General features: G+C 38.1%; 3 protein-coding genes, 1 long non-coding RNA gene and 1 other non-coding gene across 9 annotated transcripts in view; 2 read left to right on the forward strand and 3 right to left on the reverse strand.

Moving 5' to 3' along the window:
• Window positions 1-22,499: 22,499 nt before the first annotated feature.
• On the reverse strand, window positions 22,500-25,402 carry LOC137849230 (uncharacterized). The gene is made up of 2 exons (XR_011091784.1): window positions 25,265-25,402; window positions 22,500-24,777 (listed from the first exon to the last, which is right to left on the reverse strand). It is a non-coding gene; the product is annotated as an uncharacterized lncRNA (long non-coding RNA).
• On the forward strand, window positions 25,391-59,867 carry ELK3 (ETS transcription factor ELK3). 2 transcript variants are annotated; one of them, XM_068668728.1, is made up of 5 exons: window positions 25,395-25,786; window positions 41,668-41,876; window positions 51,098-51,892; window positions 55,098-55,220; window positions 58,242-59,867. In XM_068668728.1, the coding sequence occupies exons 2-5, from the start codon at window positions 41,670-41,672 to the stop codon at window positions 58,338-58,340; spliced, it is 1,224 nt and encodes a 407-aa protein (XP_068524829.1). In that variant the 5' UTR covers window positions 25,395-25,786; window positions 41,668-41,669; the 3' UTR covers window positions 58,341-59,867. The 2 variants fall into 2 exon arrangements, with proteins under 2 accessions (XP_068524840.1, XP_068524829.1); XM_068668739.1 differs by lacking the exon at window positions 41,668-41,876 and having other exon boundaries at window positions 25,391-25,786.
• Window positions 59,868-63,792: 3,925 nt separating this feature from the next.
• CDK17 (cyclin dependent kinase 17) lies at window positions 63,793-157,930 on the reverse strand. Of its 4 annotated transcripts, none has more exons than XM_068668703.1 (18): window positions 157,447-157,930; window positions 122,927-123,075; window positions 118,433-118,471; window positions 108,337-108,501; window positions 100,090-100,223; window positions 83,691-83,816; window positions 79,618-79,674; window positions 77,643-77,757; window positions 77,018-77,112; window positions 76,089-76,151; window positions 73,180-73,303; window positions 71,517-71,637; window positions 70,881-70,978; window positions 70,426-70,531; window positions 69,686-69,728; window positions 68,337-68,427; window positions 67,479-67,556; window positions 63,793-66,292 (listed from the first exon to the last, which is right to left on the reverse strand). In XM_068668703.1, the coding sequence occupies exons 2-18, from the start codon at window positions 123,042-123,044 to the stop codon at window positions 66,276-66,278; spliced, it is 1,590 nt and encodes a 529-aa protein (XP_068524804.1). In that variant the 5' UTR covers window positions 123,045-123,075; window positions 157,447-157,930; the 3' UTR covers window positions 63,793-66,275. The 4 variants fall into 4 exon arrangements, with proteins under 4 accessions (XP_068524804.1, XP_068524803.1, XP_068524811.1 ...); XM_068668702.1 differs by having other exon boundaries at window positions 63,793-67,259; window positions 157,447-157,929; XM_068668710.1 differs by lacking the exon at window positions 118,433-118,471 and having other exon boundaries at window positions 63,793-67,259; window positions 157,447-157,925.
• A 23,185-nt stretch (window positions 157,931-181,115) lies between these two features.
• CFAP54 (cilia and flagella associated protein 54) overlaps window positions 181,116-288,358 on the forward strand; it is a 109,853-nt gene continuing 2,610 nt past the window's right edge. Inside the window, exons 1-68 of the mRNA XM_068658827.1 lie at window positions 181,116-181,276; window positions 186,029-186,134; window positions 191,034-191,180; window positions 193,393-193,564; window positions 195,441-195,499; window positions 196,815-196,958; window positions 197,397-197,510; window positions 197,602-197,703; window positions 199,446-199,644; window positions 200,467-200,562; window positions 201,423-201,535; window positions 201,652-201,820; window positions 202,482-202,567; window positions 204,175-204,309; window positions 205,395-205,545; window positions 207,317-207,384; window positions 208,204-208,332; window positions 208,959-209,106; window positions 209,927-210,004; window positions 210,085-210,206; window positions 215,018-215,191; window positions 218,300-218,392; window positions 219,288-219,473; window positions 219,996-220,138; window positions 222,721-222,868; window positions 223,709-223,864; window positions 224,842-224,964; window positions 227,050-227,187; window positions 228,675-228,771; window positions 231,667-231,756; window positions 233,153-233,279; window positions 233,747-233,858; window positions 234,768-234,916; window positions 237,082-237,312; window positions 237,901-238,043; window positions 239,745-239,926; window positions 240,853-241,080; window positions 241,282-241,505; window positions 241,620-241,755; window positions 244,731-244,845; window positions 245,820-245,972; window positions 246,656-246,850; window positions 247,603-247,690; window positions 248,126-248,332; window positions 249,902-249,968; window positions 252,435-252,617; window positions 254,588-254,674; window positions 255,699-255,821; window positions 257,208-257,261; window positions 258,640-258,844; window positions 259,183-259,277; window positions 260,833-261,002; window positions 265,378-265,465; window positions 266,220-266,358; window positions 267,288-267,442; window positions 267,653-267,838; window positions 269,195-269,321; window positions 269,801-269,956; window positions 272,245-272,353; window positions 274,331-274,436; window positions 275,217-275,276; window positions 275,816-275,948; window positions 278,868-279,068; window positions 280,299-280,492; window positions 284,034-284,228; window positions 285,586-285,692; window positions 286,370-286,559; window positions 287,910-287,984. Coding sequence (XP_068514928.1) covers window positions 181,116-181,276; window positions 186,029-186,134; window positions 191,034-191,180; window positions 193,393-193,564; window positions 195,441-195,499; window positions 196,815-196,958; window positions 197,397-197,510; window positions 197,602-197,703; window positions 199,446-199,644; window positions 200,467-200,562; window positions 201,423-201,535; window positions 201,652-201,820; window positions 202,482-202,567; window positions 204,175-204,309; window positions 205,395-205,545; window positions 207,317-207,384; window positions 208,204-208,332; window positions 208,959-209,106; window positions 209,927-210,004; window positions 210,085-210,206; window positions 215,018-215,191; window positions 218,300-218,392; window positions 219,288-219,473; window positions 219,996-220,138; window positions 222,721-222,868; window positions 223,709-223,864; window positions 224,842-224,964; window positions 227,050-227,187; window positions 228,675-228,771; window positions 231,667-231,756; window positions 233,153-233,279; window positions 233,747-233,858; window positions 234,768-234,916; window positions 237,082-237,312; window positions 237,901-238,043; window positions 239,745-239,926; window positions 240,853-241,080; window positions 241,282-241,505; window positions 241,620-241,755; window positions 244,731-244,845; window positions 245,820-245,972; window positions 246,656-246,850; window positions 247,603-247,690; window positions 248,126-248,332; window positions 249,902-249,968; window positions 252,435-252,617; window positions 254,588-254,674; window positions 255,699-255,821; window positions 257,208-257,261; window positions 258,640-258,844; window positions 259,183-259,277; window positions 260,833-261,002; window positions 265,378-265,465; window positions 266,220-266,358; window positions 267,288-267,442; window positions 267,653-267,838; window positions 269,195-269,321; window positions 269,801-269,956; window positions 272,245-272,353; window positions 274,331-274,436; window positions 275,217-275,276; window positions 275,816-275,948; window positions 278,868-279,068; window positions 280,299-280,492; window positions 284,034-284,228; window positions 285,586-285,692; window positions 286,370-286,559; window positions 287,910-287,984 — 9,342 coding nt within the window. The remainder of the gene's footprint in view (window positions 181,277-186,028; window positions 186,135-191,033; window positions 191,181-193,392; window positions 193,565-195,440; window positions 195,500-196,814; window positions 196,959-197,396; window positions 197,511-197,601; window positions 197,704-199,445; window positions 199,645-200,466; window positions 200,563-201,422; window positions 201,536-201,651; window positions 201,821-202,481; window positions 202,568-204,174; window positions 204,310-205,394; window positions 205,546-207,316; window positions 207,385-208,203; window positions 208,333-208,958; window positions 209,107-209,926; window positions 210,005-210,084; window positions 210,207-215,017; window positions 215,192-218,299; window positions 218,393-219,287; window positions 219,474-219,995; window positions 220,139-222,720; window positions 222,869-223,708; window positions 223,865-224,841; window positions 224,965-227,049; window positions 227,188-228,674; window positions 228,772-231,666; window positions 231,757-233,152; window positions 233,280-233,746; window positions 233,859-234,767; window positions 234,917-237,081; window positions 237,313-237,900; window positions 238,044-239,744; window positions 239,927-240,852; window positions 241,081-241,281; window positions 241,506-241,619; window positions 241,756-244,730; window positions 244,846-245,819; window positions 245,973-246,655; window positions 246,851-247,602; window positions 247,691-248,125; window positions 248,333-249,901; window positions 249,969-252,434; window positions 252,618-254,587; window positions 254,675-255,698; window positions 255,822-257,207; window positions 257,262-258,639; window positions 258,845-259,182; window positions 259,278-260,832; window positions 261,003-265,377; window positions 265,466-266,219; window positions 266,359-267,287; window positions 267,443-267,652; window positions 267,839-269,194; window positions 269,322-269,800; window positions 269,957-272,244; window positions 272,354-274,330; window positions 274,437-275,216; window positions 275,277-275,815; window positions 275,949-278,867; window positions 279,069-280,298; window positions 280,493-284,033; window positions 284,229-285,585; window positions 285,693-286,369; window positions 286,560-287,909; window positions 287,985-288,358) is intronic.
• TRNAN-GUU (transfer RNA asparagine (anticodon GUU)) lies at window positions 283,525-283,598 on the reverse strand. The gene has a single exon. It is a non-coding gene; the product is annotated as a tRNA-Asn (tRNA).

The following is a 288,358-nucleotide window of genomic DNA, read 5'->3' on the forward strand; positions in this document are numbered from 1 at the left end:
AGGAGGAGGCACAAAGTATGGGAGGAATGCCACAGACAGGGAACCCCTGTATGTGCTCTCTGCCCAGCAGCTCCTTTCGGCCAGCAGAACCCACCAGGCAGCTAACACCTCCACAAGCACCTCACCACCCGTGTCGGGGTATTCACCCTGTGCCTCACTGAGGAATGTGCTACGTCCCTGATGATCAGGGGCTGTTGGTTGGTGAAAGCAGAGGGTACACACATGATTTTTGTGGGAGGCAGGGGCAAACCCACCTGGCTGTGGACATGCACACCAAGTGTGTGCTCTCCTGGTGTCCTCGCCTGCATTGCACCTTGCCACAGCTGGCTGGTGAGAAATTAAGACCATTTCCCCCCTCTGTCTCCTCTCGCCTTGGGTTCTGGCACAGTGTATAACATCACTCATTTGACCCCCCCTGTGCTTCCACCCATCAAGGACAGGAGAACACTGGTCCCGGTGACCAGGGTGAACGTCCCTGGCAGCACCACCCCTTGGAAGTGGGAGAGGAGATGCACCGAGTCCTTCACCAGCCAGCAAGAGCCATAAGGGTGGCCCTGAACTGTGCTGGATGCCAGTGTGGGGATCAAGGGTAGCAAGTCTCTTTCCATGGAACAGCCAGAGACTCCTTAAAAATGATGTTACAGGAAATGAATGCCTGGAAGTCAAGCAGAATGGATGTATTCACTGCCTGTATCACAGCGGAAGGCTCTGCTGCATGAATCCTTGGGAAGAGAAGCCATGAATGCCAATAGCCTGATCCTTAACCTGTGCTTGACCTGGTGTAAAGGAGGAGCAATTCCATAGAGAGCTCAGGGAGTTAAACCCGCTCTAAAACTGACTTGCATGAGCCCTGGGTTACCCGCTCCTGTCCCCAGCCCAGAGCACTGAGCCGAGCCTGGTAAAACTGTTGCTACATTTCTTGTTAAAAATGTTATCTTGGACAAAATGGAGACAGTACTGAAAATTACACAAAAAATGTATCAGGACCTGAATTACGGGGAATATACACCAGCTATCGCTTCACAGACTGAAATCGTAAACCTGTATGAAGGCTAACAGAAAATGAATTTGCAGCATTAAAAATGTATAAAGCTTTTTAAGTCCCTAGAAAGACCATTACTAGGCAACATATTGCTGTAGTTCCCGTCACAAGGCGCTGAGATGGTGCAGACCCAGCTCGTATCAGCCGCGGTCCCTCCGACCTGGCAGCGCAGAAGCCATCAAGTGCCTCTGTGCGAGAAGCTCCTCGCCGCCTAGAGGAGCATCAAGTCGGTGGGGGTCTGCTGGGGCACACAGGGTGGGAGGTCTGAAGTCTCCAGTTACCAGCATCCCTCGGGTTGAACCGTAGATGGCCTGGTTATTTGCCACATTTCCTAATCGTAGGGTAGCGTTGACCTTTCCCTTAATGCGAGTTAGCACTCTTCCCCTCTCTGTAGCAGGTTGAATCTGACTGAAAACACCCCCTAGGAACTCCTCAAATGAACAGGTTTCATAAAAATCCTTTGAATCTGAAATGGCTTAGTATTTCATAGGTAATGCTACTGCCTTCATGCAGTGTGACTACCTTTTTTATGGTGCGTGCAGTTTTCTCATTTACTGCTGGGTGTTTTTGTGACAAAAGCTCTCCAGGGGCTGGCAGACTCCTCAAGGCTCTGCCTTTCTCTTTCAGCCATAGCATCGAATGTGACACTTTCTGTGCTATAGCGTCTGTAGTTCTGAATAGGTAGAATGATACACCACCTCCCAGAAGTATTAAAAGGCTCAGTTCCTCGTATTTATGAAGTGCTTTGAGTTTTTGAGGGAAGGTACAATGTGCTGTAAATGCAATTTATTAGTAGCTATTACTTGTGTAAATAAAAGAGGATTTCTATTTGGCAGGTCTCGGATGAAGCGGAACAGTCATGTCAGACGTGTGCTGTGTCAGTAACAGATGGGTGAAAGGAAAACCAAGCCTCCGAACTGTCGGGATTGCTACCAAATCCACACACAAATGCATTGGCAGAGGTCAGCATTAAGTCTAAGACTCTGCTAAAAGTCAGATAGGATTTATTAAGCTGTTGCTCTTTCAACAAGATTCATTGCCAAAGGGCTGTTTTATTTCTGATGTCCTTATATCCTTAGCTTTATATTGTGTCTGTTGTTTAAATATTTGTGTGCATTCAGGAGCAGTAATTTCATCTTTCCAGCATAAAAATGTTGCAGCTGGCAGTGGCTCTGGGCCAATAACAGGATGTTAGCAGCCCTGTGTTCAGTGTTTCTCTGCCCCAGCAATCTGGATTGTGTTTTTGTAAATTTATTTGATCATGGTGCTCATGAAAATTACAAATTAACATCAGCAAGTAGGAGCTGACGTGGTCTCAGCGTATCTCAGGTAATCTTTGCCATTGTTCTGTTCAGCTCAGTCCTGACCTGCCATGCTCCTTCCTTTCCCCAGGCTGTGCTTCTTCAAAGACTGATGCTGACAGCACACCATAGAAACTACAGAAACCAAGAGGGCTGAAGTAGGATGACAAACTTTGTGGAGTTTGAGACTAGCATGAAACCCAGTCAAGTTCCCTATAATGACAGGAACATGACATGAGAATACTTTGGTGCTATAGTAACTGGCCAACAGTTAAGATTTTCATAAATCCCTGGGCATTTAAGAATACACTTGGCTACAGCCCTTGTTTGCAATTCATGTTAGTTTCACCTCCCTCATTTGCACATACCCATTGATTGCCTTCATTTATTGTATAAGGCAGCAGCTCCTCCTGAATGTGGCTGTAAGATCTGGTCCTTAGATAAATTAGCATTAGTGACAGAAGACTGATATGCAGCAGCAAAACGATGCTGTTTCAGCCTGCAGTACTGATTTCACACATGCACACACCACATCAGTCTTTGTTTTTTAACCACTTTAAAAAGTGACTCACTTCTGCACTGGGAAAAATATTAGTCATCATCAAGGATTTTAGCAACACCGAAAGAAAAGAACAAAAAAATAAATTTAGCACCACACTGCGAGCTATCCACACTCTACCTTTTCTAAAATGACATCCCAAATATGCCCCAGGAGGGTGGTAGGCAAACGTGAAGTTGCCTCAGCGATGCCATTTACAGGAGCAAATCATTACCTCACAGAGTGCAAGTCCAGATGAAGCTCACGTAACTAACCTGAGGAAAGCAGTCACTTGCCTGCTGAAGAACTGTTCAGTAAGTTAGAGCAAAAGAGATCAATAGGATCAGCTTTCGCCTGCATGTTCATCACGAGAGCTTACAGGAAATTAAATGGAATTTAATGTAACACCATAATATCATACTGCCATTTAATTGCACGGCAATATATCATATAAAGCATTCCCCAAAGTTTAGCCTGCTAGTTCATTTAGTTAATTGGACATTTAGCACTTCTTCCCCCATCTCCCTACCCCTTGTTCCCTCCTCTCTGAAGGAAACATTGATTGATTCATTCATTATTGGCTCCTGCTACAGAATAATTCACTCTCATTTTCAGTGTCAGTATCAGAGTGTTCTTATCTGTTTGAAAAAAAAAAAAATAGACAAACAACCCCCAAACAAAGACACAGAAAGTCTTTCTAAAGGAAATCACAAGCTAAAACCCTAACAGTTGCAGAGACCAGTACACTTCATTACTGTGACAGGATAAATAAATCCATCCCACCCGAGCATCCCTGCACTTGGAGCTCAGGCTCCCTTTTGCCCCACAATTATTGCTCCAGATGTTTTAATGGTCAGGACAGTTGGTTCTACTGCATGTGCCTCTCCAGCTGCTGGGGAACAAGGCAGCCTCCCAGCTTGCTCCCAGTGCAGAGCTGTTGCTGCAGTCTCCTGCCTGCGTGCAAGCCCACCCTGCCGTGTGCCCATGCAGCTGGGCTGGGCTATGTTTAAATGCCTTTAGCTCCGTCCTGAGAAGTCAGGAGCTCCCGAGGTGCTTTGCTTTGGGACCAAAACTATGGAAATGAAAACTGTAGCACTCTGGCCCACAATATTTATTTATTAGAAGAGCAGAAAAGTTAGGAGGAATGAGGATTCACACAACTGGATTTCCCCAGTGAATTCTTTTTTTCTGCTCAAAAATTTTGTCCAAACAATTTTTGAGGCTTTTTTCTGCTTATCTCTTATTTCCAGGTCTTTGATAGCTGTAACAGATTACGCACCACCATCCCAGTGCTGGCAGTTGGCTCCCACTACTGGAAGATCTGACCATCCTCTGGCAAGGCGCAGTCCCACCGTCAGCCGGTGGGAATTAGACCTGTTGCTTTGCACCATGTGGTCCTCTTTGACTCTGTCCCATCAATCTCACTACCAGCAAAAAGCCACGTTAGGGGATCCAGAGAGCAGGATAAGTCGCTGTATTGTTCTTTACTGCACACACTTACATGAGCTCAGTGCTTCACAAACATTGTCTCTTAACTCTTGTAAGGGTGGTCACATGGGAATCAGGTGGAAAACAGAAAACATTGCAAAAATCAATTAATTCAACACCATAATCACATTTGCAAGTTGTTACAGAACGTAAGCCCTGCAAGCAATGCTCACAATGGTTTGCGATGCAAACAGCTCAGCTAACAGTAGGCAGCAGACTCTGGAGCTGCAAACAAAGCTTGATCTGGGATTTTGCGTCAAATTTCTGCTTGCATAGCATTAAAAGACTCATAAAATGGCAGAAAGTAGTGGACCCCACACACAGAAACCATAACTAAAGCTGGTGAAGGAGTGCTTGTTGCAGGCAGCAAAATTGGGCAGTTGTGTGAGCTTCACAGAGCATGATGTGCAAACCGCCTGATCTTGTGCCGGTCCTGTTATCAAGCAAAGGCAGGCTGCTCCATGAAACAGACATTGCTATGTTGCTCCAGTGGCTGCTCAAGCTGTGAACAGCAATACTGTTTTTTTTTTCTTTTCCTTAAAAGACCACAATATATCGTTGCTGAAATGTAAAAATCTGTTGTAGCTTAGTTGTGGCCTCTCTTGGGAGCCTTGGAACAAGACAAATATGACTACTCTGTCCACACAAGGCTGAGCAAAAACACACGACTGAAAATTTGGAAGCTGTTCTTCCTGACCTCAGGGAGGAAACTCCATGCTTCTTTCAGCTTAGCACTGGTTTTCAGTTTTCTCGGTAGGTTGTCCACAGCACAAGCTGCTCTGGCAGGGACCCCGTCCAGCCCTGACCCACTCCAGGGGGCTCCAGAGCTAGGAGAAGAAGCAGCCACCAGCAGCACTGCTGGAGCTGCTGCTGGAGAGCCCGCGGCACTGTGTCCATGGCTCCTTTCCCAGCATCAGGCAGGAGGAATAGCAGCCTCGAAAAGAAAGTCTGTCCGTCTCCCTCCTCCCTTCACTCCTGTGATTAAACTTTGGAATAGGCAATGGGATATTATTGCTTGGGACTCCCTGTATGTTCCCAAAGAGCTGTTTAAAGAATGCTGAGTTGAAGAAATAGAATTTGCCTTCAGTTTCTACCCATGAAGCCTGCAGTTGTTCATGTCTCTTATGTGAGTAAGGGGTATGGTTTAAGTCCCATTCCTGTGGATTTCCTCCTGTTGGTAATAACATCGTTGCTCCAAGAAGATGCAAATGTTAAAGGAAGGTACTGTCACAGGGAGAAAGGAGTGACGTGTCCAGGAAGGACTTTCCTGTCTGGAGACCTGGGCTCGGACTTTGCATTTATTGGAGACTGGTGCTGAGATGAGCATGTGAGTGATGTGGCTGTGCTGCCTTGGTCAGCAAGCAGAGAACTGAGCAAGCAAAATTTGCATTGAAGGGAGCTGTTTGGCAGTGTAGGGGTACGAGTGCACCTACAACAAGTTGCAGCTACTGGATGAATTGCTGGTGCTAAAGACGCTCTGACATGGAAGTCTGGAAGCCCAGCCTGCAGGTTATTGCGGGTTAGCAATTTTCTCAGCAGTTACAAAGTGAAGACAGAGTTTTAGCAATCACGAATATTTGGGTTATTCAGAAGCATTTGGGAGTCTAAATAGAGCAAAACTTAATGAATATTTAGTGCATATATACAGTACTTATCAAGATGGCATTGGTGTGGGCAGACGTTATCAAGCACAGAGAGATAAGGCTGAATTTTTGTGCTGCATATTCCAGAAAGAGCAAGCGATTGCCATGCTCGCTTGAGTTCAGTCTAAGGGAAAGGCCATTTCCTGCCCTTTCTCGTCACCTCAGAGCCTCTCAAGGAAGACCTACACCCAGCACCCTGCAGGCCTTCTGTAGGGCAGAGCTGGAGATGACCTGGAAGAGGTCACTCACCAGCGTTACAAGTGCTGCCTCTGCACCGTGACCAGGCTCATGGCAGTCCAGCTGCTAACAGGATGTGCTGGAGGCTTGGTTTTGCTACTGACAGACCTCTTGATGGCAAAGAGCTTTCACGAGCAATTGTAAAACAGAAAGGCAACAGATTTTAGTTGTCCCTGAAGGAGAGGGCTTTATGGAAACAGCAGCAGCGTTTAATGCTCTCATTATGTCTAGGTCATTTTATCTGTGCCATTTTATTTTTTTTTCCAATGGGTAGAGATAAAATCTAATCAGAAGTGGCCTACTGCTGTCCTTGTTACCTTGTTAGAATAAAATTTAGGCCTCCAGAAGGTAATAGGCAATAAATATTATCACTATCTCTTTCATGGGAGTAAAGTACCCAGAAGTAAGAGGAAGAAATACGTAGACTGAACCAACGCTGATGACTGGGAGCAAAGAAGCATTAAAAAGACAGAGCATGGTAATGTTCAGCTGCATTGGCTCAGTGGTGCCCTGCTATAAAAAATGCAGATTGAAGGGTTTGCACATCATTGTTTAAAGGGTCTGTTTCTTCTGCACTGTGATAAACAGAACACTGTGTAAACACTACCTCGTGTCAAAAGATTAAAATATGCCGTCGCTTGAAGAGCTGTATCGTTACTGTATGTCAACAGAAAAAAATGTGCAAAAGAGCACTTAACTGAATTTGACAGTTTGGGAGGGGCAGTTCTTGTACCACAAGGAGATGAAATCCTTGCATGTTAGGTGATTATTTTCAGTGTTTTGCAGGAGCTGAATTATTCAGGAGTAGGAAACAAACTACTGAGCAGTTTTGCAGGTCTGAGTGCCTCTTCACTGTTATAATGTCCTAATTGTTCTTCGAAATCTGTTGTTAGGGAGGGTCTCACCGACTGAATGCTCTGTCTAATCTAAAATGGCCCATAGTAACATTTCCTGTAGCTTGAAAACAAAATGAGGGGAAAAAAAAAAAGGTCCAAGAGGGGAAACAAGGGAGAAGGGGAGAAGGAGAAAAACATGGGAGACTGTTGTATTGTTAATGAACCTTTGAATTGCTACTATTGATGATCACTTTTTGAGAAAAAAAAAAAAAAAAGTAAAATGATGAGATGAGATATATTCTGTTATACCTATTTGTAATGTGTCTTACTGTCTCAAAAAACAATGCTGAGGATTCAGGCATCTGTTTCTGCAGGAGAGAGGTACTATAAAACACAAATGATGATGTCTTTGTGGCAGAAGCGGTTAAGCCAAAGTCAATAAAAAACCTGGTGTTTTCAATGGGATTTGGATCAGGTGTAAGTAAGTGATGGGTAACTACAGGGTCTTTGGTCTCTGCCCAGCTCTACCACAGGGTTCCCAAGTGGCCCCCACAAACTAATCCACCTTTTATGCCTCAGTTTCTCTACTTTTCTGAGTCTTCTAAAGTAGCTACCCAAAGGCATAATCAAGCTTAATGGCTCATAAGGTGATTGGAAAACCTTAGAAAGTGCTGCAGAACTGCAAGGTATTCCTGGTACCCAGCAAATGTTTTCTTTTATGGATGGTTAAACACTTAATGTTTAAGATATGAGGGGTTGGTGAACACAAGTGTTAATAAAAGGTTCCCACAGATTAGGTTTTCTCCTGGGGGTCTACTTTGAACTTCGTTCCTATGTTTATTTAGCTGTGCCTATGTGTGTGTATTGCCCTGCATGTAGCAAAGAGCCAGAAGGACCGAGCCCCTCCCTGAGGAAGCTCTGACAGAGGATCTGTGCAAATGTGCTTCCTCTTCCTTTCACTCCCCAACCTTAAGGTCAGAGGATCTGGAAAATCCTCCTCCACCCTGTGACTTGATCTGACGATTGTAATAGTACCGCGGTTCCCCCTCGCCTTCCGCTCCCCACCCTTCCCTCTCACAGCCTGGTAACCCTTTAAAGCCTTTTCCAGATTGATGCCCATCAATCCTGGACCCCAAGCAGGGAAGCTCGGGCATTCAGTCTTCGCATTGATGACGGCTAGTAACCCCAGTGTCCCAGGAGGTGTGCTGTTTCTGTGACCCTCGTGGGCCAAGACAACACATGAAAACAGTGTCTCAAAGGGTATTCTGGGGCATTGCTTCCTGCAACCAGCCAGACAGAGACGAGCCTGGAAAAAGCATTAATTATTAACTCAGTTGAAAAGAGTTAACTGCTTTTTTATTTATTTTTTTTCATGCTTAATCTCCGATATTTGGATTCAGGTCAGTCGAGTCAGGAATTCCTGCCTTTGACTTCCAGCTCTGCTGCAGCGCGAGGGGCCCCGTGGTGGCTGACGGCACCAGTGCCGACAGGAGCATCAGGGCTGCAAGGATACCATTTGAAGGGTCCTGTTTTGAGTGGAGCTCTGCCATCTGGAGGATTTTCCACTGCTGCTGGCACTACCCTTAAACAATTGCTTTGAGGACTCTTAGGAAGGTCTTTGGGGAGCCCATTATGGCTCACAGGAAAAAGGGACAGTCGGCTAAAGGAGTGTCTCCATTTCCACAACACTTTTCCAAGCTGGATGCCAGGCAAAGCCATGAGCATTACCTTTTCTCAGAGCATCCATCAGTCCTGTGAGAGCAGCAAGTCTTGCACCATGTGTAGCTCCTTCTGTCACCTCACTGCCTCAGCACAGGGAGCTGGCAGCTGCCTTGCACCTCAGGGCAGGTGAAGGCCACTGCACCCCATGCATGGCCGACAGCAGGGCCCTCTGCACCATTGTAGAAACCATGAATCAGGCTTCCCTGGAATGGAGAGTTCTTACAAATAAAGAAAAAGCAATGGCATTTGGAGTTGTTTTTATTTGCCTTCTGGCTCTTGAGTTTTCTTTTTTGTCGCACCTGAGTCATATTTTCAAGCTTTTTGCAGCGCTCATCAGAGCAAGGAAGTGCCTTTATTTTCAGAGGAAGGAATGATTTCCATAACAAAGAGCCAATGTGTTGTGACAACACATGAGCTATGGGCAGGCAATAAAACCACCGAGTGAGCCATGCTGCCTATGGCCTGTAGGCCCACACTGTGGCTCAAGATGGAGACCATACCCCTCAAATGGCAGCCTTGGGCTTGCTGAACAGAGCAAGACTGACACACAGTGTGGTGTGCCCCTTCCCACCACCCAAAGCTGAGGGTTTTCAGGCAGCATGGGGCTTTCTGATGGCAAACACCGCAACAACAAAGGGTCTCGCTAACCTGGTGGCGGGGACATGGCTGGTGCCAGGGTGGGGGCAAGGAGCATCCATCAGAGGGAAGGCAGCAGCCACGGCAGCCCTGCTGGCCCCAGGCCCGGGTGCCTCACCTCCTCCGGAGGAGCAGGCTGACGTCTCTCTCTGCCTCCCTCCCCACAGCTGCCTGTCTGCAGGAAGGGACCTTGTGGCAGTGACGTGATCCTCAACGATGGGTTCACATCGCAGATTCACCCCCGCCAGCCGGCTGGTCAGGCGGCCCTTCCTGCACACCTGCCCTGGCACAGGAAGGGACGCCAGGGCCAGCACGCCATCGGGCACCACTTGACACGTCTCTGATGGCAGCGTCTGCAGCTCTGCAGACCACTTCAGTGAGCGCAGGACTATGTGCCCTCTAGGAATTGACTGGGGAGGTTGCAGTGCCGTCTCACCTGCTGCTCCAACCCTGTGGGCTGGCAGTCAACCCAGCACTTCTCAGAGATGCTGTATGCACTTCCAGCCCTCCCGTGGGCCTAAACACACACACGCAGACCTGACTACTTTGTATTAACCTAAATGATTTTTAAAGAAGTATTTGGGACTATTAGTGTTTGTTGCTTTTCTACACAGTCTGGTATTTCTGGTGTCATGCATAGACTTTGCCTCCCTGGAAGGAGCAGAAGGTACTCCCCGAAGAGCACACGCAGTGTGAGCCTCCATTTCCCCACGCAGTCTAGACTGAGCAAACATTTTATGTTCTATCAGTGTTTGTGGTCTGCAATTAAAAAAGCTAGGACAGATACAGGTTAGTTGAGTTCTTCTGCAGAGTGATTTATTACGTACACACAGGCCAGCAGCTGAACGCTGCAGCAATATGTCTGACCCGCAGAATAAGTACTTTCCAACATTAGCATTGACCCAGGCGAATTACACAAAGATGCCTGCATAATTATGCCTCTTTGAAAGGCCTTTCAGAAAACATACATGTGCATAAAGTGCCTTTCATTTGAAGAACACGAAGTGTTTTGGGTCTTATTCCACTCCATTTACTCTAAGGCCCTATTACCCTTCTGTGGCAGGGAAAGTACACTGGGCTTGAGCCCTGGGGGAAACCACAGATGTTTGTATCCTGCAACAAATGTTTCTGGGTGCCTACACTAGCATTTGTGGAGGTAATCGCTAAATGAGTTACCATGGGGCCACAAACTTGGCTATAAATATGTGCACAAATTTCACGTTTCCTGGAGCAGGAACTGCTATTTTTTGTGTACAACACCTGACACAATGAAGTCTTGACCTGGTTAAGGTTCCTGGGCTGTCCTGCAGTGAAATGGTAAATAAAATTGCAATAATGATGTTTTCTCCTTTCCTTCTGCATAGTGTTATTGCTGGGGTGTTTTTGTTTAGTGGGTCTAATTAGCAAACTTGTGGAGCTGCTGCTGAATGAAAAGGATTTGGAAGAAGGCATATTTTTGCCATTTGTGAATACTGTCCACTTTAAAGCAGGGCATGGGCTCCTTGCAATTTTGTAAGAAAGAAAAAACATGTTTTTTTTACAATAGTAATGAATTCTGTGCAGTGCAAAAGGTCATATAAAAAGCAGCAGGAGGACAGGATGTTGGGATAAAACACTGAGCAGATTTACTTCCTAAATTAACATTTCTCTCTCTCTCTCTCTCTCTCACTCTCCCTGGAAATTTGTGGAATAACAGCATCTTGTGCTAGACAAAGGAAATGAAAAAGCATTAAGTACAGGTATACTGCAAACACAGTAGGCAAAATACTGGGACATTTCTAAAGAAGACCAACAAAAGAACCCAACAAGGAATGCAGATTTAAGTGGAAACATGCAATTCAGCTTATCAGCAGCTTTACATTTTATTCATTGCCAAGAGTCAAATGTATTGGGAAGATGTTAAGTGGACAAGTATACGTAAAAGTTGTCAAACATGATCAACATGAATGAACTCACTGAATTTATGAGAAACATATGCATTTGCCCATGTAAGTACAAAGTTGTGTTGTTATACCTATATATTTCATGAATCTGAAGAGACTGTACCAACTGCGTCCCTACCGCAATTTCATCGCAGTCTTGGGTCGCTTACTAAGCTTAAATTTTCCTGGTGTAAGTGCCTGAAAATGCAAGCTCTGATAACATTGCAATCCAATTGATTGAAGTGTCACTTCGAACACCTTGCTAAGTTTATGAGAAAAGCACATACGTATCTGTTGCTTCACGTTTCTGGCTGGGCCCTTCTGTCTACTTTAAGGTCTCAGGAGGACTGCTCTTAGCTGTCCCAGACCAGGAGGAGCATGGGGGCACCCTGGCAGCAAGACTTCCTCCCCAGATCCTTATCCGCTTGGGGAAATGACCGTGGTGGGAGTGATTTATCTTACTGCCCCATCTGCACCTTCTGAGCAATGCAAGAAGGGACCAGCACCATTCTTTTCCATTCCCCGTCCTTCTTCTTGCCAAGTAGATGTATAAAGTACAGTCCCAACATCTCTGCCCATTTTTCCCTTTTAGCCTCCTGGTGAAGCTTGTTGTGTGGGAACTCCACAGGACTCTGCTTCTAATTTCTTGCCTCACTGTCACACTTGCTGGGCACACCGATTCATCCTCAAGTTCCTGTGGGATAAAAGGAGGATTATGTTACCTGTTTTCTATTGCAGGCAGGAGTTTCGGAGCCCCTTCCTGTCACTAGTCCACAGGATCCTGCAGGGCTCTGCAAGGATAATCTCTTGCAGAAGGGGAAAAGCAGAGAAGGCTCCCATGGCAGCAGCATGCCTTCCTTCCATCTCTCTCCATCTCTGCATCTCTCTGCCTGCATCCTCTTGATTTTCCTCTGCAGAGAGGAAAAAGATAAGGTTTGCCCCGTTTTCCTTTCCAACAAGCACTGAAAGATTACAAAGAGGGCTGGGAAGACGTAAAAATGATAAATATTAAGGAAAAACAAACAAACAAACAACCAAAAAAAAACCCAAACAAACAAACTGCAAGATAGAGAAGTGTATAACTACCAAGAAGAAATGACAAAATTTTAAAGAATGAAGAAGAGGAACGTGCAGAAAAGAAATCATGATCCCAAGTATTTGAGTAGCTGTAGCCTCCTCTACTGCCATAGTAATATGCACTTCCTAGGCTGGCTCAACTGTGCAAGAGCATTTTGTGGTCAGAAACAGTCATTTCACACAGGACCTCTTGAAAGGATCATAAAAGCCAGTCATGAGAAAGCCTTTTTATGAAACATGCTGGAATATGTTCAAATTATCCTACATCCAAATTATGATTCCAAGGGGCAAGGACAAAAAGTCAACATGGTGTGGTGGACTACAACATACATTCACATTCTGCCTGGGGTTGCTCTACCTCTTAATATGATAACTTAAAAATTTAAGATCTATGACCAATGCATACAAGTCACCTCCTCCTTTGCCTTTTCTTTATCATCTTCCTCCCAACCTTCCTCTTAGTCCTTTGGGTCAAAAGGGCACAACTTCCTGTCTGCCTCCTAAATCCTTAGTCTCTTTTATTCTGAAACAGGAATGAGCTGAATATGAATTTTATTTTGCAGATAGCTGAACATGACAACATTTAAAATAAATAGGCACAGAATTTGAGTGCTTTTATAAAGAAAAAAATATATAAACAAATTGATTCCCTCACAATACTTGAAAAACAAAACAAAACAAAACAAAACAAACAAAACAAAACAAAACAAAACAAAAAAACAGACATGGAAAAAATCTAAAGGTGAATATAAAATAAAATCCAGACCTGTAAATTTTTTTTATTTTTACTTTTGGCAAAGAAAGCCAAAGTTATTGATATATCTTCCAAATATGGAAAACACATATTTGAAAAAGTAAAAAAAATAAATGGAAAATGCAGCACCATAGGCCTGAAAGGATCAATAAAAAGAACAAATTGAATGAGGATCTCAGAGGCCAAATAAATGCTGACATGGTTTGAAAAGAACAAATAAAATAATCCTAGCTAGCAGAAGAAAATCTCTGCATCATAACTAAAAAAAAAAAGACAGTTTGAAAGATGCCCTATTATCTTTCCTAAGAGTATATATGCTAAATTCTGATGCTAATGAGTCCATAGTATAACATTTCTTCAGCTGATCATCATGTTACTTAGAAGGATATTTGTTTTTTTTATAAATGAGAGAATAAGGCTGCTTTGAAATTTCCAGATATTAACACCACATACACTCCACCACAGTGTGTAGGTTGTTTCCAGGCTGAAAGCTTTAGAAAAATGTGCAACTGATCTGCTGAGTGTAATATTTCTTCTAATGAGATCTATAAGTTAATCAATTTAACATGCATAACAGAAACTGTTCTGTTCTCGCAATTTTGAGGAAGAACATAATAAAAACCACACCTGAAAAACCACGCAGAAAAAATGTGTGGTCAGAGGCCTGATCCTTACCTGTTGAATGCTTAGTATAAGCAGCTACAACCTTTTTTCCACTAGCAAATTAATCCTTATTCTCAGTAAACTTTGATGTTCAAAATGCAGTCTTGTTCAAAAAACAAAATGAAACAAACAAACAAAAAAAAGAATATGTATCTGACTAAAAATAGGGGTTTGGTTGTTATCTGTTTTGTTTTTCTTCTTTTTTCTTTTTCATGATTTTAAGACATGTAAGAAGTTAAACAGGGAGAGATTCTAATTATTCAATGCTTTTGGCTTACTACATGCAAAGTGACAACTGCCCAAATGTTGGAATGAAAATGTGACAACAGTTTTATTTATTTATTTATTTATTTCAGGGATTTTACTGGTTTTCTTGACAAAAAAGTCCGAGACCTTTGGTTAGGACATCACTGCAAAGTCTTCCTGAAACTACTTATACAGCAATGACTGTCCAAAGCAACCATACCTGAACTTTTTTAAGTTCACATCTTTCAGATCAATAAATTTCTTCCACCCCAAATGTTGGCACCAGTAGTGTACTGTAATCTCATATCATTGTGGAGCAATGCTGTACATAAGCACTAATGTTAGTGAACAAACAGAATTTCTGTTGTCTGCATAAGCTCACAAAGAGCTACATTTGAAGGTATAGCCCTCAGATTGGGATATCAATATATATGGTATTAGGTATCAGACATAACTGAACACATTTTAAGTGCTTTGATAATTTTTATCTTCTTCTCTTCTCTTCTCTTCTCTTCTCTTCTCTTCTCTTCTCTTCTCTTCTCTTCTCTTCTCTTCTCTTCTCTTCTCTTCTCTTCTCTTCTCTTCTCTTCTCTTCTCTTCTCTTCTCTTCTCTTCTCTTCTCTTCTCTTCTCTTCTCTTCTCTTCTCTTCTCTTCTCTTCTCTTCTCTTCTCTTCTCTTCTCTTCTCTTCTCTTCTCTTCTCTTCTCTTCTCTTCTCTTCTCTCTTCTCTCTCTTCTTGCTATTTGCTTGATAGCTCTTCTGAGCATACCTTATTCATGCTACATACACGGAAATCAGAGATATTAGATTAAAATATTAGGTTTCCATGCCCTTTCCATCTTTGATATTTTCTCTTCTATTCTCTGGAAGAGTTCTGTCCTCATCTCACAGACAGATAACTTCTTAAGTGTAAATCTTGCGTGAAGTCAACTAGCATGTAACTTATGGAGTGACAGCGTGATATCTTACCGGCAGAGACTGCCTCCCCCATCCCCCCATTTTTTTAAGCAATGTAATCAAAAAGGCTAGCATATAATGCCAGAAGCCCTAACTTTGATTCCTGAGACTTCCCCTCCTCATGTAAGTACAAATATGTATCTTTCAGACAGATGACCTCTTTTTTTTTTTTTTAAGACCAACAAAGGGTGACAATATGATGATTTCCAAATCACTGCAAGATAACAAATCCTCTTAAAGATATGAAATATTCTCACTGTTCAGAAAAGACTTGAAGCAGCTAAGTAAGTTCTCCATTCCTGAAGCAGAGGACCATTGCCAATAAGTCCTTGGCACTTCCCGGCACCATTCCCATGAGACTCACATCTCAGTTCCTTTTTTCACCTTACCCAGTACTTACACAGAACATCAAAGAGAGGTGATGAAACAACACCCAGTTGGGAAAAGAGGCACAGACTCTGTTTTGGTAGAGCTCCATGGAAATTAAGCAGTTTTGTAAACAGAAAAAAAAATCATTAAAAGGACTGAAATGCTACAATTACAGATTTTCTTTGTGCCTAGAGGTCTCTGAACTGGCAAAACCTGTGCCTACCTTAAGACAAGCTGGCAAAGCCACACGGAAGCAAGACAGAGGTGATTTTTGCTGGGAGAAAGACAGGCATCATAGAAGTTGCTGTTTCCTCTACTAGACCACACATCCTCAAGGGCATCTGTTTCTAGATTATTAAATTAATCTTTAGCCTGTGACTCATTTTTGTTTCTTCACAAACAAACTCCCTTGACGGCTGTTCTGCTTGACTGAGGGAACTGTCAGACACTAAAGGAAGGTTTTTGCATGCAGAAGAGAAATGGAAGTGGAATCAGTGGGACCTGCAAGGGTATATGCAGTCCTGCTCTAAGTATGACATATGGCCATGATTTAGTGATTTGACCCTTGAGTGCATGGACTCTGCCAGACCATGGTAATTGGGGAAGTGTGAGGACGGGGAAGGAAACCCTTTCAGCATCACGGTAAGAGCCCAGCTTCGTTACCTCCCCCACAGGAGACACAAGAAATGATTCTATCTTTGCTAATTTCAGAATTATACAGAGCACTCATCTCTTTTTATGGCTTTACCTCAGGAAAATCCTCATAGAAATACATATATATATATATATTTATTATTACTGAAATTATAAAACAGTTTTTTGTTTTGGGAATGAAGAAATAGTTGTTTGGAGGTGTTTGTAACAAGGTTCGAACAAAGAAACAAACCTGAGAATGCAGACACTGAAATCATCATTACACTTTCAAGAGGCTGTTTTTTTCCATCATTAAAGAGTCTTTCACTGGAGCATCCCCTGTCCACTTCCACAGAGCCCAGGTTCCCACTGTGACCCACCCTGCCAAGCGGTGACTCAGTGATAACATGTTAGCACAAGCATCAAATGAAACCAACTGCCTATACATCTCATAACTCCGCTGTTACTAATGCTGGTCTGGGAGTGTGAAGGTTTCTACTTGTCCTAGAGGAAGCGATGAGTTTACAAACTTATGTGCATAAGTGGCTGGGGAAACTAGTTCAGAGAGCCAGTGGCCTCAACACTGTCAGTCTGGCTGTGCAACAGGAGAACCCTCTGGAGACTGAAGCAAGCTGTTCGCTAATCTACTTATTTCTATTTTTCTTTTTTTTTTCTTCTGTGAAACTCAGTTGAGAGTGGCTTATCTAATATAGTTGATCAGAAGTATAACTGATAAATTAGGGTAAAATACACATTTCTTTTGTTTTCAATGAATTTTCACCTTGTTTTTAACAAATGTTGTTCCTGTTGAGATCACTAGCACATGTGTAATTTTACACAGATGTCTTCAAGAAAGGAAGACTCTTGCAACCTTCTGGGGGAAGGTATTGAACAATTTGCACTGCTTTTGAGGTTAATCCAGAGAGCAGAATGGAGTTATCTGTACCTTCTGAAATGTGGTGTCACGAGGCTCTGATAAACAAACCAAGATTATCTAGAGAACCAGGAACACCAAAGGAGAAAGATACAGAGAAGGAGGAGCAGGTCCAAGGCCGTTAAATAATCTGTGTTTTACTGGCATGGCACAGGCTCCCAAGACAGTCCAGTCTTTCCTTGTAGCCTCTTGTGCATGTTGAACAAGAGATTAATTTACGTCTCTTGCAGAAAAGAAGAGCCAATGAAGCCTGTCTTCACATGGCCTTAAATATTTTGACTGTTTCTTTTTTTTCCAGTGCCTACTAAGTGCAAACTACAATTCTCTCTGATGCCATGGTTAAGGCATTTATAGTATCTCACCACATGGACTCATATTTGCCCATGGCCTGCTGAGTTCACTTACGCTTCCTCCTGATATAGCACTAAAATTGTCTTCTTTCCAAGAGCTAATATTCGTGGAGTATTCATGGAACTTAATGTTGGGCCTTTGAGATCATTTCTGTTAATGAGAAATTTGCATTGTTAGGGAGAAATGGGAGGTGTGTCCATGCAAACACACTGACATTTGGAATCAACAAGCATACGTGCACTCACCGGCACTCACACACTCATGGTGTGTAACCACAAAAGCCTAATTTATTTACGAAAGTGGACTAAAGATGTTTCTCTCTTTTGGGGATTGGGAAGCCGATATTTCTTTCTGTAACACCCATAGGGGTTCAAAATTGTTCATAATTAGCCCAGTGAAATTCTGAGTGACACCAATGACTTCAGTACGTCTGTTAGTTTAGACATGAGGGAGCCTGAGCAGAACATGAACTGGAGTCAAGTTCATTTACCACAAAAGCAGAATGCTCTAACACAATCATAAATGACTGACACATTTCTTGATGGTCTTGATCACCATCATGCCTTACTGCTATTGCAGGGGAAAGACTGCTCAATGATCTAAATGAGAAATGTATGTGTATACATCTGCATTTAGATATGCGTAGGGTTATAAAACATGCTTGTGACATACAGAAGAACAGCCCAGCAGTAAAAGCCTACCCTCCTGACTGCTCAGGAACATGTTCCATTAACATTAACTAAGCTTATCAAGTCCTGGGCTTTTTTATTTATTTATTTTTAACCGTATTGACTTTTTAGAGTGAATTAGGACACTGCAGCCCAGACCAAAGGCCCTTACTAATTTCCTTATTTATTACTAGGAGTCAAGAAATCAGTCCTGTACAATTCCCACAAGGATGCAGACAGAGTCTGGACAGACAGGCAAGTGAGAAGTGGGAGCTAATGAATATTGCTCTAGTGTCAGACAGGTAAAGCACTCCCCCCTTCCTGTTAATTCAATCGAAACAATGAAGAGAAAAACCCAACCCGCCCTTGTCTTGTTTGGCTTAGACATGAACCCTTGATAAGACTCTGGAAAACAAGAAAGTTTGTAATAGATTTGAGCTACCTTTGGCTGAGTAACTTATATGTCATAAAAATGTGAATATAGTGGTGTACTTCTGCAACCAATGTAGACTCAGCTTGATATGCTGTAGATAACAGAAAATGACTGAGATAAAGAATAATATAACATTTTACTTGAATATGACATACTTTACATTTCTTTACAGAAAGGATATCCCAGCAGGAAGGAGAAAGGTGGAGCACAATCCCTGTAGCATTTCTTGTTCTGCATTGTGCGAAACTTTGTAGGGACACAGGAAGAGGATACGGAAGTTTCTACAGGAAAACGGAGAAAAGTTCAAACATAAACAGCATCCAAAAAAATTTACCAACAGTTTAGAACATTTCCTTTTTCTCTTTAAATACTTGAAGACACTTATATTATAGTTTACTATACATTTCTATGTATATCCACTTTTGCAATTTCTCTCCCAATAGCAGTTTAAAGCAATTTTTAATGTGAATTACGCAAACTATATTCTGTGTGCTAATGTAAGCAATAATCTATTTGGTACAGCATTCTCCTTTTAGCAGAATAAGTGAATGTTGGATTAACAAGTTTATCTTGCATCCTCTGCAGGATTTTGAAGGAACTTGGTGTTAAAGAAGATGCTCCTGAAGAACACTTCAATAACTGAAGGCCACTGAAGTCAAAGGAAAGTTACTAAAACTCCAACACCTTTTGAACAAGGATGGGCAGTCTTGCTTCAGCCAAGCTTTAAGAATGTGCTTAAATCTCTTATTGTATGCAGCTGACATGTGGATAAAAGGGTTATAGCTGATGCCTTCCCTCTCTTCTTACCTGGGAGAGTTGTGCTTTACCAGATGGTGCTAGTGGTGAGCAACAGCCAACTTAGCCATTCTCCTAAATTTGTGGTTGCTTGAATTTTATTTTATTTTATTTTATTTTATTTTATTTTATTTTATTTTATTTTATTTTATTTTATTTTATTTTATTTTATTTTATTTTATTTTATTTTATTTTATTTTATTTTATTTTATTCTCTTAAGTACAACATGAAAGCACGTGGTTAACTCTTCAGGGCTTCTTTAAAGAGGGTGGATTTTGGCTTGTGTTTATAGTCTTTGGCTAAGTCTGGATATAAGGAGCATACAGTTTTTATCAAAAAAGCTTTCATTTAAATGTGTCATCTCTTGATAACAACTGGTCAACAGCACACAACAAAATATGAGACAATATTCATATAACCATAGCTCTGGTTAGTTATGGTTATAGCTAACCATATATGTTATATATGTTAGCAATTCTCATAGAACTGCAGCTATCACTAGTACTTGGTAAAATGTTATCAGATAGGCAAATGGATATCAGATTTTCAATGTGTACATTTAAGGTACAGGCAGAAGAGCGGTCCTGAAATAATACATAGCAAACCAGCATGAGAAAGATGCACAAACTGGGAATTTCTGGAGGAACAAAATCAAGTTTGCATTGCCTGCAATTAAGCCTGCATTACTTGAGTTTTTAGAAGGATCAAAATGCTGACACATTTAAATTATTCAAATCTGGGTATGGCTACGCTGACAGGTTTCTGTACTTGTATTTTAAATGCATGGGAAAAAAACACCAACAAAACACATCCCAACATCCCATCATAGACAGCAGAAGAGGAAATTCACATTTTAGCTGTGCTGAAGGCAGAATATTCATGTATGTCTCTTATCTATGTATCCATGTCTCCTACCTTGAAGCACCTATTTGGACAGCTACATTAGCTGGGAAAATCCCCCAGGATCTCTGCTAGAGAGCAGAGAGATGTGATTTTCTAGCAAGCAAAAGGTAGCTACAGTTATGCTAACGGCAGTCATTTCCCATAAGAAACTCACAGTGCATGTGCTTTATGGTCTGTACCAATGGCTGGTTAGGGGTTAGTTTGGGTTTTAAAAGCCCGAAGACATTTTGAAGATTTATTTGCTTTTCCGAAGTGTCTTTTATATGAGTTTTATAACTGCGGCTATTGAATATGAGAACAGGTAAGGCTTTAAGAAAACATTGATTATTAGAAAATGCACATCACCAAGATAATTAACTTTGTAACAGCAACATGATAACACAAACATCGGAACATTATAATCAAATACACTATAATTAAAAGAAATAAAAGAAAGAAAGAAAAACATTGTCATTTGCACCTAACTCAAAATTAAGAAGTGTCTCCCCAAGTGTGTATCATACAGGGAAACATAAAAGCTTCCAAGGTCACATGTTGAAGACAAAATCTGCACAACTTCATTTGTCAGCTAGAAATCTTAAAATTAGTGCGGGTTGAACAGAAGTGGCAGTGAGTCGCGCTCCATTTGACCAAAAGCATTTGAGAACAGTAAAAGCAGTTTAATTATATTCAGATGCTATGGTGATACTTGGCAGCAGAAATACCTTGGTTAAGTTATATTTAGAGATTAGGTTAGAATAAAATAGACAGATGGGAGGCAGGAAAAAGAAAGAAAAGATAGATGAAATGCAACTAAACTTTTACCTCAGACCTTTAATTAATTAGTCTGGGGAAAAAATGCAGTAGAACAGATTGAAAGATTTAAGAGAAGCTCAGTGACCTCTCAAATAGTTAATCTTTGTGGCTAGATTAGACCATGGGTTTATTCAAAGATTCCCGGAATCCTCTTTCCCTGTTTTCACGAATTGTTCATTTAGGTGCTACAGGCTCCTTCAGCACACAGCAGCACGGCATTCCTGAAATGACAAAAAATTGTAGGCAATTGCACTGCACGCAGGAGGTAATTCCTTATAAATCTTTCACTAAGAAGGCAAACCTAATGAAATAGCAGATGTTAAGTGATGCTTTTAATCTAAACATGTTGGGTCATGTGCTTTCTTCCACAACAACACACAGGGAAAGCAAAACATTCAGGAAAGCAAAAACGTGCCAGAGGAAGAGGAGCGTAAAAGCGGTCATTTCCCCAAACACTCCTTCCTGATCCAGCACCGCAGCCTTCCCGGGCTGGGTAGAGGACAAGGACGGACACCAAAACATCATTCCCATAAGACTGCATGTAGATTTCTAATCACAAGGCAGCAGTAATGCTCATTCACAGTCTCTGCCAGGAGGGACTGGAATGCGCTCCCCAAGGAAACAAAAGTCCGTGGGAGGAGGGAAGAGGCTCCTGCTTCTTTGCTGAGGTCCTGCCATCTGCACAGGATACTTGCTTCGTGGTGTGAAGAAGCACTTAGCCCTCCTCCTGCCTCTGATGGCAAACTTTTTAGGTTGAAACTTGCAGGATTTCTTTGTTCCAGAAAATGTGGCATGAGGTTTTCAACCTTTTGATGCTGACATGCAGTGGTTTTTCCCACTATTTAGATCCTGCTTTGAACAGCACACACAGTTTTGTCATTGTCTGCCACCTAAACCCTTTTGCAAAGTGCACAATTTTACTCAAGACAGGTGAGCAAAATGCCCAGGAAGGAATAATGCTTGAAGTGGAGCAATGTGCAGTGCCTTCTTCTGAGTTTCTGTGGGTTTAGAGTCAGTGCTACACCCTGGAGGTAGCTCTGTACAGTACTGCAGACTGGCTCTGCTTGCCAGTGAAGCTGCCTGCGAGATGAGATAAAACTGAAGACCAGGCCACTTTGTGAGCAGAACGGATCCCCCAGGACTTTTTGCAGTAATGAAGTTGTTGGCTCTGAAACTCACGTTTGTCCAGCTACAGGGAAGTGTGAAAGAGAAAAGCCAAACCTGCTAGAGGAACATTCATCAATATTGATGCGACATTTGAAAGGCATTGAAATAGCAATGTTGTGGAGGGCAACCCAAAATCCTGCATGAATTAGGCTGTTGTTCCAACTCAGGTGATCAGGTTCTATATAACCACCTTCCAAAATCCCTCGGAAATCCTCCTGCAACCTGGCAGGTGGTTATTCAAGCCAGAACTACTAGAAAATAAAAGCAAAGAATGGTTACTTCTGATTTTGCCAAACAACTTCTGGTGGCAGATGTCAAAAAGACCAATACAAATGTGAAACCTCTTCACTACAGAGCTTGTAATCTGGAAAGAAATACAAAATGTTCAGAGAGGGCAATATAACACATACTTTTATTAAATATACTTGCAATTAAATTAGTAAATGAAATGACAATTATTTCCAACAGCTTTCAACTTTGTTCTCAATAATTGTACATGATTATAAACATCTATGTACATTTAAGGAAAAATGTGTACTGCAAAGTGGCGTTACAATTATTTAATTTAATACTATAATTACAGTCGGACTAAAGACTCTGAGTGAAATTACAGTAAAACATAGACCAACAGACATGACCCTCAGCCTGATGAGTGTAGACAGAGCTCTGGAGAGCAGCAAATCTGCTTTTTTTTTTTTTTTTTTTTTTTTGATGTTGTTGTTGTTTCTTTGCTTTAGATAGGTTAATTATAGAAGCACATGAGATTTATGAACATTTTAAAAATACAATAGAAACAATCTGAAAGGACAGACAAAGCCTGGTTTCTTAATTGACGTAATCTAATGAAAATGAGGCAGAATTATAGTCACTATACTTAGGAATGCTTTGGGGCGATTTTTTTCAACAGAAAGCCAGGTTTATAAATACGGGCTCTTTTACAAACTCTACAATCCCTAGATAAACAGGCCACAGAGACATCTTGGGTGCATATGTTTGTGCAGAGTTTGCCTGAACCCATCAGATTAGGGCTTTCAGTGGCGGTAATGTGCTTTTCTGGTGGAAGGGGAGCTGTCTCCTGTTACTCCCGGTTCTCTCCAAGTGCGACAGCTGTTGTCTGGACCAACTCTGAGCAATGAACAACAGCTTCCAAAGCTAAACCCCCAAATCTCAACAGCTTAAGGACAGGACTCGGGCTTTATAATTAGCAGTTGTGATGGCAGTATGCGCTGATGAATAGGCATGAACAGAGACATGGAAGTTGACTAGTGACCCTGCTAAAAACATAACCAGCATTTTTATGACTACATTAACAAACAGGTTTTCTGAGTGGAATTGCTTTTGCAGAGGAAAAGGGCTTCTACACAAAACAAACCTGTAATTTGCCTCGTCCACCACCTTGTATTTTCGTATCAGCTAGTCCTTAAAGACTAAACTTAAGTCTAAACTAATACTAGACTTAGTTAAGTCTAAACTAATTTAGCTAGGTAGATATCATGGATGAGAGAATTTTAATGACAACTCTGTAAAGCACAGTGTTTTTATCAAGCACAAAAAAGTCTCAAAAAATATTTTCTAGATGATATCCATGTTACTAGAATCACTAGCCCTGGCCAAAAGCTCACATTTTCTTCCACTTCCAACAGAATTTTCTGAATTTGTGTTTCCAACATATCTTGATGGCTTTTTTCAATTGAACAGATTTCTCACTTTCTTCTCCACCATCCACAGGGTGATATGAAGAGCCCTCCCCCAGTGCCTGCCCAGTCTCCAGCATGGCAGCTTTGTTTAGTTTTCTACTTCACTACCTTGACAAAGAAGAACTAATGCTGTAAAAAGTATTCTAGTACTCATGATAAATAAACATGTTCATCTTTTAACCTTTTTTTAAAGACATAGCATTATTTATGTTGTGTGAAAGAAAAGAAGCTTGGTTTGGAAAAGTAATATTGGCTTTGAGAGTTTGTTTTCTCAGATCTCCACACCACTGGTACTGGCCAAGGCAACTTTGGAATGTTGCCTTGATGCTTCTTCTCATCTTCACACAATTAATGAAAGACAAATGCAGAAGATGAAGGTAGGTACCCCCAGCTGTTGGTCCAACATTGCGTTATTGGGACTGTAAAAGCCCCTCTGGCTGCCCTGCTTTTGAAAATCAGGTCTTCAGTTGGACTTCCTAAGTGAAGCTTGATTCCTGCACCCTAGTGACTTACACACTTAATGCTAGGACTTTGTCCTCTCCACGTTTTAATCTAGGAAATGTGCTGTCTGGAGTTAAAACGTTTTCATGCTTCTTGATTTGGGAAACACCAAGCGAGCAGACCTCATGTCTGTATTCTGATTCAGAATGACTTCTTGAAAGGGAATTGAAGAAAATGACAAAGTTATGCAATTTGGTGTGCCAGTACCGCGTTACGAGGAAGAGAAGGGGGAAACCCAGCCAGCCTCCAGACTCCCACCAGGCTGCTCCCCGCCAGCTACTCAGGTGCTGTTGACTCATGCTTGGTGGCCAACTGCGATGAGCTTTTTATTCTCACGGGAGCATGGTTGTGTTCCCCGTGACACTGCAAGGAACAAGGCGTCAGGGAGGTAAAGCACGATCACGGCTTCTGCGTCACTTCAGGTTGAGAACATTTGGAGCTGCGTTGTTTGAACGGTAACTCTTGGGACTGTTAAAATAAATGGTAAAATGAGTAAATCTGTGAAAAGAAATAGCAGCGCAGTATTGATGGTAAAGTATTATGTATTTAGCATTGCTGATGCACTTTATGCTGGGCAGAGAGATGTGTCCCACGCTCTGGGAGATAAAATCGGGAGTAGCGAGGATGTAGTGAAGATACAAGGACGTAACACCAAGCCTGGGAAGTGCTTTTAACAAATCCTTTCCCAAACCCCCTTTCAGCAAGCCCAGCTCGCAGCTGAGGAGCGCGGCTTGGAGCCCAGCACGCCTCCTCCCAGCACACTGCCTCAGAGCCGCGCTCCGCTCCCTCTGGGGCTCGGCACCTCGAGCACCCCTCGGCTGGGCTCGGCTCTCCCCTTCCCTCTCCTCACGGCCCCAGCGCTCCCCTCAGCGCCCCGGGGTCCCCGTGAGGAGCCGCCGGGTCCCCCCCCGGGGGCCGCCCCGCTCTGAGGGCCGAGGCGGCCCCGGCGCCTCACCTGCGGGGCCGTGTGGCCGAGCCGCGGTGTCGGCGGCGGGGGCGGGAGGCTCCTCCCCGGGGGTGTAGCGCAGGAAGAGGGGGAGGCCGGGGAGCCGGCGGGGCTGCCGCGGAGGGCTGGGAGCCGCCGTGAGGGCAGCGCCATGCGAGCGGCCGGCGCTCCGGCCATGCTGCGCGGCGGCGGGCGGAGAGAGGGGCGAGGGGAGGAAAGGGCTGTTTACACAGACTGCAAACCGCCTGGGGAATAATGCAGGAAAGGAAGTGAGCCGGCTCGCTGTCTGACTGCCCTGACTTCCTGCTCGCTCTCTCTCGCACAGACACACACACACACACCGACAAAAAAAAAAAAAAAAAAAAAAAGAGAGAAAAAAGAGAGAGAGAGAGAGAGAGGAGGGGGGGATCGGGATCTCGTTACAAGAGCAACAGAGCGCTCGCGGAGGACTGTCAGCATGGGCAGCCGGGGGGTTTTACCCAGCTCCCTCTAAAGCACCGGGAGGCACCGGGAAAGCCCCGCAGGCTCTGGGTAGGTACGGGTGCTGCCGCGCCGGGACAACCCCACAAAAGTTTCGGGGGGCTGCGGGGAGGGCGCAAACCCCCTTCTGCCTTCCTCCCCCCCCCCTACGGAAAGGGGACCCCCGCGGGTCGGGGTGCGGGGGGGGCACGGACAGCGCCGCCCCGGGGGGCTGCGGGGGGACCGGGGGTGGAGGAGAGGGGATGGGGTCCCCACAGACCCCCTGCAAAGCCCCCCAGCCGCGTCCTGCCCCGGTGTCCCCCCCCCCTCGGGCAGCATCACCATAAGGGAGCCGGGGGGGTGGCACCGCCGAGGGGGCGCCGGAGGGGACCCCGGAGCCGGCGGTGGGGGTGAAGGGGGGAGGCTGCCGCAGAAACTGCAAAAGGGGCTTTAAAAAAAAAAAAAAAAAAGTGTCGGGAGAGTTTCTGGCTTGTCTGGAAACAGCAAGACTAATTGCCATGCGCTTCCGGTTTGAAACTGGCAGCAGACAACATCTTGAAAATGAGTCACTGCAGCTCACAAAGAAACTCTGTGGTTTTCTCCCTCTCAGGTTTATATATTTGCTCTTTTTACAGTTTCCTTTGTAGTCCTCTGCGTTCTGCCCGGCCCTCCCCCTCCCCACTTTGCTGAGCCACCCCCTGCCCCAAGACCCCTTGGCCGCCGCTGATAGTTTCCACGACCAGCTGAAAAAAAAAAAAAAAACAACCCTGAAAATGTTTGTAAGGAAAAAGAGAGAGAGAGAGAGAGAGAAAGGGAGAGAAAGTGGAGAGTTGTTTTTGGATCTGGCTTTGCTGAAGGTTAGAGGGACTCTGATGCTGCAGGGGGAAAAAGTTCCCTGAATTTTCCACTGGCTGCAGGAAGAGAGCCCATTTAGTCATGGCTAAGTAATGTCTGCACACACACCAACTAATCTCATTAGGAGTTTCCGTTCCCTAACACAGGAGGGTTTTGTGAAGCCCTGTCAGCCTTCCTAGCATTGCAGTTGAAAGGGAGACAAGTTACATCTTTATTTACTTAGGGGTGTAGTGCTGGGACAAGTTTGTACAATGCAGCATCTTTTTGGTCGGGAGGACGACAGGAGTTGGTGGCTGCATTTGATTTCAAGCAGAAAGCTGTGGTTCGTCTCGTATTTTGCTCGCGCAGGCTCCTTGATTATTTCAGATTGAATGCAGTTTATTAAATATTTGCATAAGGTGAAGTGCAGAAGTGGGGAATGCGGAAGGCTGTGTTAAGATAAACATAAGCTCTGCATCCATGACGATTGAATGTGATTGAATGATAAAAAGACACTTGTGACACGGTGCTGGGGCGATGAGCGTGTTTCAACTGTATATTCTCTCGTGTAGCCTTGCTGTATTGGCACTTTCTTACGTGTTTAGTTTTCAGTTGATATTTATTTTGTATACCTCACTTTTAATTTAGTGGTTTTTGTAATTATTTTGATTATTTTGTGGTGATTGGCTTTCATAGCAGTCATGAAAAAAGTCCATGGTCAGAATTAGAAAGATTTTTGCCGTGACCCAGTGATCTATAATTTCAATTAGAAGTTAACTTTTTTTTTTTTTTTTGGGGGGGGGGTGTCTGGAGAAAACAAAGAAAATGGAGTCTTGCTTGCAAGTGTTCTTTTCCTTAAAGAACCTTAAAGAAACGTCCAAAATGTGAATAAAATTGCAAGTTAGAGGAAATAACACTTAGCTACTTAACTTGAATTATTGTGTGATACCATTAAACTAGTAAATAGTGTGCAACAAAAGAGTAACTGGATGGAGGACTAATTGCAATACACCATGTGTTTACCTTTGAGGATCTTCAGTGTTTCCTGTACTTTCTATGTCCAGGCTGCACAGAAAAATTCCTCATTAACGTCACTTTATGGAGGAGTTTTATTAGGGGATTACTGACACGGTCTCCAGACACAGATGCCCCTTGATTTCATGGTTGGGCAGAGAAAAAAAAATCAAAAATAATATATAAACCAGAAAACGCCTGACCTCTGTTCCAATTGAATGCAGTCATCAGGTAGCGAGAGTTATTTTCTGGCTTTGGAGTTTTATTTCTTTTGTAAAATCCTAGATCTTTAGGGAGAGGTACATCACTATGCATAACATTAAAAAATCTGTTGAATATGTTAGGGAACAGTTGGCTTGATGTACAACACCCAAACTCTTATCGAGGCTTTTTGAGGCTTTCCCTTGCTCTTATTATCTCTGCTTGAGATATGCACCTTTAATTGCCCACTTACTGCGTTAAACATTGCTGGAATTTCAGTGTGCCATCTGCTGAATCAGCGTAGGTGAAGCACGCACGTTGGTACGTACAGATATGCAGTGCAGATATCCCATACACATCTAACTTTCATATAGTGCATTTGCTCAGCGTAATTAAAAACATCTTGATGTCCGCACGGAAAAATAGATGTAGTAGTAATGTACCAGTTGTGTGTTCTGTATATTTGAAACAGTGAATGAGAAGCAGTCCATAGATTGCATTAAAGGTACAGCAGTTCGGTTTGGAAGAGAGAAAAATCCAAATACCCAACAGTGCACAATGGTTTTCCACTTATGTAATAAAAAGGTCTTAGAGGTGTTTCACTATGAGTTTATTCTTTCCCTCTTTCAATTTGTGAAATACAGAGTGTGTGAGAAGCAAATATGCTGTTGGCTAAGGGATGAGATGTTATCATAACTGCTTGTATCTCAGTTTGCTGATCACCTCCATGAGTTGTTCCTAAAAAGAAAAAATACAGGCTTTTATCCTTCTCGGTATTGCCAACTCCTCCTCTATGCAACAGCTGAAACCAGCAGCACAAGCTCAGGGGAGAAGCTCGGCTACAGCCTTCCTTGTAACTGTGTTTACAAAACACAACACGCATGGATGCTTTCATGTGTAGAAACAAAAATCTATTTTGTTTTACCCATTAGCAAACAAAAATCTATTTTGTTTTACCCATTAGCACTTCTCACTGCTTACTGATGCACGGTGCTTCTTTGCTCCTATTACTTAATATTTCATTAAACTTAAATCACGAAAATAATTCAAGCGTCTTGCTCCAAAGACTGCAGTATTCCCCTTTGCTCCGTGCGAGGTCTGATGATGTACACGTTGCTGTCTTGTTGTATTGCTGTTCTTGGGCTGGAGGCCAACTTCAGGGCGTGCTGTGATCACAGTATTCGTATCGGGACGGTGTTGCTGGTCAAGTGATAGTACAGCTGGAACCTGCCTTCTCCTAACGTCCTGTTCTGGAAGACTTGGATGAAAGTCTTTTGGCAGGTTCACCGCGGTGCATGGAGCTTGCTTTACATGTGGGAAGACAGGTATAGGCACTACTTAGGGACTCTTGGGTCCGTCAGCTGTACAGAAAATGCAAATCTTAGCTGTGGGAATGCAATTACATGGCACTGTGTGGCTTCAGAAAACCGAAGAAAAGGAGTAAAGCTGGAATCAAAAGATTTAGTCAGTGAAGGTAGGGAAGAGTGGAAGACCCAGTGTGCAGTTACATTTGATGCACGTGTATATAAACCCTTATTTGAGCTGGTGTACCTCGGTGGCATCGTATACATCTTGTATGGTCAGGTATTTACAGTTATCTCTGTTCGGTGAGCGGCTGTGTGTCAAGGTGCTGAATAACCCCAGACAGAAGAGGACTGGCGAGTGGAGCAGTGCCACAGAGGTGCGGCAGGTTGCACCCCTGCATGCAGCACACGATTTATCATCCTTCTGGTGGTGTCAGTGGCCCCAGTCTGCAGCATGTCTGAAGGCTGGTTTTCTTTTTTTTCTTTGACACCTATAACAGGGCATGGCTAGCCCAAGCTGGTTTCAGAGTGCCGCTGGTTGTGAGCTGCGGTGCATGGTTGGTAACTACACCCAGTGGCTCCTGCGGCAGGCTGTGGCTTTGGGGCCTTTGGAAACCACCTTGTGCTGCCCACGCGGGGAGCCAGTCGCCGTGGCCTTCCCCTCCCTGTTCCCCACAGGAGGCAATCTTGCAGCCCTGAATCCGTAGGCAGGTGTTTCCTTGGTGTGTGGCTTGCTGAAAGGGTCATCTAATGTTCTGGAGGCAGTCGGGAGCTCTTGAAAGACCGAACGTATCTGTTCTCATGTTGGAGCGTGATCGAGTCATTGAAGAGTGGAGTGATGAAAGAATTAGTCATGGTTTTTTGGGAGAATGTCAAGGTGTAGGAGCAGGAAGTCCAGCTCACTGCTCTGCAAAACACAAGGCCACGTGTCTGGAAACAAAGCAGCTGAAGCACCAAGCACCCATGCACTTCATGAGCAGAAAGCTCACCTTTGTCCATAAGACTGTCTTAAAACCCCAGCCCGTTTGTGCACCAGGAATCGTGTCAGAATTCAGATTCTTAAGGGTTTGCTTTTAAGAGTGGATTTTAACTCAGAAGCTCTTTGAAGGAGACTTGCTGCTTTTCTGAAAGCAAAAACTAAACAAAACACCTGCCGTTAGCATTGATACAAACGTAGCACACACCAGGTAGTTCAACTCCGACTAATAACTGCGCAGACATTCTGCGTGTTTAATTTTACACGGGTGCTGTGGTGCCTTGGGGGGTACCAAAAAGTACTCTGGAATTCTCGATCTGTCTATCCAGTGTCACTCATGGTCAGGGTCTCACAGTGTGATGAATAACGGACTATTTAGGAAAATATTTTAAGTCATGTTATAGTTGAGAACACCAGAGGCCAAATTTCGCCATGCCGTTAGCAGACAGAGCTCAGCCGAAAGTTACCCTTTCTATCACTCCTGCGGCATCACAGTTACCAATACGGTGTCTGCCCTTTCCCTTCTTGCCCTGGTAGTGCTGCTGTGGCTATCTCCAGCAGTGGTTTTGGGATCTGTAATTACTTGGAGCAGTTGCACGAAGCTGGCGTGTCAGCGTGGCAGTCGCAGTGCGGCGCTGCCCGGCCCGTGGGAGGGATCCCCTGGGCCCTGCCCGCGTGGGCCACAAGGTGAAAACTGCTCACCTGGGTGGCAACACCCGGGAGCTGCTCAGATAAATAGCTGTTAGCTACATAAAGCTTCCTGAAGACTATACCACATGCTGTTAGCACAGCGGAGGAGTTAGGTACAGCTCAGGCCCTTCGGGAGAAGGGTTTCTGTAGGATGTCACAAACTGGGTCTCTGCTGGCCAGTTGGCTATTTTATGTATTTGAAGATTCAGGGTACAGCTTGGATGGTCTTTGCAGATACCCATTACTACATGCTGATGGGTTTGGGCCGCTGTGCAAACAACACGCTCTTAGTTTCTCCAACTTTATGCGATTTTTTCTAGATCTTGTGGATCCTCAGTGGAAGATCACGCGAGGTAGTAGGAGAGGAAAAGCCACATCTTACACATTGTCTCATTGCTTTAGCTGACATTAAATTATGTAATGAATCAATTGGTTGTAATTTCTCTGATGCTTACCAATCACACAAAATTGGTAAAAGCTCTCTGAGCACTAACCTAAGTATAAAATTCTGGTAGTGTAATTTTACTAGGTAGGTCTGTTTTTTTTTTCTTCTGAAAATGCTAGTGAACCAGCAAAGAAGACGTTTATGTAAAATAACATTTCATACAGTTGTACAAATCAGAATAGACTTGGCTTATATAATTCATCTAAAGAAACTAAATGCCTTTAATTGATTGACCTCCTATAAGTTTCCCGTCCTTGTTTTGCAAAACAGCTGGCAGTTTGTCTGGAAAGCAGGCTTCTATTACACATCCATTTGTCTCTGTTGTGGTGACAGCACCTCTTCACTGCAGCTCTGCATCTCACTACTTCTTTTTCTTTTTTTGATATGTAGAAAATTGATCAGATATATTTGAGTGTAAGCTTTTGGGGAAGGATGCTAATGAGTGTTATTGTTTTAAATGTTTATCTTGTGGTAACGTTGAGTGGCCTCTGTTGTATCAAGTCACAGTACAACACAAACAAAAAGTTTATAGACTCAAGTGCCACTATTATCTCTTCCCAGCAATTTACAGTAATTCACGAGAAGAAACAATCTTTAAAAAGCACTTAGAAAGTAAGAGCAAATTCCTGTTGGTGCTATGTTAGCAAAATCTGGAGAAAGTTGCCTACCTTCAGAGAATTTCTTCCGTGTTATACTAACATGGCTGAGATGGGAATTGGGTTTGGAGTCCAGATAGGGGCCCCTGTGGAGCCTGGTGACTCAGAGCAGACTCAGAGCAGCCGGCATGTGTGGTTAGGCCAGCAAGCTGCTGGCGTGGAATTGGGCTGGTACAGCAAGCACGGCTGCAGCTCTCCTCCTGCTGCCGCTGCTGCAGTGCTGAAGGTCTCCGATAGAAATGCTTCCAAAACAGAGTGGTATCAAGGCTGGGCTGATTCCTGGCCTTTCCTGGGAATGGGGTGCAATAAAACTGGCTGCACAGTCTAGTGCAAGTTGGGGAGAGGGGATGTGGTCTTTAAACTTCATTTGAATGTGGAATCTCAATGAGGAGTCAGTGTGGAGGTCCAAATGATGGCATTCTGAGCAGCAGAGACACTAACAGCCCGCCTGGTATATTAATGTCATGTCTAAGCACAGGCAATCTAGGCAGTTCTTATGGGCTGAAGTTTGCTATAATCATTGAAATACTCTCCCATTTCTCTCTCCTTCATAGCTTGCAGCAGCCATGGCAATTAGTTCAAATAGACAGGACATGGACAGTACAGGAGGCTAACAACCAGCTCTTCTGTTGGCTGCAATCTCACGCATTTTAAGGTACATTCTGTCGGGTATTCCACTGGCTAATTGCTGATGTTAGGGGAAGAGTGTAGGTGTGACCTTCAAGTTCTTGTTGGTGTACTAGACAAGTGAGTAATGTTAGAAGCTAAAATAGACTTTCAATTGGGTTTCAGTTTAGCTTAGCTCATGGTAAACATGCAAAACAGAACTTCGATTAGCACCAAGAAGGGAGGGTAATACCATTTTTTTGAGATTTGGACATATAAGAGGAGATTCTTAATTTATGTTTTTGCTATGAGATAATTGCACACAGAATTAATACCATTTAAAGTGAAAAACAGACTTTAACTAGTGTTGTGATTGGTTGCTCATTATTTATGATTAAGCAACCTGCACCATGGCTCGTGCTCTTTGAAGTGTTACAGCGGTGCTAATTGTTTGGGAAGGAATAGTCCAGATAAAATCTTCCTATATGCACCTACGTTGCCATCTGCTGAGTTGTGTTACACCGTTTTCAGTATAATGCTGTGACTGAATCCTCTCGCAACGTGAGAATATACAGGTAAGCTGTTGATGTCACCGAATAGTTCGGTGACTCATCGTGCTAATCCAGCACACTCTGACAACTCTGTGTGCATAGGAAGGCGAGCTCCAGCTGCCAGTGTGAGCCACCATCACCTTGCCGTGCTTCAGGTCTCACAGAAATTGCCAGCTGCCTCAGTTTGCCTGAGCAGAAGTGCCAGAATTGCATTTCCTTTTGTTTTGACCAGCTTCCTCCCTGCACACAGCGTTAAAAAGACCTGCTTGTCTATCTGAGTTTATACTCTAGGGAAAATGAACAGGGAAAGATTAGTTTAGAAATTTGAATACAAAACCTTTGAAAAGCAGCATTTGATACAGCTGATAGTATTAATACACTTTAATAACTTATAGCCGCTAGCATAAGTTACAGAGCATTCAGTCTGCTGTCGCAGCACTGGAAGTGTTGGTACTTCAGCTTAAGAAAGGTGTACTGTGAAAGAAAAAGCATTTAAAGTTGGGAGCAATCATCAGCATGCCAAAGAAACTTTGAGGATAGCCACTGTTGCTGAAGACTGTCATCTGGCCTCTTGTGTCTTTAGCTATTTTTTTTGTTTCCATGCATATTTTCTCTGACTTTATCAGAGGCTGTCAGAGGGTTTACATAGGACAGTCAAATAATTGTGAACTGTGTCCTACTGATGCTGGCAAAAATGTAAGAGAAAGTCATATGGGGAAAATAAACATATAGAGCTGGCTTTGAAACCAGAAGTCCCTCAGATTGCAGCGTAGCGGACTGCCAGCATGCCACAGATGTGCACCACATGAGGAGACAGAAAGCAGCGTGAGGAGCCTGCATTCATTTTATGTCTGTCCCAAGGTGAATGGTTGGAGCCATTACGGGTTTGTGTAGTTCTGTTTACAGCTAGCATTAGAAACAGTTGAGCAGGTTGTTTTTTAAAGCCCTTCACAGGCAGGCAGCTAGCCTAGCCATGTTTCCTCCTGCTGAGGGCTTCTACACAGTCTGATTAAAATAGTTTCTTGCATCCTTGTGCAAGGAATTTAAGAACTACATCCTTATGGAGAATCTGCAAACACCTGTGTTGTAAAGGTGGTGTCACCACACTTGTTGGCAGGCAACCAGACCTTCGTTGTAGAACTTTCTTCCTTTGGACATCTGCCTCAGCCTTTCTTTGACTTCCTAAAAATTAAAAAAAGATAATTAAAAGCTGAAAACATTGTATTTCCAAACATACCTGCTGGAACTGTTGCTGGACATGTGTACGAATGCTTTCTTTTCTGCAATGTAAGAGTGCTAGCATGTAATATTTTGCTAGTTCTTGTTGCTGTCTTTCATGTTGCTGCTATCTGCAGGAGTCTGTTTATTTTTTTTAAACGTGCTGAGGCCAGAACAGTGGGTATTCTTGCTTGAGAAGGAAACCCTGCGAATTATTACACTTGACTGTAAATAATCTTTTAAATTATAATATAAAGAGAAGACTATTATGCAGGAGGCGCAGAGTAGGCATACCTCATGTGATTCTGCTAAGGACACCAGCCAGGAAAACCCTCTGTGCTTTTTTGGCACATCCCTACACCGATTTGGATTTGTGTGGCAACATTACTGTACTGCTGAATTGGATCGGAACTTCTGTGCCGGGGCACTCTGCAACTTTTTCTAATGTTTCCACTGGGTGGTGCTGCAGGAATTCCTATTTTTTTTTCACTTGAATCTGCATTTCCCAGAAAGACGCCTCTGAAATATAATAGGAGGAAGTCCTGATTTAGAAAGTTTTGCAGTTTCAACACAATAGAAGAACTTGGAGGATGCTCTGGCAGGAAACGTCCTTGTTGCTGGATGTGGAAAAATTACCAGCAGTCCGTATCATATACGCCGCCAGTCCCCCAAAGTGCTGTGGATGTGGATAGCACCATCAGTTTGATTTATTAACCTTTAACAGAGAAAGTTCTGCATCAGGTTAAACCAGGTATATTTACACACTCAGTTGTGAGCTTATTTTTTCCAGGCCAATTAAATTAGCAGCAAGATCTCCTTTGATGATGAGTAGTTGAAAACTTGCTACATAAACACATTGATATTTGTTTTTCCTCCTTTCTGGCAGAATCACTGACTTTTCACCAACCACATCCTATTTATCACCCTTGAAGCATCTCTGTTGAGAAACAAAGTGTGAGGCCTGACTCAGACTTTTGACTTGGTCTTTCAAATGTTTTTTAGCAAGCACTTGGACAGATTTGGCAGTTCTCTTTAATCTCTTGTGATATACTCGTTATGCAGGCTAAGTTTCAGTGGAAAATGTTAGGTGGGACTGATTTTTGTGGTTATTCTACAAAAATACCTTTTCTCGATAAGCTCTCTTTTGCTTCTGTTATGAAACACAAAACAAATAAATTTCTTTTTTTTTTTTTTTAGAAACTAAAATGCAAAAGAGTAAAATCAGCATAGAGCACTTGTAAGCTGTTAACTTTCCATGCAAACATTCGTCTCCAAACTATGTCAAAAATAAATATGGCTGAAACAGCTAGAGTCTGCCTTATTCTATATTTTTCTCAAAAAATATTATTTTGTCTTTGATCCTTGGCCTTGTGGAATTGAATTATTTTGGTCATTTCCAACAGAAGTGTTTTTTTTTTTTTTAAACTCACATAACTGCATGTAAGTATTATTATATTTTAAATGTGAGTGTCATTTACCAACCTCTCCATTTCTAATATTGAGAAATGGTGTTTAAAAACAAAAGACAAAGCAGACACGCTCTTTCACATGTTGTTGCAGTAGTCCTCTCAAGGGTTAAAATGAACCTGAGACACTTAGAAAAATAAAACCAGAGCTGCTATTACAAACTGGGACAGATGTAGGAGGCCAGGTTTCCTGTGGCCCATTTTCCAGTTTCCTGGCTGCAACCTGCAGAAATAAAGGAAGCCGAATGTGAACGTGAATGAGAACCTAACAATGCCCCACGTCACGCTGCTCCAAAAAACGTGCAGCTCGCCAGAATTAGGATTCAAAAGCAGTAAATGGATGCACAAAAAAATAGACACGCATTTCCCAGACAAGTCGAAAAGGAAAAATAAGGCATCTGTTGCAGAGAAATGCTGCGTGCTTGCAAAAGCACACGCTTCCCTGTAGGAGCAGTGTAAATGGAGGTGTGTGCCTGCTGTGGTGGGGTGTAAGAAAAGGAGCTGGATCCTTTACAGCTGCTTTGGCTGCAGAAGGAGTCAGCCGTTTTTTCATACACTGAGTGAAATTAATTTCCCTGCCCTGACTCTGCGTCTTAATCCTTTTCACATACCTGTCTGATCACCAGCTCTGTGTGACTACTTACAGTGCATAATGCTGGCTGACACTTTTATGTCTTCCTGATTTTATTGGTCCCAATTTTTTTCCCCCCAGTCCCTGGGCTCCCCAGGCAGTCTGTTCCACTCATCTCTTCCTCCTCATCCCCACGTCCCCTGACCTGCTGTGTGGCTCAGAGCCCCAGATGTCCCTCTGCAGACCCTCTGAAGTGACAGGGGACTGGTTTTGACCCTAATGCCCGGCGGGATCTCTGGTTGTAGACTTCAGCAATATGCCTCTATTTCAGAAAGGCTGATGGAGGAGCTAACATAGAGTGTGGAGAAAGGATTCAGGAAATCTCCCTGGCATATCTGGGAGAATGAAGGATGAACATGCAGCTTTAACATAGTCATCTGGAAGCTAAAGACCTGTGAAGGCGTTCTGAATGCTACGGAGCTGCTTTCCAGCTTCCTTACTTTTTTTTTTCCTATCTTTTCCTTTGCAAGCATCCTACAAAACTTAATGCTTCAAAGAGTATCCTATGTATCTCACAGTTCATGTCATAAATCTTTCTGATACTGAGCTTTTTATTTAGCTAGCTTTGTTTCTGAGCCTTGTGGTTCGCTGCTGCCTGGATTTAAGGTGGCTTGGTTGTTTCTTTTACTTTTCCTGGTAGGTTGATGACTTATTTTTGGTAGCCTTAATGCCACTTTACTGACATTTTGTCCTATAGAATTTTATATGCATTGTCTCGGTCAAAAAAGTGCTCATCAGCACACATACTCATGTCTTAACCATTTCTAGTGTAACTTTCACAATGTTTTCATAACATTTGCTCGTGCTGGTAGAAGTCAGTCTCTAGACACCAAGTGGAGAGCCAGTCTTTGGTATTTTCCCCCCTGTTTACAGGAAAATCAGACCTTGGGTGGGATGCTCACCCACGTGGATGGATGTGGCCTTCAGGGAGAGCTTTCAGTGCTGACTTTGCTGCTGTTCCAAGTCCAGGCATTTCAGTTAGGCCTTTAGTTAGGTTGAAACGAACAGGGGTGATATTACCAGCACAAGCATTCACGGTTGCCTCCTTCCCACATCAGTCCTGAATGTAAAATTTGATGTGTGGAGATCACATTAGATCACACTGCCACGCAGTTGGTGGGCTTTTTACAGAGGGATGCATTTGAAGAATGCACATTGCACACAGATGGGTATTAGTGTGGTTGGCTGTCACTCTTGCCCAAGAAATAGACTTTCAGGAAACTCGGTTCTGAAACATCCTTTTGCCATGTGATGCTGCACTTCCAAGTATAATTTTTATGGTGTAATCAGCTCTGCCACTGATTTTTTTTTTTTTTTTTTTGCATCAGTTCTAGTGGAACTGATCACAAAGTAAAAATACCAGACTATTCAGGTGAGGTCAACCTAGCAAACTTTATTTTGTGGCTTAGAAAATATCTGAGTGTCAAATGCATTGTATAAATATTCAAAAAATGGTAACCACATGTTCAAGTTGGAGCATGAAAAAATAAATTCTGATTCTTCCATCTATATGAATTCCGATTAGACTTTCCATAGCACAGAATATTTTTCTTCCACAGGTTGCTTGTCTCATTCTGTACCATAGATGAATGTCACTGTCTGAATAAGGGATTTTTTTAAGCTATTTTTCTTTTAATCCCCGTAATTCGGTATGTGGTTACATGTGTTATTTGCTGCACAGAATTCAAATCCTGTAGAGAGCACAGAAGTAACAGAAATATTTATTATTACAATTTAATATTAATAAATAGTTGAATGAAATGTGAAATATATTCCCAGTAGGAAGTGATCACATCCTAGCACCCATTTCTGTCAAATTAAGGAGAAACATTGGATTCTTTTTGAGTCAGTAAAAGTTCAAAAGAATTAGAAAATACATAAATGAAATACAGAGTATTCTGAAGATTTCCACCTCCTCTCAGTCATAATTTTAAATTATTTTTTAGTGTAGTAATGTATTTTTGGTTAAATTACGTGGCCTGGGATACATCTGTTGGGTGATTCTTTTGCTCCACCAGTCAAGTCAGGTGCAAGTACAGTGTGAGGCCACGCTGTCCACCCAAGAGGATAGTTAATAATTTGTGGAATGCCAAAATGGTGTCCATAAACAAAGGCAGGTTAATACTTCAGTTGACCTGATTGGAAATAAAGTATTTTGGACCATTTAAAAAACAATGCTATCACTGCAGGCTTGGATTTTTAGTATTCCCCTGAAAATCACATTTTAGAGAATGAAAATGAGGCACAAACATTAACACCAATTTACCAAATATATAATACTCCATTTGAAATGCCTGAAGCCTCCTTTTTCATCATACTTAAAGAACTTACATTGCCATATATGCTCTGCAAAGCGTTTCCATTAAAGGTGCTTCCAGCTGTGAATATTCAGCGCTCAGCACATCAGACCCGATGGCCTCAAGTTGGGTGCTTGAGGAGACAAGGACAGGGGACATACAATTATTGATCAGCTGAAAATGGAGTTTGCTTGATCTGCCTTGTGTAGGAGCCACATGTGTATGGTTGCTCCAAGCTTGTATGGCTGTAAGTGGTGGCAATGACCTTTTTTAATGTAACCCGAGGGTAGCGCTGGGTGGGTGCCCACCCCTGTAGGGTGTTCTCCTCACACAGGCCTGCGCTGTTCCACAGCGTTACGCTACGGCTGGGCTGCCGTGAGGCCCACAGTTAGTAAAGGAAGTGGAATCCCAAACTGTTTACGTTTGGTAAGATGATAACCATGGGAAAACAGGTTCATGATGGGAAGTGTAGTGCAGCGTTAGCCGTAGGTTAAGTGGGGAGTGTTCTTAGACAGAGGTGGATGGGGATGGAGGAGGCTGCAACACACTACACTGTGCTGTGAGCTCAGTTCCACCTAAACTCTCTGAGGGGACGTGGTTGCTCATCATCTGAAGGAAGATGTAATTTAAGGTCTGGAAGGAGAGAATTGCATCTCTAAGGTATTACACTGTTTTGGGTAATGTCATAGGGGTAGAGTTTGTATTAGTGATCATATAACTCTCTTCCATCGGTTAATTTCAGCTGTTAATTTCCTCAGCTGACATTACATAGACAGGTTTTGTATGCATTTTTACAAAATTTTGAAGAAAGATATTTACAAGTTACTTCTAATTTTCCAGAGGGGGGAAGAAAAAAACAAAAAAAGTTGTGTGCTTTCTTGTTCAAGAGAGCTGTGTGATGTGAGCTGAAATTATGCAGGTACCTCTGTATAATACATAGTGTATAGAAACTGTGATTACTTCAGAGCAATATGGCTGCATATACCTACTATGTATAGTAGTGTAAGTTGCAAAACTTTAAATATTAATGAAAAGGTATGTATATGTGATGCCAATGAATAGGGAAACTGTAATAGCAATGACATTGCAGATGATTAATCCACTAAGGATGTTAACACTTGCACTGATGGTGTAATTTAAAGGAATTTCTAAGACAGTAAAGCAAGTATATAGCATTCAGCTATTTTGAATTGTAGCTGTATATTTTTTTCTTGCTCTATGCTGGATATAGAGTGATAAAAAATGCAGTGGAGCAAATGCAAGACCTTTGAAAGTGCCAAAGCATCCCTATAGGCAGTTCTGTTTCAATGCATTCTGGTCCTGTGAGGATTTGCCATCTCTTGAAGGTGTTGCGTAGTTGTGTTACACAGCTGGGTGTCAAGGGTGTAGGTTTCTGTCCTCAGTTAACCGATTCTCAGTTAATTAGAGAAGCAAAGCTTTTGCAGGGATAGTAAAACCATAGTTAATTCTGCAAAACCTTGTTTGGCCTGTGTGCTTGGAAATTATGTTGACTAAAGCAATGCTCCAAACTCTGTATTTTTGTGTAAAACTGCAATATTCTCTTGTATCTTTACCTGGTTTTTACATGAGTGAAGCTTACGCAATTTTTCTTCTTCAACTACTGTGTGGTGAAGGCAAGCACAGAGCAGCATCTGGTGAATTAGTGAGACAAGTGATTTCTGCTCCCTGGGGACGTGCTGAAGAGGCAACGAGTACCTCGGCCTCCTGCTGTGCTGCTGCCTACAGGGCATAGTTAGAAGTCGTCTGCCCTCTGGTGGTCAACACACCAAAGGAAAGGTGAAGCAGGAAGCCTGACGTGTAAGAGTAATAGTATATTAGGAAACAAAATGAGCAGGGAAGTTAAAAATTAAGAGTTTGTGTAAATAAAGACAAAAATATATATTGTTACATATTCAAAGGTAAGTCAAGTAATAATTAACCTCATTCACACCACAGTGAATTAACCCAGTAGTGCAAGCATCTTTAAATCTGCATTTGTTAGATATAACATGAAATCTCAGAGTGGTTTGGGTTGGAAAGGACCTTAAAGACCACCCAGTTCCAACCCCCTGCCATGTGCAGGGACACCTCCCACCAGACCAGGTTGCCCAAGGCCCCATCTAGCCTTGAGCACCTCCAGGGATGGGGCAGCCACAGCTTCTCTGGGCAGCCTGTGCCAGGGCCTCACCACCCTCACAGTGAAGAATTTCTTCCTTATATCTAATCTAAACCTACCCTCTTTTAGTTTGAAGCCTTGTCCTATCACAACACTACCTGACACCTCCCCAGCTCTCCTGTAGGCCCCCTTTAGGCACTGGCAGGCCGCTGTCAGGTCTCCCCGGAGCCTTCTCCACAACCCCAACTCCCTCAGCCTGTCCCCACAGGAGAGGTGCTCCAGCCCTCTGATCAGCCTCATGGCCCTCCTCTGGACTTGCTCTAACAGCTCCACGTCCTTGTGCTGGGAGCCCAGAGCTGAACACAGGGCTCCAGGTGGGGTCTCATGAGAGTGGAGGTAGAGGGGGAGAATCCCCTCCCTTGCTATGCCAGAATAAAATATCAAAAAAGGCCAAGAAAAAATGATCTGATACAGTGTTAAACATGCTAAGGCTGGCAGTGTTGTTGAAAGTGTGTGTGTGAGGGAGTATCATTTTTTAGTTCTGTGGTTCAAAAGGCCAATTACAGCTCTATTTTTATTACAATAATAAATTGTCTTCAGTGGTAGCACACTCAAGTTAAGTTGTGTACGTGCCTGTGCTGAACTAGAATATAGCCGTTCTTACATTTATTCTTCTGTTGCACCATGTGAACTAAGTGGGCAGTGCTTTCCTAAACACTTGCTGTATTTTATGTGTTGCATCAGAAAATAGCAGTGGAAAAAAAACTACTGAAACGGGAGCGAAGGACTTGCAGGTCTCATGGATGGGCACGGTTGTGAATGATGTGGTTTTGTTTGCCAAGCTATGTAGGATGACTCTGACACAGAGCTTATTACCGAAATGAGTGTTGTTCCCACTCCCACCTCCCAGATGTTTTTCACACCATTGCTCTCCTTTGTCCCTTGTAGGTATGGAGAGTGCAATCACGCTGTGGCAGTTCCTTTTGCAGTTGCTGCTAGACCAGAAACATGAGCACCTGATTTGCTGGACGTCTAATGATGGCGAATTCAAGCTACTCAAGGCAGAAGAAGTGGCTAAGCTGTGGGGACTCAGAAAAAACAAAACTAATATGAATTATGACAAGCTGAGCCGAGCGCTCAGATACTATTATGACAAGGTAAATTTTGTTATTCTCATGCAGACTAAGAAAATAGAAACACTACCATTTAATATTTCACCTCTATGTGGACACTTTTAAAAGTTCCCCTAAGTAGTTTTTACAACAGACGATACTGCTGAAGGCAATCACGGTGAAGGTAAGAGGGCAGCCGAAAGATGCACAGGAAAACACTGCACATCTATTTCCTGGGGTGGGGGGAAGGTTTTCACCTAGGTTGACACTTACGCTTTCATTTGTTTCTGTGTTTGGCTACCCAACATTTTCTGTAGCTTTTGACAACAATAAAATAACTGTTAATAACGGAGAACTGTTTGATTATTACAGCCTGCACAGGATCTTCAGGAATGCAGGGAGGTGGCAGAAAGCAGTAATGCTGTGGCAGAAATGCAGGGAGGTGGCAGAAAGCAGGCAGTGGCAGCTTTAGCAGGGGGTACCACCTATGTTAGAGCAGGGAGAGGACACAAACAACCCAGCAGTATAGAGGGTGGGATGAGTTTTCAAAGTTTTCATGAGACACATCTTTTGGAACATAGATCCTGTTGCCCCATGTTTTAGGTAATCTTTCCTGAGCTTTCCAGTAGACCTTTTTTATAGTTGTATTGGATCTTAATATTTTTTAGCTGGAAATACAACATTGAAACACTTCTAGAATTATTCCGACAGTGCAGCATTACCTCACAAGAATCTCATTGTAACTCTTCATTTGTTATGCTCAGTGTTTCTAGGGTTGGGAAGTTTTCCACCGTATCATTTTAGGACAAAACACGTGTTAGCTTCAACAGTAGCCTAGTTTATATGCTGCTGTCACTTAATTAGCAGCAGCATATGCGAGTGAGCACTGATCTGATGTTGAACTGGATGAAAGTGCAGAATGAGAGTAGCAAGCAGAAAGACAAGCAACTGGTCAGATGATGGGGGTCAGCAGGGTATTTTTGGGTGTATTTGTCAAGGTAGCAGTTTCATGCTGAGCTCACTTTGGATGAAGACTTTATTTTCAGTAGAATGTTAAATTTACTCCCACTTGTGAATTTATCTTCAGGATATCTCAAGACAAAATAATGGAGTGTGTGCTTTAGGCTGGGTTTCTTTGTCTGGTTTATCTCCCCTTGCAAAACCTATTGAATTTTGCCCCTCCTTCATGTTGACAAAAGTGGCCATGGATACATCTGTTGAGGTTTGATAGAAGTAATTTGACCCAAGGAGCAAGCACAATTTAGGCAGCAACCTTGTAACTGGCGAGCTGTGGTCATTTTCTCCTCTCAGAAGTTGGTTACAGACAGGTAGCACAGGCATACACTTAGCGCAGTGTTGCCTGTTAGAGCTCTGTTTTCAACCTCTTTTTAAAACCGAAATCTGAAATATCTTGAACATAATAATCTGAAAGTATTTAGATCAATCAATTTGCTTCAGATTTCCAGAGAACATGCCCATGCCCATAATCTAGGAGGAGTCAGTAGGGGGTACTGGTGGCTGGCACCTCTGAAAATCGAATTTGTGCAGTACTGTGGGAGTTCACAGGATCACTCTCATGAAACCATCTTTCACTTTGACGTTTAGTCCTTAGCATGAACTAAAGTGGCAACAGTATAATAAAGAATACAAATACGAGAGTAGGAAGTAAGCAGAATTTACGTTAGATTGCAACAACAGAAAGATGACTGAAAGAAATCTCTCAGACATGACAAGAAACTAGAAGGAAAAAATTGCAGAACAACATCTGAGCTGCTAAAATATCTGCATATTCACCTTTTTCAGTTTCAGGCTCAGAACTGAGCTCAAAGTATTGTTGTCATGTATTATTTTAGTGCACTAATTCTCAAAGTGCGCAGGGGGACTAAGCGCTGTGCAGCAAGTCCAATACAAAACCAAAAACCATGTCGATTGCAAATTAACTTTGCACAATTTTCTGAGCAACATTTTTGTTCCTTGCAGTGGAATTTGGAAAAAACCCTGTATGAAACTGTAAGAATTTTCATTGCAGATTTAGAGCTCTAAGTTTTGCAATAAAATGTTTTTAGTATTTTGTCTGCTGTAAGTCAGCTTTTTTCACTTAACATCTTTCAAAGGTGGCCTAACTGAGAAGGCACAAAGGGATTCAGAGAGGACACTGCAGCGGCTGTTCCAGGCAGTTGGGATGATGAATTCCTCTTCACAAAGTGCTAAAAAGCTTCTGCTCAGCATGGGGAAATCCACTTCTTTATATGACTCCAACCCCTCTGATTATAAACTTGATTGGGATCAGTGGGGACAGAGAGCCTGCTGGTGAATGAACAACACACCCAGACAAAGCCCAAATACACAGTTAGTGACTGATCAGACATTGCTTGAAAATAAGGGACAATAGAGTGTAGCGCTTGTCCTCTGAGATCTCTCTGATCTCTTCAAATCAAAGGAATGCGATGGCTCTTTACTTGAGCCTCGCTTTCTTCTTTTGTCCCTTAACCTATTTATTTTTTTTAGCCTTGTACTGATTTCAGTTGCTTGCCCACCACCACCTGCATCACAGACGCACACCTTTGTCACCTCCTTTGTCTCCACGCGTGCAGCACCTGCCGGAGGAGTGGCTGTACAGTCTCTTCACCTGGGTGCAGTGACTGCTCACTGTTCTTACATCTGCGCTCTCCTCCATCTGCTGATTTTACCTAGGTGTGGCACAAGAATTTTGGCCATTTTTCCAGGAGTTTTGCAGCCCAGTGGATACCGGGGCTCCTGGGTGGAAAGGAGGATAAGCTCTTTCTTTCCCATGTATTGTGATCTGGGCTCAAACCCCAACCCAAAAATGTGCCTGGTGCTATTTAAGAGGAAGGAGCAACTCCTTTCTGTGTGGGTTTGGCATGCTTTGTCCCACTGGTTCACAGGCAGTGCAGAAAGCTGGATTATTACGAGGGTGCAGAAGGACAGGGAGCCTGCTGCAGGTTTCAAAGTGTGCGAGACAGTGGCATAAACCAGCAAGTTATGAATCCTGTTAGGCTGGCAGGGAGTGCTCAGCAGTGGATTCAGTCTTGTTGAATCAAATCCTCTGCATTTGATTCAGTTTATGCTGCAGAGCACAGAAGGGGAGGAAGTTGAGGAGGGGAAGAAAGCCTCTGACATTTTCCTTTCCTTTCTGCAAAACAAAAGGGGAAGCGATGGTGAAGTGAAAGAGCCTGTCTTGGACTTCCGCACTCCTCTCCGCTGGGCTGTTCACTGATCTGTGGGACAACCCACGAGGAGTCTGTACTCTGAGGTAGCCTTAAGGAGCTGTCTGAGATCCTTGTCACCTCCCACGCTGCTGGCAGTGATGGATGTGTTGGCAGCCCGATGTGCTGGGGCAAATGGGATGAGCATTGTGCTGCCATCAGGAGCGGCTGCAGGAAAGGAAAGTGGCAGAACTGTTGGACAGCACCACGTTTGGGTTGTGGCCTTGTATCTACTGGGACATCCCTACCTATAACCCAGATGATCTGGCAGCATGTGAGTTTGAGGGAAAAGCAGTGATTTTTTAGTGGTGCTGGTGGCCCACGGGATGGGCCTGTCTTTCTTGGGCTGCCCTCTGCTGCTGCATGCAGCTGACACTAAGCTCCATGGTTTTTCTTTGAAATAATTCACTGTGGAGAAATAAAAACTGATCGGTGGATAAATGGAGGTTTATAAGCTCTGCCATTTTGCTCGGGGGGAACGCTGCCTTGTTAAAATTCATCATCTGATTCATCTTGAGTTAAAAGCAAATTAATTCCAGTGCTGGAGAAAAATAACACAATTAGGACAAGTTCCTCAGCTTGGCTTTGAAAGCAAGCATGATGTGCTGGTGAGGCTGATGGCTGGTTTTATGTTAAATTCACACATAAAGCACCTCAGGAAAGGTATAGTGTGGCATGTCTCACTTGTAATTTGCTGCTGCGTTTTTGGTCACTCTAGGTATCCGTTTCCCTCTTCATTTGTTACCCAAGTTCCCCTCCCCCCTTTTTATTTAATGTATTTCCTCAATTGCCTTAACAAAGCGATGGCACAGATGGCAAATAACACTAAGGAAAGGAAGGCTTCCTGCACCATCTCTACCTACAGCTTGAGCAGCATGTCCGTCATAACACACACTGGGGACAGGCAGAATGCTCTTGTAATGCTTCCAGGCAAGGAAACCCTTCACATATATGCTCATGCAGAGCTCTTTTTCTTGGTGTGTGAAACCAAAATACCTTTTTAAGTTGTATTAGTGCCTTTCTTATGGGTAAAGTTGCCCAGGTACTCTGTTATTTTGATAACCAAATGATAGATACCTTTTGAAGTCTCTGGAGTTTTTGTTTTTTGTTCCTTTTTTTTTTTTTTTTTTTTTTTTTTTTTGAGGGAAGAGGGACAAAGCCAGGGAATTGCCTGCAGGTAGCCCCATTATTAGGATGTTACAGTTGTGGAAGTCACGTTTTCAAAAATTAGGAAAGTTAAGAAATACCAAAGTCATAGTTCTCTGCATAACTTCAATGTTTGCATGAGTTATGCTGCGTCTTTAATTACACAGTCATATATCGCTGTGACAAGCACAACAATTCAATATTTTTGCATCCTCTCTGAACAGGCTGTGGCCCTAGGCTTTATTCAATGACTGCTATTCAATCTGTCTTCTAAAGACAGAATAAATCATTTTAACTTTGGTTAATGGCTACCCTCTTATTTAGATGGGCTGGCAGCGTGATGTATAGTACATAAATAGTAAGGCTTCTTGTTTATGCTAGGTGCAGCAGAAGGCACGGAGCTTCTCAGGTGCTCAGGCTTCTGAGGTACCCGTGGCCATCCCTCCCTCCCTAACAGGTCAGAGCCCATAGCCGGGTCACTAACTCCAATTATTAATGCCCAAGTGTGGGTGGCAGCGTGGAAGATTTATCTCGGGAAGAGGGTCTCTTGCTTGGTCTGCTTGCAAAACTTCAGGATATAAAGAGGTAGCAGAAATTATTATTTTACTTTTGCAAAGGTCTTCCCTTGAGTTAGCTCAGGGAAAAACAAGGTTGCAGTGATACAAGCAGGATGACGGCGCTAGCGTGCCAGCTACGCATTTTGCAGTGGTACAGGTAAGAGGTATTCTGAGGAAATACTTGAAGGAACTTTAGAAAATAGCTTTATGGAGAACTGAAACGAGCTTCTTTTGAGAGCAATAGGTGGAAGTCAAAAAAGTGCTTGTGTAAAGTGACGTAAAAGTGGTTCATGGGTGCTGTCCTCAGGGAAAGAAGGGAGTAAGGAGTTTGATACAGAGTAGGAGGTGATGGGTAGAGGAGGAAACCAAAGAAACCCCCCGGAAGGAATGACAACTAGTTCTTGTTTGCTGTGAGAGGAAAGGGAAGCCTAGTGAACTGCGGAGAGAGCAGAGAGCCTGCCCAAAGCTGCCAGGCAGGAGCGTGCTCTTTGCCTTGCAGGTGGGGTGAGGACAGACTGACACCCAGCTTGTGAGAGCCGTGCACTCCCAAAGGTCAGTGCAGGTGCACGGTCAGCTTTCACCTGTGCCTCCATCAAAAATCACAAAAAAAACATCTGGCTTATGCACGCACAGTACAATAAGTGTAAGGGCATGAGGTATGATAAGAGCCTGCCTGCCTGCACACGCTGACGTGGACACGTGCCCCATTTTTTGGAGTGTTGCAGCCACAGCTACCTCCTGCCAGCTTACGTACTTCAGGCATGGGAGTGTGAATATTTCCTAGCTTCCTGCCTTGTTTTTGTGCTGTTCATGGTAATTTTGCCATTCAGAAAGAGGAGGCAATTATTCCACCCACAAGTTCTGGTAGAATCTTAATCATGTGGAAGACAGAGGGAAGACTTCATAGCCTAAATATCCCCACGATGTTGCATCCCTGCAACTCTACTCTCAGAGCCAGGGAACTTGCGACACATCCAAATGGGAGTTAGGTGCAGCAGCTCTGGCCCTTCTTCTTTCCCAAGCAGAGTCCTTTTAGCACCTAGGGACATGTTCATCCCATTCTGAAACAGATTTTGAGATCGCAGGCACCCTGACTCAGTTCCTGGGAGGAGGAGAAAGTGCCCCAATCTGTCTTCCTGCCCTGGGACCCCTTGTCAGTCTGAAGTTCAACTGGGAACTGAGTCCCAGTTACAGCTCATGCTCGTAGAAGTTCCTGCAGCCAGCACACTTGTGAGCTAACAGGTTTGAGTGAAGCCACTAAAATTCTTGCATTGCACTGGTAGTATAGTTATGCCTTAACTCTAAGTGACTTGGACAGGGAGTAGGAGAGCTGATGAAAATAAAAACACAATAATATGATAGAGGAACTGGAGCCTGGATTGCACTGATACACAGAAAAACGGGGGAAAAGAAAAACAGAAAAAGGAAATCCAGAGGTCATGCTCTGTTGAGATGGACAAACAGCTCACGTGTATATTGGCAAAAAGGATATTCCAAAAGTGGTGCATGCACATAGTCATCACAACCCCCCCCTTGGCCACACCATAGCCTGGGCCCCAGCTCCCTGTCATGCTGGCGGGCTGGAGCCAGGCAGCAACGTGCCCAGCTGGCAGCAGCAGCCTTCAGAACGTGGCACGATGGAGGACGGCCACCTTTGCTGTGGTCACCATTTCACAGGCTGGGACAGAGGAGGGGAAGCATAAAGGGAGCAAGGGATTAAACCCGTCAAGATGCACACAGGAGAGGGGCATTCCCAGCCCCTGCCCTCTTCCAGAGTCAGAGGGTGATCTTAAGAGGTTTTTAAGCCACCAGTTCTCCTCCCCAGCAGCTGTACTGGCCCAGCGGTCGCCGTCCCCAGCAGCAGTCCTGGAGCATCCCACAGCCCTGGCCAGCAGCCCTGGCACTTGCTGCCAGCCTGCTTGTGGGTGATGTCCCTAGAAAATCCAGACAACAGCAAAAAATGGCTAAAGGAGCACATACGCCTATTGTCCTGCTACGAAGTGGTCTAGTCTCCCTTCAAAAGCAGTCCTTAATGTAAGGAAACCTTCATTGCCTTTTTAACCCAAAGGTGGAAAAATCCCATTCATCATGATGCCCATCACCATCCTCCCTGGTGTGAACCATCTTCTGCAGCTCAGAGTGATTCTGACAGATCACGGAGGTGATGGTAAAAATAAGCTGCTTTTTACCTTCACTTCAATTATTTGTCAAAAAAATTTCAAAATGACAGCAGCATTTCAGAGGCAGTTAATTAATTTGCATCTTTATTTTCTCTTACATGTTGTTGGAGATTTCCTCGGGCTCCACATTTAAGAGAAGCCTGCAAAATGCTCGAGGGGTTTGCACTTGAATCCTTTTCATCTGCAGCCATCATTAAATGGGCTCGCCGCAGGTGTATGGAGACAGAGAAGCCGTACCAAGAGACCTTCTGAAAATATAACAATATTTAATAACAATAGAGAAAGTATAAACTCACCAGCCCATTCCATTGCTTTTTATAGCAATGTGCCCCTGTTTGAAGCCTGCACCAGTTGCACCCTTCGATATATTTAATCCTGTCCTTTTAGGAGTCAGCATTTTCCAAGTAGAATCTCAGTTGCCTGTGCTTGATGGAACAATGACTCCAAGGGATGGGATTATTTTAAGTTAAAGTGTATATATTAAAAGAAAAAAAAAATCCAGCTAGGATGTTTCTTCTCATATGTGAATAGTTTGCAGGTTTTGTGTTTATAACGAAAAATATAAAATTGAGTTCATAAATGAAACTGCACAGAAAAAGTGTGTCCATCTAATATTTCACCTAATTAGCACCCCAAAAAATCTAGGTCAAGACCAAAGCTATGGGAATTAAAGCTCATGCAAAATTAGATTCTGTGGGCTAAATATCTGTCCTGAAATTTTGGAGTGCACGGGAGGATAACCTGGGTGGGCAGATGTGAGTACAGCTCAGCTTGGAGGAGGGCAGTTTTGTGCCTTTACCCTGAGCTCACCAAATTCACTTCTCCCTGCTGCGGATTCCACTTGTAAGCTTGGGGAGCAGCTTTCGCTCTGCTGCAGCTCCTGGCCTAGGGAGAAAAGCTACATCCCAGGGCTCGCTGTGGGATTCATTTTGTATTCAGGAAGGTGCCTGAATGAAGTGCCAGCATGCTCAGACAGAACAATTATGGGGTGGAGTAGTTCAGTTGAAAGACAGAAGACAATCTGATACAGAACTGCAGACTTTTCCCCGTAATCAGCCTTCATTTTGTGACAAAAAAAAAAAAAAAAAGATGTACCTCAGGCACTGTGAACACCCAGAACTAGAACTTGTCCATATATAAATAGGGAGGATGTATTCCTTCCTTCCCCTTCCCCTTCCCCTTCCCCTTCCCCTTCCCCTTCCCCTTCCCCTTCCCCTTCCCCTTCCCCTTCCCCTTCCCCTTCCCCTTCCCCTTCCCCTTCCCCTTCCCCTTCCCCTTCCCCTTCCCCTTCCCCTTTCATTTTCTCTTTTTTTCTTTTTCAATCAATACATATTTTCTCTACTGGTCTCAGAATCTGTTGCTGAATGTAAAAAAATAGATTGTTAGCACGTGTCTGTTTGCAGAGTACTAGGGGGAGGTACAGCAGGTGTGTGCCCCACAAGGGGGTCAAGTCTTGGAATGGGTTTTTAAGAGGACACTCCCGGAGAAGCTCTGCAGCAGGGGCTTCAAGAAGAGAGAATCACAGTCGCTCCTGAAACCTCAGGAAATAGCGCTCCTTCTTCTTCTGCAGTTTCAGTAGCCAGTCTAGACTGATGGAGGCCTGGAGCTAGCAGAGGGGATACGTCAGGACACAAGCGATTGCGTTTGTCATGGACGTAGCTCAGGACTGCTGAAAGAAATGCAGTCACCGTTGGTGCACGTCAGTCCTGCATGTGGGCAGGAAGGGAGGGCTGGTGATCAGAGCAGGCAGGCTGTGCTTGCTTTGTCCTTTGCAGACGTTTCAGGAGAGGGTTTCATACTCCCAAGCAATGAGTCTGGGTTTTGGGAAGCACAAATGAAGGCGTTTGCCACCGTGGTGAAATCAAATGGCTGAGTGGCTTGAGCCTGCAAGGTGGCAAAACTGTACTGTAAAGAAATCATTCCCAGGGTGCCCCAGATGAAGCGGGAGGAAGCCAGGCCCCAGCAGCTCTTTGTCACCTGGCGGTGGTGCCTTGTCTGGAGGAGATGGCCTCCGTGGCTGAGCAGGGGCGTGGGGATGGGCCGAGGGGCCCTGCTCAGCCTGAGGCGGTCACAGTGCTCCCCTGCCCTTGTGAGACCCTTCGTGTTTGCTGCCCCCGAGATACTGATCTTCCTAGCGTCTGCTTTTGTACTTGCAGAACATCATCAAGAAGGTGATCGGACAAAAGTTCGTGTACAAGTTTGTCTCGTTCCCTGAGATTTTAAAGATGGATCCACACGCCGTGGAAATCAGCAGGGAGAGCCTTTTGCTGCAGGACAGCGACTGTAAGATGGCCGCCGAGGGCAGGGAGGCGCACAAGCACAGCTTGTCGGCACTGAAGAGCACAAGCCGCAACGAGTACATCCACTCTGGCCTCTACTCCTCGTTCACCATCAACTCTCTGCAGAACCAGCCAGACACTTACAAGCCAATCAAAACAGAAAAGCTGGAGGAGAAGTCAGAAGGGAACACACCGGTCGAAGAAGTGCGGACTGTCATAAGATTTGTGACAAACAAAACAGACAAACAAGTTATGAGGCCCATGGTGTCGTTGCCTTCCACCTCTGAAACAGCAGCTGCCTCTGCTTTTCTCAACTCACCCGTATCAGCCAAAATCTCTTCCTTAATGCTACCAAACAGTGCCAGCATTTCATCTCCGTCGTCATCTTCCTCCAGGTCGCCGTCCCTGTCTCCCACCTCGCCCCTCCCTGCGGAGCACAGGAGCCTCTTCCTTGAGTCCAGTTGCCACGACTCAGATTCCCTTGAGCCGCTGAACCTCTCCTCAGGCTCCAAGGCAAAATCGCCATCTCTTCCCCCAAAGGCTAAGAAACCCAAAGGCTTGGAAATCTCAGCCCCACCTATGGTCCTATCCAGCACTGATATCGGTTCCATTGCCCTCAACAGCCCCGCGCTTCCTTCGGGATCCCTGACTCCAGCTTTCTTCACTGCACAGGTAAGCCCTGCCAGCCTTGGGTGCTCTTGCCTGAGCCAGCTCTCCCTCAGTTTGGCCAAGGCCAGTAGCGCTAGGAGCTTGTTGTCATCTGGCAGCACACGGGGAAGAGGAAGACACAGCCCAGGTCTCAGTGGTGTGTGGAGAGCGGGTTCCTCACAGCACCGCGCTCCCAGGGTGAGCATGAGCATGGAGAGCAGCACCACAGGGTGCCTGGGGGATGCCGAGATGGGCAGCCGCTAACACGAGCAGATCTCTTACCAAGGGAAATCAACCTCTAGGTCTGCAAAACAAGCAGAAAAAAAGCCAGGAAGAAAAACACAACACAGGGGTTTTGTAGCTCAGAAACTGAGCGTGCGTGCTGTGGGGTGCCTGGTTATATTTCTCTACTGTATGTGGTATCCATTCAAAAAGTGTGGCATTTTCATTAGGTTTCAAATAGGGAGCAAATTAATTGGTTTCTAAGACAGGCTTTTAAGCCAGTTTTGATTTCCAAAGTTTTACAGGTCCACAGAATACTTGCCAGAGCTGCCGTTCAGTACAGACCTACTGAATACCTGGTAGGTTATCCTGTTCTTATGAAATAGCTGTCCATTAATCATTTATTTGTGGTAATGTCAATGAGTTCTCATTTGCAAGCAAGCCTGTGGAAGAAATCTAGTAATTTAGAGGGCAAGAGGAAAATCACGTAACAGAGAGTGAGTGATCTGGTGTGTTCACCTCTTCGCTATTCTGAGTGGTGTTGTGTGGCCTCATGGCTGTGTCCTGGGGCACCCAGTGTGCCCACACAGCGTGACACCCTCCCCGCAGGAGGCAGAGCAGCGACCAGCACGCTCGGCCAGCACAGCTCCTCCAGCCCGAGCTGGTTGTGGGGCAGCTCACACACCCGCAGGCCACCGAGATAGGGGCTGTGCCACAAAGGAAGAGAGATCTGTGGGCTGCTGCCTGCCATTTGTGTGCACCGCCAAGCCTCCCAGTGCTACTGTGCACAGCAGGAAGAACAGGAGTGTGGCAAACCAAAACAGAGGTGCATTGACAGGCTCGTATGGCCTCGATCTGTGGCATAACCACAGTAAGTAGTTTGCTTGCGGGGAGCAAATTTCACAAATCCTATCAGATGCCAACTAGACACAATGACAGCGTGTTATTACAAGCTTGCTTTAATTTGTTGCTACCCCAGAACTCAGTACGATGAGTGATTTCTGTCCTCATTTTGTGATTGTTCCTTTGAACACTTCGTTTTCTCATTCATCTCTAAACCAGAGTACTTACTACTCCTCAGAGTCACAGAAGGGAATTATGCTGCTGTTGCCCTCCTTCAGAGGGCTTCAGAAAGCTTCTCATTTATCTCATTTTGCTGGTCAGGAGCAAAGCCCTCAGGTGGAGGTAGCCCCGTGGAAGAGCACCTGATTTGCACAACCAATTCAGAATAGAGAAGTGAGATCTCAGGACACTCCGCACAATGCTTGAGTGAGAAATGTCAGCTTTTCTTTTGGTTAGCTTTCAATGAGAGCTATTTAGATTTTGTTTCCTATTTGTTCCACCACTAAACCATGCTACTAAGTTCTACATCTACACCTTTCTTGAAGACCTCCAGGGGTGATGACTCAACCACTTCCCTGGGCAGCCTGTTCCAATGCCGCACAACTCTTTCAGTAAAGAAATTTCTCCTATATTTCTAATTTCAACTAACTTCTCCTAGTTGCCTTTATCTGGCAGCTGGGAGGGACAAGGAGGGCTGTGCTCACATGCAGGCTCTTGCAGAGATGTCTGGAGCTGGGAGCATCGCTGCTGAGCTTGGTCCTCTCTCTGCGCTGAGTTACCTCCATTTAAGCTAGTTTATAAAGAGGGTTTAAGCAGGCACTTCCTGCTGGTTTTCACATCCAGCACCAGAGGTATAGCTACGTGAGGGCAGAAGAGGAGGGATACACCAATTTCCACATGTAACTCGAGGCCAGCTGGTGCTGTGGTGTGGTTTACACTTGTTTTCCTCGGGTGGCTTTGATGCTTGCCTGATGGTGACACTGAGAACACCCCCGGAAGGCACTGTGCTCTTTTCGCATGAAATATTAACAGACTCAGAGGCTCGCTTTGGCTGGCTCTTGGCTCTGGCACAACTTGCAGATAGAAGCACAAGCAGACTTTTCCTTTCCCCACAGTACCACGTTTTTGTTGCTGCCTGGGACACAGCTGTGGTTTCTGCCGTGTGGTGCTGTATTCACGCTCCACCTGCTTCAGCACGAGGGAGATGGTAGCCCCCTTCCCCTTCGCATCTCTCCCTCTGCTTTTTTTGAGATGCCTCAGAGAAATCAGCCACTTAGATAGCAGCCAGGCTCCCAGATACCTCGGGCAGAAGCACTGGGAGGCCCTCGAGGCTTGCTGCTCTTCTTCTCTCCCTTTCTTCTCCCCTGACGCTGTTACCCGAATTGTCTGACCCTGCTCTGAACTTGGCTGTGAGCACGTCAGAGCAGGACTGTGTATTGCTGGGCCTCTGCACAGAGCCTCGAGCGGCACAGCGGATCCCTGGGGTGCTGCTTTGCAAGTAAAACACCCGTCGTGGTCTGGAGCAGAGGTAACCTGTGCTACCTGCCGCTCTGATGCTGCTTTTCACAGCGACCCAGCAGCAGCAGCTGGTGGGCTGGGTGGTGAAGCGAGACCCCAGCTGCATTGGCCACGTGTGGGAGGCAGAGCTGGCATTTCTGGCCGGGCAGGTGGCTGGCAGACACCAGAGTGCACGACCTGCTTGCCACTCCTTGTCTACTGTCTTTTCTCTACCTGTTTTAAAGGCTGCCCCAGCACACGCACCTGCTTGCTAAGTGTGTGCCCGAATGCCATTAAACGCCTTGCTGAATGGGACCGAGCTTGGTAATTGGCATCGAGATTACTGTGGAGATTAATTCATTATGCCAAATACTTTGTTCAGAACTGTCACATCACTTTCATGTTCTTCTTTGTGAAGATAAAAGTTACTCTGGGTACGGAATAATTTATGTGACTTTGAACAGGGATTTGCATGTCCTTTAATTCCACCAATTGTGCTTTGGAAGTGCTGAGAGTATCCGCAGCTCTCAGTGTGCACTGTGACATGGGAAGGCACCACCCCAGAGTTGGGAAAACCCTTGGGTTCGTAGTTGTTGGGTTCTTAGTTGTCGTCAGCTGTTGTGAATGCTGCAGGGATGCATCACGGGGTGTTTTTTTTGTCTTGCAGACCCCAAATGGATTATTGCTGACCCCAAGCCCGCTGCTGTCTAGCATTCATTTCTGGAGCAGCCTCAGTCCCGTTGCTCCTCTGAGTCCTGCCAGGCTGCAGGGACCAAACACTCTGTTCCAGGTAGGTCTTCCTAATGCACGGGGTTCGTGTGTGAAAATGCATGTGGAAGAGACGTCAGGGGAACATCTCACATCTCACATTGTTTGGAGCTTTTCAAATGGTTTGAGAAAATGCAGGAGTTGGTGGGCATATTTAAGAGAGGCCTGTTTGCTTACACCCCCTTGGCAGCACAGCCAGACCCTCCTGGGCAGTGTTGGTAGTGCAGCAGGAACGTACTTTTTGAATGAAGGAAACAAATAAATGCAGGACCTTAGGATGAGTGTGTAACTGAGCCCCCAGGGCTTCGGGGAGAGAGCACCATTCAGGCAGGGACTGGCCAGGAGAGCAGTGGAGCAAGGACTCTGGAAAAACCAAGATCAGTTTGGGTCTCTTACAGCAGGTGGACATAGGTTCAGTCTTCTGTCTTAATGAGATAGTTCTCTCCCAGGAAGACAGGACGTTGTATTTAAAGGAAGGGCACTCTGAACCTGAAGGCTCCGTTTCCAGTTCTGCTAAGTTTCCAGGTGTCCACAGACTGGCTACTTCAGCTCTCTGAGCACTACCTTTCCATGTGTAACAGGAGAAAAGCGGCGTTGTCCTCTCTTGTGGATACTGGGAGCAAAAAAAATAATCTCAGTTTTCTAGCAAGGCAATAAATCAGAAAGGTATTAAATAAACAGTGATGGCTGCAGAGCTCAGGGGCAGCATTTGTTCGAGGCTGAGGAAAGGAATCATGGGGATGGTGCTAGCAGCTCCAGCTGCCACGAAACAGCTGATTCATTTGCTCACAGAAGTTATGCTGATCAGCTAATTGGCAGGAAGCACAAGAAGCTGGTGGCAGGCCATGTGGCTGCAGAAGGCAAGGAAACCCTTGGAAGTAAATCCCCAAATGCTGTGACTGACCAGCACCAACACCGGAGGGGGCTGCTGCGGAGCTGAGACCTGCTTTTAGTCTCTGAACCTTGCCGGAGCCTCTGGGGCTGGGCTTGAGCTCAAGAGCTCTGCTCAGGTGGGGTGAAACATCCTTCTGCCTCCAGCGGGAGCCCTGCAGCTGCTTTTGTTTTCACCTGAGCTGAAAGAGCATTTGTTCAGCATTAGAGGAGCCAAAATCCTGCAAGCAGCTGGAGGCTGGCGCAGCGCTGCAGCTGGGCCTGCTGACTGACACGGGGGTGAGAGCAGGCTCGGGTACGTCGTCTTCTTCCAGGTGCCTGCTGCTTTTTGTGACAGTGCCGTGCCTGGCACTGGCTGCAGCTCTTCAGCGTTGGTATTTTTGTAGTCTGAGGACCAGGATGGGATCCATCCACGCCCGCAGTCTATGACCACACCTATGGGAGTGTGCTCCCTGCCTTAACGGGCCAGGAAGAGTTGTTCTGGCACTGCTGGGCACAGCTACGCGGATGCTCCCTCACCGAGCCCATGGATGCTTATTAACTGCTAAAAATCCTCCTTCAGTGCTTATGAGGTGAAAGCAACCCCCAGACACCACCGCCCGTGCCCCCTTCCAGCACTTGTGGAACGTCCCTGAACGCTGCAGCCTCCTTCACACAACTCACCTTGGAGCCCTGACCTGCCTGGAAAGCCTCCCCTTTGAAGCCATACTGTTGTGTAATGAAACTTAATTGGATGTTTCATCATGAGCTGGAAATTACCACATAACTGGAACAGCGAGAGACCTGCGCGGAGTTGATTAATTCAAGAAAATGCAGCTGAACTTTAGCAAGTTAGCCTGAATTAAGCACTGCCACAAGAAGCTGTTGTATTTGTTTCTGCCGTAGTGAGGGGTCAGCCACGTCCCAGGCCCCAAGGGCCACGGAAGCAGCAGAAAGAAGATGAGGGCAGCTGGGTTGGGGTGGAGAGCAGGGGAAGGGTGCGACTGAAACATCACCGTGGCCGGCATCTCAGCGGTGCCAGCCAGCCCCCGGCCTCGACAGACACCTGAGATCACAAAACCCTCTTTTTGATAACTTTACGAGGCACATCAGGCATGGTGTAATTTATGTGCCTCGCTCAAGAGGGATAGACTAGAAAAGCAAGAGCTCATAATCAGGTTCTGTGCTGTGATAAAACGTTGGTGGAAGCGACAGCAAGGTGTCCCCAGGCCTTGTCGGGCCAAAGCCAGTCCCAGCTGCTGCTCCACCGGCTGCTGCCCAGCGCTGGGCCATGGCTGTCCCTGAAGTCAGGAGCGCTGCTCCTTGGCCCTTCTGCTCTCAGGGCTGTAGTGACCGGGAGCGAGGCCTCAAGGAGTCGGCCCCGAGGCAGACGAGCACCTATGGATGGCACAATCCCCGCCTGACGCTGCAGCAAGCCCGCTGCACCTCCCTGCCTGCTGCACCTCCCTGCCTGGCCCTTCCCCAGCCCAGACGCTGAGAGCTGTCAGCACATGCCAGGACTGCATGGGTTAGTTAGTGAGCAAATCCTCTCTGCAGAGCATGTCAGAAGTCAAGTAGTAGTACTAAAGTGCAGTATATTCTGCCTCATCTGGTCTGGCGTGGCTAGCGGACAGCCCCTTAGTGAATACAGACATAAACTGTAACTGCTTGAGAGAAATTCTCCTCATGGTTCGTGTTCACAATTGTGCTTCTTCTGTCCTAAAGCTACATCTTGACTTTCACTTTTACAAAGAGCTTTTCTGCTTAACTTCTCTGAAGGGCAGATGAAAAACATGGATTTTAATTACTGTTCTGTAGACTAAGAAACATTTTTGGAAGCAGAATGGATGGCAAACATTTCTCTCTGTGATTAACTTTCCCATCGTGATTACAGCTGTATTGTTATGTCAACTTTGATATGAAATATAGCCAATAATAGGCTCATACATCCCTGCACACTGAGAAGTTATCCAGGTTCCATCCTCTGCTTCACATTCCTGATGTCTGATGCAGGCGTTTGGTATCCATCGTACTGTACAGCAATCACAGGCCTTGAAAACATCTGGAGTCGGTTGCTAATGCTAAATGCATGTGCTTTGGGGCTGAACGCTTTGAGATAAAGACTAATTTTATTTTTTTTTTATTTTTTTTTTTACCTTTTGGCCTCTTACAGTTTCCAACTCTGCTAAATGGTCACATACCAGTGCCACTCCCCAGTCTGGACGGAGCCTCCTCTCCAGTACTGCTTTCTCCAAATGCTCAGAAATCCTGATGATGCCTCATTGCGTTAAGGACTTTTTGGTGGATTTAACACTTCATTCCTATGGGCTAGTTTTTCCTGTGTCATGAGAAGGACATTGTGAAACCCTCTATTACTTTGGTTTGCACTTTTCATTACATGGATAATCTACTTTTATTATGTTAGCATTTTTTAAACAGTGTTTATATATAAAAATATATATAAATCTGTTTTGCATTAAATGAATTATAATTTTTTTTATATCATAGCTCTCAAGTGTTGAACACTTCTGTTGTTGATGAAGTACTTTTTGTAATGGATTGCAACAATGTATCTAATAAGGATGTGAAGCTTCTTTTTAATACCTTTTTCTGCATATTATGCATTGTGCTTGTGTAAACTATAACCGGCTGTGCCTTCTTTTGCATAATGTCATGTAAATGATTTATATATTTTCTAGTATTAAGATAAAAAGTTGAAAGACAAAACTAGTATTGAACAGCCCTATGGTAGTATTTCAGTATTTTCTCCACGGATAGGCTGTATGATGCAGTGTATTCATGTAACTTTGTATTAAGTGCTTTCAAATTGTATAAAAATAGCCTTATAATTTTTCTTTGCTGAAGTGAAAAATGTAATAAATGTTACAGTCAGGAGATGTATTTAGGAGTAACAAAGCCACATTTACGCCCAAATTCTTCTGTGGAGTTGCAACAGGGAGGAACTGGGCTTTGTGTATTCACAAAACATTTCCAGCATTTGAAAACACTTCTGTAGAAAAGAAGAACGTTGCTCAGAATTTATTTGGCATATACTTCTTACGAACTGTCGACATTACAGCTGGAAAGACTGCAGGTGATCTCTGTCCTCCCAGGGAATGAGGATCGTTCCCAATAGAGAATTTCCAGGTGCTTTGTTCAGTCGTGCCAAGTGCCTTCTACCATTTCCCTGGAAAGATTCTTCCAGCTACTAAAGCTGAGAAGGTCACATTTCCCCTTCCCCGAAAGCTGGAAAAGTTACAGGACTGTAAATTAATGTCTGGTGCTTGTAAGGAGGCATACTGTACATGTGGGATGTTTATGTATAAACATCTGAATTCTGGATTAAAAAACAGCACTGTGTTACCATATACTTGCAACTTGAACCTACGAAGTATGTCCTCTACCTTGAGGTGATGCTTTAGTCATCTAAATGTCAGGTTAGGATGAGGCTAGACTCCCTGGCACCACAGATTCTAATCTTGGCAGGGCTGATGCAAATCGTCCGTTTTCTGAGGTGGCTAAATTGGATTGAACGCCGTTTTACCATGTAGGTCTTTCAGATGAGACCTTCAAAAACCAAACCAAAATCAGGATCCTGTTTGCTACAGGTCATTAGAGCCTCTACTTTGTTTTCTGGCCAAGCAGCTGGTCAAAAGTCCATTCGTTTTGAAACCTATGCAGTGAGTTGTCTGCTGATTTTCTGCTTGGATGCATTTCAGTGATGATGTGTGTAGTTAATTGTAAAGTGCTTTTGGATCCTTCTACCTGAAAGGTGCTAAATAAACATTTTATTACTGCAGTTCTGATGTTGAGAAGCCGTTTTTTGGGCAGAGGTAGTCTGACAAAAGGGAGCAGGAATTTTTCTCAGGCACCTGGGTTGCACAACCAAAAACGACTCCTTGGTTTCACTCAGAGTAATTAACTGACTAAAAAACTGCCATATCTGCATGAAACACCAGCGCTGATAAACAGCACCAAGGTGCAGGACATGAGGAAAAAGAATGAAACAAATGGGAAGTCATTCACTTGATTCAGCATTTTAAGAGCTCCAAGAAGTACCATCCCATGGAGTCGAAACCAGAAGATGAGCTTATTGAAAATTTATGAGTGAAGGGATATTTTACACTAAGAAAAGTCAGAATAGGTTGGAAGAAAAGGCAGCACATAACTAATGAGATTGACTAGTCTGGTGGAGGTTAAATCACGAGGGCTCGCAGGTCAAACATTTCCCTTTCAACAAATGAATCCTCCCAGCTACGTGGAATATTTTTCAGTAACTAAGTTACACAGAAGCAATTATTCACACTCAAGAGCCAACAATCTTCTCGTTTTTTAAAAAGCACAAACGCCTACTCCAGTAGTCTCGCCTTGCATATAACCAGTACAGCTAATGGGAGAACAAGACATGAAGATGAAGTGCTTCTCACTGTGAATTAAAAAGTAATGACAAATACCCATGAAAATTTAATCTTTGAATTAATAAAAGGTATTGGATACCACACTGAAAAAAAAAAACAACAAACCAACAAACAGATTAAGATGAGAGGAAGAAGTGCATAACAGAGAAGAGATTCTTAAAAGAAAAAACACCCAGATTCTCGTAATTATGTTTCTTCCAAGGTTTTATTGTTAGCAAGGCAGAATCTTTCTTTTTGGAAAGCTCAACACCCCTCTACCGCCCTCCCCCCTCTCCCCCCACCTTCCAATATGCACACCCTTGAATGACTTTTCTTTTAAAAATAAATAAAATAACAATTCTGGGACAAAAATCTGTTTCAACAAATTACTGTAAAGGATCCAGAAGAATCCAATAAAAACTTAAGTGAAGGCAGTCAGAAACAAGAACATTAGTGCTGTCTTCTCATCTTTGAGAGAATAAAAAATAGCAGTAGAACACGTTTTCTTCTGCTGGTTGACTTTTCAATTAAAAAAAAAAAAAAGGTTGTCAAAATGAAATCTGCCTTGCAAATTGGTCAATTATGTGGAACAAAAATTCTTCCTACTAGGGACAAAATGAAATGATATTTAAACAAATAAAGTCCAGCCGCTCAAGTCTAACACTTACCTAAAACACTAGCTCATTATGCTTTATGCTTCAAAGAAAATATTCCATTAGTAATTTTCCATTGAATTTTATTAATAAGTACCTTTAACTGTAGAGAAAAAGAATCAAATAAATGTTTGTAAAATAAACACTGTGAAAGTGTCAGTATTTCTGTGCCAGTGGAGAGCTCCAAGACAACAGTCTTGAACAACACTGGAGTTATTCTCTCTTGAACGTTCTTGGTGATTGCTGCAGTTTGATCATACTCGAAGGATTTTTTTGGATAGGTTCACACTTTATTCATACTTCAGCAATATGCAAAGTTAAGTTTTCAGTGGTTTATAGGCTGGGCCCATGATCAGGCTATTTTTGGCTTACCTTTATATTGCGTTTTTTTTTTTTTTTTGGAGAAGCAAGTATCCACCAGCAGGGCCACAGCTATGGGGTGGTTTTGCCAAGAGATGACACACAGCTTCTGCCCTGACTCAGCCTGCACTTCGGTGGCACAGGTAGGTGCCTTCTGCTCTAAAGAACACTTCCAAGGCAGGGAAAACAGTGATGGGTGATAACAAACTACAGAAAAAGAAAGATTTGAGATTTGTCCATTACGTCAACACAGAACAACTTGTTTTGTCTGAATAAAACCAGTCTCATCAGACAGATACTTGCCAATCTGGAAATAATGAACTGTCAACAAGACGAGTGATTAAAGGGGAGACACTCCTTTAAAACAGACTATGGGATTTAACAGAACGAGTTTCTACATTAAGAGGCTGTGTCATCGTGTGCCTATAGGAAGCATCTTTAGAAGCCATCATGACCACCAGCTCCCTTTTAGTTTAGCTGTAGCAGCTCTTACCAATTAATACAAGTGCTCTGCCTGCACAGATGGAGCACAAACCTATTTCTTGAGGGCAAAGAGATTGACAGCATTAGTGAGGAAGAACATAAATTTACTTAAATGACCAAAAAAAGGAGAATGTACCTCAGGCAAGGACTCTGGAGCAACTGGTATCACGGCCTGCCTTGTGGGGTATTTGTAAAACAGCTTCTTACAGGAAAGGACTCTTGCTTTCTCTCCATCCCCCCCAAAAAAAAGATTTCCATCAGTTCATTTCATGTTTGCTCTGCTGGAAGCACATATGGATAAATGCAACCTTAATTATTCCTAATCTAGCTCCAGGCCAGCTTCCTCCCTCTGCAAATTAAGGAAAAGGACATGGAAAAGTGAAAACAAAAAGTCTTTGAAAAAATGAGCTCATGGTGTGAAGGAGGAGGAGCCAGCAGTGCTGGCACTGCTCTGCAGGGCCTGGAGGGAGGTGTTCTGCAAGAGCATGTTGGAAAGGGGATGGGGAAGAGCATTCTCCCAGCTCTGCAATCCGCAGTGATGGCATTTCTGTCAGCAAGAAGATCCCACTGCAACTAACAAAGAAGCTTCATAGCTCTCCGAGGGATATATTTTTTTCAAGGTATGGCATGTGAGCTGAAAAGACTCGTATTTCATTAGGAGGACCATAAAAGCAATCTGCTTAGGCAGGTCTGTTCCTTAAGTGATTTTGGAGGATGCAACCAGGGCAATAAATCGAGCAGTTATTTACATCGGTAAGTATGTGCAGATGTGTGTTCACAGCTTAAGTTGGCTCAGAAATCACAAGACTTAAATGAGTTGAGGGATTTCAGAGAACGCGAAAATAATGGAACATTTTAATGTACACATTTTTCCACTGACATCAATCTTTTTCTCTCAGATAATGAAAGGCAGTACAGTCTCGTGAAAAACACACAAGATTTTTAAAAAATCTAGAATAGCTGAATTCTAATCCCAGTTCTGCCAACAAGTTCACCGTGGCCTTGTTCAACTCAATTCCATGGACAAAAAGCTCTAGGGTATGAGCTACAAAGCCCACATATCTACCTGGCTTTTGTACTTTGCAAAATCACCATACCCACACAGTCAGCTTACTTTACAGTGTGCCAATTAGCTAAACATTTGTGCAGTGTTTCCACTGTGTTTCATACCCTGTGCTTGTTTTCTTGTCGATCTTTTAAATTGGGCTGACACGGATGCTGGTGAGATACGAGTACTGATCCATGTGCGGGCCAACCAGTAGTAGTACGTCTCTTAACAGGCCCGCCTCTGAAATGGGGAGGATTGACTGTAAAAATGAAGCATAAACGTTCCTGCCAAAAGTTGGAAAATTTCATAAATATGCTGCATTTTTTTCAAAGCCAAACATTACTAAGGGAGGAGAGGAAGTATTGAAATGTGCTATCAAGGCACAAGAACGATTAAACTCTGCTCTTTAGTGACCAGACAAACCGATCACGGCTGTGGCAACGCGGTGTTCATTTAAGGTACGTTCCAGTTTTTCTCTGTGTCACTACAGGCTACAGCCATGCATTTCCACACCCTAACTTGTTTGGATTTCTTTCAAGTCTGACCTTAATTCTGGGTATTTCCTGGGTTTATAATGCTTAGCTTGTGGATGTTTACAACATACCTTTCATATATTTTGTCCTCAATAAATGAATGTACTCTTAACCTTAATTCCATCTTAACATTGCAAAACAGAAACAATGTGCTTTTATTAAATTGAAAAACCCACGTGCAAACACCAAGCAAGACTCCCAAAGAATGCTACCTTGCAGTTTTCCAAATGATTTGCAGATACAAAGTATGTTGATTCTTTAATAATTGTTTATTTTAACTTTTATTGCCCAATTCAGGGATACACTCTGGCTACTTAATGCTGTGGTAAAGCAGCACAAAAATAACACAGCTGTGTTGAGATGCAGGTTTCACTAGAGCATTGCTGAGCAGCTGGTTTGCCCCTTTCAATCTCCCACTCTTTCCTGGCCTGTAAATTCCCCACCCTCCACCCACCCTTTCTCCTCTTCAGCCTTCACCTGCATGTGCACACCGCCTCGTGACCACCTGCTTCTTTCCTGTCTTCAAATCCACCTTTTTTCCTACACACACCTATACACACACCTTGGCCCTTCTGCCTCTGGGTAGATGGGGTACAATGGGTATATCCTCTACAAATACTTATTTAAAATCAGCAGCTACTTGCAGGCCATTTCTCCTTAACTGATCACCCATCGTCAAGCAGAGGCTGTTGTAACCAAATCTTGTCAATCATCCAATTTTAGCGAGCATCTGCTTGATGTTCACCGTGGCTGAGGCCTCCTCCCAGAAGGGTCAGCACTCGCTGCATTCTCGGTGACAGTGAAACCAGGCCTGTGCTGCCTGTTGCTGTCAGACAGGGGACGGGAACACTGAATTGCACAAAAACGATGTCAGAGAAATGCCCAGTGACTTCAGACTCACTGACTACTGCCCCAAACAGGCATCTGCCACAGAATTGCCTCTGCTGATGCAGGAATTTTGATTATGGACCAAAAAAAAAAGAAAAAAAAAAAAAAGAGAGAGACCCCAACAAAACTGGCTTGACCACAGATGCCAAATTTCTTAAAAAATACATTCTTTAAAGCTACCTCCTAGTGAAGCAAACCAATTCATTTGTAGATCCTTAGAAAAATCTCTTTATATTCAGAGTGCTTCAATTTTATGGAAGATCTTTTCATCTGTAACAGCAACACCAAATTCCTATCCAAAATGGAAATCTCCTTTTGTTAGCTGCAGCTGATCCCCTTCTAAATTTGTTAATGCACTTCATTTTACCAGTTAAACCTTTAAGTCCTTTACTCATTAGTGTCACATTATTTCTTGTTCTTTTATGACCTAGAAAATATTACTGTTCTAGAAATGCTAAATCCCACATTTATCCACAGTGAACATTTACTCTATATCTTTACTACTTCTGTAGAAAAAAAAATGTTTTTTTTGATACTCCTTTCTTCAACACCATTACATCTACAACATATTTCCTACAAAGTTAATCAGTATAAAATCTAGATCAGATCCATAGCAACTATAAAAATATATATAACAACTATTTCAGGACAAAGGTTTTTCAATCAGTGCCAAATCTGCCTCTGACACACACGAGACACTCCCACTGCTATCAGTGGGAGTTCAAATCCATGCATCCGAGCCACGTCTCACCTTCCTAGAGCTACGCAAAACTCCTGATACCACGTGACATGCAGGACTTCCTCGCTAACAATCAGACTATGGACCATGTTTATGATAAGATCCTGAACGGCCTCCGTTGAAGATGAGTGATACCACCCTCGCTGCCACTACTTCTGGGCTGCATGAATTCATAAGCAGCTAGAGTTCAAACTGATGACTCCCACAACACACAGACCTAGCTAAGTTTCCAACAATGCCCCAAGAACTGCAAGTTCACTTAGTCTGTATTTTTAACAGCACAGGGCCTTTGTCGTTATAAATTTCAAAACAAAACCAAAGAATTCCACATAATATTTATACTTTCAAAAGTACAATATTAATACAGGTCGGTCAGTTAGAAATAACAGCAGTTTGTTAGGTCTACAAGATTTAACGTAAAACCGGTTTACAAATGCTGAAAAGCAGTAGTGGTCCAAGAGTCACCATTACACATTAACTTCTCTCTTCCAGAAAATAAAAAAAAAAATCCCAATTCAAATTTACCAGTATCAATGAAATATTAATAAAACACCCCCAAACATGCCACAATCACTATTCACAAATAAAGTTAAAATGAAATATACAAAAATTCACTTAATACTGTTAAATAACAATAAACTACAAGATTTCCTGAACAGAAATGGTAGGACCCCTGAATGTTTTACAGTGAATGTCAGGAAAAATTAAGTTACCTATGACTATTTTCATGATATACCAGCCAAAGATTTACATGACCATTTCAAAATATACCAATAAAGATTTACAGTCTCTTTAAGATGCACTAAACAAATAGGTTCATAAAGGTGAACACAAATGCTTAAAAATACTGTAACCATCACCAAGGGTGTACTTATGATACTCACTGAGATGCATAAGCATAGTAGTAACATGTTTACTATCTCTGGTAAACAGATAACATCTAAGATCTGAGAAACTCTCTAAGTTCCCATTTTAAAAGTTCTGTAGTATAGTGAGTTCTTATCAAGTACAAACTTGCATCTTTCCAGTTGATTTCAAGTGAATAATGCACAAATGGGAGAGCAACAGGGTGGGAAAAGTGTGACATTATTCCCATGTTCTTGTAATTAGTCGTCCTGTTTCTCTGTAATGAAAAGATCCAAAATTCCAAAATTAAGCCAGGGTCCAACATATATGAATCATTTTTTTTTTCTTTTTTTCTTTTTTCTTTTCTTTTTTTTTTTTTTTTTAAACTATTTGTATTTCTAAGTTAAAAACAAGGTAAAAAAAGTCATCGCTTCTGTCAGGTCCCATATGCACAACAATGTGCAAATATCTTATGCTGGAGTGAGCCTGACAAAATTTATTATCCAGTCTCCATGCTCTAATTTATCAATAACTAATATAGGATCTGAGAGCAAATAATAATTACTTTTCACTTGTTTGAATCAACTTTCACACCATGTGCTTTTCAAAAACATAATATGCATTATAATTTTTCAACTATTTCAACACATACTTCCAATGTTAAATAAGGAATTAAGTGCCATGAACTTAGAGCATTAAAGATGGTTCACCTATAGCCAAGCAAAGCTATGTTTACATTCCAGGAAACACTGCAGTTTAAGAAATACAAAAAAACCCGCAGCAGTAGAACGTTTTATGAAGAGAAACAGATGCATTCACATATTATAAAGCCATTGCAACTTCTTCAGGCATGGAACTGTTGTGTTAACTATACAGACAGTAGTTATTTAGCAGCAATGATTCCGCAATAAATAATGCACTGTGTTTCTCAGTCCTGCACAAAAATTGCAGCTACAGTTACATCAACAGCTGTAACCTACTGGCTCTAGTGGCAGAGGAGACCTTAAAACCAACTGTACAAAAAATTGTCACACTGTGACAACAAATATAAAAACATAATCTGCAGGTTGGAAATAAAAAGACTCCACTGTGAAGAGGACAGTGTAGACAAACTGCGATTCCAAGTCCACCAAAAGAGAGCACTGCCTTCAGATCCGAGTCCTTGATTGATAGGATAGGCTTGGGCTTGACTCTGCACCGCCCACTTTAAAAAAGCATGCTCTGCCTTCTGTTCTTCCCATGTCCTACAACAGAACATGGACCATGGTAAGAAACTTAAGCATTCATGCAACAGATTCAACCATTATCTATATCTCTCCTTCTATGCCAAGAGAATATCCTTTCTTTGGGCTTCAACCAGTATCACAACGTCTTTTTTTTTTTTTTTTTTTTTTTTTTTTAACCTGCAGTTATTGTGTTAGCATGCAATTTGTAAGTATGAGAAAATATCAATATTTCCATACCTGTCTCTGGGTAAGTGGAATTTCGAAAGCCAGGGTCTTTTTGCAGCTGTATCTCTTTTAGACTGAATATAGAAACACCTGTAATGTAACAGAGAAATTAATTCATATCAATCTGAGCACAACTGTGCTTTATTGAGCAAAATTCTATTCTTAATTGTGCAGATTTGGTAAGAAAAAAACCTTTACTTATTCCCAAATGTTTAAGTCAATATGTATTGGACTTCTTTAATAGAGTAAAGAATTTTTCATTAAGCAATTGTTGTCATTTAACCCTGATATATAGCTAAGCATCATGAAGCTGCTTGCTAACTTCCCCAAAGCCCTGGTGTATGGGGAAGAGGAAAGGAAAAGTAAAATCAAGAAAACCTGAGATGAAAACTCTTTAGTAAGTGAAGGAGGTGAAGAAGAGATAAAAAACAAAAATGATGCAAAGGCAGTAACTCACCACCTCCCATGTGTAGATTGATGCCCTGCCAGTTCCATAGCAAAATACGGCTAACTTCCCCAACAGACCCCCTTCCTCCTTTTTGATTCCCGAGCATGACATTATATGGCATAGGTTATCTCTTTGGACAGTTCAGGTTATCTGCCTGCTGTGTCCCCTCCCAACCTGTTGCACATCCCCCGGTCTATTCACTGTGGGGGAAAGTGAGAAAAGAGAAGGCCTTGACACTGTGCAAACACTGCTGAGCCATAGCTGGAACACTGGTGTGTTATCAGCACTGTTTTGGTGACAAATATAAGACATGGCACCATGCAAGGTGCTCTGATGAAAATTAAATCCATCCCAGCCAGACGCAGGACAGTGATGTACTATCTTAACTATACTCCTCCGTTGCTTTCCTACTATACTCTTACTTTCAGGCAAAGTATGTATTCTTGTTCCAAGACTTCTGAAGTACGCATGTTTCATAGCCTCTTCCGCCGAAATTCTCTTCTTTGATTCATACTATTAACATAAAAGGATGTAAGTGCATCAGTTTTAATTAAAAAATCCTTTGTATTAAGTGATTTCATCAAAGGAAGAAAGAGTTCAACTTGCTCAAATCTTTCCTACCAACTCACTAGGACATCTTTTTTTTCATTACTTTTATTTCACAGATGAAACACCTAACATATGTTATCTAAATTAGAATTATCAACATATGAGATTGCTAAAATACTCAACTGCTGTAAATGGATGCAAATAAAAGTATACTTAATCTTTATTTGTAGTTGTAACAATGATTAGATGTCAGACTTCTGGCTACTTTATGTTCTAATATTAAATTGCAATTACATGAGATCACAAAAGCTTTCTAATTAGAATGGACTATGCTGCAGTATTTTGCATAAAAGGGAACTTCAGACAACATGGTCTTCAATCTGTGCTTAACAATCTCATGTTTGGCATATTCAGAAATTTGGACAAAGATGCAGACATTTAAAAATGGTGTACACAAAGAAGAACAAAGTCTAAACAAGGACTGCAAGAACTACTCTCAAAGAGTGTGTAAATAGATGAAGACTTGGTATAGAATTTAAACCACTGGCTGCAAAGCAGAGTTACTGCACTCCACCTAATATACTAAGGCGTCTTAACACAGTGAAGTTACAGGGCTTCTACATTCTTTCAAAGACTTAAGAGTTGGCCTTCCATCTTGCCTCCCCTCTTCTTGTTTCTTGGCTCATTTTTAATACAGATTAAAAGATTAAAGCCACATAACACTTTACCTTTTGAATATAAACAGTTTGAAAGATCAAAGAGTAATCTTTACATTAGTAGATGCTTCTCTAGTGGGAAGCAAAATCCATCTTTACAGAACCGTAGTATTTGTATTTAAAAGTTCTGTTTTTAATACTGTATTTAAAAATGTTTTAGTTTTTCACGGAATTGCTAACAGAATCAATTACTTTTTTTACAAACAGTAATCAGAGAGAAGAAATTGCTTCTTGCAAAAGAAAAAACAAAAACATCAACAGAAAAACCCTACCCAAAACCACAATTCAAACAACAACAAAAAAAAACACAGCCAAAATACCAGCTTTTAAGTTCCTGCAGCATTTAGCCTGACAATCATTCTTCCTAAACCTGTCATCCACTACAGACTCAGCTGTACTTTGAGTTAGATCTAACAGGTACTATGCTTGTAATTACAATTTTACATAATACATCAAAACTCTAAACTTGCACTTTTAATAAAGTAAAGCCACAAAACATATCTTACTTGAAGGAACTTTGCTATCAATTCAATTCCTTCCGTGTCTAGCCTAAAAAAAAAAAAAAAAAAAGTTATTGAATTATATTTACAGAAGCCGATCTGCAAAGTAACCGATGAAAGTTGAATTTTAAGAAGTGAATGTTTTCACCCAAACAACTTTACTACTTGTGAATGTGTATATATACAAGTAGCACTATCTCAGAAAAAGATGAAAATACCGGGAACATACAAATCTTGAGCTTTGTATTGTGATTTAGTAGGTTGACCCAGGTCATTCACTAGGAGAACACAATGTTAGATCTTTTTCTCAGAGTCAATAAAAATGTGTTAGGTTTTGTTATAAAGTTTATTTACAACCTCTGTGCTGTTAACAATACTGATGCAGACCCTTGAAGTTCCTCATAATGATTTTAGAATGATTTCAAGAGACTGCTCAAGGAAACTTTGCCATTTTAACAATAAGCCTATTATATAACAAGAGAATTTGGAAGTGCTGTGTGAATACTCCCACTATGCAGGCATTATTAACAAGGCGTTTACAGTTCTATAGGTCATTATGGAGCCTTGAATGATATTAGACAAAGTAATTGCATAGTAATGGCATTATGCTTTGCATTAATATCTGCCCACAATGATGTACAATTTTCCAGCATTCACTAGCACACCATACTTGGAACCTTGTTCACATTTACAAATATTCAAAGCTATAGGAATGCATATGTTCTTTTAAATAAAACACAAAATACCTTGGTGCATGGTTGATTAGGGGTTGTGGTTTATATTTAGGAAAGTTGTAGTTTCTAAATTCATCACTGGAAGAAATACCTGGCCATGTTTCTTGACATGGGGTTCCTGTATTTAAAAAAAGCAATACATTCAACTTAAAAAAAATCACCACCAACAAAACAACAACAAAAATAACCCCTTTCCCTCACAGACCTGTAAAGAAACAGCCCTGACATAAGTAAGTACTTAATCCTGTAATCTGAACAGGAAAAAAAAGGAGGCAATGCTGTACAAACTCATCTGTGCACTCAGGTTGATTATTTTTAATCAAGAACACACTCATTCACCTTGAAGACAATGGAACATGAAATGTAATTTTTAATAGATAAAGATCTACAGTTCTCCCAGAAAAAAAAAAAAGTGTTTAGAAGAATAAACATATACCAGTAACGGTGCTGCTAAAAGTAACACCTACCTAGAAGCCTGAAAATCAAGTGCAGCTCATCTTCAACAGTTGAACCAGGGAAGAGAGGCCTTCCTGACGCCATTTCAAAAAATATGCATCCAACTCCCCTTTTATAGAAAAAGGTAAATCAGAAAAAAAAACACACAGCAATTTAAGCTTTCTGCTCCTAAAGACATCTATAATTTCTCTTAAATAAAAACAAATTATATTAGTTAATGACATATTGCTACTAAAAGAAATTTTGAAAGAAGATATGCAGCAACAAAAGAACCATCAAAGACCAAATAAAATCTTTGTCATAGCTATATTATATCCTCTCCCTTCAGATGTCAAGTTAATCAATTGTATTGTAAGTTCATAGTAAAATACCATGTTACATGTATGTCATCAGGAGAACATGGATTTCTTTTCCCCTAGAAATGTGGGCCTGATGCATGTTTAAGCAATAAAAAAGTACTCTGCATTTTCAAAGACAAACAATAGCATCTTCCCCATCTGTCAATCCTTTCTCTAAAATTTAATGCAGTGATAGCCTTCAAAAAGTCGAAAGATTAGTATTTGAATGCTACTATGTAGCAATGAAGAACTGGCATTTTTTCAACTTGACTGAGAATAAAAATTAAAACTAGAGAAAGCTATACAAACCACATGTCTATTTGAGTTGAATACTCTGAAGATCCAAGGAGAACATCAGGTGGTCTGTACCATAACGTGACAACTTCATTGGAATAAGTCTTCGTAGGCACAGACTTCGCTCTAGCCAATCCTTAATAAAAAGGGAAATAAAGGGTCACGTGCTGCTTCTATGCAATGCTGCTTTTCTTAAATCTTATTTTCCATGGAACTGACAAAGAATTTTCATGAGAGAAGTCAGCTTTAATATACTGACTTGCTAAATACCTTCCAAATTATATTGATTCAAGAGTCCTAATAAACATATTTCTACAATGTGATTTGACTTAGTATTTACAGAAATCTCATGGTAAGTGTTTTGAAGCATATAAGGCAGGTAAGCAGATCAAAACTTGCAGTAAGCCTATACATGTCATCAAAACAACAAAGTGTTATATCAATATAGCATCTTCCCCACAATCTGTGGAATCCCACATTCACCACTTAACAATTACACTGCAAGAGAAAGAAAGCAACAAATGAACCATGAAGCAGTGGAAATGGACCAACAGTGTTGGACTGATCAATAGAGGTTTTCCACAATAATACTGTCAGTTTGTCAGTAACATCCTCAATAAAATTTAGGTCTGTCGTGTTAAATACAATCTTCTGAGCAACTTTTGTTCACAAGCAAGTGAAAAAAACCAGTGTTAGCGTGATTCTCAAAGGACCTTCCCGACATAGAAAATAAAAGGAAATTGTGAATGCTGCACTCGTCTGAAAATGCTCACTGGAAATCTCAAAGGAGCTTGGTGCATCAGTAACACCTGACAATTCTGTATAGGGACAGACCCTTCCTCTTGCTCTCCTTGGTAACTCTGCTTTGGAGTGATTGTGGAGCGTGAGTAAAAAACAGCCTGAGCTCCAGCTTAAGGATTTGATTAAGTGTCAATTTCAAAGGAAGCTGTAAGACTACTTTCAAACCTCAAGTTCAGTGACAGTATGACCTACACATGTATTTTCTAATATCCTGTAAAAGGACAACTTCCATTTTCCATCTGAGAATGCACAAATTTACTACAGACCTGGTGTTCTCATCTTTCCTTTATAAATGCAACTGCACATACCCATTTCTCTTTTGGCTCCTTCAGATTAATTCCAGCAACCATTATGATTGCTTTCACTAATTTGTTCAAAGGCAAGACAGAAACCAAAACAATGGTTTGTGGAATATTTCTTAGTGTTCACAACTGAAGCCATAGACTGACTAAGAAGTACCAGCTTCTACAGAAAACTGTAAAACTGACACAGACTTGGGCTGGGACCATAGCCAACAGACTGAATGCTGATCCTGCAGTTACAGTTCAGAAGCCACTGCAAAGAAGACAGGATAGCTACATCACAGGCAGCAAGTTGCTTGCCTACTGATAGTGACTAGAGGATGTTACTTTTCCAGTTATTGACAAACAGCAACAGCAACAAGGACAAGGTTCTAAATCCTAGCCTTTTGAATTAGTAAGGATGTACAAAGATGAATTAAATACACATCTTTGGTTCATTTTCCTGATGTTCACAGTGGTTTTCAAATGCACATTCCCAGTTCCAAAGGATTTCAAAGTTCGGTATAATTTGTTTTCAGTATTTTCTTGATAGTGAGTAAAGAAAATATTTGTTACAGAAGAATTTCAGTCCGTACCAAAGTCTGCTAGCTTCAGTTCTCCTTTCTCATTAATTAGTAGATTTTGTGGCTTCAGATCTCGATGCAACACCTTTCTTCTATGACAGTAAGCCAAACCACGAAGAATCTGGTATAAAAACAGCTACAAAAGAGAACATTTAAATAAATTAGGCCAAAAATGTTAATTTTCAGATTACACTAATTTATAACAGCCTGTTTGGGCACTGCAGAGTTAAAGCTCTGTACTGTAAACAAGACAAAAATACCTCTCAAAAAGTAAATTAATTTTCCCTATGAGCACACTTAGAGTATCTTCATTATTGTTTACAGATTTAAAATCCTTTTATGCTAATGCATTGCTTTTACACAGTACTTTACAATAAAGATTTTAAGGGAGATTTGTTCTGCATAATTGAAGAGAACCACAGGGCTGTTTAAGTATTTACCAGTGTTCTTCCCCACACTAACATCTTTAAAGGTAACTGTCTCTGTCTACACTCAAGTTCCTTTCTGCCACAGCTCAGCACCTTTTCCATCCAACTGTGCAAAAACTGTTTAAAGATGTTTTGGCAGCCTCTTGAAAAAATACAACTGGATTCACAAGCTCGTGAAATGTGGAGAAGTGGGGAAATGAATATTACTAACATAACCCAACATCCTCTGGCATTTTATATTCATCCACTGACCTCAATACACGCAGGTTTATTTTAGTCCTTTGGAACAGTAAGCCAACCAAGCAACTCCACTCACACATATTAATGCTGCATATTCATAGACATAAAGGTAGTAAGGGATGAAGAAAGTTTTATCAGTGGGCAGCCAAATCAGTTTACTCGATCACTGCATTAATAAATACTACATTGCAATTTCTTATACATATAAGGCATCTACCTTGAATATGGGTCTTCTGGGTAGCCCTTGATGGTATCAATAACTACACAGAAGCCCTCAGGCAGTATCAATGATGAAATGTACAATTAAAAAAAATACAGAGCATTACAAACAATGATGTTTACCAATATGAAAAATTCACCACGTAAGAGTGCTTTTGAGAAGAAACACTGGAACGTTTTTATATGACCATTTCCTAATACAGCAGCTTATTTTTGTACCAGGTGACACCACCAAATTCTTTTTCCTAAACTGGACAAGCAACACAGCAGGTGTACTTTACATCCACTTGTTCTCAGTCTGATCATATGGGATCTACCTACTCAAGACAAAGAGAATTTGGAGCATTTTTTCTTTCTTCCTTTCCTTTTTGGAAGAGCAGGATGAGAAACAACTTTTTTTTTTTTTTCTGTCGACTCGACCTATACTGTTGCAGGGGTAGTCACTCCCAAGCGACGTTAACAGCACAGTGGTGGAAATCGATAGCCATCTCTAGTGTGCACTGTGACAGCAAGGATTTGTCAAGAAAGCAATGTAGATAATTTTACAGAAATTGTGGATATTCATGACAGTTGGCATGGATCCTTCCACAAATTCACAGGACACATACTAACTCAAAATTTTTTTTGAAATGGTAATGCCTGCAGATATCACACACATCTTCATATGATACATTCTTATTTTGTTACAACTGAAAACATAAAATCAGGTGAAGAATGTGACAGAAGGGGTGACAGGGAGGTCTCTCAAATGTTAATAACGATTCAAACCCCCACAGTTATTGCACTATAAGCATATACAGCTACCACAGTTAAGCAGCTGTTCTGTTTTCTCAGTGCCAAAAGGTACTAACCATATCAATCTGCTCTTATGGCATTGTTTAAACCACAGGCAAACATAGAAAAAGCAGGTTTTCTCTGCTTAGCTCTGATTATCACGAGCAGATTCCCCCTGTTCTCTTAACCACACTTATTACAGGAATCAGCTTCCCACTTACAGCTTATTAACTTGTATTTAATTAAAAACACAAGCTTAATTATGTTTTTAGTTGTCTTTCTGACTCTCTGTTTCTGTTCTTAGGGTCACAGCTTACAATTAATATTTTTCAAGAGGCATGGAAAAGTTTCTCAAATACGCTTACTGTAAAAGTAGCAACCCTTACATGAATTATACACAGCTTAATGAAGCTGTTTTGAAGGTACAGCACATGTTGCAATACAGCAGGGTGATACTGTTACAGTCCAGCCTCATTTGACAACTTACTGCAAGTTTGTATTCTCTTCTCTCGGGAATCATGTTTATAGAGCTGTAAGTATTAACAAAATACAAACAGGTATTCTAGTTTTTCAAATGAAAAACTGCTTGTTAGGAGGGAGACTTGAAACTGAGTCAGTCTCACCAGGCCTGATTTGCTACTGAGCCACTAGACTGGGCCACAACTATAGTTAAAAGCAAAAGAAAACTAAATCTTAACAAAAAAAAAAAAAAAAAAAAGTAATTTCTATTTTATCACTAATGGAGAGATGGCCATCATTTATTCTTAAATATGCATTAAAAATATCTTACTTGGCAGTGGAATCCAATCCCACAATCATGACTCTGCTCACATTTTCCTTGGTGCACACACAAACTTTATTTGAGGATATATTAATCTAAGGACTTACCTCAATAGATGAGTACACAACAGTGGAAGGACAAAAAAAGGTCAATATAGTTATAAATTTATTACATTTTTGGAAACGTTTGTTTTAAATGTGTAACTTCAAAGAGAAGGAGATCTTAAATAAAGTTACGTAAACTCTTGATTTTTTTTTGCTTTAAACGTTTAAATGCTCCCAAAACCTAAAAGGAAGACTCCATCTGATGTCAAATGTAGTTGAGACACATCCAAAAGTCAAAAAGAATGTTTTTTTAAAGAAAAGTTTTGTTTTGTTTTAAGCTCTAAATCATACAGCTCCTGATCAGTTAGTTCTCTGAAATTCTTCAGTCAGAACAGAGAAAGTTGGAGAACAGTAAATGTCACTAAAAACACTCACCTTTACATTGTGCATACTCATGATGTTACCACAGTCATCCATGTACTGCTTCAGATCCTTGTCCTGTCAAAAGATCACCACTATTCAGTAAAATTATGGACAACAGATTATGTGACTATTATTTTTTATTAGAACTAGTGAAGAAATTACTCATCAGAAAACTGATTTTTCTGCAAAATATGCATTATTATTTTTATTTATTTTTTTTTTTTAAAAAAACCAAACAACCTCTCCCTTCCCCAAAACTAACAAACAAACCCCTTTAAGTTTGAACATGGAGAAAATTGGCTTTCCAGAGGGCGAAAATACCCATGCTGGATGCATTATCTTAGACACCGTTATTTGTTATTGCCTTCATCTTCTACCTTGTGTGTGCCACTTTTTTTTTTTTTTTTTAAATGGAATTACTACATTCTCCAATTACACTCGAAGTGAAGATTTTGTTCTTCAACCCTCTTATTACGCTCATATATTCCAGCAAAAATATAATTAAAGCGTCAGTGAGAAAATGAAAAGTCTGTAATATAAGAGGCAAGCAACTAAGAGATGTAATTGTGGGCACTTGCTTGAAAAGAATTACAAAAATATGGAATATACTTCTTTTTTTCTAAGATCACTTGCAAAATTATTGAAAAATATCATTGGGATAATAGCATAATTATCCCTTTTTACAGTTACTGAATTTAGGATGAGTTTTCTCAGGTAGATCACCTCTAACTGCTATTAATGAAACATTACAATGATGAGAACTTACTGCATTTTGAGAACTGCATACAGATGTATACTTTTCAGCCAAATAATTCTACATGCAGGACATATAACAGAGTATTTTAAAAAAGATAATACAGAATTTTGTTATGTCTGTGTTACTCAGTATTCTGTAAGGAGATAAACAGAATATAAAGCTCAACAGTGGTTTAAATGCTTACCAGATATTCAAAAACAAGAGTCAAAGACTTGTCTGTGTGAACAATATCATGTAACGTAACAATATTCGCATGCTTCAGATCTTTTAATAATGACACTGTAAAGGAGAATGGTAAATATAAAATAAATAAATGCAACATAAGCAATAAACACATTTCTAGCACGTTCATATATATGCTATTTATTTATTTATAATTAAAAAGCTATTTTAAAGAACATAGATTAACTTAATGCCATATGAACACTAAATATGAGAAATGTATTTAATTAAAAGACCAAACTCATTTGGGTAGCAAACTGTAAATATTTGCTAGACAGTGCAGTTCAGGCAGCAGCAGTCATTTCATGTAATGTATTCTGAATCCCTGAAAGTTATTCCCTAGTATTAGTCTAATTCAGTACAAAATCATCAATTTATAACACCATTTGAAAACACAACCTTCCCCCAATAAAATAAATACATTTGAAACACTAACTCTTAATATGTCTAAGATTAAAATTTTCCTTATCAAAACTAATTTTTTTTTTTTTACATGTCTCATATAGCTGATTTATTTTCCAAGCACTTTGGTCAAAAAGAAAGCCAGAAATATCTGAAATTCTAAAAAGCAATAAAAATGTGATCACCTTCTCTTATAGCTGTACACGGTGCTCCCTCTTCATGTTCCAGGCGAATTTCTTTCAGAGCTACTAGGTTCTCTGTCAACTTACTTCTCCCCTTATAAACTGTTGCATAAGTACCCTACAAAATGGAAAAAGAAGAATACTTTTAAAAATTGCTCCTTCATTGGAAGATAAGTTCAAAAAGAAAATATGAACTGAAATCCGAGGTTTTAACAGCTTTCATTTTTGAGTACAACTAGTTTTAAATTTTTTTACTTCTTATGTAGGTTAAACTAGAAAAACACACAGAAGACACAAGGGATGCATATACTTACTACCTCTGAAAATTAGACAAGTTGTACACCAAAGAAGTTAGATCAGGTAGTATTAAGTTCCCTAAGTTCACTGCTGGGATCATCTAGAAAGGCCATACTTAAATAAAACTAGCGCAGGTATCTCTATATTTTGCTGCAGTTATTTTACCAATGGCTGCAGACAAATTCTACCACTATTTTTAGGAAAACATACAATTCCTTTTGTCTGTTTCTTGTCTTTGTTACAAATTCTACATGAGCATGTGCTGGGAGGGGAGGAAATGGAAGTTTCATTTTTGTTGACATCGTAAACATGAATATAGTGAAGTTTATCTTTTAGTTTTCTTAGACAATGGAAAATTCAAAACTCTTAATATATGTTATATAACGACAAGAAACCCTGACAAAACAGTCATTAGGTGTATCTAATTCCAGGAACTGCAAAGAGGAAGCAAAAAAGTTACAGAAAATGCCCTGCGTTACTGTAGATACACCTTATATTGTCCATTACATTTTATAATGCAAGCGGGATAAAATACACCCACAATTATGACTAGATAGCTGCTTGATTAATATTTTTCCAAAGTTGTGTGACATCATGCCATGTCTAGTGAGCCACTTAGCTAGTACTTTAGAGAAAAAAAATGCATTTGGAAATGAAAACACTGCAAATAGAGGACTAACTGCAATATTCACAGAAGATAAACCAATCAGCCCCGCTAACTTCTGCAACGTTCAGTGCGGCCCATCCTGGTGCTCCTCATCCTTCTTCTGACCCCCTGGTCACCCTCAGCCAAACTGAACAGGTCAGAAACCTGACCTCTCCCCTGAACGCTACAGTTTCTCTGAAAATCAGTGGCTGGATGTAGTAGAGGAAGGCTGTATTACTGTTCCCCCAGCAGGGAAGGGGAACAGAATTCAGTGTTACGTATTTCAACTGGTTGCACGTAGTTGGCCACTGAGCTTACGTGTGTTGGCTTGTCTATATTAAGAACACAGATAGCTATTGTCTGCTTACTGCAAATGATGGCTTCTTGTCCAATACAAGTGCTCCCTAATACCTAAATCACAACAGTAGGAGACTTAACCAGACTTAAGTAGTTTCATTACTGACAGAATAATTTTTGTCTATCTGCATACGTTAGCCTTCGTAATAAGGTCAGAAACCATTCACTAATAAAGTCTTGCTCTTCCCCAGCTCGCTCACGTTCTTCCTGCTTTTTTTGTTTTATTATGCAATCATAGAACATTTTTGTGGCTGTGATGTTGGTATGCATGTTAAATGCTTGGTTTACTGAAAAGAGAAATCCAATGGATATTTTGAAGGACAATGTTGGTATGCATGTTAAATGCTTGGTTTACTGAAAAGAGAAATCCAATGGATATTTTGAAGGACAGAGAGATTTTCAGTCAACTTTTATGAAAAATTTTACATAAAACATTGCCATCAAATCACAGAACAGTTGAGGTTGGAAGGGACCCCTGGAGGTCATCAACCCCCCTTATCAAGCAGGGACACCTCGAGGAGGTTGCCCAGGACTATGTCCAGGATGCTTCTGACAGTCTCCAAGGAAGGAGACCCCATAACCTCTTCAGGCAACCTCTGCCAGTGCTCTGTCAGCTGCACATTAAAGAAGTGTAATCAAAGCAACAGGCATTTAATTTCAAAAGGAAGCTATACGTACCTCTCCAAGCTTTTCTAACTTGATATAGGTTTCCATTTTTCCAAATCCAATTTCTGACTGCAATGAAAAAATACAGAAAGTTGATAACACTGACCCTTGATTTATCATTTAATCAGCAAACTGAACGTTCTTTCAGAAAAATACCTGATAGTATTACAGCAAACACCATGAAATTCTGTTATTTTAAAAACAATTTAGCATATTATGTGTGTGTGTCCCAGCATACAAGCCAAATGCTCAGCCTATTAGTCAGTCCACTGCGCATCCTGGAAGAACTATGTACTTAGTTACATTTCATACAAAACCCCATTTTATCTTAACTCCTGCATAAATTTTCTCCATTCTTCTGATCTGATTACTAATGAGGTTATTATAGTCTAAAGCACAGAAGCCATCTCAAACTATTCCATCCTTTCTCTTGCTTAGCATATCCATATGCAGCTGCTTCTTCCAAAATAACTTTCATTACTTATTTGCTCTCTGTAAATACAGAGAACACATTCAAGACCTCAGCTCCAGGTCTCTTCTTCCACTCTGACTTCTCAAAGGCTTTTCAGTACAACACTCCACAACTAAAATCCTTAAACTTCATTCCTCCACAAGCTTCATCTTTTTCCTCAACACTTTACATTTCATGGCCTATAATTTCAAGTCTTTACATATTTTACTTGGCCCTATTCACCTTTTCTTTTGGTGACCAACTTACCTTTGCAATGCAAACCAGATTTTATCTGCCTGTATAACACCTTTTTTGCAAGACAGATTTTAAGATCATTATTTTTCCCTATTCAAATCCACTGCTACTCTCATATTTAGTAGTTCTTTCTTGTAGTTATTTCTGTTTAAGACAATTCTCAATTACACTACACCTTTATATTGCTCTTACAGTGTAAAGAATGTTGAAAGTTGACATGTTAAACAAGCCAATTTTTAAAAGGATTTACAAAGTGCATATAACCTGTACCCTGTCAAAATCCAAAATCCACTGGCTTCACAAGGATTCGAGTTACTGACAACTCGACACACTCAGATGAAAAAGCCAGGTTTTCACCCTAGCACCACCTCCTCCTTCCACTTAACAGTTCTTTCCAAGGAAAGATACTTTGACCTCTGACTGGCTTCAGCACCTATTTCCTCAGGTCAAAAAATGTTGATTTGCTCCTAAAACCCAATGGATGTTAGAACTTTACAGTATTTTGTTTAGTAAATACTGTTGATTGCATTAAGATTGGACAGCAATATAACATGAAGGCATTCTAAGAAATCTTGGATTCATGCTTCTGTTAATTTTCAGAACATATGCATGAAAACAACTGAAGTGTAAGATCTTGTCTATAAGCATATTTGACATATGTAAGAGAAAAAAATGGGCACATTATTTTGTTAACACGGTACTAAGAGAACTTCTGGTTTATTAAATTAGTGTTAGGACTGAAATGTTTTAGAACCACATGCTTTAGAATCAAGCATATTTCAGAGTTTGGTGAAGCCAAGCTGCTTATCCTAAAATACAGGAAAAGTTGATATTTGACAACCCTTAAAACTCCAGTGAGATTTTAAACATACCACTGACTTATAAGTATATACTTATAAGTGTGTGTGAGTGTATATATATATATATATATATATATATATATATATACACACATGTATATATAAGTAGACACTGTATACTTATAAGTATGTTAGTAAAGTAAGTATTGTTTCCAAAGTGCATTTTCATCTACTTAAAAAGATACAACTTGAAGTGAATAATGGATGGTATCAGAAATAAATATATATGCTTCTGAATTGAAAGGAGAAATTATATGCAACCGTGCACCTATTAGCCTTGTTACTGCCAGAAAGCCTGGAATACAACATAGAAGTCTGATTTCTTTGAATCCTCAGTACCGTTCAAGACTAATAAACATAAAATCTTTAGACAATACAATGAAGTATTTCCTACATATAAAGGACAGATGTTCTTCAAGACCTGCCTTGCAGTGTGTCTCATTTATAACCACATTTCAGTTGACCACCACCTCAGAAGACAACCTGTGTTTTAGATTACTCAAACCAAGATCAATTTCATTTTAATTTTTCCCTCAAAATCATTTCTAAACAATTTTTTCAGGCAAGATCCATCTACCCATCTTCACCTACACAGGAACATGGATATTTATGGTCTCTTATTTCTAATGGTTGGTGCTTAAGAGATGCACCTATGCTGCTGTGTGTGCAATACTGTACCAGTACACGCACAATGCATTTACCGTAAAATCTAATTTTTTGTTGTATTTCAAAGAAATGCACCACACCTGAAGTATAACAAGCTCTCACCTAATACTTTTTACAGCTGTTTAGATTCGTACCCCTTGAAGAGAGACATACCTTTACAGCAGCACACAGTATTCATATACTACTATAACTAATCTGCTGGCAAGCTTTCAATGACAACCTCAGAATAATGATTCTCTCTCTCTTTTTTTTTTTTTAAAAAAAAAAAGTAGTTTGAAATAATGAAAGCACAATGCAGCAAATGCATGCCTGCACACCACAGTGCTACTGGCAGGTTTCATTTTGGACTTTTCAGCCCTGAAAAGCATTTTTGAAAGGCAAAAGCAAACAACCCTGTGACAGGAAGTTGATTCCCTACACACATCATATTCATTAGAGGGCACTGTTTTTCTTTCTGTCTAGAATGTGACGAGGAGAGAACTCCAACTGCACTCAAGGCTCAACATGAAACGAGCAACGGAAATCACATACACAGGAAACTCCCCCCAGCCCTCAAATATTATATTCCAACACTGAAAAGACTCTTCTGAAAAGGTACTTCAGTACACCCGCATCTGAAAGAGAAGGTTCTGGGAAATACAGTCCTCAACTCAATGCTATGTCAGTAAGTAAGTGGTTAATGAGCTACAGAAATCTGGCACAAATATTTAAGCTTGCTACATTACTATTACTTCCAGTGCTTTGATCCAATCTTCCCTTCTTTGAATACTGTGCTTGTAAAAGGAAACATGCAGAACAGAGCTTTGGTCTGGCACACTACATTGTATTTTTTCAGGGGCAAAATACATCAAAAATCTCAAACATTGTGAATTAATAACGCATGTAACAAAGCAAAGAATAAAGATATTTCACAGTTAAGAATTATTTAATATTTTATGTGAATGATAAATATATATATTTCATATTTATTTTCCAGCAAATAAACTGTTAAGTCAATAAAAAGAACAACATAGGTTTCAAAAACCTATCCAGTTTTTCTCTACACCAATGAATTTGCTTAGAAATTCAGTAGTGGTCTAGCAATTCCTTTAAGACATCAATTAATATTAAGAAATGTAATATATCAAATTATGGTTGAAATTGAATGATTTGTGTAAAAATAAGAAAAAGCTGTGTTTTGGACTATTTCAGGGATGTGCATATTTAGTATGGGTGTCTGGGATTTCTGGTATTTATATTATAATTAGAACATAAGAATCCTCCCATTCATAAGGAAAGACTTATTTTTTAAAATAACCCAATGAAAATATATACCTAAAAAGGTATATATAAATTTAGTTATTAATACTCTTAGGAATTCATAGATTTTTTTGGGGGGTATAATTTCAACAGGAAATTTGAGAAAGAAAATTTGTTAACAAATACAAAAAGAAAAGTGAAGACTAGCTGTCTTCATACTGTGCTACTCTAGGGCCCCTATACTATATCACAGGAGACACACAGCCTGGATCTAAGACTGGAGGTGCTCTTTGCTCACATAGATCATCACTGCTCTAACAAGTAAGAGGATTTATGTACGCACTTTGGGATTAGTGAGGGTCTTGACCCACTGATTTCAGTGGGTCACTGAGAAATGAGGGGCAAAGTTTGCAGAAGAGAAAGGAAGGAAAGGGTGATTTTTTTCAGTGGATTTTGACAGGTGCTCAGTACACATTGAAGTGCCCCATCTTTCACGGCATAAAAGCCAAGGTACAAATTATGTTGAATGATGCTTAAAATACAGAGACATCTGCATGAAATGGAACCTTAAGACCCAAGAGGTTGACCCAGCAAGGCAGATGCATTACACTTACTAGTGAAGCTCTACGAGAACGTCGGCTCATTGGCTGATCGAATGGCGGGCTGTTAATCTGCAACTTTTCAAGATAGCCATCAGGTATCCTGATATCAGCAGGCAGGGACAAACGCTTGTTCAAATCCTGGAGCAAGTAAAGTTAAAAAGAGAATTGTCACGTTTTAGTAACTTCTGAATTATACTTGATTTAACACTGGTTAGTGTTATTGTTACTACAGTGTTACTATTTAAAACTGAAATATTCATATAAATGAAAACAGAAACTGTTTTTAGAAACATATTCTCTTCTAGCAATACTTCAAATTGCTTAATTAGCAGGTTCAAAAATGTAGTGCTTTACACACATTAACAAAACAAGAGGAATTAAATACTAAAACATAATTGCATTGTGGATAAATGTGCTGAGCTTACTGGAATAAATAGTCATAAATACCTAGAATGATGGAAATTGAGAATTCAGAGGCTTAATATATTTATTTTCACTTAATTATTAATAACAAGAGATCTCCACAATTCAAACTATATTACACTGACTACTAAAGGTTATAAACTTTCAGTTTTATAATTACAGCGACATCCCCTTGGCCATGTGTTTCTACTCGTGTCTTTGCAGCAGCTTTGAACTATTTCAGCATGCTAAATCATTGAGAAACTATCTCACACGAAGTGCATAGCTTCCTGCCAGCTTTGTGCTCTGAACAGGTTCAGTGTAAGGTCAGAGAAGCTTACAGCCCGAACACAGGGCAAGAGAGGCAGCAGGGCAATCCCAGGAAGCCAGCAGCTAAATTGGCTTAGGCTGCCAAAGAACTGGATCGTCAGACTTTTCAGGACAAGATCTTGGTGGACAACTTGCTGAGCTTTCAGTGCTGATAAAGTATTTGGACCATGTATATGTATGACCTGTATATGTACCTGGAACAAGAGGTCAACAAAAATATAATTTAAAATATATTAAAAAACACAAACGTAATAAACTGAATTTCAGGTAGGCCAGAATTGCTAACACACACCCTCAAAATAGTTGAACTGTGTCTGCTATTCACTACAGCCAATGGATACAGAAAAATTTTTGGAGAGCTGCTAAGAAAGGCTTAACTTCTGGCATTAACCCTCCTGTTTTTCTTCCACTCCTCATACCTGCGTCAGTGAAGAGCACGAAGTCTCTGTTAGCTCCTGCTTTGTTGCCCCATATCAGCTTCTCTGCATAACTTCAAAATTCAGTGCCTGCATTTCATACTTTGTAAAGAATTTTCAAGTTGGAATCACAGTCTTTAAACAAAAGGAGTACTGTTCACAGAATCACAGCTTTGACCAGCATTTTGAAGATGAATTAAAAATAAACAAAAGGATCCCTCACTACTGGCAGCTTCCCCTTTCTTTACTAATTTTCAACTTTGGTATTTCAAAATTTTTAGAACATTGCCAATATTAAAACTGTCTATGTGGTTTGGGGATAGTGGAGGAACTAATTAATTATAATAAGAGCTAGCTGCAATCCTCCAGTAAAGAATTTTCCTTCTTTTTTACAAGCTCTGCTAATTTCATTTTTGTAGTTTTTGTGTTTGTCTCAAAACAGATGAGCACAAAGGGAAGAACTACATGTTGCCTTACAGAAAGCAGCTGGATCATCTCACTTCAGTGGGAAACCCTGGAACTGCTGCAACAAGACAGGGGGGCAGGAAGAGGACCAGTATCAGCCTCTACTCCATCTTCCTATCGTGATCCCAGATCAAACAGTGGGGGCAATATCCTAATTTTTATTCCCCCTCTCCCCCATTGGTCAGGAACATAAACTAAAACAGAAAATCCAAGCCAGCAAGAGAAAAGAGCACTGGACCGAGTTTTTCAATGTAACTTCCTGAAAACAGCAGATATCTCATTATCCTACATTCCCTGAGGCAGAATAGCTCTCTCCTACTCCTAGCTATTATCACTATGGCAAAGAAATCTGCTGTAGTGCTCTCTTATTACTGTTCTGTAGAGCTTATTTGACAATAAGTATTTTAATAGCATCCATTTACAGGTACACTCAAATCATAGCCCACAACTCATGGAATACTGATCTGATTGTACCCCGGAGCTCTCAATCTGTATCTTCTCTTCTCCCACAACACTAATCCTTGGGGCAACAGACGTGGTGCTTCACAGTTAAATCCACAGCCTTGAAGAAACATTTCCAAGCATACAACCTTGATGGGTATGTGGGAAGAAGAAAGTAAAGGCAACCTCAAGCTCTGATAGCAACTCTAAAACTATACTTGAAAACTACTGTGGTTGAGGCCCGCTGTCAATAAACGTGTCATACCTCTCCAAGTGGAGAGGATGGGAAACGAAACAAATCTAAGGTTCCAACTCCAGCCACTGTAAAAACTGGAGGGAACATTTTAGGTACCAGAAGATCTCATAATGGCAGCTAGTAATTCTCTTACAGCATTCCCCTTTCATCATCTGCAAAATGCCAATGCCACTTTTGCAATAGGCAATTGCAAAACTCCCTGTGACTTACTCCAGAGATCCATGTGACATCCTCAGTTCTAAACAGAGCTTACGCTGCAACCTTTCATGTTGTCCTCTGCAGTGCATAATGCAAACACTGTTTGAATAGATGTACTTACTGATGTAAAGGCCAAAATCCAATTCAGTTAGGAAAAACACCCTAATCAACAACAGTCTACTTTAAGCATACAGCAGCCCCCCCACCATGTGTTTCTTTAAAAAAACAAAAACCATTAACAGAACCTGATGAAAACTGCTGGGAGAAGGCTTCTTTAGGATTGTAATATCTGTTTTTAAATATAAATTCAGTATTTACATCTGTAACAATGCACAATATGTAACAGTAACTCTCTCTTCCCCCCCCCCCCCCATTAATGTTTAGTGCTAGAAGCCTAACATTTTGCCATATTGTAAATAAAAACAAAAAAACTATCAATTTTCCTTAACTTCCTAGAGCTGAAGAAAGTCTCCTTGCTACATGAAAACAAAAAGACTTCATGGAAACTACAGCAGGTACTTCACAGATACTTTTCCCCTTAAGATCTCCACTGCTATTCTACTTGTAACACTCGCACATTTGGCAGTGTTGAAACGTCTACCAAGCCACAATTTTTTTTTAAACCATGTATTAAAATCATTACCTGCCACAGTCAGAAGCCTTTTATGACACCAATATTTGAAAGATCATATAGAGAGCTACTTATAGAAAGTCTTCTTTGCATTATAATTATCATTTACCTAGCTACCTAATATAGGCAAAATTAAAGAAAGCCATTTAGACTGCAAACCCAAATAGCCGAAAGACAGAAGTTACGGCATTTTGTCTGCCTGTGTCACCTTAATTCCTTCCAGCTTTTGTAAGAATTGAAGCAATCACCTCATGGGAAAGAAATGCAACCAACATTAATGCTACACAGCAACATGAAAGGGGATTCATCAGATGTGTATGAGAGAAATAAGCACAATGTTTCCTAGTGGTTAAGCTGCAAAACCGGAAACTGAAATTGCATCACTTGGCTGCAGCTGAAAAACCCTCTTAATTTACAGATATGCTACGAAGAAATCCAGGTGGATGCTGCCACAGGAGCCACCTGGAGCCTCAAGTGCTCCCGGAGGGGGCCGCCTGTGCTGCCCGACAGCGGCGAGAGGCGCTCTGCTGCTCGTGGCCGGACACCCGCCTGCCACACGCTCACTGCCCTCTGCCAGGGGATGGAGAGAAAACAAAGGAAGGTGAGGAGACTTGTGGGCGAGGCAAGGACGGTTTAATAGGGGAAGCAAAAGCTGTGCGTGCTCGCAAAGTGAAAGAAGGAATTCATTCACTACTTGCCACCGGCGGGCAGACGTCCAGCCCCTTCCTGGAGAGCTGGGCCTCAGCGCGCCCAACGGCTGCCTGAATGTGGAGGACAAACACCACAACCACAAACACCCCTGTCCTCCTCTCCCAGCTTTCTTCACTAAGAACACTGCGTACAGGATAGAAAAGCAAGCTTGCTGTGAGGGGCTGAGTGAGGAAAAGAAACCCCAAGAGGGGTAAAAGAGGTAAAAGAGGTCCTGGCGTGGGCTGACTGCTGGAGGTCTGTGTGGGGATGGGGCAGCCAGGCCAAGCACGAGCCTTGGCATGTGAAGCCTGTGCATTACATGGGATGGTCATCTTCACTCCCTCACACCCCTGCCGCAGCTGTGCCCCGACGTGCCCATTACAGCCCTGCTGCTAATTTAGCAGCAGCTAAACCCGCCCTCTCCGGCCGGGCTGCTTGCTGTCGTTTTGGTACACCGCCAGGCTGCCCTTGTGGAAGGCAAGCAACAGTACAAAATGGTCATTTTTAAGAATTCCTAATTCTCTTAAACCTCTGTGGAATGCTGCGAAATAATGGAAATTATTATTAACACTTTCTGGACAGAGGACCTTGTCCAGACTAATTTCAATGGCCAACCAAATCTAATGACGTGTTAGCAGTTCTCGAAAAGGAAGAAAAAACAAACAAACCCTAAACCACAAAAAAGACTAAAACCAAGAAACCTCTTAAAATTGAAGTTATTAGCAGGCTGTAAAAATGTAGGCTGTTACAAGATCCTGCTACAATGCTATTTAAAGAAGTAATAAGGAATGTAAAAGGCACATAAAATTAATTGCAGGATTATTTTCCCAACATTCGTTAATTTCTGATACTTCAGATTTTTAAATTTCTCAACACTACAGAGACGAATGTCTTTTTGGCACACTAATTAATCCTGTAGCCCTCTATAAATTTTTTAAATGTTTAATTTTTAAGGTAGGAAACTAAAATAACTCCCTGCCTTATCTTATGTACACTTTTTTTGAATGCAAGATGTGTACAAGTGATGTACATACATCCTCAACTATGCAAGGGGAATCTGCATGCACTCCTTTGTAACTACAGCAAGTAACATTTTTACCAGAATGCAAAACTCTTGTTTTCAGGGACAGCAAAGTGCTTCATGTAAAATAAATTATCTCCTAGAAAATTAAAATACTTTTCCTTTATGTCACTTCCGACATATCTCCTAAATAAAGTCTAATTCATAAAAAAAGCTCCCATCAATTTATAGCATCTTCTAGTTTGACTTTTTTATGGTTATCTTTAAGGTCGACTTGCAACAAAACAAATCAGTATTCATTAAATAAACTACTGTTAAATGTTCAATTGCCTACAGTTAGTTGTATGTTCCTTAATGAGTTATTTTTTGATCCATCTCCAGAAAACATTCTGGAGAACATATTCAAGCATAAGTTGCTTTGCTAGGGTAACCAGAATGCTGGTGGCATTTCCCCCTCCTTCTACATTTTAAAAACACATTTTCTATCCTCATGTGCAATGCTTATTTCTCAGTCTTGCTTTATTACTGGCAGAGAAATGCATACTATTTTTATAACTTGCTTGAAATGAGAACCACATTTGTTCTACTGTGCCTGATGGGAGATAAACATGTAAGCACTTGTGACATTAATATCACTGTGCTGTCTACGGAGATAAACTACCCCAACTTGTGCTTATCTTCACTATTTCCAACGCTAGCTACAGCAAACGCCCTGAGAAGAGCTGCACTTTGTTGAGCCTTTTCTTTTGTCTGGCTACTACCCAAATGTGTTGCCGTAACTTGATGCGTATGTTCTCTCTACCACAGACTACTTACTCTTGGGCACAGGAAGATGAGGTAGGTGTTTCAACTTAAATCCTGCAGGTTTTCTGAGCTGAGGAATTTAACATTTTAAGTAGATAAACATCTTCCAAAGCAAAAAACAAAACAGCTTCTGTTTTTTGCACATACTTGTAAGTAAGAAAAAAATCACACACACACAAAAACACAAAAAACAACCAACCAACCACCACCACTGAAAAATACACATGACTTTTCTGATTTCTTTACTTCTGGTCACCTTTTGGATGTCTCAAAATACTGTTACAAATATGAGCTTCTTCACTTGCCACCTACAGTAAACCATTCACAAGAGTTTAGTACTAGCATTCTGCTACCACTTCCCCCCCCCCCGCCCCTTCATCTGGTTCTCTGAAACAACCCTATTACTTTTCTGCCTATCCTATTCGATTCTGTTCTCCTTTTCTCCCTAAACAAACTTACCAACTATTCTTTTTTCTTGTAGCTTGCCTTGGACCATGTAACAGTCTTCAGTGTCACAATGTAAGACTTTTCAGAAAGTCTCATACCTGGTCAGTAGTTAAATTTTCACTCCTCTCTCAAAAACTGTCAATAAAGTACATTTTTTTCTCCCATACAATGAACCTATTCTTATTTGCGAAAACAACACTTAACTTTTTGAACTTCGAATCAGACATGAAAATCAACTTCTGTTTTTCCTTAATTCACCATTTACTTTTTGCCAAGACGTACTATACATTTCGGTAATTTTCAGTGAAGTGAAATAAAGAGAATAATACAGATACAGAATATTTGAACTGTACATGTTAAAATGCTATAAAAAGAAGCAACTTGAAACATTCACACTGTCTTCCTTCAGATGACTTGAGTCATGATGTCTTTGACTTAGCACATTTAGACAACAAACACATGTATTTTGCACAAAATAGAATACCAATAATCTAAACCAAACACGAAAACAAAAGAGTTGCTCTAGGGAAAGACCTGTTGAGGTGTTCTTGAAACAAATTCTCATGACATTACAATGCAGTGTAGCGAGAATTGTAATGTAGTATATATAACTCAACTGGAAAAGATGAAAAACTGTGACTACTTTTATTTTTATTCACGATGTGCCAGTTTGCCAACTGCTTCTTTCTTGCTGGAACAGCAATAATAAACCTTTCCCAAATCTGCTGGGCTACAAAAGCTACTAATCTTTCAACTCCCTGGATTTCTTTCAGGGTGATCCTGCACTCACAACTGCAGTAAGAGGAAAGAGATTTGGGCTTCTGCCAGTGAAGTAGAAGGAGGTGAAAAAATAGGTAGTCCTGTATTACCAAGCAATTGGTCAGAAAAGCCAGAAGGAAAAAACATGATATATTGTCTGATCATCCTCATTATGTCATTTCTTAAATGCTTCATTTAGCCAATCTAACAGCTGAGTACCTCCAGAACCAACACTCCGTTGCCTATGGCCACATGTTCCCATCACTTCCTTGGAGGAGAAGAGGTTCTAAGCTAATGACTCAGCAATGTGGCTTAAGAAACAAAACTGGCAGAAAACCACCCCTTTGAAATAATGTGAGTAATTACCTGCTGATGCAAGTTTAGGAGCCAAGACAAGAAGGAAGCTGGCTCCATCAGGAGCAGCTAGTCACTGGACTAGCCTAACAATGCGGCCAAGCTGTATCATTCTATGCCGATCCTTACTGCTTTGGTTCTTCAGTTCACCCTTGTTATATTCACAGACCACCATTATTTACTATATGCCAGCAGACAAAAAGCTCCCCACCTCTCCCTAAGATTTTAGCTTATCTTTTTGGAATTGATACTGCTAAATAACATCACTGAAGTTTTGTTAACAGACTCACAAAGAAAAATAATTGTTCTTCTAAATCTACAGACAGCAATCTGACAGCCCAAACAATCCACTATAAATCAAATGAGAACGATTTGCTCTCTTGTGTAAGCATCAGTCTGAATCAGCCTTCTCACTAGTTTTAGCAAGCACCAGCAAGACATGTCAGCTGCAAGCACAAGCTGTTCACTAATAAGTTATAGTGCTTTTGTTCACTGGAGAATGCTTAATGAGATCTGAAATGCTACATCATCTAGCCCTCTACGCAATACAGTTCAGTTTCATGCTTACTCAAAAAAAAAAAATCCCACTTTTAATCTTTAATCTTTTTATAGTATACTTTTCTTGCAGATTTCACGTAAAAATGTGTATGATGCACTACTTCACGACACACAAAATGACTTGAAAAACATTTGCTTATGCCTGTAAGAATTTAAACACACTAATATACACCCTTTCATGCATGTACTTACTGCACCATTTCAGTATCAGATACCATGTAGACGTTTTTTCTGAAGGCTGCTTTATCAAATTTCAGCGCATTTTTGTCAAATGACAGTTAACACAGTTCAAGCCAACTTTATCCTCTACAGAATTATGACATACTACAAGATTGCCAGAGGCAAAAACAAATAGAGAAAAACAACCCAGATTCAGAGAATATATGTGTACAGATTTTTCTTGTTTGGTTACAGCACTGTAGATTTAGACACTGCCAAGATCCTGAATCAAAACACTAGCATACACATCCACCAAAAGAAACCTATACCATCCATACAGCACGCTATTTTCACGTATTTATAAACAAGCCTCAATTACTGTAACCAAAACCACTATTTTAACAGCTGGGATGAGTTATCCATACCCATTTTCCTATTTGGTACATAAAACCATCATTACCTCGGTATTTATTTATTTATGTTTAAATTTTATGTACCATGAGTTGACAAACAGCTTTCTAAGATCTCTTTGTGTAGTTATTCATACCCTCACATAAAAAATGGCTTTGCACACTGTTAGTGCTTTTGAGAATTAGAGTGCAATCTCCTAAATATGCCTGTAATACAAATAATAGACTCAAGATACCACCATTTATCATGGAGCTAGGAGAGAGTGAGCATGTGTACAGAAGATAAAACCAGTCTGTCCTTTGTGAAAGTATTCGGAAATGGGCTATCATTTTTATTGCAGTTCCACAGCACACTGTGGACAAAAATTATTCCAACAGATTATAAAAAGTCTTTAAAAGGACCACTTAAAAATATACAAGTAGCTAGACAACATTTACCTGACTCTCAATCTCAGGAAATCCTCGGTGCTAAAACATGGATTATATTGCTGTGATCACCATAGAACAGAAACACACTCTACAAACAGGTGTAACCGATTCCATTGTGATGCAGAATGTGCATTTTTATGCCTCCCACAGCATGGTTTACATGCAACTACTACGTTGTCCTTTGTACTTGAATGTTATTGCTGATACTATTTTTTCCCCCGAAAACATTAAACCACGATGAATTGATTTCTATTACATTAAATCTGCAGAAAGTGTCAAAGTACCTTTTCTTCTGTGAGAAGCAGAAGTGAAAATACAATCTTAAGATACATCTGCAAAAGATCACTGCTATTTCTCACTCCATAAATCCATGCTGTTCCTTAGCCACTCTATTGAAATGCAGCACGATTCAAGGAAGCATCAATTTCAAGCGTTTTTATATTTGAGACAGAAATAATCCAAGATATGGAATTCATGAATCAATTAAATCACGAGGGTTTTTTTGTTGTTGTTTTTTTTCAGATCAAGTATGCAAAATATTCTCAGGAATTTTATCATAAGACAGAGCCCAGAGGCTGCTTCATGCTCGGAATACCAATGACCATAGATATTGCTTATTCCCTGCCCCCTCTCCAGCATAACAAAGTTTGTCAGTTTTGATGCTGGGATGCAGAGACAAATGTAATCAACGAGATATTACTAAGAATTCAAAGGTTCAACCTCTATTTTGGGACTAGGAGTCACGGTTTTCTCGCTCATCTATTTACATCAATAAACAAAGCAAGGACTTTACTGCCAGCTCAAGAAAATTATCACCAACCTCTACAGTAGTTATGGCCACTCAAATAAAAATATGTAATAATTTGTAAAAAGTCAGAAAAAAGAAACGCAAACAGCTAGCTTTGCTTTTATTTACTTTAGTGTAATGACAAACTTATAAAGAGAAATATTTAAAATATTTTCCATTAGTATTTGTAACAATCTGTATGCTTGAAATGAAGAAATTAGAATTATAGTTCAATAGGCAGGATTTTTTTTCACATAAAGAGTCACAAGTATGCATTCTGAACCATTTCTTCATCAAAATACTTTTGACAAGAATCTTAATTCCATGGATATGTTGTTTAGACCACCAATTAGCTGAATAAAAACTATTATTTTTTATTATTTTTAAAAAGAGGCAGTTTTTCATTTATTTCACATCTCCACCAGCAGTTTTAAGGTGTAAAGCTGAAACTGTATAGCACAAATACAGTATTCAGAGAAACTGCATTCCAAGAGCTTCTATTCACAACTAATGAAAACAAAACAAATGCGTGTGATACATAAAACCAGTTTTGAAAAAATCCGAGAAAGGATAAATAAAATTTAAATGTGAGATATTACTTTCTTTTTGTCACGTGTATCAATACACCAAAAATTTGGTACAATTAAGTTGTACCAAAAGTGGCCTTAGCCTCTTAACATAAGCCCTGCTGATACTGACGGTCTGGTGGCTGTTTGACTCAGTGGTAGAAGCTGAGGTGTAACAAATTCTAATAAAAGCTCTGCCTCCTTTATTACTACAACTTTCTGATTTTTCAGCGTAGAGTTCTGTATGTTTTGATCAATTTCTCTAACAGAGCAGTAGGAGAAACTGGGCAGAAGAAAAAGATAACATAAAGTGGTTAGCTTGCAAGACAAGGGAAATGGATTTTTTTTTTTTTTTTTTTGGAAAAAATCCAAAGAGAAACAGATCACAGCAAAAAATACGAGCTCGGAGCCCTGATGGCACAAGTCAGGATCCTGAGTGGTAAGATAATCTTTTCTTTCCAATACACTCTTCCTGAAAAATTCTCATTGCTAGATAGCAAGAGACCCAAGAGATAACGAAAGAAGAACTAGCAAACCAAATGAAGTTGTAGCAGAAGCAGTAAGGTTTTGATCCAAGACAATGCCAACAACACAAGCAGTCTAACAGAGACTCTCTAACGTTAACTCCTAATAATGAAACATTCACATCAACATAAAGCAGCAACTAGCAGGGGAAAGTCCCATGAGGAAATTGGCTAATTCAGAACAAATCAAATTCTTGAATTTAGGAACTGGACATCTGACCTACTGGACAGTTCAGCGAGGCTGGAATGCAGGGTATGAAGCTGCATCCACATGCTAATAACTTCCCATCTGCTGCATTCCAGTCATCCAAATGAGATCTGGTTTGTAGATGGCTGGACACTATAGATGCAGATGGTTATCCAATACAATAGTACATTACTTGTACATAGGACTTAGAGCATGGATCTTAAAAGGGGAACTGAGTTATGAAAGAACAAAAGCAAAAAAGCAGATACTCCATCCTCGGGCACCACCAAATGCAGTAACTAAGGAAAATAGCATTTGCAAGAACTTTTAGGATTGTAGAAGTCCCTAACAGAAGGGCAAAAAGGCATCCATCACTAATATCAGGCAGTTATCCCTATTCCCAGAAGATCTAATAAAAGGTGGGTTCCAGAAGTCTGTCCGTTATCCAAGCTGAGATTATTTTTCTTGTGGCAGTGACAATCTTCTTCTGCAGAAGAAGAAATCAAAGTCTGCCTATCAAATAGAATAAAAGGAGTTCCACCACTTTCGTCAAGATCATGCTAGTAATTTAGAATGTGGACTTATGTTTTTAGAGGAGGGATTTCCAAAGTGTCAAGCTTCACGTGAATCTGAAAGTAGGAGTTCACAAAAAGAACAGCATATTTTCTTGTGTAACCTTGCAAAAGGTTGACCCAGCTTCCAAGCATGACTGAAAACGGGTAATACAGCGAACATGTAGAAGATATAAAATTAAAAATGGTCTTGATTGTATTCAGCTTCACTTTCCTTCTCTATTTTGTATCTAGTGGTAGTTTACCATAGATTCACAGCAGGGGTAAGCAGATTTACACATTCTCTGGAATTGCAGATGGAAATTAGACAAAATCCAGTAAATAAGGCAGAAAGAGCTGACAGCCACAGAAGTAAGGAGGGAGGAAGAATTTTTGCTTAGCGAAGCCTGACCCAACAGGCACTGTGTAGTTATGCCTGCTAGTGATCCAAGGCACCCTGGCAAGTAGGCAAGAGATGTAGGGCTGAATGCTCAGGCTTGTCTTTGATGCAGTGCTTCCTGCAATGTGTTTTCCTGCTGCTAAAACTAATGACAGGAGAAAACACTGTATGGCCTCTGACTGAAAGCCTGAATCAGTAGTGCTATCCAGGCTACAGTGCCCTATTTACACATGGGAATGACAATCTATGAGCAGTGTTCTCATTTAAAGCCTAAAACTGGAAAATATAAGCAGTAGATTCATTTAAATCTCAATTAATTTTGTGGGTTTTCCTCTGGATCAGGTATATTTGCCTAGCTGGACTGACAGCCCATTTAGTTATTCAGGCTGTATCAGCCAAGACTCCTGTATCAGACATAACCCTGGTAAAAGGGTGGGCTCACCAAATCCTTGTTTTTCATCTACATTTCATTTTTTCTTTCTGAAGGTAACCAGTACAACTCACACCTAATTATAGCCTCACTTCATGGCCTTTGTATTTTTTTCTCTTTTGAGCTAAAAGCACTAAACCTGCAGCTAATCCTCCCAGGGGAAAATTATACCCTACAGCAATGTGGTAGGAGCAGTCTGATCTGGAACAAGCTCCTGCCACTAATGTGACAGTCAGATGGATAAGAACTGTTTCTCAGGATAAAATATCTGGGAAACAGGCTGGTGAACAGTGGGTTATGGCCCTCCGCCAGTTCACATACGAAGACAGCTTACAGACCTTGGACTTCTGGGAAAGGGAAACAGATGTTTCAATTTGCACAGACTGTGTCTCCCTATTTTTTATCCACTACCGTCCTTAATGAAGCATTCACTACCCAGCACACAGGGCACAAGGCCTCCAATGAACATTTACAGCTTGAAACGTGTATTTATATTAATGCATTACCACCTATGCCTTCTTTTTCAGCAAATCAAAATGAAAATGCTCTAAGCTGCAACTCTATGATCTGGAGAGGTGTTTCTCATATGATGAAAACACCTACACTTAAAATACATGCAGGCATTCACTCTCAAGCTGCGTAGCTCCTGAAACTTAGGGAAAAGAAAAAAGTGATTCTATGTATCTGCTCTGATAAACAGTTTTACTGATTTACTAAGTAATCATTACTATTAACACTGTATTAGTAAATTTTTAAATTAAAAACTAACAGCTGATGTGAATCAAATTCTCCACACAATACACGTTTACAACTAGTGTCAATATGGTTCCTGAATGGAGTGGAGGGGGAAGCAACTGCTTTACGGACCGTTAGTAGTCTGTGGGTTACACGCAAAATAAATTTCGTCTAGACAATGCAATGAGATTCTAGTATGTTCTCTTACTTTTCTAAGAATATGCTAACAAGGATTTTTTTTTTAAATAAATCTACCTAGTCCCACCACTGCAATGTTGTCAAATTCCAAAGCTCCCTGTATATAGAAATCACACTGGCCTAAATTTTGTGTCAGCTAGGGGGATGATGGACTGAAAGCTGCTATCTCCATGGCTGCTACTTTGGATAGGAAGTTTTCAACCCAGCTGCTGATCATGATCCTCTCTTACTTGCTGTATTACCGCTTCGTATCTAAAATTCATCAAATTTAGCTTACATTGCAGCATGATGATTTCCTACCTAATACGGTCATTTTATGGCTATGAAATTTCAGGTTTCTATTGCTATGAAGATTTCACTAGAACAAACATTTTTCTACTTACATCTGTATTGGGTATTTTGCACTTATCTATCTTCCAGGATATCTGTATATATATTTTTTTTTTCCAGAAAAATCAAACTTTTCCCCAGCAGAATCTTTCAAATACTACCGACAAGAGTCAGTCGCACCATTCTATGACTTTATGACAGGAGAATCTGTTTGCTTTCCCACAAGGTTTTAATTTTGTTTCTAGTTCTGAATTATTTTACAATTACAGAGGAAGTAGTAGTGTGGTGAACACTAACGATCAAAATGTGTATTCTGATATACAAAACATCCCAAGAATACTAATACACAGTATCAGCAATTTGCACTTTGACTGCAGCATGTTTTTATCAAGCATTTTTTTTTTTTTGATGGGCTGCTAATCTGCGTAATTTAGAGGATTTTGAGCATTAAAAAAACTCATTATATACAAAAAGTTGTTACAAATAAAGAGAACTATTCCAAGGTTTCAGATTTACCTGATTTGTTTCCTTAAAGAAAATAAAAATCAGGACTTCTTTCAATTCAGTAGAGAGAAACAAACATATATTAAGAAATGATACACAGAAGTTTTACTAAAGCAATGAATATTAGCCAAACTAAACACAAGGATGTAGTCCTTGTGACACATTTAGTATAATGCAGAGGAACAAGGAATATTGTTTTGCTGAGTTTATCCAACTTTGGATATTTTAATCCCATATATTTTGAAATGGATTTCAAATGTGATTAATGACTTCAACAGACTACAGCAAATAAAGGCTATGACACACTCTAATTTATTCCAACCTGTATGGGCAACATACAGCTGTAACTCATCCTAAATGGATTAAATGGAATGTCTAGAGATGACATCCCTACACACCAACAAAACAAAACTGAAATAACAGAAACTTCTCAACAAAGACCGTTTCCTTCTCCTTTTATAATCACATTACTACTATTGAACCAGCTAGCTACATAACACAAATCACCCAAGGCAGGCAAACAAGGAAGGAAGTGATCCCATTTGGTGAACAGCAAAACCAGGAAAACCTGGTTTTCTATGGATGTTCTTACCGAGACTCAACTTCTATGCGGATCCTGTGGTATTTTAAAAAAGGCTACATCTTTCCCAGTAGTAGATGCATCAGATGCATTAGTAGTCTCTCCTGATTCAGAGCTTTTTTTTCCACAGAAATTAGTAGAAAATTAGCATCTGAGATTTCTATCCATCTGTCAAAACTGACTGAGAACGACCCACGGGAAAAATAGGATGAAGCCAAGACAGACAGACAATGTAATCACTTAAGGTGTTTTTGATTAAGAAACTAGATAAAGTAGACTGAAAAGATTATGATTAGAAAGGTATTTTAATAAAGGCTAAAAAGACTGTTACAGTTCTTTTTCTCTGGCATGAACAAACAGGTAAAAAACCCACCTATGCTACAAACCACTTCAAAAGAGTAAACTTCTGTCAACTAAAAAATACTATCAATGACAGTACAATTCACACTCAGAAGTAAGAGTGTTTTCAGACATATGCTTGAAACCTTATTTTAAAAGTCATCAAATCAACACTGAAGTGATTTGGGGGAAATGTTAAAGTTCTCACAGAATATACACAAATAGCTGCCAAAAATTACTGCTCTCATTGACTGTGCCTGTCAATGAAAAAAATAATGTTAATTTCAAGAATCAGAAACAAGCAGTTGGAATTTAGAGAAAAACGAGAAGATCAGCACTGAATAAACAAAACTGAAATTAAAAAAAAATCTGAAAGCCACTGAAAGAGTAATGCGCAAGATTCAAGATGACTTTTAAATTTTTTTAATGTAAGCATCCTGCAAAAATTAATTGAATTAAATTAGGTCTCCCATGTAAAAGGTCCAATTTTAACAGTCTTTAGATTAAACTTGAGATTAATAGATGAACTCAGGAATTCCCAGACAAAGAAAAAACAGGTGTTGGAAAAGATATAAATAATTAATACAAATAATTCATAAGTTCTTGGAATTGGACCAGGATTACATGCTTGGAGTCTTGGAATTCCAAGCATAATGGAGCGCCTCACAAATCAAAAATTTTTGGCATGCGCACCCTACTATAAGTTATTCAGAATTGCTTCTCCAATCCTGTATTTTGTATCGTGCTTTGAAAGAAGATTTAAAATCTTGCAAACTATGCATAATGGTATACATGCTATAATGGAGCAACTGCAAAATTTTACATGCTTATGTAACAAAGGCATCATTATAATGTTAACTTTTACATACTCAAGAAACAGGGAAGTGTTCTGTTTTTCTTTGCCAAGGGAAATGACAACAAAGCAAGCACAAGGGTGGCTAGTATTCATAATGAGACTCATAAATAAAGGAAATTATGTGCACAGTTATTCATAAGGTACTTTTCCTCCTTTTGTTTACCATCCTGTAAAGTTCCGTTCATTAAAAAACAGGAAGAGAGAGAAAGGCTGAAGCAGTCAGGACCATCACTTCTCTGCAGTATTAGTTTTAGAAAGATCAGAAACCAGTTTTATGTAAAAAAAAAAAAAAAAAAAAAAAAAATTATATATATATATATATATATATACACCGCATTTTCTTCAACGTACTTGATGAGTTGCACATGTGAAGGAAAGGTATTCTAAACCTACCCTTATTAAACTCTTCATGAAAAAAGTTTCAAAACATATTTTAGCTTTTCAAAACAAGCAGATCATCAACAACGCAAGATAATGGTCTGATTTGTGACAACTGGAGACAGACATTTAAGCACTACTATAATAATGCTCTCTACACTAAGGATGTCAGAACATTTAAAATTGATTGAGAAGACAAGCAATTATGAAGAACAACTAAAACAAATTCCATCTTTCTTGTCAATTTAAACAATCCTTGTGTGAGAAGTAAATTACCTCCATTGAGATTCGTCTGTGTATCCGATTTCTGAGACAAACACCAGTGGGAGACTGAACTTCATCAGATGATGTTCCAGAAGCTTGGTCACTTTCACCATCTGACCCCATTTTCAGATTTTCATGAACAATATCTTAAAAATAATCAAAAAGAAATAATGAAAACAATCAATCAATATTCCACTAAACAACTCTCTTGTACAGACAGAAAACTGTATCTATACTGCGCAGTAGTTTTTATATCAAAAGCTCATCGCAGCCATGGTAGTCCTGATACACTTATGCCTCACAAATTGCAAAATGAAAAGCATTACTTCATAAAATTCATACGCAAACTTCATTATCATTTTTCTTACTTGGTTTGCAGCAGAACTGAATTTTCCAAAACAGAAGATAGACAGTCAAATCCTAATTTTAATTCCTACAAGCCACCTTCCCCACAGGATTTCAGTTCCTGAACTCCCTCATTAACTCTTCTTGTTTTGCTGCTCTTGTATTAAGAAACTTGTGTTTGCAAAGGAAACCTGAGATTCACTGGAAAATATATAAAACATTAATGAGAATATTTAAAACTTTCAGACTACCTGATGCTAGACACGTAAATATATTTTCAGAAAATTAAAAAAACAAACAAACAAACAAAAAAAACACTGAAAAGTATAGGCGTTATTTTCAGAAATGTCAAATACAGAAATTGTAGGGGTAAAAACCACTGGCGTGTATGTGTGGAGGAACAGGACATATTCTGGCTGCTTGAACAGAGGCCTACAACGCACAAGTCAGTTCAGCAGAGGACCTGGGATTCAGTAAGAATTTAGTGATATTTATTATTTTATGGGGAAATATTGATAACACACAGCTTGAGTTACATGATACGGCAGGATCTTTACAAAAATTTAAACTAGTACTTTTAACACAATCCTGTAGATTCATCCACATAAAACAGTTTACACGTTATATATGTACATATAAGTTACTTTTTAGCAGTACAGAATATTCCAGGATTTGGAAGACAAGTACTATAAAGAATGAAGAGAAGATCATGGTGGTATCTTTAATAGCATAAAGATGCAAGGGAATTGCAAAAGCATTCACAATAGGAAATTGGTCGTATAAGCAATTCACTCTAAAAAATGTTCCATCCTCGCCTGTGAAATATCTGAGCTCCAAATTACTATACAGATTAAATACCGCTAGTATCTAACTCCACAGTCACTAGTGGGGTTCTGTGGGGCTCCATTTTAGGGGCACTTCTCTTTTAAAGTTTGCATAAATGACTTGGATGCAGAACTTGAAGGTATACTAAGTAAATTGGCAGATTACATTAAATCGGGAGGAACTGTTGACTCCCTGAAGGGTAAAGAGGCCTTGCTGAGAGATCCTGACAAATTAAGAGAGCTGGATAATCACCAAAAATATGAAGTTTAACAAGAGTAAGTGCCAGATTCTGCATCTGGAAAGGGGCAACCCTGGATATTATGTACAGACTGAGGGACAAGATGCTGGATAGTAACTACACAGAAAGGGATTTGGGGTTTTGGTTGGTGGCAAGTTGAACATGAGCCAGCAGTGTGCCCTGGCAGCCAGAAAGACCAGCTGAACCCTGGCACACATCAGGCATGGCACTGCCAGCTGGTCAAGGGAAGTGACTGTCCTGCTCTGCTCTGCGCTGGTGTACCCTCCTCACCTTGACTACTGTGTGCAGTTTTGGGCACCACAGTATAAAAAAAGAGACATAAAACTATTTAAAAGCATTCAAAGGAGGGCTACAAAGATGGTGAAGGGTCTAGAGAACAAGATATATGTGGAGCAGCTGAAGTCACTTGTTTTGTTCAGCCCAGAGCAGAGCAGGCTGAGGGGAGGCCTCATGGCGGCCTGCAGCTCCCTCACGAGGGGAGCAGAGGGGCAGGCGCTGAGCTCTGCTCCCTGGGGACAGCGACAGGATACAAAGGAACAGCATGAAGCTGTGTCTGGAGAGGTTCAGGCTGGGTGTTAGGAAAATGTTCTTCACCAAGAAGGTGGTTGGGCACTTGAACTGGCTTCCCAGGCAAGTAGTCACAGCACCAAGTCTCATGGAGTTCGAGAGGTGTCTGGACAAAGCTCTTAGACATACAGTTGAATACTTCGGTGGTCCTGTGTGAAGCCAGGAGTTGGACTCGATGATCCTTGTGGGTCCCTTCCAACTCAGCATATTCTATGATTCTGTGATAATTACACCTACAAAAGAGATGCTTCAAAAGACAAATTGCCTGACCTCTACTGTTTCTAGGTATTAAGCATGATCTTGTACAAGGTAAAAGAGAACATGAGAAACAACTAAAAAATTCCAGAACTCTACTCTGAAAAAACACTAATGTGAACAAAACATGCAGAGCTCAATTCAATCTTACCACCAGAATACCTGAGAATATTTAACATTTGCACAGAATTACAGCAATAAAAAGCAAAAAGAGAATGTGTAGGTTTCATCACTATCAGCAAGAAAGCAAGCTGGATTTTCAAGAAAAAAACCCTTCAGGCCAAAATTTAGTTATCAACACATCTTTTAAAATGTTTGTCTAGTTTAGCTCACATAGAACCATGTAGACTTCAAAGGACCAAATTCTTCCTTAGTACAAAGAATTTCCTTTTAGAGAAAACAGAATGGATATAAAAAGATTAACTCATAAGGTACTGACAGCATTTTAACTCAAAAGTACTGTAATTAAATACACAAATTAAGTGAATATCCCATACACAAAGCAAAATTTTCTGCAGCAATGTGGATCTAAACTGAATTTTGATTAAAAGACCACAACATAACAGAATTTTGCCAGCAAGTCATGCTCAGATTTGGAATGAAAGGGAAAAAATAAACTGCATTTCTTGTGTAATAAGGAGCGATCTTCAGGTTTCAAACAATGCAAATATTCATCAGTGCTTCTAGAGAAACGTTAGTGAACAAGAGGAAAAAGATTGTCAGAAAGTGATTTCCAAAGATCAGCTTTAACCTTAAACTAAGTAGACAAAATGTTACTTTTTGCCAAATCTCTGCAAGATCTCTCTCATTCTCTACAGAAACTCGATAGCTGTGTTTTTAAAGATCTGTAGCAAGCTGTACAAAATTGTTTTTAGTAATATAAAACCATTATTGAAAACATTATTTGCAGCAAGACTATTATCTCAGCATTATTGTATCTGGTCCACAGCACATTCACCATATCAGTGATGCACATACACCCATAGGGCCTGATGGGATTCATCCCAGGGTACTCAAAGAGCTGCTTGATGTCATTGTGAGACCTCTCAATTATTTTTAAGCATTCTTGGGAATGAATCTGGAGAGGCCCCAGTCGACTGGAAGCTAGCAAATGCTGTCCTAATTTTCAAGAAGGGCAAAAAAGATGACCCTGGTACTGCCAGGCAACTGGCCTGCCAGTCTCACTTCAGTGCCTGGTATTATTTTGGGAGTTATTGAAAAACACTCGGAAGACATTGTAGTTATTGGTCACAGCCAACATGGGTTCATGAGGGGGAAATCCTGATTACTGAACATAATTTCCTTTTATGACAAGGTTACCCATCTAGTTAACCAAAGGAAGCCAGTTGCTGTGATCTTTTTGGATTTCAGCAAAACTTGAATGGCCCCAAAGCCTGCTCGAGTTTAAGAAGCATTTGGATAAAACTCTCACACAAATGGTTTAATATTTAGGCAGTCCTGTGTGAAGCCAGGAATTGGATTCAGTGATCCTTGTGGGTCCCATCCCACTCAGGATATTCTATGATTCTATAAATTCTTTAAAAACAATTCTTTTTAAAAGACTTTTCTGAGAGATGTTATCTGTTTTAGCAACTACAATTCTCAAGACTTTCCTTGTAAAATTAAGTGTAAGAGCTGCTAGCTGTTGCTACCCAATCTATCTATCCTTGTGTTAGTCTAAGTCCACTGGTGAGGCCCCAAAGCCAGCTTTCTTTAGAGAAGCTAGACAAGAGACAGTTATCTAGGCAACCTCACAAAGTAGGATTCATGAAACTAAAGAGGTATTGTATTCTAAGCCATGAAGCAATTGCATCATTAAAAGAGAGAGAGAGAGAGAGAGAGGGTGAGAGAGAGAGAGACTGACACTTTCATGAAAGTAATCGTGACTGATACTGTCATACTTGTTATCTTGGAACACATGCTGTTCAATTCACAAAAGCCTATTTATTATGAAATTGCTGTAAAAAATACACTTCAAAATGCAACATCCACAACTACAAAGAGTACCCTAGTTGACAAAGATAATTCTTCTACTAAAAAGAACAACTATGCCATAATACAAAACTAGGGAATATTTCAAGAACCAGTAACACATAATCATACAGTTGGAACAGATATTTTAGCTGTAAGGCCACTCTGCTCTTTACAAATCAGCAATGAGAAGACAAAGTGGGTCTGTCCCATTCAAGTCGAAAATGTAGTATTTCAAACTTAAACAAGATACGGTCAGTCTATCTTGAAAACTACAGTGATATGATTAGTTTTGGTATGTCTTGATAAGCTACATACTCACAACGGACCTAAAGATTTTAAGCAAGATATTGTTGGTACCATCCAAATAAATCTATCATTAAACACATGCCTGAATTTCTGATAGGCTGATTACGCAACAGCTCCTATCTGTAAGAGTTTGCAAATGTTTTAATTATATTCTAAATAGGGATACTTTAAGCTTTTTAAAAATGTGTCCCCTTATTTTATTAAATTAAAAAGGTACTAGTAGAGCCTTATGTTCATTATTTTAATAGCGTAGGAACTGGAATGAGGCATTTTGATCATTTTATACTGCTGCATGATGATAATATTTAATTAAGCAATGATGAAAATCATGCAAATAATTCTTTAATTTCACCAAGCTTTTCTAAAGGCAAGTTCACCTGCACCAAAGCCAACCTGCATAGTCTTCAGAGGTTTTAATGGTTCAATAATTTATTGAATTGCTTTCACTGAATACCACAACCATTCTCTTATGAAGATGTTTATTTTAATGTAGTCTACATACCAAATTAAATACCCGGTATGGCTGTATAATAAAAAGGTCTAGATGACGGCAATATAGCAACAAAATTATGGAAGTACATTTAAAAGAAAAGGTTGTCCTCATTTCAGTTGAGAGGAGTGCACCACAAAAGAAGTTAGTGAAGGGAACCTTCAGTGTAACAGATGAAAACTCCTCCAAGTGAGCTAAAATAATACCCACTAATTAGTCAGTAGTGAGTCAGACTGCATGATCTTTCTATCTTATTTCCAATGATTATAAAATAAATAAATAAAAATCACAAGAATTGCACATTGGATTCCTTCAAGGAATTCTGTCCTAAAGCTTACTTTTCCATTAAGTGGCTAAATTTTATTACCAGTTTTACTAACAATTCAAATTGAGGAAAGCAATACTGAGAAACTGCCTTTGCTATTAACATGATCAAAATATAAAGCAGTATGGAAACATCGAATTGAAACAAAACATCTCCATAACTGTATCGACACAGCTAGCAAAAACACAGATAAGCTGCTGCTGCTAGTGAAGATCACCAGGATGGTTAGCCTGAGATCCATGCCAGCCAGAGCTGGCTTTGGGTATTCCAAACACCTCCTCAATGTTCCCAGTAACATAAATATGGAACAAGGACAGTTAAGTCAGCCCTGCATTCAGCCAGATCAACTCCAAAATCAGTTTATTAATTCTGGCTTCATAATAGATAGCAGCAGCTAAATGCTTCTGGAAGTGCAGCAATTTAGAAGCTATCCAGATATATGTGAGCTAAACAATTCAACATCTGTATCGGTGGCGTGGCTGTCACAGTTTGGCCTGAGAGTCTTCTACATTATTGAAAACCATCAAAATAACTGGAAACTAGATTTAAAAAAAAAGAATTACAACATGTTCAAGACAGACTTCTTAGAGATAAGCCAAAATTTTCTATCTTTACAAAACATTTTACAATACTTAAACTAACAGAAATGTTTTTTCAGGCAGAAAATTCTAAAAATAATGTTTTATGATTTTACACATTACCACAACATCAGGAACTCATAGTCAGTGCTCAGAAAACAAATACCCCTTCCAGGTATCACGACCAATTGTTATAATTTCATTGAAAAGCAAATCAGCCTGAGGATGCACTTGTGGGCAGGTCTTGTTTGTTTGCTTTAACCAATTAACCATCCTCTTCCTGCCACCATTTCATGCTATTTCAAGGGTCTCTAATAGCAAGTTTCCACCACTGGACTAGAAGAAAAAATTGAAAGAAAATAGGATGAAGGTACCAAAGGAAAAAAAAAAGCTTCATGTAGTGTGGGATATTTGACTATTTCATTTCTGATGTCATTATCCCAATGGAAAAAAAAATTCAGCATCCTGCTGAGTAATAACCATTCCCATATGGTAGAAAGAGAGGGAGGAAAGATGCAAAGAAACAGTGGAGAGAACATAAGTAATTTTGCTTGTGCAGACAAATGCTACTATATAACATAGCTTAAATTTTCATCAGATGAGGAGGGGATAATAAAATAAGGAGCTTCCAAAGACTATTCCTTACAGAGAAAAAGGGAAAACAGATGATGAACAAGATGTAAAAAACTCAGACTCAGAGAACCCTAATAAAGAATGCACCATAGCATTGCAGAACAGGTATCGCTGCATTCAAAAGAAGCAGAGGTGTTTTAGCGCACACTATTGAACACTACTTAATGAAATTATAAATTCTACAGGAATCTGTAGCTATTTAACATATGGTATTGTAACACTTCCTACAGACTAAGACTTTCAAATTGTGTCAGGTAAACACACAAAATTTGATCACCTGAAAAACAAATTACATTATTTTGTATGGCTTATGCGTTAGTATTTTTCAGGTTTAAAATACCACTGAGAAAATCAGAAAATCATTAAGAAGCAAAAAAAAAAAAAAAATATATATATATATATTTAAGCAAAGCTCATTTGAAGTTATAGTGGAAGCTTGATGAGTTATTGGCAAACACGCATTTAAAAATGCTTAGCATGTTTTAAAATGCAACATACAGGAATACAAAAGTATACATTTCTGCTGTTCCAGTACGTATTTTATATACAGATGATTTGGAAAATAACCCATAAAACACTAAGTAGTCCTAAGCAGAGGTATCTTTACATACATACATTTAAAAACAAACGAACAAAAAAAACATTTGTCTTCCTGTTAGATTGTTGGCAATTGTTACTCAAGCAAAGCTTGTCTAGGAAAAAAATGGGGGAGGGTAGGAGGAGAGTAATATATAAAACCTGAGTACCTGAGCGAAATCAGGAATTATCCTGTAGTCAAATCTATACGCACATAAAAAACTGTTTGGTTGCATGTGTGATAACAGCTGCAAAACTCTATTCAAGAGGACAGAATGTTGTTTTTTTTTCCTTTTTCCTGGACTGAATGGTAACATAAACAGTAAAGCGGCAATGTTTTTAATGTGATAAGTGATATTACAGCAGAGGAGGATATAATTGGTTTGATGAGTATCTTCACTTGTAGCTTAATCTTGAGCAAGATCAGTTTAAATATCACACTTCGAAAGGAGGGCAAAAGACTGAAAAATTCATAAAATTCTAATTAAACTGGCTTGCTCTCATTTTCTAGTATCAATTAATTAAACATAATTTAAAATAACATAAAAGCAGGGTAAAACATTACCGGTGACTGGAGGCAGCAACATGACAAATTACTTGAAGCAGAAGACAAAACATATTTCTAACTCATTTGCCCAACAGAACTGCAAATATAACTCAACACCACAACAAAAAGATAATTATAGTTGAGTGGTCTTATTTTATCACCGAAAAAAAGCAATTTTTCCCCCTGTATTACTGAGAAGTCTAAATAATACATCATGTATTTTTCAATTCCACAAATAGGATGATTAACCTTTATTTTTCTCATACTCAGTTGTTGTAGTTCTCACCAATGCTTAACTGAGCCGGACATACAGGTTCCTTATAAGGCATTATGAGAGCATTTTGTAACTTGTCAAAAATTAATGGATGACTTCTGTGAGTTCTTATAATTGCTGTTCCTGAAAATCTTTAAGAGACATTCAGTACCTTAAAAAGAAGTTTCTCCAACAACCCCAGAAAAAAAACAATGTATTCCCAGAGATTTATTAAAGCATTACAGTAACTATATCTCTTGCTAAGAAACCATACAGATATTATTCTCATAGGAAAATGAGTTTAAACAAACAATATAGTATATTACCTAATCTGCTCCCATTTCTGGGCATTGCCATGAAAGAGCCGAGGCTGCCCCCTATGACGCTATGTGGTCTCCGTAAAGGGGGCTTCTTGAAAGATCCTGTGTATTGGTGGAGAAATGAGTGCATGCTGTGAGACGTTGGAGGCCTGCCATTCTTCACAATTGGTTCTACAATTCACAAGGATCAACATATTCATTCCCATAAGCAAGTAGGAGTGTCAGGAACATGCCAGAAGAAAAAAAAAAAAAAAAAAAGGAAAAAGAAAAAAGAAAAAAAACAGTTACTATACAGGAAATCACCATTCTGGTAAGATTCTCTTTTATAGTAACAGTAGACCACAATACTACAGCCATTTCTCTATTAGCAAGTTAATGCAAAGCACAGCTTTAAATATTCCCCAAATTTCATTTTATTAAATTCTGTCACTCTACTACTGATCAGAAAAACAGTTTGAATATACAGTCTAAAAATGCAAATTAGCACAGAAAATAGCTTTTAATATTATTATTTTTTTCTTCTGAATTAATACTTTCTCTGATTGTTCAATGTTTTATCTTTGCCATAATTTAAATAAACCAGCTGTTAGATCAACTCACGCAATGAGCAAATTCAACAGCACGCCTTTAGAAATATTCATGCTCTCACAATTCTTGAGGGTCACTAGCAGTGAGGTCCTGCTACTGGAAGTCCTTAGAAGGAAACGTACCTGTCGGTACACACCGCAGCGGTCATGCCGTAATTAAGGTGATTTATTATTCTGATAACTAAGTATTTAAAAAAGTTATTTTGGCTTTCCATCGGATTATGTCTCAAACGGGACTTAGACACATCAGCAGGATTGTAAGATTTGTTTCTATTATTATATAATTATTGATAAACGCTTTCTAAAAGAGGAGCAACATTAGGAATGTTAAAACCCGCTACACAGCTGCATACATCAATGAAGCGTTCGTGTCCCCCCAGCCAGGCTGACTGCACGCGTGCACTAGCTGCGCTTCTGGAAGCAGGCTCTCCAAAAGCAGGGAGGCTCTTTAACCACAACAAGAAGCAGAACAGAAGACAGCTTGCATTGCTTGTCACAAAGCGGGACCGATCAGAGCCACTGATGAAGTCACTCATACAGGAGCTTAAAAAAGAAATACTGCCACTACAGAAAATGTGCATGGGGGAAAGAAAGCTACATACAAGCACTACCCCCATACGCTAGGGAAATGCCCAGAACCCAAGCATTGCAGATTAAATGTGCCAAAAGAACAGTTCAGTTTGTTTTTCCATCATCTGATTCTTGTTACCCTTACAGATACAGCTTGTTTGGTGTTGCCTGGAGGACAGAAAAGCCAGCACCCCTGCACTGAGCAACTGCAGGGTGAGTGCAGCTGAGCGGAGCCTTGCCAGGCGCTTTTGGAGCTGCTGCTCTGAGGGCATGGCACAGCTGGGATCTGCTCACAGCTTCCCTCTGTGCTGTGACAGGGAGCAATCTGGGATGCTGTTTCATCACCCTGACTCATACTCGCACATGCAGGGATCCCAAAACCTTGCTTTTCCTTCCAAAATAAGAATACAGCTAGGAATCCTCATTTCACAGAAAGCAGAATTTCAGCGAGAAAAGAAACCAACAAACAACTTGTAACCTAAGCAAAACAGGGACTTGAAGGGAGCTCCTTTTCTCCCGCAGAACTCCCACACATGTACAAAAACCCTGGATATATTAGGGACTGATAGTCTAAAACAAGAGGCAGAAGTACACAGACAGAAACACTCAAGGATAGGCCAGTGACTTTAAAAAGTAATTATGCAAGGATTTTTTGCATCTAACATGAATAATAGATTAAGACAAAAATCACTTTAACCCAGCAGCTGTAGGAAACAAAATAAAAAGCCAAAAAAAGGCTTCAGGCAGAAGGTAGAATTTGAAAGGACATGTCAGCACTGCTGTGATCCTACCCGCAGCTTTCCATTAGCATCCTTCATAAACACAGCTTCAGAGGGGGGTGAATAAGAGGAAGACTACACCAGGCATCCGTGTATACGTATGTGAAGAGAGATTGGTGCCTTCACCTCTAAAACTCTGTGCATCTCTGGCCTAAGTATTTATTTCTAATCATCTCTTTTTATTTGAGCCTCAGCTTCCTTGTTCTGTGCATTCAATACTACACCGATGCTAGGGCAGTAGGCAGTACATTTCTTCCTTGCCAATTTTTGAACAAAACCTAGCTACTAACACCATGACAGAAAACACATTGGTTCGGATATAGCACAACCTCTACATTCATTTTCTACATATTAAAAGTTGCCTTCTGCTTTCCAACTTTCTTACTAATCTTTAGTTGAATTTCACCCAGCTTTTAGACCAAAAATCTAACCATGAATCTGTACACAATGCTGAACAAATGAATGCTAACTCTGAAAATGTAAACCACCGTTCAGTGCACGGTTTGTTTTGTGAAGACAGTCATCACTGGGTGTGACTACAGCGCTTGGTGGGTTCCAGTTTCTTGCTTGCCTAATTTTGAAATTATTACTTCATTTTATTACCTGTATATGTAATAAGTAATATATGTATAATATGTAAAATTAAAAAATATATAAATATATAATTCTACATAATTTCTAAAATACGTAATCCTACTTAATTTCAGTTGTTTCTAAAACAGATTTTCAAGAAAACCAACTCAAAGATATTTTTTCTGGGAAAATATGGGAAGCAAAACTCTCCTCCCTTTGACCAAGCCCTGATACACCAAAAACAGCAAGAGCCCCTCAAATTCCCCCAAGCTCTAACAGTAAACCTTATAACCAAGTTCTCAGAAAATTTCTTTAGTATGGAAGTCTACTGCTAAAAAACATTCAAATGTTTTTCAGCTCAGACTCTAGTGTCACTATCATTGGAGGCTAACTTAAACCTTGAGCAAAGTGCTGAGACAGAGTGATGTGTAACTGAAAATACCTCTTATGTGGCAAGATTTAGTGCTTCTCACAAAAATGAAAATTCTGCATGAACAATATTCAGTTTCTCATTACAATGAGAAAAGTAAGATGCCAGCATACACCTCAAGAAGGGTCAGAAAGTACCAGAGTCATGACAAGGAAAAGGCAGGGCCATATGGCTTGAGGCAAAGCTGTTTACAAGTGAGACAGTATAACATCTTGGTCCTGTCAAATCGTACCCTACATCTAGATATTTGCATTTTCTGATGAGTCTAGTATAATTAACCGCATTGGAGCGTACCCACACATGTGGACTACATTTGCATTCACATATGTATGAAGTTGACAGTTTCTGTTGTATGTTACATTTTTTGTCTTCCTGATCAAAAGTTCATCTCTAAAAACTGTGTAGCACATTAAAAAGGTCAGAACTTTTGAATACACCAAATGATTTAAGCAAAGATTAGGTTTTATGCTAGTAATGAACATAAAAGTGTGATGAACAGACATGATTATTTCAAAAATGTATTTTCCTTGTGGCACTGGTAGATTTGGATATATTTTACAGTTTAAAACAGAACAACTAAAATATCTTAACATATAAAAAAAGTCTGGTCAATAAGGATAAACACAGATAGAATTAATGGCAAATGGCTAATTTATATAAAATTAAATATTAATGTTTAATATAAGATCTAATTATACAAAAATAACTTTTGTAATCAGAGGCAACTATTACCTTTCTGCACAGTCATACGTACTGTTCTAAATTATGGAACCCATTACAAAAGTTAGCAAAAATAATTTAGGTCATGTAGTAGGCCAGGCATAACTACCTGCAAACAATGAAATGAAGTTGCAAGCGCTCTCAAATTATTAGTATGCTTTTTACTAAGAGAACTATTAATGGTACTTGATTACAAGGTGTTTTTTTTTTTTAATCCTTGTACGTATTTTTTTTTTTTTAAAGGAAGGATCACATAGCATTCTCTTTTTATGATGGTATAACAAAGACTTATGATCTGAAAAAGTCTTTTTGTTATACCCTATGCAGCTAAATTTGCATTGTGGTATGCTATAAACATTTAAAGTAATGGTCACATGAATTTTCATTTGTGTGCTGCCTCCTCCCTGAAAGCGACAGTAACATGTAAGAGTTGGAACAAATATTGAAAATGATCAAGCAAACTCTGCTGAAAGTGAATTTACAAGGCTGTTTATTATTATTATTTGTGCATTTTAAACATATAAACACTTAAAAGCCACACTTTCAAAAACAGTATTTAACACTGTTCAACAGTCTCCAAGACCCCTAAGTCACAATTTCAATTCAGCCACTTTAAGAATTCATTTTTTGCAATATTAGTAGTACTTTGAATCACTACATTTGAAGGATAGTGCAGCAGTTTTTATCGTGACATTATAGTGCAACTGATTTTTCTTGAATAAGATGAGTCAAAGCTATCTATAAAAGTTATATGCCTTTATTATATACATCTATGAATTGCCTCTTATAATTTTATCTCTGTGATTATAGGTTTGGTTTGTCTTCAAAAAAAATGTTTCACTATATAAAACTCACTAACATTCCTTAAGTTAGCATCATTGTACTTGGTAAATATAACTCAGAACCACCCAAAGGCTTAGCTGACATGATTTTTTTTAGAGAGGAGGAGGTGTTTCTGGTACTACAGTAGATATATCTTCATGGTGCTATTGGTTTAATGTTCCGCTACAGCTAAAAAAAACAATGATCAGAAATTACAGGGGAGTAATCACCATGCAAACGGATGGGTCTATTGCATTTTGAGCATCATACACAGATCTTGTCTTCCTCTCTCAAACAGATGAAAACCATAAAGGGCTCTCAAAAGTACTACAAGGGTGACCGAAGACAAAAACGCTGCTGCAGAAAGAATGCCTACACAGCCTCGGCCTGTTCCACTTCAAAAAGCAGCAACTGCAGAAGACGTGACACAATCCACAGGCTCGTAAGGGGACACACAGCTTGATCACCTCCTCCAGCCCAAGAGGCAGGGTCACTGTGAAAGCTCTCAGAGGCAGGGTAAGTACAACAGACGGAAGTGGTTCTTCACAACGCGCAGTCTGTGGAAACTCCTCACCACAGGATGTGACGAGCACCCAGAGCTTACAAGATGCAAGGGCAGACTGAACAAGCGACCTGCTTGGGGTTACTAAATGCACAGGAACACGTTCAGGAAGTCTCTGAACCAGAAACTATTAGAGTACCCATGGGAAATGCTGTTACATTTTGGGCTCTAATCTTAGACTTTCCCTGAATTGTCACCAGCAGAGACAGGAGGAAAGCTATCCAGGACTGTATCTGTCCTTACACTGCAAAACTCCTGCTGCAGGGGTGCAGCTGCAAGTGCTTTGTTCCCACTGTCACAAACACTCATTCCTGCAAGGGCCTCAGTAATTGTTTTTCTCTAGCTCTTTTTCCTCAGTCCACTCTACAAGCTTTAATTCCAAACTGATAAAGCTTATAATATGAAAAGCAAGCTGAAAGAGAGGAGGTGGTTCTTTTTGAATCGTATTGGGTCAGTTAATATAGTATTTGCTTCATATTCTGGCTACAAAATCACTTCATCTTTGTCTCATCTTTCAAGGATTAACTACTAAATTCAGTTCAACTCCTAAATTTCTTAAGATGTACTAATTACTATAGTACATTAAGACTAATCATGCAAATCTTTCCTTTAAATGTAAAAAAAAGGTTAATATTTTCCAAATGAAAATATTTAGACACATTATGCTAGTGTACAGAAAACTCATTTTTCTTCTCAGTGCCCTGAACCCTTTTTGAAATATGAACGTACCCTTTTGTTGTAATTATTTACACATACACACATGCGCACCTTTTTTATAACGCCAGATGCATGCTACCTTGCTAGGTGTACATCTTGGCAAATCTCTCAGTTTACAGTTGGGCAACACATAGTGACTGTACACTACTGCACTACTTGATTTTCAAGTTTGGTGTATGCTGAGCTGTTTTATGTTATTTGGATCATTTTCTTGTATTTCTTGCATCCTATCACTCAAACTTCTGTTATTATTGGCACAATACAAAATTACTACAACAGCACCATTGAAAGAAAATACTCTTCAAAATACAGGCAGCCTGGCTTACTGATGTTTTAAGAGTTGCTAAACCACATTGCTGATCTGTTTTATAAAACACACTTGTATTTTAAGAAAATACAGTGCCCAGTAAGGTACTGTCTTGCTGTGTTTGAAATAATGCCAACACCACTGCTAACAAACATGTAAGAAACAGAAAACTCAAATAAAATGCTGAAATCTTTCAATTATAAAGTGACAGAAATTTATGCTTAAGCATAAATGAAACCAATTTTTTATGTCATAAATAGGAGCACTGCCAGTATGGAGCAGAACAATAGTCAATATAACAAAGAAGCTTGTCCGCTGAATTAATTAAGAACAACTATTTTACGAGGTTATAAAGATGCCTCATCTTCTTCCTTTAACTGTAATTTAAAGTAACCACAAACGCTGGCCTGAAATTATTCCCAAATTCAGCATTTTTCAATATATCCCCAATGTTTCTTCTTCTTATCCATCTGTCTTAAAGGGCCACACCACTTCTTTTGTTCCTGTGCTGAATTTACTTAACTGGATTTACTTAATCTGAGATCCAGAGAGACTGCAAATTGCTTGGCATTTCTATGCAAGGTCTCAGCTACTGACATACTGTCACATGTCAGTCAGTCGGTGGATTAAGGAAAGAAAGTGTTTTCATTAGGAATGTAAATGCGTTTTAAAACACATTTTATGAATATCTAATACCAGATATTCAACTAACTCTTTTTATTTTTTTCAGGCCCCATGAGTATCTCTATTATGTGACAGAAAGACCAAGCTGGCTTTTAGATTTCACTGTCTGAATTGTGGAATGATATTTGCTTCAGCTAGCTTTAATAAAGAATCAAAATCACCTGTCATACGTGATGACATTTTCCCCTTAAATCAGGCATTGCTGATAGAGCTGAGTAAGTCTGCAAGAAAATGCATTATTCAGTAACCTCCATTCTGGAGATGGGAAACATACTAATGCATAAATATATTTTTGAATTTCATATAAATAATGTACACAACAGGAGTTTTGTCTAATCAAAATAAGACAGATGTTGGAGACCTAGACTCGGGCACCTATGACCTCAGAAACAGGAGTGAACCCAGGCATGCTCTATATTTTCAGTAAACGTGTAACAGTAAGCCTGACAATTCACAGCTGCTACCAGAAAGACTGTCCTAGGTCCTCCCCTAGCAAAAAGAAGGGTAATTTTGATTGAGGTTTCTGAACTAGGCCATCACAGGACACGCAGAGTGCTAAGTGCAGACACGAGGGAGGAGGCACAACTTCACTCATCACTTTTAGCTGCAGCTTGACTTTGGATTGGCTCAACTATGGTGAAATCTCATTAAATGCCCTGAGAATAAGCCACTGCTTTTTTGTAGGACAGAACTCTATGCAGTTTCTTTTCCATCTACCTTGACCTCACCCTTACTTCAGAAAACTTTCAGTGTGCTTTTTTTTTTTCTTCTTTCTCCATTTTGATAGAGAACGGGGAAATGTTAAAACTCTATGCAAATGAAACTAAATTTTCATTCTCTAGACAGCTTTGCATGAACCTTGCAATCATGATAACCTTTCAAAAATATTTATATCAACTGCTTCAAAGTTGTAAGTGCTACTGTTGTATAGCTCAATCATGTTTTAACATTATCTGGTACGTATTCATTTAACTAACCTGAGTGAATGCTGTATTAATGACCACTCAGTTATTACATGTCTGTTGGCAATAGACTGATGTTTTTTGGACTTGCAATACAAAATATTTTGAATAAACTGCTTTCCCGAAAAAGCTCTTGTCAAGAAGCCCCTTCTTCCTTCAGAAGTCCTACAATGTAAGTATGTGAATTTCTGACATTGTAGAGCTGATATCCTGCACTATACAATATTTAATTACACTGCTGGAAGCCTGTCAGACCCAATCAGTAAAATTAGTTGATTGCAGATGATGGCTCCCATGGAAGAAATATTTGAATAACCCAAAGCAGCTAGATATGCTGTTACCTGTTCTCTCATGGAGCTGCATAAAGAGCACTGCATAAATTACTGTATATTTATACATTATTTTATGAGATTGTTTCCGTGGACTCTGTTATGTGATACCCAGGAAAACATTAAACAGGAATATGCCCAGGAAAACATAAAACATTATTATGTGATGCACAGGAAAACATTAAACAGCTCTAAACATAGAGCAGCTATTCAAAACCAATGTATTTATTCATTAAATAATATGATGAAAGCTTCAAACTTGACTATTACAACATTACAAACTAAGCAGAACCTTTGAAGGATTCCTCCTGTTGCTTAAAATTAATCTATTTGAGTAGAGCAGTGATATCTAGAGCATGTCTTCTTCACTTGGAAGATGTGGCAGAAAATATTGGTTAGATAGTAGGAAAAAAATTCTGACAGAAAACTAAAGAAACACAACCTTCAGGTTTCTCCCAGAAATAAAAGTGAAGTATCTCAGCGACTACAATGGCACTGTAATGATCCTGTAATTTTATTTATTTATTTTTTTAAGGGTGGGTTGAATGACAAGCTTTTCCATGGATTCTGTATAAGCTATAAAATAAGAGATGATAACAAGGCAAAAATGAGATCAAGACATCTAAAATACACTACAAAAAGCCTTTCAAAGTTTAATTCATATACATGTATGATGAGCTTTTGGCTTCTGTCTAGGTATCGAGATGAAGAAGATCACAAACAAATGAAAAATATTCAAAGCTGAAAGTCTGCCTTCGAGATTTATATAATTCATACTGCTGACAATTCTCAAAACTGTAGTTCTAGCCATCAGAACGCTTACTTGAACACAAGTTCGATAGTTCTACATCTTCTATCATGCATGACATACCACCAGTACTTATTTTCCCTCTAAAACGCCCACTTCCAGAAGACATTACACTACACAAAATCCTTCACAGCGCCGTTACATGTACAATTTAAATCAACACATGTCAGCATTACAGCCAAGTATCCCTTGCCTCCCTCCTTGCCTTCCCACACACAACTACCCTGTAGCTCCCAACACAAATATCTGTGAGGCTACATTGCCAATCAAATCAGGAAAGAGAGGACCTATTTCCTTTCTGCCCTACTTTCAGAAAAAACAAACAACAACAAAAACAGCCAACGTTTATTTGGCTTTTCTGTACTTCACAAGTATATCTGAATGCCACTTGAGAACAAATTTCTACATCTTCATCAGTGAGCCTACGCTAGCAGAAATCTGTTGTACATGTATACACAGAGTCCACCTCTGCAGCTACGCACCACGTTCTCCTGCCAAACCTGTGCTCTGCTTCTGAAGGAACAGATTAAGGAGTGGACAAAAACTCCTCAAGACTACAGGTCTCTGAAGCATGCTTTCAGGCCCTGAATTTTCATGCTCATTTCACTTCATAAGCACTTCCACACACGAACAGAGCCTCCAGGTTTTGTGGGAAGGAGCAAATTAAAACAGAAGGGAAGAGAGAACACTATGTTGTGCAGGATACGTGGGATGGAAACAACGTACTGAACAGTAATAACAGAAATTGATGTATGCCACAGCACAGAAGGTACATACAGACTATAATAAAACCATTGTCAGGATGGTGTAAGGAAGAGTACGAGGTTCAGTATTTAGCTGTGACAACTGCCAGTTATTTGTGGTAATCTGTAGTTCTGGAATGAGCTCTATCACTTCTGGGGACTTTTTTTTTTTTTCCTCCCCAGCATTTGTATATTGATACTTTCCACCAGTATCAAGAAAGACATTGTACTGATTTATTACTTGTAAGTATTTCTGTGCTCATATTTTCAGTCCAAGAACATTGTCTTGAAAATATGTTGCAATTCACTGTTTTCCTTACATACTCAAGGAATCACACACAGCAGATGGGACTTTCTCAGCTGTACTGAAGATGATATGAAATGACTACAACTACATAAAAATTTGGCTGTTCTAAGACAGCACTGCAATGTGTCAATTTTACAAACGTTTATTCTTCTTACCAGAGTAGTAACTAGTCATTAAGGCCTTAAACCTAAAAAACACTTACGCACTTTACTGTAGCTGATCCTTCCATTATTACTCACACCTGTAAAATTACAAAAAAATTATGCAAGTGTTTGTGAGAGTAGATCCCATGATCATACGACTGAGCTACAACAGACTAAATGGAGATAAATATTATTCTATGATTCTGTGAAGTTCATGAAGTCAATTCCATCAGAACCTCACTTGTTTTGTTTTAGCAAGTATGTATACATACATAAATATATATAAAGAAAAAAAAAGGCATTATATAATGGCTTTCCAACCAAATTGTTACTTATATATTAACGCAAGAGCTGTGGATGTATTTATGAACATATCTTGTAATTAATCTTAAAAGCATGCTTGGAGCTTATGGTAATGTATTTAATAATATTAGACAATACAGCCCGATTTTTCACTTTCATTAGAGAGCATATGAATATGTGTTTAAAGCATTTGCATAAATTTTACAGTTAATTGGGTTTTAAATATGCATGATTTGGATGTTACTTCTAGCCAAATTTCATTACTATGTCATTGGCAAGGAAAAATTTCAGGAGCAAATTTAGTTGTCAAGTGCTACAAATTACCATTTAGTATTTTTAATATTAATCTGAATACATATATTAACGTAGAACCTAAAATTAAAGAAACAAGCCAGCAAAATGTTATTGTGCTTGAATCAAGACAATTAAAAAACAAACAGCAAATCCAACTAGTTAGTTTTGTATGTTAAAACATCAGAGACCATGACAAAGCTGCTGTTTTCAGATGACAAAATACCCCAAAGTATCCTTTGTACAGCCCACAGTTCATAAGGCTTCAGATGTGTATTAGGCATTTCATCAGTCCCTCTACTTTTACGGTTTATGCATCTGATTATGTGATGCTTTCACACCCAAAAGCCAATTATGATGAATGTAATTTGTAAGGCAGATTTAATCATACATAGGTTTCTGGTCACAAAGTAATTTGATGGTGTTCCAGAAAGAATACTGTTGATTATTCCACATTCAGTGCAATAGCTCTGTGCTACGGCATTGCTATTGCACCGAACAATATGGGTTGATCCCGGCTAATCCCATTTTGCTGCTGATGGGTAAGTGCTGCATGCTGAGACTGTACTGACATAACATGATGAAGGAGGCTGTGTGTGAAATGAGACTGCATACAAAAGGTCAGCTGATTCAGTGGTATCAATGCATTGCGAAAAAATCAGAAGTTACGCATCTATTTTTACATCTGTGAACTACAAATGGGACAATTTGTTCTACATTAGGAGTAATGTTCTCTAAAACCAATCTTCAAACAACCCACTCAAATGTTAGAGCTAATGACAAGGTAGGTCTATGGATGAGAGCGGCAGCTACTTGGAATCAGAGGCAATTGTTCTGGGAGAGGAAAAGTTTGAGAGGGTGCTGAGCAAGACTGGCTACTTCAGAAGGGCAACTGTGACAAAGGGTCCCTGGTATTATGTGCATGTCATCTACATCTGGAATCACAGTGCTGAACTGTAACTTTCAAATATAGATTTTACAGGACACACATGAAAAATCAGAGATGAGTATGGATCCTAGGTCAGCACAGAAGTGGATTTCTATGAATGTAGTCTCTAAGGTGCAGCTGAACACACTTTTCAGGAAGAAAAAAAGCTGGCTTGTATAAAAAATGTCTTTCAGTGAACACAGCCATCAGAATGGAATGACAGAAGACAAGACAGGTTAATCTCTAGGAAGAAAAAAATAAAAACAAAACAAAACTCACGACAGCAGAAGAAAATTCTGTTGTAAATGCCTCTGGTATTTAGGTTCTACCCTTGCCTTTGGCATGGGAAAGAGAGTTGGCTAAACTGCATATGAAGAACCACTTTTTGAAGACTGTCTGTACCCTGGACTTCGATTCTCCATAGATGAAGATATTGGCTTGCTTTTGCTTACTACAGTGTGCTTTCTAAGTTCAAGACCAGACCCAAAGTCTGCAAAATGGTCACATTTGTGTTTCTCTATTCCACAGGGTAGAAGTGCAGTTTCTTCCTCTTAAAAGCAAAACTAGGGGAGAAGGTTGCTCCTGTCTTCTCAGATCAGCATTACCGCAGTAAAGAAACGCACTTCTGAGATCTTAACGTAGCCATCTTTTCCAACCCTAATGACTCTATCAACTCATAAGCCGCTCTTTAAGAGACTACTTCTTCTCATGTATCCCCATTTGATATTTACAGCTAGTACAGGCTTCTTCGCACTCCAATTGCACATATAAAGACACTGAAGCAAGCCCTTCTCATTTAAGCATTCCTCTGTCAGTAATTTTTATGTCCATTGAAGGACCATTTTCCAAGGCGTGTTCACTACCTAACCCTAACTTATCTTTCACCAGAAGAGGGAACTCATTTCCTGTCTTTTTTTCAGCAATTGTTGCCGAAATCTTGTCTCCTGTGATCCATCTGAAAACTACTCCTTCCAACATATCTTAAGTAGTGGGAAAGTTAAGAGTTTCCTTTAGAAAAGCAGGACTAGCTGGTGCAGCAAGCATTTTTCCAACCTTACATTCTAAGAGTTCTTGAAGGAAAAAAAACACAAGGTACTATCTTGTTCACCTCTGTAAGATCAAAGTTAAAACTGATACTAATACAAGCACTGTGAAAGTATCAGAAAAGGGAAACAAATGGCAGTAAAACTATTTTAAATGACAGAAATGAATTAAAGATTACATGTAGCAACAGTACAATCTGTGTTTACTATCCTTCCTCTTTGAAAAAGATCTACAACACTTTAATGTATCCAAAGGTATTCTATTATGGCATTGAAAACATCTTGCAGTTCTAAACATAGTATGTATCATACCACAAAATATTGGCATATAAGCTTCCTTTTGGCCAGTGAGATAATGTGGAAAGCAAAGTAAAATGAGTATTGGAAGATAAATAATTAATTTGTAACTAGAAACATTTTAAATATCTTCAGAGAAGTTAGGTCTGTCAAAGTTGGTTGAGAAACACGCAGAAGACATCTAAATATTGCTGCTTGAGATAATTCTCATATATTATAAACCACAAACAGAGTTATACATGGTTTAGGATAGCATGAGCTCACATTTCAGAAACTCATTATTGTGTTCTTTCTACCTTGAGCTAGAACACAGAATGTGATCAAGTTTAAATCAAAGCCTTTTTATTTTTCCTGGGTGCAGTTTTCAACTGAATCATTTCAGTAACCCAGTTCACTACATTCACTGATGCTGGTGACAATTTTTGATGCTTATTTCCCAGCACAGAAGTAATATTCTTAGCACTTATTCATATAATGGAATCAATCTATCAGAATTAGATAGAGGTCTGAAGAAAATATGAGTCAGTAACAAAGGCTAATGCAAGCAAAACCAAGTTGGACAACTGCTCAGAACGTCTCAAAGTATTTTATTCATACTAGTGCAAAAATACTACAATTATTGTTTTGGAGTAGATCTGTTGTATAAATTCATAAAGCTCTAACAGACATCATTTTCCAAGCCATCGGGCACAGCCCATGATGAAGACAATAGCGATGAACAAGCCAGGGATTAAAGATAAAAATGAAAAACACTAATAGTTTTGTTTTGTCAAAGGTAAAGTCAGTTTGGTATGCAACAGATTTTGGATGGGGTTTAAAAGTCTGCAGGGCAAATTCCATTGCCTCTACTTCTGTTTAAATTTCCCAGTCCTGCCTGAATATTCCCATTGAATATTCAGAAACACTTACTGGTGTGAGGAGAAAAAAATTCAGATCACTTGATACCTGAGAAAATCTTAGATGTCAGCAGAACAAGAAGTAATACTAATCAGCACAGAAGATGAAATATGACTTCAATGCTGCAGCCAAGGAAACAGAACAAAGAAACACAGTCTCTTCTAGTTGCTATTACTGCAACTTGGATTCAGATGCAGTATTATCATTCCCGTGGATATTACAGCAGCCAGTACGCTTATGGAATCAGCGAAAGAACTGAATAAGAATACACAAACAAGATAGGTGTCCTGGATGTTTCTAAATGCATTCATATTGTTGAAGAGAAGTTCTATTCAAAGACACGAAGAGGCGACAGTTTTCAGACTAGTGCACTACATCACCAATGATAATGTAAACAGTTTTATTCAAAATACTTAAACAATTATTATCAATATATTACTGAATAACGATTTTGGGAAATAAACTGAATTTGAAGCCATATGAAGTTGATGTAAAACCCTTTAAAGTCATACAATAAGGTGTTTATTGAAAGAGCATTACAATCCTTGCTGCTCACTACATTAAAATAGCAAATTAGGAAGCTTTGGATAAAGAGCTGTATAACAGTTTCATATTAAAGTAAACCAATAAATGACAACATATCAGACTGTTAAAAGAACCAGACTAGACAAATGTGAGTTAAATTAAAAGCTTGATGAGGAATTCCATGCAGCTATGAAAAATGAAAAAACCCAGCACCATTCACTCAAGCAGGACCTGATCAAATTGGTATTTGAATGAAAAGATATGCTTACCATTATCTTTGCTGCTGTTCTCTTCAATTGTCATTTGTTCTGCTAGCTCAGACAACGATTCATCAATGGTCTGGCTTCCACGCAAGGTTAAGGAAAGTCTCCTCTTAAACTTTTTCATTCTATCAATATTAAGTCTGGCTTAAGGAAGCCTGAAAAGAGAGATTAAAAAACAAGAAGTGAAAAAAAATATTAGTTAATCATTAAACCAATTAACTAACATAAAAACGGAGGAAGACTTCAAGAAATTAAAGTCAATATGCAAGTTATCCATAAAACATGAATATCCTTAGACAAAGTTAGCTCTACTGGACTGGAGAAGAATGTCTAGAGACGTGCCCATACACTTTTGCAATTTTGGTTAACTGTTAGAGAAAGCAAAAATCTTTGCTTAAGAAAAAAACCTATCAGCTAATTTGATCGCTATTTAATTTCACAATCCAATAATAAAAATTAGCAGTCATTGGAAGACTTGACAAGCGCACACTACAGCCTTCTTTACTGCACTTCCCCTGCAGTCCCTGTCACCAAACCTTCTGAGGACGATGATGGTGAATCTTCACCCCCTTTCAGCCCATCTGCTTAAGGATAACAGGTTACTGACCTGTTCTGTGTCTCGCCCTTTTCACAAGAGGAGGAAGTGGACAACACTAAAAGCCTTAAACACAAATGCAATTCTCTAACCCAATCCTACCTAGGCAGATGACAGCCAGGGCCTGACAATAACAGCTAGAATGGATGCTCCTCTCCAGTCTGGCAATAAGACTAAACTGGGAACAAAACAGAGGCACCTTCTCTGTGCAAAACTGTAGGCAAACAAAGAAGCAATAATAACAAAGGTATAGGTAGATAAGCATGTTGCCACAGGTCTAAGCTGGTAAGTGAACTTTGTCATGTAAGGGCAAACACATGGTGCACTGTAATAAGCACACTTCTGTCTTTCATTTCCCCCTATGGATAATTCACCCTAAGTGTTATTTCACAGGAACTTGTTTGTCTGCTCATAGCCTCAAATACACACATACAGGCAGTGTCAAACACAAGCACAGCATACTTTCATTTCTGAGCTGCTCTTATCTTTTCTCCTGCTTCCATCAGCCTCTTCACACTCCAAAATGCATAATTCGCATACAAAATTAGAAAATCAAGTTTTCCCTGATGTCCTCCTCCAGAGAAATGCAAAAAGTAGTACTTTAAATATCTACACTGAACAACAAATTCTGAATATGATTACTTTCATATTGACAACATCCCTCTAAGCAAACACTTCGCAACTGCGTAGCTTACTCTTTGTTTAGATATTAGATAATAAAAAGGAGAACAAACTGGTGGAAGAAACTGGAAGTGGTTGTTGAAGGTAGGAGAATGCCTATGCACCCTAAAACATCACAAGTCTACACTGCACGCTACAGTAAGTAACACAGGGATGGATGAGAGATGACCTTTGGGATTTGAGCCCAACAGCCTGATACGAACAACACAAACACTGACAAAGAAGGAATGGTGTCCAAGGGGAGAGGTGGATTACACAACAAGGTTAACACCTTAGACAGCCACAGCTACTACAGTAGTAGGCAGAAAGAGGCATTGTGTACAGACACGTAGAAGAAAAATAACCTTCTGGAGATGCTGTTAGGCCAGCAGTTTCCAAACTGCACTCTTCTTTTAATGCATTTCTGTACATGCAATAAAGCCACACCTTAGCATGAATAATTTCTATCTCCTCTCACTCAAAAGCAGGATATTCTTATTGTTAAGAAACTGAACTCAGAGCATGTTCCAAGGGAACTTTTCCTGTTCAGGACCTGCTCTAAAGAAGTTATTTGAGACTGTTGTGTTTCTGTGTTTAACTTTTTCAAAATGCTAGCCTATGTTTCTTCTTAAAAATTGAGTCTTTAAAAATATATATCAGGGCACATTCTTCATTTGTGGTTTTACTTGGTTCTCCTACAGTGTTTTTGAAGCCTGCATCTCCCTACATGTATTACTCTCAAAAAGGATACATGGAATTTTTAGCTATGTAATGCCCTAAAGCTAACTGAAAGCACAACAATTTCTTTCCAATTTTCCACTTGGGCAGTAACTGAAAAAACAGATGCCTTTATATGGAAACAGGCTGTTCCTGGCTTTTAATCTTGCAAATATTTAAGCCTACACAATTTTCTAATCAAAAAGAAGATCTACTGCTGAACAACATTACATACAAATGAACAGACACAAATTAGAAAATCCAAGAGATTCTAAATCTCAAGATAATATAAAAGTACATATTTTGTTAACTATACTTACAAAATTCCTCCTGTTACAGAAGGGCTCGTGGAGTGCTGAAGCACCAATTTTACCAAGATTCTTAGCAAGTTCAGGACTTGACTTTGAAAGATGCAGTAAGACTGACAATTTTCCCCTAATTTTTTAGTAATTGTGAGATGAATGTGCACAGTTATTTTTGTTTTGGAGCTTTAGAACAGAGCCCAGAACAGAGCCACCAGCAGAAAAGAGATGAAGATAAGGTGGTAAATGTAGGCCTCTCCTTTACTAAGAGTCCAGAGGAGGACCACAAGGATGATCAGAGGGCTGGAGCACCTCTCCTATGGGGACAGGCTGAGGGAGTTGGGGTTGTTCAGCCTGGAGAAGAGGAGGCTTTGGGGAGACCTGACAGTGGCCTGCTAGTACCTAAAGGTGGCCTACAGGAGAGCTGGGGAGGGGCTCTGTGTCAGGGAGCGTAGTGATGGGACAAGGAATAATGACTTTAGATTAAGAGTGGGTAGGTTTAGATTAGACATTGGGAGGAAATTCATTACTATGAGGGTGGTGATGCCCTGGCACAGGCTGCCCAGAGAAGCTGTGGATGCCCCATCCCTGGAGATGCTCAAGACCAAGCTGGATGGGGCCTTGGGCAACCGGGTCTGGTGGGAGGTGTCCCTGCCCATGGCAGGGGGTTGGAACTGGGTGATCCTTAAGGTCCCTTCTAACCCAAACCACTGATTGTATGACTTGACTGTTCTGTTTTGTAGATTTATCTACTCTGAATTTCCAAATTGCATCCAAAACAAATATTTGAGAGGTCATAGCAGATAGATGCATAAACTTGAATGCAGCTAATGGAAATTCTAGTCTTCTGCAGACAGAATGAGGACAGGCAATCTGATACAGTACTATCTGTTACAACCCAGAAAAGCTAGCAGAGACATTTGTTCAATCCTTAAATTGATATGAAATCAAGGAAGAAGCAATGTATTAAAGCAACTACTCCTTCTTACAAATGACTTCCAGTCTAACCCTGAACTCCCAGCTTTCATCGTTAGAAGCACCACTATTAAATCCTTCCAAACTGTACTAAAATTTACCTTTCATACACATTTTTCCTCCTCAGAACCAGCAACAAAGTTTTCAATGCTCACTGTCATTAGCTCAGTTTGCTTCAACAGCCTCAAACTCCCACTTCCCTCTCAATGTCATTTAAATGTATTCTCTACAGTGCATTTCTAAAAACAAACTCCCCAGTTTTTAAATCATCTAGGTAAAATCAGATTTAAACACGTGGGTTCTGGCTCCCTTTGTCTGTATCAGGCCCATCCTTCCCACAACGCCTGTACTACAGCACTTTTCGTTTGGCCAAACCAGATGTCCACAGCACCCTAGATATACAGCACAAACATACTGAAATATTTACATTCTGTATTAATATCTAGATTCCACACTCATCAAAAATCAGAGGCCTTATGATGCTGATAGCTAAAATCCTGTCCCCCCAACTCCCAGCCCCCGACACACTCAAGTGAAAAAAAGGAATGCAGGTCTTTATATGCAGTTAGCATATGCTATGTGCTTAATCCTTGTAAGCTTAAACAAATTCAGCTGAAATTTTCAGAAGCAATGAAAATATTTAACAGCTTACATTTTAGCTGGTTTATTTCAGGAGGGTCAAAGACACTGATGGCTCACCAAGATCTGGCTGATTCAAAGCCCTTTGAAGTCAGTGGGAACCCGTCCTTGAACTTCAATAAGCTTTGGATCAGACTAAGTGCTGACTCTTCTGTTTCCAGATGTTAAATTGCATTAAGATGCATCTACATAGAGATTAAGCATTTTAAAATTTACTTTTCCACTTAGGCACACAATGAAGTTGCTACTTGGCTGTTTTTACAAGCTGCTTTACAAGAGGGTGAGGTGCTTCCCAAACATCTAAAGGCAGTTAGAAAAACACATTATCTGAAGACAACAGCTGAAGTGGGAGGAGAGGACAAGTCCAGAAACCTTCAGTACCAGCAGCCTATAGCAACAGCATGGACATGGGACAAGCCTCAAAGAATTGCTACGGGACTAAAGCCACCAGCAGGGGCTTTAAAAGAAAGCAGACAGCAGCATGGCCAGTCCGAAGTAGCTCACCCAGTAGCTCAACATCAGCTCGTGGGATCGAAGGAGGCAAACACATAAAAGGGGCACCAGTCCGATTTTGTGAAATGTACAACCTAGTACATTTCCACTGCAGTGGGCCAAACTGGGTGAAGATGGTTTTTAAAAAGTGAAAAACGGTACAAGTATGGCAATTTGGTAGAGATCTGAAGATTCCACTGAGACTTACATTTTTTAGAAACTAAGATGGAAAAATCAAGTATGCTGTTACTGACTGAAAAATAAAAACTGTCTGCACTACTAGGAACAAGAACAGCAAGAACCGTGGCACTCTCTCATGCAGTCCTTGGTATTGCGGTTCTTCGTGATTCTCAAAATCCCTGGCATCATCCACCCGTGTCTTTCAAAGCTGAGCAGTTGATCATTCAACTCTCCACCAGCGTTTTAATTACACCAGTTGCGTGTCTGTTATTTTCAAGCACATAATAAACTATGTGTCACTCATTTTTTTGGCTGCATTAATAACTTCAGATGCATATCAGTCAAGAATAAGTATTTCTGAAGGTGATAATCCAAGCTTGTGTCAGAAAGAGAAGTCTGAAAAACTCTGAGCAATGAAAACAACATTAATTAAAAACAGAAACAGGAAACACCTGTCAAGGATATTGTCCCCTTAATTTAAAGAAGAAAAACAGCTTTCTGTAGTTTGCTTTTATTAAACTGTTCTCGATCTACCTGAGTTTGGAAAAGGAAAAGAAAAAAGCTACTGATGACACCAACATCTTGCACATCAAATACAGAACAAAATTAATCACACTGTGAAATACACGGCTAATTCATCTAGGATCATAAACCAACAGTTTGAGTACTTGTAAAATTCACATCTAATAAAGATGCACTTCCTTACAATCACAATTCCACTCTAAAAGAATAGATTATACAAGTGGCATCTTACTCATTGCATCTGTTCCAACTTGCATTTGTTCACATCAGGCCAAAAAAAATAATTCTACTGTGTTTTTCCATGCTCAGCCTTTAGAAACAACGTGACTAGCCAACTAGACTCTCTTCTGCTTAGGAGCAGAACCACTTCAAAAGTTATCTTTTACGCTGCATTTGGTCAAAGAACTGACATCACACAGATAGAAGCAACATCTAACAAATAAGACCCTTGTTACTGATTAAAAAAAAAAAAGCATGAAGTCAAATATCAGTGCCTAGTTTGACCTCCCAGCAACAGAAAAAAAAAAGGCAAAAGGACCCTCACAGCCTCCTTTTTATGAATAAGACAATATTCAATATGGAATTAATCTTCTATGGTAAGGTTCCTTTTTATGTATTTATAGATCGCAACCAATTAATTACTGAGAACTGGAAGCACAAACGTGTTCATAAAGCTTAACTTCTTATCACATGCTGGTTTTCCTACCTAATGTAGGCAAAGAGACTCCTCCCAATGTGAATTAGAGCATCTATATTCAGCTCCTGATCTAGACCATCAACTGGAAGAACTTTTGCATACAGAGGAAATATATGGAAATTGGCCTGTCCTAATTTAATTTAGATTAGGAATGCATTTCCTTTTCTCCCTCCCCCTAATAATCCTTTTGCCTTTAAATAGTAATGAAGTACAGATATCAAAACAAATCAAAACAAAACCACAGAACCTTTATGTTTAAAAACAAACAAATGAAAACAAACATGAGAATCATTACTCTGCGTATTTAACTATACCACTGAAAGGAACAACCTCCCCCTGGCCTGCCAAAGGGTTAAATCTGGTAGTCCTCTTTCCTGTCACATACTTGCCTTTTTTCTCCTGGACTCAGAAAATTTTACTGAAGCAATCACAGCAAGATTACATGTTTTAAACTGTACACACATATTCTCTCCTGTATACAGTAGCAATATCAAATAACAAAAAATATCAATAAAGGCATTGTATTTTATATCTCCCTAGATTAGATAGGTTGTACTAATGCTTCATGTTAATTATCAAAGGTTCTGTTCTCTCACCAGCCAAGTGAAAAAACACAGTACAAGTCTGGTTAAACTGGCTGACATTTAAGCCAACAAAATCAATGAGCTGACTGGCAAAGCTTCTTGCATTTGCTGTTAGACCCATAAACTGAAAGTCTTTTTTCCTTCTTGGAGGGGAAGGTAAAAACCAAAAGGCTGCGTGAATATAATGTATATATTACCAATGAGCCATGGAACTTTCCATCTCTAAATATATAACGAGCACTGGAAACCAAAATGTCTGTAATGTGACTGGGTTGGATTAATACACGTAAAGTGCCTTAACACAGCTTCTGTAAAATATATCTAAAAACTGTGCACAGAAAGCTTGCTGCCCCCTAATTGCTTTAGTAACCAATTTACAGTGTTGGAGTCATCACTTCTGGGACCATCTTTCTTTAGCCTTGCAAACGAGCCAGTCTTTGGAAGAAAACCAAGCAGAAAACCTCTTCAAGGCTCAAGAATACTAACTGTAAAACTGAAAACGAACTGCGCTCTTCTGAGGGCCTGAACAATTTTATCAATAAAAGGTCTGGACTTTCAAAAGATAAAGGGTTTCTTTTATTGTCAGGATTCGGGCACAAAATGGAAGAATCTCACACAGGAGCACCTTTGCTTAACTTCCAGTAGTTCTCAGTCCAGCATCACCCGTCCTGGAAGCAACTTCCATGACTTGTCTTCAATACTTTCTTTTTGTTGTGCACCCACACAAAAAAATTGCATTTACAACCGAAGACTTAGGCCAATGAAAAGCTTCAACGCATCTCATTATTTGTGAATCAAGCACCACAAAACACAACAAAAATATTGTAACACAGTAAACTAAGATTAAAAACTGAAGACATCACTGATTTGGCTAAACAAATAATAGCCACAAAAATTTCCAAGCAAGTTTTTAAAAAGTTTTGGTCTTTTATTCTTAAAACAGAAGTTAATTACACTTAGCCCAAAAGGCCTTACATTAACACTCCTCCCCCCAAAAAAACAAAACACCTCTTAAAAAACTCTTCCACAATTATTGTATGCATACACATTTCTGTGCATGTGAGTAATATCAAAGAAGTCAGGAATGGTTTAAAAAGACATCTTTGGATGCATTCCTCTTATACTTCTATGTGTGCAAAAGGCAACTCGTCAAAAAAAAGCTGCAAAGGAAATAAAGCAATTTTTTTCGGGGGAGAGGGGAATAAAGTACAGTGTAACAACACAGAGAATTTTCAGTTAGATAAAAAGAGACAGCATAAACAGTATGTTCTACAGTACTGACAGCATACATGATATTTTACCTATTAAAAATGACAGGCCACATTTAATAGCCGATGCACTGAAGGCATTACATTAGGACATAAAACAAGACATTAAGATAAAATTAGTGTGATAGAACAGACTCTTTGGAGACTTATTTAATGCATTAGATGTATGCTCAATATAGTCTGTTTTCCTAGAGATTTCTGATAACAATAAAGAGTGGTACAATTACTGTTTCTGAAACAGAGATGCAATACCTTGGCTAAAACTAAGAAAGTCACTGCTGACAGAAACAATAGCCTAAACAAGTTTTCACGGTCAGGCTCAGTATGTGTAAGACCTCCACAGAGAGATTTTAAAGTTCCAAATGGGGAGTAAATAAATTAATTCTAGCAATGAATAATTTATGAACCGTGGTTCAAAAATGCATTAGAATAAATGTATTTTACCTAAATAAACGCATAAATTGCTGTGATTCGGTAATTTTAAAAACTCACAAATTCCTATCTTTTCTTCCCTTCTCCAATCCTGTAATTGACACAACTCCAGAAATACCTCGCTAACAGACAAGCTCTGAACAACAAGTCAATTGCAAATTTTTCTGCTGTATTAATTTTTACATAGCAGTCAAGATGTCCCAGCATGGGACCAATTTGTTCTGTTACAACATTCAGACAAATGCTGCTACATCTGTCTGAAATGTTCCTGCTGCCATTTAATGGTCAACTGGATACGCAACGTGGACTCAGAGTGCTCCTGCTCTCATTTCAGTACCCACTGCCAAAGATACTAAACAAATAAGTCACTATGCCCAATGCAAATCATAATCTAGCTGAGAACCTGCAAAGGAAAGAAGAGTTTTGATCTATGTTTGGACCCATAAATAGTTGTGTTGACAACAGAAAGGTGGTGGCAATATATTGTACAAGGCAGAGGAGAAAAAGCATGGGACTGCTTATATCAACTTAATACCTTCCTCGAAGTAGAGCACTGATCACTAGTGTACATCATACGCAACATCAGACTGTCCAGCAATGCGGTATTGCTGCTGTGTACTAGAAAAGCAGCTTGAAAGTCTGCAGAGCTTTGCCTTTACCCTATTTAGCCTTGCTTATCAAAAACTGGGAGACAGCGTAAATGCAACCTGTGAGTAAGATAAAGGACAACCTCAAACATGGTTAAGGAAAGCCGGCATGGGAAAATAAGAACAAGCATTCAGCGCCAGCGCCTTCATCCTCGAAGAGCTCAGGCTGTTCCCACCATGTAATGACCATGTGCAGATTCTTCTTCATGCTTCTTCTGCTGCAGTGACGTCCCACTCCCAAATAAAGTCATCCTACCAAACCTCACAACAGGTACTTTCAAGAAGCAGATAAAACAAAATTGTACCTCTTCACTTAAACATACAAAATAAGGCAACTGCCATAGATCGAGCTGTCACAACTTCACTGTTGGCGTACAGACAAGAACCCTACACTGAGACTAACAGATTTGGAGAATGAGGATTTTTCTGTTATCACTGGGTGTTATTCTTCTCTCTCTGTGCCCATAATTTCTCTTTGTGTGGCTTCTACACCCAGTCTTAAATATTGCTCAGCCTCCAAGTGACTGAGACTGTCCAGACAAGAATGCCCAAATTCCGGAACTAAGCAAAACAACTCAATTACAAATAAGCAATCTGGGCAACTCTAGCTAACCAGCTGAGAGGCCCCTCCCATCCCAGGCTGAGCAAATAGCACAGCACATCAAAGGACACTATTCAGACTTTACATTACTTTCTCTCAGTATAAGCAATTCTCTACCTGAAGGCAGCAAGTCTTCTGGGCCTTCAGCAAAGGCCAGGATTAATGAACACATCCCCCTTGGCAGTGACAAGAGTTCAGCTAGACTCAGGAACCAGGAGACAAATGGCAAGCAGTAAAATGGCAGTGGGCTAATCTATAAGTAAATGACAGGTCAGTGAGACAGCATTAATATACGGGGAAACAGAGGGTAGCAACTATTAATGTCAATCAATAATATTAAACCATACATGAATAATTAGCAAATAAAAACATAAAGACAATAACACTCCAGATTATTATTATTATTATTTATTTATTTATTTTTACACAGAACTGATACAGGTAAAATAATTGTGACTAATTCTAGGCAAGCAACACTGATCTGTCAACAGAAGCAGATGTACACACAGGAAATCAGAATTTCTCTAGGATCCTTTAAGCCAGAGTAAAGATAACTGGGTACCTTATTATGAAAAGAAAGCAGTAAAAGGGTCACACAGCCCGTACATAGCACTGTTAATGAGCACATTATTGTGCTGGGCGGGCTGATTTGCTCTATTTTGTTTTCCTGCCAGGAGGAGGAAGTGTAATTTTATGTTTGTCTTCAAAATTATTTCTTCTGAATTACTGTCATGATCACTCTTCTGCTGTTAGGATCTATCGCCTAGGCAGTCTCCTCCTGCCACGGATGATACCTTCCGCAGCAAACTAATTCGCATCCTCAATCTCAATCGCATTGCAGAGGCTGATGTTGCTACTGCTGTCAGTGACCTGGATAATGCTGCGAAACGGCAGGATTTGTCTCACAAAGAAAATGTTTTATGAATAGGTAAACCTGAATTACTGCCTATACAGAGAGATACTCAACACTCCCTAGAGAATATAACTTCAGTAACATTTTATGTCACAATCTAATATAGATCTATCCTGAAAGCAATTTTTTCAGAGAAGTGCTGAAGCAGTATTGCTATAGAACTCCAAGGGAGACAAAAAAATGTGCACTAACCATTATAATAATGTCACCAGATGATATAAAACTCAAAACAGTCCTGCAAAGTTGCTCAAGGACACGTAGGACCAATATTTCTCTACACCAAGAGAGCAGTCCAAGTCCTTCCTCCTTCCCCCACGACATTCTTGCAGTAACTTGGTTTCCATAACGCTATTTGCTGTCTGGAGTCTCTGGGCTGCAAGATGCACGTACCAGAAATTCTGTTTTATCACCCAAGTATGCAACTGTTGAAGAGTAACAAGAAGAATCCCTACCACTGCAGTTCATTTTGTTTTCATACCTAGGATCCCTAAGCCTGAAATTAAATACTCTGAGAAGTTTCTATGGAGCAATATAGTTTTCACGTGCAGTGCCTGTACTCCTGCAGTTTCACTTTCACTAAAATCAGTCTACATTTCTGTTTAATAAAAGGGAACCCAAGCGGAGGTCTTCAAAAGGAACAGTCATCTCTTCCCCATTAGTAATTTATAAAAGCACAAAACAATCAAGTTATGACACCATCCCTCCAGTGTCTATCTCTGATCAAGGTTTGTCAGAGATCACAGGAAACGCTTTTTGGAGAGATTTTTACCAGGGTATCACAAAGATGGCATTTACATAATTTCTGACATAATCTGGGGATTTCCTAGCTCCTCTATATGATCTTCGCTGCCTCAGCAGCTCTTTCACTATGAAGCTGTGGTGACCACAGACTACGATTCCTTGTGAGAGAAGGGCTGTGGGAGGACACTCTCCTCCTTCCTTTACTTGGTCAGGCATGCATAAACTTGCCTTCTGTGAGATAAATGAACTCACCAGTTGACTTTTAAATTTCTTCTTACTACATTCAAGAACTCCTTATTTTGGAACTTCAGAATCCCCTTACATTATTTTCTGTGCTGCCCTCAAAACACAAAGTGAAACAATTCCAACAGCTCTAAGGATACTTCCACAGTCAGTTCTGCTAACTCTTGAGGCTGTCCCAACAACTATACTTTCCACCTCTATGAACGCATTCCTATTTGAGAGGAGAGGTTCCAACATAATGCAGATGAAGAGCTCAGGATGCTAAATTATGAGAATCTAAAATGGGGCAATAAAATCCACCAGAGAACTATAAAGATGTCATAATATAGCAAGACGATCGATGTTTAGAGAATTATTCCATAAATTAGGAGAGCTGTGTTCTTCACAACTTAGCTAGCTCTACTATTGGACGCAGGGTCAAAAATGTAGCTATTGAACATGCAGGAAGAAAACAGAGACAAATTTTTATCTGATTATGAAAGACTTCCCTTCTGAATTCATTAACGTTATTGAGAAAAAGAGTTGTATGAGAACGTTGTTGATGGCAGCCAACGTGGTACATATGAAGTGCCTTCTGTCTGACTAAGATTTCAGAAGCACATACACTATTGCTTTACACACACAAAAAAAGACATAAAACATACTCAATTTAATGAAAGCATACGTAGTTTCCAAGAATTCAAGACTAAATTTGCTGCAATAAAGAGATGCTGTTAAATGATTATTTCATAATTTATAAATATAAGTATATATTCTTGTTTAACTATTTATTAAAATTTTAATAATTTAGTTCAATTTCCAGAGAATGAACAAGTCAAAATATATATTATCTTGGTTACTGTTACTGAAACCAAACAAAGATAAAAGAAAACTGATAACGGAGAAATCTGATACAGACATCTATGGAAAGGGCAAGCAGCCAAGTGAACATACGAAAACTGTACAGGTTATAAAGACCACAACTCTAACTCCTTTTCAAAGACTAGTGTTTAACACTTCTAACTTGTACTTCACTGTCCACATTATAATTTATGTAAAAGCTACTTCAACTGTCTGTTCAGCTTATCAGTATTCAATTACACTAAAGCATACGAGCCACTGAAGAGAAATGCACTTCTATCATTGTGCAGCCCTAGGGGGGAAAAAAAAAAAAGTGTAAAAGTATCAGCTATTTTCATTTCTAATATCCTACCAATACTGCCTCTACTTAAAAAAAGACTTTGCAAATTACATGTCAGGAGCAGTACACAAAAGCTCCCTTTTGTTAGTGAAGTCACTTTGGAGTATAGAGTTGAAAAAGGTTACAACAAAAGAATTTTTAAGGCTAAAAGTAAATCAATGTTTCCATGATAAAGCAACTACAGCCTCTGAAGAGGGATGCTTCAGCTCTGAACTGCAACTGCAAACTATGAAATGACAGGGTAGAAAGAAAAGAAGAGAGTCACAAGGTATTTAAAAGAAAAATAAAGGGAGAAAGTACTAGAGTAAGTTACATGCAACAAGTTCTCTCATCAATAAAAAGGGAAAGCGGTAACAGGGACTTGGTCTCCTTCATAAGACTGCATTGGGCTGCCTAATTACTAGATCAAAATCCCACACATTCATACAGTGCAAAGCAGCAGAGCTCTCTGGCTTCCCTGTACAAATTGTTTAAAACACCTTGCTTCTGTAATTCTGTTCCAATTCATCCAAATCCAAATAGAAATCTTGTTTTATTCAGAAAATAAGGTAATATTCAAAGGTTATTTTTCCTTTTTTTTTTTTTTAACTGAATTCATTTTCACTCATCCCACGTAGGCAAATCAATAACAATTTCTTTACTGAAAGAGCAAAAGACGTGCCATGATTTATGTGAGAATGCTAGCATAAAAACAAATGACAACTCTTACGCAGGAGAGACAAAGCAGTACACAAATGTCCTCCTTGCAAATACATGCAAGCTATGTATAGCTAAATGTTAGCCTAGATAACATTTACGTGTTGCAAAAAATTTTACTATATTGTTTTGTTTATTAAATCAGGTATATTCTAAAGCCACTATATTCTAAAGCAAACCACTTTAAGCTATGAATTCAGTTCCACTGACCAAAACTTTTTTTAAAAATACAAATCTTCTACTGTTTTTAAACAGCCCGCAGTAAAAAATTTATGAATTACTCTGGTCTGTGTTTTTAAAATTCTATTACCTTGCACGTGAAATTAAGGTAGTCCTTTCAAATATGAAGCAGATCGCCAGCCACCCATTACTCTGCCACCTGTGTTCAGCCCCTTAAACTAGACAGCCAATTTAAAATTCATGCAGATCAAACTATTCAAGTAAAAATACCGAAGTGTGCTATTATTTCTAATTATCTTGTACTCTGCATAGGAGTTTCTTCAATTTCAAATAGCTTCAACAAAATAAGAAAAAGTTGAGAAAAATACATGACTCAGCCAATTTGACAGGAAGGTTTGATATTTTACATAATTCCGAGTTGGCACAATGCATATTCATATATGGCTGTGGTAATTACAATTTCAAATAATACAAATTACTAACCTGCAACAAAATGTTTTAAATCCTTAAAATAAGGGAAATACACTAACAGCTGTACAATAACACAATCCTTATGCCTAAACATCAATGACAACTGATTCCTTGGGAGCAAAAGAGATTCTTTACCCTGAAAACGCTATAAGATACAGCTAAAGGCTGTATGGTGATCAGTGCTGATTTTTCTGTTCTTTTTCTCAAGACTGTTTTCTTTTTAAACTATTTTAACTTGAGTGAACAGCAAGAGAGAAAAGACTGCTTAGATACTACTTAGGAATGAATGTAATATTACTGAATGTACATATTACTTAAAATATTTGCACAGTTTGACTGTACGTAAGAGCAGGTATGGCTAAACAACAGATACCTAATCCAATAGAAAAAAAAAAAAAAGCAATACAGACACTGATATTAGCCTGCTACCTGATGCTTTCATCCTTGAAAGTGGCTAGTCTCACCACTGTGCCCCAAATAGGCACGTTTAAACATAATAAATATTAACATGACTATGGAAAAAGCATGTAATTATCTTCATTGTATTTCCACGACTACTGTTAAGAAGTACATAATCCCGAAACAGCACTTCTGGAAAAAAAATAATGCGAACAATATACCTATACACTCATCTTTGAGGAAGACTGCTCTGTACAAAGGTACGTAGCTATCTTCAATGCTCTCTTGGAATCATTTTAAGTAGACAAATTTGGATTAAATGCTCAGATAAGAAGTTTACAGTGAGTTGAAACATGAAATATATTCAGGAATGTTAAACATCAAAACTAAACAAGGAGTTGTATAACATAGTAAGTCGGTAATACAGAAACATACTATTTTTTTCCTGATTATGTTCAGGAAAGTTTTTAAGTTCAACTAAAAGCCTGACATCAAACCAGAACACATGAACTTGGGTTTACAATCTGTTTTTTCCCTCTTCTTCCCCACTATCTCATCCATAATTATTTTATCTCGTATAACCGTATAATTAAATATGAAAACCCCATTTAGAAGTTAACATCTTGCTATTCTAACACTGGAAGAATGTAGACACACTTTGCAGTTTCTTCTGCTCAGACCCAGATTCCATTATGAAGGACACTGCTCAGAAAAGCTTTCAGAATCCTGATTATGCCTTAAAGGTAGGGGACTCGGTGTGTGTGCTCATCTTTTTTTTTTTTTTTTAACCCTAATGCAGCACTTGAAAAATTAAGCTCTTGTGAACCACACGCAGGTTGAACCTGACTCTCTGCAGTTAAACAAACAACAAAAAAAGAAACCCTAAACCTTTCAAGCAAAATAAGAAAGAGCGCTGAAAATGGATTTAATCTCTCAGCTGTTCATGATCTCTACAGTATCAGAAGTCTTGTGTTCAAGATAAGACCACAATGTTTTCTTAACTGCATGTGTTTATAAGACATGAGTGCCTTTAAAATTTACAGCACTACGCCAGCATAGCTTTACAACATTCTCCTTACATAAGTGTACTTCCATATGCATTTTTGCTCTTCAGTTTATTTTTCCTCGTGTGTCATGGTTGACTCGTAATTGTACTAGATATGTGAAATATCAGTTCCCCAGCTCTGCCCAAGGTCATCTCTCTGCATGTAAAGAAAGATGCGCATACAGCCAAATAAGCAACGCTAAGAAGAATTTTGATATCTAAAGAACTAAACGGCACTTAGTGACTGAGGCTTCTACTGAAAGCATCAGAAATAACCTAGAGAATAAATGGCAGGCATCTTGACAAACACTTTTAGAACTAATTTCTTTCCTCATCTAGCAATCATTTTTAAAACGTCCAATTTTAAGATAGGCTAAAGTTAGTTCAAACATCAGCTACATTTTTTTCTCGGAAATGAAAATACCCAGCTTTGCATGTTTACAATGAGAAATTGTCAAAACAAAACCCTATTCTGTTTTTAAAGTTGAGAGAAGCTGAGCAAATTACGTAGGAAACCCTACTCTTTTCATGAAACACAGAAAATACACAAAAACCTGTATCATTCTTCTGAAGTTCCCAAACATGAATTAAGTAAGTTATCTTGATGAAAAGCTGAAGAAATGAATGGGGATCAAATCAAAGATGTACACAACCAAGTCCTTTGAAAAATAAAGATCACCTACACTTTGGCTTTTCCAACTAAACTTTGTAGATTGCATATCAATGGCAAGTCTGAAATAGTGAATCAATTTCTTTATCAACCACTGAAATAGTTACTCTATCCCCATGAATCAATACATACCCATTGTATAGACTAGTGAATCAACACAAACGTATTAGTTAAATCTAACCTTAAAAATATTAGGAATCTAAACAAATCATCTTCCTACTCTGCATACATCACAATGTGTTATTTTTTTCTTCTCTTTTTCATAAGTATTTATTTTTTCCATAAAAACTTTTATCTCTTTTATCTCAATATTGCCATCAGGCTGACAATATAGAAGTGAATTAATGCTAACTCAATATAGAAGTGAATTAATGCTAACTGTCCACATGCTTGTGAACACCTGGTATCTACGGAATAGGCAAAAAAAACCAACAAGTTATTAAAGAAAAGAAAACAAGGCAAAAGAGAATCATTGAAAATTAACTACTTGACTTTCCAGGAGCTGAAAAAAAGAAGGCTTGGTCTAAAGTCAAGAGGTTGCAAGCAATTTTCTAGTTCAGTGGAATAAAGTATAAGTAATGCCACGTAACCTGTTTTATAACATAAGTCTCACTGATGATTCAAACACATCGTGATCACTTAAGCTCATATACTTACCTGAATACACACGGAAGTTAAAAGCTGTCTACCCCCACAAGAAAAAAAAACACTACACACAACAATGGAAGAGAAGGAACATTATGAGAATTGAGTATCATTTCTCATAAAACATTTTCTTATTCTTTATTTCAATATGACAGTAGAATACGTTCATATTAGTCCTGAAACCTGTAACAGGTGACTACAATCCAACAAAACACATGGTTTCAAAATAAGCCATTGCCTCACAAAGCCTCAACAAGCATCATGCCAGTCAAACACCCCATCTTCAGCATGTACTATTTTTTCCCCTGTATATGTAGATTATATTTTATAGTTAAAGCAATAAATTGGTGGTGGTGGGAACAAACATTTGCTGTCCACTTGCAATCACAGACTGAGATATGAGATACGTTGTTGAAAAAATATTTACCATAGCCACTGAACACTGAAGTTAAATGGAACGTGAAAAAGTGAAAAGGAAATGCCTGCAAGCTGAAGGGAATAAAAAAAAACTTCAAGTAATGGAAGGAGGAGACTGGAAGACTTCACAGAAAGTTTTATAACATTTTTCACAACTAATTCCAAGGAACTGCTGCTGTGGGTAGCAGTATGCAAACCTCTACTTTATAGCTTGCTGAAGTATCTTTACTGCTGTGACTGCAACACAGACACAATCTGAGATGATGAAAAAGTCATCACAGAGTTTTGAAAAATTTTCCAGCAATGTCCCAACTGAAAAATGTCCCAGCAATATGCCAAAGCACAAACAGATCCACAAGCTTTTGCAGCTTATGTTCTTACTAAGTTTTAGAAGTGCCTTCCCCTCTTGCTGGGAGGCAACCAGGGTATCAGGTGCAACTGCTTCTGAACTGCAGTTACCTTTCCACTTAGAAAAGTCGTCATCAAATATGCAGTGTCAGCGCATGTTAGCAAGCCCAACCTCTGTGGAAATATGCTCTGCCTAATAACATTGGTGCTGTCTGGACCCCCAAAGGTACCACCACCATTATTTCCACTCAAAATCTACAGAAAGAATTGCTGTCCTGCAGAATTAAAGATTAACCTGGTCTATTTCTTCTCAAATTTCTTTTAAATTTAGCTTTTATCACTATCTTTCTTTTTTTTTTCCTAGGTGTAGGAGGCAATCCTATCCCCCTGCTGACAAGAGATAGTAGGAGGTAGCAATTACTAATGAACTAGCAAGACAAGCTTTTCATTATAAAGCAACAATTTAAGAGAATCTGTAACAAGGAGAGAAGTACCAGCACTTTCCTTTGGTAGCAACAAGGAAGACAACACATTTTGGCCCTTCAAGAGCTCTAACTACATTCCCAGAATGATGCTCCTATCGTCACATATCTCACACCCTGGAAATCTGGATAGGAATGCACAAATGCTTGTACATGTATTCAGAGCATGTTTTCCAGACTCATACCAATTAGTCCCTTCCCTTCTGTTTCCTATCAGTCGAATAAAAACATTGGGAAAGATCCAAATAATGACATTTTGACAGCAAAAAAAGCAAATGCATTCAAACATTACCAAGGCAAATCTGAAATAAATCAAGCATGGAGACACCTCTTATCCCAGTACCCGACCTCCCCATGAGATGTGTCCATGAACCCTAATCAACTCTTCAACAAGAATCTCTCATATATTTCCCACAATCAACATAAATTCTGTACAAATGGATCTAGTGCCTTCCCAAGAATCAGTCTGTATGTGGAAAAAGCTTAAGAGAGCTCTACGTGTTAGACACTAGACAAAAAACAAAACAAACAAAAAAAAAACTGAACATGTGAACAGAACTACAGGTAGATTGCTTGCCTCCCTACCTACTAGATCTTAAGCTGGTTTCATGTAGAGAACATGTATTGCTGTGCATCGACACATTTATACCACACCTGGTATATAAAGTGATGCCTGAAGAGCACCTCCCTTCAATGGGGCTCTGAACAAAAGTCTGTATTTGCAAACTTGACTTCTCAGCTGAAGTAATTAAGCATGCAGCTTCCTGACAACCTGCTAGAAAAGCTCTAATTTTTCAATTTGAAAGATTTGAAGATTAGCATGAAATTTACTACTTGTCGCAAATTAGACATCAGAAGAAGAAAAATGCAGAGATCACATGCTGAATGTCCGACACGCCTACAGTTTCAGCCCCAAGTCCTCCAGACGGACTGACGGGAGCTGTCCTTCCCACGTGCACCTTCCAAAACTCTTCAACGCTCCACATGCATCCACAGTAAAAATATTATCATCCCATTAAGGAATTTACTATTTATAACATTAATAAAATTAATGTTGACTTGTTGTTCAAATATATGCCATTACTAAATTTTTAAACATTAAAATGATTTACAAAAGGAAAAAATGCTGGGACCAACACTTTTAAAGCCTATTCTTGCTACACATACTTTCTGCATGTTCCACAAATCTATTATAACAGAGTTACATAAACGACATATCCTGTTTCTTTCCAGAAGAGGTTTGCTCTTGCGTACCATTCAAGCATGAGAACATGAGATGAGTAAAAAAGCCAAGCAGAAGAGACTTTTAGTTGATTAAAGGTTTCAATATAAAGAAAATTAACCTTTTAAAAGGTACACGTAAAACACAGTAATATGATATAAAGTATTAAAATTTAGCCGATTTTTTTTGTTGCTCTTGTTAAAAAGAACAAAGCTTTTTTGGAGAAAAATCAGACTGGATTGTTTATAAAAAATAAAGTTACATAAACACGGGATCCCAATGCTGGTGATACACGCAGAAGCCAAGTGCACTTTTAAAGCCAAATCTGATGATTTCACAACACTTTAAATATACTCTATATTTTGTATCATCTTTTCACAATATACATTGTTATATTCTACTCACCCTAACACAGAGCAAAGTGAACTTTTTTAAAAAACAAAATAAAACAAAAGAGGAAGGAAATAACCTACAGTGGCTTTCATGCTAGCACAAAGTCTTAACTTCCCATTCTCAGGCATAGGAAAATCCCATCCAGTTATAACCACCGTGCTGAACTCCTCGTATGTTCAGTCTTCACAGCAACGTGAAAACAAGAGTAAGTCTCAAAGTCTCTTCAGTACTATCAAAACAAACAGAAGGCAATAATTATTCTATCCTCTACTCAACAAACTATTTCTGGAAATTCATTTCCACTGCAGTTCACCAGACAAACCTCTTACTGAAAGTGTTTGCTGAAGACCGCCCAACAAGTTCACAAAGCACCTGGCTTTGTTGTAACGCAGAGGAATGACATCATGTGTTTCACAACTGGCTATGATACTTGAGAAATCGTTCAAAACGTTTTAATCACGTATTGTCCTAACTGACGTTTAGTAAAACACAAGGAGGAAATGATGGGTAAGCGTGTAATAAAGGCTTCCTATTAATTAGGCTTTTAATGAGTCAGTTCCAATGACTTATCACCAACGTTGTTACTTTCAGTTGAGTATCCTCTGTGAATTACCTAATTCAGTCACCAAGCCAACTGAAAGACTTAACCACCTCCTTGTCATTATGTAAACACTACGCACACTGTGCAGGTTATCTGGGAGGCCAAATTGCCAACACGCAATTTTTTGGAACATATGTTTTTGGTGAACAACACATTAACATTTAGGTCCATGAGCACATACAGCAGATTTCTTCACAGCAAACAACTGAAGTAAGAGAAGGAGATAACCGATCACAAACTTCTCTAAAAAACTTTAAGTTATCACAGAGAGAAAAGCCCCATTCATTCACCATCCTGTCCGCAGCCCTCCCACAGGACAGTGAAGCTGAGCCGTCGAAGAGGCCGTCTTTCTACTCCAGCTTCATGACCACGTGGAAAACAGCATGAGGACAAGGCTGAAGGAAGTGGTGTCACTGCTATGCACAGCTATTTCCAGTTTACTTTTTAAAAAAAATGTACCTTTCTATTCAAACTCATGTACAGTGCAATAGGAAAAAAATTACTCGTTTGTTCAGCTTCAGAAGAGCCTGGTCCTGATCACACACAAATCTACCCTGACTTTATATGAAGACACTGACGTGTGCCACCAGAGTTGGCTTACAATCGAGTTTTTCCATGGATCTGCAGAAAGGCAGGGGATAATGCCATGCACACATCTGCAGTTCAAGAACCCTTTCTACAATGTAGCAAAGGAAAGCTTTGTTTGTGTTTCACGTCACATCTTTATGAATACAAAACAAATATCTCAAGAACACGTAACAGTACTAGCTTTTATATGGACATTCAGATTCAGTTAAGGAACAGTCCTACACAAAAGGATATCATTCTTATTGCTGTACAAGCTATGTTGGAAATTTCTCTTTTTTTTTTTTCATGGAGAATAAAATCAGCCTGCAGAAAGACTAGGATTAGTGTGACTTTCTAGCAGTTTACAAACAATATTAGACAGCATCTTAAACAAACAACAGTTACAAGGTTTGTTGTGGCTTAGTGTTCTTTACATATGTAGCTTTAATAATGAAATTCTTACTTTTTTGTATACCATGTATTCTGTAATGCTTTTCTTGGGCATAGCCACCAAACTGGTAATGCTAAATATTCCTGTAATTTTTGTTGTCTCTCCATTATTTTATCATCTCGCCAAACACTTTTCAGACGTTTCACGTCAGTCTTTTAACAGTCGACAACGGTATTGTCAAGCTCACTCATCAGCTAATTCAAAAGAATAAAATAACAATAGATCTCTTGTAGAACATTTTGCACTATACTCTGAAGACTTTATGATAAAAAAATAATTCTTCCTCTCTTGAAATAACTGTAGATTATTCTTTTAAGTAGGTAAAAATTAAAGGCCCGCTACCAGTTATGTACATGTAAGCATGGCTTTTGGAGGAGACCATAAATAGGTATTCATCTCAAAGCTTTTTTACTCTTGAACTGCAACTTATTTTTTTATCCTTAAAAGAGATATGGCACAATTAGGTAAAATATTCACCCCACAAATGAATAGTATTCGTTTCCCTGTAGCTCACAATACACTCGGCCTAACCTCTTCTGTAGAGATGGGTATCTTGGCACCAACATTAAGGTTTTATACACAAGTCCACCAACCAAATGATCACAGTAGTAAGAGTACAGACAGGAATGGGAACACAGGCATTTACCAAATACTGCTCTTACAAAGAGGATTAATGCAGCAATTTAAGATGCTTTTCTGAGCTTTGCGGTTGCAAGCTAGTTTTGTTGTTGCTGCAGAAAGCATCAACAAAGAAAAGAGACCCCAGAGCAGGAGCAATGGTGGCAGCAGCTCGCCTTGGCACACCCACGATGGAAGGGCCTGACCCCCACAGGCACCCGCCAGACATGCGGCCACCTCCTGTAACGCAGCCTCTACCTTTGCTTTTAACTCAAACCTCTGCTGTTCATCTAACTGTATACATAAAATACCTTGAAGGCACAGCTATCTCATTAAACTGCCCTAAACTGTCCCAGGCTTGTCACTCTATTGCAGCGCAGTGTTCCGACAAAGAGCACATCACCAGCTACATGGCTGGTCAGGTTCATTTTAGCACGCCATTTAGCATACCAAGAAAATGTTCACTTCCCCCTTTAAACTGAATTAAACAATTAACTTTGAATAATTACAAACTGTTTAGAAGGAGCACTCTCTTTTATCCCTACTAAATTATTAATGCTACTGGTCTGAGACACGACATTTAAATTTCAGAGGCTGTTCCACTATCAAAATAATGAACAGTATTTTTACTTGATTTAGTAATTACATTACACTTTAGCTTGACAAAGGCATAAATATTCTTTATGCACACAGAGGACTATTATTTCAAAAAGTGGTCTGTGTACAGCCCATACAGTCGAGAATATAAGCAAGTAGGTATTGCTGATGACAGCACTGAGGTCTTCAGAGAATTCATTTACCCTCTCAAGTGCTGCACGAAAATTCTGTGTAATGAGCAGTGAAAATACTGAATAAAGTATTTATGATTTACACAGTATCATATTCTGATATGCCAGACATGCATTTAAAACATGCCCAATGTACATTAACTAATCATGTAGGGCACAACAAAAGGAACTGCAGATATTGCTTACAGAACATGGTCTTGCATGTAGGAGGCAAATGGGGTCACGTTTCTTTGCATCTCATTTGCTACATACAAATTTCACCCAGCCACAAAATTGCAATTATAATCTCCTTCTCTCAATATACGTGAATGTGCAGATCACCTTTAAAATAACATTCAGAAAAACAAACAAAACATACAATAGATTATATTTTCACTTTCATTCTATAGGACAACTTTCTATTGTTTTCAAATATTGCTTTGCCATTTCAGGAATTTATGTAAGGTGGGAGAAATACGTATATTCAATTTTAAACTGAGTTTAAAATACAAAATTTTCAGATGAAGACTCCAGACTTCATCAATACTTATAAAAGTATATACAACAGCAGTTGCAAATATTATCTATGAAAAATAAAAACCCGTATTAAACATGTTATACTATAGAAAAATGAATAACCCTAAATATTGTATTATTGCATACTGAAATGTCAGTATCCATTTAAAATTAATATAAACAAATGAGGTAGTAAAAGCAAAGAATTAGTAAGAGGCATTCATGGCACGATTCTGAAGGCAGCAATCCATTCATGAGCAGGAAGGTGCAGAAGTGAACAGAGCTGTGCTGGGTGCTGGCCGAAGAGGAGCTGTTTCAGAGCCAGGCACAGAACAAACCAGCATGGCTCCAACACGATGAAACACTTCTGAGCTTCAGTTCAACCTCCTTTATCCTAATACCAGTGACCCTATAGCACCGTCCAGTAATCACCTCTAGCTTTTCTATGATATTGTCAATCAATCTACAGCGTTTCATGACAGGAATTTAATGAAAATGAATACACCCCTATGGCCTACTGAAGTTCGGAAGATTTAATTATCCCTAGCTCACATAACCAGCTTGTATCATGAGCAAGACTGCAGGCAGCATCTCTCAGAGCCGCCCTGCAGTGCGGAGGTCCAAGGGCAGATTCACGAGCACCGCGTTTCAGTGGACAAACACGAGCGTCCGACTCTTTCCATCCAAACACCGTTGACGGCACAGAAAGCAAAGCCCTGACACAACCCCTAGACCTTCCCCTGGCTCAAACCGAAACAAAAACAGACCCACCAGACCTCCAGCATTTCACAAGAGCACACTTGGCTAAGCCCCGGTGCGCAGCGGCACGCCCAGGCGCTAAGCCCTGGCTCGGCCTCAGCGACACACTCGCGTCCTCGGCCTCCGCTGCCCCTGGGGCCGGGCTCAGGAGCCGGGCGGTGCGGCCCAGCCTCGCAGGGAACACAAGTTCACCTCTGTGCTCCACAACAGGGTGCAGCTCCCCTTCACTTCTGCTTAACGAGAGGGCTCGCTAAGCTTTAAGAGCTGCGATAGCTACAGCCAACAGGAATACACTTGCTGCCTAGCAGAAAAAGCAAGACTCGTGCATGCTGTGGGAGGAGCTGTGCCAGGACTTAGAAAAGAAGAAAGGACCATCAGAAACATCTCCTGCTTTTGAACAAAACAGGACACATTCTTCTCAAGTCCTTTACGGTCATAAAAAGACATATTTATACATTTGAACGTAACACAAATAATATAGCAAGTATCAAATCATTTTGGAGGAATATTAAGCCATGTCATTTTCTATATCCCTTTTAAACATCTGAATCCAAGGCAAACAATTCTGTCACTGGGATCCACTAACAGTTAAATATATCACCTTTGAGGCGTGGCTCTTCTCATAAGAGTGACTGTACCGAAAAGGAATTTTCTCCGTCAACAATTTTGCTTCCTGTGCTTTATCAGAGCTTTCTTTTTTTTTTTTTTAAAAAACACAAAAACTCCCTAAGTGACGAGGACGTGTTTTCGCAGTCTGCAGTTACCCAACGCAGTGCAGAGAGGGTATTTCCTACAGCAGGCAGCCAGCACGAAGCAGTGTGTTAATGCTGTATTAGCCCTGCCTGGTGTTCACCCGTGCGGTCACTTCAGCTGCGACGTAAAGCACCAATGTGGGTTAAGCAGTCTAGGACAGATCCACTTACCTAGGTATAAGAAAGCTGGCAGCAAGACACCAACTAACCCCAGACAAGGAGAAATGTCCCACCGTGTCACCATAACGTTGGCTTGCCAGTATTTTATAGAAGCACCACCTCTACTTCTCCTCCACTTGTTTCTTAGAGAAGTCTATGTCTTTATCAACATCTACCACACATAAGATTTTCCAAGCCTGTAGGGAAATTACTTCTGTTAACAGCTGTCTGCACCAGACACTGTTAAGGCTGATTTTCCAAATGTCCTCACACTCATACCTTGAGGATTATTATCTTAATGGAGCCTCAAGCACACACAATTCGACACAATCTGTCCCTACATACTTCTTTAGCTACTGATGACACTAATTCCCATGAAAACTGACCAATATTACTACGCAAAACCCGCTGCAGTTGTATACTAAAATAACATCTTCAACAGTTTATCTAAGACACACACACACAAAAAGAGATTAACAGAAAAAAAACCTTTACAAATAATGAAACTCAAGGAAATCATTCTCAAATACAAGTAAGACAGAGCTATGATGCTGCAAAACCAACAAAAGAACCTCTGAAATAAGCTACACTTTCAGTTACCAGGAGCAACTGTGTCAATCTCATCATGGAAAGAGACACATCTACAACTGACTTTATGCATTGTAATGTCATTAACAGTCAGTACTGAGCATCAGATACAAGCTTAATAATATGCTGAAATCTTCAGTAAGCTTACTTTACCTTGAAGTGCATGTATTTTAAGAAACAGGCTCTCGTAATACAGAAAAAGATCATTTTTACTTGTCCCTGCAACCTTGGTTTCTGGAACTGCCATGAGACATAAAATGAAAACAGATCATTCAGGTACCTATTTCGATATTAAAATACACTATCACTACTAATTACACTGCTGAAATATTAATTTGTGCTAGGCACATGCAAGTAGATGTGAAGAATAAAAAAAAAGAAACTGAGTTTTCTTGCTTATGTATTAAAGATCCAAGTTCATAAACAGCAAGGGTGGCAGGGGGTGTACATTATTTATCTTTAGGCACCTGAGGCACTTAGTAGACAGTTCTGTATCAATTCCAGGGTCAACTAACAGTTTCCCACTGTCAGTAAGAAAATTCTTGGTTCCCCAGCTACCTTCTCCTCTTCTTTGCCATCAGTCATGTAATTATTTCTCTTCCCCCCCGTACTTTACAGATAGAAGTTTACAAACAACAACAACAAAACACCCAAATCAGCCAATCTGGCACTGTTCATATTTTAGATGAGAAGAAACTATTTGTTAAAAGAAAACTATTTGCTAAAATAGTTTCCAAGATTTATCTTCTCACTCCTAGAAATAGATAATTAGAAGTAATATAGGTGTTTTGCTGAGATACAGCCACAGATGCAAATCATCACTGGCTACCTATCTACCCCCAAAATAACATAACAATGACAAACAACTTACGACTTGAATCTATCAACTAACCTCCACCTCTTCCACTAACAGAAATATTCACAAATAGCAGGAAACCAAAACGCCTATTAGTTAAGAATACCAAAACAAAATCCCATTTTAAAGGAAGCAGGTTGCGAATACTTTGTTAACATCACTTTGCATTTTATACACAAACTAAAACCAAACACATTTTAAAGTGCATAAACTAAGCTTGCTAAGTAAAGCGTATCAAGTCCGTAACTTCAGAACTCACAATCTACTTGGTATTGTTCCTAATGTTTTAAAATTGCAAAACTCAAAAAGCAAAGCATGTATCTACTGAACAAATTAATCACTATATGATATTACGTTGTTTTTCCTGTACTATCCAGAAAAAAAGGAGTATACATAATATTAAATGGCCTTCCTCTCCCTTAATACATTTTAGAAGCTATTTCTTGGCTTACAGACCAAACATTTTGCTTTTGAGAATTATATCCAGATGAAGCAGAAACAAGGCACAATAAAACATTTAGGTTAACTGCATTTACTGATAAACAACCCAGTATTACAGGCAGCAGGTTTAAAAATACTGTGACTTGTGCAAACGGGAACACTGTAAGCTGTTTATCTTGTTTAATCCTGAAGGTAAATAGCATAAGCTTTAAAATATTTTGCTTCTTTGCCATAACCTACAGAATCATCTTGACAAAGGTAATGAAATACCATGGAGTATCTTAAACTTTTCCAATTGCCTCTAAAAATGCTTTATCAGAGTACTGTACAGATTAGAAATACAGGAAATTATTTCCACAAACGCTCTGTAAAATTCAGTGGTTTAAATCCAAACCGCAGCTTCAGTGAATCCAGGACCTCTTCCTGTGTCCCCTGAGGTGATCAGTTCTTCAGAAAGGACATAGGCCCTGTGCAAACACCCTGCTGGGCCCCTTTAAAAGATGACCACTGCAGTTATTAATTTTGTTGTTGTTGTTGTCTATGCAGACATTTGGAAAAAAGGTTCACGTTTCAATTTCAGCTCATGTAGTTCAGTTTTTAAATATTTCTTTCAAGAAAAAATATTACCTTCATTTTCCTTAGATTTCTCTCCTGCAACACGAACTTCAAACAAAAAAATCCTACTTCCCTTCCTAACTCCCATCTCAAAGATGTACCCATACTTCAAATTAATAATATATACGTATTAGCAGTAACTATTTACCACTGTCCCTTCTTATTCAGTACCAAAATAAGTATCCGAGCTGCTGTTTTACACATCATTTTAAAAAGACTTTTATACAGAATATATGCTCGATATATTTAGCAGTTGAGGACCTCCTTTCCTCCCTGTACAATAGGAAGTTTCCTCTCCCATCTGCTCAGGATATTTATAAAATTAAATAATCACAGACTGTTGTTCTCCCATTGATTCTGCAGAAAGTGACTATTACCTAGGTAAAAACAAAACTGAAGTTGAACCCCAATGCCTATTTTAACCTCCACTGGGTCCCCAGCACAGCCCTCAGATGGTCACAAAAATACCTGTTGGTAAAAGGATGCTGGGGACGAGAGCTGCCAGCCAGCCAAGGGGAGAACAACCACGGGTGGAAGTAAGTGTGCCAAATTGACGCTGGTTTAAATCCTCAGTGGAGAACAGAAGGTACTTGCAGGCAGCACAAGGCCAAGCATGGTCTCCCATGATCATACTGGAAGACCTAAGCTTTATACCTAGATTTTGGAGCAAATATAAATAAGGTGAATTATGAGATACTTTTGCAAGGAGACACTTAAACAATTTAGTAAGATATTTATGGCAAAGACTGAGTAGTACTTAAGAAAGCAACAGCCCTCCTGCATATTTAAACACTCTACTTATGTTTATAACAACTAGATCTTCGTGAACAGAGAAAGAACAGAGAACGTGGTTCTTGCAATAAGCTAAGGGCAGCCTAGAAAAAGGCTTTTAGTTTCCTGCAGTTAAACATATATGGCCACAACTTCTTTGGCCTATGCAGAATATTTATGAATTTTACATTCAGAAATTCAGCTTTGGGATGTACAGAAAATCAGTGGAATTCTAATGAAACGTATTTTATTATTTTAAAATTGACTTTTTTCCTCTCGTACATTATTTATGAACGCTGTATCTTAACAAAATAAATAAAAGCTTTTCCTAAAGCCCACATACTGAATGCAGATCAGAACTTATTATCTGTTCTGTATTATGCATGAGAAACTACTCTGAAGCTTTACAAAATTAATCCCAAAACCAAAGGCTAATATTAATAACTGCTTACATTTGAATTGTTATAATTATAAAATATCATTCATTTATTTTAATCGTTAGCATACTGTAGTCAATCTTTTAGAGCCTGAAACGAATGTCACATCAAGTAAACAGCCAGGAAATGGCCATTTTTGCGAGCATCCCCCCTGCGCTAATGACCCATTCTGCAGTACCCATTGTTTCCCCCCTTCTCTGAGATCTCCAAAAACCATCAGCAATTTTCACTTTCTTTTACTTCATTACTGCAAACGCCTGACGGCGCGCACCGAGCTCCCTCCGAAGCCTGCTTGGACACTGCTGAGCCCTCATCACACGCGGTTACGCAACGGCCCCTATTTATAGCGAACCACTTGATTCCCATTATCAGCCAGGTTTTACACCGTTTCATATGCAGACGTTTCATCTGTCGTTGTAGTCCCCCAGTCAAAATGTCACGAAACAACCAGCTAAAAGGTTTTACAGAAGCCTGTCTGCGGTACCAACAACATTACAGCACATGCAGTTTGTAATCTTATCAGGAGACTCGAAAGTTATTCTCACAAGAGCAGCCTTCCATAAATCTGTGCTCAACAACAATATTCTTTTCCTCTACTTAACCTCCCTCTCTGTCACTACCCAGTATTATGCTTATTGCTAACTGTTAAAAAACACTGAAAGAAATCTTCATTTGGGCTAATTACAGAATTTCCCAGCATTCTGAGACACGCTGAAAGACATCAAGGGCAGCAATTCTGCCGAAAGCGCCCCATCGACGTTTTACAATTCTTACTACACAACTTCAGGGGCTGTTGTTTAACACCCCCAAGCTATTTTAAGGAAGTGTTGCAAAGCATTATACATGACTATCATCTGGTTTTACTTCCGAATATAGCAGTACTTAATGATCATCATCGACGACTTCTGAGTATCATCAAACACTACCATTTTCTTTAGCACTTTAATGAGCTAACAGCCTTGCTAAAATTTATTTTCTTCTTAAAACACATCCTGCCTTTTTCTCACAGCCCGAGACAGCGTGGTTTTTCCTCATCACAGTCTTTGGCTTTCCTTATCGTTACATCCACGTAATTCAACTTCTTTATGTTTTAGTCAGCTGGCTTCTTTACTTCTGCAGACAACTAACTTTTTTACCCAAATAGGACAATGGGTTTTCTTGGCAATTCATATTTCTCAAAGATCTTAATTTTAGGGAATAACGATTAGTACAGATACTACAGACCTCACTAACTATGATATTTAATGATTGCTATATAAAGACACGTTGCAGATACCTGAACAAAATGCAAACAAATCAGGTTATACCAATATCAGTACTGTGAGAGTAGAAAGCCAAAAACACCTGGAAAGAGACGTTTCTGGAAGTAGGCTATGTGTGCTACAAAAGTTCACTACAATATCAGAAGAGACACATGCCTGCAAAATGCCCTGATCCACAGAGCAAAGAAAAAGCCATGATCTTGCCAGCTTTAACACAAACTGAAAGCATGCAACTGTTCTTAGTGAAGCTGACAAAGTACAGCTGTTAAGAATCAGAGACCATCATGCAACTCTAGTATGCCTTGAAAACAGCAGCAGAGAAAGGAGTGCAATTATAAGGAATAGACTATAATTAAATGAAATATGATTAGAGAGCACATAGTAACATTTGCTTATACGAGATACTTAGCAAGTCCAACCTAAAATACAAAGACAGGCAAGAACCGTGGCCAGGAGTATAAATGAAAAGACGTTTTTCTTTGTTGTGGTAGAATAACACAGCCTTGTTCATCATAATATATGCACAAATAATCGTTCCAGAGAAGATAAAACAGAAAGGGGTGGTGGTGGTGTCACAGTCAAAACCTTGGAGTAAACTGTGTTTTTCAACTCACTGTATTTTCAAGACATTAGAGAAATGAGCAACCCGAAATTTGTCCTTAAATTCAGAGGCCTTGTAGCATGTATTTATTTAAATGTTCATAAAGTTGGCTTATTTCTTTTTCTTAAATTCATTAGGTCTAACTCTGCCCCATCACATGAAAAATTAAAATGTGATTTGACAGTTTCTTTTTTCTGATTTTTTTTGACCATGCTACTCACATTATTTTTCTTTCTTTTTATCACTTGTGCTTGTACATCGCACCCTCTGAGAACCTGATGTTCCCTAATGAAAGAAATTTCTAATCTTTTAAAAACAGGCACTAGACCTCAAAAGCCCAAATATGCCAGTGAAACAGAGAGTTATGATGATTTCAGATATTGGTGTGTCTAAAGGATTTCATAATACAGTCATTCCTGGCGTGTAATAATCTCCACGAAAGTGGTAAATGCTTTATTGTCTGAGAACTTCACAATGGATCAGAAAATACAACAGCAAATATAAAATCAGAATTCTTCATTGCCATGGAAACTATTAAATGACCCAATTAACCTCTCTTTCTACCTCTCTTTCTAATTTCATGTAGCAGCACAAATTGCACGACTCCACAAAGCGGCCAAGATCTAAACATAAATCTGTATTCCTGTGTTAACTTCAGCCTTTCTTCAATAACAGCTAATGCTTTCCAAAAACATATAAATGCAAAAATACTGTAAAACTTGTACAAGAAATCACTTATTCAAGACTACATTCTTTCTTCACTCTGTTCATAGTCACAGCCTAAGCCTACACTTCAGTGTTATTCTAAACTGTCGTTTTTAATTACAAAAATAACATTCACTGGTTCTTCCACTGAAACACAGCATTTTTTTTTAATATAGAGAGGATATTATATGATGAATCAAAAGCTAGCCAGGTGCAACCTATCGGAGGCACTCTTTAAAGTCACCAGTTTCCATATAACTGGATCACAGAACTGAAGTAGAAGTTTTTCTTTTCATGTTCCTATGCTCTAAGTTGGCAAAAACAGAGCAGGTTTCAGTTTTGTTTCTTCCTTGTGATTATCAGCATCAGTGGTTAAAGGCTTGAGGTTTAAACCGCTGTTGGTCGATATTCAAGTTCGCGAGCTCAGCTGAGCTCTGGAGTTGCTATGTCCATGAAAATGAGGCCAGGAAACCAACAACCCAGTGAGAATTACCAATCCACCACGTCAGTTAAGAGCGCACATGGGTGGATTCGTATTTGATACAGAATTATAGCTAGTCATTTGATTAAACAAGCATTCCACGGTATTTCTGGAAAAAGCAGTATCTGTTCTTCCTTGCTTAATGGAGAAAAATGTGTCTAGGCCCCAAAAGTTACATACAGCAGGATATAGAGCTCTTCGTACATAGATTAAAAATAAAATAAAAACACAGTCTTAAATTTCAAGGGTTTTTTTTTGTAATAAAACATAAAGATATTGCTTCGTGATCAAAATATTTAAATATAAAATGTTTTTAACCCTAACATCCCAGTAAAATACTCTCTGTATCAGCATGTGAACTGGCACCAAAAAAATTCCAGTTCTTACACTCAAAATGAAGATGCCATTGCTACAATTAGGTACACTGCAAAAAAAAAAGGCAATGATCACTAGCAATAGTGTTTCAGCTGGTTCTTTAGATGTGAAGTACAGCATTTGACAGCACAAACGGAATGAAGATCATAGAATTGTTGAGTAAACATTTGGTATTTTAAAAGAATTTTTACATGCTAAAGTTGTGGGGTAGTGATTTATATTAAATTCTGAAGTGTCACTGATTACAGTGGTGTCCAGCTGAGTCATTAGATACAGACAAAGAGCTTGCTGTAAAAAAACAAAGCAAGCATTAAAAAGCATACAGCTAAGAACTTAAGATACCTGTAACTGAAGGATTACAAGCAACATTGAGTAAGTTTACAAACACTGAATATACACTAGAAAAGCTTTATTATTACTGAGCCTGACTTTTAGTCATGATGTCCATTTTCACATCACACCAGATTATACCAGGCTACCAGACTCAGTAATGACAGAACTAGTATATGCCTTTTAAAGATACAGCTGATTAGTTTTCTTGGCTAATAAATAAAGGCTGATCAGTGAGTAAATTATCCACTGCTTCCACTGAATGTGGCAGGAGCAATTTTCAGGAAAGTTTTAATGCAGACAGCGTTCAGTTGCCAATGAAGCCTTTCCTGATTGCACTTTCTAGGTTGGCTAACTCAACTATACAGTACTGAACCAGAACTTATTAAGACTAGTGATATATTTTTTATTCTTCCAGCAGCAGGTAGTTATCTAAGAAATTAGAAGAATGTATACGTTAACAATCCAGCCAAAAAACACTGCGCAGTATTAACAGCCCTGCATTGTAACAATAACACAGGCATACAGGATATCTTAACATCCATGTCATAAGCAATCTCATATTATTTTTTTTACACTGCAGTGTTACGCAGAAATTGAAGCCAGAGCCATTCATGGAAAAAACACAGCCCTGCTCTGTTTTTCAGTTATTCTAAACCTAATTGTATTTGGAACAACATATTAAGTATTTTGCTACACGTTAAGGGTGTTTTATGTATTGAGAAGATCAATTAATGCACTACATCCTTGGTCGAGCTTAAAACAAATGACCCTGTGCTCTCAAACTGTAATTTGCTCAGGCAACACAGGCTCCAATTTGCAAGCTCTTCAGCAGGGCTGCAGGCAGACCCCACCTACTGATTTGTGCAGAATTCCAACCTGGGTAAACACAAGGCTGCACCAAACAGCATGCAAAACCAAGGGATGAACTTCACTGCGCTATCCTTAATAAAGGCTCTGTAAGCCAGACTCTTTATTGTCAGAGCAGCATTCAAATAACGCCATCAAAAAAGGATGCTTTCATCTTTCAAATGTAAGTGGCCTTCTCAACGCCAAGTTAACATTAGAATGATTTCTCTGTGTTGGAGGAGTAAATTTAGTTTGGTCTTTCAAGTATAAACAATTTTAAGGAAATTTTTCACTATGCATTTCAAACATGATTTCATGTTTTCGTATCTGTTACTTCTGTGCTAATTACTCAAAACGGGTCTTTCTCACCTCGCTTACTGAATCGCAGGTATAAATAATAAGAGCCGTGTAGTGAGCGCACAGAACTGCTACAACAACGCAATATGGCCATTTCTTCAAGCACAAACAATACCAGATCACCTACATCACCTTTACACAGTTATATCGTGAAAACAAAGCTGAATTTCATAGAAGTTTTCTTCTGTCCCATATCTTCCAAGGATTTAATCTTTGGACACCTACTTTCCAGTTCAATTAATGTAATTTAAAAAGGAGGGGAGGGAATGGAATAATGCCGAACTAGGTTTCCTCTGCTCCTATCTATGCCATAATTGATACAAGAAAGTTGCTATCGATCTGCTAAATTACAAAAGGAGAAGAAGCAGACGCCAGAGTTTCTTACTGAAATTAAATAAAATAAAGGAAACTGAGGCCTCTGAAATTCAGTTGTTTGGGGCCATGGTACACCTCAGCCCCGTCCCCCTCACTGTACCAGTAACCACCATTAGAAACAGCACCCCAGAAGGACCGGAGTTTAACACAACTCTGGTCAATTCCCGAAACTGACGCAGAAACGAGACAAAGGGGACTGGGGTCAGCCCTCTCTGAAGGCTGACCCACCTCTGCGAAGACCCAAGCAGGAGCAGCGAGCGGCGCAAGTTTCCTTGACATGGCCAGCACCTAATGGCAACCCCTTCCACCTCCCTGGCCAGGGAAGCACCATTTTGCTCCTCCTGGCCTCATGCCATCACATTTCTCCGAGAGGAAGGGGAGGGAGAAAAGGAGTTCACCGAAGTTCAGGGTCAGCAAACGCTGGCGGATCCTGTCACTTCGGGGCGTGCTGTGCCCCGCACAGAAACCTGCGTGATTTGGGGTCTGTGTGTGTGTGGGGGGAGCCCTGCGAGCCGCCAGTGTGTCATCCGTGCGGAGGCTGCGAGGCGGGGAGCTGTCAGCAGCAAGCAGCCTGGCTTGGAGCGGAGGGGGGCGGCGGGGAAGCGAAGGTTACAGAAAAATAAAATAAAATGAAATGAAATACACTAAAACGCGGGGACGCTCACCGCACACACATCTCCCCCCCTCCCGGGCCTCGCTTTCCGGGACGGCCCCGGAGAGCAGCGGAGCCCCCCCGCAGCCCTCCCCGGCCCCGGGGGCTCCCCGGGCACCCGCTCGGCGCTGCCGGGGGCTCGGTGCCCGCTCCCCGCCCGCTCCCGTCCCCGCTCCCCGCGCTCCCCGCGCTCCCCGCGGTGCCCCCGTCCCCGCCGCGCACACGCAGGCCGAGGCGCCGCTCCGGCAGCCCGGGCAGGGCAGACAATGCGCGGCCCCAACTCACCAGCAGCGCCGGGGCTCCGCGGGGCCGGGGCCGGTTCCTCTGCCCCCTTTCTCCTTCCCCTGCTCCGCCCGGGAGCGGTGTCCGGACTCCGCCGCCGCCGCCGCCGCCGGGAGCCGAGCCCCCCTCCCGCCTCCCCCCCGTTCGCCGCCGGCCGCGCCGCCTCCCCGAGGCCAGTCACTGGATTCCCCGCTCCAACATGGCTGCTGCTGCTGCTGCTGCTGCTGCCCCCGCCGCCGTCGCCTCGCCGCGGCTCCCCGCCGCCGAGCGGCCGCGGGCCGTGCTCGGGAGCCGGGCACCGAGCGGTGCCGGGAGCGGAGCGGAGCGGGCGGCCTCGGCCGAGCCGAGCCGGGCAGGGCAGGGCAGGGCCAGGCAGGGAGCTGCGCGGCGCCGAGCCGAGCCGAGCCGGGCTGCGCCTCTCCGCTGCGGGCTGCCGCCGCCTCCGCCCGCCCGCGCTGAGCCAGCCCCGCCGGCAGCCCGAGCGCAGGAGGGGCCGGGGGGGAGGCCCGGCCGCCGGCGACACCTAGCGGCTCGGGAAACGGCCCCGGGCGGCACAGGGGGTCCGGCTTGCCCGGCCGCCCGCCCCCTCCGGAGGCAGCGGGGCTGCGGCGCCCCCGCCGGACGGGGTCCCCTCCCCGACCGGGTTTGGTCGCCTCAGGTGTGGCGGCTCCCGGCCGCGTTTCGGCTTGGGTCTGCGGGGCGACCGAGCCCACCTCTGAGGTAGCAGCTCCCCCCCGGCTGCCAAGTCAATAACTGGAGTTAAGGGAAGCCGTGGAGCTTTTGCGGATTGATTTCGCACTCGGGAGCTGCAAAAACATCCTTTCCGTGTTCATCCTGTGGTATTTTCTTCCCTTTGTCTCCTACATCCGTGGTCCCCATACCACCAAGAACCTCTGTGCTCACTCTTCCAGACAGCCGCGCTTCTCTCCTGCTCGTCCATTTACAACCATTTTCCCATCAAAATGATCCAGCTTGCATTCCCTCGCTTCTTAGCCCTCGCTGTCCCTACATTTCTTAAGCTTTCTGTGCTACCCAACATGACCTTAGAGATAAAAACTAGCCCTATGAGCCATTTATTCCACTCTATCTATTGTTGCCATGTTTCCACCACACGAAGAACAAAACATAACAGCAAGTCTGAATCCACTGTGATTTTAGTGATGCCTGTTTGAACTCCAAGTACCAGGTCATAGGTACACGTAGGGCACAATTTGTCTGACTGCGGTTTTTTGTTTCTTTTTACTTTTGATCATACTCTGATTCTTGCTGCCTGCTTGGTTATTCTCTTATTTTGTTGGCCAAAGTTCACTGACACAACCACGGGGCCTTCTGTCCAAACAGACCGCCAGTCCTCTCACGGACCCCAGCTACTGACTGAATACACAAGGCCAAATCATGGTCTCCTTGAGGATACCTGACAGGACTTTTATGTTCCTGTACACACCGAGGGAGGCTTACAGCTCTTTTGCTTTGCAGGCAGGTCTGTGCTGAGGTGGAGCCCGGAGTGTATCTTAATTTGCAGCAGCAAGCTGCTGATCTCGAGGAGCTGCATGTGCAGCTTATTCTAGCCAGTCCTTCTCCACAGCAGGGCCAAGTGGGAGCTGTGCTTGCCGGAGCGGCGCCAGCTAGAAATTCCTCCGCTTCCAGCTCAGTTGCAACCTTCCAGCAGAGCAAACGAACCAGAACACTGACGAAGATGTTTCCCAGTAAACAGAAGTAACTCGCTCTGGCCTAAAAAGGAATGCAAGCATCAATCCACTCCTTACGTGCATACAAACTCACTTTGCTCATGTTGACGTACACTTTTGGTGGAATCAGCTGAGGACAAAAAACAGTAAATATGACTCAGAAACACACTTCAAGTTTACAAAGACAAAACATGATTACTGAGCTCCTCCTGCTCAAGACATAGGATAGCAGCCTTACCTTTGCAAAACTTGTGGGATTTTTAATAGCACGGAGAAGGCAGACATTCAAGCTTTGAACTTCCTGGCAATGCAAAGATATCCCTTACAGATCTCCTTTAAAGCTCAGGACCTACCAGTTCTTGCTAGACCTACCAGTTCTTCTCATCTTTGAATGCTAACGAGATGATCTGTGTTTGTTTTATCTTATTCAATTTGAAGGCTATTTGGGGTAAGTAATATCATTATAAATGATTGTATGCAAGTTTGTTAGTATATACATGAACTGTCAAACAAGTTCTTGAGGCAGCACAGCAGCAAGTGCACCCATTGCAGCACACCCAAGTAAATTGTCTTCCATAAATGAGGTACAGGGGACAAGGCGGGCTGGAACTTTATGAAGTTGTGCTTTGTTTTCAAGTACCAAAAATATTAGAAAGACAGTAGTACTTCTGCTGTGCTGATATTAGTTTATACACATTAATGTCTGCCATTGGTACTTCAGTTATGACAAAAAATAATTATGACAAGAAACTAAGAAATGAGTGGTTAGGATGAACCATCCAAAGAATAAGGCATGAACAGTAGTTGTCATGCAATAGGAATATCTTAAGGTTTTCCACTTGTACTGGGGAGAATAATGAGTTGTTCACAGGGAAGAGTCTGTAACAACATAATTAATACCCGATCTCCATCTGGAACTAGATGATCTTTGAGGTCCCTTCCAACCCAAGTCATTTTGTCATTCTATGATCTGGTCTTTGTATGTTACCACTATCTGGTGCCCTCAGAGAAAGATTTTCATGTCTGTACAAAAGACAGTACAAAACCAAGACAGTGACAGACATAGGTCTGAAGTGTAGGAACTGATTGTGATTAATTTATCCCACAAGTATGGTTTTATAACTATAGCTATTGATTTTTTTTATTATTTAGTGGAATAAGTAGCAATCAATCATATTTCCATCTAGCTAACCATGATTATTAATATTTTAAACTAGTTTTGAAACGGATTGGCTGGCAAATACGATAGGTCTGTTCTTGAAGACAGCGAGAATGGAGTACGCCCAAGTTCCCCGGCATGAATTATCACCACTGGATGACCTGATGAAATCTGCATCAGCCGTTAGATTACAGAGACAGCAATAGGAATACAGTGCCGTCAGGGGACTGAGATTTCCTGCCTCGAACATGAATATGCTGGCTTTGTCTCAGCATTTATAGGGCAGAAGGATGCAGTTATTCTGTGACAGTAAAAGTATAGGAGTTAAATCAGTGAAGTGCACATACTGGTAGATGGAAACATTACAGAACCATATGTATTTTTAACAATGTATGTGGAAAGCAGCTACTTTCCTGCCAAGACCCCAGTTCAGGATCGTGAGTTGCAGCAGCAGGAATTGGTGACCTCACAGCCACCCAGCAGTGTGGGAAAGCATTGTGCTCAAGTACAAGGGATGTGTTCATTTGCAGGGGAAAGACTGAAAGTCTTGGCAGGTAATTAAAAGGGGAAATGATTTTCAAATACAATATTTTGTTTTGAAATGCAATTGTTTTTTTCTATTGGATGCCAAAAATTTCTAAAGAATGCAATATCCTCTAACTAATTGTATCTGTGCTCTGAGAGAAGAAACAGAGCTATTGTTCTGCTCTCAGCAAGAGCTATTTATATATTAGTCTGTGTAGCACTCCTTTCTGTAATGATCTTCTTCCACCTACAAAAAACTCCAATCCATTTAAAATATTAAATTAAGATCATTTCTTGCTTTCTTATACCAAGCTGGTATTCACATAAAGCATTTTCCAGGTTACTTGGATTTAGTACAAAGTACTACTTGCAGACCTCTAGGCTGAAAAAAAATAATAAAAAAACCGTTAGCGTCACTGGCAGACCAAACCCCTTCCTCTTGGAATGAATGGAAGCAGGAAATAGCAGCAAGAAGAAGGTCACCCTTTCAAGAAACAAAAAGCTACATACTTGTTCTGTCAACAAGAAATATAGCCATTTCTACCTTGATTTGAATAACTGATGAGTGGTCACTGATACAGCTGCACTGTATATTCCGGATAATAATAGGGAAAGCTACTATTTGCTCTTGTAAACCTTACTTGTTCAGCAAGCAGGAGAGAGTTCCCAAAGTGCAAATATTGGTGTGTTTGTTATTTACACTTGAGATTTGCATTCTTGTAGCTGTACTGGTGTTTAGAAATTGATCGACAGCTGGAGAAATTTCCATTATTGGAAATTTCACTGTCTTCTGTGCTTGACCCATATCTCTTCTCTATTAGTTTGACATTCCACAGCATATAAATACAATATATGGCATATATATGTGTGTGGCATACCATTGTCCATTCTTTTCTTCTTCCTACTCCTTTATGTTGCCTTAACCTTTTCGTTTCCATATGTAATTTTTCGACATCCTATCAAAATCCTACTTAAATATTATTTCTAATTTCCTTATAACTTGTATCAAATTTTGAAGATTATTTATCATTCATGTTGATAATCAGTTATGTCTTTACAACATCTGAGTTGATGTTTTTATTTATATCAAGCATTTCTGGGACTTGGACATAAATGGTTATGCATATTTTTGGGATATAGGCCACAGTTTTAGTGGAGGGAGCAAAATCTAGTTTCATTCCTTGTTTTTTCCTGTATAAGCCAACTCCAGCTAATACCAGTGAAGCCTTTCCATTGACCTCAACAAGAGGTTAGTCATTTGACAAGGAAGTTAACAGCAAGGAGAGACTCTTTCTTCACATTTCTGCCCTGCTTAGCAAACAAATGGCTAGACACTCCTTTATTTCTCTGCTCCTGCTCTGAAATGCAGGACATCCTGCTTTTCAAAACCAAAGACATTAGGCCTACCCTAACCCCACACAATTATCCTACTCAGGTAGGAAATGGTGAGGTATTTTCTGTAAATTGTAAAAAAACCTATCTAAAAATGATAGGTTTCTGCAGTAGAAGATAGGTTGCTATGAAACTCAAGCCTGAGGTTGCTGAAAGAAAGATCTTTTTGATATTTTGTGTAAATTTTGTGTTGGAGACTGAAACTTGTGGGAAGTGAATCAACCAAGATCTGCAGGTAATGAAAGCAGGTCACTTGGGTATATGCACCTCTGCTGCTTCTCCTTTTTAAGTATACATTCAGAGATACACTTCTCTCCTTTATGAAACAGAAAGTGAAATGGCAGGGGAAGGGGCTCCTATTCTCCTCTCGTTTCTTTCATGCAGGTTCAGTATCTGGGACAGAATAGCAAGCATTTTTTCCCCTTCTTCTTTGCAAGTCAATTGCTTCATAGAAATTTGCAGTCATTACTCACTGAATTGATTAGAAATGCCATCAGTGAGTCTCCGAACATTTGTACCATTGCCAATTCAAAGTACTTAGCGGATTTGAAAATAAAGCACAAAATACACGGAGACTCCTGCAGTTACAAGATTATAGGTGTCAAACTTCTGATTTCTTTCTTATTTTAATGGTTGCAGTCTCCAGAGAGTTTTACGATTTAAGTGGAATTGCTTTCAGCCGTGACAAGCTGGTTACTTTCTTGTAATCCTGTTATATAAAAATGAAGTTTATTCTAGGAAAGATGGTATCAGTTCCCATGAAGATCAAACCAGATATTTTTCAAATTTATATAAGGCTGGACAGGAAGGTGTGAGGAGACATGGGACTGGAGCTAATATCCAATGTAGAGAGTATGAAGAGTATGAGAAAGGGCACATGAAAATGGAGCCAGAATATGCCGTGAATGTTGGAGATGAAATGAAGTAAAGGAAATCTAGGGACAGAATGAACTGAGCTGATGGAAATGTAGGCTCCTGTTGGGAGGACTGAGTAATGCACACACTGTTCTGTGCAAGTCAAATGTATAAGATGTATTGTTGATGTGCAGAGAATTCCTGATATAGTGGAATATAAATATATCCACTGGCAGCTGGCTGTCAGGACTGTTTTCAGACTTATAATGGTAGCTTTTGAAACGTGAGTGGCAGATGATAGCCTATTCAGAACAGGCACTAAGGTAAGACAAGGGGTAGATGAGGAGAGCCGGGGACGGATGGATAGAAAGCAAGAGGAACAAGAACGCAGGAAATGATGAGCTACGTAGATGTAGGGCTTTGTCTGGCAGTCTAGGCTGATGTATTTTACTGTCTTATAATCTTTGCAAAACTAACTATGCAGGGTAGATAGGTAGAACTAAGATGTTACTGTTTAATACATCACTGCTCTGGCTAGTCGCTCTACCCTTCTGCTGGAAGTTGTCACAGCCTGAGGGAGAGGAGACGGAGCCCTGCCTGTTTCCGTGGGTAGTGTGGCAATTAGCTCTAACCACTAGTGAGGACAGCGGGGTAGGTGAGTCAGATGCCTGCATTTTCTTCTGCCACTCCTCATCCAAGGACAGTACCCTCTGGCAGATGGGAGGGACAAAGAGGTGTAGTCAGTAATTTCTTAAATCAGCACAGCCAGATCAGCCTCCTGTTAACTCATCCTGTGAATCCATGTGTCGCTGAGGGGCTCCTTTCACTTACACAAGATCCAACGTTAGCCATGTATTCCTTCCCCTTCAATGTTAGCATGACTGAAACCTTGCTAAAAGCCAGCTGGTGAAAAAGCAAAGTAATTTGATGTGTTGTAGGTGGCAAAGACAATTGCTTAAACCAGTATGTAACATATGGAATATCCCTGAGCATGACACAGAAAACATCACAGAACATCTTCAAATGAGATGAATAATTTCTACATTTATAAAGACCAAGAAAGAAAAGGTCACTCACATAAATTCCCATTGGTTTAATTGCAGAATTCTTCACTGACTCCTTTTTGTGTAGCTTCTTGTTATTTACTTTGCCAAATTGTTGACTGATCAACTAAGCTGTTCTCCAAGTCAAGCACAGCATTTTTCAAGGTCTGTTTCAGCACAGTGTAAAATAATTAGAGCTATAAACAAGAACGAAGCAGGAATGCCACAAACCCCCACATATCTATTACTTGTCATCTGGAGAGTCTAGCTGTTACCACAGAACCATGTTAAAATTAAATGCTGAGCTTTATTTAATGTACTTATTTGTTCTCCCCTTCTTTGCCTTTACAATTCTTATTTCAAAGCTCTTTTGTTCACTTCACAACATGGCATATTCATGATCATGTAGGTACTTATAATCCACAATAAACTGCTGTACAATCATACTTAGCTTTTAAAAACAAACAAGTGTTCAATTGAAGCTTTTGTAGCCACTGCATAGGTGGCTGTCATGTTGGTTAAGCATTTTGCAGGACAGACATCCGTTTATATCAGTTTGTAGACAATACAGAATTTAGGATAAATGTCTGCTAGAAATTAAAAAGAAAAATAATAAAAAAGAGGAAGGAAGTACGTTCTTGAAATTCTGTATTAGTGGGATTTCATAGCATTAGCATTCTCACGCTATATTTTGTTTTAAAAATTAATTTACCTTTTTTTATAATTCATCAAAACATTTTATTTTGCCCACCAATGAGCTCTCCATAGAAACAGTTGTCTCTTAGTAACATACCGAGAATAGAGCTGCTGGATCTGTGTATACACTGCATCGGTGTACACCGCCCTGCGAGGGAGAATATGGGAGTTCTCCTTCCGTAACTGCAAGCTGGCACAGTGCTGCAACACAGCTCATTGCCCCCGAGCTTGGGCTCCTTACGTATGAGCCACAGGTCACTTCTACCTGCATTATTCCTTGGCCTTCGCAGGGGCGTATCAGCGCTTGGTTTTGTTTGAATAGGACACGAGCCAATGAACTCCAGGAGCACTTTTTGCCTGTTCTGTACAGGTCACAGATAGGGCTGTCAGCTGGCAGTGACTTTTGGCCCCTGCCGATTGAATTCAGGACTGTTTTGGATACTGCCCCTGATATTTTTTTTCCGGTCTTTCTACGTGGAAAAATCTTGAAAATGTTATCACCGGTGTCACCTCGCTCCAGCCGCTCTGCTGGGCACTCCTTTCCCACCGTGTCACGGCCAGGCCAGAGGGCTCCCGCTGCCCCTGGCTTTGCTGCCTCTCTCAAGGTCTTCCCTCTGCACCTTTTGCCCTCCCCGGGCTGCGGTACAGCCTCTGGCACACAGCGCTGCTGCCTCTCCTCCTTACGTGCGCCGTGCTTTCTCCGAAGCAGTCCAAGGGCACGGTTATGATGACATTAGAGCTCCTCTGCAGCTCTGTGTCGGTATTTACACTGAGCTGATCGTTGGTAAGGTAAGGATATGCCTACGCTGTAAAACCTCCTGAGTTTAACTGGAGCTGCCGGGGAAAAGAAGTTGGCAGTACAGAGTGGGTCAGGGGCTGTGTGCACTTTGTGTGCTTGGCCCCCAGTTTGGGCAGGGGCCATGCTATTTTGTGTGCTTAGAAGGGGATGAGGCACACATTTCAGCTGATGCTTAACCCCTTTCTGGTTGTTCATTGCTGCATCCTGGCTGAGACCAATGTCTGCCTTGGCTGGTATTCTCCCCTCCTTCAGAGTACCCCAGGCCATTCAAAACCATTGTAGGGCAAACTGTGCTCTATCCCTGGCCCTCCACAGAGGCTTTTAGGATGGCAGGCAATGGAACATCCTATCCCGGATTTTGATTAAGGGAAAGAGTGGTTATCAGCCTTGGTTCCAGGCCCAGACTGAAGGACTGAACACAAGATATGTCTTGTCTCAGCACACAGTTATTAAAAGAACATGTCTGGAGGCAAAGAAGAGGCCTAGGAACCAGGAGAAACCAGGCAGAAAAGAAACTCTCTTTCCCTGTGTGTGGGGAAAATGAGGTGGAGAGAAAGCATCTGCTGAAACGTGGTTTTTAAAATTCTATATTTGTGCAGTTAATCATATTTTGCAGCAAGCTATTTCAGAATAAGAAGCAGGGTGGCTGGGAAGGATCTTTTTTTTTTTTTTTTTTTTTTTTTTTTTTTTTTTCTCCAGTGGAATGTTAGGGTGCTATGAACTGTTGAGGATGCTTCAGGAGGTTGTGTGAGGATGGTAGAAGAGGAAGCTGAGGTGACAGAAGAAGCAGCAGAGTTGTAGAAGCCACGGGGGCTTTTCCACTCCTCTCTCACAACCCATGTCCACCCCTTCCCCTTCCTTCAGGTCTCTCTGGCTATGCCATCTCCATGCTCAGGCCTCAGGCATGTCACTCCTCACTCTGCAGGATGTGCCACCGTTCAGCAGCCCCAGTTCACTTCCTTTATCTTCCAGAAAGACGGGAATGGGGCAGATCAGGGACCTTTGCCTGGTGCTGAGGATGGATGTGAGACAAGGAAGCAGACAGAGCACGGACAGGAGGACAGGAAGGCCTGCAGTGATACTGAGAAGAGGTCTATTCAGAGGGAAGGGATTCAGCCCAAAGCCGATCTCCTCTCCCAGGCCCTAGCAGAGCTGGCAGATTGTTGCCCTCAGCAGCTGTCAAAAGGCTGTGTCTACACTAGCAATTTGTTTCAAAGCAATGGTGCAGTTAGGAGGAAAATACAGCCATTGTCTCCATTTACCATGTGTTGTTTCAGTTCTCAGAGGGGTTTTGGTGCATACAAAGTAAATTCCTTAAGGAGGAATTGAAAACAGAAGCTCTGCTTCCAATGTGCTCCAAATGCACCCTGGTGCTAATGGGGACAGTAGGTTCCAAAATAGCATGAGAGCTGCATCATCGTGAGGTCCCCTAGCACATACCTAACACTTTCTGTCTTCAGAAGGCTTTGCACCACGTGTGTAGCAGATGTGTTTGGCTACAGGGGCCAGGCTAAATATAATCCAGAATATACCCCCACCACCCCAACACATACAGTGGAAAAACGAGGTGCCTCACTATCAACTGTTTCAATCTACTGATGTAGATGATCTACTCCTAATGTGCTGAATTACTTTCTCATGTAAACACAGCCTGCTCTGGCCGCACCTTGAGCTGGCTTTGGGATATGGTAAATCCAAGATGAATATGTACCTAGAATGCTTCATGTGTATAAAATATATCTGTTAGCTTTAAGCTCTTTAATCACTCACTACTAACGTTGTTTATCTTAACTCGAGTGGAAGAGATAAGGCAAAACCTGCCGTCAATTGCAGTAGCAGGTATGCTGGCATCATAGCCAAAGATACAGGGATTGCTACAGAACTGTACCCCAAGGTGGGTAAAGGCATACAGCCTGAAAAGTGCACTCAGTGAGATGCCTACCCACCCAGAAAAAAAAAAAAAAAAAAAGAAAAAAGATGAAAAAAGCCAGAGGCGTAGCTGGGTGAGCAACTGTGATAATATCGTTCTTTCCTGAACAGAAGCTACTACATGCTTGCTACAAAGGTAGAAGAAATCAAACAATGTTTAAGCCAGAATGATGAATAGATGTAACAGTCAATATTTACTAATGCAATTACAAAATGATATACATTCTTAACTGGTGTATTGTTTTCCTTTTTTCACTTTTCCTATGATTTCTATTCACTTGTGAGCTCCTTTATTTGCATAGCACAGTGAGAGCACTGATTTAAGCTTCTGCAAGCACTCTGTGCTCTGTGCCGCTATTGTCACTTACAGTCAAGGTTTAGTTGTAGCTGCTCCCAGGAGCTATAGTCTGCCCCCGTCCCTCACATATCCTACTGTGAATTGAAAGCGTGTTCTAACAAAGTGTTATGAAAGGGCATGTAAGATTACAAAGACATTTTTTTGGTATGGAAAATTCGAGTGTTCTTTAGGAAGCTGTAATTTGTACAGTTTAATCTTTTTTCTTACCAGGGCAGATAAACCTAGACATTCTGCTCTCAGATGATAGCACATTTGGAGATCTGAGAGAAACAGGGAGCTGCTGGAACATATTGCAGAATCCTAAAGCACTTAGCAACAGAGAGAGTGTGGGATGCAGCGACATAAGCCGGAATGTGGAAACAAGTGACATCGAGGCGGCTGTTTGGGAAAGAAGAGCTTTTACTTTGTTTATAATTTCAGTAATTCTAAAGAACCATGCAGTGTGGGAGGTCACTGTGGTCTCTGACTCTGCATATATTCTTCTCTGTGTGACTGCTCTTAACACTTCCATGGTAATTATTGTCCCAGAGTGCTGGATGTATTAATTTCCTTCTGTATTTCCTGCTTCTCTTAAAAACAGAGAAGAGGTATTAAGAGATTTGTGGAAGGGGAATGTTATTTGCTTTAATTTATCCTGTTAAAACATACTCATGTCATATGCACTACGAAGAGATACATATCAGCAGATGGCTTGATTGCACAGCTTGATTCTGCACATACTAATAAAACTCTCTTTCTGCATATGAGGGAGCAACATGTACATTTTGTAATATGTCCAGTCATTAAAATCACAGAGTGTTCTGGAGTGACACAAGCATTCACAGTAATGAAGTTAGAGCTTTGGACTAATAGGAACTAAAACATCCTGATAGCATACACTAACGGTGGATGTCAAATAACAAGCAGAAATAGAGGGCTGAGGTGCTAACCAGGATAAATAGAGCTGAGATAAAGGAAAAATGTCTCCGACATGAGAGTGAATTTTAGAAGGGATTCAGAAATTCATGTGTTTCTAAGCTTTGCAAGTCCCCCCGGAGATAAGAGTGATCCAGAGAACTGGAATTTAATTCAGCAAGTAGCTGGAAACTCAATTTTACTGAATACACATGGACCTGCAAATACAAAAATCTCCCTTACTCTGAACAGTTACTGCACGCTTTAAACAGAGGGGTTGCACAGCTCTAGGGTTGAAGCAAAGGCCATATGCAATACAGGGTTGTTGAGGTTCAGAAACCTTGTAATAAATATTACATTTTGTATTTAATGAGGGGTGAGCTATCCATTGCTTTATATTTTCTTTTTCTTCTCTTTAAATCTCTTTTGTTGTTTGTATTATTGAGTACCTTAATTGTGTCTACTTTTCAGGCATTCTGCATTGAAAAGAATAGTTGAAGGAAATTATAGAGATTTACTAATTTATGGTAACAGAAGTGCTATAAAAATGCATAGAACAGAAACAATATATATATATAATTAATGATGCTCAATAAAAGCTGTTAGTATTCAAATCTAACAAATTTATCTACACATTGACTAGTTCAGTGTGGCATAGTTTCAGGCTACTGTCAATACTTTACCCCATGTACAACCTGTCATCGGATAACTGGCCTTTTAAAGGGAACTGGACTCAGCCTAGCTATTGATAAATTTTTAATTCCAAAATCCTGACGTAATTTCAGTTACAAAAATACAGTAATCACCTTACATTATATGACAAAATTAAAAAAAAAAAAAAAGTAAGATAAATTAAATAGAAAAGGACACAAAATGGAGTTACCAGACCAAAGCTGGGCTACAAATTACAGATTTATTACAAGAAAATAATAAAGAACAGAGACATCCCTAGACTGTAGCAGAAGAGTAGTGTAGACACGGCATTATCAAATCATTCAGGCTACAACAGGATGAACCTGAAAAGTTATCCCATGCTATTTGTGAACATCAATCTCTTCCAGGCTTCCAAAACTCACTGGGACCTCTTGTAGCTGACTAATGAGAAGATCATCTTGGCCTGATCCTCCCTAGCTCCCTTTGCTTAGGAACAACACTGAAGTAATGCTCCACCATTTCCACCCTCAGGGTAAAACACTTTCCTCGAGGAAGTTTCCCACACGTTCCTGTCTGCAAATTTTGCAGGGACTAAGCGCCAGACTGTCTCTCTATATTTTAATGTCTCTCGTCCATATTAATAGCTGCAGAGCCCTGGAGAGGAAGCATCACCTGCTGAAGAGGTTTGAAGACCTGAAATTCCAGCACCATTGCTGAAACATTTGCCTTGACCTACTCCCACTTCATATTTTTCCTTTCTTCTTGCTCTCTTCTTCTGTTGCTCTCAGCTAGTGCCTTTCTCTTCTCCTAAGGAAGACCATTATCTCAGACCCAGCATATATGATTGCTACCATCAAACCTGTATTCTCTGACTCAGACAACATAAGTCAGAAGCTTGAGGGAGCTCCAGCCGTCCCCTGGAGAATCAGCCCGACCCCCTCACCTTCCCATGCAGCACTCCCCCTCTCTTCCACTGCATCTGATTTTCCTAAAAACATTTCAGATAATGGAAATTGTAGGAGCAGTAACATTCTCCGCCACCTCCCCCACCTCTGCTGAGAGTCTTCGTTTTTATTTCTAAATGGTGCAAAAGTGTTTCCAAAGACAAAAAAAGAAGCAGGTCAGGATGCTCGTGATACCATTCTTTGTAATACAAATGAAGGCTTTTTTTTTTCCCTAGAAAATGAGCCTGGAAACACCCTTTTAATGTGTGAAGGCAGCCAGCATCAATAACACGCAGAGAGCTGGAGCTAGATACTAGTCAGGGTTGCTGTTATTAAAGGGAAGTTTACCTAATTTTAGATCTGAGAAATCAAGGCCTAGGGTCTGCCACAGCTAGCTGCCTCTTGTTCCTTCCCCCGAAACCCAAACCACAACAAATATACACGCTAAGTGAAAGTATCTCTTTTCAGGAGAATTCTGAAGAAGGCATTATTTTTGCTTTCTCACTTATTTCCCTCTTCAGTCCAGACTGTGTCTGCTCTGAGCAGCTTCTGGGGCTGTAATGGAGAGAGCTCCCTCCATCAGCGTTCAAGGCAGGATCACTTTTCCCTTAAGAGAAGACTCTCCTCTTGAGACCTGACTCTTAAATATCATAGGCACTGAAGATACTGCAGACCATTTTTCTTTGTTATCCTCTGTCTCTTCCTTGTCCTCTCCTTTATCCCTTTGTTCTCTTTGCCTCTTCCCCCAATGCTTTTTGTGGAAATACTCTTTTCCTCTCTGCTCCCTCATCTTCTTCCCCCAAATCAAATGCCACTTGCATGCCCTTTTCCATCCTGTTCAGCTACAGCGGTTGTGCTATCATCTGCTCGTTTCTCCTCCCTTCATTCCAGACACCACATCTTACAGCCCTTGAACTTTCAAAGGCAAATTGCAGTCTCTCAGTGCATCCCAGCAGCAACAGGCTCTCCCGTCTTGTCATCTCCATATTTCTATGCCCCCAGTTTCTTTGCTTTGTGCACCTGTGCTGCTATGAACACTGGTCATTGAATATGCACCCACACTATGCAAAGCAGCACCCTATCAGAAATACACAGCGTGATCCCAGATATATTAACTTCAGAGACAGCTTGTTCTGGTACGTCCTTCTGCTGTAATTACATTGTTTTGGTATTTCCACACAGTACAGCACCATGCCAAGTGGCTAAGCCTGTTCAGAGCTGGCTCAGATGCTGCACCTGACGTCAGATCAGGACTGGAAACAGTCATCTGACCCCTGACTGAAGCTGGGATTTGGCATTATGGTGCTGGTTAATTCATTTCCTCTTCTTCTTACACTTCCCCAGAAACACCCCAATTTTCACTCTCCCTGAACTATCAGGCTGCAGCACACTACAGATCATATGGGTGCTGCAGGGTAGCAGAAGAGAAGCCCCTTCTTCTGAGTGTGGGGTTGCTAAAAGAGGGCCAGGTGGGTGTTGGTGGGGTGTCTGAAACACAAGTAGAAGTGTTATACTGGGACAAGTATTATGCTCAGACACACTCCTTCATTTGTGTTGTAAGGACGTTGTTATGGGTTCTCTGGAAGGACCACACATATCTGCAGCACAGATAAGGGCAGGCTGTCTATTCTCGCAGACCTTAAAATGATTGTAGTAAAGCCGTGTGAGCGAAATCCTCCCATGGGAGTACAGCCCTAGTCCAGCCTGTGACTAGTCCAGACCTGCTGCCTACTGAGCTCCATGGGCAAGTGGTCTCTGAGGTGGGGACAGCATTTACACATAGATGGCCCATGGAGAGTAGCCTGGAAAGAATGGAGGCTGCTAGGAAAGCACGTGATGCACTGAGTTTGTTATCTGAAGAAAATAAACCAAATATCTAAATTAAAAAAAAAAAAAAAAAGATTTTGTAATCCCAGAGCAGAATGCTTTTTGTAGTGGAATTCAGTGATATGGTCCTTTTTTTCCTTAACTAAATCATGAGACAAACTGCAAACCTGGGGCAGAGGCTACTTATTAACTTCACAACAGAGACAATACCACATGGAATGGGCTGGCACGTTTTCTTACGTTCTTACAGCAGTTTTGTCATCGGTGTTGATGGCACTGAGGAAACATCCAAAATCTTCTACTTAGCTCTTTGAGACAAACAGAAGGTGCAGTTCTGTCACAACTAAGAAATCATGTCTAACTTGTTGCAAGAAGCTTGTAAGCAATTTCTTTCACTCCTCTCTGCAAAATAAATAAATAAACATGTAGGTAGCCTTGATGTCTTAGAAGGTTTTTTTTGTTTGTTTTTTTTTTGTTTTTCCCAAGTGCAAATATTTATAAAAGCATTTCTCCAGAAATGGCATAATTGTTTTTCAGATTACTTCAAAACATGTTTACTAACTAGCAAAGTAGGCCATGGCTATACTGACAAAGAAAGTAGTGAAATCAGAGCAGATCTGCACAGTTAAACAGTTACTCCCAGGGACAATATGTTCACATAGTGCGTGTTTTGTGGGTTTTACTTTGAACTAGTTCTAGTCTATTCCTATAGACTGAATCTCCAGTAACAGTTGGAGGATGTTAGGTGTGCTCTTGGAGTACACGTTTCAACATAGTTCAGTTTAAAGGAATTCAATCCATGCATTCAAGATCACTCCATTACACGAAACATATGCAGGAACTGAGGATGCTTCAAAAGTGTACTCAAAATGAACTAAATTGCTAATGTAGATGCACTCATAATCTCAGATCTACAAATTAGCTTGGATTATTATTCATGTCTGATAATAATAGTGATTATGTTTCTGATTACTAAATTTTAATTATATTTGTGCAAACTCAGATGGGTGTATAATGCTTGATTTCAATGAAGTTGTGCTTACATACTCTAAGCAATCATCCTGACAGTCTTTTCTAATGGGATTACACAGGTACAGCATAACAAAATTTGCTTCTGTAAAGATAATTTTTTAGGCAGTTATATCGCTAACGACACAGAAGAAATAATAAAATCTAACTGACTTTTTTTTGGTTCTACAAAGGTAAAAACCATGGTGTCTCTATATTTAATAGATATAACAGAGTATACATGGTAGATCCACTAAGTAAAAAATAGCCATTTGAATATATCCACCCCTAATAGGTGAAGAGCCATATATCCGCTTGAAAGCATTTCAGCAAAATTTTCAACATTTGTTTCCAACATTTCATCTACATTTTTGTAGCCAAGGTCTACATGATTTTTATTATTCCATCAATTAAACAAGTAAAAGCGCTGGTAGGAATTTCTATTTTTTCTCAGAGTGCCGTGATGTAAACAGAAGGCAATAGTTTGATCTTTGAAACTGAAATTCTGAGGGAGAAAAGGGTAAAAAGGTAAAGATTACAATTTTATTTAGCGTACATTTTGCATAAAAATAAAAAATGTAAAGAACAGATTGACAGTATGCTGACCAGACATGTATGTAGTTGTATAACATATATAATCATATCTATAAAATCTCAATACAAGTTGTTATACCAGAGGAATGGTTTTATTGATATAAGAAATTTGTTGCATGGATTCAGGGTAATCTTTGGACAATGGGAAGGTCTCTTGTTCATTAAAAAATAGGTATTGTAATAAGAGTTCTTGGCTTGGCAGCTTTGTGTTTAACTGAATGTTAAAATTAGGATCTATTAGCTTTTTCTCTATAAACCTATAATAGGGATATCAGAAACAAAATGTCACGTATAAAGATCTCAGTGAGATGTCTGAGATCTCTGAATCTGATTCAGAGATGACTAAAGGATTCTTCACTCACATAACTTTCCAAAAAACACATTTTTTTTCTTAAATAGTGATTCCTAATAGACTATATATATATCACAGATTGTTTGCTGATACTATTTTCTTCATTTTTTACTTTGTTACAGTTTAACACTAGATGAAAGTGTATGTGAGGCACACAACTGAATCTTTATTGTATTATAAATAACCAAGACTTTTATTCCTTTGTTGGTTTTGTTACTTTATACAGGTATGTTACTTTTTACTGCTTCCCTTTTGTTCATCTCAAAAGAAAGTTCACAGCCGAAAGTTTCAGAAGAGTCCCACTCAACCCTGACATAATACTCCATTCTAGTTCTCTCTGTATTAGAGAGAAGTTCAAATGTCTGGTTAATAAACTTCACCTAGTCTGCCTATTAAGAGAGGTATGTTTACAATAGTGTGGAGGGCCCTTCTGTCTGAGGAAGAAGGATTAAATTATCTCATTCTGTTTAAAAATGCATCATTTTCAAGTACTACACAATTATGAAATATATTTTTTTCTTCAGATAAACCTTCTAGTAAAAAGACAATATAAATAAAAGACAATATGAAAAAAATCAAAACATACAAAAATATAATTCTAGGTGTTAAATAAAAATAGAAATAAAAATGCATAGCAAATAAATAAATAAAATAAAGTGGCTCAGAAACAGATATAAATTCATATTGTAATGTGACAAGAAATGGCCAAAACTGAAATGCACTGATGTAAAAATATGGGAGGTCATCACCAAGTTATTTTAGCTCTCTCTTTGTTTGTTGCCAATGGTTAATATATAAAAATATCTGTTATTTCAAAATTCTTGCAGTTGAAAGCAGAAATTGCTTGCCATACAGATTATGAAGTGCAGGACCAAACACTAAGAAGAGGGTATTTTTAATTTAATTAAGGCACTCCATTCCCATTAAGCATTTGCATTCCTTTTGAAAGCAACACTGAAAATAATGGTCTGCTTTTTAAAGTGTTAAGGATAAAGGCTAAAGGAAGTTTAACCATATTAGCAGTAATAGGTCTACTTCTGCTGTCCAGCCAATTTCTACAAGCTTATCTATCAGTGGCAATCAATGGTTAATCACCAAAAGAAGTCAGAATTCCTGCAGGAAACACCTGTACTTCTACCCGCTGTTGTTAGCAGATTGCAAGCCTGGGATTTTAAACTTCCTTGTATCAACTATTTAGTCTTCTTTATTGCCATCATACTTTTGGGTATTGTAGCTTTTCCTGCAGATTAAATCCTACTATGGATTTAATGATCCAGTATCTGCTATAGATCCAGTATCTTCTATAGAGATAATGATAAACACATAATCCTCTTCCTGGACAGTTTCTATTTCATAGAATGTAATAAGGCAACAGCAACACTTGCTCTAAAAAGAAATTATTGTAAATTGTACTTACACTGAAATAAAGCCAACATGTGCCCGCTCCACTGTTCTAGAAACTAGCCAAATATCCTTCCCGCATGTATATAGAAGAAAAAACAATTAATTTTTCTTAAACATTAATTTTGTAAAATTCTAAAGTAATCAGATGAAGGCTTACAATGACATATATTATGTGTATCATTGGTCATAATGGTATATTTTATTAAGAGTAATATATACCAAGATAATACAATAACATATAACAAAAGCTCAGAATGATATATATTATTAGAAATAATGACCTAGAAAATAAAATTACGTAGAATAATAAATAAGAATTATTGAAAAATATGAAATGTCCAAACAATTATGGGAAGATACGGATATTTTTTCTACTTCCATGAAGAAGCAAGGGTTATTAACAAAAACAAACAAACAAACAAACAAACAAAGAAAAGTAATATAAATCAAAACAAAACAAAACAAAACTACTCTTCCACATTGCATAATTTTCTTCTGCTGACTTCCAAGCTGCTAAATCTCCTAGTCCAAGGTCAGGCTATCACCCAAAACAACTTCTGTCAGCTGCTTGAATAAACCTCGATCAGCAGATACTTTGACCTTGGAGTGAAATATTCTGGCAAGTGAGTAAGAGACTAATATGAATGGAAAATAGAAGTAATTATGCCAAAAAGCTTCAAAATTCATACTGTAATGCAATAAGAAATGGACAAGCCTGAAATGCATTGATCTAAAAATATGGGAGGTCATCACCAGGTTATTTTAGCTCTCTCTTTGTTTGTTGCCAATGGTTAATTCTTAGAAGAGTCTATTTTGATCCTGTGAGTACTCCCTGACCAAACACACAACAGAGAAAGTGTTATGATAAGGATGCATTTGGCTATTCAGGAGTTATATATACAAACAACATTATTTTCCTGAGATGATTTCTGTATACAGCATGTGTAGCAGCTCAGAATTATAACAACAAACATGCATTGGGAGAACATGAACAAAAATGCACCATCACATTTGGCTTCAAGAGACATTTGGGAAAGGCTTCAGGACTAATTTGTTTATTGGAGCAAACTATAGTTCCTCTCACTTAAAGTTTGTCTTGAAAATCTTAATGAAATGAAGAAAAGGCATGCTGGTTTAAACGAAACATGTCACTGCCTTGTTCCCAAATTCAAATCTTAACTATTAGATGCCTAGCAATCAGCTTAAGCTGAATGCAGCTAAAAAAAGAATCCATTTCCCTGTTCTATCTCTTCTCTTTCTTTACTCATAAGCCATAGAAAATTATAGACACCTTGCCTATCTCTCTGCTCACTGAATTAGATATCATCTTTCCTGTGGGCCTCTCTCTAGGTTTTTATGCATACAGCTAAATATTTTACATTTTAGTGTATTTTTAAGATGCAGCTTTCATGCACATCACTGAAGATCTTGCTCATACGTTCAACTTTTCATGCTGGCAAAGGACATACAGGGCTTTTGTACAAGGCTTTTTTACTATCACTTTAAACCACCGCTAAGTTTAGTTTCTCTATTAGAGAAACCCCTACAGCTTCCGGAGACTTGAAAAGACCTTTGAGTGAGAGAAATTTGCCTCCATGGTCTGTCCAGGGAGCCAAAATTAATACATCCCCAAAACAAATATTTGCAGACCCCTCAAAATCTTTCCAAAATAAGCTCTATCAATTGATATCTACCTCAGTAGAATGTATTTGTGAACTGGAATAAAACAAATCATAATTAAATATAGAAAACATTGGAATTTTTAGACAAACTATCTCATCAAAGCAATAGCTGCATATTTCGGAAAGTCCCTAACAGACATTTTTGTGTCCAACTGCTGTCTTAGGTACTTAAATCCGTAAAGCAGATCTGAGAATCTGCTGTGTTTCAACTTAAACCTCTTACAAACTCAGGCAGCTGTACGACAACCCTGCTGCATCTGCCTCCCCAAAGACCAGTTAACCCACTCAGTACATAGCAATACAGCCTGAGTGGGCTGAGTTAAATCTCATAGATTGTTCACACAAATATTATGCATTCCTACATTTTCTTTAGAAAAAAAAAAAAAAAAATCAGTGGAACAAGATCACTTCTCCCATATAACACATTTTCTGGAAATCAACTGAAACTCATCTGCATGCCTAAGAATATAAAAAAAGAAAAGAAGGTTTTGTTAGCATTCACACTCACACGAAAAAGAAATTAAAAAAAAAAACACCACAACACTTTTGTATGATAACCTTGATAAACTTTATCTTCAGAATTCAGCACTAAAACCTTTCATATGATACAACTGAAACATAGTGAGAACTCTCACCACAAACACGAATGCAGCCTTACAAGATCCTGGCAATTGCACAGTTCTCAGTAGCTGCCATCCTTCCTTCTGCTGATCATTCCTCTTACACTGACGTGCCAGCTGAGAAAGGAGGCCAGCGCTGCTTTTCAAGTAAAAACTGAGTGTTTTCCTTCTCTGAGTGTTCACTTGCATTAAAACTGTCTCAGATCTGCTCTGAAAAGACCATCAATTGTTTGTTTGTCAAGATTCACAAGCTTCAGCCACTTTGCTAATGTATGTTCTAGAGTACAGACACCATATCACTGTTTAACAAATTTTGTATACTACTCAGTGACACAAACAGCACTGATACACTTCACAATATATGTTCAGAGTTATTTTAAAGTCCCATGCCTTTGTTACCCTATCAGCCTGAAGATGCTAAAGCAATGGCCCAGAATCACCTCAGCTCAGACTTTTTTTTTTTTCTTTCTTTTTTTTTTCCACCTAGAAGCATCAAGAAAGATACATAAATTTAGATGTTTGATCTCTGGAGACTGTCAAGTTACCCTGCTGAAGTCTGGTTAATACAGTGTTCACCATTGTCTCTGTCTCTTCATATCAAACAGAAGAATTGCTAGGCACCCTAATTCAAGGGACGCATTCACTACAAGCATCCTAGGAATGGATCTGAAAGTGCACCTCTGAATTACTGATAGGGAACAAACTTTGATTATTGTACTAAATAGGGCTCCACAGACGTTACCTCAGCCCTGCACCCTGAAACCACTGGACACTCTTCCTGTCTGACTTTATTGTGGTCACACAGTGCTTTCCCCCTTTTGTTTGCTCTTGATAACTTCACTGTAGTTCACACAAGTGGAAGTGACACAAGAGAAGTAAGCCAGGAGCCTGATGAGCTAGTAACAGTCTTTCCTCTTTCAGACTCAAGCATACTCTTGGTCCTACAGCCATGAGAGCAGACATTTCTGATACAGACTTTTACTAAGTTAATTCTTTGTGGGCCATTCTATGGCAGATTGCTCATAACTGGCCTTGTAATGTTAAATCATAGGTTGCTATGACTTCTCTGCTTGAGGCAATGGATTTACCTAAATTCTACTTCTTGGGATCCTGTCTGCGCCAATACTCCATACAAGACCATAGTCTTGTCTAGTTTCTCTCTGGTTTTACCTTAATTCAGATTACAATCTAAATGTTCACCTATCAGTGACAACAAAATCATTGGTCTTTCAATCAACCAGTAAGTTTTTTTCTTTTTGTTTTTAGGCTGTAAGGGCATATATAATTCAAAAAACTGCTATAAACTCTCCAAGTCATACAGGTACTGATATGTATATTCCATTTATTTGAGGAAATTCTCCTACCATGGTTTCAATTTCAATAGCCATTACCTTCTTACTGTTTTGCATACACCAAGGTTTTCTCTGTAAACATCAGGTTATGTACACTGAAGGCTTCTGAATAACAGATAAGCTTTCTGAAGTTAAAAAGCTCTATTCATTTAACTATAAGCCCTTTTGACTTTTGGACCCACTGAAGTGTAAATCTAAGCCTTCTCCAACACAATAAAATAGGAATCAATATTGCAAGCATCCAAAGTTGAAATAACATACATGCTATGATGTTTGCTGCAGTGTGGCACCTTGCTATGGCTCTGCAGGGGATTATGCCTCTGGTACTGAGTGTCTAAAGTGTTCTCCCTGCACTAAACCTCCATCTAGAAGGGAGTGTAGAGTCAGACCCTGCTGAGCTCTGACGCAGGAATTTTAGACTGAACATTCTTTGCGAGCTGGCTGGTCAGCTACGCCCTGGTTAACTTCCCAGTGGTTAAAACTTTATCTTTACTTAGCTCTCTAATCTTCTCCTTTGGGAAATGACTATACTCCATTTGTCTTATTGTTTTCTTTGACTCAAATTGTTTCTATGGCTGCAAACACTAAATCTAACTGCTAATATTACATTCAGTCCACCATCTGCTAGCCAAATGTTAGAGATACACAAAGTTTTACTCAAGAGTCTCATTTAGTGCCTCTCCAGTAGTACCCCTTAAAGCTCCTAGGCACTGCTGCTTTATAAGGGCACATCTCGCATCAGCTGTGAATTCGCAGATCAGCCCTTTGGGATGTAGCACCATCTAGTGAGGCAAACTAGCTCAGCTCAGGGTCCCGAAACGGACAAAACCAGCAGCGCTTCCAGTGGCCCAGGCAGCCTCCCACCAGAAGCCAGGGTACATTAGTCATCTGGAATCCATCACAGGAAGTTCTTTGGTTAGTGTGGCAAAGCCCAGACAAAATCTTTACATGTAGCAGTAATTGCTCTCCAAGCCAACTTCTCCTATTTCAGTTGTCTTGTAAAATTTGTCCCTGTACCCAGTGATTTCTAAATCTCAGCATCAGCACCTTTGTGTCCGGTCTTTTCATGGCAGGCTTTGTTTTCTACTTCTTCCCCAGAAATCCAAGGAACCCTCTCCCTCGTGCACAGCCATTGCCTTATGAATTACTTCACACACACGAACGGCCTCTAATCCCTGCTGGAAACACCTTTCCCTACTCACACGGTACCTGTTGGATGACGGATGCACACAACTCCCAGCCGGTAACAATACCAAATCAGCCTGTAGAATGAGTCAGGTGCATTAGTCACGGAGTAATTTAAGATTGTGCACATCCCCCACAGTACCTAAATGGTTCCCTCATCGTTTCGCTGGCCTGGCAAATGCAGCGTTTTCTGGTTTAGAGCTTAGTGATATGGTTTAGTGGAGGACTTGTTAGTGTTAGGTCAGAGGTCGGACTGGGTGATCTTGGAGGTCTTTTCCAACCTAGATGATTGTGATTCTGTGATTCTGTGGTTTCTACCTCTTGGCATCTCTCTGGTCATTCCCTTACCATTAGCCACGAATTACCGGGATGCCAGTAACTCATGGCTGACGTGCAGGTGGCAAGGCGCTATGCGGGTGCCAACCGAGCCATTTTGCTTAGCCTCCCTCCCAAGCCCCTTTTCGTGATGCCCACAGACAACTTCAAAACACCTCGGTGCCATGCCCTCCTACAGCCTTGAAGGAGGGGCTCTGCTCGTTTCTGCTGGAAGTGGGGGGACACCCAGGGGGGCTCCTTGGGCTGCCAGTGCCCGGCCTCAGGCTCGGGGGGCTCCCTCCCGGGGGGCCCCGCCGCGGCCGCCATGTCCCCGGGGCAGGCCCGCAGCCCGTGCCCGTTGCTTGGCGACGCCGCCGCGCCGCGGCCGGGCCGGAGGATGGCGGAGCCGCCGGCGGCTGCCTTCTACGGGGCCGTGGAGCCGCGCAACCCGGTGGTGGACAGCCTGGAGGCCGAGCTGCGGGACGTCCTGGGCTTCCTCAGGCGCCTGAGGGGCGCGGGGGAGGCCGAGCCGCAGCGCCACGACCTGCAGCGCCGCGGGTAGGGGCCGCCCCTGCCTGTGTTTCAGGCAGGGTTGGACGTGGTGCTTAGGGACATGGTTTAGTGGGTGACATTGGTGGTAGGGGGGTGCTTGGACCAGATGGTCTTGGAGGGCTTTCCCAACCTTATTGACTCCGTGATTCTAAATGAGACCCTCCCAAACCCAAACACCTCCTTTTTCTGCACCTCCTCCAAGTGAATCCTATAGGAAGAAAGCGCAGGGTGTTGTGGCTGCTGGCATTGCAGCGGTACCAGAGCTGCCTGAGCTCTTCAGCCGGAAAACCCTGCTGAAGGAGCAGCTGGCAGCCCACCAGGCTGTGCTGCTGGCTGCGAGGGTGGGCGCGGGTGGGCTGTGCCTGCCCCGAAAGATGTGCTCCCAGCAGGGCCACGCGAGGATAGCGACACACGGCTCCCCTCGTGCATATGGCCGTGTCTACGTAGGTATATTTTTATACACGGCGATGCAGGCAGAACATATGGCGAGTATAATTGTGCATATTTGTTTGCTCACATACATGCCTATCTGTGGGTATGCAGAGCTCTACATTTTCTGATGCAGTTAATATAGAGCAACTAAAATCGGTGGATGATTCACAGTTCATGCATATGTCTTATGCAGACTGTGCATTTCTCATGTAGCTCTCCCTGCTGTATTTAGGTACATTATAACGTAAATGTTCAACTGCTTCTTTTAAGCTAAATAGTTGATTTTCTCCTGTTGTTATCTGAGCTGTGTTCTAGACTAAATTCACAGATCTTTAACATGAAAATGAAAGTTTCCCGTTACCGTAATTTAATTCGAAAAGAGCACAGCAGTTAGGCTACAGGGTGCTTAGCTTGTCACTTACGTGCGGCTTCAGTCCTTACATATTTCACTTGGTACTTTCCTAGATGCAGTCTACAAATAGCCTTTCTCTAAAGGAGCTGGACATAGGTTGTACTCAGATTCTGCAGTCTATCATTTGTCTGCACTGGAGAGCTCTCCTTTTCTAAGTATTCTGGATTTCTAAATTGTTTATGTGGCACGTTCATCATTAGGTCTAGGCCTAGATCTGTCACTCGGGTATGGGTCTCCAGGCCTTTGCCTCTAGTATTTTAAATCTTGGTGTGTTGGCTTTTGGTATTGCTTCAGCAGCTGATTTCAGTGCTTTGGTATTTTTAAGCCCTTCATTTATAGCTTCAGACTGTTTTTTGCTTTAGCTGATCTGTATTCTTACTTCAAAAGTATCCCCTGTAGGCCCCTCAGAGGAAGGAATGCCACTCAGCTGCTTCACACAACACCAATTCAGCAGAAAACTGCTGATAATGAACACATTCATTGTATCTTCTGGTTGAGAGCTGGGCATGCTGAAACCGATCCATTCGCAAATGTCACGTCAAGTAATCAGTTTCTGTGAACAGTGTCTCCAAGCAGTTCTTTACCTTCCCCTCTGGAATATTTTGACCTGATGAGGCTCTTTTAGAACTGGCATTTTGTAGATGTTACCCATGTCCATGCTAGCTCAGTTGGCATGAGAACATTTTCCCATCTAAAGAATTCTGCAGCTCACAAGGAGATGAGAGCTAACACTACCTGGGTCTTGATCCCAGCAGTTGGTGATAGTAGTGAGTGACCCATGCCAGAGCTCCAAGGCATTGAGAACGTTGCATAACACTAAGCTCCCCATGGCTCTGCATCCTCTTACATTTTTTGTATGTGTAGGAACATTATGGAGGTAGAAAACTAGAATTCTGCGTATTAGCACACACACTGAGGTAGCTAGCACAGTCACGGGTATTTGTTTGTGCTTGAAATTTCCATGCTGTTTTTCCCTTGCTTTCTCATTGTTTGATAACTCAAAATTGCTGGTTGCAGAACTAGCCTTAGTCTAGTTGCTTTTAAGAATTTCTGAAGGTAATGGCTATTGCAGATGGTTTCCTAAATGCTCTAAAGAATTCTTGCCTTGTCATTTGTCAAGCTACTTTTTCTGGCATGATTTTGGTTGATGATTAAAGTGCTCTTGTTATTACAGAAGCAAGAAAATGAGCTTCCACATGGTACATATGTACACTTTAGAAGACTGTCGGCTTCATTCTTCCAATGCTGTCAGCCTTTGATGTCGATAAGTCAATAGTAAGGCCGTAATTTAGGCACTTATAATGTTCTAATGTAAGTAACAAAAAATACCGATTACATGCCCTGTGCTGGAGTTATGAATCTTTTCCAGCAGAAGAAGTAGCAATCAAAAATGTTTTTCCCTCAACTAAATGATAAGTTGTTTTAACCCATTTCTTTGGGCAATGGGAACATCAAGGAATTAACACAAACTATTGATTTTATTTCATGTTGTGCGGTTTAGCCACCCTCATTCAATAAGACATCTTCTGATCAGTATCAGAAAATCCTGTACTAATTGTAGCAAAGACCTGTGACCCAGAAATACAGCTGCATGGGCCTTACCCTATGCAAAATATTAAAGATTGACCTTTCAGGAAAAGTTTTTTTTTATCCATAGAATGGTTGGAAATGAAGAAGCTTCACCTCTGAGCTCCAGAAGCCCAGTATTTTTCTGAGAATTCACTTGCTTAACTTGTTATTCTGGTGTCCTACAGCCTACATGTATATAAAGGAAAGGCATATTAGCTGTTTGGGAAGTGTCTCACTCTTCTTTGTCTGTGTCAAAGGAACATTCCTGTATCATGCACTCATTTGTACTTAGTCATGGCATTGTAGCAGATATATTTCACCTGAATGTCCCCATTGAAGTTGGCAGTCTAGTCAGATTTGTCACTAGTTTACTGCTGTAGCTAAGGATCTCACTTCTTAATAGAGTATTCAAAACAAAAAGTGAGGATGGCCTTCGCTGGGGGTTTTCCAGCTGATCATCCTGAAGAAATTTGCTAGTCTTACCTCCCAGACCTCTTCCCACAGTCATTCTTACTATCAGTTACTTTACAGCCTGATAATTAGCTTTTTTCTTCTTCCTCAAATAGTATATATCAAACCTTTAGGACTTTGGAAGTCTTTTCCTAAGTTTCTTGCCATGATAGTCCAAAGGGACTCCACTTGGATGCCCGACTGATTCCTTCCTTTGGAGCCTCTTTGCAGATTTACCCCTACTGGCCAGACTGGTAGTCTCCTGTTGGTGTAAGAGGTCAGTAGCCACCCAGCAATTAATTGCTTACAGATGGACCAGGAGGAACGCATTCTCCACCTAGAAGGTGCTCTTTATTAGACTGGGCTATGATTTTCTTCAAAGATGTAATGTGGGAGAAGATTTTATTCAGGTCGTTGCTTTTGGCCTGGTTTGTGCTGTTACTGCATTTTCCTTTTAAGATACACCTCTAGAATGTCCCATTTCTTTCTTTGCTGTTTACTTCCAAGAACCAAAAATTGTGCCGAGGTGATACTTTTAGGGGAAAAAAAAAAAAGACTATGAGTGTTGTAATTCTTTGGTGTAGAGATCATTTTGACAAGTTGCTCATACAGCCATCTGTTTCACCTTGAAATGTGAAGGTGGCTTGTAGCTTTCTGTGTGGGAAAATTGATGATTCTTATTGTGCTTTTTTTACTGGAAGTCTTATAAGCTACAGTGAAGAACTGTCTGGGAGACTGTAAAAAAGGATTCAAAATTCCTTAATGTCAGAAAGCAGCTGAAGAAAGTGTCTTGCATTCTAGTCTACCATCTCAGGAGGTCTACCATCTTTTTGCTATCTCAGGAGAGTGAAAAGATCCTGATATCTCACACCAGAAACCACACAGTTTAGACATGAGAAACCAGCTAGAAGGTTATCTTCCAACATGCATTCCCTTCTCTTTAGTTATTTCCCTTCCTTATAAATTGCTACCTATGAATAATGTAGATGCTGTGGTTTCACAAGGCACTCTTTGCTGAGGTTTTAGTAGAAGTGATTTGTTAAGAGAATAAATGTAAGAGATGCCTGGTGCTGTTAAGACTGTCAATACTGTTAGTTCTGTAATAGGATTCTTTTCAGAAAAATCCCTGTGCTTATTAGCAGTCTGCCTCATCAATTAATGTTTTCCAGCTTGAATACAGATTTCTTAAAGAAGTCTAAGGTGGCAGCTATTGCCATAAAATCTTTTTTTTTTTTTTTTTTTTTTCCTTTTTAGTAACATGTCATTTGCTTGCTCTCTTTGAGTCCCACCCTTTACAATTTAAAGTTCCCAAACATTTCATGCTAGAGGCTTTCTAATGACTTCCTTCTTTTTGTGATTCCTGGTACAGTTCTACAGTTTCTTTCATGGCTACTAGTTCCTAAGTTTGCTGCTACCAGACAACCATTATTATTTGGGGATCTTTTTTTTTTTTTCCCTAGTCTTACTGCTTGTAGTTTCTGGTCCAATAATTGGTCTGAGTTGTAATCCATTGAGTTTCCTTAAAATACCAAATAGTTTCTGCAGAGCCTCTCAGATACAATCTGAAAAGTGGGACAGATTTGACAGTTATGACCGTGTTTGAACAATGCAAAGGGACTTGTATTAAGACATTTTATTAAGTATTTACATACAAAACAATTCATCCTTTTAAAAAAATCTGTGTGATAAAAACTGTTGACAGAAATGAAACCCAGAAATGTCCTTGGCTGCTTGTTAAATCCAGTTTTAATGATCACTTGTTTTGAAGTGTGTAGAGGTTCAAATACATTTGGAAGAAGGGGGTTTTCACAATTTGAAGTTTTCTTGATTTGTTTACTTGTTATGATGAGTCTACTGCCAGTCTAATCTGGAATGTTTTTCTCCTGTATTTTTAGTGCAAATACTTTGTTTAATATTTGGAACAAATATAAGCCTCGGCTGCCAGACTGGTATTACAATGACAAACTTCTGAAAGTCGGTGATTCCCTTGTTCAGATCAAAGTAAGTCATATCAAAACAGAAAAGTCTCAATCACAGTCTTTTTTATTTCATTATGCTTCTATGCTACTTTATTTTTTAATGATATTTTATAGGAAGCTGTTTAGAAAGTAGCAAAAACTTTTACAAAATAATCCCATTGAGAGTTGGTGAGAGAGTATCTTTAATTTATTATTGTAAAATTGCCATTTTTGGGATATATTTGCTATATCTACTTTTTCTATGTAACTGTTGCCTCTCTAAAGTTGAACACTGCAAAATCTTTATTCAGTATTTGTAGTGGTGGTTTGCTCCACAGAGATGTCAACTCAGTGCTCAGTAAACTAAAAGTGAAAGTAAAGAATTGTTAGGAGGGGAACAGAGAACAGAAAACAGACATCGATTATAACAGCTGCATGTATGGATGGTGCTCTTGCATCTTGAAGTCTGTGTGCACTTCTGGTCTCCTTAGAAAGGATAAATTGCAACAAGGCAAGAATCTGGAGAGAGTAAGGAGGATGACAAAAAGCGTGAAACAGCTTCCACACAAAAAACAAAAGTAGGCTATGACTATACAGTTAGGAACAGAGATCACTGAGCAGAGTGTAATGCAGGTCTGTGAAATCATGAGCGAAAGAAGAGGCTGAACAGGGACTGATCGTGTACACTTCCACTTCTAATATAACACCATCAAATGAAGCTGGTAGGTGGCAAGCTTGGACAAGAGCAGACTGGATCTTCACAGAATGTGTACTAAAGCTGTGGAATTTCTTGCCACAGGATGGTATGAATGCTGAAAGTTTGGGCACCTTCTTTCCTTGGGTACCTTCTTTCTTTGGGTACCAAGGAAACATGACAAGTTTACAGTGTGAGCTGTAGATTGTTGAAGACATTGAGGGTATTCAGGGAGTGTTTTATGACATGACAGTTTTATGAACTCTTATCTAGTCATCTGTTATTGGCTGCAGTTGGAGCCGGGGTAGCTATTGACTCAGTAGGGCTATTATTATGTTATGTTCTTACATAATGTTTGTCCTTTGTGTCTGCTGAGAAAAAAACACCTTCAAAGGTGTGCTGCTCATTACCTCAGTGATACTTGTGTCGAAGATCATGCCATAAAGTCTGGGTCTTCCAAGGGCAGTTACAAAGCAAGGCTGAGAAGCAGCTCAAAGTACAGTTGAAAGTTAACTGCAAGTCATTCTTTTGGGTCTGAGGAATGGTGTGTGGTTCTGAGTGATACAGGTGTGGAGCAGAAATGCTAAGGGACTACACAATCATGGGTTGATTTGTTATAATGTTTCAGTTCTTGAAAAGCTGCTTGAGATAATATGCTTAAAGTTTGATGAGAATTAGCATACATGTAATTTAGAGAAAGGTGCAGCTCCTAAATACATGCCATCTGTTTAGTGTGATTTTGTGTTTGTAATGATCCATCATCATCCTACGTTTTCCTAGGAACATACTGGAAAACTCTTATTTGATCAATAATACATTTCTAGGCTATAACTCCAGCTATCTAGTGTGTCTGTTAAGAGACAATCAAATAAATATTTTAATTGTGTGCTTTCCACCTACTTCAGATACAGGATTTTGATAGTATTATTCTTTTTAAAATTTGATTGTAATAGAAAAAATGTATTTATAGCTGAAAAGTTAGTGAAAGTCTATAATTTATTCGTAACACTGTTCCAAGAAGAGCTTTGGAAAGTGTCTGTAACTTCTTCATTTTTGAATATAATGGGAAAAAAACTAGATTAAACCAAATGGTTGTTGTTGCTATTATTATTATTATTATTTAGAATGGGGTATTAAATTTTACTAAAGTGAAAGCATGATTTCATCTGCTTTATTTTTGGTGTTAAGCTTACTATTATTATATGTCATCTTGATACATTCAAGTCTTTGTATTGTTTCATTCTACAGAGATAAGCATCTGAGACTGTGTCTTGCTAAAAACTTGACCTCATTGCATAAATAAGTACATTTTTGAGGTTCCTAAATAGTTCTTTTAAATTCTTTTATATGTTATTTGGAACTATTATGACAATATTGAGGAAAAAATATATTTGGATTTATATTCTGTTGAAGAAATTTCATATTCTTGTTCTGTCCCCACCAGCAAAAGAAAAAACATATAACTGACATTGTGTTTAAACTGAAAACAGTTTTTAAGAACACTCTGTTGACTTTTCCATTAGGAAAGCAGTTAAACGCCTATTGTCACTTTAAAAAAAATTGTTATTGTTATTCTCTGCAGCAGATGACACTGTTAGATTCCTCCTTTTCACCTAGAAAAGTAGCAGGCATAATTGGAAGTGTATCAAGATAGTTTGAGGACCTGTCTGTTGGAGGAATACATCCAGTGAAACTGTTCTTACACTATTATGCCCTTTGCTTATGGAACCTAGCAATAATAAATGCTGTTTATGCTATTTGTGGAAAGTGTTTATAAGTAGCTAGTAGTTGAGCTTTTCCACAGACCTGGAGACAGGTATGAGGGTCATGCAAATGTTGCAAAGTCTTCTATCTCCTTCACTGCATCTGCCCTAAAGAATTCCACAGAAGTGGCCTGCCTCCTGCATAAAGAACAGCAAGCTGAAGCTGAACTTCAGCAACACGCAACGCTCACTGGTAGGCTGAAGGCATATAGAAGAGTTTGTAACTGTGGTGCCTATTATAACTGAAGTACCAGGTTCATGGTATAGGTTTGGGAATATTCACAGAAATTCTTAAGAAAGGTCTTGAAGAACTAACTGCATTTGTTAATAGCTCCTTCACTGCCTAGGCAATTACATTCAGGTTTTGCTCGTATTCATATTTCCCTTAAGTTTTCACAGCTGCTGGGCCTAGGAATTGCTCTGAATATTACACGAAGCTTTTAGTGCTCGGAAGTGCTGCTCTCACAGTTTACTCAGTAGGAAGTTATTTCAAATAAATCAAACCCTGCCCTCTATACACTGGCTTCCCATGGCATGACTCAAGTGTGGTAATTTGGCCCTTAGATTCAAGGAGCTTCCAGACCTGGCCCAATGTTGCCTAAAAATAATCTAGAAGTCTGAGAATTTACAGCTTCCAACCTCTGTTGTAATATGGTTTTCTACAGTAAAGGTAAGGTTACCGATGCTGTAGAAAAAGTTTTCTTGCTGGCTAGCCTAAAATTTTGAAGTGAGCTGTCCTTGGAACTCCGATTTTTAAGTGCATTTCTTTGACTTTACAGATGTAGTTTTCATTGTATCCATATTTTTTCTCTGGAGAAAAGAGGAAAAAACGTGATGGATGTTAGTTACAAATTTAAATGCATTACAGGAAAGATGAATGTGGTGTAACAGCAAGTTCTGTGATAGGCAGGGTGGAGCCTCTTGCATAAATGCAACATTCTTTTGGTCCCTTTTGAACCTTAGTTGGAAACTGCTGGTGATTATTTTAAATTGCAATCCCCCTTTATGTTACGTAATACTTAATGCTGCATAGTCTTTTAAAATGCATTACCGGTGATTAAGCACCAGCTTAACTTTCTGTCCTCCTGCTATTTATTTTCATGCAATCTCACTTTAAATTTCTTTCCATTATGCATCTGCTATGTATCTTTTAGGACACACCTAAGTTCATTATATCATAGATCTTGAAATTGGTTAGCCCGTTAGTCATCATACTAATCAGTACTGACTCATTTCTTTTTTCCTCTCTGTCTCTATCTGTCTCTTATCTCTGGTCTCATATACTGTAAGCTGTTTGGGAGAGGAATCACCTTTTGTTTTTATATTAGTACCCAGCTTAGTGGCATTCTGAACCGTGGTTTAGGATTCTAAGAGTTATCACAGGCTGACTCTATGCATTAGCTTACACAGGTGACCAACTGCCCATACCTGTCCGCAGAAAGTAAAAGTTTCTGGCTATGGCAGCTCCTTTCACACAGCAAAAGAGATAATAGGGTCATGTCAGTAAGATTCCTCAGATGAGGAAGTTTGGGGTAAGTGTTACTGTGGTGGTAGGAATTTAAACTGAAAAGAGTGGGTCCAAGGAAATGCTTTTGGATTTTCTGTGATTAAACGTCAAATGATCATTTTTTACAAGTAGAAATTAGTTATTATCATTTTTTTTTTCCCCAGAATTTATCATGGCTGGAGTGTATGTGGTCTAGTGTTAGTGAAGTTGGTAGAGAAAGCTCTAAATAATCTTTGCTGCAGGAAGTGGTGGAGGTGATTCAGTAAGTAAGTGGCACTTGGGCAGCTGAGTCAGAGTTGAGCCATAGTCTCAGTCTGATGTTAGAACAGACCAAAGTGCTGCTGGGGAGGTGCGTGCTAAATGACACATAAAGCTCAGCATCCCGTTTGCTATCAGTTTTAAAGACCCAGTGGCGATTTCTAGTCTAGTAACACTGACTTGGCCTTAAGTAATTCCAGTTGTCTCTGGTTTCATTCTTTTTTTCTTGATCTTACTCAGAGTGTTTGAGTTCTGATGTTAAGACACTCTTCCTTTCTGCATTGACATCAGGGAAATGGGGAAGTGATGATGTCTGTATATTGTTTATAAAGTTCTGCTTAATAAAATACCTTTCTCAGAAGTGTAGTACCATTATCATTACTGCTGAAACCCCCCAGGATATTCCAGGAGCCCTTTGATTTTATTACGTTACCCCAAGATCAGACTTTACACTTGTTCTCTGATATGTCATACTTGTGATTTAGGAGTTTGTTTACTTTAATCATAAGTTCTTCTTTTAAATACTTTAACCTTCCTTTGCTGAGAGATTTGACATTTGAAATAATATTGCTCAATGTTTATATGAAACTTCATTGTTTTACTTCCAGCTGCTGTCTCACATTGATACTTTTTACATGAATACAATAACACATAACACACATTATAGAAATAGAAATGTAATATACAAACTGTAAAAATAACTTATTCTTCGTTCTTCAGGAATATAAGCTGGCACTTCGACAGTGCTATGGAAGATACCTTCAGCAGTTCAGTTCTGTAAACCCTGATGATGTCACAGATGATGTGCATAAATTTAAATCCACCTTTTTTCCAAATGGTTTCAGAGACGAAAATGCAGCATTTACGGTAGGGTTATTTTATTTTATTTTTTTCCATTGAATACATTTGCAGTTTCAAAATAAATAGTCTTCTTTACCATCCACAAATGTGATTAACATTGCTATATTAATTAAATATTAATATTAACTAAACTTTGATAGCTTATCTATACAGATTACATGGAGATTTAACAGTCATATATATGGTATGAACATCCAGAGGGGTGTAGATTTCTAAGAGGATTTAAGTGCTTATGCTTTTGTGGCCTTTGCCAACCCCTGTCAATGTTAGAATGGTAGTTTTCTCAAATTGGTTATTCCATAACTGTCTACAGCAGTTTTTGCTCTGAAATAGTTGCTATTAACCTTTGTCAGCATCAGGGTATGGACCAAAGTTGGTAACTTTCCTGCAGTTGTTGAAATTTCTATATGGTCTGATTTAAGAACTGGACACTGTGCAAGAGAATTAAAACATTGTACTGTAGTGTTTATCATAAATGTGCAAAAATACTACATGCAAAAAAAGTTCATGACATACCAATGAAGCACATTGTATTGCTAGCATTAAGTTATTGATTTTATTTTATTTTATTTTATTTTATTTTATTTTATTTTATTTTATTTTATTTTATTGATTTTATTTTATTTATTTGATATTATTATCAATATGTAAAAAAATGACAGAGTGGTGAATAGTTTTAAGTGATCTAAGCTCTGTGGGAGCTAAGTGACCTTAAAAGTATGTTTGCATCCTTTTGTGTTAATTGATTAAAGGGATAGGTGTTTGCAGTTTATCATTTGCTATCTAAGAAGGGAAGTGTTTCAGTAGGTATTAGGGGAATGCTAAAACCACCAGATTTTATCTTAAGCAGTGCTTTGCTGAGTAGCTCTGTTTTTGGTATGTGGTAGATATTTCAAAATACAGTAATGCAAGTAATGGCACAGGCTGCCCAGAGAAGCTGTGGATGCCCCATCCCTGGAGGTGCTCAAGGCCAGGCTGGATGGGGCTTTGGGCAGCCTGGGCTGGTGGGAGGTGTCCCTGCCCATGTCAGGGGATTTGGAACCAGGTGATCCTTAAGGTCCTTTCCAATCCAAACCATTTTGTGATTATAAGTTACTCTGTTATCAAGAAGAACAAAAGGAAACCAAAGGCATTTCCTATGTATTGAGCTAATTAAATTCATATTCTTTTAGTCAGAGTTAGATTGTACATAGGTGTGAAGAAATAGAGGCAGTGAGCTTGCTTGAAAGTTGGAAGCAGATGTCATGATAGAAGAGCTACTCTTTATATTATTTCTTTTGTTTTTCAAACATATTTTAGCTTCTTAGAATATGACTGAAGCTATGTTAATCAATTTTATTTTGTTTTAAAAAAAACCCTTTGTAATTAAATTCAAAATTCCAGAGATGTTTCTCCTGTTTTCTATATGGTTGTCTAGACCCTGAACTGATGATAGTGCCAGATCTTTTCATCAGTATATACTGAAAAGCCTGTTCTATAACTTGGCTGTTGGACACTGAGATATTTGTAAATTTTCAGATATGAGATCTGGTTTGACAGTGATCTTTAAAACTGGAACTGGTAGAAATAATGCATCTTCTAGAAATCTGAGAGATTGATAAATTCTGAATGGCCTTTTTGCACTTACCTCATTTCCTCTCTTTTGCTTAGGTTTGCTTTTCCAGTGATGTACTCCAGACAAGACTGAGATCACATTAGGTTAGGTATTGCCAGGAAGAGAAGGGACTATATGTCTGCAATCCAATAGCAGAGAAAGGTGATCAGTGGGAGCAGGAAATATAGTGTGGGTGATACAGATGAAGTAAAATTAAAAGTTGCCTTAGTTTACAGAGGGGCCAAGAATTACATGCAGATCTTTTAAATACCAGTTTAATGTCTTAACCTTTCTCTCTACAACTGTTCCAACACAACTACTGCACTAGGTGAATTTTCATTCTGTGGGACAGTGGAAAATGACCCAGGCTAATGGTAAAACAACTGGTAAATCAACAAGGCCAATGGTAGAGCTGTTCACTTTCTCCATATTTTAATTCTCATTTAAATGTTATATGTTATGCTGGTTTTTTTTGTTGTTATTTTTTTTTTCTGGTATGGTTGCTCTTTTCACGTTCAATGATTTGTTGTACTTTACTGAAGGAAAAAATGGTAGGTCCATCTATTTTAAATGAGTGTGTATATATGTATATAATTATTTTACATATGTTTCCATGTATTTCAGTTCCATGCTTTGCAAGCGAGGAATGTTTGTATATACCAGATGGTTTGTAGCAATGACAGAAATCTCCAGAACCAAGAATCCCTGCAGACTTGTTTCAATGTCTTGTCCTCTTTACGACTCACCATGCAAGTGGCTCTACCTCAGGAGAATTTCTGTTGGCTTATCTACAATGGTACCGCAGGCTCTCCATTTGCATTTGTCTGCTAAGCAAACCAGTGGAGGGAAATTCTATATGTATTCTTTAAGGTCAACGTAGGGGTCATGAATAAATCTCTAGTTAGTTTTTAATCGCAGTAGTATTTAAAAAAATGTTTCATATTCTAAAATAACAAATTTTTAATTATAAGTTTCTACAGTGTGCTTTTTTTTCAAATAGACAGTTAAAACAGTAATAGCTTTTTCATCATAGCTGTGGTTTGAGTGTACTAATAAAATGAAATCTGACAGAGTAAGGGCATTTTTTATGTGAGCCCAAATTCAAAAAAAAAAAAAAAAAAAGCTCTATTTATCAATTTGTGTTAATGAGGTTTTTTTTTTTTTTTTTTTTTTTTTTTTTTTTTTTTTTGAGAAGGGGATTGCAGGTTTAAACGTAGAACATGATCATCTGTCCATGACATTAAATCTTTGTATTTCTTAAAAATGTTCTCAAAGGCTGGAGTTAATAACCAAACTCTTTTAAAAACTATCACATTAATTTTAAATAATTTGAATTTCTGTGTATGACTTTAGTGTGTATAAGTACTTGGATTGGGAAAAAAATTAGGCAAAAATGGAGCTTCTGTGAACTAAATACAGTGAATGGTGTATCAAGATTTTTACTTCAAGAAGAAAACCTATATATATATAGAGAGAGAGAGAGAAAGCCAATGCTGTTTTGTCAAAAGTTTGGTCTATTATTTCATTCCACTATGGTCAATTGTTGCAATATAAATTGAGAAAATAGTTTGATTTAATTTAATTAAAAAAAAACACAAACTGTTATTTACTTTCTCTGAGCTATAAGCAGTTGAAATTCTTATCCTTGCTTTCCTGGGACTGCCATTACCATCATTCCTTTTGAGGCATATTTTTTGTTTGCTTCAGTAGGAAAAAAACCTGTAATTAAAATTTAATCACCTGCCATTCTTATGTCCATCTACCTGTGTGACAGGTCACTGTACCATGCCTAGTCAATAATGATTTTTTTTTTTTTTTATCAAATTAGAAGACATTAAGTAATGTCAGATTTTTTTTCCAGCTCCCAAACATTTTTCTGCAATTTCTGGCAACAGATTTTGCGTCTCACTACATTTAACTGACTTAAAAAAAAATCTTACTAATGCTTGCTAATATCTTACTTATTGGAATAATAATACCCTTCAAACTATGACAGTTGGCATTGTGATGCCTCCTGATGCCACAGGTGTCCCTTTCTGAACAGTCATACAGAAAGAATAGATTTTATTATTATTATTATTATTTTTTTCCCTGGGAACTGCAGTGTCTTTTATACTTCTAGGGCTGATTTTTTGAATAGCAGTTTTGTGACCTAGCCTACATTAAATAATTTTTTTGACAGGATTTTATTTGTAAGTCACTTTGATGCTTTTAAAAATTCTATTCACTATCAATTTTCTTTATTCAATTATCATACTGAATATCAAATGATAGTGTTGTCTGCCAGGACAGTACCATGACAGACTGAAAAAATCCTGCAAGGTAAGGTCTGTGAAAAGAGGTAATATTTTCAGAGGCTGGCATCTGGGGATTAAAAAAAAATCTCTATCAGTACATTTAATAAAAATTCAATATAGTGTATTTTAATATTTAGTTATTTTATGATGCTACTTTGTTTTGTAGTTACTTTTGAAGTTAACATCACTCAAGAATTTGGTGGGTTCATCTTCTTTGATTTCAAAACAGTTACAGAAAGATTATTAGTTTATTTTTCAGCCTCTGGAAATAGCCAAGATACTGAGAGGAATTTTCAGTTGGTTAACATGACAAATTTCACATAGGAATATAAAAGTTATATTATTTTTTATGTATATTAATTTTATTTTTTACAGGTACAATTCATATTTACACCATATGCAGACATTTGATGACGATAGGTCAGTCTGCTAAGGTATGGAAAATAAAGAGAAATATTTGAAAAATGTACAGAAGATTGGACAATGCACCTGTATTTTTCATAGCACTGTAGCCTGACATCTATTTCATTGTCATTGCCAGTAATAGCGCCTGTCACAAATTAACAAAATGTCTGGAGGGCAGTGGCCAATTTAAAAGCTTTCATGTCTTGGTGCCTCTGCTCCTTCCTCAGCCGTGGGATGGAGCCCAGCACAATGCCTCACGAGCCTGTGAGATGGAATGTCAGACAATTTCACAGGGCCCTGGATGTTTTTTTTTTTTCTTCTTCTTCCTGGGCAATAGCTTGGTTGCAAGTGGGCTTGTGTTTCTTGAAATCTGGAGATACGCTGACACCTGGTGGCTATGTTTTTAGATGCAAATACTTAAAAATGACATGGCCTTCCTTCCCCGCTCCCCTTTTTCTTTAAAATTATCTTTGTAATTTTTGTCTTAGCTTCTTTTTCCCATATTAAAAATTGCACAGAATCTGAATCGGCCTATATTTGGTTTCTTTTCTTATTAGTTGCTTATATCAGTTGTTGATTGAACAAGAGAGATATCTCTACTTTATCTGACTGAAAACAGAAGTGATTTAGCACCTTGTTTAACATTCAAGTTTTTCTTATATAGGGTACAGAGGAACTAATCATAGGTATTTCAGATTCTTTTAATTTAAATTGAAAATCTGTAAATTGATTTAAGACTGAAGTTGTGCAAATTTAGTGCACCTCAAGAAGCAAAGCAAATAGAAGGGGAAAATACTGTTCCATCAATATAGCAGGGCTAATTCTATAAAGTGAGCAAGTGCTGAAATGACTATCTTGGGAGAGATATAAATACCCTAAAATTAAGAGCCAATTGTGTAGTTCCTTGGTAATAAATTGATCTAAGTGCAGGCTGTCACCGAAGGAGGCAAACTCTATTGCATCCCAAATCAGCTTGTGGATCTAGTTGAAAACTAAGAAAAAAAATCACTATAGCTGACACAAAAGAGAGGGAGAACTCTCGTAATAACAGCAGATGAGAGGGGATGGCAGGACTGCTTTCTGGTGACAAGTGGGCTGGAATGGTTAAGGTATCTCAGAGGCTAAAATATAATACTTGCCCACAGTTTCAGATGGAAAAACAATAATAAGCAGGGAGAGTGTTTTGTAGTCAACAAAATATTTTAAAAATTAATATAGATTTAGATTTCTTTTTAATTTGTCTTACCAGAAAAATAAGTCTTCGTATGTGTTCCTAAGTGATAGGAAGTGTATTCATGTAGTATAAAAAACCGTTCAGTTTGAAACTGGATTTCTTTATTTCAGGTGCTGGAATACTTACTTTGGGCGAGTATATGTATGGAATTATCCATTCCACTCTTATCTGTACATTATTTGACATGGAGAGCCACTCTATATGCTGCAGTTTCTCAGTGTTATTTTGATTGTCAAGCTGGCATTCATGGAGAGGTATCCTGATTTACCATATATAACCATAATTTCAGATGCAAATAAGTGGGAAATAAATATTTATTTAAATATTCCTGATTGTTTCTAGATCATACGCATTTAGATTTCTGCCTGTATTCCAAAATTTAACTGTAATGTTGGGTTGTTTAAATACGTATATGAATAATCAATTCAAAGTTGAATACTTTGTATTGTAATAATAGTCACAGATTTCTAGCATTAAGTTGTGATCAATCCCCATGCAGATATACAAAAGACATTTTGCAAAGGTTTTCTTTTTCTTTTCAACTATTGCTCATGACCTGGCTTTCACTGCAGTCCTTTGCAGTTGTCTGAATTCAAGAATGATGTGACTCTGAAATTACACCCCAACAATCAGAACAGAAAAGCATAGTATCAGTTTCAGTTTTGTTTTTGTTTTTTTAATACTTTGGACAGGTATTTGCTCGCCGTGGTCTGATTAAAATTGATGAACTGAAGCAATTAGAAAATATCAGTTCTTCTCAAGAAAATTCAGAAACGAGAAAGATTTTTAGAGAGGCCACTCTTAAGGTATCATTTTGAAATTAATTATTAACAGTTACAGTAGCTACAATCTTTATGAGCAGAGCACATAACACAGTTATTTTTTCCTTTGTGCCAGATGTCAGTAATGATTTTCAAAAGAGCAGTATATGAATCCAGAAGAAAACCAAAAAACTACTTTCGACCTAAGTTAAGAGTTAGCCTGAAAGAAGCACAAAATGTAAGTTTAACATTTTGTATAATCCCTATCTTTGTTTACTATTTGCAGGTGATGAGTATATGATATAATTCTGCTTAATACACATAGTGCTGCTCACAAGGAGAAGGCTCTCATCACTCAGTTTCATTATTAACATAATCTATCATTAAAATGTAGAATAAACTTCAAAGGAGAGAAAATGTAGCAATTAATTCTATGGGGAAAAATTCATTTTATAGCATTTTTTTCCTTTAACAGTTACATTAACAAAAAGAGAAATTTTGTTCAAATTCATACCAAGTGTATGTGGGTTTGCTTTGCTGTGTTCAATTACTGTGAAGATAAAGGGGGTACTTTGAAAAAATGCTACAGTGTTTGTTTGTTTATGAAGACCACTTATTTTTCTGCAAGATACCATGAGTTAGAGAAAGGTATCCAGAATAAAATGTAGACCTTTAAAGAGGTAATTAATTCCCCTAAATATCACTAGTCCATTGTGTTCCTTTCAGCCATTGTTAAAGATGAGTGATCCACTGGTGTAAGAATTATTAAAAAAAAAAAAAAAAAAGGCTCTTTTGTGTGACTGTATTGGGCTGTGACTGTATTGTATCAGAAGTAACTGAGATTGTTCATTTGATAATTTAATAATAAAATTATAATGAAGTTATACCAATATGCTACAGATACAATCCGATTACACTGAATACTGCTTTTACATAACTTACACATCAAAGCTTTATAGAAGATTATCTGATACCTTGCTTTCAAATCATTGACTTGAGCCATAATTGATAGTGCACTGCACAACGATTTTGTTCCAACCCTCACTTAATGGAAATTACCTGTTACCTAAGTTAGGGACCAAACCTAAGCATGTTCAAGACTAATCTTGAAGAGATTAGTCTTTTTTTTCCATCATGTACACATCTGAGCTTGTCTTTAGATATTAATTTGGAAGCTAAAATAGAAGATGTGGATGCAGCAAAGTGAGAAGGAAATTCCCCCGATTTTGTCTTGTTAAATGTACCTAGAAACCATTCTGAAGTGTTTTTATTTGGGAAAGTGGTAAATAAATAGAACTGAAATGTTGATGGAGTAATAAGCAATGCTTGTAAATGCTGTGTCTCTGATTTACTTTGTGTGGTAGCAGTGTGGTTAGTGAAGTAACAATCATGTAAACAGGACACAAATAAAACGCTGAAATATTTTCTTATGTAGATCTCTGTCAATAGTGGAAGAGACCAACTTTTTTTTTTTTTTTTCTTGGTGTGTTGTGCATTGCATGTTATGTTTTTGTGTTATGCTATTTGAAAACATGCAAGTCAGTAAAGAGAACGACATTTTGCTCTCACTGCAGTGCTGAGCATCCCAATCTTTCTCTGATTTTCTGGTAAGTGTGTAGTACTTCGCTCCTGATGATAAAGTTTGTATCGTTATAAGGAAAGATCTGTGTGACTTTGAACTGTGTGGCCTTACTACACTTTTACTCATAATTTCTACTGTTATATTTCCTAAGTGAAAAGCCATACAGCAGTTGTGTGGTTGTTAAGAAATTATGAAACTTCTTAAGTACTGTACCCACTTAGCATGAGGCTTTGCTATGCCTTTGAAGCATGAAATTCATAACAATTTATTTTACAGCATATTATTTTCTGTTTTAAAAATGTTCTTTCTTTCTGAAGGAGAACTGTTTTGAAAGAAATCTTGCTTTTTTGTAACTGGGTTTAGCTATTACAAAGCTTACGTTACTTTTTCCTACTCAGCTGTCATGGCCTCGCACTACTACTGAACGTCTGCTGACAGAAATGTTTGACTGTACTGCAGCTCAGTTCCTTGCCATCCTGGAAGCTCTGTCTGATAGCAGTAGGCATGTGCTGCGCCCAGCTCCTCCCGTTCCTGATGAAATTGAAATTCGTGATGTCATTTCAGAGCTTTTTTTTGCAGGCCTGGAAATCCTCTCAGGTAACAGCATAAAGAACCAAAAAAAAAAAAATGTTGGAGAGCAGCCCAGACCTCCGTTTTTTTTTTTTTTTTCCTTTGCTATAAGAGAAAGAACTTGCCTGAAGGCATATATTTCATTTAGAACAATAGCACCTGTCAAGGCAGACATTCTTTTTTTACCTTTATAAACTTTAAGATAAAGGGCCAAATTCTGTTGTCTGTTATATCAGCAATAATCTACAGTATTTCATACCGTAAGACCAGCAATAAGAAGTCAAGGGAAAGGGAGTGGATAGGGAGACATTAGTGCTTATAGTGTTTGCTTTCCCAAGGAACTGCTATGTATACTGAGGCCCCTTTCCAGGAAGTAGCTGGACATCTGCCTACCAATGGGAAGTAGCAAAAAAAATCCTCTTTTTCACATTGCTTGCACATACAGATTGTGCTTTTATGTATTAAACTGACTTGATCCTTATCCACAAGCTTTTCCATCTTACTTTCTCCTGTCCTGTTGAAGAGAGGAAGTGAGAGAATGTCTGGGTGGCCATCTGACAGGCAGCCAAGGTCAATCCACCACAATGGGTTTTGATTTTTTTTTTTTTTTTTTAATACACTCAAAGATAGATATAAAACTTGAGAAAAACATTGGACTTGAGGATTCCTTCCAAAATGTTTTTGCTCGGCTATGGTCTAAATATAGCTACAGGTAGAAAGATATTCTGTTAATAAAAGAATCTATAGAGACTAAATACACTTCAGAATCATATTTACATGATATTGTTACTGGCTAATTGTACTATAACAGGTCAAATAGACTGACGTAATGAATTGTCTATTTTAAAGGTGGAATGAGCACTACTGGTATTCAAGGAAGTCATTGCACTGATAATTTTGGTACAATTAATGCATCATCAACCCTTCTGCAGTTGATACTAACAGGTAAACTAGCTTTCAGTTTTCAAAGGACCCAACAGTGCAAATGCTTAGTGAGCAGAACACGTTAGAAGCAGTTGTATTCATAAAGAGATTGCAAAATGCTCTTCTCTTCAAGTGAGATATACATTCAAAAATAGAAGTGAGATGTGGTAACAGAATGGTTGCCATAAGCTTCTTGGAGATCCTTGGACCAACCATTGTGCTGCTTCAGAAAATGAGTAATTACTAAGTCAATATATCTTTTAGCTGAGTGACCATGTGCCCAGCTAATACGACAACTGTGGAACATTCTTAGGACTGTAGGACACTGATGAATATAATAGCTAAGCCATGTGCTTAGAGATCTAAGGATCAGGAAGTCCCTTTTCTTCCTTACTGTGGTTTGAATAAACTTGAAGCATGAGAAAATAGACACCCTAGGTGTACATTACATATTTTCTAATACAGTAATGAGAAATGCTCAGCCATCTTGCAAGAAGATGTTTATGTTTCTATTCATTATTTTTTAGTAAATTGCTGGGAAGAAGTATCGCTGTGGGAGGATACCCAGATTTAAGCTCTTTCTGCCACAGGGAGGACTAAGTCCTTGATATCCTCTACACAGAAACATTACTAAGTAGCACAGCCTCTTTTGAATGTAACAGGACAGTGCAGATACATCATTACAGCAGTGCATAAGTGGAGGCATTACAACAAAATAATGAAGCTATTGTATTGTAGAATTGTTAAGAAATCCTTCAAGATTATGCTGACTACGGTTTTCTCTTTGCTTTTATAATACCCAAATTATTGCTTAAATTAAACTTCTGAATACACCTATATGTAAAATATTAAAGACTAAATATTTTTTGTCATCATTGCAGAAGAAAAGGGGGTGCCTGGAGATGCTGCTGTGAAATTTATAAAATTGGCTTTCAGCTATGAGGAGTGGGATGTGTTTGATTCTGCTGTTGAATTTGTTACTAATTTTCTTCAGGTAATCATGATGCTAATTAGACACTCTTTATGTAGCCTTTTCCTTTGTGGGTAAGGAGGAGTATTCAATTTACGCATTTTTAAGACAAATTTCCATTCATTGTTTCTATCAATTAGGCTCAAGATGACCCAAGATGGAAGAAGGCAGAAATGGAACTGAAACTTCTGACACTAATGCAACCTTTACTATTTCCAAGAAAATTTAAATGTGGCTTTTCTGTTACTGAACCTACTACCAGAGAAGCTAGGGTGCCTCGTGGTTCTGATAAGAAACAAACATTAAGAAGTGAGTGTTGTTCAGTTATAGCTGTGTTTGCATTTCAAATATTTTTGCAGCAACAAATTATGTTTATTGTTTGGAAACTATATTATATGGTGCATACAGTATTGTGTGAAAAAACAAACAAACAACAGCAATTGACAAATTGTAACTTACGGATTTTTGTCCAATTTTCATTTGCCAAATCTGAGTTTATACTGTTTTTCTCAAATGTGAAATGACCTGATTAGATATGCATCTTGTTACATGCAAAGATGTAATATGAATGAATGTAACAGATTTTTCAGGAGAAAAAGTGAAACAGCTATGTTTGACTTTCTTTTGCTCATTCTTATACTTTTATATACTTAAGTATACATTTATTTAAATTTTCTTGCCATCAAAGCAAGAAAAACTTACTGAATTAACTAATTTAATTCTATGACATTCCAAACAAAATTCCAATATCTGGAAAATTCTATTTCAAAAAATAGCAATGTTCACTTTTCACAAAAAGTGAGTAAACATGGGAATATCTGTCCCCTCTGAATTTACTATTTCTTAACCACATTATCTGCTGGCATAAATTTGTAAGTGAATTCACTGAAATGTGTTCAAACTTAGGTTTGTAACTAGAAATAATGTCTTGCTATTTCTTTTTTCCCTTTTTGATAAACATTGAATGTAGAGGGTTCCTTAAAGTATGCAGAGCCTTCTCACGAACTTACCGTTTTGGCAACAACAGTATTTTCCTGTGTCTCCACATCTAAACAGGTATAACAGAAGTAGAGACATTTCTGAATTAATTACTTAATCTGTAATGAATGTGCATTATTTAAGAACACAGGAATCAGTTGCATTTACAAACTACAGCTAAAAAATAAAATAGTGAAAAAGAAAAAAACACACCTCTAATATGTAATCAAGTTTTGATTATAGTTTTTATTTATCTTTATAATTTATATTATTTTATTTATAATTTTATTGGAGATTTTATAATTTTATTGGAGATATGTAATCAGGCTACAAACGTTTAATAGATACTAAATCAATTTGGAAAACCATAGACTTAATTACATGTTTCTACCAATCAGAAATCATACTTCTTTCAGTATATTTGATTTAGATGGGCAAAAATGCTCATTTCTGCAATATTTATACAAATGAGAGCCTAAGGAATGAAAATGCCTTTATAGCAGCTGTATGCCTTCAGTTAACAGTAAATTCTCACAGAAAGCAAACTAAGAAGCAACATCAACAACAAAACCAAGAGGAGTGGGACTTACCTGCACTGAAGTCTCTACTACAAAATAACACCATTCTATACCTAATGGTTTATTCCCAGAATAACCACTTGTAGTTTACTTACTCAGTCTGAGATTTTCCTTTATTTGCCACCATGAGAAAAAAAAATACAGTTAGTTATAATTTGTTTTACAATAGACTAAAGAAAAACATCCTTAGTAAAAAACAAAAACAAAAACTTCTGCTAACATTTTGCATGTCTTCACTGTAAAATTAATTCTTCCGCAATACCCAATATACATGAAATCTTATACTCATGTACATTCAGATGCATGATTGTATGGATATAGTGGTCTTGAGTTTCATTGTACTTGGGATACTAGTCCAACTCTGGTATAAATGACAGCGAACATGTACTGATCCTTTATCACTGCTTAGAAGGTGTTAACACAGTGTAGATAGGCTCTCTTGCCTTTTAAGGTGTGTTAATTAGGAGGTTAACTGCATGGAGTTTTCAATTTGTTAATTATTCTTTTCATAAAGTGTAGATATGTTTTAAAAATTCTTTCAGTTGTTAGATATTCCACTGCAACCTGTTTTTTTTAGTTGTTCTTCAGTGCTACTTCATCTGAGATGTACCAACAACCCATGGAAGTCCTTGCTGTCAATGCAAAATAAAGCCTTCTAATTTAGATCTCCTTCTGCAAATATTTAAATACTCAAATAAAACAATTCCCTAGGTTAATATACCTGTTAAAATACATTCTAGTTTTCCCACAATGTGTTGACTATTATAGCATTTCACAGATACTTAATGTCCTCTCCCACGTAAGTTTAATTTCACTGCTTTCTTTGCCTGTATCACTTCTAAAAGCTTGACAATAAAAAAGGAAACATTAATAATAATAAAAGCTGCTAAACCCATATTGTCAGGAAAAGAAAAGCTTGGGTGGTCTATGAGAAACTACTTTAAAAAAGCATGTATTTCATAAGCTTTCAAAATGTTGTCACCCTTATAATGAAGATAAATATGATACTGATTTATTTACTTACTTTGAAAACTTTTCAGTGCTTATGTACTGTGTATACATACCTGTTTCTACAATTATGTTTTTTTTTTTTTTTCTTTTTTCTAGAATATGCAACCTGACAAAGAAATACTTTTTGATGTAATAACGTTTTTGTGGCAGAAATGTAAAACGGGACTTCAGCAAATCCAAACAAGTGGAAGTGGATACTTTAGATGTATCCACAATTACAAAGCTTGCAAAGTACTTCTTTATTATAATGTGTTTCTCTTAATATGAGTTTTGTCTGCTGTAGTAAAGCCAAGATAAAATACTGGTTTGTCTCCAATCTAAGTACATTTTCATATGGTAAAATGCAGATAAATTGAATTCACTGAAAATGTGGATTGTACATGCACTCTGAACAGAATTCGCTCCTATATGCCATATCAAAATATCTCTTACCTTTTTCCAGTAAAATAACCCACTGTTGGCCAGTGGGGCATCACAGAAAGAAGCTAAAATAGTGAAAGCATTTGGACATGCTGTGAGAAGCAGCATTTTGTGTGTTGTGGTGGAAAGCATGCGTATAGTTCAAGAAAATTCCCTAGATAATTGAAAACAGTATCAGAAACCTTATAGCTTAATAGAAGGGAGGTGGATGTTAACAGTATTTGGCCCACTTGATAGAGCCACAGCCTTATCTTGAACTTTTCCTGAGACTGTAAAGCTATTGGTGAAATGTTATCATGTAAAGGATAAGTTAGTAGTTTCACAGGGCTACCAGTAAATAGTTGATGTAGACCAAACAGTTTCTGGAGGAGTGTGTTTTGTGACCTTGATCCCTATAAAAAAAATGAGATTCACCAGAATGTAGCTTATAGTTAATTTCCTCTGCATGTACAATAGGAGCATTCAGGTCTCTTATGCTGTTTAAATGGGAGGAGATGGGCAAAGGAGAGAGGTACATGATCATATCTACTGTAACGCTTACTGCACTATGACAAGATACAAAGGTTGTGCCGGTAGGATGTTCTGTAACCTTTCTAGAATAATAAAAAATAATTGATTTTTAAAAGTAAAGAAACAAAACAAAACAAAAACTGTGTTCTGTCTAAAGAAATAGAGTGGTGGCATTCAAAAAAAACCACAAACGAGCAACAAAAAAAAACCAAACAAGTACAGGAAAGGAGTTGTGGTAAGGTTTATGATTATTTTTTTTTTTACATTTTTTTTTTTGAGTGCAAAAGTGTTTCTGCCTCTGCAATATATCTTCAAAATATCTTCAAAAACTGTTTTAATCTGTTTTGTTTCTTTTTTTCTTTCCCTCCTTTTTTTTTTTTTTTTAGTGGGTTTATGTACTCTGGATAATAAATGAAGTAATTCAGAAGAGTAACATAGCAGACACTGATGTTGTAATGGTAATAGAGGTAACCTTAAATCTAACTGCAATATTGGAAAATACAGCTGATTCTACAAGTGAATCTAAGAAAAAAACAGGTAAAGCTTTCAACAAAAAAATAACATTCTTTCAAGCTACTTTCAAGAAACTTTTAAAGATTTTTTTTAAGAATTAAAAGCTTTGACAAATATACATATTCAAAAATAATTGTAAAGAGATTGTGTAGCGTAGTATGATAAATTTTTGTAAACACAATTTCATTCATAATCAGATGTAGCGAAACCTGATTTTCAAAGGATTTATGTCTTATTTCCTTCCATTTCCAGTTCTATTGAACTAGTCCCATTTTGAGTCCCTTTTATGACTCATCTTCTACACAGTTTTTTTTTATATGTCTCTTAGCCCCTTCTTAGTAGCCTCAGATCATCCATAAGTTTTCTGAATATTGGCTAGGCAGAAGGCAGTATGTGCTGTGGCTCATTTGGAGTGCTCAGATGTTGGTTGACTAAGGACAGTGCAAGCAAAAGAGGGAAACATTGACTGCATACTGAAGCGTTTGCTTTTATTGGGTGATTAATTTCCATCTCTTGTCTACACAAGTATTGATTTTTGTATAGGGATTTAATTGTCTTTGAAAATGAACTTGGCTGATGTCATTGGGATATAAAGCAGTAACATTAAACATATTTCCTTAAAAAACCTCACTAACACTGTAAAATATGAATATTTAGATATAATTTTGAAAATTCTCTTTTGCAGATGTAGGGTCTTGTAATATTATTGCTATTTTTCATAATTGGTTTACAATAGCTAAAGAGTAGATGTTAAAGACCCTTTTAAAGCATACCTAGGAACAGAAGAGAATGACAGTACATTTTGTATTTTTGAAAGTAAGAAAATCTTGGTACACTACTATTCTATTATAAGGTAGAGTAGGAGTTGTTTTTTGCTGGTTATGAAAATCATACCATTCGGATGGAGATTGGATGAATCCTCATTGCAGCATAACAATTACTCTTTTTCACTAAGTGTAAATGCTTTTTTTTTGGAGGTAAAAAGCTGAATAGTTGATTCAAAACAGGCAGTTGAAAAGCCAGTCAAACACATGTTTAGTGTGAGTTTTTTAACTGAATGAATGCTGAGTGAATACAGATTTTCTTATATATGAGAAGAATCTACAGAAAAGCAGAAATAAATAGGCAGACAAGGTGCAGAGCTCAGGAGTGACCAAAAGGTTGTCCCTCTGAAAGGGCAAACATTTATTTTGGCAAAAAGTTGAGAGCTGCAATTGAGAGCAAAGAAGCTGCTTCCTCTTGTTTTGGAAAGAAAGACATAAGCCTGGGTAAATTTTTTATAAAAGAAAATAATTTAAAGAATCGAAATGAATGTTAAAAGGGTGATAATACCCCTTCAAGGAATATTAAACTGAAATATTATGTAACAAAAAATGTGACCTTACATATTTACAAACCACCCTACAGGTTAAATTATCATTAAAACACTTGTGAATTACAGAAAATTTGATTTTTCATTTTAAAATTAATCAAAATATATGTGAATGCTATAACAGTGTAAGGAACTATGAAATGAGTCCTATTTTTATTGGTTTCAGTCTAATGTTACTATGAAATATAGGGTACATTTGAAAAAGCAACTTCATTAGATAATCTTATACTAAATTATTATAATTGTACATGGGTAACTATAGTGTTTAAACCCTGAAAATCTTTTCAGGAAACAATATAATTATCTCCTGTAGTCTAGTACCAAAGAAATAAATTATTGCCAGACTCTAAAGTTAGTGGTAGCTCTAATCAAACAGTAATAAAATTGAACACATTTCATTTCACTTTCTGTTTTTTTTTTCAGATAAAAAAGGAAAAAGAAGTGTCTCTCTCACAGAAGATGAAACCCGTGATATTCCTGAAATATTGATGGTAATGTCTAATTTGTTTTCATTAATACGGCTTTTTTGGATAGCATAAGAACACTTATTCCCGCTTGAAGCATTTTCATACTATCTTGTATTTAGTTTTACAAAGTTGAAATGATTAATGTAATCATTCTAGTGCAGAGGAAAAAAAAATATTTTTTCAAATTAAATAAAATCTGAAAATCTTTGTGTAGTCTTTAATAGACATCTGTGATATGGAAAAAATTTATTTGAAATGTTTTTTTCAACATGATCATACTGATTTCTAGACTTTCATGTCAATGCATAGTACAAGCTTTAAAAGGTTTAATAACACATCCTTTTAAGATCACACAAACTTTATCCTTGCTTCATTTAGGGAGATATTTTGGATTTTGCTTTTGATTGTTTTTGTAAGGGTGATGTGGAATTGATGGAACATCCTGGGAATCCTTGCTTTGTTTAATGTGTTCAGTACTCAGCACTGTGCAGTAATGTCAAATCAAATAGTTCATCATTACTTAATAAAAAACAACAAGAAGAAAAGACATGCATCTGTTTGAGGATTCAGGAATTTTGTCAGTAATGTCTTAATGCCTTAACACATGGAGAAGCTTCAATTCAGTGACAGTCTACTTTCAGGAGTTGGTTTCTGAGATGCCAGTGTTTTCATAACACCTAATGGAGCGTTATAAAATTACTTGTGAATAATACTGTTTGTAAACTTATTTCTCCAAATTCATTTTCATTCTGCTATGAACTAGACTCTTTGACTTAGTAAATTGTATTTTAAGAACTTAGGGAAAATTCATCCTAAGTTATTAAAATTTCATTTTCATCTTAGAAAAGTCCTATGGAACAGTTACAATTTGCTTATGAAAATCTTGAAAAAGCAATTAATGAAATCAACAAATCTCACTTAATGACCCTTCTACCAGATGGAACGTCAATATTTGACAACTGCTGTACAAAGGTAAATTCTACAAAAAGCTACATGGCAACAAAGTCTATAAATAATATATTGGATTGGACATGAAACTCATATTTTCTTCTTTCTTATAAATCTTCGTATTATCAAATGAACATCATTTTTTGGTCCCATGTAAGTAGAGAACAGAAAAAATAAATTCATAACATTTTCTCATTCAGTAAGAAGCTATGAATTCTTTTAGGTTTTCTTTTTGTTTGGAAATAAATATAATTTGTAGTTTTCTTCTATATTGCAGAAACAGAAATCCTATTCATTTGTTTGCAACTATTCATTATTATAAGTAATTTTGGCTGTTGGAGGGAACCCAGCTTTTCTAAATTCTACACCAACATGATCTTTGTTTTGTGGACTGATAACAAAATAAACCAAAATTTTCTACAGTTTCATATTTATTATTAATCCTGTTTTCTATTGATTGCCAATTTTTGTCTATTCTTTGTCAGTTATCCATGCTTCTCTATGTCTAGATGTTGTTCTTCTGTGCTTTCTTTAATGACTGCATACTGCAGTCATTAAGTTTAAATACTGCAGTTATGATAAAATTTCAGAGTTCGTCAATTTACTGAAATAAGTTTGTGCTTGCTTAACTACCACTTTCTATTTATTAGGTGGACTCAAATGGCCAGAATTTGAATTCTGTTTTGGGTTTGGGTAATGATAAGACAGGAACAGGTAATAATTTTTTAATGGATTTACATCTGGAGCTTATTCAGGCCCAACATCGAATAGCTGTGAAACTTCTTAAACTGACACAAGGTAAGTTGCAATAATGCTAAATGATCTTCATAGGTTGCTTACAGTCCTCTGTTAATGTATTTTGTGATACTAAGAAATAAAGGAGCATTTATTTTCTGAGGAAGTGCAATTGTAGGGCACTTGGTGCTTGGTGCATACAGACAGAAATAATAACTGAATTTGTAGAATTTTGATTTACCATGATACATATCTCTAATCTATACCAAATCAATAGGAGTTAAACTTTGCTAACAGCTACTGGTTTTGATTCCTAGGCAATTTGTTAAGATGTTTTATTTATAATATATTTTCAGTTAAGAAGTTTCAGTCAATAAGAGAGAATTAGAGAATGTGATGTAGACTTTTTTTTTTCCTGTAATGCAGGAAATTTTTCTCTGAAGAACGGGGCTTGAATATTTTAATCAGTGCTCTTTGTAATCTCAGTTTCTACTCCTATAAAGTTGTTCTTAACTCTTCCAAGTCAGCAGAATTCCCACTCTTGCCAAATATCTCCTGAAAGAGTGCTGCTGTTCTTCCTTTTTTTTTTTTTTTTTAATTAAAAGATAGTGTTAGCTTGACACTACGGTTCCCATGTGAACTGCTCCCTGTGATTAAACATGTTCTTTCTTTTCCTGTGATGTTAGTGTAGCTATTAGAGATGCTAGAGCATGAGGGTGGAACTTTTTTACTGGCTTTATCTGTCCAAAATTTTTTCCTTTAACTAAGGAAAAGAGCACAAGGTGAAGCAGAGCCCTACTACAGAACTCTGTATCTGCTTCTCACTGAAATGTTTCCAATGACACTATCAGAATGAATGACTCAGGATTTCCTTCCTATATAGGTGTTCAAAAGGATGGCAGAAGTCTTAATTCTAGCAATTACCATGTGAAGATTATTGAAGATTCCCATTATTTAACAGGTAAAGCTTATTAATTAAGATTTTATAAATATATGTGATTCTTGCTGTTTTATAAATGTCTTAAAATATCTATTTTACAGAGGCAGATATAATAGGAAAAATAAAAAAGAATAAGCTATCCAGAGCAATCTTTTTGATGCAAAAGGCTGCACAGATATTCCCTGAAGAGTTAACTACTTTTTCCCAAAGGCAGCTACTGGAGGTAATAATAAAATCATATCATAGGAATAATTTAACATTATCATAGTTTTTCATGTTCTATAAAATTAATACTTGGATTACACCTTCTTACAAATAGAATTGAAAAGGAAGAAGCTTAAAGGCCAATGAGTGTTTTTAACTTCCGTTGCCAGTTTTTCCTTGAGAAGTTCCTTTATGGTGGAAAAAAATAAAGGGACTTAAAACTAGGAAAGAGGATATCCCCTAATTTTGTGTACATGTGCATATTACAGGAAACCCGAAAGGAATTAACTTTGTTTCTACACTTAATCACCTAGACTTTGCTGTTTTCTAATACATAATCACCTGTACCTTGCCAAAGTATCTTGCAGGTTTTCTTCTTTCCCATTGCAACCGTCATCATCCTACTTTTCCCCAAATCTCTATATTGTCTTGGATTACTGTGACTGGTGATGATCACAGAGGCTTTATTTGGTTCTTATTAAATAAACAGTTCAGAAGTTGGAGGTTTTGGAATTTATTCAGGTTAAAAGTATATTCTTCATGGGCTCATTTCAAAGTCATAGGAAATCAGTGGGAGTTGTTCCATTAAGTGAGATTAGAAACTTTTGTAACCAACATATGTCCATTCAAATTGACTTATCATCAATGGAGCACAAAATTTGTTTATAGTCTATACAAGAGATATCTGAAATTCACGCTATATAATATATGACATATGTATTTTAAACAAGAAATTACTAGCAAGTGTTTTTGTCTTAAGTGCTCCAAGTTTGGAGGCATGATAATTAAGACTTTATTATAATTATTATTATTTCAGAAGAATGCAAAAACTGAACCAGAAAGGACATGCTAAAAATATACTATATTTGTAAAATATACAGCACATATGAATATGAGATAATGATATCATAGGAATGTTGTAGCTGTAGTCACCAATGAAGACTTACAAGCAATTCCCAAGAAATGTGTGGTTATCCCAAACAAATATTGGTGAAGGCCTTATGTTGACCTTCATTATATTTTTGTTCTATGTACTTTTAACAGGGAAGGAAGTAGGTAAAAGAATATATTTGCAGCCAGTTGGCAGAAAATGTCAGAATTAACTTTACTTGGACAAACTTAGCATGGCGATTTTATCTATTTGTACTATGATAAAACATTTAATTATATGCTCAATTAATTTGAGGTAGACAGTATTCACTTCATGAACAGAAAATTTATATATTTTCATTCTTCTGTGTAGGGGATTTTGCCTTTTTTATAATAAATCATCCAAGAGCTCTACATAGAGTTCATAGAATCATAAAATATTTTGGGTTGGAAGGGACCTTAAAGATCCTCTTCTAATTGTAAACCCCCTGCCATGGGCAGGGACACCTTCCACTAGACCAGGTTGCCCAAAGCCCCATCCAGTCTGGCCTTGAGCACCTGCAGGGATGGGGCATCCACAGCTTCTCTGGGCAACCTGTGCCAGGGCCTCACCACCCTCTGAGAAAAGAATTTTTTCCTAATGTCTAATCTAAATCTACCTTCTCTTAGATCAAAACCATTACTCCTTGTCCTATCATTACACTCCCTGACAAAGAGTCCCTCTGCTTTCTTTTAGCCCCACTTTAGGTACTGGAAGGCTGCTATAAGGTCTCCCTGGAGCCTTGTCTTATCTACACTGAACACTCCCAGCTCTCTCAGCCCGTCTTCAGAGGAGAGGTGCTCCAGCTCTTTGATCATCCTTGTGGCCCTCCTCTGGACTTGTTCTAACATCTCCATGTCCTTCTTGTGCTGGGAGCCCCAGAGCTGAACACAGCTCTCCAGGCAGGTTCTCACAGGAGCAGAGTGGCGTGGGACAATCACACAGCCTGCAGGTCATGCTTCTTTTGTTGCAGCCCAGGATACAGTTGGCTTTCTGGGCTGCAAGCACACATTGCCGGCTCATATTGAGCTTCTCACCAAGCTAGCCCCCCATGTCCTTCTCCTCAGAGCTGCTCTCAATCCATTCTCCACTCAGCCTGTATTTGTGCTTGGGATTCCCCCTGCCCAGACACAGGACCTTGCACTTGGCCTTCTTGAACCTCACAGTGTTTTCAAAGGCCCACCTCTCAAGCCTGTCCAGGTCCCTCTGTCCCTCTGGATGGTTTCTGTTCCATTGAGTGTCGACTGCACCACACAGCTTGGTGTCATTGGCAAATTTGCTGAGGGTGCACTTGATCCCACTGTCCAACTTGCCAACAAAGTTGTTAAACAGTGCTGGTCCCAGTACTGACCCCTGAGGAACACCGCTTGTTACTGATCTCTACTTGGACATTGAGCCATTGACCACAACTCTTTGAGTGTGACCATCCAACCAATTCCTTACCCATCAAGTGGTCCATCCTTTAAAGCCATGTCTCTCCATTAGAGACAAGGATATCAGGGGGTACAGTATCAAATGCTTTGCACAAGTCCAGGTAGAAAACGCCAGTTGCTCTTTCCCTATCCATCAGTGCTGTATCCCCATCACAGAAGGCCACCATATTTGTCAGGAATGATCTGGTCTTAGTGAATCCATGTTGGCTGCCACCAATCACCTCCTTATTTTCCATAAGCTTTAGCATAGTTTCCAGGAGCATCTGCTCCATGATCTTACTGGGCACAGAGGTAAAACTGACTGTACTATACTTTCCCAGGTCTTAATTTTTTACCCTTTTAAGGGGAATCTATTGATTTTTTTCAACTTTACTCAGCACGATGTAGTATAAAACTTCTTATTACACTGCAAAAGAGGAAAGTAATTTTTTTTTTTTTTTTTTGGGGGGGGGGATGGGGCTAAGCATGGAAATAACTTTTCTCATGTAGTTAACCATTGGCAGGCATGGAAGCTTCTGAGTCATATATTTATAGTCATGCTGCACATTACACTGCTTAACTATTTAAGCTATTATGTACCCTTCACTTTGTTTAATTTCTCTGTTATTACATTCATCCTTTCTGCCCTATATGTCTAGTTAGACATCCAAGTCTTTACAGAATTGGGTACACTGGTAGTTCTTGTTAGCCAGCTGTAAAACTCAATTAAAATGATTAAGCTACTACCACAGGGCAAGTCCGTGGCAGAGGCATGGATAAAATGTTGTTTATCATAGTGACATTTGGCTTCCTTAACCATAAGATTATTCTTTCTCCTCTTGCAACTCTGCCACATTTATTATCTTCCAAGTTCTACAATTAATGATGTATAGGTCATCCAGTACCACTTGCAGTCACAACACTATCTTTATCCACCCTGGGAGCAGATCCATCCTTGCACTAATAAGAAGCATGTCCTCAGGGAAGAATGACTCTATGATTCTTTTAATTAAAAATTTTATCATAGTACATCTTGCCATAAAGTATCATTTTTAAGGAAGCAATGAAGTTCCTCATTACTGATTGCAAAAGTTGAATGGTTGTGTGAGGGAAAGAGTCATTTTATATCTTATTCTTCATCTTACATTCTCCCTTTGACATTTTGCACGAGGGTGAATTCAGCCCAAATCTGATAGAAAAGGGAATCTTGAGGGGGGGTGGTGGTGGTGGTGGTGGTGAGGGGCTGTGCATATGCTCATGTGATCTGATTAAGGATCTGATGGCTATGTGATTTGATTATGACTGTATTAAGATTAGCTCCTCTTTTTGCTATAAATCTTTTGTTAGTTTTTGGTCATTTTTGGACAAAGCTAAGTTTATCTGTGGTAGTGTGGCTGTTTTTACAGGTTTATAAATGCTTGAGGACAGAAACAAGGAACTGTCAAGGTGCAAGATTATCGGACTATCCCTGAATAACCAATAACATGGGATTTTCTTTTTCAGTTTATCTTTCAGTCAGTTTAGCCTAAACCTTTTGTCCAGTGTATGGTACTAAAAAGGTATAAATAAAACCCTAATTGTAGGAAGATGTATCTCTCACAGTAGAATGGAATTTGTCCAAGGTATCCTCGATCTCCTCATTTCTGGTAGCTGACCTTTATGACTTTGGTTTTCAGTGGACAGGTACTACAAGGAAACTCATAACTGTACTAAATTCTTAATATTAAATTTCCAATTTAAGTTTCTTTTACTCTGATGATGCAAGCAAGGTGAAGAAACCTATCAATTTGCCACTCAGTCCAGTTAGAGAAGATTGTACCTTGATTTCCAAGAAAATGGCCATGTAATCACTATGTGCAGGAGGCCCACAAATTTTCAGAAGAAACTAATATTAACAGATAAGGATGGGAATTAGGGCCATCAACCATCTTTCAGCTATCTCTGTCTAAACAAGGGAACAAGCATAATCCGACTTTTTTCATGTCTGCATTCTCCTCCCTTTTTTATTTCTGGACTTTATTTATTTTCCATCTTTCTGGAGTATAGAAAAACAGTCTTAATACTTCTGTAGCTTCTTCAGCAATTCCACGTTAGGTCTTCAGCTCTCTCCTCAAAAAGAGTCAGTATCTCTTTTGTATCTTCTTGTAGGAAGATCTCACTGCTCACCTCACTGCTTACCATTGCTAATCAACATTAGTCGTAACCACTCTTATTTTTTCCCTGTAGGTTCTCTCAAAATCGAAGATACTTTAGCCCTGCCTCTTTGATATGCAACCCTGCATTCCCTTAATTGTACAATATAAAACTAATCTGCATATATAAGGCTTACAAATAGTACCCTTCATACTAGTTTAGATTGTATGAGGATATGAAACTCTATAAAAATGTCTCTACATAGCAGTAATTTTTTTTCTTATAAGATCATTTTGAAAATGATTTATTAGGACTTATATCTGTCTGATTGCTATGTTTTAATATTTTTCCCTTTTGTTTTAACTTAAATCATAGGAGGCACTAACTTTAATTGAGCAAGTTGAAGCTGAACAAAGTGCATTGTATCACAGTCTCAAAGAATTTATGAACGTCAAGAAAAAAAGCAGAACTCCTCCTCCACCTATATTACTTTGTAGATCACATTGCTCCATGACATTTAAACCAGCTCCATTCTCTTCAGATGTTCAGGTAATATTTGTCATAATTACTGTGGAAGAAATATATTAAACAAAACACAAGAGAGAAAAGGTTGTTTCAGCCATACTATACCATCACAGTTTTCTCTGTTGGTCTTGAGAAAATTATGTTAGCCTGACTTAATTAAGTATGCATTTTTTTAATCCTGTGAGTCAGTTGTGACTCACTATTTTGATCTTCACATTTGCATGAAACTTTCTTCATCTTGTGTATCATCTTCTTTGGTGCTTCTGCTTTATAACTTTCATTTATTCTACTTGTCAAAAGCTCATTCTCTTCCTTAGGGTGTTGACAGATGCCTAATCACTCTGAAGAGATGCAAGGCTGTTGGATCTTGTGATGCAAGAAAGTACCACACTCAAAGCTCTGTTAATGAAGTGCTAAAGTGCCATAGTTCAGGTAGAAAATCTACCTTTTGTTGAATATTTAGAATCACAGAATAACTTAGTTCAGAAGGGATCTTAGGAGTGGTGTCTAGGCCAACTTTCTTCTTAAAGCAGGGTCAGCTGTGAAATTACATCAAGTTGCTAAGGGCTTTATCCAGTCAGTTCTGAAAACCTCCAAGGATGGAGACTGCACAAATTCTCTAGACAGTCTCCTCCAACAGGTCAACCTGTTTGTGGGGAAAACTTTTTTCCTTGTATACAGCTGAAATCTCTTGTTTCAATTTAGGTTGTTGTTTTTCATCCTCTAACCATACACTACTGTGAAAAGCCTGTCTACATCTTCTTCATAGAATCATAGAATCACTAAGGGTGGACAAGACCTTCAAGATCATCTGGTCCAACCATCACCCTCCATAACCTTCTTGCCAGCACTCAAAGGCTCCTGACAATTGCCCTGAAGCCGTCTCTTTTCTGGGCTGAATAAGCCCAGCTCTCCCAGCCTCTTCTTTCTGGCCCTCTTCTGTAATCAGCCACTCTAGTTAGTTTTTCAACATCTTTCTTGTTAGAATGATGGGGAGCAGTAGGAAAACTGGCCATGGTATCTAGATGTAGTCTAAAAAGTCATGAGTAGAGACTGATCCTTCAGTCTCCTAACTGTACTTCTGTTTGTACAGGTTGACATGCTTTTAGGCTGCTTTGCTGCCATGGCACACCACTAGCTCATGCTCATCTTGGTGTCTAGCACGACCCCCAGATCCTTTTCAGGAAAGCTGCTCTCCAGCTCATCAGTCTCCCGCCTGTATTTTTCCAAGAGATCCTTCCTTCCTAGGTGCAGGACTTTGTATTCGTCCTTATAAAATTTCATGAGGTTCATATTGGCCCATTCCTCTGGGCTGTTTAGGTCTCTATGAATGGCAACTCTGCCCTCAAAGATATCAACTGTTTCCCTCAGCTTGACATCATCTGCCAACCTGGTGAGTGTGTGATCAGTCTTCTCAGGTCATTGCTAAAGATATTCAACAGGCCAGGTTCCATGGCAAGGTCCCCTGCAGTGCTTTGCTTGCCAGTACCCTTCAAGTAGTGTATGAACCATTAACAACTGCTCTCTGAGTCTGATCTTCCAACCATTGTGTTACCCATCTATCTCTTCATGCACCATACTGTATCATCCTAACTTGCTTATAAGAATACGAGGAGACAGCGTTGAAAGCCTTGATAAGGACCAGGTAAATGGCATCTACTCTTCTCCTTGCCTCCACAAATCTAGTCATTTTGTCACAGAAGCCAATCATGGTGGTCTGCCATGATTTACCCTTGCTAAATCCATGCTGACTGTTCCAAATTATGTTACTCTCCTTCATATGCCCAGAAAGGGCTCAAACAGGCTGACAAGGTGTGTGGAAAATTCACTAGTTGCAGTTTTTCCTGAAAGAGAAATCATCGTAGTGATTTTACAAACTACTTCAAAATAATAACATGTTTACAACATGTATAAAAACAGTAGAAACACAAATCATGAGAATAGTGCTTAGGATGTTTCTGTGAACAGCTGTTTTATTTATAACTTACATTTTTAGTGCAGTTTGATTAGTGAATTTAAAACAAAATTCATTTTGGAAAAGGTTTTCATATGTATTCCTAGTGTACATAAAATTAAAAAAAAAAGTCCTAAAAATCCAGGGTTTCATAATTTTTAGTAATTGTTAATATTTGATTTTGTTTGATATAGGACAGTGAATATAACATATTGGGCCACTAGATGGTGCAATGTGATTATTATTACAATTTGAGCTATTTTAGGAGATTTGTTTTTTTGATGTATAGCTGTTGAGCAAACACAAAAGGTTATTTTTTAAATGAAGATATTAATTGGAAATGGATTCTCAGCATTTAATTAGATATATATAGTTTTTTTTTTTTATTGGAAGTCAAAGTAACTGTAAAATTTCCTGATCTCAGTGTTACTCATTTGCTGAAAATAATCTCTGTTTCGATGTCGACTTCTGAAAAAAAGAGTCAGGATTCATTACAAGACAAATCACATGTAATACAAGAAAAATGAACATTTCAGTCTTTCAGAATTTTTGATAAATGACCTCATCTGCCCCACCTGAGGTCTACTGAAAATAAATTGATTTAGTACAACTTTCTAGAAGTGCAATACAAGAGAACTTAATCAGATGCATAACTTATTGAAATCCTTCTGCCCAGTTCAGCAGAGATGAATCAAAATGAGTTTTCAAGTTTGATCTCACTGAGCATGACTGAGCATGGATTGAGGTATGCATGCTCACATTCTTCCTTGATTAAAGATAGTGAAAAATGTGGATGATATGCCCAGTGAGATTATTAACAGCTCAATGACATTAGAAAAACATTGATTTCAATAGGAACTAAGAACATCTTGTTAAGAAAATATTACTAGGTTTGTATCTGCATTTCTGTTATCTGCTGTTAAGGATTTTTTCTCAAGTGATTTGCTGAATCGGAATGTTATGTCAACTTTAGAAGAATACATTGCAAATATCAAATAAGGGGTCTTGATGAATTTAGATCTATAGGATGACCTGTAGAGTTTATGCTTTGGGCTGAGTTTGAGCATTAGGATAGACCAAGGTAAGAGGTAGGATAATGGAGAGTCATCTGCTTTCATGAGCATGGCATAGTATAACTGTCTTTATATCAACTCGTTATGTTTTCATTTTCTCTGAAGGTTTCATGGTACAGTATTTTGGGCTGCGTAGCAGGTGGAAGTAACTCAAAAGTAAGGTTAAATAACAATAAACTTCCAAATGCAGGAGAAGAGGTAAGATAGAGCTAAAACCCATTCTGGTCATTCTCTCATCCTTAAAACAACAAAACATAACACTGAACATTCATGTTGAACACTGAACATTTATGTTCAGTGAACATTTATGTTCAGTGTTCAACTACAGTATTTGAAGGGATTTCTGCTGTTTAGAGAGCTCCTTATGAAGTCCAGCCAGTATTTGAATAAGAACACTATATTGATGGTACATTAAGATGATCTAATTCTCATGTTATGCTTCAATCACTTTGTCAGTTTTGTATAGTTTCAGTAAAACTTACCTTTATGTAAGATATCCTCATTATGGAGCAGAAGTTGGAAAACCCTCTTAGGGTTGAGAAATGATGTTAAAATGTGGATGGACAATTACTTGAAGGAAAAAGGAAAAGGGGGGGGGGCCTTCAAAACAGATTGTCTTTATATATGTATTCACAAACTGCTCATCTTTGATTCTAAAGTTGTATTAACGGTGTTAAGAGGACTTGAGACATCCTGTGCCCATATCTAATACATGCATGTGGCATATATGGAGGAGAGCCGCATACTTTTTTCCTTGAAGCACAGCTCAGAGCTAGAATGTCTTCAGCTTGATGCCTGCGAGCATGCAAACTCATAGTGTGAATGTGCAAATGGACAAAAATGTCTTAGAAAAACTCCAGGTCTTCATACTTAACTTTTGTGTTAGATTATGTGCTTTGTATGCTCAATTGCATTTCAGAGCAATTTTTTTCTGTTATTTTGTTGTTTTCTCATTGTCTTTAAGAACCCAAAACATATTTTGATTGTATCCCAGACATGTATTAAATGATTTGTTTACCAATAAAAGTGTAGTGTTTTGTGTTTGGTTTTGATATATTCTGTGGATGTAACCAGAAAATATTTTTATTGATAGATACCAGCTGATGGAAAAAGCGTCTTAGAAATACGAGGCTTAGATCCCAATGAGAAATACATATTTGCAGTTGCAGCATATTCTTCTGATGGAAAACTTATCGGTGATGCCATTGGGGAAACAACTAAACCAATCCTTGCTTATCCACCTCTTTCTACTACTACCGTTCGAGCTTATCTAACTCAGGTAAGATTAGATTCCTTGATAAAAACATAATGTTTTAATTTGGTTGTAATAATCTGTTTTCACTGGTAGCTCTAAAACTTCTGGCAAGAACTCAAGACTTTCTTGCCAGCAGCTTGATTAACACAAACCATAATTTTACCATTCTGCAGCAATACAAAGATAAAATGGACATAGACGAAATAATCTCTCTTCAGAAACTGTAGCACAGAACACATAAACTATTCCATAAAGGACCCTTAGATCCTTGATTAACAGTCAAGAAACTCTTGCCTTCCCTGATGCTACTTATGAAGGCAAATTAGTATTAGTAGATTCAAATTGCTACTGTCTATATTTAATTCAAATACATCAGAATAAAACCTTTCTTTTTCCTGCAGTTGCATTTACTTACCTGAAGACCATGGAAACTTGTTAGTTTAGTTTCAATTAGCAACAAGTATATAAAATGAAATCTATTTTTTTTCTGTAAAAAGTTACATAAATAAGTTTTTTTTTTTTTTTTTTTTTTTTTTTCCCCTTTAGGTAGCCTATCAGACTGGCAACTACACATTAGCCAGAGAAGCATTTTCACCAATGTGGGATTATTTTGTTTCAAATTCTTCTCCACTGCCTGCCAATACAGCTGCTATTTCTGCAAGAAGTAATTTGACTATATCTGAAAACAGGTAAAAACAAAATTACTGGCAAAAACAAAATTAAAATAATAGTTAATTATAGATTTTATTTTGAAGAGTACCAGGCTGTGAATTTTTGTTCAGACTAGTGATGTGAAAAACATCCTACAAAAAAGGTGTGAAATGTGTTGTAAGGATATAGTGTTGAATAATTAGAAGAGGATTTTTCATATTTGTGGAACTGCTAGCATTTACTCTACTAATTCTTTATAATGATTGTTTTATCACTTTAGATAATTGGGAAACATTTATAAATTGCCCATTAATACCATGTGATGCATTTTTATATGCAAAATATGCACTGAATTCTTGACTTTCAGTTCCAATTAAGAGAGCAATAATGTTCATAAATTCTGAAAATCTTGTCTGGAACACCACACAAAATGGGTAAATGATTGTTAGTTTTCTTTTGGAGTGACTATATAAACCTGACAATATTTTTTAAACATACTAAAATACTTTAGAATATATATATATATGTGTATATATATATATATATATAATTTTCATTATGGCAAAGCCAAGCTAGAATTTTGGTGGTTAGATTCACTGTAATTCAACCAAAACATAATTAAATTAATTCCCTGTTAAAAAAAATGTAAATAAATAATAAAAAAGATTTGTATGAAATAATAGATATGGAATACTATAATACAAAAAGAATCCGTTTAAGTGTTGTTCTACTGCTTATGATTTAGGAATAAATTAACATCTTAAATATTCATCCTTTTCACTTGTGTCCATTTCTTTTAAGACTAATTCTATCTTTAGGAAAGTTTTGGCAACCTTGTGAAGGAGATAAGAAATAGTTTTGCAGCCTCTGAGTTTAGGTTTGACAGACTGACTTAGTCTTGAAACTGTAATGATGATAAACAACCTTACTGCATGTGTTTTTAATGGTTCAGTGAAACATTGTGGTAAAAAAGATCTTAGCTTAAAGCAGTAGATATTAGGGAGAGTTTGGTCATAATAATTCCATTTCCACTTCATGGACAGAATAACCAGTAATCAGCTATTCTGAGACATACAATGCAATGCAGCTGGAGTTTTTTTTTTTTTTTTTGTATTATTTTGTCAAACTTGCATCAGAGCCCACAGTTTTCTCATCGTAATGCAACATTTCTCACTGAATGCAAGCAGACAGTATAGTCGTGTGTGTGCTTTGATGGGCTGCATGTTACAGGAGAAGTTAATGTGTGGAAGTGTAGTTATCTGGGGCTCAGCCAGACCACCGGTGTGTATCCCGTCTGTCTTTCAAGTGTCACCAGTGTCCCTGATACCAGGCATGCAAGCTGACTGAGGGTCTTGACTTTATGTGCCGCTTGAGTTTTACAGGCAACCTACAGACTGCTTTGGTTTAGGCAGATAATCACTAGGCATCCTATTTTATGACTATGTGGATGTCTTTAATCTTTCCCTGGCCTGAGAACAATGCAGGAATACAAGTCTGGCCTTTGTGATTTTTTCTTCATTTATCTTCTTTTCTAAGCTTTTTTTTTTTTTTTTTTTTTTTTTAAACACGTACATTTCTATAGGTAAAGTATGTTCATTTGAATGAACTTACTTTCAAATAAATCAAATGAAGACAGCAAACTTTAAATAGCTTTGCAAAGCAGTTCAGGGATTTTGCTTTTCTAAAAGTTAACGCAAAGCATTATTATTATTATTATTATTATTACTACAATTATTACCATTATTAACATATTTCATACAATTAATATGGAAGATTCTCAAAGCTGTACTATGACACCTGAAATAAGACAGTTTCAGTTTTACTATTTGGTAGCTAAGAAATTAACTGGACTAGCATGACTGTACAGACAATTTAGACAGTAGAGGGAGCTGGAAGGAAAGGAAAACTCCTGTTTCCAACTGGAAGCCCTGTTGATATCTTGGTAATGTCAAACATGTGAATTTGTCTGTTTGATATTCCTTCTTGAGTTTCAGTCTGTTTTACAAAACACAATCAAGGAGAAGTAGAAATTTACTTCTTATACTTCAAAATAATAGGATTGGTGCTGTAAGAAAAAAAAAAAAAAGAAGAAGAAAAAGCAGGACAAATGCACCCCTATTCCCAGGGAAAAAAGCACACACATGCACAAAAAGGCAAAAGAAAATAATATATTTTGAAACTTGTAACAAAAGCCATCAATAGATGAAAAGGAGTCTGTCATTAATACTTAGTGTGCTTCCCAACTGCATGCATTATTGTCAATACAGAAAGACAACATGTAAAAGAAGACGGTTAGAATAAACAAGATGTGGCATCCCAAGTTTTTAAAGAAAATTCAAACTAAGTTTCACTGGGTTAGATGAAACAATTACATAAAAGTTGTCTTAGGTTATTAGAAGGTGGACAACAGTTTGAAAAGGAGTCTTATTCCTTTAATTTATTTTTTTAAGCTAGGAATTTAAAGCAGTAAAGGACTACTACAGGTACTGCATTTCCAGCAGTACCTGTAGTAGACCTTTGTGTCTATCATTTTACTATTAAAGACTGCAATTTCAGGCATGAGATGTCTTAAGCATCATTAACATGCTTTTACCGCTCTTTTGCTTTCTGTCTTTTGTAGGTTACATCTTGAGACTGTATCTCACACGTCTCCGATCACCTTGTACCTCTTTCTGAGGAATATATTCACTATCTGTGACATTAACGTCATGGAAGGAGGACTCTTCTGTGATTCTGTCTGTTCCAATGAGATACTTTACAAGGAACAAGTCTGTTTACCTTAAAATAATGTTGATTAGTTTGTATCTTGGTGGAAAGATGATCTCTAAGTAGTTACTTCTTATTAATATCCTAATTCAAAGCCCACTGCTTCCAGCTGGGGAAGGTTTTTCTTTAACTTCAGTGGTGTTAGACTGTGTTTAAAGTAAGAGATTTAATCATGATTGTTTTTGTTCCACTAAAAGGCAGCTGGCAGCTTTGTTTGTTAACATTTCTGCTATATAATATGTAAGTTTTCATTAATATTGAACTCCTAACAAGGTTTCGCGGTTTTAATATGCTAAGTTTCTTTCAGCTTATTTTAGGCTTTCTTATAGAACAATGGCATGTTAAGTTTCTTTTTTCTTTGCCTTCTCTATTATTCCATTACTATTCCACTCCTTTGCTGAAGTACTTGTGTCTTACAAATGTGAGTATTCAATGACACAGTGACTTTAGTGGATCTGCTCACAAACGCAACAACTGTGGCAGACTGCTGGAAGGGAAAAAACAGAATTGTTATCCCTCCCTTACCCACTCTGAGAGTATTGCATGTGAAATTTCCACTCCACACAGGTTAAAAGTTGCTGTCAGGCATTACAAACTATGTGGATAAATTCAGAGGGCAAAATTAAGACAAATGGTTTCCTTTAGAATCATGAATACAGTTGCATTTATTTATATACTTCTAATGGGTGTCACTGCAAATTAATTTTTAAACTTTTCTCTTATGTGTTGTTCACACTGCTTCATAAACAGTAGTAATGTCTGTCTTCTTTCACTCTCTGAAATTATTAACAATGGTATTTATATTTGAATCAGGATTTTTTTTTCCCTTTTTTCTTTTATAGGCCAGTAGATTAGCAGAATGTGAAAGGATGACTGTGGCAATTGAACTTGGTAATTGGTTGAATGATGCAAGTTATACACTGCAGTCTGTTGTACAATGTTATGGTCTCCTTGCTCCAATTATTTATCACAAGATTTCTGCAGTGCCAGTAGTTCAGGTGAGAACATTTTAAGTGACAGTTTTCACTCAGTTCCCGTGATTATAGTGATACTAATTAAACTTGTAATGGAATATACGTGTATTTGGGAGAGCCAAACATGTAGGCTTCAAACTCTAAGGAGTTACTGAAAGAAAAGCCTGTATTAGTTGTATGTGTTTCCAGTGAATATGTTCAGTGTAAGCTGCACAGATTCTGGTCTCGGATATGCTAAAGTAAATGCAGAATATTGGTTGTTTCTGCAGGATGATTCAGATGATTCATTAGTATTTTAAAATTATAATGGAATCTGTGATGTAACTTCTATTTGTATGCCATTTGCAAATAACAATTCTGAGGAAAGAAAAGCAGCATTTGCCCATTTTTTTTTTTTTTTTTCTTTTTTCCCTATGTTTTGATAATGTCTATGCAGTCTATAGTTTTCAGGCAACCGTACCTTTCTAGAAGCAAACAAGCACCTTTTCTTTCAGAACAGAGTACCTGAATGCTTTCCTGTCATTTCTGAAGCAGCAGATTTTTTTTATTTTTTTTTAATAGATTCAGCAAATATACAGGAGAAACATGCAACTTTTGTACAGTCTTTTTGAGCATACTGAACACATTTTTCTTTCCTTTAAAATTCTGACCAGCTCAATATAGTTCTAAGCAGTATTTTACTGGGAGTATGTCATCTCACTGAATTAAGCATTCTTTGATTTCATTTTAATTAAATCAGCGAAGATATCATGTACCTCTAATTTAATATCTAAGGTTTTTTTTTGTGAACTTGTCATTTATTCCGAAGGGCTGTTGATGAAATCTTGATGCCATTACATTCAATGGAGATGTTACTACTGTTTTTGTAGAGCTAACATTTCATCATAGCTGTTGGATTTTAAAGTATTTTTAAAGTTTACCATCAAATAAAATACATGGAACAGAGGTATAAACTTGTATGGTGCAGGTTCCAAACTTTGTTTTAATCCTTGTATTTACAGATCCTCATTAAGTGCTTGGCTGTCCTTCAAGAAATTCCAAGTGCTATTTTGCAAAGGAGACAGGCTGGATGTTATGAGAGTATTCAGCATATGATAGCTTGTACTTCATTTTTTACAGCAAAGGTATGTTGTATATTATTGTGCTTACAGCTTTCTTTAAGATACTGCTTTTGACAGGAAAAAAAGAGAAAAAGATTTAATAAGCTGGCCTTCAGAGTGATATCTTGTTTTGGTATTAATCAATGTGTGTGCCCTCCCGGCTGTGAGGGCAGTGTCAGGGCACAGCGAGGGCTGTGGAGCCAGGATGTGAGGGCAATGCCCATGGCTGGCAGGGCAATGCCTTGCCAGCGAGGGATGGTCCCAGTGTTCCCAGCTGAAGAACAGGGCAGGCCAGGGGTGGCAGTCAGGTTCAACTAGGAGTCCAGATCATTGGGCAAATTTGTGGTGATGAGGCAGGTCAAGCTGTGAAGTCAATCTGCAGGTCAGGATCAAGTCTGGTGAGGGTAGCCAGGGTAAGACACAGCCCAGCAGGTGTGTCTATCATGATGGGAGCACTCCTAGGACAAACTGAGGAGTCAGTTAATGTGTCAGGTGTCCAGACCAGTGGATCCATGGCCAAGCACAGTCACAGCTTTGAGTGTGCTGGAGATCAGCACTCCTACAACATAGCTCAGGCAGGGACTCTAGGCTCAGGTCTGAGCTGAAAAAGAGCTCCTGGGCCCATGGAGAGAGGGCCTGGTTCAGCGTGGTTGAGGGTTGTCAGGGCCAATAATGTCTGTTAGAGCATCTAACTTTGTAGAGACTTTGTCCCTCAGGCTAGAGCCTCTGGCTCCTACAGTTCAACTCCTGGTAGTTGCCAACCTCAGAGCTGTCTGTTCAATTCCAGAATATTGGAGGTGATGTTTGTGGCACTAGCAAATTAAACCTTTTGCTGTGCTTGAATCATTACTCTTGCATCATCAATAAAGAAGCTGTTACTCATTAAATATTTCTTACAGTTCACTCACCTGTGAACTTAGTACTAAAAGGTTGTTCACCTCAGGACGTGTCAGCATTCAGCTTACTGAATGAGGGAGGACACCATTGCAAAAGTAAGCCTGGATTTACTAAGAGAAAGAAATAATAATTCCAAGGAAAAGGTGTGTTTGATGTCACATGAGGATTTTCAGGGGTTAGCCATGAGACATTCACAACAGATGGCTGAAACCTGAGGAATTGCTTGAAGAAACACATTTTTAAAAAGAGATTTCTCAATAATCTTGTATCTCGGTTTCCAAAATAACTCCAATGTGGTAACATTCTTTATCGACATCTATTTCCAAATAGATCAGTTAACTGATCAGTTGATTTAACTGGTTCATAATATCAGTTGAGTTAACTGATGAACTCATTATTTTCTGGTCAAGTGTGGACATGGCATGTCCAATCTCAGTGATTCTCTTTTGCATTTTTAATCCTGGATGCATCAAAAATATCAAATGGATGAACCTCAAGTGACTCCTCAAGTAATGTCATTATGAGCAAGGCAGTGCTGGTTCCAGGATCAAAAAAGTCTGACCCACAAGGCATCCAATATTGTCCATGTTATAAAGTTCTCTGTTGAGTTATTTGGGCTATTTACTGTACTATCAAAGTAACCTGAATACTTATTTTCTATTCCAAAGGCAAACATCTCAACATGAAACTACATTGCATATACACTTCAGTCTTCAGAGCTCTATCTAAAGAAGATAAAACCAGTTAAAATACATATGAGACACTTTTCAATCATAATTTTAATATTTTTCAAAATTTCACTATTCTATTTTCTTAGAGAAACTTCACTAATACGGTTGAGATTTTCAAATGTGCACTTGATACCAGAGAGGTAAATGAGGATCATCTACTTACCCCTTATATTGGTTGATGGCAGTACTGCCTGAGAACAAGAAGAATGTCAAGTGCTGCCATAGATATTTCTGGTTAAGTATTTCTATTCTCTGAGGAACAGAGTCTATGGCTAAGCAGAAGCATAACACACAGACAGTATATCTGCAATTCCAACTATTTTAAAGGTCTATAGTCCTATTGTTTTATTAAGGAAAACTTAAGTATTGAGTAATTAACTTCTATTTATAATATTAATGCATTTTGACAACTGTAAGTAGATAATAATTAAACATTACATGTTATGCAAAACAAAAAGTATAATAGATGATTCTTTAATAGGTTCTACGTTCATGGAAAGAATACGAACTAGCAGTAATTATTATTAACTATGGGAAAAATTTGTTGGATTCCTCGCAAACAGCCTCACTCCGTCGTTCAGGAGCTACAGAAACTGAAGAAACACACACTAACAAAGAAGTAATTGTTCTTACATTCACTTTATAATTTCTCTAAATATGCTATTTTATTATTTTAAAGACCATATTTATTCATTTCTATTTTAGAAGTGATTGCATGGAATAAGAGTTTCCTAATAGAGTAGGAATTTCCAAGAATACAGCTGAGAAGCTTCTGTTTGATTACAGCCATTTTTGTTGGCACCTGTTGCAGACTGCAGTGGGTACAGGGCCTCCTCTAGCTGAACTGGAGAGGGGTTAACAGTAGTACAGTTCTGAGCCACTAGGATCCTCCAGATATCATTACTAGCATCCCTAATTGATCTGCACATACAGTTTGCAGGAATGTCTTACTGGACAGAAATAAAGAAATAAATTAAACAAACAAACAAACAAAAAAAACCCACAAACAACGCAGTTAAATAATTGTATAAGAAAGGAAATACAGAAGTATCCTAGTGTAGAAACTTAGCCTCTCATTTTGCATAGCAGCTACTTGAAACAGAGTCATAGTAGGAGAGTAACTTGGGAACTTTGTAGACTGAAAAAAAAAATCTCAGTTGAGGAAGAACTTTCAACGTCAAAGACCTAACTTCTTAAATTACAAAGAGATGCAGTAGGTTGTGGAGGATTTCTGACAACTTAGTGTTGATTCTGCATACTTTTCTGTCTGTTTTTCTTTAAATAATTTTGGAAGAGATTTTACTAGAGAGGAGATTTGAAAAAGATATAAGAAAATAGGAATAATGAGACAGGAAGAAAACAAGCATTGTGAGCATGAAACAGATAAATTGAGAGGAGCATCAAGTCAATCAACTGGCTTACAGGGAAGGATTTCTGGAAAAAAAACAACAAACAAACACCTGTAGGACACTGGTAGAATCCAGAACAAATCATTTTCTTCATTGCTTCTTGCTGAGTTTGTGATGGCTTCTCTCAAGCTCATACCAAAAAAAAAAAAAAAAAAAAAAAAAAAAAAAAAAGAGAGAAAGTAATTTAAGTTCATAGGAACAATATAATACCTTGAGGCAAATAGCGCTGACTGAAAATTACATTTTCATTTGAAAGAAAGAACTTGTCTTCCAGAGGAAGATTTTCATATCTTTAGAAAGTAACTACTCTACAAAAGAGTAGTTACTATATATATATATATATATATATATATATATTTTTTTTTTTTTTCTGGAAAGCAACATATTTGGTCAAAAATTTTGTTCAAATATGCTGTTCTAGTAGCCTGTGAGACTTCCCTACATTTTTTTTTTGTGGCAATGCAAACTCACTGGCTCCCTTGGGTGCCAGTCAAAAATGTATCATGGTCAAGGTTTTGAAGCTATATTAGCATTTCTATGGACATCAATTTTAGCTCATTTACAAAGAGGACAATATTGGTTAAATTACCAAACATGGAATAAGAATATTTAGGATCTAATCCAAACTTCACTGTTGATGTGCTCTTTTTAGTTAGGTAAAAGCTAAGTTTTTATAACTAAGTACCTGATATTTCAGAATATTTCTGCAAAGACATCCCATTTAGCTGCAATGGAAAAAGCAACAGAAAATCTAAATGCTCTTGAATCAAATCTCCTGAGACTGACAAAACCAGGTGAGTGTACTATTAAACACTTCTTACGATGTTCCATGCAGTTTACTATGGTTCATCTGTAAATATTGTTTGCCTAAGAACTTTTATTTGATATGTTTTTGATTATAAATCAAACAGAATCATAATTTCTATGAGCTTCTTTATACCTTGTAGTGGTGTTTGTAATGACTTTTATTAATCTTTTTTATCATTTCCACAAAAACATTCATTCCTTCTTAGAAGGGAGTGGTCATTTTCATGTGGTGCTGTTAAATATATTCTGATCCATGTAAATTTAATTCCAAGTTTTTTAGGCTTGCTTTATCTTCGTAAATCAGAAAATGCAAGGGTAAAGACCATTGCCTATTTATTGTGTGTTTTACCACCCTACCATTGCTAGTACTAATGACTATTGTAGGAATTTGTAGTGTATGAAAGAATTCCTGCATATGGTTAAAAGAAATTGTTCTCTTTGTGAAGGAGTTGCATGTGGAGAAGCATTTTACTACCTTGTAACTCAGCAATGACTATATCAACTTTAAAATATCTTAGGTATCTTAAGCACAAGATATCTTAAGCACAAGAATTTACATGCTAGTTGTTCTACCAAAGTTAGATTAAGTAGTAAGTAGGACTTAAGAAGAAAATTTCATAAAAATTTAGAACACAGAGCCACCACAGATTTTTTTTCCATTGTATTTACCCGGAATTTTCTACTCCTTGGAACCTGTATAGAATCATCGAACAATTTAGGTTGGAAGGCATCTCTGGAAGTAATTTATTCCAGAGATCAGGTTGCACTGGTACTTTTCTAGTCAAGTTTTAAATCTCTGATGAAAGAGATTTCAAAATATTTACAGGCAACCTGTTCCAATATTTGACCACCTTTATGGTTAAAAGTTTTTTTTTTTTTTTTTTTAATATCTGTTTGGAATTTTGTGTTTTCCAACTTGCAGCTATTACCTCTTGTGCTGTCAGTGTTCACCTCTGACGACAGTCTGAGGTGTACCTTCTGTACTTCTCCTTTACATAGGCGTAAATTCCCCTTAGCCTTCTCTTCTTAAGACTGAATACATCCAGTTCTCTCAGCCTCTCCTTGCATTTTCTTGTGCTCTTTATCATCTTGGTGGCCCTTCACTGGACTATGGAGTTAAAAAATCAAACACACCAGGTGTGGTCTCACACAGAGGTGTGCCCTCTGAATAGAGGGCAATAGCCACTGCCTTTGACCTGCTGGTTCTCTGTGCAGTTCATCGTTGCTGAAACAGCACACTGCTGATTCATGTTCTAGTTGTGTTCTACTGCCTATGTATACACATATATATATATTTTAGAAGAGAAAGTATTTCTGTGACAAACAGGATAAAAAGCATGATGCAAAACTTCTGTTATCTGTGCACTGATCCTTCAGTTTCTGATGCTGACATTGATGCCTGCATTTCTGCAGGACAAGTTACAGGATGAATGAGTTCTGTAAGTTAATTGGAAATTATATTATTTAATAAAAGGATGTTCCATTCTTTCTTAATAGAAAGTTAAAGCTGATCAGTTAAAGAAGAACATGTTTTCATTAACTGACAAATACTTGACTGCTGAAGTCTGCTCTGTTGCTCCAATAGGATAATTGTATACTAGTCAATACAGGAGTCTTCTGCTGTTGCCATGAATAACAAATAACAAAGCTTACATCCATCCATACAAATATGTATAAACGATTTAGGACAATTTGCACACTTGTAGGGCATGCTGTTGAAACAAAAGTATTGGCAAAAGCCTTTTTCATAGGAAATACTTAAAAGTAATCAATACTTACTATTCCATTGATGATTCTCTAAGAGAAAAATGAAAAAGAGTTAAGCTGTGTCTTCCATAGAAAACTGAGGAAAAGTTCACACACTGCAATATTATATTTTGAAATTTCAAATGTTTTCCAATTTTAAATGTTTTGGGAAGCACTATTCTTTGTTAAAATCCTCACTTGAAGTAATCTCTTTGTCAAACTTGTCAAATAAGAGAGAACTCTAACAGGAGATGCGACTTGACCTAATAATAATAATAAATAATCTGCTTGTCCTGCTGTCTGTCCTATTTAATAGGATGCTATTTGCATACAATAGACTGTTGCAAGTGGAGGTTGCAGCTGTTAATCCACAATCACAACTGGTTGTTATAGAGTCCACTTTTAACCTCACATTTTTCAGGGACCAGCTGCATTCATCTTTTTCAACCATGGAACTCACCTCAGCATAAAGTTTGTAGGTTATATACCTTTATCAAGGCAAAATATCAAGTAGCACATGTAACATTGTTCTGGTGCTCATCAGCTGGTAACACAGTTGTCTTTAACTCTTGGAAGCTTGAATCCAAGTTATTGTTCACCTATATATTTTATATACTATTTACACACATAAAACATTATGTATATTTATATAATATGCAATTAGATTTATTTACATAAATATTTAGGTGACGAAAAAATGTATTCTTTTATCTACTTATGATGTCTGTATAACAAGTATGTGTATAAGCACTAGTCATTAATAGCATTGTGTTCAGTTCATGCTGTATATCTTTAAATATCTTTTTTTGGACATTTCCTTACTGCACAAATCATCTCCTCCACAGATGATTTGTATGGAGATGTTATACCTCTGATGGACTCCAGACATTTTCCTCATTAGTCTTGTATCTGGAAGTTCATCAGTCATATCTATAAGCTCTTCATTACACAGTGGCACAGTTACTCATGTTACAAGAGAGCAAGCTTTTAAATTTCTCTCTGGATGACAGTGAGAGATTTAAAAGCAACTGTACTAAAGAAGGATTTTTCTAGTCTTCGGTTATGGTTCCATGTAGAGTTTCTATTTTACACTGTCACCACTTGTCATAATGGATTTGATTTGTTTATTGATGTAGTTCGTGGATCAGAGCTTACAGGACAGGAAGATCCTTTGTTCCTCTACCCTATAATTTCATGTTGGACATCAAACACTGCTTATCGTGAAGGTAGGATGATTGGCATCTATTTTAGTTGTAAGGGCTGCTTTACTTTAGAAAGTTTCCAATATAAAGCAATCTATTTATTGCTCAGAATAAGCTCTCAGAATTTTTTTCTTCACTTTGTTCTTTTATATAAAAAATCAACTAAAACATAGCTTAAAAAAATCTTTAATATAGTCACATTTAGAAGTGTATGAAATACTTAAAACATGTTTAGAATATATATTTAATATATAAAATATTAATAGTTAAAATAATTTTGATAACATTTATTTTCTCATGAACTTGAAAATGAGGTCATTTTTACAGTTGTGCCAAGTCTTCAAATTTTTCATTTCTGTGGAATGTTCTTTTTAAATTGAGAGACACCATTTCCACATTAAATTTTGTTACTGAAGGAGGAATTCACAGAAGACTGAATACCCTCGTGTTTTTGAAGTAGGATTTAAGTTTCTGGTATGTGGCCTTTGCCAATGCTTTATTTATTTTTTTTTTTTTAGTACAGGTATGGAGTGGAGCCCAGCCTGTAAAATTAATATAGCTTTCAGATAGGATAGGATAAATGCTCATTTATTTATTGATAAAATTTTTTCAAGACAGCTCAACAGTCAAAGCAGTCTGCAAACAATTAAAAAGCTGCCTAAATTTACAACACAGCTCCACTGCTGCAGTGAGAACTGAGATGCTTGTACACTAATGTGGCTGTCACTGAGAACAGCCTAAGTGAATAGGATGCAGTTACTTTGTTTTATTATTAATTATTTATTATTATTATTATTATTATTATTATTATTATTATTATTATTATTATTATTATTATTATTATTATTTTCCCCACATTTTCAGGCAAGTGTACAATTAGTCATGTTGAATATTATTGTATAATAACACAAAAATAGTTCCAAAACTGTCTTCTTAGTCTGTATAATATTTGTCATTCAAGGAGTGTATGTAATTACAGTGAAACTGTGATTCTGGATGCCCAGTCACAAAAATAAGTATTTAGCAACTGCTGTTGTATATCATGACCTATCCAGTTTTAGTATCAGTATGTCTTTTCTTCATCAAAGAACCATAGAATCACACAATGGTTTAGATTGGAAGGGACTTTAAAGATCATCTAATTCCAAAAGTTGGCCACTTTCCTCTAGACCAGGTTGCTCAAAGCCCTGTCCAACCTGGCCTTGTTCCAGAGATCCACAACTTCTCTGGGCAAATTTACCCTCATATTAAAGAATTTCTTCCTTATATCTAATCTAAATCTGCCTTTTTTTTTTTTTTATTGGCATGCAACATAACATGAATGAGTGCTTTGACAGATACACAATTTTAATTACAGCTGAATTCAGAAACCTATTACAGAATAAATAGAAAAAATGTTATTTTTATTCCTTTTTTGCAGTGATGAAATTCAAAAAGAAATTACGTTTTCTTGAGTTCTTTGTTCAAGTTTTGCACAAAATCCTGAATGAAGAGAAGTTTCAAAGTGTCCTGGAATGGTCAGGAAATGTGCAAGCTTACTTGAAAAGGTAGGTTGCTGTTACAATTGTACTCTAAAATTAATAGTTAGGTTCATCGGTGTCACAATTACAGCAGAAACTGTAAATTGTAGTCCCATCTGTAGCCATTCCCAAGGCTCCTAGTCTGCCGAATTTCCTTGAATACAAAAAGTTTATATAGCTTAGAAACTGTTGTATTGAGACTGTGTTGTACATGGAGACTTCTCCCTTGAAGCTGAGAAGTCAGTGTGTCTGTTCAAAGATCCTGTCCACCATCAGCAATTTCCAGACTTTTCCTTTTCACAGACACCACTTTATAATATGGCCATTCACTGTATTATTATGAAGCAGTGGGATAGGAAAGAAAAACTGCCAAATTTACTACTCCTAGTGAAATACAAATTGCATGTGTTCTACCTGTTCCCAAAGAAAACCCTCTAATTCTGAAAGGAGTTTAACATGATCATGATAAGTTATCATTATTACTTCTTTGCCAGGAGGAATGACCACCTTCTCTGTATCAATGGAAATTCAAGACCAGAATCACGTTCTCCCGTTCTGTCTGAAGGCACCAAGAAGTACACCAGAGGAGCTGGAGAGTACCAGAAAGTGAGTTTTACTTCTAAGGAGTCATGTTTGTCTTTACTTGGCAGCAATGCCATAAGCACAAAAATATTTTTTAAAAAACTATCTCATAAAAAAGAAGACATACGTAATTGCTTAAATCCAAGATACAAACTCTATCACTCTGCAAACCTCTGCACTCCTAAAACCAAGAAGAAAAGTTTGCACTGGATTTATGTGAAAGACCAACTGTTGTGAGGTATTTGAGATAAGTTGGAGTAATGAATTCCAAAATGAATGAGAGCTTTCATATGCTCCCTTTAGAAAAACAAATATGTATGCCTTGGGTATCATCACATTAAGAAAAGGAGATCAGTTTAGGCCTTTTTATGCAATATGTTGTACTTAGACTTTTTCATGACTAATTGTTTCCTCTGCAGACATTCTAATTGCACAATAAAGGCTATTTTTTTAGAATTCTTCTAAAATATATTTGTGCTTTTATTCCCACATAAGAATAATCTTAATGGATTTGTATTGTTTTTGAGGAAGAGTTTTCTCCCTCATAACCCTTAAGTAATGCTGTAATACTTCTAGCATCTGAGATGGATGTGGGAAAGACTTTTCTTTCTGGTTTTGCATTGCAGATTTTTACTATTTATAACAATAGTGAAAAAAAGTAATTATTTTTGAGACAGAAACCAATAGTATATGAAACAATAGCTGGCTTCCTGGTGTCAGCCATTTGACATATCCCTTCTAGAAAAACTGCTTTCTGGAAATTTAAATATTTATTTTTCTGACATATTTTGACAAACAGTTCCAGAATTTATTTGCTGTTCTGTTCCATTCCTGCATAATCCAAACTGCTGTATACCTCAAGTAATTGATAATATAGGTATAAATAAATATTTGAAGTGTATTTTAGATTGTCATGAAAGATTGTTTTTAAAGAATGCGGAGACCTCAGCTTTAAAAAAAACAGAGGCATCAGCTGTGAAGAAAAAAAGACAAGAAACGTTGAGCCCTATTAGAAAAAGACAGACTCTTAAACAGTACCTTGTGAAACATCCAGACATAATGAAATCTCCAGAAACACAAAGGTAAATGAATGCAAGTTGTCAAATTGATTTACAGAACCAAAGCATTTTGTCTGAAATCTAGTTTAAAGTTAAGTGTATATTTTAACTTTTTTTTTTTCCTGTGAAACGGATGAATTTGTGCAAAGTTCAATCAGTTTTCTACTTAAGCTTGGTATAAAATTGGCTTCCAGTCTACAGAACAAAATCTATCTCATCGCTATTTCAGAGAATAACTGTAGAAGATCTTAAGGTCTTTGTATTAATAATCAAAGAGTGTGTTTCAGTTGTGTTAGCTTGAGTATGTTAATTTATTACGGAAAAAAAGCTGTGTTAATCCGCATATTATAATGCTTTTCAAACTATATTGGGGAACTTAGTTATTAGAAATCTAATAAAGAATAATTATTTGTTGCTGTATCAATTTTTATCATCCTTCTGCTAGTCTTTCTGGCTTATCTGTTCAGTAACTTTCAGAAAACCATTCCTTGATAGCAAGAAATGAAACCCCTTCTTTTGGCTGATAATTATATGCATTTAGCTAACTTAGCAATAACAGTACATTCTGAACTAAAGGAATTAATAGTATTCATTAACTGGTGCTTTAGTCACTTACACTTCCAGCAGTTAACTAGAAAGCTAGAAAATATATGAATATAAGCAATCACATAATGGATTCTAGAAGTATTTTAAACACAGATCTCTGAAAAAGTTTTCTGTACATGATCTTCTAAATATGTACCTGAACTGTCTTTTTTTGTCCTCCACAGAAAAAGAAAACTTCATTAACATGATTTTCATGTATTTCAATGCAAGGGAAGGGATGTCTAACCTATCCTGCGCTTTTTGCTATTTCAGATGCTCATTTGCATCATACATAATATTATTGCTGTATAAAATAATCAGTATTGTATACAGTATGCAGTTCTGTCCACATTTTAAAAGCTGAAAACAAGCAGAAAAATATTTTTGAATGATAAAGGGATCAGTTTATCAAAATGATCTGGTTCGATTACAGTATTGTTATGTATCTTCAAAATGAGGAAATTCAAGTAATACAGACGCATTTGATCTGGCAGAGAAACAACCAAAAAAAAAATCTATGACTGGAAATTAAAGCCAGGAATCCACATTTGAAATAGGTTTTCTTCAGATTGAGGATGATTAGCTACCAAAACATAGCAATAAAAAGAATGAGCCAAATTTACAGTAAAATGGTAGATCCTCCATCTCCTAAACAGATTGTGTGAAACTGTTGTGGTTAGCCCCAGCAGGCAGCTCAGCACCACACAGCCACTCAGTCCCTCTCCACAGGTGAGATGGGGGAGACAATCAGCAAGGTAAAAGTTTGAGAACCCACGGGTTGAGATCAGGACATTTCAGTGGGTAAAGCAGAAGCTGTGCACAAGCAAAGCAAAGCAAGGAACCCATTCGCTGCTTCCCATCAGCAGGCAGGTGCTCAGCCACTTCCAGGCAAGCAGGGCTCGTCACGCAGAGCGGTTCCTTGGGAAGACAAACGCCATCACTGCCAGCGTCCCCCCTTCCTCCTTCTTTACACCAGCTCTATTGCTGAGCATGATGCCACATGGTGTGGGACACTCCTCTGGCCAGCCTGGGCCAGCTGTCCCGGCTGTGTCCCCTCCTAGCTCCTGGTGCACCCCCAACCCCTTGCTGGCAGGGTAGCATGAGGAGCAGGAATGGCCTTGGCTCTGTGCGAGCACTGCTCTGCAACAACTGAAACCATCCATGTATTATCACCACTATTTTCATCAAAAATCCAAAACACAGTGCTCTCTGAGTCTCTGTGAAGAAAATTAACTCCATCCTGGCCAAAACCATGACAGAAACACACACTGTATTTTGAATAATAATCTGCCCAAATGATTTGGGTACAAGTAACTTCAAACATAGGGCTAAACTTCTTGTAAGTACTAAAACAAATGTCTTATTGAAGTTTGTAAAGTAGAAGAAAGGATTTAGTGTGTGTTAATTGCACTTAAGATGGAAAGCACAATTGTTTTTCTTGACTGAAGCAAAAATCATTTTGCTAGAAACATGACATATCCTTCTGAAGTTAATACAAGGCTGTGGATATGTAATGGGGTACTTGTATATCTTTATCGATTTGATTTTCTAGAGCTCTGAGAAAACACAGTTTAATTTTTTGTTCTGCAAATATTTTGTTATAGGAAACACAAGGAAGAATTGAGAAAAGTAGCTCATCGCACCTTAGTGGTACTGCTGAAACCAATTGTTAGTAATTACTTAAGCCAAAAGAAGTTTCATCAAATATGCCTTGAAGAGATGCCCTGGAGGTCTCAGATGAATATTTATCTGGCAATTGCACACTACCACTTATTTAAAAAGAAACTGGAAGAGCAATATAACATTGGAATTTGTGGTTCACAGTATCAGGACAGGTATATTTTACTGTATTATAAATCATAGAATCATTAAGGTTGGCAAAGACCCTCATGATCATCTGGTTCAACCATCCCCCTACCACCAATATTACCCACGAAACCATGTCCCTAAGTATCACATCCAGCCTTTTCTTAAACACCCCCAAGGATGGTGACTCCACCAACTCCCTGGGTGATCTGTTCCAATGCCTGACTACTCTTTCTGAGAAGAAATTACTCCTAAAATGATTGCTATTAAAGTAGATCACTATATTATTGCCATTAATGCAAAGATTTGAACCACAGTATCAACAGTCAGTTTGTCGTATGACTAACTCAGCTTCCACATGCAAATGAATATACAGTGTACTACATTTTGTCTTCAGTCAGAGGGCAGGTGACATGCACACTTTTGGTTGCTTACTTGACTGGTCAGATTTTATATCTTTTGAAAGTTTTGAAATATAATGGAAATTTTGAAAATTAATGAAAACTCACTTTTGAGAAACTGAATTTTATATCAAAGTTCTCTCTCTCTCTCTCTCTCTCTCTTTCTTTCTCTTCCCTTCCCCTCCCCCCCCCCTTCCTTTTTCTTCCATTCTGCAGTTACAATATTCTGGATCCTGAAATATTCTCCTTAAATAATTCTGGAACAGTATTGACGGGAGAATCTGTAGAGAATAACAGAAGAACACCAACTCCTTTTCTCCTTAAAAAGTCACCTTCAGGACTGACCAAAAAACAAACTTGTAAGAACTTTTAATGGGTATACAAATTGAATCAGTTTAAACGTACCTTTTTCTTTCTCTTAACTTTCATCCTGACTTGCATCATTATTTTTGCACATTACCATTGGAAAATCACTCCTGCGCGTTTAAAGAGGAGATTGGGTTTCTGGATTTCAAAAGTGTTTCCTGTATTTTCTCTTTTTTGACATACCTATTATAGCATAAGTCATAGTCAATAATGAGACCTTTATAATAACTCTGACCATTATTTATTGTGTTGATAAATATTTTTATCAAGTGATGATTCTTCATTCTAAGTTTATAAACTCTAATAATTTAGTGATACTGGCTTTTAGTTTGCAGAAACCGTACTTGCTACACCTATTAATTTGGTAACATTCCATATTATTCTAAATGCAATTAGAATTTTTATCAATTTCTGTGGTTGTGAATTGCTCCATAATTTTCTTTAGATTTCCTAACTGCCCAATAATTTCCTGGGTCATTCTGTAAGTCGTTCTCAAAATTATAGATGGAAGTTTATTATTATCTATGAAAGTAAAATAGTTTAGGTGTCCTTCTCCATTGCATGCTCCACAGTGTTTCCCGAGGCAGAAGCTACCTCAGGATCCTTTTTTACCTTGCACCTTTTTTCTTCAAATTTATCTTTCATGTTTTACCATTCTATCTGTTATCCCAGCTGTTTTCAGTAACATCCTTTGAGGTTTCAAAAGGATCTGAAGGGCGGCCCCTGTTTGCAGCTAATCGTGAAATATAGGACTTTGATTACTTCAGACAGTGATAATACACAAGTCAACACATATTAGTCTGCCTAACCACTGTAAGTTCAAGAGAAAATCAAAAGTTTGGTATTTTCAAAAGCACTTCAAGGAATACATTCTTGTCAGAGCTGTAGAGAGCAAAACTCTCCTATCATTCCTTTGTTAGGTAGGAATCAACCAGCCTCTGCCTTTTCCAAGGAGTTATGACAAAACTAGCTGGTGAACTCACAGGTTCTCTTTGCAACAGCCTACTTGTATTCATACTCTTTTGTCTTTCTTTATGTTTACAAGCCTTGGGAACTGAATGTTTCTGAAAACTAATATTAATCCTGCTTATTACATCCTAGCTGTTTCAGCAATTTTGAGTGAAAGAATTTCATTGAAGTATGCAGTTTTCCCTGGACATTAAACGTTTATTGTGAAATTAGTTTCTACCATGAAACCTATAGTTCAGATATTACGGTATCCCACCACCATGAACCTTCATGTTTCCCCTTTGAGGGCAGTTACTATTGAATAAAATAATGAAGCAATTCTATGCATACCACAGAATTTGTCACAAAACTTTTTCCTAACTTTTTCTGTAAAGAGAACTTGGTTTCAGAAAGGTTCTTGGGAGCTTGCCTCATGGTGACTTCTTCCTAAAACTTGATAACTTCTAGGATGGTTGTGTTTTGGCTGTGAGGCTGGAAAACTATTTGGTACATATTATTATTTTGCTTAAACTTTTTTTGTATTCCTGCTTCTTCCTCATCTTAAGTAAAAGCATCTTACATTTTAAATATCATAACCTTCTAAATATGATAACCTTAACTTTGGCATTTCCTAACATTTAAGTATTTAGCTGGCACAGGAAAATCCTAGCTGACTGATAATATTATCTATTTTATGTTTTGGAAAACTTTAACTCATTTTTAACCAGTGAATGTTTTGTCTTCAGATACAGATAGATCTTCTGAGCACGTCAGTAAATTGAGTGGAACATGTACTCCTCAAACTCAAATGACATATGATATGGAAATATCCATCTCACAGTCCCCCAGAGAATGCAGCCAGTTTCCATCAAATACCATTTTATTGGACCATTTTACAAAAATCTTTCTTCATTTAAGAAGAGCAGTGGTAATATACGTTTTCTTATTAAACACTCTCTTTACTACTAAACACCTTATTGCAAAACTTTCTACATAAAAAATCCTAAGGAAAAAATAACAAAACAAAACACAAATATACTTTTTTTTTTTTTTCCCAGGGAAAAAACAATGATTTCTTATCTTCTGCAAAATGTTCAAGCACAATGTATCAAAAAATTAAGAACTTCTTTACTGAAAGGGTTGTTAGGCGCTGGAACAGGCTGCCCAGGGAGGTGGTGGAGTCACCGTCCCTGGAAGTCTTCAAAAGACGTTTAGATGTAGAGCTTAAGGATATGGTTTAGTGGGGACTGTTAGTGTTAGGTTAGAGGTTGGACTCGATGATCTTGAGGTCTCTTCCAACCTAGAAATTCTGTGATTCTGTGATTCTGTGAAATGTCAGACATATTACCTATCATAATGCATATCTCAATCAAATATATAATAATTAAACTGTTTTATTTTTAATTTAGTCTTTATAACTTTCCCTCACATTTTTTGTTACATATTTCTCAAAATACTTGCAGATTTACTTTTCCCTTTATTGTTTTTTGTGGATGCCACAGTAGTGTCAACAGAAAGACCAACGACTGAAAGGAAAAGCAGTCTGACTACTCTTCCCATAAAACCACCTAAAACCAAGTAAAAATTTATTTTTAGGCGGTGTGAATTAATTTGTTTTCTTATTCTCACACCAGAAGCAACAATTTAAATCAGTTATAAATTAGTGTGTCTATGAAAATTTCCAAATGAAGTTTTTACAATGCCTTATATAAATTGAGATATTAAGCAATCTGTTATTAAAGATGATTTGTTGATTGTAATTTTGAAAGTTTACTTCTACCTTCTCAATAAAAGAATGGAGCTTTTAATTTCTGTATTTTCAAAGTATAACTCTATTCTGAATGATATACATAGGTTCTTGCTCACCGTGGTGGCCACTGGACATTGCTTCAAAATGCTTGCCGAGAACTTTGGAACTATACTCAAGAATCCCAGTCAATTGCTAAACATTCCCATTCCCATATGGATGCATTTCCCATTACGAAAGAGTTTCTTAGGAACACCATCTGGTTGCCATTTTATTTGGCATCAGACATGATCATTGATATGATAACTGAACTGCAAGCAACCAATTCTCTTAAGGTAAAAATACTGAGATGATATATTCTTTATTATCATGTCTTCTCTGTAGAGATAATTTTCTTTCTCTTGTGTTATGTTCTGATATCTCCAGGTTATTTTTTGTAACAAGTTTTTAGACAAGCACTGTATTTTCTATATAATTTGATTTCTCCTAAAAACAAATTTGTCAGTAACAGGTAGAATAATGTTTCTTCACTGTAGATTGTGGATCCTGAAGGCAACTTCTGCATTCCCAGTTGTTTAGGAGGTATTACTGATGAGAATGGTGGTTCAAATCTCCATCCACAGTCTCCCCTGGATGATGTGAATGTAGTTGACTTGAAATGGATATGTAATCTGGTTTTTAAAACAATAGAGTTGTTGTATCAAATGAAGAAATGGGAAGCACTTGTACACATAGCTGTACAATTTAACATATTTACACAGTAAGTTACAACAACTTTAACAAATACTAAAAAGCAGTATTATACAGTTAAATATACTGTTATTTTGATTAATTAATTAGTTAATTAATTGGTACTTTGCTTTTTTTTTTTTAGTGAGAGATATATAGAACAGGTGATTCCGCTGCTGGTGTATGCTCAGAGGCAGCTCCTGGAAAGAAAACAGCAATTCAGTAGCCCAGAGAGCCATGAATCTAATTTCATAAAGTATCTATCTGATAATGCAAATAAGGTGAACTTCAAATTTCTTTTTTGGATACTGACTCTAAATGTGAACTAAATGTAGAGAAGTATGTTCACTGGTTAGATTAATGTGGTTTTCCATAATGTTCATAAATTATGAGAATAATTTAATGAAAATAATTGATTGAAGGCATGAAAGGGCTTATCTGACATGACTCCAGCAACAGGAGAGGTCTGGACTTGATGACCCAGAGAACATTTCTTCCATGCATTGTGTACTCATTCCATATTATAAGCCTAAATCTAATTTCACGTTAGTTCTTGATGCTGCACTTTTAACCTGAAAACATTTATTTGGATGTTGCATAATCTGTGTGATTAATTAAAATTAAATACAAAGAGATTGCTTTGTTTCTGCATTGGAACACTGTCTTTAAAGACCAAAATTAATCAGATTGAATTAATCCAAACACTAGCAACACCAGTGAAAAACTTTAAGAACTTGATTATCACCAAAGAAAAACAGCTGCTCACTGGAAGTTAAGGCTTTGTATCTTTAGTAAACTGATATTCCCACTGGATTTTTTTTTTCCATGGGATTAGCTATTAAAAACTAGGATTTTTTTTTTTTTTTTTTAGCCTAATGTTTATTTCTAAAACGTTTTTCTAGTCAGTGGTATGGTTGAAATTTTTGATATGTTTCTATTAGCTTATATTTACACAGAACTTGAAGGAGGAGGGGAAAATGGGTTTTAGAGCTCCAAGATGGCATCGTTCTGAACTTGGTTGGGGTTCAGGAAACACTGACTTACCTAGAGACAACATAGTGCTACATAATGCTTGCAAGGCTGTGTCATGTCTTTCGGGGAGCTGTTTCCTACTGACTTCTTTCAGGCCTCACCATTCAGAACATAGTTCTTTGTATAAAAAAAGGCACCACATACCACCAACAAACCACAATGTTCTTGCAGAAGTTATTGAAAAACACTTGAAAGACAATGTAGTCAGTGGTCAGCCAACATGGGTTCATGAGGTGAAAAGCCTGTTTAATTAACTAATTTCCTTTTATGACAAGGTTGCCAATATTGTTGACCAAAGGAAGCTAGTTGATGTAATCTTACTGCATCTCAGCGAAACTTTTGATGCTGTTTCTCATGGTATCCTTCTAGATAAAAGTACATAATATGGTGGGTGAACAACTGGCTGATGGGTTGGGCTCAAAGGGTTATAGTAAAAAGGGGTTACATCAGGCTGGCAGACAGTAACTAGTGCAGTTCCCCAGGGCTCCATTTTAGTGCCAGTCCTCTTTAATGCTCTTTAATGTTTTCATAAATTACTAGGATGTAGTACTTGAAGGTATACTAAGTAAGTTTGCAGATGATACTAAATTGAAAGGAGCTGTTGATGCTGTCGAGGGTGGAGCAGCCTTGCTGAGAGATCTTGACAAATTAGAAGGCTGGACAATCACCAACAGTGTGAAGTTTAACATGAACAAGTGCTGGATTCTGCATCTGGGAAGGGACAACCCTGGCTATATGTACAGACTGGGGGACACAAGGCTGGAGAGCAACCCCACAGAAAGGGATTTGGAGGTTCAGTTTGATGGCAAGTTGAATGTAAGTCACCAGTGTGTCCTGGAAACCAAAAGAGCTGTCTGTACCCTGGAGTGCATCAAGCATTGTTTGCCAGTTGAGGGAAATGATTGTCCTGCTCTGCTCTGCACTGGTGCAGCCTTGACTCCAATACTGTGTGTGTTTTTTTTTTTTAGGCTATAAGAAGGACATAAAACTATTAGAGAGCGTATGAAGGAATGCTATGAAGATGGTAGCCCTTCGGGTCCAGAGGGCAAGACGTATGAGGAGCTGCTGAGGTCACTTGGTTGGTCAGTCTAGGGAGGAGAAGACTGAGGGAAGGCCTCAGTGTGGCCTACAGCTTCCTCAGAATGGAGAGTGGAGGGGCAGGTGCCGATCTCTTCTCTCTGGTGACCAGCAATAGGACCTGAAGGAATGGCATGAAGCAGTGACAGGGGACATTAGGAAAAGGTTCTTCACCGAAAGGGTAGTTGGGTATTGGAACAGGCTCACTAGGGAAGCCACTTGGTCATGGCACTAAGCCTGCTGGAGTTCAATAAGTCTTTGGACAATGCTCTTAGACATATGGTCTGATTTTTGGGTGGGCCTGTGTGGAGCCAGGTATTGGACTTGATGATCCTTCTGGGTACCTTCCAACCTGGGATATTGTCTAATTCTACACCACTATGATCTGAGTAATGTGGAAAAGCAATATAATTTTGAAAGACATCTTAACTTACAGAATGAAAACTAATGTCAACTAATAGCAAATGAAGATTATTCAGAAATGACAGCATCAAGTTAGAAATTAGGAAGGTGTGACTATGTTTCACAATGCAATGCCATTCAGAGAGACTCGAACTTTCTCTGAATTGTTTCTTTGCTCATGAAGTGATGTGTCTACATTAGCACAACTAGATGATAAGCACTGTCTGGAAATTTTCCTTTCTGACAGGGTTAGACTGCTTCTGTTATTTGCTTAAAACTATTTTGCATGTCCTTATTCTGCATGACATTGTGTTTTACAGGCAGTGTGTTCTTTAGGCATACCTGTACACTTACACATACAGGTTCTTTGCAAGCATTTGTCCAGACAAAGAACGGAGGAATATTTGCTGAACATCAGTGAGCTGCTCATGATTACAGCAAACACCATAAGTGATACAAGTTTAGTTCATTAATATAAATTACTTATATTTTCCAACTTTGATCCCAAATTGAGATATATAATTTCACATCTGAGCATTTATATGATATATCCAGTACTAAGGTGTTGTGAATATTTCACATTTATTGACCTGGATACTAGCAACAGGACATCAGTGTCTTTGTAAATTAGTCCTCTTTTATTTTGTCATGTGACTGTGTGTTTCAATACTTAACCATAAACATTAAATATTTTATTTTTTTCTAAATATTGTTCAATGATCATGAAATAAAACTTGCTTTTTAGATGAGTTGCAGAGACTACATAGGGTGGAACCTACAGCTGCCTGTTGCCCATGCTGCTAGTGTACTGGTCTTTCCTGGATGCATTGCCTACCCTGAGATTAAAAATGATTATACAGGTCAGAGCTCATTTTAGTATCATGACTTCTCTTTTCTCCCTAAACCTTTTTATTTTTTTTTCCTACAGGATTTTTTGGTTTTGGTTTTCCTTCTTATTGTAGGTCTTCCACCATTCCTATAAGTGGTTTATTTTAATATAAGATCAGTTTTATTTTCAAATTATTATTCTTGATATTTTGGATGGATAATAATGTTGTGAAGATCTCTCCAAATATATTCAAACTGTATCTGAAAGCAGAGAAGAGCAGTTGTCATCCAGACCTACAGTACACTGAGTGAGCTTGGTGATCTTGGCTTAGTTTTCTGTGTGTATTGTTGGATACCCACCAACACACACAGAAGTTAATGTGAACTTGCACTATTAATGATAGAATCAATACAAAAGCTGAAAGGAAGTATAAGGTGACAGAACACTTTTTTTTTACCCATAGATGTTGTTCTTTCCAATTGGGATTAAAGTATTTTAGTCATTAATAGAAGCATAGTTTCTCCTATTACAGAAGCATCAAGGCATTGTGCACAAGACTTTGTGTGGAATTCAACTAAGGAAAGTCATTAAATGGTAAATAATTCTGTATGTAAGAGTAGTTAATATTATGTGTTCCAGAGCATGATGGTTTGGTATGTAGAAACCACAGGAATTGTAGTAAATAGGACCAACAGTTGTAGTTAAAGTTTGTTCCCAGGCCTAAGACACAAGGATCAAAGTAGTAAGCTGACCTGATGCATGGTCAGGGCAGATGGAATTCAGAGAAAATAGGTTTCATGCAACAACCAAAATGTAACACTGAAAAAGATAAAACTGCTCAGAAGTGTTGTTCCTGATTGTTAATGATTTTTCTTTAATTCCTGTTTGAATGGGGAAACAAAAGTGACAATTGCATTAATATATTTTAGTTTTACATTTTTTAAAACTAAAAATATGTGTTTATATTATGCAAATTTGTTCTCCATAATTGTTAATTTGTTTCAGGTAGCAGTCAAGCAAAACATCTAGTTTATGTACCTCTTGATGTGAATGACACATTGAAATGTTTTAGGGAAACTCTAAAAAAATCTAAATTTCACAGCAGAGCACTGAGACACAGCAGAAAACTACTTTCATTATTTCTTGCACACACACAAGGTGAGTAATTCATTGAAGTGTTTCTCACTCAATGAATCATAGAATCATAGAATGGTTTGTGTTGGAAGGGACCGTAAAAATCATATAGTTCCAACCACCCCTGCCATGGGCAGGGACACCGCCCAGTGAACCATGTTGCTCAAAATGAAGCATGTATGAAGTGTATATACAGTTACAATAGTAAAAGAATTATCTTCCCTTCCCCTCTCCTTTTCCCCTCCCCTTTTCCCCTCCCCTTTTCCCTTTCTTTTCTAAATCACGTTTCAGTTGTTACTGAGAATTAGAAAAAAACACAGAATATAAAATTATGTACGAAACTCTTTAAGTGCAAATTCTAAGCCTGATTTCTGATGATTTCTGTCTCTTGGTTGGATTATATTTTTTTTCATGTAACTGTATCACTTGTGTTTCTTAAGCCAAACCTTCAATAGTGGGCTGACGGGCAGCTCTTACCAACTTATTTTCTCTAACTGGTTCCATATTTTTCTTTGTTTCTGCTCACCAGTGAGTTTGATTAGGAGACATGAAAACAGAGTAAGAACATAGGAAACTAGCTTAAAATAGTGCACAAAAGAATCATATATTTGTTTGAATACACCACATTTGGTGTGGAAATATATGTGGTGCTGTAATAATAGAATACTTTTTTTGACCTGGTCACATAAATTGTTTTTCTGATCTAGAAAATATTGGAAGAGCAACAAGTCAAATCTCTCCAAATAAAAAGCTGGAATTTAAAGAGGGAGGTGAACTGATGTTTCTACCAATACCACATGACCTTTCTCAAGAAAAATTTAATTTCTCCAGTGTGGTTGAGAGTAAACCAATACCACGGTCACAGTTTCCAGTAATTGTCTCTTCCTATGAACAAACAATTGGTAATTGTTTTTTTATTAATTTCTGTTTACAGTTAATGTGTAATGTCACATTACCTACCTGTGCTCGCTGTTTGTTCCAGTGTTATTTTCCTCTGTCAATTATAACTGTCTGAAAAGTAGTCTCCAGAAACGCACAACCTTCTCTCTTAATTCTGAAAATCTGCATTAGATCCTAAACAAGATACTAGTTGGTTCATCACATCTACAGTTCTCTCTTCTTATGAACAAGCATTACTTCAGTTGTGTTATGCTGATTAATTCCAAATTAAAAATCTGTAATTCTAAAGGGAATCATTTTAATTCCATGACATTTTTATTTTATTTTTTTTTCTAGGAAATAGGCCTTTCATGTTCTGTGCATTTGAGTATGAGAACCCAGTTACTTGGTGTCCATCTTACCTTTCTAGTATGGCTTTACTCATATATTTAAAGCTCAGCCTGAGAATGTTTTCTCAGTCTGAGAAAACAATAATACAAAAACTTAACAATACAGTATATAAAATTTAATTAATTAAAATTTAATAATACAAAAATTGTAAATACATAATACTCTTGTCTTTTGAGTTAGTAGGAATAAGCAATTGTACATTTGAAGGCAAAATATGCAAGCCTAGTAAATCTTTCTGTGATATTCATACACTGAATAACACGACAGTGCATGTCTACTTTTCATGCAAAATTTGTTCAAGATTCAGTAACTAACTTAATGATGTGACAATATTTTCTCTCATTGATGAAATAATAAATAACAGGAATCCTTGAAAAAAACAACCAGAGAGACCTCAAGGTTCAGGCTTTACATGAACTTGGAAATCTTCACTTTTATGCTGGAAACAAAAGGTACACTGTTACTGGAATTTAAAAGAGCAGGGTTTCATTATTTGATTGTCATTCTTACACACTTGTACAGTTTTATAAATTCTTGTGCTGTTTTCAGGTCCATATAACTTTTCTTTCTCTCACTCTTAGCTATATTTTGACAGATTTTTCTCTGTAAATAGTTCATCTTTCTTTGCTAGCTAATTATAAGATTAAGCATCTCTATATGTTTTTAGGAAGTAATATTTATCTCCTGACAATTTAATCTTAGTAAAAGTCTGAATGAACGTGTTGACCACCAATGGTATCTTTGTGTGCTTAGAAACTATATTTCAGTTTTTGACCTAATCAGAATTATTTATATATCAGGCAATGAAGGTAAAATGAAGCCAGTCTTATCTTTCACTTTGGAAAATGTCAGCAATATGATGAGTATGTTTTTTTTATGTGTTACAGAGCTGCTTTTAAATATTGGTGTCAAGCCCTTGATGAAACACTCAACATTGCTGATGCTCTTAACAACTGGCAAGAGTTAGGTTTTCCAAAAAATGCTAAAGACTACTTTGCAGTTGGAAGATCTACTGATATTGGTCAGAAATTTATTTCTCAGGCAGGAATTTGGGGATGTTTACATGCAGCAGTTTTAGTGGCTAAGATAGCTCAGTAAGTACTTTTTAAAAAAAATATTTTACATATATATATATTTATATACACATTTCTTTCAAAAGAACTACTTATCAAGAACATTAAGCAACTTGAAATTAATTTAAAACACTAAAGAGTTGCTATAGAAAAGACTCAGCAAAACAAGAGGAATTTTTCCTTTCAGGAAGAAAGTTGCTTTTTTGGAGAACAGTGTTTGTTCCCTTTTCTGGCGTGCTCTTCGATCGTAATTGCAGCTGTATTTCATATGGAGAGATCATTGAAATAAAACAAAATGATAAAAAGTCATAAGCACAAGGATTTTACAGTCTTATTGATTTTCAATTGAAATATCACATCTCCCAAGTCATTGCACATATTAAATATTAATGTATCCTAAGGACAGATTTACTGCCTAAAGTACTCATTTTCTGGTGAATTACAACTAAATGAAATTTGAATTACTGTATGAAAGTCTACCATCAATAAATATTTCAGTACAGTACTGCTTGACTGCTGGTAAAGCACTAAGGATGTAATTCTAAGCTGTTTCTCAATATATCGTACACTATATAAAATGTACAAAATATAAAACTTAGAAATATCCATGCCAACTCTAAGTGACCTTAGAAACATTATACCATGAAAAGGCAGAGCTTCATCTGTGTAAACTACATTAGCTGGGAAACAGGGCCTATTAATAACACTGTAAAATATCTGTAAAGTGAAGTACCTTGGAAAGCATTAACATGGGTATTTCAGCATGAAATGACATTGTGCAGCTCAGAATTAGCCCTCAAGAGGAAAAGAAGTGAGTTCAAGTTGATTCTAAACCACTTTTGTACTCTTCTCATTCTGAGCTGTGGTGCAACCTAAGGTTCAATTAGGCAAGACCCAATCCTTAGCCACTTTTAAAGGTGCTTCTGGCACATATTTGCTGCACTGTGCCTTTATTACTATTATGTCCATTCCAACTCTTCATAGGGATCTGGAGGAAGCAATCCTCTCAGCTTCTTGCTGAAGCAGATCTTTTTTACTCAGACCTAACTTGGGCTGTTAGACATCCTTCCCTTGAGTTGCTGTTTCTAGAGCAATTTATTCTCAGACTGTAAGATGCAGATTAAAAGACTGAAATTGTATTAAAGATTTTGAATATTATAAATCAGAGGAATATCCTAATACTATGACAGTGAGATAGTTTGTCGGATTCGTTTAATCTAGGTAGACAGCTACCATTTGAAAGCCCATGTGCTGGATATGGTAGGCTTTATGGAAAGAACACACTTTGAGTTTCTAGACCTGCTTTATCTTTCTAGTTTTGGATGAGATTATTTTTTGCTCTTAAATTGCCTGTTTCTCTCCCTTTACTTCAAAGGGAATCTAGACAACTCCCTTTGTCTGGGTATGCCTTAGGTCAAATGATTCCTTGGATGACATGGCAGAACACCTGTCTACAGAACAGGCAGCTGTTTTCCAATGTGGAAAACATCTAGACTGTGTTAGTATCATTATTATACGAGATAAAAAAAAAGTTTGAATAATTTATATTGATGGACACGTTCATATTTCTTATAATCTGTTGTACTTTAGGTATATAACAACATCGAATATGAGATTAAGAACTAAACACTGCTATTTTTCTGCTATACTCTTTAAGGTACGTGTACGATTTCAGTTAGAATTCACAAATGACAAATTGCTTCTAATATTTAAATCACAATAACCCTCTATTAAAATATTTCTTTTCTCACTTTGATTGACTGAAGGAAAGCTGTAGATCAGAGGTAGTTGACAATTTATGCACATTAGATTAGATGTATTTATTCTGTTTTTTAACATTATTCCTGTACTAAAGCCTAAAAATTATCACTTCAATGAGAGGTGAGTCTCTGAGAAATAATGAAATACTGAAAAGTGAAGATAACTAAAATATTTGGCAGTCAAATACATTTTTCTTCTCTTGAAGTGTTCTGCTCAGGAAGAGGTGGATGGCATCAACAATAGATGGATGCTGTCATTGATCTGTACAAAGTCTTCACAGATTGTCAGAAATTTTCAATCAGGAGAACAGACTCTTTACAAAAAGATTTTTTTTTGGTATTTTGCTTACCATTGAAAGTTATATTTCTAAAATATCAATTGCATAAGAAGTTTGCTCTAAAAATTGAGGGTAGTCAAAATTATTTATTTTAATTTACAAAGAAAATAAGCTTATTAAAATTAAATTTGAAAACTTTCAGAAACAAACTATGGATGAAAAAGAAGAGTTTCAGTTTACTTCTAAAGGGAAGTTTTAAGATATCAGCACCAAATGTGATATTGGAAAAAGAACCAGTATTCTGTCACTTAGACTCCACTGGGGTCAATACTAACTCATCCCAATGCAGTAATAGGAAGTTAGTTGACTTCCAAACAAACCAGTGTCACTTTCTAATATCTTGTGCCAGCCACAATTGTGATTGTTTGACCTGTTTGGCTGCGTTTAAAACCTTGTTAATTTCAGCAAAGGGAGAACAAGTTGAAGAAACAGAGGCAAAGGAGAATTTTGATTAGCTTCTAGCTCTCTAATTGCAGGTGGTACAAACCTGAACAATTTTGATTCCTCCTTTTGACAGAAATAGTAGTAACAGTTTGTTGCAGCTGTATAAAGGTAGAAATAATTGTGACTTGACTGAAGTGGGCCTGATATTAATTGGGATAGGAGCACCTTGCAGAGTGAAAGTCTTGAAAAATGTAATCAATTACTGTCACTGAACCTTGCCAAGTTCAAGCCTATAATTTGTTCTGTGATTTGGAAAGCTCTTTTATAACCTTATTTAAATTCCACCTCTCTTATTGACTTTAGGCTTGTTAATATCTCAGATCTGAGTATGTCTAGCATATCATTGCTAATTATGATATGATAAACACAATTGGGAAGGAATATCCTTCATATAGACAATAGGAAGACAATAGACAATGTTAGTTTTCCTCCCTTTATAAGGGAGGAATATTTAAGTTCCTTCCTTAAAGTTCACATCCATTTTAAATTATATCGCTGAAGATGCACTAGCTGACCTAGTTAAAGGCTGAACTAGCCTTTGTTAGTATGGTAGGGTCAGGTTATGTGGCAGAGAAGTAGTGGCAAGGTGTAGCTTGCTGCCTACAATTTTTGCATTATACATTATTTACATTTACATTATATATATTTATTTATTCAGGAGGATAACAGTACATGCTTCACTTAGTTTAGGCATTTTAGATGAAATTTCCATGTATGTACAGTTTGAAATACTGTACTCAGAATGACTTTAAATGCAATCTGTTAAAGGCTGAACTAGCCTCTAATTGGCCTTAAAGAGGCCAGAAGTCTCTCCCAGAAGTCACGATTGAGGTGATTACTCAAAAAGTATTTAAGGATTAGTAAAATCAAACTACTGCTCTTAGTTTATGGAAAAAATAACAAAATAAAATAAATAAAAATAAAAAAAAAGATTTTTCATCTGATGGAAAACATTTCCCATGAAATGTCTTTACCCATCCTTGGACTGGTAAAGAGATGTTTCAGTATTTCCCCAAGGCCATCTCAATGCATTTTTTGTCTACGTTTTCCTTGACTATGGAGATGCTTAAATAAATTATTAAATTCCTTCTGTGTGCTGATCAGAGGCTTTTCCTAAGAATTATCTAAGAAATCTTTGTAAGAATCCCTAGCAATTTATTATTATTATTATTTTTCCCCCTCCCAGTGCTTCCAGAGATTTATTTGAAATGCTTTGGCTTCGAGTCTGAGAGAAATGCCATTGGCCTCTTAGGAAGATTTCTCATTACCTGGGGAGTACTGGTTGATTTATGATTATTTTTCTGCACCTAGATCAGTTTCTCAATTTTGCAGTACCATGAAATGCTGTCCATAGACTAGTTACAGCTTTTTTTTTTTTTCCCTCACCATAAAGTTCACACACAAAGCAGTGATCATTTTAGTAAAAGTATTTTTCATGTGTTGTCCTGAAACAGCTGGATACTTTGGCATTGGCTGAGTTTCATTTATAAGTCATTTATAAGTCTAAAGAGTCAGAGGTTTTTAGTGTTTCTTAAATGCCTACACTTCTTTTTACATGCAGTTAATTGTTATTATTTTCAGACCCTGTTTAGAGCTTCTCTTCCACACCCCACATCTGATTGTGACTTTGCACAATATGAAATTAATATGCTCATTCCTGGAATAGATTTGTTCTCTGATCGCTACAGAGCTGATGTCTCTACTGTAGTTGCAAGTCTGAATTTCCTTATGTTCGAACTACACTATGCAAAACAAAATTTAACAGTAAGTATTAGTTTATTGTAATTATTACATTATTGTATTGGATATATTTATGACAAACCATGGAAGTTCTAGTAAAATACCTGTATGGTTAGGTTCTGTGGCACCTTGCTCACATTCTCTGATTACTCAGTATGGACTGTTTTCACAGTTGCCCTCTTACATTGATTATGTGGCCATTGCTCCCATTTAATGACTGGCCACTTCCAGTTTAATCCAACTTCTTTCAAAGATGCATACGTTGGAATAAATAGATTGAAAAACAAACTAGTATTGAAAAGGTGCAATTCTACATCTATTCCTGTTTGCACCTGTACGCTCCAACAAATTTTCTTACATCATATCAGGTAATTATTTGATATCTCTGTAAATAAACTCCTGACTTGACACAAAATTTTGCAGCAAAAGAGGTAGATAGTTTTCTACTGCTTTAATGAGAAGAAATCACTTAGGCAAAGGTCCTGCAAGTGGCAGAGACAGTGCAAGGGAGGGGAGAAGATCATGTGGCTGGAAGCAAAAGAGTAAGGAAAGATTAAGGGGTGAAGATAGGAGAGAGGTTAGAGAGGAGGAAGCAGCAAGTTGTTACTCCTGTTTTTGTCAGTAAGCCATTTGTTTGATTGATTTCTTCTGGAACTTCAGGCTAAACGTCTGTTTTATCTCTGGTAGTTGCTTCTTTCCATCCTGCTTTACCGGAGTTCACTTTGTTACTAAGTTCTGGCTAACTGCCCTCACTATGGGAGATTGAGTGAGATCAAGGAGCAGACAGTTACCTGGAGGCAGGGACATTTAATTTGACTGCTTGCTTCACACGGCATGCACATTTTTGATTCCTTTTGCACTTGCACTAGCAGAATATAGATCTGGGCCATAGATCATGGTCAAAGCAACAACAGTTTCAGCAGGATGAGAGCTTCATTTCCACTGAATATTTAATGTGTATGAAGGTTTTGGATGGTGGGCACTAAGAAGATTTGACACAAATCAAAATACATCAGGATTAAAGTTTTATTTAAAAAAATAAAATACTTCAGAGCCTCATTTTGAAGAAGCACTTCAAATTGCATTTGGAAACTGTTTGGGTACAATTAAAATATTTGCCTGAAGCTTTTGTAATCCAAATTCTGAAGCTACTTTATGAAAAACTGAAAGTGCATTTGACAAAGAAACTAATAGTGCTGTTAGTGTTTTCCAAGCTCAGGGACATTATAAAGTGAAGAAAAATATAAAAGCTGAACAATAATTAAAATTTGGAAGTTCTTTAAATTTGAATAAGCAAATATATCTGTTAGAAAATAATCTTTTTTTTTTTTTTTTCTGAAGTCTTCAATAATAATAAATACAGTGTGTGTTTGATAGAAAGTTTTATTTATTTATTTTTAACATTCATGTAGTTGTCTCTACAAAAGTATTCAATTTGAAATGAAAGTAAATTAATTTGTCAATAAGTCTCATCAGCATCCAGTTTATTTTACAACTGGTATCATTTCACTTAGACAATTACTAGACTTCATTGTGTTTATTTTTTAAAGCTCACAACGTTTTATTGTTTTGTTACTTATACAGAAAAAGTTACGGAATCAAAATGCAGGCAGTTTTAGAACCCCCTGTTATCAGGATCTTTACACTCTTACAAACACACAAAAAAAAACAACAGCCAAACAACCAAACCAAAAAAAAAACCACAGACTTGAACCAAGAGAATAATTTTGGAGAAACTTTGCATTCTACTTTTTGTATCTGTATATAAGATAGTACTAACGAATTAGGGGTTAGCTTCAGTCAGCTGAAGAACTTCATAAAAGGTTCATCCTTCACAGAGCGTAAGAGAAAGAGTGGTGTTAATTCTGCCATGTGGAAGTGAAAGCAGTATTCCTTTATTACCAATGTATTTGTGATCTATAATGGCAAAGTACATTTCTATAATTGTAAGCTTTATGCCATTTATAACTAGATGACCTAATATTTTCCTACAGATTTTACCATTGTTCACATTATACCAATACTTTGTTTCTGAGATTTGTAAGGACCCAGCTAAATGCATTGAAGGAAGAATCTTCAAGGTAATCAAAGAACCTTTCTTTTTATCACTGCACGTTGTATTTGAAATAAATGTTTTACCTCTTTGTTAAACGCAGTTGATTTAATATTTCTTCATATATCACTACTCTGAAAAGCATTACTTTAAAGTTCAGCTGATCCTTAGTGTTTCTTAGAAAGTTGTTCTATTCTACAATCAATTTTGCTAACTGCAAATATTTATATTCTTAATTTTTGTAGGATGTAGAATTATTTAGATAGTGTTATTGCTGGTGTTTTACAGTGAGTGTTAAATACTTCCGTAATTTCTTTCTACTTTCCATTTAACAGATATTAACATTAAAGATATGATCATTAAAGATTTTTCCACCTTAGATCCATACTCATTACTTGATATTTTTTATCTTCTTCCACTGTGCAAAACATAAATAATCTATTTGTTCATAATGTTCACTTCCAGATCTGTTGTCAGTATCCTGGTGAAACCACGTTGTCAGACTTCTGGAACAGACTTTTATCATTTCACTAGTGTTTTCACTTTTTTTCTTATCTTTCATAATCCCTTTTTGTTTTCTTTTTCAAAAGAATCTAACTTGTAGTAAGAGTTGAAGTATTACTGGTTTTAGATATTTTCAGGAAATGCTGATATGGATTAGGAAAAATATCTAGGTGGCATGAGACTAAGATGAGCAACATCTGTGAAACTGATTTTGATAAGGGGGCTGATCTTGGACTGTCACTCAGAGTTCTAACCAGATGAATTAAGATCTTTTCCTCTGTCAGGAGCATGTTTCTGAAGAATGTGGTGGGTTGTTCTTTTACCCTCCTCATTTGTTTAAAGACTCATCTTTAAGATTTCACTTACTCAGTAAAAAATGTAAAAATTTCTTTCCATTGAAGAACATTCTCCATCCATGTACTATTCCAGTAGCCAAATCTACTTGAAAATTACCATTAAATGTACTATATTTTGAGCAAAAAGATTAAGTATTTTTTGGTGTTTGTTTGCTTGTTTTAAACCAAAGCCTCTGTTATTTTTTTTCACAGATCAAAGTACTTACAGATATAGGATTTTTTACAGAGGCCTTTCATGAACTGTCTTTGCTTAACTGTGGAGAAAGAATTCCATGGAAAATACCAGCAGGGTACAGAAAGACTGAACAAATAAAGGTAAACACCAATAAAGTATAATTTGACTGAACCATAACACTCAGTTCTCTTCATATAACTGCAAATACTCCAAATCTGCAAGTCATTACATGTTCTCAAAAAAATCCTAAATGTTACAAAAGTAAAATATTAAAATGTAAAATATTAAAAAGTAATATATTAAAAAATAAAATGAAAATATTTAGCAAACAGTCTGATTTTTTAACTCGCCAGTGTCACTTTCCTACTAACTTCAGGGGAAGATAAAAACCTGAAATCTAATGCTTTTCCTTATAGTACAAGCTTCATTACGTTTTCACAAAGTTGAGCCTTAATGAGTTAGCATCCTCACTGGAGAGGTCATTCTACAATCTCTCTCCTTATGGGTACATTAAGGAATGCATTTAATCCTTACTGATGCTAGTGAGGTTAAAATACATCTTTAAGTCTTTTTCTGAATTTGAGTATTGTCTGAAGAGCTCATAGAGTTAGGGTGAGGTCTGGTCAATTTTGTCACGTGATTTAATGAATCCCACCTAATGGGGTTCACAGATGAATGTTTGGGTAAACAGCAGAGAAGGTTCACCATTTGGACTTTGGCTAAGGTGTGACACAAATAGAAGATGTGTGCTTGCTGGACTTTTGTACAGCTCTCAGAATGAGGAGAAGGACCCACTTTCCAGGGAATGACAGAGATGGTATAAGGTTACATCTGTCATTGGAGTTAATAAAAGAATTAATAAAAAATAGAATACCACTGACAGTTATGTGCAGAGCTCTCAGTTAGGATGAAGACTGGAAATGATCTTTAAGTCTACCTTTTCTTTCCTCTCAGTAGACAGATTTGTCTCCTGGTGAAAAGGTAAAGGGTTTTTGAGCAGGGATTGGAATTAGGGTTAGGGTTCAGAAAATTGAAGCACATATAACCCAAAGAATATCTGTTGTTTTTATAGCCCTCAAGAGAATGTTGAAATCTCAAGTTCATTTTGACCTGTAGTTCTTTCTTTCATTCCATTCACAGTTCTGTGTGCTGCTGAATAGCAGTAGAGGCACGTGCTAAGCCTGGAGTTAGGTTTGGGACTCAGAAGTGTAAAGAACATGAAACACAACTGGTAGTTGGTGGCTGTAGAGTTCCTAGAATTTGGAAGAGGATTTTTTTTGGTTAACTCCTCTGCCTTTTTCTTAGCTTGATTCAAATTAAAGAGTCCTGGTGAATGGCGTAGGAGTTGCAGGGATAGATCTGGGTCTAAGATTATTGTTCAGAAATGTAAAGCCCATAGAAGCCAAGTAATTGCTGGTATTTTCAGAGCCCTCAAAGTATTGTTGGAAATGCACTATGCTTTTCTACTGCTCTGCTAACTTGCTTATTTTATACTCAAGCACATTTTTTTTTGTCCATTTTTACAGGCCTTACAAAGATTTGACTCCTCAAAATCTCTCTTGACTGTTACAAATTTACAGGTAAAAAAATAATCTGAATATACTAAAATTTGCATTCTATACATAAAGGTTTATTTCACTGGCATCAGTTAGAGATTATTTGGTTCAGAAAATAAATCTTATTAGCAAAAAGCAGTAAATAGAAAACATTATTCTCAACAGTTTACCATTTCATAAATTTTAATTGTTATGACTGACCTCTTAAGGGAGAGGCAACTTTCATTATCACCTTTTTTCAGACAGGAATGGTATTTGTACAAATCTGTGCCTTGTCTGTGCAAAGCATACTGGTAGAATTATTGATGTTTCATCGTGATATGTAGTTTCTGTTTTTCATTCTGCTAAAATACCAAGAGCATCAGTCATCTGGCCTTTTAATTTCTATCAGAGCTGTCTTTGTAGGTTTGTTCTAACTCAGATTGGGGCTGAAATCCATTTTTGAAAAAGAAAAAAAAAAAAAAAAGGAAAGAAAAAAAAAAGAAAGAAAAAAAAAGAAAAAATAAGGAGGTGAATCTGTAAACCAGTTAATCAATAGTCATTTATCTTTTTAATTAAAATTACATGTTCATCCAGATTTTTTTTTTCATTTTAATTGTTTTCTTTCACTTGTTTGTCACAGATCCATTGAGCCCATAGAGGTAAATGTTAGCAGAATGAGGAAAAGAAGCTGTACCATAAAGACAAACTGTTGAAGTAGAAAAAAACCAAAACACTTTTCCCTTCCACTTTCATCCCTTTTATTTACAGTATGGCTGTGTTTCCTACAACAGTTGATATTAGAAGACAGAAATGAGATGTCTATTTTGACAGCTTTTGATTTCACTTGTTTCAGATTTATTTTGTGAAGTTGTGCTTTATTTCGAACTTTTGATTTGAACACTTCAAATTCTGTATGGGGTTCTTATTTGTCCCCTCATGATTTTGCAAAGCTGTATAGACTTTCAGCTTCTAAATTTATTAATCTAAAGTGAGAATAGTAAACTCAAGATAAAGGAAGGATGTTGTAATGAATAACATTATATTTTTTTCCTTGCCTCATCTTTCTAGTTAGGGTCAACTGTAGCAGCAGAGCTTCCTTTGAGTTACGATTTATGAACTGCACATTTAACTCCATATTTTTTGCTTTACCCTAGCTAAAAGAGCGCTATGAACAATGTAGAAAACAAGAACTCACATAGAGGAATAGATGCACCTTCTATGGGAAAATGGATCATTGCACCTGTAGCAAGTGCTGCTGGGGAGTGAATTAAGTTTGGGAAGGAAAACATCAACTAGTGACTAAGATCATATTACTAATATTACTCATGTTAATTGTTGATAAACATAGAAGCAGAATGTGACCTCAACAAAGTGTAAGATATGTCATTTCAAATAGTACCAATTATTAACTTTCTTGTAGGTATTGGAAGACATATTTAATTGGAGTCTGTCTTTAACAATGCTGCCACTGTGCAACCAACAAATTATGAATAAATTAACCTTAGCCAAAATGCATTTCATCATTTGCCTATCTGCCACAATAAATACTATACCTGAAAAAGTGGAAAAACACATCTATTCTGCTGATAATGAGCCAAGTGGAGTTAGAGCCTCAAATGTAAAAGGTAAATATAAGGGTGGTGGAAAAGTGGATGTATTCTGCAACTTTTCAAGCATAGTTTTTTTCACTTTTAATAACTGCATATGCATTAAACTGTCATATTTTAAAAAATATTCAGATTAGATGTTGCTGAACATATCAGTCTTTTTTTGAAATATTAAACTATAAGATTTTTCCAGGCATTTTAACCAATATAGCTAATATTATTACAGCTGTGTTCCAGTTTTGCTGACTTATTTTGTTATTGAAATAGAGAAAAAAAAGGGCATATTCTTCAAATTTCTGAAAATGCTTTGATTCTGCTTCTGTTATCTGAAATTTCATTTGAAATGCATTTGACAGTTAATGCTGATAAGACTTCAAGACAACAGGAACAAAGAAGCACAATGGTGCAGCTCGTAGACTGTAAAGATGAATTAAATATGGCCATGCTGAAGGTAATTTTGTTTCTTAGGAAAAAAAGCTTTAAAAACTTCAGATTGTTCCAAAAACTTTGATAATGTTTTCAATGTAACAGAAAGTATGATGGTAAAATGACATGAATAAAGGGACTAGAATTTTCTGTTCCTAATCTGATTCTAATCTTATTAGCCACACATGAAGTCTTTGTGGTTCAGTGTACTTTTTCAAATACGTGTAGTGGTTACAGGCTAGTTTATTCTGTATAAATGTCCATATTGTCACAATCAGATTTTAGTATGACTGTTTCAGCAACAAGAATAGAAACTGAATGGGATTTCAAGGATAAAATCATCTCCTTTCAGAGGTGGCTGTTGTAGACACTCTGATGGGAGAGTATGCTCTACACTCTGATGGTACAGTATGCTCTACAAATAAATGCAAAGGAATTCATATGTGAAATATCTCAAATTTTTTATCCTGCTCTCTCTTTTAATTTATTTTGGAGAAAAATACCACAGGTTCTTAGTTAGTCAGTTTGTTTGTTTGTAAATTGCAAACTTCATGCTTGTCAGTTTCACATAATGAAAAGCCAAGAACTGAGGGCTGACATATTCTTCTGTTAGAGGCGCCTTCCACGTCAGAAGTATTTACTTTTGGCCATTGTAACAAACTGAATACTGTATGAAATACATCTGGTGAAATGGTGAATGGTTTTGAATGGCAATTGCTACATACCATGGACTAGAAACTTAAAAGTTTTGGTGTAGCTTGAAAATAGCATCTACAGAATAAATACAATAGAACTGTTAAATTCATTTGAATCAAGCTCATTTAAGGGGCATACTATATTTCTTACACTTCTGATTTTTCTTCAACCATTCTATTTATTTGTTTTGGGTTTTGTTTTTTATTTTTGTTTTTATTTTTTTTACAATAGAACTCAGAATTCACTGAGCAAACTGGCAAAAGAAAGATATTGGATGATACAAACTTTTGAATTCTTTCTGAATTCTGCTGAAAGTTTGATAACTGATCTTTTACATAAAATTAACTTTATTTTAGACTTGGCTTTTGCAGTTTCTTACAGATCTGTTTGCCAGAATGAGCATAAATTACAGTTGAAATTTCAGGATAAATTCTACTCTCAAAGATCTGTCAGAGTACAGATATAAATGTACACAATACTTCTTGCAATGTCTTTAATATTGTATTTTAATATTGTTCTTTATTGTATAAAATTCTAAAAGTACAGTATAAAATTATCAAGTATAGCTGTAAGATAATGATAAGAATGAAAAATTGTCAAGCCCATAAAATATTATCTTATGATATACGGTGTAGTTGAACATAAATTACAATAGTACAGGCATAGTTAAGATGTTCCTAGTTTCAGCAAATTGAATCTGTAAACGTGCAAAATCAAAATTAGAAATCCCAGTTATATAAAGAAAAGGTACACTGTATTAAAGTTGGTTTGTTCTAGGATGTAGTGGTAGTAGATTACAATGGAAGAGAATGCCTTTTCTCTCCCTCTTTTCCTCTCTCTCCCTCTCTTTTCTTTTCAATTTTCAATGCTGTATTTTTCTCTAGGGAATTTTACTGACAGAAGCTGAAGAAAGTCTTAACCATCTTGTGCAGAACATACAGGACAAATATGATGGGGAGATATCCCAGTGTTCTGTTGAAGATATAGAGGCTCTTATTGAGGCCAAACTTCAGCTTGCTGCTATTTTTCAACAACGGCATCAAGCAGCATTCAGGTAAGTAAAATTATGAACAACCTTATGTTGTACAGCTTTGACTATGGAAAATTAAAAAATAAATCTAGCAATATCTTTGAATCCTTTATGTCTACAAAGTTACATAAATATTCTAAATCTTAGCAATGAAACATAATTAGCCCATTGAAGTATCCACAAACATTAAGTTATCCTAGTGTTTCCTTTTTTTATTATTACTTTATTTTACTTTTTAAAAGGTCATGAGTTATTGGCCTGTGATTTCACTGTGCAGTGTTTTTGTCATACAGTTTTATAAAAAATCAAAGAAAAGCTGCAATGTTTATTTTTTGTTAAAGTCTGGATCTGTTAGGTCATGCAATTTTTATAAATTTAGTGTTTAGCAGGCCACTGAACTTGATATCTCCTTATTTCTGAATTCTACTATATTCTTAAAAGATCTACATTACTGTCCTAAAAGAACATTTCCTCTTTATATAGTTAATGCTGTCAGATTAAAATATTAAAATTTTAACGTTGTAATAAATTTGATTAAAAATCATTGATGTAACCTTCAGGTATTAATTGAATTGTTAGGGATATCGTGTAAAATACTGCTGTATTTACATGGTCTGCCAGATATTTTCTCCAAATTACCATTTTGAAATTCTGTGATTTTTTGAGATTCTCATCTAATTTATAGAACTCCAATAAACTACAGTTATGCTGTTCTTTGAATACATGGGGCACACAGAAATATATTAACAACTTAGATGTTGAAAAATAAATGTTTTCTGCTACATCAAAGGCAAACTGTTTTCCTTCTCTTAACTATCCTAGGCAAATAAACAGCTCCAAATCAGATAGCCTTTAAATAACACAGTCCCTTTTCACTGCTATGCTACCACAATTTAAAAAAAATTAATAAGGACAGGAACATCACAGTGCTGGATAGAATACTGAAAGGAAAACAATGAAAGAGTACTGCACCATGATCCTTCACCTGAGTTTTCTTTATATTAGTTTAAAATCTAGAAGTTTCCCAAAAGTTCATGTATCTGGACTGTAATAATTTATATCAAGGCTAGTAAGGTTATCAGTGAAGATGGGAAGTAAGAACTTTTAGGCTATTCATAGACATTTCTTATAATGAAATATTTATCTATTCAGTGCTTTTCAAATTAGATCAGTTTGCTGTAAATTTGAGAAAACTGAAAAAGAGAAAACAATAAATCCTTGGACAGTGGTCTCATTGTGTTTTAAGTAACATGTGGATTTTATACAATTTTTGTATTAGCAACTAAGGACCAGTACACAGAATTTTATGCAACATCATGTGAATAAGTCTGTGTTAGCTTGATACTAGGGTTGGTAAAATCTGTGTTAGTAGAGTACCAAACCAAACTCATTCACTGTGCTAAACTTGTTCCAGTATGCAAACCATTTTCAGTGCAGGACCCTTCATTTTGACATGTAGTTGTATCCTATTGTGTAGTTTCTCTGTAGGTTTATAACTTGTCTCAAATTGAAGAACCTTTTCTACATTATCAAGGGTTTCAATGGATTTGAATAATTTTGTGTATCATTTTTTGTTTAATAGGCCATATATATTGATGATGGTCAGAAAACAGAAAAAAAAAAAAACACACTACAACAACAAAAAGACAGCCCACAGACAAAACTTTTTTCTTTTTTTTTTTTTTTTTCGCTCCCTATTTTACAATTTTATTGCACTGCCTTCCATGGAAACTGCTGATCTATCTACCTCAGATACAAATGAAACATTCCTCTGGACAGCTGAATGTTTCCTGCCTGCCAGCCTAGAAATCAAACTTTGCATGATATTACAGAAATTCATCATTTTTTTCCTTTGGCAAAGTGACTTAGTGGTGAAATTGTTATAGTCAGCTGCACTTTCCTATTTTGATCGTCTTGCCACTTTCTGATTCGGCTGATAAAACGATGTGTATTTTGTCAAGGGAAATATATAGACACATCACTCTTGTTGACAGCAAAAGACGGCCACAAAAATTTCATCAAGGGAAAATTCTATGTTACAGCCTCTGTCTTGCAAAAAAAAATTAATACCTCAGAATAACTTTATTTATAGGAATAATTACACTGATTTCAAGGAGAATATCTGCACAGTATCTTCCCTAACTATTTAAGGTTTCTAATTACCTAAATATGTACTCATCTGCTTATGTGTATAAATAACTAATTAAAACAATACGTATATGAACCCTTGGGCTTGTGGTCTACATTTTAATGGTGAAATTTATAGATAAGCACGTAGATAAAAATGGCCAAGTTTTCAGAATTTCAGTTAACTGGAGGTTGCGGTGCCCAGAAAGTTAGGTTAATATTTCTTAAAACCCTGTATATACTCTTGGGTACTGCACTTTCTTCATTTTATTTGAGAAATGTTAGCCATAGCATCTCAAACAGCATTTTGAAAAATGTCAGATTTTGCTATAATTTTAACTTTGATACCTAGTTTCAGGGGAAAACTCTTCTTAATAAAAAGAAAGAAAAGCATTTGGGATATTTCATTGCAATATCCTTAGTGTCTGTTTTGCTTTTATAAGCAAATTTTGTTTCATCTTTTCCTTTGTTAGAGAGAAGGTTGTCATCAAATTCAACATTGATTTATTCTAGTTTCACTTTGTTGAATAAAACTGGGATAAACGGATGATGAAGGAGATTCATAAGTATTGAATTCTGAGAGCTGAAAGGCAAGATATTAACAGTTTTGGTTCTCACTGTTACTTTGGGGTCTATTTGTACTGAATTGATGTAATCCATCCAGTTCTGCATCACAAAAACAACAAGCAGGATAGAATCAGAAGGACTTTAACTACCCTCTTATCTCTGGAGGTTATTCATCAGATGTCAGATGTAAGTTGCCAGAATAATGTGAATAATTTCAGAGTAGTGCAACTCTTGTTCTTACTTCTTTGTGAATGAATCAAGAACTTTGCCTTTAAAACAATTAATCTAGCACTTCTCACTTCTCAAAAGCGGTATATTCAAACAGAGCCTGAATCCATCTTGCACTAAAAGCTCTTTACACTAGTCTGGCAGTGTAAGAAGGCTGTAAGGCATTCATAAATTATTATTTCATTTGCTTCATAGCAGCCAGTCTCTCTATAAAGAGGATTTCTGTATGTAAAACCTCTCTATTTAAAAAGACTTCAAGATAATTTGAAATTTTTTATACAATTAACTTGCTGAAAAATATCTGAGGTGAGCTAGGGATACTCTCAAGTGCTTTTGCATCATTAGGAAAATACCTTTCAGTGGGTAAAGAAAAAGTAGTACTTCAAAGTGAACAAACTAAAAATGTTTTAGAGAAGAGCTAGGAAAGTAGATATTTACAAATGTAGGGGAAAATGTACAATTATAGGCAGAAAACTAATACCATGAGACATTTTTTTTTTCACTTCTCAGAATATTTGGACCAAAAAATTCTTTGTGCAACAAATCCTGTTGTTAAAAAAAAATCTTCTCAGTATGTTGGTTTTGCAAGTGTCTGAATATACTTGTGTTCACCAAGTCTACTGTTATAGCCATCCATTTTTGTAGATGTCATGGAAATTGAACAGTGTTTCTGAAAGCTTTAAAAAGAAAGCATGAAAAAAGAAAACAAAAACAAAAACAAAAACATTGTAATTAATATTTTAAGAAATCTGACAATATTTTGGAATCCCAAGTCACAATTTTTGGAAACGTGTTCAGTTGATTGCTCCACCAGTTCTAATAGTGTCTGTATCATTCTAGATGCTGTTCGGAGTGAAGTCCAGAAAAGGATTTGTGATGGGGCTGGGGTGGGGGATGAGACTAAATATCATGTGATTGCTTACTGGCAAGATCATGTGAGGATGGCACCTGGTTCAAGTTTTGACTGATGGTGTTTACTAAAATTCTGTGATTATTTGGTCATGGGGATTTAACAGAATGAATAACATATAATCTGGAAAGGATTTATGGAAGAAAGTGGTTTTGTAGGTCTTTAGTTGTTGTTGAAATACTGAACTCTCCCAATATATTGTCATTTTCAGTATTTTTACATCTTTTAATTTCTAAAAGCCCATTCCTGAAGGAAGACGTGTAACTGATACTTAGAGTGCAGTTCTGCTTTGATTGCTCCAACAGAAGATTGTGTTTCTTGGCTTACTCATTAGTATCAGGTTATATCTGGCAAAACCATTTCTCTTACTGCTGTTTTCTTACTTTTGTACTGCAATGCCTACAAATTCAGAATATGCTCTTAGTGCAAGTTATTACAATGAAGCAAAAATTGATAGCTGCTTATAGACATTTCTCATATAGTCAGAAGTGAAGTATCTGTTATAATGGAAGCATATAATAGTGAGTATAATAAGCGCTGTTTTAATAATACTGTTTTGTATCACAGTGTTGCTTTGGCTTTCACTGCAATTCGACTTCTTCAAGATGCAGACATTTTTAGGATGAAACCAACGGATTTTCAAGAAAAAAAGAATGTAAGGAAGTGTTTTGTATGCATGGATATATGATTTACATGACTTTTTTAGTATATGAAGTCTTGTGCTAACCGTTAAGAGACTTTCAGAAAGTTAGAACATAGCAGTCATCTGTATTACATGGCTGCCATTAAACTGGGAAGAAAATGATATATGTTTCATGTCATATATCAGTACTCCCAGTACTATACATCATTATTTGTTTCTAATTACTAGAAAAACTAGGAACAAGAGAACAAAACCTAGAAATTTATTTCTAATCTCTGTTTAAGTTAACAGAACTTGATATTGACCCTGCTCTACAACCACAATGGACCATTCTGTTCCTTAGAGTTTTGAGCAATGTTCCTGTTTGAGATGAAATAAGTCCAAACTCTTAGAATTATTCTCCATGAGCTGTTCATCACATGGTGCTTCAGCTTATCTTGTGTTTTTCATGTACATATAATTAATGGACTTTCCCATTAAAGCTGGCTTAATTTGATCACGTTTCAAATTTTCTATAGATTTTAAGTTAAATAATAAATGGGGTTCTTTTATGAAAAACAAAGATGCAAACAAACAAACAAACAAACAAAAAAAAAACACAACACATCTACCATTCAAATACATATGTTGTTATGATCATCTTATTATTTGTAATATGTTTGTACTAACTTCATTTATTTGAGACTGAATACTATTCTGTTGTTTTGTATGTATTGAAGTAGTTGACTCCCCAAGTAACATTTCTCTTGCTTTTGGAAATTATTAGGATTTTTGTGCTGGAGATGGTCAACTGCCTCACAGTACAATTGCACAAGATCATATGAATATGCATCTGTGGCTAAGGTGTCGTAAAATGTTAGTGACTGCGCTAGTAACACAGATACACGGCATTGGTTATATGGAAGGTATTACCCTTTTTCGGTTTAGGCTTTTAGAGTATAATGGGCAGAGTAAATTCTTATTCATAAATAAAAACATTAACATTGATTACTGTGCAATTATTTGCATTAAATTCATTCAGTGCAGTAAGGAAGATGTATTTCTGAGTATAATCTCTCCCTAGAGTACATAAAAACAAAACATTACATTAATGTTTAATGGTCATAATCTTTTGACAATCATTTGTGCAGTAAAAAGTTTCAAATGTAATCAGTGTAATTAAATTAAATAGGTATGCTTGTTTAAAGAAACAAAGCAAAACAAAACACACTTGCAACATACCACTAGTTTTAAAAATGTAAAAGTTTTTTTTTTCACTTTTTATATCACCTATAAATGAAAACATTATGTTCCAGATTATTTACTTCTAAGAATTTAAGTGAGATACTACAAAGTACATTTCCCGAAGTTTGATGACAGAAAAAAAAAAAAAGTTTTTCCTACTTAGTTCTATAAACAATATAAACTCTGAAACTCACTGAAGTATCACAATCATGGTCTAGGTCAGTAGCCAAACTTTTATATGAATCTCTTCTGGATAATTCCTGTAAAGGCTGTTGCTATTTTGCAATGCCAAGATCAGATTTTTGAATGTGACATTTGCTCTGCGAAATCTGCAAAATTAATTATGCTGGTGGCTAACATACAAATAATGCATTTGGATGAATGTAAAGAATGTACAACTTAAACACTCTTTAGGTTTTCTTTCTTCTGAGAGCAAATTTGGCAAAGAATTGGTGAAATGATAACGTGGAATCTGTATTGTCAGATTTCCTGTAACTTTCTAATGGTTTTCTAATATAATAATAAGAAGAATAATTTTCTAAGAATGGAATAAGATACTGTAAAGTCTTTTCTGTTGTAGTTTTACTAATCATGTATCTCCTTCTTTTAGAAAATTATGTGTCTGAACGCAGAAGTGTGATAAAAGAAGTAATAATAGAGGCGGAAGCCTTTGGTGATATTGAGACTCAAGGTGAAATGATGGTGCAAGCTGCTATTCTTGACCTGCAAGAAAGATGTCCCATGGCAGGCATTAAACTTTTGCAGGTTTGAGCATAAAGGAGAGACAGTTGGCTTTTCTTTGATGCTTTTATTTATTTTATTTTTTTTGTGGAGTCAGAACAGCTGATGCAAGCATTAAATAAGCTTGAAATAATGCCTCTACAATAGAGTTTTTTTCACTTTTTGTGATTTGTCCTCATAAACAGATGGCAAACATTGTAACAACATTGTTTTATGTTATCTATGTCCAAACAGGATATCATCAGTTTACTCCAAAAGGATACATTTATTTTCTCTCCAGCGTCTTTGACTCTTGTGAAAAGTATGCTTCTGCTGGCAGATGTACTAGCATTGCAAACAGTAGGGGATGCAGAATATTGTTCTTCTGCAGTGGAACCATTAAACTTACTAATTTTGGCACATGAAATTACCATTAAAGCAGTGAGTATATGATTTACACAGCATTTTCAAATCCTTACAACAGTTTTAACTCATCTATTCTGGAAGCCCTTTTAACAATTTATTAAAAAAGGCTATTCCTATTAATTGATGAGTCTAATTTTCCCTAGATTACATACTAAAGAAGTAATTTATTTTACCAACTTTTTTTTTTTTTCATAATCATCATGCATATTAATAGTTCTAAGTAGTTTGATATTTTCATACAGTTTAAAAAATATTGATTACTTGCAAATGTATGTCCGGATGTGAAAAACAGAAATAGGAAGTTTGATTTTTCAGAGATCTGGAACACTCACTTTTCCCGTACATTGGTGTTCAGCACCTCAGGGAAGATGTATATCTCATAAAATTCCTAACTTTTGAGCATCCATGTTTAAGGATTTAGCTTTGTACCTTGACTTAGAATGATATGAATTTAGAAAATGTATAGAAAATGACGTATTGTTTAGATTGACAGATTGTTACAGTCAGTATGAAGAAATCATTTCCATGTAAAAAAATATGTAATTAAAAAATTATCTAAAGACATGATATATGTGAGAGGACTGTGTAGTAATTAATAATTTAGCTATTTGGTAATCTAAAAATAGACATGCACATCTCCACCCTTTCTTTATATAGATTGTGAAGAAAAGCTGTTAGATCAAATTTTTAACCTCATATTTCCTAATATAGAAATATAATCATTTGAATGTTTGTTCCCCCAAGTAATGAATAATCCTATGAATCACTTTAGACTCAGACTTCTGCTTGTGAAACTTGGTAACCTTCAAGAGACTTAATAGTTTACAGCGTGTCTCCCATCACTATATTTCCATGACTGAGAAGTTTGGTCCGTATATGCAATGTTATTTTTCTTTTCTGGCCTCTGGCTTTTGTTGGATGTCAGATTTCTTTCCAGACATGACAGTTTCTTTCTAATGATCAGGTTACTTGGGAGTTCTATTTCTTAAAGACTGCCTTTTCCGAGGAAGTTTGCTTTTAGAAACCAAACCTGACACTAATAAATCTGATCAAGAGTTCATTGAAATTCTTCGTTTTCTACCAAACTTCTCTGCAAAGAAGACAATCATGAACTGAAGTAAAAGAATGCAAGAGTATCAGGCCCTTTCCTAGTGTTTTTTTTTTTTTAATATATATATATATTTAATATATATATTTTATATATAATATATAAATATTATAAATATTTATATATTAAATATATATATATTTTATATATTATATATATAAGAAACAATTGAGTTCCACGTTTTACAAGTGCCTCACTTACTTCTTCAAACTATTTAGTTTAGTGTCTGTAACTTGATTTTACAAAACATACTCTCTTTATAGATTTTTTTGTGTGGAGAATCCATTGAACAGCAGATAGAGGACAGTACATTGACTTGCTTAGTCCTACCTGCAAAAAATATCTACTTGCCCCATATCAACCTTCTAGCCCAAGTCAAAATGAGAATTGGTAAGAAAAATGCAATACATTATTATTTTCATTTTTCATTCTTTTTCATTCATAATTTATGCACTAGCAGATAAACTGATGCATCAGAAGTGAAGGTACAAGAACTAGTTAATAGAAAATGAATTTGGGAATTTGGTAAGGCTCAGAGAGGAGTAGGTTCTGCCTATAACTGTCAGGTGAAACAAAGGTAAGAAGTGGCTTAGTGCCAGTCCTTCAGATCATTTGTCAAAGGATTGATTTGTTTAGCCTGAGCTTCTTTTGAATGGCCTAAGTAAACCTCATTAGCATTGTGAAGTAATGAAACATCATTATAGTTCCATATTCATGGAATATTAATCCATATTAATCACTCAAATATTTGAGAATTGGATTGTAGCAGTAAATATGTAACAGCATTTGTTCTGAGGAACTTTGTTTTGCATAACTTGGTTTTGTATTAAATCCTTTAGTAAAAGATGTCTATTTTTTTTCTTCCTTAGGATGCACATTAGCTGAAAAAGTAGCTTGTACACCTGAAAGAGTAGATCCACTGCAATGGTTATGTGCTCTCAAACATTTAGAATCAGCATTGGAGCTTTGCAGAGAATCTGCAAAAAAAGAATTAGATATCGAAGCTGAGCTTCTTTTTCAGATAGGTAAATATAACCCCGTTTGTTCATCATAATTTCCTTCCTATGGTGATCTTATGCTTGTAGCCTCTCTTAAAATGGAGACATTTTCTTAGAAAAATAGAACAGATGTGGATATTTGTCATATATCCTAACTTCGTATCTCTCTCTCCTGCATTTCATATCATACCAGCATAGCTCAAGGTGCATTATGCAACAAATAATTTCAAAACTGCAGTAAAACTTTTCCCATCTCTGTGTTATCAGGGATCAAAGGGCATAGCTGATGAGCTTAAGGACACTGTAGAAAGCTAATTAGCTCCTTTGCATCAGTCTGATGTAAAGAAGATGAGAACTTCATAACATTTTTCTAATTAATTTAACAAAGCTAATGAATTACATGTCTGCTTGCGTTTGGACTTCAGTGGCATTATGTTTTGCACCAGGAGGTGCTGGATTGTAAAGATCCCAGCTGAAATGGCAATCATACTCTGTAAAGTTATCACTTAAAATGTCGTTTACAAGGTTAGCACTATAAAGGAGAAGATAGTGTAAACAATCTTACAACCCTTCAGATTCTGACAAAACCAAGTTGCACATTATTGAATGGGCCTCTAGTCAGGGTGTAGCACACTGTGCAGATCCCATCGGTGAAAATGTGGTCTCATTTTGTCTTTTGAGCTCTTGAAACAAAATAGTTCTATTCATTGTTTCTACTGTCAAACAAAAAGCATGTTCACCTAACTTCTTGCTACACTTTACAAAAAGGCAAGGATCTGCAGGTAGGCATAATCATTGGTACTAAGAAGCTGATGCCAACAGGCTCTCTTGTTAACAGTTAGGTAGATAAGTTTATCCTGTGGCCAGAGGACATACACAGCATGACACTGGCTCACAAGCCATACTTCATGTACAGCGCAGACCTGTGCCTACACAGTGATTGTTATGTGGATCACTAACCCTTCAACATACAATGGTCTTCCAATTGGATCACTACAAATTAAGAGTCATTATGATTCCACGGTTTATTTTAGCTAGTCTATGAAATGACCTGTTACACAGGCATTGTGCATAACATCGAAAAGAAAAAAAAAAAAAAAAAAGGAAAAGATTTTCCTTAATGGTGTGGTGGTTTTACCCAGCAGGGCAGCTGAACTCCATGATAACCACCCTTTCAATCCCCATCCTCAAAAGAAAAGGGGGAGAAAATACAACGAAAAGGGCTCAAGGGCTGAGATCACTCAACAATTATTGTCACAAGCAAAACAGACTCAGCATAGGAAGATTAATAAAAGTTATTGCCTATTACTAACAAGCTAGAGCAGTGAGAAACTAAAAACACCTGCCCCCCATCCACCCTCTTCTCTCCAAGCAACACAGGGGAATTGGGAATGGGGGCTGCGGTCAGTCCCTGATGCTTTGTCTCTGCTGCTCCTTCACAGTCCCTCTCTGCCCCTGCTCCATGTGGGATCCCTCCCACGGGATGCCGTCCTTCCTGACTGATACCGTGGGGTCTGCCCACAGGCAGCAGCTCTTCAAGCACTGCTCCCACATGGCTCCGTACCACGGGGTCCATCCCCCAGGAGCAAACTGCTCCAGCACGGGTCCCCCATGGGTGGGTGGAAGCTCCCCTCAGGCCCCCTGCTCCTGCGTGGGCTCCTCTCCATGGGCTGCAGCTCCAGCCCGGGGCCTGCTCCTGCAGGGGCTCTCCATGGGCCGCAGCCTCCTCCAGGCCACATCCACCTGCTCCACTGGGGGCTCCTCCACGGGCTGCAGCGTGGAGATCTGCTCCATGTGGGACCCATGGGCTGCAGGGGGACAGCCTGCTCCACCAGGGGCCTCTCCACAGGCTGCAGGGGAACTGCTGCTGCCTGCCTGGAGCACCTCCTGCCCTCCTGCTGCACTGACCTTGGGGTCTGCAGGGCTGGTTCTCACTCATTCTTCCAGTTGCTGTTGCTCAGCAGCTTTTTTCACTTTCTTAAATATGCTCATGGAGAGGTGCAAATAGCATCACTTATTGGCTCAGCTTTGGCCATTGGCGGGTCCCTTTGGAGCTGTCTGAAAGTGGCCCTTATTTAACATGGGGCAGCTTCTTGATTCTTCTCACAGAGGCCACCCCTGCAGCCCCCTGCTACCAAAATCTTGCCATGTAAACCTGATACAATTGGGAAGAAAACAGCTAATGCAGTCTATTGTTCAACTTTCCTGGGGATGGGGATGGGGGGGTGTGGGAGGAACAACCTGGGTCAGGGTCTTACAGAAAAAAAAAAAAAAAGTAAAATCTTGCAAATCTGCTTTCTATATTTCTTTCTTAGGTAAGGTGGAATGCCAGATAATCAAAGCAGGCAATAACAAGTCATATCTAGCTGTTGAAACACTGTTGGAAGCTATAAAACTGAGCCAGCAACATGATCAAAACTTTGAGTAAGAAACTAGATATATAACTTTCAAAGTGATTTTAATCACATGTGAATATATTTTTGACCTTTTCCTGAGATTTGCTGTGGGACTTCTTTTATGGTTTTGTACAGTTTTCTTCTATTGTAGTAAAGAAGAACTAATGTATATTTATTCTCTTATTTAAAACTAATGCTAAGAAGATGTAAAAACATTTTTTTGAGTATACTAAGTTATGGCTTTTAGTTTTATTTCCAAATTTTTACCCTCTCTGTCAACACCAGCGACAGAGCTATCAGTTAAACAGGGGTTTTATTCATATTTCAGAAGATGAGCTGTGGCCTGCCCCTTTCCAGATAATAGAAATCCAGCTTGAAAAGGTTAGCAGCCAGAAAAAGGCAGAAGAACAGAGGCAGAAGGAGCACAGGAAATGTGTTTGTAACAGATATCAGGACAGTGACTTTGGCATTAGTTATCTGCATAGAAGATGCCTAAAGAGCTGAGCCAAGCCAGCCAATAAATTCTGTCAAGCAACTCTGATATATTGGACATTATTTTTTTCAGATTCTTGACCAGTCTTAATGAATAATGTGCTATGTATGGTTACAGACAGTGTAAAGGCAGCAATTTACCTTGATTGTGTGGGTATTCTGGTACTTAAGTTAATGAACCAGAACTCTGAACACTGAAGCAGTAGCATAGTAATAAACCTCTACAAGCAAGTCAGCATGATGGAAGATAGTACAGAAATCGGCTGTGGTGATGTTCTGCAAGTTTAATTTGCTACACTCTTTTTTAATTTGCTACAGTCATTCTAAAGTCTGTACAGCAACATCAATGGACCTCTGCTTTCTTATTTTTAGAAAACTAAACATCCAGATCACCTTTATATGAGCCCTCAGATACCTATGGAATTCTTTAATTAAAGTTGCTTCTTGATGACTGAAATCCTGTTTTATTAGCAAGACTGGAAAGTTAACTAAATTGTGGCCAACCAAGTGCAGAACTTCTCATCTTCAGGCTTAGTTTGTCCTCTCCTGAACTGAACAGCATTGTGTGACTTTCATATTTGCTTCACACAAATCATACTAAAGCTGGAATTTACGGTACTATCTGAGCAGCCAGCTCTGTGCAATACGACTGTCCAAAAGAGTAACTGCATGAACAGGAGTTTGTTGCTAAGATTAAGGAAGCTAATTCTTAGGGGAAATCTGGAGAGTTCTGCAGAGATGGGAGGAATCTGTGTAAAAAGACTTAGAAACCTAAAGGGAATAGAAATGTTGGAGAAGTTCTGCAGATACAGTGATTTTAGTCTTGTTTATAATACTACTGAAAAAATGACCAAAGGAGAAAGAAGTATAGGAGAACAGGAGCTGGTGAGGACAGTCTGTCTGGAGATGTAGTGTGCTGGTACAGAACTCATAACTAAGAAGGTTCTTCAGCTGAACCCAATGAGGAAATGAAAGATCATTTTGGTCACCTTTGGTGTTTTTCCTAGTTCCTGGAAGAGAGAAATACTTTTCTAGGTTTGACTGAATACTCGTATCCAAATTCAGCCATCCATACTTCAAGGAAACTGGAACAATAGATATATGCCTGAACTTGAGGAAGGAAGAGGTTCTGTACAGATTCTGTACAGAAAGATCACTTTCCTTGCAGAATTACAGTTTTCTTACTAAACATTTCTCATGTATTTATTGAATAAAGTAAAAAATTATTGAATATTTATTGAATATTGATTGCATGTGGCACAAATTATATTTGACATACTCTTAAATCACAGTGTTACTTGTTAAGCAAACCATGGGGATGTTTTAGACCCACTGAGACTTGAAAACAGGATTACATGGCTTTCTGAAAGAAGATATATTTTAAAGAGATGGTGTGGATTGGATGAAACTTTTGTTTGGTGGGGCTGTCTGGCTAGTCTTGTGTAGGACTCAGACTCATCATAATGCTTACTTTGGTATTAACACTGATTGGTCTTTGTTTTGTTTCTCACAGGTTAATAAGAAGATCATACCTTGAAATAGCACTACTGTATATGCATTTTGTTGTACACAATGAGAATGTGTCACAGACAGATAAGATGGTGCCTTCCAAATCAAGGGTATGTTTTCTATCTTTTGGGCAGCAGCCTCTTCAAAGCAGGAAATGTATTTCTGTTACAACAATGTTCATCTTGCCAAGCTATTACTTACTGTGACCTATAAATCATACCGGTATTGAAAATCCTACTAGAAAAATCACACAAAGAAATCACATAGTACAGCAGTAGAATTATATCTTGTTTGATGTGATTCTTCATGTTTATTGTGTGGAATGATAACACTTAAAATATTTTTCTATTAGAAAATAAGAAGAAACAGAACCAAATGTTTTCATTAATTTGTTCTTTGCAAAGAAAACATAGCATTCCAACATGATTTTTATGTGGTAATATTTATACTTTATCATATTTCAATTTCTCAATACAGTTATGAGCGAGGAACGAGAAACATAAAAGGCACCAACCACATTAAAGCAGATACAAACTGTTTTTTGAGTGTAAAGTCTAACAAAAGAGGAAAGAGTAATTGAGATTCTAGAAAATTGAAAATTATACCTAACTCTGGAATAGTGAGGGTCGTATAAACTGCACTGAGAAAATTTTGGAGGAGCAGACAATTAGTATGCTCTGAGTAATCTGGGTAGAGCTTTTACCAATTAAATTATGGATGTATAAAACCAATGTTGTTTTTTACTTTTAAATGAAACAATATTTACCTAAGTCTGAGGATTTTTTGCTATCATCAAAGTATATTTTACCATAATACATTTAGAATCCTAATTATGAGTGGGTGTATAATTTTAGACCTCTTCTAAAGAACTCTCTTCTTTTCCTGAGTAGGCTCTGAAATCAGAAGGCTACAAAGTACAAGCCTGGATTGCAGTAAGAGCAGCCAGACAGGTTGGTGCAATATTCTGAAGAAGTAATTTTTTTTTGTCTTTGGTTTTATCTCCTGCAATTTACCCAACAAAACAAAACAAGACAAGACAACGCAAAACAAGCCAAGAATTAAGGTTCCCTGAAATTTCTGTCATGGGCCTTAATTTGGGGAAATTAAAGTGGATGCTGTCTGAGTGGTGCATTTAATCTCTCATGGACAGATCTGACTCTGTTTGCCTCTACTTTGGTTCAGTGCAAATATAATAGCACACTGCCTGATATGTGCATATGTATTTGACATGTGGGCAGACATCAGTGGCATCCAGGTGAGGATATCTGATTTGAAATCACTTGTGTAGTAATTAAGCTGTCAGCAGTAATGATTTATTTAACTATGGTATGTACCATACGTCAGGAAGGAGTGGAATATTTTCCTGACTTTTAAAAATATAGTATATTGAGTAATTAATTTTTCATTATTAGCTTGCTAGTCTCAGATTTTAAAATCTGTGTAAATATTGCAGTGAACAAGTCCTGAATAAAATAAATATTATTTTTAGGTTAGTGAAGCAGTGGTTGCTTCTCAGCTATTAATTGGAATGAAGAGTGTTAAAGAGAAGGATGAAGTACAGCAGAAAATTCCAGAATTTGCTTCCATGGATCTTCTTGCTTCATACAGAGACTTCTTGTCTGGTATTCCTTTATACTTAGTAATATTAGAACATTAAATAAAAATGAACTATATATGCCATATAAACCAGTAATACATTTGGTATCTAATTTTCATTTATGAAAAACTATAAGTCAAATTTGTAAAGTAAAAATCAAACCTTCTTGTCTTGCATGGCAGTACAAAATTTGAGCAGTTCAGGTAACCTGGCAAATGGATCTTTAATCAGCTTAATAGGTTAAGAAAAATTGCGAAGGTTGCATACCGTGGTTTGGAGAGAGTGATGGGAATAGTGTGCATACTGCCATCTTTGAGAGAAACAGATGGGCCTTTGTCACAAGGCTTCCCTAGACTTCCAGAGTAGCTCTTGGCCCCCAGATAAGGCATCCTGGCTTTTTTGTCAAACTCTCATTTAGAACATAATTTTTCCTTAGTTATACCAGCTTTTCTTTGGAGATTTTCACTTTTTCTTCAGATTTCACAATCAACTGTTGATCTTGAATAGCTTCCCACCAATAAAGCCACCACCACCTACACACAAAAAGACAACCAAGCAACCTCCCCCCTCCCCCAAAACAACCAATAAACCAAAACTCAAACCCAAACCAAAACCAAATTAACCAACAAAAAAACCTCTTGCAAAGTTATCTGCCTAGGTACTATATTCTAAAAGTCAATGACCGTATAATAAAAAAATTCACTGTCTTTCCAGTCCAATGTATTATCTTTTAGAGATGCTTCCCCTAGCTGTTCAGTAGAACTTTGCCTCATTTAATCCCAACTTCTGCATTTATTTTACTACTGGAGCTGATGAAATGGAAGTTTTTGATAAAAACTAAATTTAGTGAAATTAGTAATTGTGGCATAATGGTTTCAAAATGTTATATAAGCACTAAGGCAAAATATCAGTGCTTATTTTTAAACTGGAAAATATTTAGTGATCAAATTTTGTTTCCATGGCTTAATTTCAGTCATCTCAAGTGACTGACAAAGATTGAGTTACTCAACAGTTGCTGGCAAAGCTGAGCAATGTCTGCTTACTGCACAGTGTTTAAACACGTGTTTTGATTGGTTTATGAAAACAAGTGTTGTATGCTAAGACCTTCCATCAATCTGATTGTCTTGTATTAGCACCATTTGCTTATAATTACAGATAATTTTTTTTTCCTTTTATCAAATGCAGCAGGTGTTTCTCCTGATAGTTCTGTTAGGCAGCACAAAAAATTAAAAAAAATGAAAAAAAATAGAAAATGTAGAAAAGCAATAGTAGGCCAAAATATATAAAGGTAAATTGAAATGGAAATGATCAGCACAGCATGCTAAATATTTTCTTTAAAGCCATCAGTGAAACACATTGTTTAAGTTTCGTTTATAAACAATGTGGACATTTAAAACTAAATTCTGTTTTTACAATTGCCTGTGATATATCAGGAATAATGGAGGCGTTCAGCTTTTGTAGAAGTATGCTAGAAGCTTACTATTAGGAATTAGTATAATGTAAGGTTTATTTTATTTGGAATGAGACATAAACCAGAAGAATTGTGAAGGTTTTTAAGAGAGCAATGTACTAAAACAGTGAAAACATGTATAGCACATAATTTGTGATATAGTGATAATTGAACTGTGATTTTTTTCCCACTCTTTTTGCATAAGTATCATTTTTAGGCAGCACTAAAAAAAAAGTTTGTTTGTTTGTTTTTTAAGACAATTTTAGACATTTTAACTATAAGACATTTTAGACTTTAACTATAAGACATTTTATTGATAATACACTTAATATCTAAAAGGGACTGTGGACTGAAGTTGATAATAAACATTCTGAGTTCAGGTCAGCATAACTAAGTTCAACTGCAGTAGCTAGGATTGATGACATCTGCAGGGATACCTATTACTCACTCAGTGCTGATTATGTATTCACTACTCTAGTTCACTTGTTGTTACAAGTATAATGTAAGATGTTCCTTTTGAGTGATCTTTGCTTGAATTCCTAGTTATACACTAGTGAGCTTTCCTTAACTCCTTCAAGACCTTTATCATCTGCATAACAACAGAAAATCTTCCTACTTATGCTGATCATTTTGATTTGTTCCACAGTGAGTAAGAATGATATCTGCTGAACTTTACTGTCAGTTGGTTTCTAATATGTTTGGATGGGAAAAGAGGGCAAAGATAAACTAAAATATCATGCCACTTAGGAACCTTATCTTGGTTCAGACTTGAAACAAGGAATGAGGAATCAGGTCTTTGCAAACTTCATGCTGGCAAAACTTTCACAGATTTTTGTTTAGGTTTCTGTCTGAAGAACATCTGAAGAGTCAGGCTCCAGTTGTACAGGGAAGCACAGAGACCTTCCACAGATAGAGGAATTAATTTGGCCTTTCACAACTCCACTGAAAGAGAGATGTAAAATTGCATTTTGCTGTGTATTTTGAGGATTCAGGGCAAGTGTTAGATAGCAGAGACTACATTTAGAGCTCAATTTAAGTTAAATGGTTTATTTTATAAAAGTTTTGTAAATAGAACTAAACATGATGTATGGCTGTATTGCAAATGAGTCAGAAAGTGGTGATGCAGATGATTGTGTCCCACACACATAGAGGACAAAGCACTGAGACTAATTTCTGCATTTGCTTAGCTTTTATGTGGAGAAAGAGAGAGAGAGAGAGAGAGAGAGAGAGAGAGAGAAGAGAATAAACCCTTTCTCTCTACCCCTCTTACCTTCTTACATGGACCACTCAGATTCTTGGCTGTGATCTGAGAAATATTTTCTTCCCAGTGTTCAGCTAGTACTGAAGCAGAATATGAAGAATTTTGCTCTTATGAAAAACATAACCAGGTTCATAGGTTACATTTTAGAGATAGTTCCAATACAGCTTAGAAACAGCTTTTGAATTGCAACCATTGACTTAATGTCTATATTTGTATTGTTACTGAATTTGCAGATGGATACAATGTCATCTATGAAAGACCCACAGCATCTTCGACTGAAAACAAACAAATTATACAAAATGAGCAGAACCAAAAAGAAAGAATGGAATGTCTTGCCACCAAGGCCAGCTGGAAGAAAGAGATGATAACATGGGTTCACTTAATTCAATATCACAGTTATTTACAAAGGCTTTATAACACAAACCTTCGATCTGGTATGATTTTTTTTATTCCTTCTAGAAAACTGCTGTAGGTGACATACTGTTCTTGCAGGCCAAACATGTCAGTTTTTAAGTCCATAATCTGAGATCTCCTCATTTTCAGTTCTTTTAAATTATGTAAAGGTGAGAAATCTTTATTAAAGTAATAATTTGTGTCAATTTACATGTGTTGTAAGTGAAGATACTACCTTTTTTTCTTTGCTTTTTACAGGCCTATTAAGGCCAACAGAATGCATCCCAGAAAACAGAATTTCTGTTACTATTTCTGGAGCACTTTTTAAATTCATAAACTATATATTTTTTAAATTCTATGTACATAAGACGTCAGTGTCATCTGAAACAAATCTGTTCAGTTTGGGGGCCTGTTTTTGAAAATTCTATGATTATATGAAAATAGGAGTTGACTGTAGTTTTAATGGGAAGGCTGAGCACTATTGAGCATTTGGATTAAATGCTCAGATATTATGTACATACTTGGTTTATTTTACAGCAAGCTTAGATAGAAACTTTTAAATAGAGTGGGAATCTGTTGATTTCTGGGCATCTGCATGTGATGGCAAGCTGCTGGATAGGCAAGTGACACTGATAGTCAAGAATCAAACTAGATTGTAGACTTTCTCTAGAGAGAAGCTAAGCAACTCTGAAAATAATAATTTCAGAGGAGGTGGGTATTTTTTCCTTGTGACATCAGATGAAAGTATTCTACCTCACTGCAGAACCGTAAGGACAGTAAAGTATGTATGTGTAGGTGTCAAAATGTGCATATACCACTGCAGTTATTGTTGATGAAGCCTAAGGAGTGACTCTCATCATCAGCCACTAGCTGTCTAAATTAGGGTGAGCAAAGTTGCACTTAGAGATTTTTTGACTGTATTGACTACATATACCTTTATTCTAGCTGGTGTTTAGAAGTCTAGTGAACATACTGATGCTTACACATCTAAATTTAAGTCACTAAACCCCAAATCTGCATCTGTCACTTTACAGTACTAGACAGAGCTTTGTTCAGCATCAGGTTTCCAGTAAAAAACTGGAGTCCAAAAAACATACCCTATTAACATTCAAGGACAATCAGTATAGTTGTTGGAAATGTTTATTTCCTACAGAGTTGATTTAGATATTGTACTATATTTTTAAATATCCAGTAGCAGTATAAAACTTTACTTTTAAATGCAAATGATAATTAATAAAATTAATCTCTTTCCAAACCTGCCCCTAAATCAGGACCTGAATTATTTTCTGGAAGAGATGGACGCCTTAAATCTGTTTTTGATGCATGGATTGTTCTACGCATTGCAAAAATGCATTCCTTTCTTAAAAAACATTTGTCTGAATATTCCATGTGTTGTCCTGAGAAGTTCCCAGAAGAGCTATATGATGTGGAACTACCACATGGTAGTCTAGCTGATTCTTCAAAGGTACTTATTGTTCATATGGATTTTTCAAATATATATATATTATAGTTGCATTTTGTAAATGTTCAGATTCTTGCTAATTCCAATGCTGATATTTCTAGGAGCACTACTGAAAAAAGAAATTAAAAATACACACACACACACACACACAAAAAAAAAAAAAAAAAAAAAAAAAGCAAAACCGAAATCCTGCGCAAGCAGTGAAGGACTTCATTAACAAATGCAAACATCTTTGTGTTATTCAACCTGCAGAAATGATCACTATCCTGTGCCCACTCTATTTAGGCCTTAGGAAGTTATGCAAAATGATATTTAAGACAAGTTCATGATTAGTTTAGAAGGTGGATGTGTTATTAGGTAAGGCTGAAGCTTTTAATCTTTGAGAGCTCCATGTTTCACACCAAAAATGTCCTAAGGTTTGATTGGCAATTTGTTGGTACAAGCAATAACAATATTGTTGATTTGGTCTGTAGTAAAAGACTGATTTTGAAAATCATAAATGTATAATTTATAGTTTCTCAAAATCTGTTGAAGTCCCATGTTTCAAATTCAATTAACGTCTGAAGATTGCCAAAATTTTTCACTGACTATCAGCTAGCTAGAAAATCAGTATTTTCTCTTGCTTGCAAACAGACTATTTAAGCTTTCAAATATAAGCAGCTCAGACTATACTACTCAGAGAAATCTCAAACTGGAATTCTAGAGTCTATGCTGACCATGGCATATGTATTGAATATTGTATGGCAAAAGTCTTTGAAGATTCAATGTAAAAATGATTTTCTTCCAAGTTTCCCCATCACACTTCTCACATTAACAATTATCCTAATACTAAAAAATTAAAATGATGGGTTACTCTCTATGGTTTATTTTTTACTTACTGTGTTCGGGGTTAGATGGAGACAAGGGAGCCTTGAGGAGTGAGGGCTTTTTATCTTATCAAAATGAATTAAAATACTTTTGTGAAAGTAGCTCTTCTAGAGTTGGTGAACTTTCTGCAGTGTTGGACAGCATATCATTACTCATTTCCCAACAAAGAGCTGACTGTGCCACTGAATAAATTGTAAATATATGGTATGTGACATTTATAACAGCCATCGTATATCAAAAATTATTTTACTCTGTCTGCTCTTCTTTTGACATAATTAGTATTACACTGTCCTAGAATAATAAGCTTCAGAGCTCACTGTCATGTTCGTGACAGGTGCAAGCTCATAATCATGTGTTAGCTTCACTGTTGTAGACAGCTAACAAGCATAAAGCTCTTACTTTTTTAAATTCTAAGCTTCATTGATTTTTGTTACAATATTTTTAGAAGCTTTAACTATTCAGAAGGCTGTGTAAATTATTTTTTTTTAAATGTTACTGTAATTTGATACTGTTTTTTTTTTAACAATAAAAATAGATATTTTTGAAAGAAAGATGTTTATGTACAAGCTTGTTTCAGTTACATATGTCTTTCTGTTTTTGACTTACAATTTTTTTTTCAGCTCTACAGGAAAAGAATCCAAGTTATATTAAGAAGGTTAAAGTTAAAATTGTGTGGCCTGTTGCATTTTTCATGCTTTTTAAAAAATATTTATTTTTTATTCCACTGCATGATAGTATGTAGGGCTAGAAACACTTAAAATAAGACAGTTTGTTGTTCTCAGGCTTTCACCAAAGTTGAATAGATGCAATTCAGCAGCCCTCCAGTTTGACAAGAGCAGTTATAATATCCATCCTCAAAAGATTCAATATAATGTAAATAACAAAAGAAACAGCTCAGTGAAAAAGAAAATACACCACACGTTTTAGAAAGAAAAGCATATCATAAAATAGACTTTTGAGAGCTTTAACTGAGGAGCTTGGCATAAATTAGGTCGTTCCCATCTCCATATGTGCATTTTCTTATAATTTTGTTCACTTTGCATTTTAGCAGGATTGTGGGCGATTCATTGCCAAAAGTAAAGTCTAAGATCTTGAATGTAGAATATTCTTGTACTAGGTGTGTTAGCCGTGCAAAACCTCATGGCATGCTAAGAGGTATTATCATATTCAGAGTTTATGTGTTGCGGACCATCCCCAGGTTGTTGTACCATGCCATACTGAAGGTAAATCCATGTGCTAAAATACATAACTATAGCATGCATGACTCCATGTTTATCTTCAGTTCTATATTTCGATGTGGGTTGGGAGCTGGCTTTATGAAGTAAGATTGGATTAGTGAGAAAAATCTGTCTTCCATTCACTCGGATTTATTGCCTTTTGAGCTGTATTGTCTAAAAATTAAGTGGGTAAAATTCTCCAGGCTTTTTCAGCAATGAACATTCAATATTAAAACAGAACTAACTCTCCAGGCAGTTATTTCCAGTGTCCATAATTTGGACATAATAATGATGGAGACACTATAGCTCTAAACAGCATCCGTATTCCACCAAAATGTCACTGTTTAGCCTCCTTCATTCTTTACAAACTGCAAAACACTTAAAAACTAGAAATGATGTGGCACTGTTCAGTCTTTAAATCAAATCTTTTACAATTTTTAAAGGCTTTTATTCATGAATGAATGAATGTTGGTTGACAGTACTCCTCCAGTTGCTTCCCTGGTAAATGATAACTAAACAATAACTATCTGATGAATAGTCTGCTAATGTTCCATGTGTATTTGAGTAGATATGACATGTGACAAATCCTCACAAATTAAATGACTGGATTTTCAGTAGATATCACTGTATGTGAGTTGTACATCTAATCATAGAATCATTAAGGTTGGAAAAGACCCCCAAGACCACCTGGGCCAACGACTACCCTACCACCACTGTCACCCACTAAACCATGTCCCTAAGCACCACGTCCAACCTTTCTTTAAACACCCCCAGGAACCACCTCCTCCCTGGGCATTCAAATGCCTAATCACTCTTTTTGAGAAGAAATTCCATCTAATTTACAACCTGAACCTACCCTGGCACAACCTGAGGCCATTCCCTATTGCTAGTTATCTGCAAGAAGAGGCCAATCCCCAGCTCCCCACAACTTCCTTTCAAAATGTGATGCCCCGTCCCTGGGTGGGCTCGAACCACCAACCTTTCAGTTAACAGCCGAATGCGCTCACCAATTGCGCCACAGAGACACCCTGAAAATGAACAAAAAGAATATTTAAACATAAATAAAACTTCAGTCTGGCATTTCTATTTTAGTTATCAGTACGTATAGCAGCCAAATGACTTTTCCATCAATAATTTTTGTATGGTCAGCATGTCAAATAATATCTTCTAGCAAAAAGGATAATACCATGAGGATTACAAGTCAAATATAATAATCACTGTTATTGTAGATGTCTCTAAGTCAGCCTACAGGTTCTTTGTATTACCTTTAGAAATATCTCTTTATGTGAATTTTGTAAAGCCTTGACTTGTTGAGATGGACACCTTTAAATAATTACCCATTTATCTAAATAAGCATATATTTGCACAGGACTCAAAGTTACAATAATATTAATAGACATTAGGTTATTATAAACATGTTACACTAGTAAAATACAATTTAATTTGTGTGTGTGTTTCAGATGTCTCTTGAAACTTCTGGAATTTTACCAAAGATGCCAAGTGTGAGAATAGCTTCTCCAGTTTCTGTCACCACAGAAGCAGACCATCAGACTGCTCGATCAGAGAGTAGAGCAGCAAACGCTTCAAATGAGGAAATTAACATTCAGTGGTACAATCCTTCTTTGGCAAAGCCATCAAGCAATACAGAGACTAAGGTATAGCTACACCAAAGCAGTTTTTAAGTATTGGAATAAATTAAGTCTCATTTCTAGTGAATATTTGGTCATGACAGAACAACTGTCCAGTTGGCAAGCTGGACAGCCCAGAGCGATGCATTTATTACAACACAAAACTGCTACACAGGACAAACATAATGCCCTGACAGTCGTTTGATAGCAGGTTAACGAAAGACTTTGGAGATCATGTAGAGCCTCCAGACCATAATGTTTGCTTGTCTTTTGCAAGACTTTTAAGTCTTTAAGACTCTACACTTAAATTTGGTTGAAGGTTGCAAATATTCAAACAGCATCACTTGGTAGGAGGCTGTCAGAAAGGAGAGGTGTTCATATACAAAGAAATTGGGATTTCTTGAACCTCATTTCCCTGAGAAATCAGATTAAAAATGAAAGGTGAGATGGACTGGAGGGTTGTGTGGAAGTGAGAGACTGGGAGATGGAAATTGTGTTGTTTTTAAACAATGGAACTGAATGTAGATACAATTTCTGATACTGCAATAGGGTTTCATGGTCTCTAAACATTTTGGCTTAGCAAATCAAAGTTTTTGCTAGATCCTTCTCATCTCTATTAGCGAGCTAATAGAAGCAATGTGAAGTTAGTGCAAAGAATGCACTTCTCGATATAGTTTTAAAAGTTACTTTAAGGCCTTACAGACCAGTAGAGATCTGGAGACAACTCTTGAAAACAACTGACATATGTATGCCATATTCTTGACACTCTCCATGTAGTCAAAATAATCAGCCACTACTGGGACGCATATTTTCAGTCATACAAGAAAATTAATTCTGTGAAAGATGAGAACATTGTAGTTCATCATCTTGTGCTCAGATATTGATACCACTCTGTTAGAATGGTGAGTTATGTGCAGTTCGTGTATTTAAATATAGTATGATGACAGCCATGCACAAGGTCATATTGGAAGTGTAAATAATTGCCTTTTGGAAATTCATAAAAGGTCTCTGTTCAGCCTACTTGAAGTAGGAACTTTCAACTTGAACCTAAGTGTGATTGATTGACTGGGATCAGAGCTAGATTGGGATTTTGATGGTGGCTCTATAGGGTACAACTCATTTTCAAACCCATATAAATGATATCACTGAAATAATTCATATACTTTGAAAGAAAATAACCGTAAATAAGTGCTTTAACAGCCATAAAAATTGAGTATAGTACAAATTCTAAGAGACCATACTCTACTTTTTTTTCTGAAAGTCAATTATCTTAGTCTTTACCAGTACACTGAATTTGATAGTCATATAATCCAGTATCACTGAAATACTTTAGGCCTTCTGTACCCTTTCACAGTATAGTTTACCTATTCCATCTCGTCTACAGGTTTTGCTGCTTTATGCTTATAATACCAAGCCTGTCAAGATTAGCAACATCAAGATTTTCAGTTCAATGTCTGTGTTTTCAGGTCACTTATGGGTTCCATTGGCTAGGTAAGTAATCACTGACTTTGTCCTGTTATTTCATGCCATATGAAAGTCTTTAAATGCATTCTTTTTAGCTTTTCAGACTTTTCACTATAAAATCTGTAAGACGTTGCACACAGCATCAAACCCATCCAAAATTATGTCTTTTCAGTACACTAGTCTTTTAGTTTTGTTTCTTAAAGAAATGAATAACATATGCTAATTGCATTACTTTGGTATAGCAACAAAAGAAAATGCTAGCACTCTTCCATTCTCTCACTGGATTAGGTACTCCTTCCTTCCCATACAACTCTGAGCCTGCAATAATTTGTTGTAGCCCCAGACTCAGCCCTTCTTTTTACATCTGATGGAATTTTTCATGACCTATTCCTTGTCATTAATCTAGACCAAAATTTTTTGAATGGCTGAGCAGGTGGATGGAAAGGACTAAAGGTCAAACATAAGTGCAGCCTCTGCTACCCAGCTTGTCAGCCCACCTTGTGCTGGTTGAATGAGTTTTTTTTTCTTAGAGAGGCTTACTTAAAATGTTGCTTCTTAACATTTAATGCAAAAAGCTTAAACATTCCATATTTACACATTTTTAATGGATTTTTTTTTTTTCTTTTGGTACAATAATGAGATCAGTCTTGAAATGAAAGAAAATCTAGAACCTAATCAATATGTAATAAAATCTTGTCTTTCAGAGTTATTTCTTTAAGGGAGAAATTATCTAATCTGAAACATCAAGTTGAAATGTTGATGCAAAGTTCGGAAACCTTATCTTCAGCTTCAGAACCTACAAGTTTTCTTGAACAAAGTGAAAACCTGAAAATAATTCCTTCAGAGAAAGCTGAAATTAATATTGCAAAAGTGCATCTTGATGAAAAAACAGAAGTAAGTGAGAACAATTTTGCTCTTAAATATGTCTGACAGTTTTATTTAAGATGTCTATTTTGGGGAAATAAATGACAGGTAGCTTGGAAGGCAGACACAGAAGATTAAACTTGCCTCACCCCTTTCAAGAAATGTTGAGATATTTTCACTTTTCATTTAATATTTAACTTTTCCTTCTCCTTACATATTGCTTGATGCTTTACAAAAAATACCAGGCTTGTTCAAACTCCCCCTTGAAAATAAAGGCCACATCTTCAGGTACATAAATCTGAAATTTGATGCCTAATTTATAGCAATCTACATCTGAAAATGCTTGGCACGGTGTTAAATTAGCAGAGAGATCAACCCAAAAGTGCTTTTTAAAAAATCAGTTACACATCTTCAATGCAAAATGGGCAGTGATGGTTTCTGAAATAAGAACATTCTAATAACACTACTGAGAGCTGAGTAAAACTGGCAGTGAATTTATTTTCATTTTCTCTATGCCACCTTTTTTTTTTTTTTTTTTTTTTTTTTTTTGTTATTAGCAAGGCTGAATATGGTCCACAACCAAATAACTCCCCTGACATACATACACAAAAGAGGTAATTTCAGAATTTTCCATGTGGTTTCTTTGAGATAATGTCAATGGAATAGAATGTTGCCACAGCATAACTGCTACTTGATAAATGCCAAGGCAAAATAGACGTTTATTTTCAAAGTGGGAGACATTTATCATGTGACAGGATTCTCTTTATATCTATTATATGAAATGATTAATGATGTAGAGGCTGTCATTTGGTCTGATGGATGCTGTGAAACAGTGACAATTGTGCACTGTGCCATTATTACAAAGCTGTATTTTGACCAGCTTGGAGAACAAATGATGTTTTGGCCAATCACAGCATACAGTGTTTACAGGAGGCTAGACAGAGCTGTCCTTTACTGGGTATTTCTGATTACCTGAAGGTTTTTGCTCAAACTTTCGTTACTGTATGTCAGTAATTGGAAAACCAATGTTTAGAATAGTAATAAGATTAACATGCCATGCATTAGATACGTATAAATACCATCTTGTCAGAATGTTTGTTTATAATATTTTCAGTAAACATGTGGCAAAAGTATGCTCATTGGATTTAATACCTGAGCCAGGGGCAATTTCTCCTCAGTAAAAACTGCAAGGTTTGGGCACTTGTATTGTACAGCAAACACAACTATTTTTGTTGCAGAATAAAATGTATTTTCCACTGAATTTAACTAGAATAAGTTAAAACGTGGTGGTTCTGAACAATTTTGTAAAGCCAAACCATCTGTTAGCTTATCGGATGAGACATAGTACAGCATTGGTTTTCTCTTGGTTTATATCATTAGGAAATGGCTAAAAGGTGTTTATCTGAAGTCAAAGCTCTGCTCTCTGTTCCAGACCTGTCCTCACCATTGACTGAGGTATGCTATTCTCATCAATAGTAAAAATGTGTTTTCTAAAATAAAACAATTGTTCAGTTAGGCTGAAACATGGATTTTACTACTAAGTATCTTGTACCTTTCAATCTTTTTCTCATACATTTCTGGGCTTTTTTACTTTTTATTTTTTTAAATACAAATGTTCATTATTACCAGCTGTGGATATCTTCATTGTTAGAATCACCTTTTTATACAAATAAATATGTATTAAAAATAAATCTCACTCACAATGGATTTATCTGGTTTATTCACCATTCTCTGATCATTGTTTAGATGGAATTTATTGTTCCATTGTATTTCCACGATGCAGTTGCCAAATGCAATTTTCTTCCATGCCTGTTATTTTTGCAGTTATT

This window comes from Anas acuta, chromosome 1 (assembly GCF_963932015.1).
Source record: "Anas acuta chromosome 1, bAnaAcu1.1, whole genome shotgun sequence".
Lineage (NCBI taxonomy): Eukaryota > Metazoa > Chordata > Aves > Anseriformes > Anatidae > Anas > Anas acuta.

Coding starts and splice junctions, on each gene's coding strand:
- CDK17 (XM_068668702.1), bottom strand. CDS start 123,044: ATGAAAAAGTTTAAGAGGAGACTTTCCTTAACCTTGCGTGGAAGCCAG. Junction 118,472..122,926: donor GAACAGCAGCAAAGATAATG/GTAAGCATATCT, acceptor GTAATTTTACAG/GTGTGAGTAATAATGGAAGG. Junction 69,729..70,425: donor CTAATCAACCATGCACCAAG/GTATTTTGTGTT, acceptor TTTTTTTTTTAG/GCTAGACACGGAAGGAATTG.
- ELK3 (XM_068668728.1), top strand. CDS start 41,670: ATGGAGAGTGCAATCACGCTGTGGCAGTTCCTTTTGCAGTTGCTGCTA. Junction 41,877..51,097: donor TCAGATACTATTATGACAAG/GTAAATTTTGTT, acceptor TTGTACTTGCAG/AACATCATCAAGAAGGTGAT. Junction 51,893..55,097: donor CAGCTTTCTTCACTGCACAG/GTAAGCCCTGCC, acceptor TTTGTCTTGCAG/ACCCCAAATGGATTATTGCT.